Source organism: Carassius gibelio, chromosome B8, assembly GCF_023724105.1.
Source record: "Carassius gibelio isolate Cgi1373 ecotype wild population from Czech Republic chromosome B8, carGib1.2-hapl.c, whole genome shotgun sequence".
NCBI lineage: Eukaryota > Metazoa > Chordata > Actinopteri > Cypriniformes > Cyprinidae > Carassius > Carassius gibelio.
Genome location: NC_068403.1, coordinates 9,184,144 through 9,424,578, shown reverse-complemented (window position 1 = coordinate 9,424,578; position 240,435 = coordinate 9,184,144). Strand labels below are relative to the sequence as shown.

The following is a 240,435-nucleotide window of genomic DNA, read 5'->3' as shown; positions in this document are numbered from 1 at the left end:
CATTAAAAATATATTTGATGTAGTCTCTTGTTCACAGCTAGAAGTCTACCCAATGATAATTTCCGCTTCTGAGAAACCTGGGAACACGAAGAAAAGGGTCTAAATTTTCATTCATATAGATTACAATTATATTTCAAAATTTTCCTATAGCCTACATAATTATATTTTAGAAATGTTCCCATTTAGTACAGTTTGTGTACAGTGACTTTAAGCATCCTGACAGGTTTCTTCACATGAGCTGAGCAATACTGACAGCATCCTTTAGGTGTCAGTTCAACCTGAGCGAACGATAATCACTAAACAACCACACAGAATCCTGAAGTTATAAGCATGAAATTACTTTTGACAGCAAATCTGTTCTTTACCCCTTCTCTCTTTTATCTAAGATAGATTTTCAATCAAATACAATGTGAATCAACCCTCAGTTTATAGGCACTAAAACCAAAGCGCTGTTCGAATGACTGTCCTGCATCTGACATAGCACTGACAGGAAGGCAATTCAAAGATAAGTGTGTGTAATAGAGAGGTGTCGGATAAAGCGCTCTTTCCATTAGACCCAACGGGGGAAAGACGAATTGAGACAATTTATCCAGTGAAGTCGGCATATTATAATATTCACTGAATTGTAAAGAGGGGAGCATGACCTTGTGAATAACAGCCTGGCATAAAACAGGGAAATGATGCATACACACAATCAAGACGCAAGGCTTATTCAGAGCAGAAGATGCAACTGAACACTGGGCTGTGTAACACAATTAAAACAATAGTTCATACTAGTGAGTTTCAGCAACAGTTTCTGAAATGTAAGGCAAAATCTTCATTTGTGTATGGATTATTGCAATTTTCCTTATGTTTAATGCAAAGTGCTCTTAACATCAAGTCTCCAGTCCTCACAGTTGGAGACTGAGGCCTCCGGGGGTATTGAAATAATGATTAACCATAATCAGATGGGAAAAACAAGCCTCATGCATATAAATCCTATGTGCTGTAGATGGGAACTGATGTTGCGTATCACTGTGCACTTGATTGACAGATTCCGTCTCTAGCTGACATGACTGTCAATCATCTTTTGCTGTAGATGCTAATTATGAGAAAGTTGCTTGCTATGATTGAGTTGTCTTTGGTTGGACTGTAATCATTCTTTGGACCACTGAACCGGTCCACCATGTTTTATCAAACATCATGAGGCTACAAAGCCATGTAAAATCCAAAGACCTACAATAAAAAGTGTCTATATTTGTCATGTGTAATCTAAAGCAATGGAAACAAATGCAACTAGACATATTTAGCTGAGATAGACTAAATAAAGTGGTGTATTCTGTGCACATTTTTCAAGAAAAATAAGAGCTGCTGACTTAAGATTATCAGGTTGCATCACTTGCTCACCAATAGGCCCTCTCCTGTGAATGGGTGCCATCGGAATAAGAGTTCAAACAGCTGATAAAAACATCGCAAAGTACACACAACAACACAACTCCAGTCCATTGATTAACCTCTTGTCTTCACTGGAGAAAGCAATTTTATGGATAGAGGCAAGAAGCAACGTTTTAAAAAACATGCAGCTTTTTGCTTCACAAAATGTTTATTGACTGGAGTAATGTGGATTATTGTGATGCTTTTACCGGCTGTTTGGACTCTCATTCTGACGGCACCCATTCACTTCAGAGGATCCATTGGTAAGCAAATGATGTAGTGCATGAGGTAAATTTCTCCAAATCTGTTTTGATGAACAAACAAACTCATCTACTTTGATGGCCTGAGGGTGAGCAAATTTTCTTTTCTGTGTGAACTATTCATTCAAACTAAAAATGTCAGTTTTTCCATTCAGCCTGTTAATAATTTGACTGTTTGTCTACATTAAATGTGTTCGCAGAGGCTACCTTCAAGTTTGTGATCCAGTGCTCAGACAATTTACCTTCACTTTGTTTACACTGTTTGTATAGCATTTACCACTATTTGAATTTAGTGTAAACTACATGATGTTTGTCGATATTTACTCTTAGTGCAAACAGTAAAGCTATTTACAATCTGTGCAAACAGTATCCACCAGCAGTTCATGATCATATTGATTTTAAGAATATTTGTTTACCTCGGTTCAGTTGGGTCACCAATTATTCTCTTCAGCAAAAGTAGTGGGGGTTTTCTGATCTTTTACATGCATGCAATAAAATGTGTTTGCTAAAATGATGAAACAATATAAACATTTAGCCTACTGTATAGCCTAGCAATCAGAATCATCCAAGTGTATCACTGCCTTTGACTAGGGAATATGTTTTGGGGTTCTTTGACCCATGATAATTAAATTTGAAAGTAAAAGTCAAAATTGGCTTTTAATTCCGTCTAAAAAGTTGATAATATTGACTCATAGCAAATATATACATTCTTTGTTTCTGTTAAACGAAACAAAAACAATCACTGACAATAATAAGAATATAACATACAGCCCAGCTGTTTACCTGCTGGTATCTGCAGAGGTGATGGCAATGAGTGGAGTTGCTCTCAAGGGGAGGCTGGTGGGTCGAGGCTGGGCCGTCTCAGTCTCTGGTTTCCTCTCACAGTAGTACTGCTCAGCCAGCCTGAAGGCCAAAGGGGGCAGCTGGATGGTTCGGCAGGAAAGCCTGCGGACCGCAAAGGGCTCCATGCAGGACAGTGGACATGAGTCTGGGGAGTCTGGCGAACAATCTGAGACCTGAGAAGGTGACAGTTTCATTAAGAGTCATTTCCCCAAACTCTTTACAAGTTTCAGAGAATATATGAGACTTTTACAAAAATAGTCCACTCATTTAAGTAGAACTATATGAACTGGTAAGGTGTGAAAATGAACCAGTCCTCAGATGAACCTTCCGACTCTAGAACTTAAGTGCAGATTCTATGTATACTTTAGAACAATGACCTATTTGTTATTTAATATTTTTTAAGTGTGATTTTTAGCCTTATACTAAAATTATTAACATTAAAACAATTGAATTGATTCATAAAAACTAAATGAACCATTTCCTCTGAATTTTATAATGAATGAGTCACCTGTATTCCATTAACCTTGGCTTTTTACATGTTCGAAAATATATTATAATACTGAATTAACATTGAAATCACAGGGACGGCAACATCTTATTTCAAACTAAAATGTATAAAAAAAGCCAAAATAAATTAAATAAATATTTTTTTTTAAAAATCTTAAAAATAATTTCTCACAAGAAAATTTTCTCCCACAAAAAGCAGCAACAACTACTATTTTAAAATGTAAACATATTAAGAAATGTTACTTGAGCACCAAATCAGCATATTAAAATGATTTCTAAAGAATCATTTTTTAAATAAATAAATACATACATATTTTTTAAATCTTATAAGAAACTAATGTCACACAAAATAGCTGCAAAATATTAAGAAATGTTACTTGAGTGCCAAATCAACATATTAAAGTGATTTCTAAAGAATCATGTGACAAATATCTATCCAACCATTTATCATTCCTGTTTGTTGCGATTATAAGTCCTCTCTTCTTTTGACAATATGCTCTGAAGACACATGAGAGAACCCTCACTCCCTCTGGACACAACAAGGAGATATCGATTTGATACAGAGAGAACATCTCTCCTCAAACAGCCTCAGGGCAAAGTCAAAAACACAAATCATCATTGATTTACACAAAAAGGCTCCCCACTGATTTTCCCAGGGCACCAACCCTTAATGCAATGAAAAACAGTTCAATTACCCTGAAAGATACATTATTTCATAATTCGTAGAAAAAAAACATTCAGATATTTGACTGAAGGGAAAATGACTCGGTACCTGTGCTCAAAGACAAGTCTACAGGGTATTTACTTCTTTTCTAACATTGACATTTTCCATGTACAGAAACATCTCTCAGGTGGTTAACATTCAAACTTATCACCTCATACATTATTAATTACTTAATTGTGTTCACTCAGATAGTGCTGCAAGCCAAAACAAGGTATCCCATGTGAACCAAAGTGTTTAAAATAGTTCTGGCCTCCAGGAACAATTAATTTACCTCTTCACAGGAAGCAAGTTGGTGGTTTAGAGGACGAAAGTGTGAATGCAAAGGGACATTTCATCAGTATACTCAAGTTCCATGCTTGAAATATTTCAAAATGAATGGAATCGGACTTTGAATACAACTGAGTTTGTAAATTGTGCTTGTATATTTTAAATAAAACATGCATATATATATATATATATATATATATATATATATATATATATATATATATATATATATAACACAAACATTATATATTATATTGCATCTTTTTAACAGACTGTTTTAGCTTTGATAAATCAGATATTAACTAAAAAACTAATCTAAATTATAACTGCCCAAATGTGAAAATAAATTTATTTTGACTCAAAGTGAAAGCAGTAAACAATGTCTCACCTTTCTACTCTAATGGCTGTAGTCACATCCCGTGAAAAACACATTAACTGCAAAGAAACAGGCTCTCTTTCGGGGGAACACCCCAATCTTATTGCCTGAATGAAATATGCAAACCATCAGCGGACTCATAAATAAATAAGTGAGTAAATACGCAAACCTCTGATCCAATTACCAGTGCTTTCACAGAGGCGTTGAATATATAAACATTTTAATTATCGTCACTGATGCTTTGTAGAGCTCCACTGCGTTTGAAATATTGGAAATCTGATTTCAGAAAGGAACGATTAAGGTGTCACATGGGTAAAGAGCGGCACCCAGGCGAGGTGCTTTATCAAGTGAGATTTGATGATATTTAACTAGCAGGCTTCAAAGCAGATTTTATTCTTTCTTCTTTTACTGTGGATTGAAATCTACATGTTCAGAACTGCTCAGGGATTCAGTCGTCAGGTATCTGAAAGTGTTCATATGAATTTTAGGGAAGGTAAATCACTTGGATGTTTAATTAGTCATTCCAACACTAAGGGACAATACACTGCTCATTTAATGAAATATATTAATGATGATAAAGACAGAACGAAGGATGATTTAAAAATTAAATCAAGTCAAGCTCAAACATAACGGCTCTTCTGACATTAAAACATCATTAAAACATTTCAGATATCACAGAGTCCTGAAGTGAATCAGAGTGATATGAAGTTCTTGCCCCGGGGCTTTTGTGATGTGAGCAGTAACGCGGGTTACACAGGTGATGACAAGTGATGAGTTTCTTATCATGTCGCCTGGAGCTAAATGACAGCAGGTCAATGACAAAGCTCAATTCATTAATCTTCTTATAAAGGACGACACTTCATCTACCTCCTTGTCTGTAATGATATATTTAAGAGACATATTTCAGTTTAATAACTTACATACAGGCAGTACAAGACTAAAGGCCTCCCAGGGTAGAAATAAAAAACACTTTGTTTTATGTTCTCACGAACTGCTAAATAGCAGCCACTTTAATACTTGCCACTACGCAATACAAAAATGTCTTGGTCTAAAATATTATAGTTTACTTGGTAATACTTTATTTTAAGGAACAATTCAAACTATTAATTCGTTGCTTATTAGCATGCATTTTACCTAGTATACTGGCTGTTTGTTAGATTTTTATCACATACATTTGAAAAAAAAAAATGAATAAGTAAAATATTTTACTTGTTTTGATTAAGTGAAAGATAATGCTATACTAGTAGCACTATAGCAGCTCCCTGGAGACCTTTGTTACCCCACATTATGCCAGTTCTATCAAATCTTTACAATTAATCCAGAATTTGGCGGCAAGATTAATTTTAAATTAGCCAAAAAAGAACACACGTCACATCTCTGTTTATCAATTTGCACTGGCTTCCAATAGCTGCTCACATAAAATTCAAGGCATTGATGTTTGCCTACAAAACTACCACTGGCTCTGCACCCATTTACCTAAATTCGTTACTCCAGACTTATGTGCCCTCTAGAAGCTTGTGTTCTGCAAGTGAACGTCACTTGATTGTGTCATCCCAAAGAAGCACAAGTCACTTTACAGACTTTTATATTAAATGTTCCCTCCTGGTGGAATGACCTGCCCAACTCAATCCGAGCAGCTGAGTCCTTAGCCATATTCAAGAATCGGCTTAAAACACATCTCTTCCAACTTTATTTGACCCTCTAACTGTAGCACTCACTATTTTAATTCTATTCTTAAAAAAAGTCTAACTACCTTTCTAATCTTTTTGTATTCTATGTTCTTTTCATTTATTATGCAACTATGTGTGTGTGTGTGTAGCAATAGAGCAAGCTAGTATTAGAGGTATATATATATATATATATATATATATATATATATATATATATATATATATATATATATATACATATATGTATATATATATATACATATATGTATATATATATACATATATGTATATATTTATATATATATGTATATACATATATATATATATATACATATATATATATATATATACATATATATATATATATATACATATGTATATATATATATATATATACATATATATATACATATATATATATATATATATATACATATATATATATATATATATATATACATATATATATATATATATATATATATATATATATATATACATATATGTATATATATATATATATATACATATATGTATATATATATATATATACATATATGTATATATATATATATACATATATGTATATATATATATATATATATATATATATATATATATATATATATATGTATATATATATATATATATGTATATATATATATATATATATATATATAGACCTCTAACACTAGCTTGCTCTATTGTTTTTCTATTCTATCTGTTTTCTTTTTATTTATTATATTATTATTATTTTAATATATCTCAAAATGTTATTTATTCCTGTGATTCAAAGCTGAATTTTCAACATCATTACTCCAGACTTCAGTGTCACACGAACCCTCAGAAATTATTCTATCATGCTGATTTAGTGTTCAAAACACTTTTATTAGTATTTATATTGAAAACGGTTGTGCTGCTTATTTGTGGAAACAGTGATACAAATTTTTTCTTTTACATTATAAAACATCAATTTAATACATCCTTTCTAAATAAAAGTATCCATTTATAAATAAATATCTTACTGAGCTCAAACATTTGGACAGAAACACATAAGCACATTCCTCATATAGAAGAATATATGCAAAAATTGCACTTTTAAGTGCTGCACAAGGACACTAAGTTGATAGAGGAACTCTGCAATACTCCAGTTCATGGGTCACTGCCTCTGGGGTTTCAGTTTTGGACCAACACTGGTTTACAGCTCAGATCATTAATCACTGCCACAAAACTGTTTGTAAGTACTAGTAAATAACACATTTAGGGCAACCGATTTCCAAGGTAATGCTTTTTTGTAACAACAGTCACAAACCCTTCTGTAGGCAAGGTTTCAAGTGACAATATACTTTATATCACAGGTGAAAGCAGCAACATTCCCTTTGTTCCCTTCATTTATAAAGTGAAAACATCTTGGTGAAATATCATTTAAACCTGTACCATCTGTTCTGAGTTTTAACCAGAGCCAAATTATGATAAATAAACCTCTTAACCGACTCCAATAACTACTCACTGCTTGTAAAATGTCCAGTGTGATCAATAAAAGTTACACGTATTGATTTTAATTGTCTGTGCATGTGTATGGCATGAATGATTTCAGTGCACTCACGCTCTCCAATTGACTTTCTTCGCTGCAGGCATTCTCTTGCATCGTTTGTCCCCCAGATAAAAGTTGAGGTTTCAGCCTCAGAACGTAGAAAGTCCTAGAACAAATCAAAGGTGGTTTGTCATAACACAAATGATGAGACTACTACCAGCATACAAAAAGATATTGTGCAGTTCTGGCATCAGAAATTGCATTTGAATAAATGCACTTTATTTTTCATCAGTGAGTCTGTGGTCCTTGGTGACAAGCTGATAATCTAGGAACCAACAGAGCTAGCTTTGCATGAAAAATAAATTATATTGTTTTCAATAGTATAGAGTGCAATGTGCCACTATTCTCTTTACATTTAGGACAATCATTCTATGTATTTGACCTTGGAATTATTGTGTAAATTTCTTAAATTAGAGCTCCATTAGTTATTCATGAGGCAGAACGAGCTCTGTCCTATTTGAAGTTGACCAGTTCTACAGAGTCACTTGCTTTAAAAAAAAAGAAAAGAAAAAGTCACTTTCAATAGAACAAGAAAAATCAAACTGAATCTTTGACAGATGCTTCCTGCTTTGAATAATCGTAAAACTTGAAGTTAGCATTTCAAGAATTTCTTCTAGGCATCCTTGGTTTAAAAATAGGCATACACATACATAATAACCGTAAAATGAGATTCTTAACTGTGAGGTATTTTAAAACAAAACATAATATTTCCTTTATAAGGGTGGGTGATTATTCATGCCAATGCATTATTATTTGGGTAGGCAAGTCTTTTGATACAGGCGCAGTTCTGCTGACATGAAGAAAACTTATATATATATTCACATTAGTGCATCAGTGGCACCTTTCCTTTGCACAAAAGTTGGAATATAAATATAATATAGTGAGAAAAGTTTCTTTAGATTCTTTTTAAAACAGAACCCCAAAAATATTTCTTTAAGGTATCACCTTTTTTGGAAACTTTTTTCCTAAGAGTGTAGTGTTATATCATAAAGGCAACTGGGATAATAAAAATCAAAAGGACCTTTTAAACCAGGGAGTGTTTAGCCTTGTTGTGCCCACAAACCAAACAGAGTTCAGAGGAAGGGGAAAAAATTGTTTTAAGTTCAAGCTGAAGCTGAAATCAACAGATGTAGCACAAATATACAAAATGTGATAAGCTAAACTTGGAAAAGGGAAAACCAACTACACACTAAAACAAAATTTGGAAAGAATGATATAAACAATATTTTCTTGCAGAGCATTTCCCTATTCATATTGTAAAAGCTGTGCAACATGTCTAAGGAAGACAATGAAATGTCAAAGAAATGACATTTCCCCCCTAATAATCTTCATAACCTGAAGTCTCTATCACCATCTAGTGGTTATATTGGTGCAGATCAATTCAATTCCCAAATGTGTTAAGTTAGCTGAATCTGCAGAAACATTGTAATATAAACAGACCTTATATTACTAGAAATGGGATTAACAGAATAGAACATATATACTTCAGAACCTATACTCGTGAATATGAAATATTTCTGAACCACTGTAGAAATTTTTTCTTGTAGAAATTTTAGTCACAAAACTACTACAGCTCCCTTGACATATTTACAGTGGAAAATACAGTTTTTTATAAAGAGAGCCTCATGTCTCAGTAACTGCTGAAAATTTAAACTTTCTCTCAGACAATTATTTCCCCAGTCAAATATTTATGAGGGTCACAGGCTAAAATGGGCATATGTCAATTATTGTTTACAGAATATTTTCCATGGGAAGCACAACAGAGTTCGCCAAAGAAATCCGTCAAGCACTTCTAGTTGATATGACCACTCAAACCCACGGTGTCCTCTATAAAATAAATAACCTTTAATTCATGCATATGGCATGTTGTTGTATGGCAAGTTATTTTCCTTTTGCTTTCTGCAAGGAAGAATGATATTTGTATGCTACTGTATATGTTTCCACTTCAAAACTCAAAAGCCACGTCATACATGCAATTACAAATCTAACGTATACAAAGATAACCATCAACAGGAAACCAGAGGGCTTCATATGTAACTTTTAACACAGTATGGTCATATATTAACCTTTGTATATCAGCATTGCCATTACAGCATCTTTAAATGTCAGTTATTCCCATATTGCCTTGCCATCTGTGTTTCTGCTGAGGTTATTGAACTTTTAATGCGTCATGAGAGAGTTTGGGAAAAATGGCTGCACTGTTTTCCTTTTTATGTTCTTCCAGAAATGGCTTTTCAACCTCTCCACACGGGATGCTAGATGAGGCATTTAAAACACAGTCCTAAAATGGAAAATGAGCAAAGGCTTTTATATTCCATATACACCGTCGGGGGAGAAGAAAGGATGTAAGATCAAGAAGCTGTCATGTTAAGAGGATCACAATAGAACAAGACAGCCTTGATGTATGCTAACAGCAATCTGCTTAAGCTTAGCCTGTGATTGATTGTCTGTTAACAAATGTAAATGTAAATACAATATGTATTTTTAAATATGATTAAGACAGTTAATGTGATGCTGACAAACTTTTACCATTAAAATGTACACGATCTGAATCCTTGTCATTCTGAGTTACACTGACACCTAGCTGTGTGGATGATGCATCATATAAACATTTTGGCTTACCTATGCCATTTTAAATATGCACCATCTTCACTGAGCAATATGTTTGATGAAAAGGGGGCTATAGATAAAGAGAGTCATATTGACTTGGTCAAGTGACTCTAAAAGGCAACCTGCAACATTCAAAATAAAACCACTTTAATTCAGCTCCTAATATAGATTCTTCATATTTTGTGAGTGGAGGATTTGAAACTTCTAAACAGTTCTATTCAATTTTGACGTTGTAAATAAAACAGTTTTGTATACTATGTTTTATAAGAAAATATATTTCAGTCTTTTGACATCAAAATTCCATCAAAACTTGTAGGTTTAAATTTATTTGTGAAATTTATAGCAAATATTTAAATATAGGAACATTTTCAAGTGAGTGAAAATGGTTTCCTAGCTTGTTTGAAGTGTAGGAAATACTGAGCGCAATTAACATAAAGAACAACTTGCCTAGATGGCCTGTCATAGTTCATTCGTTCTTGTCGCCACCTGAGGGTCCCTCACTAGTTTCCTCTCATGTATCTCACACTGACTTAACGGATGAGGATTAGCCAGGTAAATTCTAGTGTGGGCATATGCCCCCAAATAACATTCACATGATGGAAAAAGCAATCTGTCCGCTTTGGCACTCTATCTGGAGTTTAGATTGACCTTTAAAGCATGAATTTATATAATAAGCATGAAACAACAGCATGAACATGTGCTTGTCTCGAGTCGTCACTGGATCATTGATTCTCTGACATGCTTGCACATTTTCCAACCATTTTTAATATGTTTGAAATAAAATATACTACCTTAATTGTACATAACGAGGGCTCCAAAACTGATGGCAAAGGAGCAGGAAAAAATGTCTGCTACCAAGAGCAATCAAAACCTCCCCCATCCCTTAATATTTCAGTGAACTACAAAGAGCAGTCTGAATGGGAGAAGCTTACACAAAGGTTTAAATGTTCACAGCAACAAAGTGCATCGGACAGCCAACCAAAGGTGAAGGATTAAATACAGTCTCCAGTTACATCCTCGCACACAAGCTTTTGAATCATAACATTCACAGTTTGTGAAGGAGATGTGTTGGAGAACAGCAGGGGTCTGTACCCCTTACAAGTTTTAAGGCCAGTCGTTACAAGGAATAATTACCCAGTGTTGCTATAAATGCAGCGATATTGTGCTTTAAAATGTCATAAGGAACTGATTAGGAGCGCAGATGTTTTAGAGGGGAAGGGTGGTGTCATCAATGACATCATTAGCTGGCCTTCTTGACATCATATATCATCACACACCCTTTTGAACGTTTTGTTGTTTCAGATTCAGCATTTTTGAACATCGTAAAAGCACATTTCCCATTATTAAAAAATACAGGATCGTAAAATGAAATGCTTGTTTTGACACCATGTCAATGTTCAAGTACACAGTGTTTGATTTTTCTTTTTCTTTTTTTTTTTTTTATAAAAAGTAGTTGTTAGACTTACACATGGTAACAAATAGGTATGAAATTGCTGATAAACTAGTAGGATTTTTCCAGATGCGAGAATGTTTTCTTACATATCTTGAATCCATCCATTCATCAAGTTCGGGTTGCTTTGTTTATTATTTCTAGGATGTAACACAAAATTTATAACATGTTTACGATGTGCAATAAATGTATACTTTTTTTAAATAACTGAGTGATCAAATTTAATATATTTTGGTACTGGGATTTATTACATTTTAATGTATATTTTAATATATATTGTATATTATTATTATTATTATTATTATTGTATGTCATACTGGCATATTTATACATTATATTATACATATTATTTGTCTTTTTTTATTATTTTACTCTCTTTGTGACCGGCATAAGAGGGACAAGGAGGAGATTTAGTATCATTGTTTGTAAAATGTAAAATGATAAAATACTGGATGGAAAAAATAATTTTAATACAAAACTGCATCTCTCTGTACTCAAAAATAGTGGGTTCATAGTATGCAAAAATCATAATTTCATGTGACATGAAGTCAGAATCACTCCCACACAGTCATGAGCTCGCTTTTACACATGAATTCATTTCATAGGGGAAACACTGACATGTGGAAGGAAAACACAAGAGTAGCTAGAATATCATCAGTTGGACACGAGCCCCATAAAGAAGCACATGTGGACTATAATGCCACACTTTACTATGATTATGATACAATAAGACATTCCAGTTCACTGCGAGTGCAGGCTGTTTTGAGGTGCTCTATTTATAGACTAAAGGATGCAAAAGCCACCAAACATCTCTCTTCTAAAAGAAACCTTTGCATGCATTGCAACGATGGGTTAGCTGAACAGGTCAGGTGGCCAAAACTCACCTCGCACCTGTCTCTCCTTTTCCACATGCAATAAAGCTCAAAACACATGCGCTAGCGGGCAGTTCTAGACCAGATGCATGGTGACAGTGAGGAAAGCATGAGAAGACAGGTTTGTAGGGTACAGAAACATTCTCTCTATACCTTTGGAAGGTACATATAGAAAAAAGGGGAGTGAATAAAGTGTGAATGGGAACTTACTCTTCTCCTGGGAGAAAGAGAAAAGGAACGGAAGTGACAGAAGCAATCCTCCAGAGACTGATCCCGATAGTCACTGCGATACAGTCCAGCTGAAACAGAACAGAATGTCTAAGTCCCCTTTGCTTCCTGTGACACTGTTCCTTGTGCTGTGATGCTCTTTGGTTTAAAGACTGAAGAATATCAGAGTTCCCAGCCTCTCAGCCAATCAGAGCGCTCAGCTTCCCCCCCACCCCTCCCTAAAGTTTCTCCAGCACTAGCCAGCAGAGACCGGAGAAATGTTTCAAAAAGCAGGGGCCACTGTAGCATCACAGAGGGATGCTTATATGTCTCAAATTGTCGAGCACGAGAGCCAAAAGAGTGTTGGGTCACCATGGGAATACTGCAATCAGCTGAGAGTTTTCTTTCGGAAATGAATCGTCAAAATTGGACGTCAGACATCAGTTGTGCTACCCGCACTGTTTACCTCTGTGGTCCCTTTGGAGGCTGCAGTTCTCATTTCACATGTCCTTTGGCTGGTCTCTGCATTGTTGTTAGTGATCAGGAGAGAATGGGGCTAGTTGTCACACTTCTGATAAATTTAGAAGTACATTTTTATATAAGCATACGCCCTAAAGTCAAAGCCACAAACAAGCTATTGAACGCTTCCAGCATTATGTGGAAAAATGTGTTGTTAATTGAACTTAAATTGATCGTTTGTGACAACATGGCTTAACGGCAAAATAAAACAGTGAAGCTCTTATGAAACACAAAATTATTTGAAGCAAAGCAGGGTGAACAAAGCAAGGTACAAAAATGTTTATGAAAATAATACTGAATTTATAACATTTAAAAACTTGTTCTGTCCTGGTATTCATAAAAAAAAAAATCATTATTAAACATTATTAAATACAATTTAGCAGCATGTTGAAAACGACATTTCCCATGAAGCTGCAAAGACCTCTACACCAATCAGAGAATCAAATCAAATCGGTGTAAATCCTGAAATAAGCTTACTTTGAAAAAACAAAACAAAAAATCAACCTCTTAAAATGAATATTTCGCTATTGTTTAAAGTACACAGTCTTGTCATTTATTTTGACATATCTTCTAATACATTTTTGCTTCAACATAGCCTATGCATTAGCTTGAAATTTTGTAAATTAGGTGATTGATTTGGTTCATTGCTGTTTAACAAAGACTTTTCAAAAAGCTCCATGGGAAAAGTAAATGGAAAAAATAATTCACCAACCAAGCCTGAAAAAGTGGGCAGACCATGGATAATTGTGGAAATATCTGACCAGTCAATGCCACGATCGACCAATCAGAATCAAGTATTACAAAGCGCTGTGTAATAAAACCTAAATAATAATAACAAATAATAAATAATCACACACATATGGAACTAATCTGCTATCGCACCCCAGTAGTTTATGTTCTCAGGGTCTAGCCACCTTCAAGTGGGCAAAGGGAAGCAAACAAATCATATTTCTTGGATATCTAGCTACGGACTTTAAATAAACTCATTACTAACATTTTTTGTGAGGCACTGTCTGAAGTTCCTAAGTGATATGTTTGTTATTGTTTACATAATGTTTGATGGGAAATTGAGTTATCGGGGAATTACATTTACGAACGCGGCAAACGTCAATGGGATTTATAAATATTGTGAACACAGCATCGAGCTCGGTCTTATTGAGCTATGTCTGTCATGGTTTCCCATCTGCTGGAAATGTTTAGATACACACACACCAAACACAAATCTATCAGACAAGTCCAGATGTTTGATCCTCATGTGATGTCAGAGCAATTAAAGTGTCAACAACACGTTATCCGTCTTGAAGGATACTTTATTCAAACATTTTGAACAAAAAACAAAAAATAGAACAAATTATCTAAAGTAAAAACATGAATGAGTTAGTTAGTTAGCTAGTTTGTTTGTTAGTAGCCTAGCATCTTTCCTGTATCCATATGTTTAAGCTGTAACTGCAACAAAAGCACTATTATGAGCCTTTTATTTGTTAAAACACCTGGGCCCTCATTGTTCAGCAAGACGCCATAAGGTCTTGAAACACGCAACCGTAATTTTATTCTTAATATGCAGTCTTTATCAATACTTAGCCTAGAAATGGGAGAAACAAACCTTTTTGATGCTTCTAATTAAATAAACCAATGGCTTCTCAAAACGATTCACTGTTTCGAAGCGCTTAAAATACCATGCTGGTGAAGCTTGCTCTGGTCAAAACTGTGTGAATGCAACAAAAACTCAGACCAAAATATGCATAAAATTGTTTTACAAATGTATTTCAAGCAATTAGCAATCAAATACCATTAAATATGAAGTGTCTGTTTAATTTTTTTTTATTTTATTACATTGCAGGGCTTGTTTTGTTTTATGGAGGCCTCGTCTAACTATGCCAAAACACTACTCTTCTTTTTAATTACACAAATGTCTCATTAAAATGTCCATAACTGAAAAAAAAAAAAACTGATCCGAGATCAGGTAAAAACCATAGACACTTGTTATGGTTTGCTGCAAATCATTCATAAGTTCACAAAGATCGCCAAAAAATTGATTGACTGGGTCAGTTTAATACACGTGCCGAACCACCACTTGCTCCGAAAAAAATGATTCACATATAGGTTTCGAAGCTTCACGAAACAGTACTTACAAAGTGCCCATCACGAAATTCAGAGGGTTCAGAGTTTTTAACTTATAGCCTATGTAATACCAAACAAATACATAAAATGTACTCCTTTTAAGCCACTACAATGTCCCTTATTAGATTAACATTTCAACTAAAAACAAAATCAAAACTACAAGAACAAACAGAGATAAAAATAAAACACTCACCTGGAAAGGAGCTTCATTTGACTTTAATAGACAACCTGGCTTGTTTGTGTTTCACAGATTTGGACAGTTCTGGGGAAGATCATGGAGACATATTCCTTGAGAAACACCTAATGGCAATCTTACGGATCAAATACAGATGGGACATTTACACAAAGTTGAGACATTTGTAGTCTTTGAATACCAAAGAAGCTCAGAGGGCATGAAATATCCCCCAAGAGCAAGTACATCTGTATGCATTTTAATGAGAAGCTCATTCAAAATCCCTCCGTGCAAACAACCTCTAAATCACTGGTTTATATATGCAAAACAGTGACAAGAAGTGACATTAACACCCATCACCTTGCACAGAATATAGTACACAAACATTTCCTAAATACATTTTTGTATACCAAAACTGCATCTGCTGATTCAGTAATGATCATGCAGCTGTGCAGTCCTTGTAAAGAATGTCGGATGACCATCAGTAAAAAATGTACCACATCTGTTTGACATAATCCTTCAGTCAACAACATTCTTGGCGGCTATAAAAACTGGTTTGTCTTTATTTGTCTAATTAAATGCACATCCATGTCACTCAGTCCACATGATGATGTCCAAACTGTTAAATTCAAGTAAATGATATTGAAGTCTATAGTAGAGTCTCTACAGTGCCATTAAATGGAACAAAATATCTAAATGCAGCTAATTTTTTTTAAATAACAGTTTGATGAAGGGGGCTGTGCAGCATTTAGCATGTTAATTAGTGCATTTAATTTTCCCTGCAGTGTTTGAGTAATATTTAATTAATTCTATGGTGACATTGACAGGGGTTTTACTTTGCAAATTAGTTAAATTAGGAGATCCCACCTCAAAATGAAAAGGTGTAGAAGAAAAAGGCAGGTCTAACAAACAAATGTGAGCTTTATTCATGGCAATCCAGATTTCTTCTGATCTGCTAGTTCACACATTCTGAGAACCATGACCTACTTTTAACTGCTACACCAAAATTACCCATGAAGCACCAGTGAAAAATGCTTTAAGGAGAATTCTGTTATCCTGTTTTATTTGAGCGGGAGGCATCCACTCAAATGTGTTTGTGCTACTAGAAAAAACTCTCTAAAAATATCACTTACCATGCTTAAATTTTCCATTGCTCAAGGAAGCAGATTTACAAGGTTGGGGGAAAATGTTTGATTTTACACCATCTTAAGACAGACATTATAAAGATGCTTTTTTTACTAAATGTGACCCAAAATCAGTCTTAAGTGTCAATTCTTCGAAACTAAGATTAGTAGATCAAATTGAATAAATAAACTTTCTAGTGATGTATGATTTATTAGAAGAGGACACTATTTGGCCGAGATATCTTAATATCTTAATGATTTTTGCCATTAAAGAAAAATCGATAACTTTGACCCATACAATGTTTTTCTGGCTATTGCTAAAAATATACCCCAGTGACTTAAGACTGGTTTTGTGCTCCAGGTTCACAAATGAAAACCATACCCAAAAATTAAAGGAGTGCTCCACCCAAAAATTATCATTTCCTGAAAACTGACCCTGCCTCAAACCACCCAAGACGTAGATTGTTTCTTCATTGGAACATATTTGGAGAAACTTAGCATTACATCACTTGCTCACCAATGAGAGTCCAAACAGCTGATAAAAACCATCACAATCTCCACGACTCCAGTCAATCAATTAAAGGCTTCTAAACTGAAGAGCTGTGTGTCTGTAATAAACAAATCCACCATTAAAGCGTTTAACTTTAAACTATTACTTCTGGCCAAAATACCAGCCGTTATTCATAATAAGTGACATTCAGTGAAAAAATCCATCCCTTATTGTCTTATCATATTTGTTTTCACTTGTAAACAGTGCATATTTCTCTCCTGATTCTGTCAAGTTGACCTTGTCACTGGAGAAGCAATATTATGGATAGTGGACTTGAAGCAAAAAAAAAAAAAGTCTTCATAATGAATGTTGTTGTTGTTGTTGTTTTTGTTTGTTTGTTTTACAAACACACAGATTTTAGCTTAACAATATGTTAAATGATGGCCTGAACTTGTAGATTATTGTGATGTTTTTAATCAGCTGTATGAACTCTCATTCTGATGGCACCCATTCACTGCATCTTGGAAGGCCTGAGGTTAAGTCATTTGAAGCATATTTTCATTTGGGTGAACTATTCCTTTAAGGTTTCCAAAATTAGAGTTTTATATCATAATTACAAAAAAGAGAAGAAACTATGTGACTGCAATACACAAACAAATTCATTTAGGTTTATTGTGTGTTTATTTAAAAAATATACAAAATATTTCCCAGATATAAATTTTTGCCCCTTGACTGTTACTACATTTTCCTCCACATAGGGGAGCTGTATTCTCATGGTGAAGACAGATTCTAGAAAATTAGATCTAAGTGGGTAATTTTGCATCTATATTTAAAACAAACACAGCCCTCAATGGAGACATACAACAGACTACTATTTACATAAAGATAAACAGCTCACTGCCGGGGTCAAATGCCTCAAAGTATAGCCAGTCCATTAGAAAATGCAGTTAAAAAAAATACAATAAAAAACCCACCAACTTAAGTGAATACAGCAATTTTTGCATAAATATCTAAAAGTTAATTAACATAATACTTTTCCTTGTATAAAATTTAAGCACCTATCCCCCCAAAAAAACATCCCAAGACATTCATGATGACATTATATATAAAATAAAAAAGGTAACCAAATACATGTCATTCTTCACCAATAATGCAAGATGAGATCAATGCATTGGTTCCTTCAAGGACAGCTGCAGTACTGCTACCATTCACACAATGTCACATGTGAAGGGTAAAAGGCACATTAATATGCAAAAGTTGCCAACACTTCTTTTTTCATTGTATTTACTCATATTGCCATAAACAGGAACATAAATATATAAACACACAACAAATGGTGTCTAAAACTGCAATAAAAACTATGTGAATGCCATGAGTGAGGAGCTTGGAGGTACTGACTCGCATCTCATTAAATAGAATCGGGAAACACGTCAGTATGCAAAAAAACAATGAGGAAAATGAGTAGAAGCAGGAGCAGCCTGAGTTCAACTCAAGTGCCCAGCTGAGGGTAAAAGGCAAGATCCAGCCCAGACTGCAACACACAGTCTGCCCAATAATGTTTTTTCCCAGGGCATCAAGATAAATGATATGGTCTACGTATAAACAGTCTTATAAAAATGTAGCGAAAAGGCGGCTTTAGGTAGATTGTCAGTGCTGACTGGTTAGTCACACAGCACCAGTTATTCTTTCTTGTGGTGTATGTCGTTGCTCTGTTGCATGGTTGTGTTTTGCAGGACTTTAGGAAGCCTTTTGCCTTTTGTGTATGCGTGGTACCAGAAGTGGAGGAAGAGGAGGAGGAAGATGATGCCATACAGAGCAATGATGTAGATGAATATGGGGTATGAGTAGGGACAGTCTTTCATGAAGAAGTACTGGCTAATATGTAAGGTTATGATGACAAACTGGATCTGAGAAAAGAGAGCAAAAGCAAAAATAAAAATCCAACTCAAATCAGTAAAGCTGATGGAATGAACAACAGAAATAGCATAAAATGTTGTAATACATACAAGCTGTATTGAAGTCAAATGCTTCTTCCACCATAAAAACTTCTGGTATTTAGGACCCAGAGCTGACAATCCATAGTATGTATACATGATGACATGAACGATGCAGTTTAGAGGAGCGTGAAACGTCCCCAAACCACCTGCAGCATCAAACAAACAGACGTCTATAGGAAATTCATCTATTATATGTATTCATGCAATCGTAAAAAAAGAGACAAAATCCCTACCTGGAGAAAACCGGACTCCAAACCACCAAGTGAAAGGCATGATGGAATGATGGAAGACATGTAGGAAGGTCACCTGATTGTGCTTTTTTCTCAGCACAAAGAAAACCTGTCCAGAAGAGGCAGAGAAGACCTGGTGTTAACATCCGTTTTGCACAATCTGATCTCAAGCACAGCACTAAATACTGTAGGTGTAAATAGGGTGTAAAATCATTTAAGAGATGTATTGTAATTTGAAGTTTCAGTGAAAATCCAACGCAATAACCCTATTTCTGTTACTTACTGACAGATCAAAATAAAAAAATGTAAATCATTTTCTGTGGTAACTAGTAACTTCTCTACCAGAAAAGCAAGTACCTCAGGCAAAAGACACTAAAAGTGCTCTCTTCCATCTTTCCATCTAACCACTTAAAGGAGTTTTGTCTGTAACTCACTGTAACACTATTTTCATCCATTTTTTATAACCTGAGAGAAAACTAATATTGCTGACTGACAGTTTGTCAAAGGTGTGACAGACAGCTAGATGTGTCCTGCCAAACTGTAGCATTTTATATGTAACATAACCAAGGTAATTAATATGAAACACTTTACTTACTGTGTCCATCAACTCAATAAACTTGGAGAAGAAATAGAGCCAACAAGTCCATACCATCTGGATACACAAAAATGTAGATCAAGCAAAAAATGCCAAACAAACCATTAAATACAAAACCTTTATTTAAACTATACCAAGCGTGAATGAAACACTAAATTCATCAGATATACAGATACAATGCATGACTCAGCAGTGAGTGTATTGCTTAGTCTGAATGGTCCTGTGTATCATTTAAGTCAAGTGAAATCAACCACATCCAAGCAAAACACCTAAGCCTGGAGCATAGTTACAAGCTTCTCATACAGCAGGTACATTTCTTCCGCTCTCACCCTCATGCCTTTTGGCGATCGAGAGTAGTCTACTAGTTCACAGCCGAATGAATACCCGGTTCCCCAGCCTGACATCACAAACTGCAGAAAAGAAATTCATCTTTGGTCATTTAATCTGGAAATGAACTTAATGGTGCATTTACCAAAAAACAGAAAAAGAAAAAAACCCTTGTTTACATTTATTAAATTTTGAATTCAGATGCAAAAAGTGCAGTCTGAAATGTTCTTCTTCTAAAATTAGCATTTTTATCAGGCTCCTATATATTTATGTTTAGTCATTTCACTTTAATTGCATAGAAAAGGACTTATACGTTGCCAATAGAATACATTTACTGAACCTAAACATAGGAGCCTGATAAAAATGCTTATTTTAGATAAGCACTTTGCATCTGAACTCTCCACATTAACTACATGCACCAACAAACTGCAAGTCAAATGGCATAATGAGCAAAAAAAGGGTGAGTCAATCGCATTTTACTTAAAAAGTTTATTTACTAAAAGGAACTCAGATTAGGGTGTTTACTGTCCATTAATTATGTACACCAATTATGCTAATAAATGTGTAAGACTGGCAGGTGAATGCACTTTATATACACATACATAGATTAGAATATACACATTTTGTAGTGTAAACCTCTGTTTAAAGACTTTACCCACCCTCACGACATACAAGCTCATATTCTGCAGAATGCCTGTTTTTTTCCATACAGTTAAAAACACAAGGATTAGTAAATGTTAATTTTATAGTCAACTGAAGCAGACGCTGATGTGACTAAATTCATTCCAGTGATTTACACGTTAACTGAATGTGTGACCTGCATTAAACTAACAATGAAACGATAACACAACTCAATGGAATCTAACAAAACACGTTCATAAAAATGTGTCTATGTAAATTCCAGAGCAAAACCCAACAACAGGTTTGCCCGCTAGCAAACAGAAACAGATTTACCTCATAACACATGTAAACAGAATAAGCCACAACGCTGAAATTATAGATGACGAGGAACCTCTTCAGATCAAACGGTTTCCGGTTCTCCATTAACCTGGGCCCCAGTGACATCACAAAGTAGATGTAAAATGCAATAATAAGTGTTTGGGGCAGCGGAGAGGACATGAGCAGCCAGTCTTCTGACCTGGGGTCTGAAATCACATCATAAGAATATCTGCACTCCATGAAATGTCTCCATGCACTGCACAGTAACATCGATAGTAACTTCATTAGTTTGTGCATTCATTTGAGATTCACAAAGTAAGTCATTTGATTGTTGGGTGGACTAAGTTACCAAACATGGACTGGAGAGTAACAGTCCCAGCCCACTTCTTCAGCAGTGTTGGTTCTGGAAGTATTTAATATCCAATCTTGGATTTTTATCAAAGAGGTCTTAGTTAAATAGCGATAAGTGCTGATTCTTTGTTAAAACAATGGTAAAACATAAAACTATTGATTCAAATATGTCAATTATGTATGAAGAAACAATATATTTTACATTTATTGCAAAATAAGTTTATATATATTCACAAATACTTCAACAGTTTAATAAAGAGCACACTCAATTATGTGGGTGGGTGCTAAAAGTTATTTCTCTGATTGATGGAGATTTCACGGGTAATGTAGTTTTTCACTTTTAAACAGGATTATATTAAAAGTAAGATGTAATAATGTAACCTGATGGCTTTAACAAAATCATATTACCATCAGTTAACAACCTCACAGACAGTAGGACTGTCTTTAATGCTTTTAAAGTAATCTATTCCTAAAAAAAAACCTGCATCCTATGGGAGTTAATGAGGTTTGAATGTGTGCGTTTGTACATTAATGTTTTGATTTTCTGATGTCAGAAACCTTCTTACCTGCATCTTCCATCCACTTGTCATACAGCTGTGCAACTGTGGATGTGAACTCACAGAACGCCATCACTGACAATGGTCAGAGCCTAAAGACACAAACACAAAGTGTATGTGAGATGGATGACTTGGGAGATTTCAAATAAACTCATCCTATATGTCAAGTCTAACAAAATTTAAGTCATTTAACTTAAATGCCACATCATTCGGACTGAATTTATAATTGAACAATCTTGAATTACACCTTAACAGTACCATTCCCTTCACGACATGTTGTGATGTAGAGTTACAGTTAGTGTATGTTCAAGACAGGACATCCCATAAAACCATGGTGGTGGAATAATGAAGACATGCAGAGCGCAGAGAACAATGTACAGTAATATACCAAAAAACAGCTGAACTCAGAGATGCATACAATGGAGATTCATAGTTGTTCTCTACATGATACCATAACCAGAAAAGTGCATTTCAAATGTCATTATTCTATAATGAACATACATGTCTGTGGCTGTGTATCAGGGGTGCAAAAACAAATTTTATTCCTTAGAGACAAATAAGGCCTGGATCTGCAAAACATACTTCCAAGATCTACAGTCATGGCCAAATTTTTGGCAGTGACATACAATTTGTGTTTAGCAAATTTCGCAGCTTTAGCTCTTGAGGTGTTGATTCATATAGTTTCTAGATCATTTAGATGATTATTAAAAGCTTCATTGGACAAAAAATGACTTCAATGTTTTTGATTCTTTCTGACACAAAATGACCGGCTAACATTAACTGACTAATCATATCAGTAGCACATGTGAAAGAGTGAATGAGTACTAGTCAGGTGAAATCACTATCTTACTAATTAGATTGTAAGAGCAGACTGATTGCTATAAAAGAAGGGAAGTAGAGCTTCCAATCATTGTGTTCTTGTTAACAATGTTTACCTCCATAGAAACACGTTGACCCATCATTGCGGGTCATCATAATTGGTTCACTTGCAAGGAAATTGCTACAAAGAATATTGCACCAATGAATATTGCAACAATTTACTGGATCATCAAGAACTTCAAGGAGAGAGGTTCGACTGCAGGGAAGAAGTCTTCAGGACATCCCAGGGTGTCCAGCAAATGCCAAGAGTGTCTCATCCTGAGGAGTCTGCTACGGCATCATGTCACCAGCAGTGCAGAGCTTGCTCAGGAATGGCAGCAGGCTGGGGTGAGAACATCTGAACGCACCGTGAAGACTTTTGGACAACAGCTTGGTGTCAAGAAGAGCAGTAAAGAACCCACTTCTCTCCAAGAAAAATGTCAAGGACAGACTGAAATTCTGCAGGAAGTACAAGGATTGGAACGCAGAAAACTGGTGCAAAGTTCTTTTCTCTGAAGTTTCCTTCCAACTCTTTGGGACATCTGGAAAATCGATTGTTCGGAGAAAAGGTGAATGCTACCATGAGTCCTGTGTTGTGCCAACAGTGAAGCATCCTGAGACCATCCATGTGTGAGGTTGCTTTTCAACCAAGGGAGTGGGCTCTCTCCTAAATCTACCCAAAAACATTACCATAAAGAATTGGATCAAAACATCCTGCAAGAGCTATCCATGAGGTGATCCGTGCATTTTTCCAGCATGATTGAGCACCATGTCACATGGCAAGAATGATTAAAGAAGTGGCTCGAAGATCATTTACAATAAAATTTTGGATCCGTGGACAGGCAACTCGCCGGATCTCAATCTTCTAAAGAACCTGTAGTCAGTCCTCAAAAGGCAAGCAGATAAGCAGAAGCCCACAAACTGTGATCAACTCCGAGAACTAATAAGGCAAGAATGGATCCCCATCTTTCAGGATTTGGCCCAGAAGTGAATATCCAGCATGCAAGAGAGAACTGCAGAGGTTACGAAGAACTAGGTTCAACACTGTAAAAAAAAAAAAAAAAAAAAAAAAATTCTCAAAGCCTTCTAAACCTTAAGCTTATTGTTTTTCAGTATACCATAGAAACCTTTGGGGAAAGTGATCTACAAATACTGAAGCAGTAAACTTTACAAAACCCAAAATATGTCACTGCCAAACCTTTTGGCCATGACTGTAAATGTACATCAATTTATAGCATATATAATTTCCAGCAATTATTGCTAATTAAAAACCTAACACATTATTTGTAAACAAAAAGAGTATTCCATACAATGCGTTTCATAAAACTGAACTGTTTTATAGGATGCCATTTTCCATGGTATCCATGCATACAGTCCACATAAATATCTGTTAAATAACAGGTTACTTTAAGCTGGAGGACCCAAAATAAAAAAAAAAACTTAACTAACATTAATTTTGTCATTGTTCTAGAGAAGCATCAACCTAAGATTTTTATTTTCTCCATTCAACATACACTTTAATGTTTAAAGAGAAACTAATATAATGTGTTTCAGGGCATACAGGTCCAATTACCTGGAGAGAGTGGCATGCCTAGATACTATAGTCTTTAATACAAGCTTCAACATGCCTGTTGCCATGAGATGGACAGGTTGCAGGTGTGAGAGGACACTACTCCACACAAGTGCATTCAACACTGGGTGCCAACAGCTTAACTGCAAAGCCTAATACTAATCAAATCCAAACATAATATCTGATGTTTTATGATGTTTGAGTGCGGGAAATGCTCTGATTTTATGATGTTTGAGTGCGGGAAATGCTCTGTTGGCTTAGAGTCTTTCCATAGTCATAGCCAGAATTCCTTGTTGGTGAATTTTCAGCAATGAATAAATACAAATGAAAATAAATAAAATTATCTACATCATAAACAACCTGATTTATAATGCCAGCAAAAAGTAATAATGGGCATGCAAATATCTAAGTTCAATTCCAGTGCTGGATTCAGCTGAAATTTAGTCTGGCTCTTAAAATCTGTGCATATGTGTAAACAATATATAAATTTAAAAAAAAAAATATATATATATATATATATATATATATATATATAATGCACTATTCAAAATAATATATTGAACTATTTAATGACTCTAAATTTAAATAATAGTTGTGTAATAACTATTAAGAAAAAGATAATTAAAACATTTTCTCTGAACCTTGAGTGCACACAAGTGTGCATTACCTAAAAGATTTAACATTTAAACATTTAAAACTAAAATATCAAAATACATGTTTGTTACAAATAAATACGTTGAAATATAAAAACATTAAATATTAAAAATTAAATTAACACCAAGTGTTAAGTGGAGATATAATTTCCTCATTACATGAAATCAACATTTTATCACATAAGGACTTTACAAAAGAATGCAGGTGCGCGTGCACCTGTCTTACCCTAACAAAATAATGAGTTCAGATGTGTTTTCACGCACACCTCGAGGTCCTCCCGCTCTGCGTTCACCAGGACGCTCGTCTTCTGCCTCTCGGCCAGCTAAAGTAGTTTATAAACTAAAAGCTAATGGTTTGACCACAAGACCTCCATCTGTCACTCTTTCTGACGAAGAGTTCTGATTTCACTGAGAGGAGCGGGCGGTGGGCGGAGACGTTGACCTGATTCCGAGACTGAGGCCTCTGATTGGTCACATGTCGCACCAGGACTCGCAATACTTGCACGCCATTGGTGGCATGACTCCCATTTTAAAAGAAATGTATGAGATCAAAAGTGTTTTGCCAAATAATTGCGACAGTTTAGTGATGTAACAATATATTGATTTATAAAATGTTCCTTTATTTAAACGGTATTTGTATTACCATAAATTCCACTATACAAATGATACAGTGTGTAGGTAAAAAGCAAATTCCCATAGAAGTGACACAAGCTCAAGAAATTGTAAAAACTTAAAATCCAAAGGCAAATCAGTAAGTGACAAACCAATGGAAGTACTCAACACCCATGGGTCTTTTTTATTTACATTGACTTTATATGGATCCATTGATGCAATAATCAGCTGAATGCAGTAAGAGCACATTAATCTCTGAGGGAATGTATATAGTGGTTTATCTGGATTTTAAAAAACAGAGCGATGGGTTTCTTGTTCTGTCAGTCTTCATCACTGCTCCAGGCATCTTCAAAAGCAGGATTGTTAGCAACTTGTGTTCCACCCAGTAAAAATATGCATCCTGAACATTCAGTGATGTTTAATTATCGCTTAGATGATGATACAGTTGCATATATAAGTTTATGAACTTGTAGCTGTTATGCAGTTATGGATTAATAAATTCCAGCTATTATTGCAAATTATTATTAAAAAAAAATTATTTGAATGACAACTAAAAATCTTTTTGTGGGACACTTGGTGAAAACATTTAGAATTAATATTTTTTAAACCTAAAAAGTCTACAAATATTTCCCAAACCACAATAACCCCCCAAAATAAATAAATAAAAATAATACCAAAAACTAATAAATTATAAAAAATAAACAAAATATATACAATTTATAACACAAATAAAAAAAAAGATACTGTTGTGCAATTATTAATGTTCTTCCAAATACATGACCAAAAATAAAACTTACTAAGCCATGTAATTGCTAACAGATAATATCTGTATTTCAGTGATGCAGTAATACAATGTGATTATAAAATATTTACCAGATTTTTTTTTTTGCCAGAAAAACTGGTAGAGCAGGATGTTAAACACAAAACACGGAGTGAATGATAAACTACAAGCCATCAAGATGTGACTCCAGGTAACATGCACATCTCACATACCATGACTGATAGCAACTGCATCTGAATGCATACCATAATAGGCATAGTTTTTGTCTGGTCCTCTGATCTTATCTTTTGGCTAAGAGACATAAGCAAGGTTGCAAAATGTGTTTAAGTGAGCCCAAATTTGGATTCTCTTTCTGCCCCACCTACCCCAAACCTGCAGATCTGTAAAGATATAAACAAGATGGTCCACAACGCATTGTATTTTTCATTAAGGTTCACCATTAATTCAATCAACCTCAGAAGTCATCAGGATCAACATTACAACATTATGATAGTCAGGGTGGAACTCACAGCAGTCAACGTCATTATAATGTCCTCTCAACATAGTGATCAGTTCTCCCGAGTGAAGCCCGTACACCGCTACTGATCTGCCACACGGCACAAACGCAAACTCCTGACTGCAACCCCTCGATATGGTAAATTTGAGGCTTTCCCATAGTTCACCTGTTAATGAGAAATAATTATTTTTTTAGCAACAAATGAACAGTGTACTTGATAAAAATATATGCATACATATATGTGTTTAGGAAAACATGGGAGTGTCTTCAGATGATTGTATCTTGTTTTCATGTCTGGCAGCATTCGGTCTCAGTAGCATTTGGAATAAACATTTTTGACTCACAGAAGGTCAATAACACTCATGAGAAAACATTCCTTTTTCTGCATGAAAATAGGCTCAAAATATAATTCTTGATACGCTTACAGAGATACTCTTGAAGAAACTCTTAGTCTTGAAGAAAGTCTTCAAACAGCCCTAACTGCTACTCACTAATGTGTTTTCCCCTGTGGCACTGTTCCATAGGCGCATGCGATCATCTGTCCCAGCAGTGAGGAGATGAAGTCCGTCAGCTGTGGAGCACAATCCATTCACTCGCCCATTGTGTGCTGTGTTCACTGGAAGAAAAGTAACATATATTAAATATTTTATACATTTTATTTTAGGGCTGCCAAATTGATTAATCGTGAGTAATTGCACCCAAAATAAAAGTTTGTATTAACATAACGTGTGTGTGTACTGTGTGTTTATATATTTAAACACACATACAGTACAGACCAAAGGTTTGGACACACCTTTTCATTCAAAGAGTTTTCTTTATTTTCATGACTATGAAAATTGTAGAGTCACACTGAAGGCATCAAGGGCTATTTGACCAAGAAGGAGAGTGATGGGGTGCTGCTCCAGATGACCTGGCCTCCACAGTCACCGGACCTGAACCCAATCAAGATGGTTTGGGGTGAGCTGGACCGCAGATAGAAGGCAAAAGGACCAACAAGTGCTAAGCATCTCTCGGGGAACTCCTTCAAGACTGTTGGAAGACCATTTCAGGTGACAACCTCTCATCAAGAGAATGCCAAGAGTGTGCAAAGCAGTAATCAAAGCAAAAGGTGGCTACTTTGAAGAACCTAGAATATAATATATTTTCAGCTGTTTCACACTTTTTTGTTATATTCACCTGCTTCAGACGAGGCCTTGGATTTGTCTCCATTGCGCTGGTCCAAAGTAAAAAGACTCCAGAGGCTCTTCTCACATCCCAGACACGAACCCTACTGTCATTGCTGATGGGAAATCCATTGCACAAGAGTTACTAGCAATAATGCAAGATAAATAAATCTCCTACAGATGATGAGGTCAGATTCAGAGCTGGCCTCTAAACAAGTTTGATCCATCTGTTTATGTAATACTAACATAATCATTCTTATGCCCACCTAAATTAGGCAATCATCAGCAATCTCGTTTGGGAATTAGATGCCAAACAAAACAGATGCCAAAATTCCTGAAAGTCTTCCTACAATCAGTTTCTTCCTAGAACTTTACGTGCTTAGTTCACATAAAGTGTAAAATAGATTACGCAAAAAATCTTGCAGAAGGCTGACACATAGCTGTTTTGTTAATTGTCCAGACAGGAAGGACCGTTTCAAAAGTCCCCAATTGCTAATTATCTCGCTCTCATTCACTTACACTAAGCAAACTTCAGTTGAGGGCTGAATCTTTTGATAAGACTGATAACATTATGCATAAATACTGCATGTGAGTGATTATAGAAATTTTTTTTTTACCATAAATAATCCTCAATAGTCTAAAAACACCAGTATCATATAGCACATGATGTGGCTGTTTATTGTTATAGCAGCAAATGAAAGGTGAGTGCATTGATATCTGTGCAGGTGTGGAAGTGCTTACCTGACCGTGGCCAGGATGTGCTCGTGTCATGGAGACCATCTCACTGAGAGTGACCTGACCTGAATAGTAGTGTAAATCTTGCATTGCAGTATCTGAGATAAACAGAAAAGTCTGAGAAAACTGCTGCTAATATGGTCAGGATCTGATGACTGTTCAAAATATTTGAGCCTTTGGCTTTTCAAAGAGTACAATACCCCTTCACCAGGGCTGTCTCCATTTAGAAACAACTTGCATAACTCACACTGAAGGATGTGGATGCGCGACCCAGACTTCAGATCACAAAGCTGCACTTTGGGGTCTTTGGTACCAACTGTCAACACAAAGCACAATAGAGTTGAGTGAGAAGAAGAACACAACAGCTCAGACACACTGTTATTGTAGGAGCTTTGAACCCAGTGTTAAGGGCAACACACACTGAACATCCCAAGATGTGTTTGTGGCAAGTAATTGCACAATATTTAGTTCTTTTAAAAGATTTATATACTGGAATCCAAATTATAAACTTTTGGGAAATCGTTGAATATAAACTTAAAAAGGTTTCTGATTATGCAGTTGCAAGAAAAAGTATGAATGTAAAAACTGACCGGATTTTTAACTAAGTCACCATAAACATACAAATACAGTTTACTTAATAATGCTTAATCACATTTATATTTAAATGGTTTCCAGTTGGAGGTGTTAGTCAGAGCTGTCAGGTCAAATTTATCCAAAATTTTGATGTGAACCATGCCTCAAACACAAGAGAACTCAGAACACCCAAAATGAATAATGTTTGACATGCATGAAGTTGGAAACAGGTGTGAAATTCTTTAAAGGCCTTGATGTCTCACTTGACGAAATGTTAATTATATGAACAATTCAGCGAAGACAAAAAGACTGATCATATGTACAAAAATATGTATCAGGGCAGATCCTAACTTGTGATCAAAATTACATTATAGAGAAGATTGCATTTGGCTATTCAGCATATAATCATGTCACTTCTTATTTTACTATGGAAGATTATTAAGAAAAAGTATTCTTAAAACAAGATTGTTTGTTTGTTTTTTTAAAATAGAAGTGGGGAGACAATTATGAGTTAATTGAAACTCAGTGGTGAAAAAAAAAGAAAAAGAAAGAGATAAAAGAAAAGACAGACAATGGGACACGGAGGCGTTCATAACCTGTCCTTCTTGATTAGTAGATAAGTGCCTGGATTCCTCACTTCTCATATCTAAAGCAGAAAATGTTTCACAGTCTCCCCATTTGATGATAATGATGCTAAAGATCCCTCAAATACTTCCACTTTATCTAAAAAAATATTCTACAGCAGATATGAGCATCTATCTAAAACATAGATTTTAGGAATAAACTTTTTTTTTTTTTGGAAGGACACCTAAAGATGTAGAGGCTTTGAATGGACTACTCTACAACTCTAAGGATTCTACATTTTTAACTGAATCAAATCAAAGAGTAAGGAGTGCTCAGAAGTGCAAAAGAACAGCCAAATGCAGAAGGTTTGGTTTAGTCAGACAACACACCTGCTACAAGACTGTGCTTCCTGTCTATAGGAGACATGTGATGGCAGTAAACATTACCATCAAACTGGAACTACTCAGCTGGCTGAAATAAACGAATAAATAAATAATCAATCATATGCAGTAATACTTAATGTGATTAAATAATATTTTGAAAGGGAAATACACATATATAACTACACTCATGTTAGATTTGCTTAAGGGAGCCGAAGGCATTGAATGTTGCTTGAGCACCATTCCTGTGTGTCTGTTACAATGCAAATACCAGAAGGGCCAACATAAAAGGGACATTTGACACCACAGAAGAGCCACTGTTTGAGCAGTTTGGTGGTTCCACAATAGCATACTGCTTTCAGTTGTTGGGTAATTTGCTAAATCACATTTATGAAAAAAACTGTGGGGACTTTGTGGACTGTGTAAAAGCAGGTGGTCATGTATTTTTATAGATTAGATTAGATTCAACGTTGCTTTTATTGTGCAAGGACAGAGCCAATGAAATCCAGTTAGCAACTAACCAGAAGTGAAATTTAGCAATATGTGGATATACACACATACTAAATATTGTTATAAATATAAGGAAAGAAAAAAAAACTAAAAAAAAATGATGGACACACATAGACACACCTTTAGAGTTTCTGTGTTCCAGACTTTCATGGTTTTGTCGAATGAACTGGATACACACATACCAGTGTCATGTTTCAACACTGAATTTATGCACATGCCTGGACCTTCACAGAGATGTGAAAGCCACACATAACATACATACTACAAACAAACAAACATACATTAAAATCAGAAAATATTATAGTGCCATCTGGTGGTCACTGGATCACTGAACAAGAATGGTGTCATACTGTCCTGCCCACTGTGCAGATTGCTTTGCAAGTGTATCGAGGCTTCTTGCTGTTGTTTTCCAAGTCATAGATCGCAATTACGTCATCAGATCCGCCTGACAACATACTGGAATACAAACCAGGACAAATCTGCTGTATTTAAGGTCTTCTTGTTATATGGGGTCATCACAAGAAAATAATTGTGTGCTGCTTGCAAATAAATGTAAATGTGAATTCTATGGGTATAGTACACTTACTATCTTCCATCAGTAACCTCAATGTCCAGGGTGCCATGAATGCGATCAACATCTCTGTTGTGGTTCAACTACAGACTCAGCACCCTAAAGATGGGAGGTTGGGTTATGCCACTTTCCCAGTGTCTTAAGTAAATAAAGCAGTGTACTAGTCCAACCTTCTCATCTATGCATTAGTTATTCCAGTAAACGTGAAAAACAAAACAATTATACTAGAATGTTAACATCATTAAACAACACCCAAAAAAAAAAACAAATAGTGAAATGTGTTTTAATGCACTTGTTTGTTTTGTTTATCCTTTTGACTGTATATGTACAGCTGCATCTAAAAAAAATAGATTTTTTTTTTTTTTACTTATTTCAAAAAGTGATTTGAATATTAGAGATTATAGATAATTAAAGACAAATACAGGGAAATACAGCCTTACCTTATAAAGAGTGCACGTCTCACACGAACTGGGTCGTCATGCCCTGATTGCCTGGCATAAAGAAAACTAAGCATTGTTGTAGAGACATTTAAGCTTGTATGTTTATGTGTGTACGGTATGACTGTGCTCTTTTCAGAGTGAAATAACCATAACAGATGTCTGTTTAGAGTCTTTTACCCAAGCTTTTGAGTGGCCCACTATTTTTTTAATAACACCGCGTTTTTAAACTAAACAAATTTATTCTGCACGATGCAAAAAATGTATATGACATATTTCAGCTTTTTAAATATGATTGTTGTGCATTTTCTTGGATAAGAGGCAGCCATGTTGTGACGTGTTTACAACGCGTACTCTGATTGGTCAGACCGGAAGTAAGAACCAATCAGATGAAAGCATTAATGCTAGGTAATTGTGTAACCTACGACTCAAAGTAAGTGTGTATGTACGTACACTAGGAGAGACTATATAAACAGATATTTAACTTATAGTGATGAGCCGTATTACATCTCTGCTGCGAAGAACATTCGGAGTGGCAAGAGAGCATGTCGGCACGGATCATTTAGGAAATAAATACTACTATATACCCGAGCAGAAGTCTTGGACTGGTAGGTCACGCTTAGGACTTTGACGAGTAATCTTGATCTCTTGTCACACAAGTTTAAATTGTTGTTAATATTGTGAATTATCCATATAAATAAAATGTATCACCTAAATGCTTAAAATAACTTCAAATAAAAGTAAATATTTTTAATGGTAGCCATTCTGTGCAATAGATACTTTCCAGTCATCTTCCAGTCAAGCTAATGTTTTGGCCAGTGGTTATAGATAACTTATCTTTTTGTTGTTTTATTTGATACTTTTAAATTAACCTAATGCATTGTCTTCCTCAGGACGGGTCATCCGGACCAGACGCCAAGTAGAAGCAGCCAATCCAAATGAATTTGAGTACATGGAAGGAAGCATTCCTTCTGAATGGGATGGTAATGGAGACTACATTAATGAAAAAATACAATATTTTTACAATAATGATTGTTTCTGTATTAACTGTCTAAACTAAAATGGACTGTTTGCATATTTAAAAACTGATCCTAGTAAAGAAGATGTAAGCCCATTATTAGATGTTTTATCATTTTGTATTAAACTTTAAAATGTAAATGTATTCATACATATTTTTATCAAATATTATTAGCTTAGTTCCTTGTTGAACATCATTATCTCTTGTCTGTTGTTTTTCCCGTAGCTTGGATCAGGGGCAGGCGGAAGCAGCCACCTACAATAGAGGTATTTTTGTGTCTGATTAAATTGAGAGTGCCTATCAAATCATTATATAATGTTTAAAAATATAAATGGAACAAAAAAAATTAAGACAAGAAAGGTTAATTTTTTTTTTTTACATTTTAAAAGAACAATTATATAGCTAGTAATGTTGTAATGAACATATTTTTGGAAAAGTGTCGCATTAACACTTGTCTGTTGCCCTCTATAGGAGTTGCTACAGAACGAACGTTACAGGGAGCAGATCAAAGTCAGAGCTATAGAGGCAGAGGAGAAGGATAAAACCCTGCAGGCAAAAGAGTATGAGGAAGGTTTGGTGGCCCAACCTGTTCAGACTCAGGTCAAAGGTCATGCTTCTGCCACACAGTTTGGACAGACTGAATTCAGTGAGGAACCTGTAAGCACTGCAAACACATTCCAGCCTGGGTCCTGGACGCCTCCAGGAAGCAAAAAATAGGTTTATTTGAAACCTCCTTTGCCGTCTTCAAGTAAATTTGCAGTTTAAGTGAAATAGTAGTTTTGCTGATTTTCAATGCACCTCAGCACTTCTTGATATATATTCAGTACTGATTCTCTTGAGACAATTGATAACCACTGCATGTAATGACTGGTTGGCTTGCTTTTTTTTTTTTTTAAGTTTAAAGGAATATTTTCCCCAGAGATTTCTGAAAATGTACACACCCTCAGACTATCCAAGATGTAGGCAAGTTTCTTCATCCAAACAGATTTAGAGAATTTGGAGTCCAAACATCTCTTGAAAACATGACAGTGTAACTTTGTGAATTGAAAAGCTCTGCATTAAAATGTTTTTAACTTCAAACTGTTGCTTCCAGGTAAATTACTAGTCCTCTATCCGTAATATTGCCTTCTCCTTGTCTAAATCAGGAGCCAAAGCAGTTCTAAACAAACATGTTGATCAAATTTTGAAGTAAAAGTAAAAACTTAAGTGTTAAAATAATAGATGTTATCTTGCAAACATGCCGCTTTTTACTTTACAAGATATTAATTGACGGTCTGGAGTCATGTCAATTATGTGCATTATTGTGAAGTTTTCACAATCATCACTGTGGAGGATCAACTGAATATTAATGTGATGTAATGCTAAATTTCTCCAAATCTGTTCTGATGAAGAAACAGACTCCTCTAAATCCTTGTAAAATCATGTAAAGAAAAAAAAGATATGCTGCTAATAAAAGCGTTCTGCATCAGGATTGTTTCAAAACCAAATGTTGTAGCACATTTTATGCATTCATATGTGCTGCCTCACCATACAGAAAATTATTAATATCAGTAGAGATTAATGTAGAATTATTTCTGTCTGTTTTCTTTTGCAATTAACTTAATGTGTAAATAAAAGTTGAAGCTGCACTTATAAAAAATGTTTTATCCAAAAGGGTTTCCAGTCAATTTACTTAAACAAAAACAGCCTGTTATGTTGCAAACTGGTATTTATTATTTATATGATAACATAATTTATCATAATCATAAACACAGGCATTTTACATTTACTGCACTTTGTTATTCTTCTAGTTATTTACTTTTAAAGTGAATTAATCAAAATGAATGAATTAATCAAAAGTCTAACAATCACAGGAATTTATGCATGGAAAAATAATGTGGTTAAGATTCAAGAATACTACAGTAATCAGACAGACATTAGACAGTTTTGAGCCAAAATTAATGCTGAGATTTTTTATTAATAAAAAAAAAGCATTGTTAAGTGTTTTGTGGATTCAGCTTGGAAAGAAACAATCAACCCAGTAAAAAATGGAATGCAGAGTACTGCATAATGGTGTATAGCACAACAATGCAGTGATTTTCCACTGTATTGATAATATCCTGGAAAAGTACTGCAGTCCTGCCACTGAGATCCATCAACTCCCCATTATATGTTCCCTCTAAGGGTTTACTAAGGCCTCTTTCAAGCCCAGTCTTGCTCCAAGTCCCATAAGAACTGTCCTGGGTTAAGAGAAGAGCCATATATCGGGGACCGGACTGTTACATTGAACCCTCTCCATGCCAAGCTCAATCCTTCTTGGCCCTCTTAGCTTTGGCAATGTTCTCTTGACGTTTTTGTTTCTTCTTCTGCTCACGGTCCTTGGCCTCGATCATCTTGGCGAGTTTCCATGATAACAGGGCGCTGGCGATAAACAGAGGGGTCAAAGCCAGGATAACAGTGGTGAGGAAGCCATAGGGGTCTTTGGCTGCCCACTCCACCACATATTCTGCCCATGCTTTGATGTCAATCATCGTCCTTGCACTGACTCTGTCTTCAGCAGCAGATCCTGAGAAGACAGAACAGTTGTAAAATCACATCATTAGATGCAGGATCTCATGCAACGTGTAAAAATCTTATTCTAAAATTTACATTTTAGACAATATGGCTCGCTGTAATAGCCTTGTATGCCTTTATTGACTGATCATATTATCAGCTAGCTAATTTAGCATGCAAACATAGTTTTGTTTTATCTAGTAAAGAAATATATACCTATTCATGTTTAAAATGATTTGATAAAACAGTTAAAGCAGTTACAGTTCTCTAACGGAGTTCGGTAGCGTTAGACATCATTGACAGCTAAAAGCTAGCAACATAGCTTTCTAGCAACTGTTCTACACCACCATTATGAATGAAAATTACACGATAGTAACTTTGTGTACATAAAATTATACAGAGTATGTTGTTTAATGTAATCCGTTTATACAAAGACGAGCACCTACCAGATAAACCGTTCAATATTTTCCGAGCAGTTATGAGTCTGTAACTGACTGTCGCCAGAAACGCCTAATGGCAATAAAAACCATTAAAACGGAAGTGAAACCCTTGACGTGTGCCATCGCATCGCAGCGTCAGAACGGAAACTACAAATGATTCAAAATTAAACAGTTAAAAAGTAGTAACTATTAAATTTGATTAATTATTAAACTTAAAAAAAAAACAATCTTCAAGTATATGTAGATTAGCATTTTCATTTTACCATTGTTTTTTTTTTTCGTTTTTAACTTCTGTATTCATGTTGTCTTGGAAATATACTGTAGAGCATGCAATGTGAATTATATATAATTTTATCATTAGAATTTTATGTAATTATGAATATGATAATGAAGTGAAGCAGTACCTTTTTCTTGGTTTTTATTTTGTATTTTCATTTTTGTTGGTTTGGTGTTGTTTGATATATATTTGATTTGACCAGTTCCAGATTTAAATACTTTGTAAAATGTATTTCATAATGTGTTTTGAATTAAGTAAAAATTTTATTATTAAATTTATTTTAAATCTTTTTTAATTTTTATTTTATTTTACTTTTTTTTATTATTCATCGCAAAAACAGGGAAATGAAACATGGATGTATTCTTACAAAGAACAATCCTAAAAAAAGGACAGAAAACAATATGGATTTGCAAACATCAGATGATGGTATTGTACACACAATGGGAAAAAAGAAAAAGAAAATGGGGGGAAAGACAAAAGCGATTTAAGCCATTTTTCTTATGAATACAGAATTTAGCTTTCAATATAAGGAAATTAACAACATTTTTTACAGACAATAGATTTGTATTTTAATGGTAAATAATAACATTTTTGAGAGTTATTTTTAATCAGACCAGTATTTTGTAAGACAAAACTGTCGCCAATGAACAACCAATAGCTGTCGCCATATAGATCATGTGACCAAACAAACCATCCAATCACAATCTTCCGAGACGTTAGCGTTGTAATTTCAAACTGGTGTGATGATTGAAACATCCTCTGATTATCTGTTTACACAGCCGGCGACATATCTATTAACGGGTTAAGCTATCCATATATTCAATAATACTATTAAATATAGCCTAATGTGTTCATTAGATGAAAAATAAACTTTCCCGTGTATGTGGGAATAATGAAAACGGCTGCTTAGGTGTTTAATACGTCTTGATTTTTTTCCATGAGTTCACACATCGTGACTCCAGGCCCATACAGGGCCACTAAACTGGTGAGTCTCCTGCCTTTTTTATCAAATTCGGTCTGGTGATGTATCGCATTTGTTTATTGCAAGTCAATTGCATGCATCTCAGTTTGATAATGCACGTTTATTTAGCTGTACAGTTTTTGTTAAACAAATTGAGTGATTGTTTTGTGAGCTTTAGAAGTGCTATGTTTATTGTTAGGTGTTTCTTTAGCTATATATGTTGTTATAGTTCACATTAAAACTATCTAACATGCCTTTTGCTACTTGTATATTTAATGTCAATTGTGAAAACATTGTGAACAAAATGAGTTACAGTTATAAACTTAGAGAACAACCCTACATATTTTTATTAGTAGTAGTAGTAGTATTTTAATGTATATAAATTGATTACAAGCTCTTCATGTGATGTTATCTTATATATTCCAGTGGAATGAAGTAACCAAGCTTTTCCGGGCCGGAATGCCTTTGAAGAAGCACCGGCAGCACTTCAGAGTTTACACAAACAGCTTCACCGCATCGGCTGCTGTGGACTGGTTACATGAACTCTTGAAGAACAACAGCAATTTTGGACCTGAGGTCACCAGACAGCAGACAATCCAGCTGCTAAAAAAGTTCTTGAAGAACCATGTTATCGAGGATGTGAAGGGCAGATGGGGCATGGAAGACCTGGAGGACAGCAGCCACCTGTACAGGTATTATAAACTATTTTAGGACGGTTTGAAAGGATTTTGGTGAATAAGATAGTAATGTTGTCTGGTTTAAAATATGTTTCAGGTTTCCATCAACCTCTCCACTGAAGCCCATTCCTAACCGTGCCCCTGTTTTGAGGAAAAAGAGCTTATCTATGATGGACAGGGAGAGTTTCTTCAAATTCAGGGGCTCTAAGAAATTCGACAAAGAAATATTGGTAATTTTTGTTGTTTTAGATGTGTTATTAATGTGAAATTTAATTGCATATCTAGGCTAAAATATCGACTTGCTATTTCACACAGGAAAATGTGGATCCAGAAGCACAAGAATCTCCTGTGGGATCTTCAAGTGATACAGAGCGCTGCAGGGAACTCACAGAGGACGACATTCAAGTCATCTGGAAGAATGTCACACTTACACAGTAAGCCCATCTCCCCCCACACCATCTGTCATAATTGTTATTTTATAATTTCATCACTACATGATGTTCAGTATAATCTTTTGAATGCTCAGTTTGCAGAAGTTGGTGGGATCAGGGTCTCTTGAAGATGTTTTGGATCCAGCACAAGTCAATCCCCAGTTCATTATTTATAATATGACCAAAGTCAATAAACATGGAGTCGTTTCGTTGGACGATAAGACAGGTAGGCCAGCTGTGTGTCTCTTCAGTTTGTGGCGAGCATCATATTTTTACATCCGGTTTATTTTGCGTTGTTTCGTCCCTCTCCATAGATGATTTGCCACACTGGGTTTTGTCTGCCATGAAATGTCTTGCAAACTGTAAGTTGTGCTACTTGTGAAAATAAGTGAAGCTGTAATATGGATTTAAAATGTTACTACATTCTTAAATTTATTTTCGTATATATGATTAATTGATTTTATAATAATGGTTTGTCATTTTTCCCAATCCATCAAGGGCCAAAATATGACTCAAACCAGCCATCTTACCCAGGCTTTGAGCGGGATGTGTTTAAAACGGTTTCAGACTATTTCTACAGCCTTTCTCAGCCTCTGCTCACTTACCAGTACTATGAACTCTTTGTCAACATCTTGGGTATGTATGAAGCACATACTTGATTGAACCGTTTTCAGCATTGATAATAATAAGTAATGTTTTTCTGTGCACATGTGATACTGAAGTATGGCTGCTGAAGATTCAGGAATTCAATTTAAAAATCTATTCAAATAAAAAATGGTTAATTATAGTAATAATATTTCACAGTATTACTGTGTTTTGGACAAATTAATGCAGCTTTGATTAACTTCTTCCAAAAACATTTTAAAAAGAATCTTACTGAAGTATGGTTTGTTACATGATTGTGTTTTTTTTTTTTTTTTTTTACATGAGCAGTATAAATGGGTTAATATGTCATTTGAGATTCAGGCCTGGATTCTTTGAATGCTCATACACTTCATTCTTTCTTGGAAATGCCACCTCCTGCTGACTGCACTGCTTTTGTGGTGTCAGATTATGTTCAAAAACTAACTCTATCTGCTCTGTTTTAAATGTCTCCTCTCATTCTTAAATGTCTTGGCATGCCTGTTTGTTTTTTATGTTCTGTTGTCTGGTCCTTTGCTAGTTATGTGTGGCTACAGCACGGCTCCTAAAACTCAACGTGGGAAGCGTAAAAGCCAGGAGGAACCCAATTGCCCACAGCCATCCAAAACTCCATATGTGAGCGCTGCCAACCTGTTCAAATCGACCGAATGCCTCCTGCTGAGCTTAATAAGAAAGGAGGCCTTCGATGAAGCCGATTCGCCCATGAGGGAAGTTTTCAGTTCAAAAGCAGAGACCAAGTTAGAATCCCATAGAACACAGCAGCCCGTTTGTAGAGGTAGAAGGGCCAGCGATGGAGACCGGCTGGACGGTAGCTATCTAGAAATTCCTCAGGCTCACAAAACAGAAGTCCCATTTGGCAGGCTTCGGTCAAGAAGTTGCTCTTTGGAGGGAATCGTTGATAACCATTCAAAGAACAGACTTCTCAGATCATCTGAAAGCCTACAGTCCTGCGGCAGTGATCAATCCTCTCAAACAAATTCTCCAGTAGACCCAAACCTCGAATTTGAGCTTCAAAATTCCTCAGTGTCCATAAACTCTGGTGTTCAAACTTCCAGCAACAACACAAGCTCACAACTCCCTTCAGATCTTCGCAGAACCAACCAGAGACCCTCCAGGGCCCGGCCCAGAAGCATCGGTAACTTGCTTGACATAGAGGAAAATAGAGAAATGTCTGTTAGCAGCTTTAGCATCCACGCTCCTGTGGCTGAAATCACCATGAGGCCAGATTCCACAGCCAGCATTGGCCTTAGAGGTCCTGGTTTGCTCAGTTTGCATGGAAGTTGCATGGACATTAGGGCAGGTCCGAGCTTTAGCAGACTCTGTCAGAGCTCTCTGGACCTGAGCAAACCTGCACCCACTTGGTCCCCGTTAGCACACCACCCCGAGCAAAGTAAGAGCATGTGAAAAACACAAATGAACCGTAAGGATGTGCTTCTCTGTTTGTGCTTGAGCATGAGTTTGTTTGTGCCTGTCAGACTAACGTGAATAATAATTCTTAAAGGGATAGTTCACCCAAAAATGAAAATTCTAAAATGTGCTCAACCTCATATTGTTCCAAACCTGTATGATTCAATGTACGTTCTTGCATGGAACACAAAAGATACTTGGGAGGAAAAAAAGCTACTCTCTTATTTTTCTTGCTAAATATCTCCTAGAGGTTTTTAACGGTATAATGGAATTTTAATTTTGGAGTGAACTATCACTTTAATGCTAACTAATTCTATGGCACACTTTGGCTACTAATTATTTATTATTTAACTTTTTTACATGTAATTTTTAAATTATTATTATTTTAAAAAGTTTTTTTACATGTACATTTATTTATTTGTAAAATAAATTGCTTAAAAAGGTTAGGCTAGAGTGCTGTATGTCTGCATGTTTTCTTTATTTTTTTTTTTGTAAGCAGTAATATAATAATTGTGTGTGTGTGTGTGTGTATATATATATATATATATATATATATATATATATATATATATATATATATATATATATATATATATATATATATATAAAATTTTTATTGTTTTATTATTCTAAAAATGTTATTTACTTACTGAAATATAAAATGTAAAAAAATATAAAAATTAATGAATCACCCCCATGTCGTTCCAAACCCGTAAGACCTTCGGAACGCAGTTTAAGATATTTTACATTTAGTCCGAGAGCTCTCAGTCCCTCCATTGAAACTTTGTGTATGGTATACACAAATAACAAAAACTAAGACTTTATTCAGCATTGTCCTCTCTTCCGGGTATGTTGTGAGCGTGTTCACAACACTGCAGTGACACTGCTGACGTACAACGCTGCTGACGTGTTATCTTTGTTAATGGACACACCAGAAAACACTTCAGTAGCATCGTGAACGCACTCACAACAGACCCAGTAGATTTTGTTATTTTTGGACCAAAATGTATTTTCGATGCTTCAAAATATTCTAACTGACCCTCTGATGTCACATGGACTACTTTGATGATGTTTTTCTTACCTTTCTGGACATGGACAGTATACCGTACACACAGTTTCAATGGAAGGACTGAGAGCTCTCGGATTAAATCTAAAATATCTTAAACTGTGTTCCGAAGATGAACGGAGGTCTTACGGGTTTGGACGTTAATCCTTGGAAGTTTATGTGTGTGATTTAGTCATTGACACTGATTAAGTTAAAGTCCTGTGCTGTGGTTTATTTCGGTTACATATGAGTCACATGACGTTCCAGGTTTATTGCGGCCGTCACTGGAGCGGGTGGCCATCGAGGCCCTTCAGCTCTGCACATTACTCCTGCCGCCCGCCAGTCGCCGCAAACTTCAGCTGCTTCTGCGAATGATCTCGCGTATGAGCCAGAACGTCGACATGCCTCGGCTGCATGATGTCATTGGAACACGGACTCTGGTCAGGAAGAGTCCAATAGACCTAATATAGAGAGATAATTTAATTTTTTTACCTTTTTATCATCGGTTACATTAAAGTGAATATTTTGTTTTCATGTCCTCTTGAGCACATTCATATATTTCGTATACTTATACATTTGTGTGTGTGCAGTTGGTGCAGACGTTCTCTAGATGTGTCTTGAGTTGTGAGGAAGTGGATGATCTGGACGAGCTCTTGGCTACAAGGCTGTTATCGTTTCTCATGGATCACCATCAGGAGGTCCTGCAGGTGCCGGTGTACCTGCGCAATGCTGTTGAAGATCACATCAGTTACCTCAAATCACTGGTGGGTGCTGACAAACCACATGGAAGTTACTCATAAGATATCTATTTCTTAGAAATAATGTTAATTTAAACTTATATTTATTGTAATATAATAAGCAGTGTTGTTTAAAAATATATAGAAATATAATTAACTACATTTTGATAAAGCACTTCCGATCACCCATGCTGCATTTGTTTAATCAAAAATATAGTTAAAAGTGTAATATTGTAAGATATGGTTACAGTTTACAATAATTCATATATTTTAATTTATTCCTGTGATGGCAAAACTGAATTTTCAGGTCTTCAGTGTCACATGATCCTTCAAAAATCATTCTAATATAATTTGTTGCTCCAGAAATATTACTTATTATCAATGTTAAAAAGAGTTGTGCTACTTAATATCTTTATGAAAACCTGAATAGAAAGTTAAAAAAGAACAGCATTTATTAGAAAAGAAAAAGCTTTTATAACATTGTAAATATTTTTGTCACGTTAAATCAAATGCATCCTTGGTTAATAAAGGTGTTCATTTATTAACGCAAAAAAAATTCTGACCCCAATCTTTTGAATGGTATTGTATGTATAAAAAATATTAATTTTAAAGCACATGCAACCTGAGGATGAAGCAATGGTGAGGGTTAGACAGAACCTGTGTTAAAACAAAAGCATCTGTTGTCACTTGCCACAGAAAATAATTCTGACTCATCCCTCAGTTTATAAAATCAAAGATTTTTTGTTTGTATAGTAATGGACATTGTATTGGAGGAATTAAACATAGAATGTGTTAAATTGTATTTCAAGCAAATTTTTCATGAGAAGAGATGCCTCAGTTTATTTATTCATCAGTGCATTATATGTTGTTTATCCAACATTCATTAACATGCATTCTGGATCTCAGACCACATTCCCAGGTTCTGGTGTTGCCATGCCGACCTACTCATTCTGCAGGCAGATCAGCACTCAGGAGTTTGAAGAGCAGAAACTCTCTGTGTCCCAGAGCGCTCTTGCTGACCTACTGGAGAGTCTCATAAAGGACAAGACCATGTCTGTGAAAGAGAAGAAAAAGAAGCTGAAACTGGTATTTATTTATTTACTGTACTTCTCATATCTCATAAACCTCCTGCTGTTTCCACAAAAGGGATACAAAATAAGACCCCTTAACATTTGTATTACTTTATATTATTTTGTAGTAGTAAATATTACGCTACACACAAAGTGAAATGTAATTAAATCACTGAAAAATCATCTTAACACCAAAGTGCTGATTCATAGTTTGTTCCAGTTTATTTTATGACCGCATACAAAAGCAAATAAATTAATTTGTTATTGTTCTCTCAGTTTCAGAAGGAATATCCAGACATCTACTCGAGACGTTTCCCCACATCAGAGAGTGAAGCTCAGCTTTTTGCAGATAAACCAAAGATAAAGCCGCCAATGCTGTTAAGCATCAAGAAAGCCAAAACCTTCAGTATTCGAAACTGAATACCTCTTAAATTAAGTATGAATGATATTTTGGGAGACTGGTTGAGTTTAAATACCTCTAGTTGATCTGTTGCAGTATATAGTATAATCTGAACTGTAACTTTGGTTGAAGTGTTTTTTTGTTTTGTTTTTTTCAGTTTCTTATGGCATTTCTCTCTAGTGAAGTGACTTTTCTTTTTCAGTAAAGATGTCTGTTAGTTTTCATGTTATTTATTTAAAGTGTGTGATTTGTTGCAAGTTACTGGGAGCTTTCACACCTTCATATTGTCATATCCACAAAAGCTCAGAGACCCACAGCAGATATTATGCAAATAGGTTTGACATGCTGTTTACATGAAGACTTAATGAAGATTTTATTTTTAGTCTTGTACCATTTTTACGTGTCACTTTTAGTCCCTTGTTGTTCTGTTATCTCCTTTTTTGTGTCTTCACTATGCAGGTGCATAGAAAATGTTCACTCTGACTTCTAAAGACAAATATATAGATTTTCTGTGTGATGTGGGAGTTTCCTGGCTACTAAGCTAGTAGGGGCCAATTTGCACAGTTTTTTTTGCCTTCTCAAATGCGCTGACATGTAGTCATTTTTTAAGTATATATTTTCTTTCTAGTCCGTACTATCTGCTGATTGCTTATGTTCCTTTCTTATCAGTGTTTTATTATCTTGCACTCAATGTACCGATTCAGTGGTTTGCAAATTAAGAATGAAAGACTAAACATGGACAGTGATGATTTATGGTTTTACTGTATCGAGTTAAGTGAGCCAGATCTATTACATTTTGTTATTACCTTAATGTATTACCCTAAATACTTGTACTGTTCCTGATCTATGCAATAAACTTTTTAAATATACATTATTTTGTTTGTGTGAGATTACATTTTTAATTTTATATATATATATATATATATATATATATATATATATATATATTACTTGTCAGTATTTAAAAGGTATGAACGTGTGCATGTCATTGTAGTCTCTAACTTGTGAGAAGTGCTTCTGTGTGGACCCTCATCTGTATTCACATCTAACTTCGGTTTATGAATGATATGGTGCTCTGGCACCGGAAAACAAATCATTTGTCATCCAGGGAAGTAAACAAAGAAATGTGATTAATAAAATGCCTTTTCACATGCCACGTTCCCATGACTATGAACAATTGGCACATTTTTGTATTGTGGTCATGTGGACTCTTGTTGTTTTAAATACTAAAACAACAATGTACCTCATTACTTTCATGTCCTATCTTTTTTTATTCCTATTAAAAAATAAATATTCATGAAGCTCTCTGCAAATGAAGCCGGTTCACCACTTATTTAAATGTGTTCTTCAGTGTTAGGGGTAACTCATTACAAGTAATGCAAGTTATGTAATCCAATTACTTCAAGTAGTAATTAATGCATTACTTTTTAATTTACAAGAAATTATTTGTTTTCCGAATTATTGACTGATATGTCTCCAGTCCCCAAATTGAGAGAAAGTGGAAGTACAGAGGCACAAATAACACAAATGTATCTAATCCCATTTTATTAACTAATATATTTGCTGCTGACCTTTGATAAAAATGTCATTAGATAAGCTAACAATTGTGCTTCATTGGGGTTTTATTTTTTATTACTGCTGATGAGTGTTGAACCTTTCTCTCCTGCATTCTACTTTACAGATGTGAATTTACTTTTCCTTCAGCCTGAGGTTTATTTATTACCCTTTTTGGTGTGAAAGGGCTTTTATATTTGCTATAAATAGGACTTATTATATTAAAAACAATAAAGCCCTGCCCATATTTTAAAAAGTAACACAAAAGTATCTTAGCGCATTACTTTCCTATAAAAAGTAACTAAGTAACGTAATTAGATACTTTTTTAGGGAGTAACTCAATATTGTAATCCATTACTTTTAAGAGTAACTTTTCTTCAACTCTGGTGTTCTTCAGTTGAGCTGTAGTGTTTTTCAGGAAGGTAAATGTTTGTGGAAAAGCTCTTGGTCTGAACACAAAGGGATTTTTGTTTCAGAGCCTTCCAATCGTTTGGAGGAGGAGGAGGAGTTCTAAGACTCTGTGGCTGTTTCTGGGAACAGAGCAGTTCTGGTTTCCACACAGACAGCATCTCAACTCAAACTCCGTTCAACATGGTCAGCCGGTGAGTTATGGAACCTTTAAACTCTCAGTCAAACTGCTCAGATTCTACAAATGTATTTATTGTACATTTTTGGAAAGTGTCCAATTTTAAATGTATTTATTTTTAAAACGCATGTTTCCTTTATCATTTGTATCCTTTAAGCTTAAGTTTGTATTCCCTTGGCAATGTATCATTTAGAAGAATGTGCAAAATGCCTCAAGAATGAGTATATAAGTTTAGTTGTTTTCTTTTTCTTTTTCATGTCACTCCATTATGTAAAAAATGTAGACATCTGTTTTCATTCACAGTCTTGAACACCCAGCCGGTGGCTATAAAAAAATCTTTGAGTTATGCGAAGAGTTAGCTGAGCCCATTCCTGCTCATGTCTCAGGTTTGCACGCATATAATCTTATAAATCAAGCATTTTTAATTTAAGAACTTTCCACATTTTACTTTCTCAATGCTTTCAGTGAAGGAAAAATGTATGCAGCTTCTGCTGTGGCTGATGTAAAGACCTTGTAGCTTTTGATGTTGGAGCTGTTTTTTTATTTATTTGGTTAAAGTGAACCTTCTCTCTTTCTCTGCAGGCAAAATCCCTAATTGGCTCACTGGCAGTCTGCTCCGTGTGGGCCCTGGGCTCTTTGAGATTGGAGATGAACCTTTTTACCACCTTTTTGATGGGCAGGCTCTCATGCACAAGTTTGACCTGAAGGATGGACATGTCACTTATTACCGCAGGTAAGACCCTGTTGTACGTTTGTGTGTTTATCCTGCAGTAAAATCCAAATTGAGTTCATGACATAAAAGTTTTGCAATAAGTTACTGGAATTGAAATGACTCGTATGCTGGATAATATCTGTTAAAAGTGGTTAAATGCAGAAATTTGATTTTGCTTAATCAAATGCATATTTACTGGTACCTTTAATTTCAGGTTTATGAGAACTGATGCTTATGTGAGAGCCATGACAGAAAAAAGAATTGTGATCACAGAGTTTGGCACCGCTGCATATCCAGATCCATGCAAAAACATATTTTCCAGGTCTGGAGAGCATTTTCTATTCAATTTCATTTGGGACTATAAAAATAATGGCATAAAAACTAATTTCCTCCAAATGGTGCATTTACTTTTGGTACTTCCTTTTTTTTTTTTTTTTTTTGTACATCAGGTTTTTTACTTACTTTCAAGGCATTGAGGTGACAGACAATTGCCTTGTCAACATCTACCCCATTGGTGAGGACTACTATGCCTGCACGGAAACCAACTACATAACCAAAGTTGATCCTGATACCTTAGAAACGATAAAAAAGGTAGGCTTTTGTACTGTTGCGCAGTTTTGAGGCCAACTTTTAAAGGAATGGTTCACCCAAAAATAAGCATTTTCTGAAAATTAATTCACCCTCAGGCCATCCAAGATGTAGATGAGTTTGTTTCTTCATCAGACCAGATTTGTTAAATCACTTGCTCACTAATGGATCCTTTGCAGTGAATGGGTGCCGTCAGAATGAGAGCTCAAGCAGCTGACAAAAACATCACAACAATCCACAAGTAATCCACATGACTCCAGTCCAATAAAAATAGTCAATGCTGATTACTAATAGATTATCATGCAGTTTTTATCAGCTGTTTGGACATTCTGACGGCACCCATTCACTGCAGAGGATCCAATGCTAAATTTCTTCAAATATGTTCCTATAAAGAAACAAATCATCTACATTTTGGAAGGCCTGAGTGTAAGTACATTTTCAGCAAATTCGAATTTTTCAACTGTTCGTTTAACATCTCTACTTCCCTTAGGTGGACCTTTGCAATTATCTCTCAGTCAATGGTGTGACAGCACATCCACATACTGAACCAGACGGTACTGTATATAACATTGGAAACTGCTTTGGGAAGAACATGTCACTGGCCTACAACATCGTCAAGATCCCTCCAACACAAGAAGGTTGGTATATTGCTTTGTTGGCCTAAAAGGATCTTAGAAATGCATTCTGTGGAGGTGTTTAACTTTTCCTTAATCATTTATTTAATCAGATAAATCCGATCCAATTGAGAAGTCAAAGGTTTTGGTGCAGTTTCCAAGCAGTGAGCGATTCAAACCATCCTACGTCCATAGGTTGATAATATATGATATATGATATGACATAATAATAATAAATTCTTCATAATTAAAAATAAATTTTAATAAATTATATATTTTTTTTTAGCTTTGGCATGACAGAGAACTACTTTGTGTTTGTTGAGACTCCAGTGAAGATCAATCTGCTGAAATTTCTGACTTCCTGGAGTATCAGAGGGACAAATTACATGGACTGCTTTGAGTCTAATGACAAAATGGGTGTAAGTCAGAGCTTACTGGCATTATATGATGCTGGAAATGTTAATTATATGTTTGAAAAACGAAAACAATAACAACAAAAATGCTCTGGGTATTTTGTGCGGTAACTCAACCTCGTCATTTGGTTGCATTCCCAGACATGGTTTCATCTCGCAACCAAGAATCCTGGAGAATACATTGACCACAAATTCAGAACATCTGCCTTTAATCTTTTCCATCACATTAACTGTTATGAGGACCAAGGCTTTATTGTTGTTGACCTTTGCACTTGGAAGGGGTAAGACTGCTTGTTTTTTTTAAATATATTTATTGAAGAATTAGCTAATATCTCAAAATGGCCAAATAACAGACCAACTAACAAAACACATGCATTTGATAATGACAGTAAACATGGCCAGAAGAGAGCTCAAAAATAGACCATGGTGATCATCTGTGGTCTCCTTTCTTTGAATGGCAGGCATGATTTTGTGTATAATTATCTATATTTGGCAAACGTGAGGCAAAATTGGGAGGAAGTCAAAAAAGCAGCTATGAGAGCTCCACAGCCCGAGGTGCGGCGATACGTGCTTCCAATGGACATTCACAGGGTAAGAATTATCACGATCCTGCTATTAGATTGAATTCAGTTAGTTTCTGTCTTTCCAGTACAAAAGTGCTTCCTTTGTACAGCAGTCATTCCTTTGTTGTTTTTGCAGGAAGAGCAGGGGAAGAATTTGGTTTCGCTTCCATACACCACAGCCACTGCTGTCATGTGCAGTGATGGAACTGTTTGGCTTGAACCTGAGGTTCTTTTCTCTGGACCGCGTCAAGGTAAATAGTCAACACCTTCCATATTTGGAAACGGTCATTATTACAGCTGAGAAATTATAGATTTTATAACTGAATAAAAGTCAGATTTAAAAAAAAAAGAGATTGAAAGAATTTTCCTCTTTGGGTTGTGTTTGTGTTTCAGCTTTTGAGTTTCCTCAGATCAACTACAAAAAATACTGTGGGAAAAATTACACCTTCGCTTATGGACTTGGACTAAACCACTTCGTTCCAGACCGGGTGGGTGTGACATGATACTGAAAACATTTTCCATGTTCAGCATTTGCTGCATGTGTGATTGGTTTCGTTTTTGTGGGGGTTTAGATTTGCAAGTTGAATGTGAAAAGCAAAGAAACATGGATATGGCAGGAGCCAGATGCCTATCCATCCGAACCACTGTTTGTGCAAAGCCCTGATGCTAAAGATGAAGATGATGGTATTCCACATCTGTTACTAAACAGAACATATATTATGAATCTTTTTATTATCCCAAAATAATGGTTTTTATTCTGGTTTTCTCAGGTGTTCTTCTGAGTATTGTAGTGAAACCAGGAGTCACCCAGAGGCCAGCATTCCTCCTCATACTCAATGCCACTGACCTGACAGAAATAGCACGTGCAGAGGTTGATGTCATGATTCCTGTCACTCTCCATGGCATGTACAAACCTTAAAGGATCAGGACCACGACTTTGCATTTCAGACTATACTTTTATTGTTATTGTACTATTATGGTTTAGTGTACATGTAAATTTTCTATGTAAACAGTGTGATTGTTGCTATGTTAAATGGGCCAGTTATATGACCGAATATGCTTGTAATGCAACAGCTTTATGATAAACATGTACAGTAAGAAAAATAAAATTTCTACTTAAGCATTTATAAACAATGATTTAATCATAAGTAAAATTCCATCTGTACAAACAGGTTTATTTTACATCAGTCAGAAAATCACGATAATAAGGCACCACTGCTGATTACAGGCAAACTGTCTTTAAAATAGATTTGTGTTTGACACTAACACTGTTAGTTTATTACTTTAGTAAAACAACTTGTACAAGTTTATAAAGTCCACTGAGGTTTCTGCAGAGGTAGGGTTACAGTCGAAGTAAAGGAGTCCTCATTTTCTCTCTGGACATTTGATACTCTTGTTGCTTAATGATTTTCAGACACTTGCTCAAAACCTAAAAAGGAACAGAGGCATATATATTATAAAGCTTTGATTTTCAAACTCAAGACCTTTTTGAAATTTAATTATAATTAAAACTATTAACTCTTTTATAACAAAAGATATGAGCAAATGTTTTAAGCTAACAATAGGGGGAAAAAATATATTCGGGCAGTTAAACCACATTTAAATATATTCATGTAATTCAATTAGATAACAAAATATCAAAAACAAGTGTCATTTATTTTAAAGAAGTATTTCAGGTTAGGAACACTAGTTAATTCTAGTTACTTTCTTTTAGGTTTACTATAAGATGCCACTAAAACCCCTTAATAGCCGTTTTTCATTATGGCCTTCCAGTGAACAGTCTAGTGCTCTGTGCTATTTATTTATTTCTTTTATTTTTTTGTATGTAAATGTAATGTAAAAGGTGAATTACCCAATTTTTTTGTAAAAAGTGAAAATTAAACCAGTGTTCATATTTGTATAGCAAAAGACATCGAAGATTCAACCACATAGAAATGAAATAAAATTAATTTGCTAGCTCTTCTACCTTTCTGGTGTCTTGAGGTAGAATAACACCATCATCCCACAGTCTGCCGGTGGAAAAGAATGCTGAACTCTCTTCCTCCAATCTTCACAGGAACATATACATATATTTAATTTATGCATTTTTAATACACCTTTAAAAAAACAGTCATGGACCTTAAACATATCTGTCACTAATATATTTGACATCCTGTTACATCTCATTAATCTGTGTGATTTCCTCTTCAGTCTGCACAAATGTATCCGAGTGGCCTGGGGCCAAAATTGACACTCTCGCATTGGGCCACAGGAACAGGAAATTGGGGTCAAAAGCCCTTCCACACTAAAAAAAAAAAAAAAAAAAAAAAAAAAAAACCATTCAGAAAGATTTTACATTTTAACTACACTATATGTTTTTTTTAGATCAATAATCTAGATCTAGATCAAAATAACAGAATTCTATACTGACCATAGCATAGCTTTCACCTCCATGACATCCTCCAGTAACCACAGTAATTTTAGGAACAGAAGCACAAGCCACAGCAGACATCATGGAACCCTGAGCCTTCAGTCTGTTAGTGTTGGACTCAGCCTAAGAGAGATGGGAAAGAGAATGAGTGGATGGCGTGTAACTACTGGAAACTATTACACTTTCCTGTGTATCACGTGTATTTTAAATGAAATTACAAGTAATATGATTTCTCTTTTAAAGAGTCTTTGTTGGGAAGTCTGCATATACGTAAATGTCTTTTGATGTACCTTGGTTTGAGAGAATGTGTGTGCAGGTTCTGGTGCTGTGTTTTGCAGGAAGATGAGAGGAATGTCCCTCTGGTCACACAGCTGAACAAAATGACTGCCTTTCAGGGAAGCTTCATATGTCAGCTCTCCGTTATTTGCCACGATTCCAATCTGATGACTAAAGATAAAAAAAAATAAAAATAATTGCATGTTCTCAAGAAATCATAACTTCCGTTTGCAAATGCAAAAACTCCTCTGCTAATATATTCTAGGTGGTTGTTAAGCTGTGGTTTTCTGAGCATGTAACTATGCAGTACCCAGGGACTTCTGGGTGGTTTCAAATGTCAAATAAAGTTTTGATAAATAAGTCGCAGGACCAGCCAAACAATGAAAAAAAGTGCAACTTATAGTCCGGAAAATACGGTATGCGCTTAATATTTTAACAGAGGGGGGAAAAAATAATTTTCAGTTCAAATTGCATTTACACAACAATCAAAACACCTCACTTTTGTTCTAATAACAAATGAACTAAAAACATGCTCCAAAAGCAATTACCCTTCAATTCTGGCAAACCCTGTCAGGAGGGGGGTGCCGTAACGGGCCTTGAACTCCTGAAACCGACTACCATCAGTCAGCCGACTCACAATCTGAACAGTATAAAGAAAGAAATGAGTAAATGAACACCCACAAATCATGTGATAGTAGAAGTCTGAAACGGTGCATGTGCATGTGTCTTTACCAGTCTGACATCCATGCTGTGATTGTAGCAATGCGGTGCAAGGCCCATGAGATCGTCCACATTGTACAGGGGCTCCTCAGCCTGAGTGCTGTCCTCTTCTGGGAGCTCATAATTTAGGGTGGAGATGATGTTTCTGGTACACTCATATGCTTCATTCTCTGCTGCAGCAAAATGGTCCACACAGCCACTTACTCTAGTGATATAGACAAGGAGGCAAGAAATCAGCAGTTAAATTAGAGAAATATTGAAGAAGAAAAAAAATCTGTACAGGATGCATTTATGATATTGTTGCAATATTGAGTTCAATTATTGTATTATATATTATATTTAAAAAATTATTTTAAAATTAAAATTTGATAATAAAATTTCATTTGAATTTATAGTATGGTCAACTATATTATATATATATATTTTACATTAATATGCTTTTTTATAATTATTTTTCTAATAGAGGAATGCACTTACTATACATTATATATATATATATATATATATATATATATAATGTATTTATTTATTATGAATCTAATTGCTTTATTATTTTTATTTTATTTATCATTCAATAACATGGTTGTGGACGACATACAGGGATTGAAAACCACTGCTCTTGAGATGAAAATTTAAGAAAAAAACAATTAAAGGTAGTAAACAGCATACTCTGAGTGCAGCCTGGCTCCTCCCAGATCCTCTGGGGAAACCTCCTCTCCAGTTGCAGCTTTCACCAGCGGTGGACCCCCTAAAAATATTGTTCCTATCCTGTGGACAATCACCGCCTCCTCAGACATAGTGGGGACATAAGCACCTCCAGCTGTGCATGAGCCACACACTACTGCCACCTACAGGTTATCATATCACATCACATTACATCATACATATAGCATTACTGGGAATGGATATTTGTTTTTTAAGAAGAATGTTTTGCATGCATCTATTATTACCTGAGGAATCTTCATTGCTGACATAACTGCTTCATTGAAAAAGGTGCGACCTCCATGGTTGCTATCGGGAAAGATCTCTGACTGTTGATAAAGCAGTTGCACAACCATTGATGCATCATTAAGAGATAACAGAGCTCGCCATGGCAATAAATGCAAGTTACCTGAAGAGGCAGAAATGCGCCACCACTGTCCACCAAGTACACAGAGGGCAAACGATTCTGCATGGCCACAACCTGCGCCCTGAGCTGCTTTTTAACTGTGATGGGATATGCTGTACCTCCTTTCACTGTGGCGTCATTAGCAATGAACACGCACCAAAGTCCATTAATTTTACCGATTCCTGTAGAAAAAATAAATAACACTGTTACTAAGGAAGCAGCTTGAGAGGAACCCCTATCCCCAAATATGTTCATATCAATTCATGTCAAATGATTACACCTACTAATAATAATATAAAGTCTTTTTATTTATAATAAAGTCTTAATAATGGTATGTCTAATTTTAATAATAATACTAATCAACAAATAAACAACCCCTGGTGAAGTGAAAAACACAATTCAAAGAAAGGAGAAAAATATAATTATGAATATCATATAAATGCCGTTTAGTAGCAATATTACAACCTTCATTTAAATAAGCCTCTCAAAGAAGCATGACTGAGATTCAGATTCTGATCTCATTTTAATGCCTAATGCTGTATTCTTTAATTTATTTTTTATTAACCACAATTAATAAATGATAAAACTTTTCACTGTATTATGTAGTGTATTACCTGTGAGACAGCCAGCTGATGGGATGTCTCCATAGGGCAGACCAAGTCCAGCAAAAGGAGAGAGTTCTAAATAATCTTCGTCGTCCAGCAGCATGCGGAGTCTGTCTCGTACGAGGACTTTTCGATTCCTCAGCGTATGCCGCGCTATGGCATTTTCACCACCACCCTTCATTATTTTTTCCTTGTGCTCAAGGTATCTGTTGAAACAACACAAGGTTATACAAGGTGGATACTTATGTGATGAAATTCATGATTAGGGAATAATATTGTAATGTAACTGTAGGGAGACCTTTAAGTGAATCAGACTTACTTTTGCTGACAGATTAGGCTGTTCCTGAGATTGGCTTCATACACATGTCTGTGAACTGGATGCAATTCTCCATCTATAACTGGAAAGGCACTTGGCAGGCGTCTCCTGTGCACAGTGGAGCTCATACAGCGAGACGATGCTGCTGGCTGGTGTGTCCTATGTGTCAATGGTTGCCACAGACTGCCTGAAACAGGTGAATGTGTGCAGCGGTATGTTGTGCGGCTGAAAAGCTTGGATGATGTGTCCCATGACTGTGGATTTTGAGAGCATGATGCTCTGGTGAGCTGAATGAGTTTATTCCTTTTTATATGGAAAGACCTGGTGAAATAAGAGACATGCATTTTATTTGTAATAACTCCAAGAATTACACATTGGGCTTGGGATGATAATTAAATTATGACCTTTAACATACTTAATTAAAGAAAAGAAGAAGAAAAAACAGGGTAAGAAAGCATGAAGATGTGGACGTATAATATAAACTAGACAAAATAGAAAGACTAATGCATCTGGTGCATTTGTGATGACTGGAACCTAAATTAATAATAATGTTTTTATACAGTCTATGTGAATAAAGTTAAAGAATATTATATTTCACCTTTCACTTGTTTTTTTTTTGTTTTTTTACTGTCACTGACACAATGAATGTGGTATTTGTCATAGTAGAAATCGTCATTCAAGTTTTGTGCACAGCAAAGGGCAAGAAATAAGAAGTAACAGGTGCCAATGTTGAGCTGTAATATTATAGACTACAATCAACCAAAATAAATACTCAAGATTATATAAATGAATATAGTTAATAAAAATAATAAAAAAACACCTTGCACATTGCTTTGGTCTTTCTATTATGTCTAGTTAATTATTATTCGTCTCATACTTTATGCTAAACGAGTCTGTATTTTTCTTTCTTCAAGTGTGTCAAAGGTCGTTATGAGCTTAGTCGGACAGTAAACGCGAAGAACTTTGCAAAACGGCGTAAACACAGAGGTACACCTTTACATAGCAAAAGATCTTACCTTAAAATACAACAGTACATGATAAGGCGAAAGACAGATGTCTAAAATTATTAAATGTTTTATAGTGTAACGAGAAACTAAGTCTGGAAGGAAACAAACCGAAAGGAACGTTTGAGGTTGCGATGTTGTATATATTATTACATAGTGATATAATGAACACTAGAGAGCAGTATAGATCAGTAAATGAGTGTCTATGGCACAGACTTGACTTGAGAGAATTAATTATAAACTACTCTGAGACATTCTATTCTATTCTATTCTATGCTACAAGGCGGGGTGATTATAGTAAAGAAAACTAAAAACTGAAAAAAAATAATAACAATTATTCCATAAAAACATTCAGCATTACTTGGAATAGAAAATAATATTATATTTAACTGAAATAAAATAAAATGCTTATTTTCTTTCAGCAAGATGTCAGTGCAACTTGATATAAGCTACTACAAATAAATAAAACGTAAAACAAATCTACAGATACATATTTTTGAAACGAGTAAAAATGACAAAAACATAGCAAAACTAATAACATTTAATTTAATTCAAGATAATAATGAAAATTATAACAGTATTTCACGTGCAACGATTGATTAACAGTGTCAACCTAAAAGCTATACCACACTTTCTCTTTTAAAATACTATATATATATATATATATATATATATATATATATATATATATATATATATATATATATATATATATATGTGTGTGTATATATATATATATATATATGTGTGTGTAGATATATATATGTGTGTGTGTGTGTGTGTGTGTGTGTGTGTGTATATATATATATATATATATATATATATATATATATATATATATATATATATATATATATATATATATATATACTAAAAGAAAAACAGATTTTATTAACAAAAATAACAAGGTTACCCAAACCTATACACTTCCACACTTCCAGCTGGATATAATATAATGTAAAATATCACAGCTATGTTATTTCTAGACAGTAGATTTTTTGTTGCTATTTGTTACCAAATCTCCAGAGCTTCCAATTTATTACATTTCTGAACATATGCGTATATCTAAATCCTAGTTAGATTTCATTCTCGTTGACTTTCACCATGCCATCTTGCACATATGAAAGATCCAGAAGTAGGCACGGTTCAGCACGTGACGTCAGACGCTTGGTTTTTGTCGCCGAGCGCTCCTCCCCGCGAGCACTCAGGCAAAGTGTAAAAATGGCGTCCATCATGGAGGGTCCGCTGAGCAAATGGACTAACGTCATGAAGGGATGGCAGTACCGCTGGTTCGTACTAGACTATAACGCCGGGTTGCTGTCATACTATACTGTAAGTTTTTCTTGCATGGCTGTGTGATATGAGAGAGGTTTGATCACTAAGTTGCCTGTTCCACGATCGTTTAATGTTGGGAAGGAAATGAGCACTCGCAGGCCTGTCAGGAGTTGCAATCTCAGCTGTTTGGGGCGGGGCTTAGTATAACTGACCGCGACTTCAGCCAATCCGGGCTTCGCTGGGGAAGCCGTCAGCCAATGAGCAGCTAGACTTTATGTGTTGCCAACATGAAGGCCACCTCCCTTGTAAAAAAAAAAATGCTTACAGTAGTAACGTTAGTTTAGTTCGCAAAATTTGAAGGGTGGAAGCGAACACATGTTACCTCTGTTTTGGATGCGTTAACTGCAGGATATTAAATTTCTTAACGTACATTTATAGCTTTCAGACTTCATCCGAAAAGCTCTATAATGTTCAAAAACAAGATAAATAGCTAAGCTAAGAGCCCAGGTGCTGTCAGTTAATCATCCATAAGCTAACGTTTGAGCTCTCAGGTTTGTTAATGCGTACATATAAGCCATATCTTTTTTAGACAGTGATTGTTTATTGACACAGGGTTAAACATGTAAAAAAATAACTATTCACTCTGATTTCCTTGGTTTACTGTCACGGTAATACTGAATGTGATCCAAATATTCAACTGTCAAACTGTCTAACAGCGATATAAAGCGGAAAGCGTTTAAATATGTATACATACACACAGATTATACAACTATTTTTTATTATATAAATTATAATATATTTATGTGTGTATGTTATGTACTCACACACACACACACACACACACACACACATATATATATATAACTTATATATGCATAACATATATGTGTGTGTGTGTGTGTAGTTTTTATATTAATACCTCTGTTTTGCATGTCCCACTTTCCAGAGTACTACCATTGTGAAGATACCTTTACATGTCATGTTAACATGCCTTTTTTTTACAGTATGTTGTAAATTGGTTACACATATGACTTTAGACCCAGCATATTGTGAACTTTTTAAATCTTCAGCAAAGTGAGACTTGAATGTATTCCAGCCCTGTGTTGGTCGTTTGATGAAATGCTTCTTTACCACTCTGTATCCTTCTTCAGTCCAAGGACAAGATGATGCGTGGCTCCAGAAGAGGCTGTGTGCGACTTCGGGTAAGAAGCTTTCTTTATTGTTAAAGCAGGACTAAGTTGAATCTGGTCTTACTCGTTTTTTTCTAGTCCATCATTTCAGTGATTAACTCATGTTCGTGGCTCTTTTTGTTCTGGCTATTATTCTTGTTTAATTATGCTATTACGTTAACCCTAGAAGCTGTTGAGAATCTGTCATCAGGATATTCTAGTACAGATGAAGAATTTAAAAAAAGGATGCGACATGATTTTATGATTTCTGCATTGTATATTAATAGCGGTAGACTGCATCTATTAATGAGGCTAATATCTTCTCTGAGGTGTCCACAATGGGTTCAGGTCTGGGTTTTGTCAGATTTACATCAGATTTAGTAAAACATTTCTATGTGGTCCTCACTTAGTATACAGTGATGGTAAAACAATAAAGAGCGCTTCTCAAACTGTTGCTGCAATACATTAGAAGCTTTTTGTATGGTTTGGCTTTAGGATTTGTTTCCATTGTAATCATCAGACCCTCACACAAACCCGGTATATTCAGAGATGTGCATCTGACTCAGGATGTGCTAGAAATGCTTCACCTCTTAAATACAATGCTTCGCAAACTCTTCACCAGCAGATGGCACACTCTTCAGTTCAATATGCAGAGGACAGTTATGAAATATGTACATTACAGCTGAGAGAAATTGTTATAATTTAAAGAGTAGAGTTAATTTGTTAAAGGGAGCATGGTATTGTAAGTATTCTAGTTGTAGTTAATGATTAAAGAGGCAGTAAAAATTATCATCACCAGGTTTGTGTTCATAATCTCTATTATGGCAAAAAAATGAAGATGGATGACGTTTCTCTATTAATTAAAGAGTTTTGTGTATTTCCTTTTATGTATTGTGTATTGCATAGCTTTAACTGATGATCTCCAAACTGCCTGACAGTGAGCAGTTAACATAAATTTAAGACAGGTTAAAAGTGCTTAGGGCGTTGGCTTATTTTTCTCAAGGCCTGAAGTCTGATCTGAGCAGTTATTGCTGTCTTCCTGTTGATAACCAGTAAAGACACTTCCTGGCACGTTTGTATTTAAAATAAAAGCTTAGTGTTTTCCTTTAGATTTGCAGCATTTTTTTATTCAAAACAATGTCATGTTTTCAAAGTGCTCTGTTTAAATGTTTTGTAAAGTTAGAAATGCTTTTAGAGTTTTGAATGATCAGGATTTGCCGTTGTAGACCATCAGGTATGAAAGAGTTAATAGTCTCATGTTGTTCCTCTAGCCCTGTAATACTGAATGTGCTGCAGTTTTTCACCTCACTCTCTCTCTCTCTCTCTTTCTCTCCATCCTCCTTTCTCGGTTTCCATCTGCTTCCCCTTTCTCTCTTGTCATTTTATCCTCCCTTTTCCACCTTGTTCCCCTCTCTTTCTCTTACTCCACCCATTCTCCCCCACCCCTTTCCTTCTCTCTCTCTGTGTGTAAGGGAGTGGGGCAGAGGAACAGATAGAAAGAGAGAGGGAGCGAATGACGTGTCCCTCAGTCTGAATGGCTATTGCTGCGTTCCTTTTTTGCAGGGAGCTGTGATTGGGATCGATGACGAGGACGACAGCACTTTCACCATTACCGTGGACCAGAAGACTTTCCATTTTCAGGGTGAGGTCTCCGTTCTCTTGTTCTTCTACTGCTTTTGGCTTTTCCTTCTCCTCTCTCATCTTCTGTTCTTTGGCACCTCCTGCTGTGATGCTTTTAACCAGTGTTTATAGTGCGGCCATCAGCCGGCTGCTCACGTGTGCCCTGTCTCTCTCTCTCTCTCTCTCTCTTTCTCTCTCTCTCTCTCTCTCTCTCTCTCTCTCTCTCTCTTTCTCTCCGTACTGCTCATCCCTCCTCTTTCCACTCTGTTTATTTTTGCTCTACCCCACATACTCTTTCTCATTTTGATTTAAAGAGGATTATGACATCAGTAACATTCAGCATTCTAATGCAAACATGACCCACTCGCATCAGTTGCGCGCAGACAATCTAGACATACATTAGGCCTGGTGCATTTGTCCGGCTTATCTCTTGCGACCACTGACTGGGACGATCTGCAGATCTCATAGTTTTGTGAATTGAGATCAGAAGCTCTCCGGTTTTTTTTCCAGGATCCGTGTTGAATTTCTGCTCAGAATTTCCTCCGAGCTAGAGGAACTCTTCGAGAAACGGAGTAGAACAGACAGTCTCACCGCAGAGTTACGCAAGGCTGCTGGCTGCTGAGCTCCAGGTTTTTAGCCTCTAGCCTCCACCTTCTCTCACTGGCTCATCTATCCTCCTCCACCCCCCCGGCATCCGCCCTGCCGGGGGTGCGTTCACTCTCCCCATGCCCTCACCCACTGCTATGTTCCGACACTGTATGCTGTGGCTTTACAGTAAGAAGGGTAAGGTCACGCTCTGCTGGGACTCGTGTGATTGCGTCTTCTGCAGTGACCGTTTATCATTGTGGTTTGCATTGATGATTGGTTTTAACCATGCTTTGTTTTTATTTACACTTGAAGTTGGCTGGTTGCGAGTTATTCGTTCTCAAGAGTTACCGGTTTTGAAAATACGTACGTGGTGGAATTGTTGAGTATGTTAAGATTTTCGCTTTTATATTTCTCAATGATAGTTTTAGGCTCATCCCATCCTATGATAATTCTTAAATGCATATATTGAAGGAAAATTATTATTTTCTCTTTATTCATTTGCACTTTCACCAGCAAAATTAATTGCAGACATTCTTTGGTATCGTGTGACAGTTGTGCTATGGTATGCCAATCCAAACCTCTTTAGAAGAAAAAAAAAAAAAACTTGACCTGCCGTGTCAGATTTCCTGATGTGCGTTTGCATGTGTGTTTTTGAGTGTGAGTGTGGAGCTCGGGCTTCGGTTTCAACAATCTTTTCATACCATCCACCTCTTGAGATCCTCAGGGACTCATCCTATCAGTTCTCACATCTCCATTTGAGCAGGAGCCATTTACCCCAAAGCGGAAATGGTTTTGTGCCTCCTGATCTCAGTGGACCGGAATTGCAGCACAATCTTAACATCTTAATGCTCAATCATACGAATCCAGCATCTTTTATATGGTTCTCATAACTTTATTAGCATTGTTCTAATTTTGCAATGTTTGTGGTCCATACAGGGTGGGGTGATTTGTAAAGTGAGATGTGTTCGGGTTAAACCTAAGCAAAACTGTGCTTTGTTTTTCTTGTTTCAACATGAAACATCATCAGGATTATAGCAGGCTGCCCACTGAGCTAAAACCAGACAACATGCTGTTAAGATGTTACAATGATTAAAAAAAAACCTTGCTCGAGAAATCCTCTTGCTAAATGATAATATGGTGTAATAAACACTCGCAGGACAGTAAAAACCATGTGAGCTTGAACTTTCAGAGCAGTGAATGTAAGAATATAGTTAAGCACCCCATTCAGCAAGATGCATCTGAGAATTAGGTGAGTTTGACCAGTCAGGATGTACTTGCCATTTAGAGGACCATCCATAATTCATCATACTCTTCTGTGGCCCAAGATCAGTCCGGCCTGAAAGCCCCTTTATTTTCTAAAAGCCTCTACCTGTCTTCCTCTCAGACACTTGACTGCAAAAACAAAAGCAGTTAAAAGCTCCCAGTGTCAGACACTGAGCTCCTGCTGGCAGTGGATCAGCATTCACATTCATGCTCCAGAGGGGGGAAAAAAAACACTCAGGGAGAAAGATTAGGAACAGTTGCATAGAGGAAGTGTGAGCTACTAGTGTCGGTCCGCAGGACAGAGCTAGCAGTGGAAAGATGCAGGGAGTCACATGAAAGCTGCAGTGAGTTTAGGAGGGACTGCAGGAGACCTCACGCACACATGTGCTCTCTTCCAAAACCTACTGAGCAAAGCAGCATTTCAAAGCTCTTTCCAGAAACAAAGGCTGATCAAAACTAAAGGTATAAGGCAGTTCACTATATTTTCTGGACAGATGGACACCAACCAGGGAAGCACAATAAATAATTTATTTCATCTAATTATATTTCCGCTGTTTTTACATTTTAAATGACATTTTCCATCTTCTAATGATCACTTAAAATAAATTGTTTAATTACGAATTATTAAATAATAATGTCAAAACAAGCAAATGCATGTCCTTTTTATTAATACTGTACATTATAATTTTGTGACGACTAATAGTTTTGATACATTTTTACAATTATTTGAGTATTTATAATTTTATTTGGAGTCAGTAGGGTTTTTTTTTTGTAATTCAGATTTAGAAATGCATTCCACTGATCAAAAATGACAAAAAGGCTATTACATTGTTACAAAAGATTTCTGTTTTGAATAAATGCTGTTCTTAAAAAAAAAAAAAAAAAGCACAATTGCTTTAAACATTAATGCAGTGATAAGAAAAATTATCACCAAATCAGCATAATTATTTTTGGAGGATCATGTGACCGTGGAGACTGGAGTAATGACTGCTAAAAATTCAGATTCAAATTTTTTTTTTTTTTTTTACAATATTTCAGTTTTTACTTTAATAAATGCAGCCCTCTTGAGCATAAAATACTTCTCTTAAAAAAAAAATTCTAAAATTAATCTTAACAGCCACAAACATTTTAATGGTTGTGTGTAGAATTTGAATATCAACCATATATTGTACTGACGATGACATATAATCAATTATTTGCTTATTTGTGTCAGCCAGATTTTTTTTTATATATATATATATATATATATATATATATATATATATATATATATATATATATATATATATAAAATCACTGCACCCTTAACACACACTCTTTTGTCTCTTTTGACTGTTACTCTTAGCTTCACAGTCCATCTTGTATTAGCTTATTGGCAAGTCTGGTGAAAACATCCTGCTTTGTGACAACAGCTGCTAGTGTGTTGCAGACATGTCTTTCACATTCACTAGGTTTAAAAGGACTTGTGTAAACGATGAGAAAATTAGTTTGAGATCTGAAGTTTCTCTCTTTCTCTTGAATACTCCTGAGGTGTCGTTAGAAGGGCACATTGCATAAGGTGCCCTCATTCCACGCTGAAGTCCGCCATTCTCTCCAGTGATATGGGGATGGGGAGGAGTACAAAAGATAAGTAAAATAAGTTAACATTTGCTCAAAGAACATTCAATTCAAGTAGACAGCGATTTAAGTGTCTATTTCTTTGATGATGTTTCATTACATTGTTTATCATTTAAATTATATTATTAAATATATTATAAATGTATAAATTATTGCTGTTATTATTATTAATAAGAATAATAAGAATAATAAAAAACAATAATTCTTGTAGTCTTTAGGTCAATGTGAGCTTGTCCTCGTTGCCAAATAACAGACAAGTGCAGTGTTTTGTAATCAACTCTACTACCTCACCTAGTGAAATCTCATTGGCTAGCGAGGGAAGGTAGCCTGGCATCATGCGTCATGTGATCTCTGCTCCGGTCCCAGTAGCGCAGGGAGGGGCCATGTTTGTTTTGGACGGTGACTCTCACACAGATCTGGGACATTGATTTCAAGCATGTTCCATAGATGCGGGATGGTTTTGGTGGTCCTTTGCGAACGCTGACACTTGTGTATTTTATTAGCAGGTAAAGAGAATCGCATGGTCTTTTCTTGAAGATATTAAACCATTTGTATTTTTGATGTTTCTGGTTAACGTGTATTGATTATTAACCAATTCTGTGTATGTGTAACACTACCATTTCTGAAGGTTAGTCTGTCATCGATAAGGTCGCCTATTCAGCTGTATTTGAATTGGTTACAGAAGTGGTGATTGTATGTGTCAGATCTGCTTTGTGCTTGTGAAAGCTTTCAGATTTTAGACCTTCTTCCATTGAAGTGTCAGCTATATGTTATGTCTGGAGTGTTTGTCTGTTCCCTGTCTATACACTTTTTATCTCATCAAATCAAGCCTTAGAGGAACTACATATAGTACTGATGATTTACCTCATGTCATTTGATGCTTTATGTTTCTCTTTTTTTTCTGTGGAGCACAAAAAGAGACGCTTTGAGGAATGTTCATGCTGCTCTTTTTACATACAATGAAAGTGGATAGTGAACAGTGGCTGTAAAAAAACAAAAAACAAAGAGCATTATAAAAGTGGTCAGTACAGCTTTTGCCCTATATTTTAAGTTTTCTGATGTCATGATAGCTTGGTTTAGGCCAAATTGAAGTCATTATTTACTGAAAACCGTCTCCTTCACTGAAGCGACAAATCTTATTCTTGCGTGAGTGGCAGGTTTGATTGTGTGTAAACATGAATGAGAAAGTTCAATGGAATGAATAAAATTGTGTTTTGAACAACATGGGAGTGAGTAAATGATTAAAGAATTGTATTTCACATGAATTATCCCTTTAGGGTGCAATAATTTGTTGACCTGACTGTTAGAAACTCCTACTTGTACTTTATGCTTGAGCTTTATAATTTTATGCTTGATTTATAGATCTTTTTAAGCGCAGAGGCTGTTTTAGTCACACCTTGGCTTTTCTGAAATTTCATCCCTGGTTTCTACAAGAAACTTCATCATGAGTGTTATTTACCGTTCGTATTTACACAAGGGCAGAGGCTTTAATTTGTGTCTGTTCTTGTTTAACTTAAGCCACAACCCTGTCTTGTCTTCGTGTAACTCTGCCTGTTTTCATTAAGGAAAACCAGATAGGACAACAGAACTGTAGCTGTACCTGTCACCTTTACAGTTGCACAGAGGGTCATTCTCCACTCTCCATTTCACATGGTGTGTGTTTGCAGTCCGCCTGCTTATTACTAATGGATGTGTTTTTGGATGTCCCCCCCTCCCCAGCCCGTGACGCAGACGAGCGGGAGAAGTGGATTCATGCCTTAGAGGGGACGATTCTTCGCCACACCCTTCAGCGGGTAAGAGCCACATCAATGCCACATGTACCACATTTATGATCTCAGAGAGGAGAACATTTTAATAAAATGTGCTTAAAGACCTCATGGTTTTATGCTGTACTCTATATGCTGTACTGCTAAAATGTATAAAGTAAAAGTTATATATGAGTATATGGTGTTTTTTTTTAAATATATATAAAGTATCTCTTTCGCCAGCTACCAGTTGCTTGAGAACTAAGTGGCTAGAATTTATACATTTTGTCTTAAATTTGTCAAATCCTTTGTGATAGCAAAAGTCAGTTTAAGAAATTTTGTTTTCCTAAAATAGGGAAATGTGTCTTCCCATCGTCTGTCATTACGAAAGCATAATGTATTTTTAATTAGAGTTTGTGTAAGATTGGCTTTTTTTAATGATCTGAAAACTGCAAAAAAAGGCCTGAAGAGGAGCTCTGAGGGGTACTGTATGCATTAAACATGCCCGTCTGCTCCATGCCAAAGGAAGAAACCAGGACAGGCTAAGAAAATCATGCAGCTTTATAGTTTTCCCCCCATTTTGTAAATATATTTTTTTTAAAGATACATTTCTTTCCTCTATATTCTTTCCCTCATCCTCTCCTCCCAAGGATCTCGGTGTTCCTACTCTACCTTAGCAATGTGTCAAAAAAAAAAAAACTAGGAACTGCTGACTAGTAACGGCATGTACCTACATACAGATTGTGTGCAGCTATCCGGTCACATGATCTCCAACAGCCAATCACAGCTCTGCTTATTCAGCTAGCCCCTCCTGTGCAGCGGGTGACAGATCCAATCACCGTACTGTATTTTGTTTCCTACAGTCTGTAAAGCTTATGCTACTTTTTCTTCTTCTTTTTTTCTTTTGAGGAAGTCTACTCTTCCTGGTCAAGTGTGGTTTAAAGAATGGCTCTGAATGAGCTGGAAAGTCAATAGGTATTTGTTCACCTTATCCCCTCCTCCTTTAGAGGGGAACTTACAGGAAAGGGTTTGCGAACTAATACTGAAAGTGTTTCTGTGAATGTGGGTCAGATTTGTGGAGGCATGTCCTGCACTGGCAAGAACAGAGTGAGTATCTTTGTTTTGCTGGGATTTACTAATGCGTTAAATCATGCTGTGTGTGTGAGTGTGGACAGGTAGGGGTGGGTGTGTGAGTGTGTGTGCATTGACAAAAGCAGGAAAGCATTTGCTTGCTCAAATAGAGAGGGCATGGGTCACACTTAAATGTGTAGTTACTTTTCTACTAACTTGAGATTTGCAGTCTCAGCCACATTGTGTGTGTGTAAGGTCTGTGCTAACATAATACAGCACATGACTTGGAGTCAGACCTTTGTGTTTGCCTTTCAAATGTGTCACTAGTGGGTTTGTCTCCTAAAAAGACACAACAATAGCCTATGCACCCCATGTAGGCCTAGTTGATTCATGCTGAAATATTCCCTGCAGTTGTTGGATGTTCAGATTTTCTGCTATGAGTCAGACTGAAAGAGTGAGTCAGTGGGAACAGCTTCCTGTCTGGACAATCTGTGTGTTCAGGTCAGGTGTGTGTCAACCATGTAGCTATCAGCGTGCCACAGCTTTCCTCTGCCAGGCACAGGATAATATATTTATGTAATGCTCTCTTGGGGGTTGCAAATGGTTGTTAAAAGGCATTTTGGCAATTTGTTCATGCCAAAATAGCAGATCTCAGGCCTGCCGGGAGGTGAGATGTTTATGGTGCCTGTAGGATATGACCAGGCATACTTAACTAGAGAATTGTGAGAAACATGTTTTTCAATAAAAGTGTATGTCAGATATATTAGCATCATATTAGCATCATGTTTCAAGTCCGTTTCTGAACTGCCCTCTGAGGTTATTTATGTGCTATTTGGGGGGGTATTTAAGAAATGTTCCATTCTTATTCTGTTTAAAATAGAATGAATAAAGTAAAGAATAGTTCCAATCCTGTTTGTATATTCACAGTTCTTGAACAAAAATTAAAAAAATGGTTTCTAATACTAGTTTAAAAGTAAAAAAAATAAAAAGTTGATTCTCATATTTATTTTTTGTTTTATAGTATTATTGTTAAAGATTGTTTTATTATAGAATTTTTATCATTGATTAAATTGAAAGATTCTGCATGATTTTTATTAGTACTATTGTTGTTACTTGTGTGTTTTTGTATAGTTTACATTTACTCATTTAGCTGACGCTTTTATCCAAAGCGACTTACAATTGCTTTATATGTCAGAGGTCGCACGCCTCTGGAGCAACTAGGGGTTAAGTGTGTTGCTCAGGGACACATTGGTGTCTCACAGTGGATTCAAACCCAGGTCTCTCCGACCAATGGCACGCGTCTTATCCACTGCGCCATCACCACCCCATTGATTGCTTCTTAAGTATTGAAACAATGCTATTAATGTTACCATGAATATTACCATTGCACATAAATAAAAAGGAAAAAGAAAATCCACCATAACAATCATACCTACTCAGATCCACAATACATTGTTAAATATCTTTTGAATAGATGTGTTGGTCACAAAGAAGAGCAGAGGTTGCATAACTGTTAGGATGCTAGTTTGCCAGAAACAACTTTAGTTTAATTTAAAGGCAGCAAAACTCTCATTAAATCTTTTATTGTGCGTCTACATGCATGTGTTCTCAGTAAACTCAATGAATCAAATGGTTTCATTCTGATATTCCACTTAACCTTTGATTCCGGGGTGGATTTGCTCTGCTCCTGCAGACTTTGACCTAGTTTTATAATGTTTACTGTTTTGACCGACAGTCAGCTGTCCATGGCTTTTCTTCATTTTCCCATGCAGTTCATTTCTGCCGATCTCCACCGCGATGTCTCTTATGAGGTCCGGCAAGATACAAAACTCGCGACAGTGACCCCCAGACCAGGGAGTACCTCTCTTATAAAGGCTGCTGCCAACATTGCCTGTGCTATCTAAACTTCACTCATCGAAACCACCTGGGCTAGCCGCTATTAGCTTTAGTATTTCTTCTGATAGTTTACCTAAGAGGTCTGGAATAACTTAAGGTTGTATTTGTGGTTATGCTATATAGAAGGAATCGTAGTTTGCCTTTCGTAAGGTTACAGTAATAACATTTAAACATCTTGATCTATTTATAAGTAAGCTGTTTTAATGTTTCAGAGAGTAATCACTTGTGTAATTTAACAAATTTGTGTGTGTTATGAGTTTAGGGAAGACATCACGTCTCCTAGGAGAAGTGTCATGACATAAAGCATGTGCTTTAAAAAGTAGTTATTTTATTTGTGTATAATAAATAAAATGAGCATACATTCTGTTGACAGTTTATTTAAAAAAAAAAAAATCTATTTTTTTTATTTAAAATGTACCCTATTTTTAAAATGTCTAATTTAGTACTTTGAGTAAGTAAAACTGAAATGAATCCATGAAAATTGTTGGTTAATTGTATGGTGTAATGATCAACATTAAAATCCAGGTCTGCATATATCAGTCATGACAAGTCTGTTGATCATATTTTCCGTTTCCCTTTTTCCAACCTATAATTGTTTGACTCCGTCACATAGAAAGGCTCAGAAATATTATGACACAAGATAGTGATCAGCTCACCTCATGTCCTAGAAACAAACACTATTTGATGCGTGTTTTTTTTTTTTTTGCTTTCTAGATTTCTAGTATCAGTAACTATCAATAACCAGTCACAAGGCTGTGCCCTTTATTCTACAGTTCAGTTCAGTGTCAGTCGCTCTCATGGTCCGATCTCTGTTTATGCCAGTTGTCTAATTGTGTGATTCAGTTAAAGCTGTTAGAGAGAAATGTGAACAGGCAAGGGGCAGTTCTTCTCAGTTCCTCTCGAAAGCAGAACGTGACTGAGCTTAGGACACCATGGAAGCTTTTATACGCTGTAGAAGGACTGAAACTGATCCCTGTCACTTTCACTTGCAGGAGGCAGAAACAGGATTCGTTCCCAGCGTTCATGACTTCGACAAGAAACTAGCTGAAGCTGATGCGTATTTGCAAATTTTGATCGACCAGTTAAAAGTAAGGGTTTTTCTTATCATAAGACCTCATCGTGACTCAAAAATGCCTTGTGTTTTGAGTTGACATTTTCCTCATACATTGCTTTCTTGTTGCATCCTATAGCTCTTCGATGAGAAGATTAAAGACTGCAAAGAAGATGAGTCACGCAGAGTAAGACATATTCATTTTTATTTGTCATCAGAGGTGCATTGTCTTTCAGAGTCTTCCTGCCAGGCGCAGTATATACTGTAGCAGAGACAGTTCACTTGTATTACAATAGCTGTGAGTAACAGGAACGCCCAATATAACATCTCTATTGAAGGACATCCCACCTTCCATTTAAAAGCCAGAGTAAATTCATGTCTGATCAAAATGTAGAGCTTTAATATGATATCATGCTTTAGCTGGCACGTTAAACTGTTACTTGTAGGTCGGTTAGCTGTCAAAAAATTAATATGTATAAGTATATTGTTATTGTTCAAATGCAGAGAAATTCTAAAGATATTTCACATACCAAATTCGGAGCCAGGATTTTACAGAGTCACATTTTATGGGAATGAAACTCATGAGACTGTCTCAGGCTTTCGTTTCTGCTTTTTGTAAGGTTTTTTTAAAGGTGCGTCTTTGTTTTTAATCCAAGAGCATTTCACAATTGTAACAGAAACTGTCCCTTTTCTTCTTCTTCATTGTCCTATTCACAGAAAATCGAGAACCTGAAGGACACGACTTGTGTAAGAGCGTCTGCACCTTCACCCTCTTAATGCATTTTGTATCTAATTTTGGTAGTGGAATGCATTTTCATTCGTTGTTTATTTTTATTTTTTTAGAGTATGGTAGAGTCCATCAAACACTGTATTGTACTACTACAGATTGCCAAGGTAAAACGCTTGTCTCTCAAGCTCAGAATGTGTATGCACCTGTGTTTTGTCTGCCCACTGTGTTAATATTTATGCGTCTTGTGTAACCCAACCTGTAATTTTCCATAACTCTGTTAATGTTTATTTTGGCCGACGTGAACATTCCAGCAGGTACCATGGTAACGGTTTGGAGAGGTGATTCTCCTACTTTAAGGCCATGTTCACACAGCAGCAGGATACGATTGTCAAGCTGGTTTTACAGTGCTAAGTATGGTTATGCTCACATTGACCTAAAAATGTTACCATGATTGGACTTGTTTATCAAAAAACATTGTATCGAGCTCCTGTAAGTTTTACTGTGAATGTGGACCTGTTAGTAAATACGGCCGACAATCCCAAACACTGACTGTGTGAACATAGCCTGAGAGATTGAGTAGGTTAAAATACCTTATTGCTTTAAATTAAAGCAGAGACATTTGCATATTTTTTTTTTTTTTGCTTACTCCCAACTGTGGAGTTGCCTTATTTCTCAATTTGTGTTTTCTTTTTTTAAAATTTGAAGGATCAAAGTAAAGAACAGCAACACGCAAACGGACTGATAGTAAGTCTTGACATTCCTTAGCAATGAACTAGTCCAAATCAGACAGTGCTACTGTTCTCTCTTCCACAGAAATCAAGTTCAGTAAAACTGAACCGAGATGTGCATGACCTTGATCGGAGGGCTCTGCCCACCATGTCTACATCTCTCTCATTTTTTCCTCTGCTTTTATTCTTTCATACACTACCTGTCGGGTAATTCTGGGCCTGTCCTTTCCTGTGGTCATGATTTGCAAAAAAATTAAACATCAATACTTCTTTCCGACATTGTGATTGAACCCAACTGCTTAAGCCCTGCAAATATAAAACACGCATACGTGCACGCAACATAATCATTGATTTTCCGTTGTCAAACATTCTATTGAACCATGTGGGACAAATGGATACAGATCTATGACAACCTGCCCAGAGGCTCTCATTGGGTCAATAACCATCAAGGCTAGTGCTGAAGTGACCTACAGTAATCATCAACTGCGTTTAATACTTCTCACAGACTGGTTTAGTTCAATATGGCTAAAAAAGCCAAATCTATAATTCATATATAATGTTTCTTGCACATTTATAGCAGATAAAAAAAAAATGCAAGGAGTATTTAGAGACTTTTACCAAATGTTGTATTCTCTGTTTTTGGAATCTGAGTTTCTTCCTTCTGAATCTGTGATTGCCATCTTTTTTCCCCTGACCTGAGTGTCTCTTGATTTAATCTCATTCTATTGATTATGTATTCACTGCAGAGCTTTAATTGCTCCAGTTGGCTTTTAATTAAGAACGGCAGCCTCTGTTGTGGTACAACGAACAACAAGTTCTTTTGCAGAAAAGCCCCTCCAAACTCACTCCACTCGCTCCCCTGCATGCCTCCCATCCCCCCCCCCCCCCCTCACTTCTGTACCCTGTGATGTCAATGTTTTACTGTGCATGCTGGGTAGAGATTATTTATCTTTCTGTCTATTTGGTGTTTGATACACATGTTGATCTTGTCTTCATAATAGCCTTGTGTCTGAGTCTGTGCCGACTGACAGATGCTTAGTGTTTGATAACAGTAAGGCAGAGATTGACTCATAGTGATTTTTGCACATTGAGTTGATTCAGTGTGAAGGACATGGTCCACAGCTGTTAGGTTACTCATTTGGACACAGTGTATTATAAAGCATCATTGACTATTTCTGTGTCTCTGTGTGGAAAGAATCTGGACACGTAAAATGGTTAAAGTCAACACAAGTGGTAACTCATGTAACTTGCATAACATGACTTCTTATTGACACATGACATCAATTTAATGCAGCCTCACTGAATAAACTTACTAGTGTTAATTTCATGATTTCATGTTGTCTTTAACAATAAATAACTATACTATATACTGCTGTATATACATGTTAAATATACACAATACAAACACATATATTATGTAAACAAAAACTTATATTTTAAAAACTTCTAACTTATAAATGGATATTAAAAATTTTTTCAGTACCTTAAAGGGATAGTTCAGCATTCACTTCATTTAATCTCCTTTGTGCTGTTCAAAATCAGTGTGGAAAAATGTATCCAGGCCACTCTAAAATGAAAGTTCATTATACTTTCAAAGAATGCCCAATAGAAGTAAAAAGTCATACAGGTTTAGAACAACATTAGTGTAAGTGAATGATCCCCAAATAGTCATAATTAGATGAGCCATCCCTTTAAACAGTTCTGTTCACTGAATATCACAAGTCCTTGTTTCCCCTCGGGATTTCTGTGATAGTTGGGTTGTGCATTGAGACTGTGTAAATCTCCTATGAGAGGGTGTATTTATAACGTGTTTTGCTGTGAGAGCTGTGTTTTGTATCATGTCTGTGGTTCTCTGCAGAGCACCATAAACCCAGTGGATGGGGTATTCCAGCCTACCCCTCTCAACACCTCTGTAGTCAGTGCCATGCCAACGCAGACCACTCTACCCACAGGTGAGCTGTCTTTCTCTTTCTCCAGCTTATTCCTTAATAATGATGTGCATGTGTGTGTGTGTGTGTGTGTGTGTATATAAAATGCATATTTTGAAGGCTTCTTGGCTTTGGTAGTTTGGATTTGGAAACTCAAAGGTTAGATTTGGTTTGCAAATGTTGTGTGCGTTTATAAGGGCCATGGGCATATGAAGGGTGTGTGTTCATCTGTAGATGGAGCTCAGGTGTGTAAAACGGAACAGAGGCCTTCTTCTTTACCCGTGGGCCCTGTTGTTACGGTGATGGGCAGCCTTCAGACCCCCACTCCCAACAGCACAGGTACGAACCAACAATGAGACAGCCATCAAAGTAAACACATTCAATCTGATTTCAAAGTGTATATGTATATATATAAAATTCTATTATAAGTGTAAATAACATTTTATAATAAATATTATTTTATAATTAATTACTTGTTTTTTATCTTATGTTTTCTTGTTTAACTTTATACTTACATATTTGCATCAAATTTAAATGTGTGTGTATATACAAATATATATATATATATATATTTTTTTTATGAGTTCGAACAAATTAATCCATATTAAACTGTTACACGTGTGTGTGTGTGTGTGTGTGTGTGTGTGTAAAATGTTACATTTTAAATCAGTTTTAACATGGATTCATATTTTTCTATTTTTTTTTTTATTTTACATTTTTATTCGATCATATGTGAGCAAGTTTTGTATTTGTATTTATTATATTCATGCAGATGTTATATTTTAATCAGCGAATTCCCATTAGATTTAATCTGATCTTAGAATGAAGCTAAACTGTTTTTGGAAGAAAACATTGTATTTATGATAAAGTAAACTTTCGACTCATTCAACTGATGCCACTCTTTAACGTGAGCAGAAGCAGTATTTCCGTAGTATTCCGCTGCAGTGGCGATGCAGGCAGAGCTGTTCTCTCTGCAGTCAGTCTGTTTTCTCCTGACTGTCATTAGTGCTGGATACAGGGACTCAAAGAGCCCAGCTTCTGCTGAGGCAGAGCAGGAAGAGCTGAGCTCAGCAAAAACACAGCCGATCGGTAGCACTCTGGACAGCAGTGCAGGAAACTACGCATAAAACACAGTCAAGAGCTGACAAGTGCAGACTGCGAATCAGGGTTTTCCATTTATATTCATGCTGAAAGTGCTTGCGTTGTAGGCAGGGCTGATTTAATTGGACATCTTGGTCCTTTCAACACAACCAAACATATAATTTATTGTGCTGACAGCATCAGTAATGTGCATACTTTTTCATTTTCTGTTTTGTCTTTACATATCTGAATTACAATTGTGTAATAATTCTAGCATTTTTAAAAATGTTAATGTCCTTAATTGATAAGATAAAACTAGAAAATGTTTTTATATCATTACATTTTAAATAAACATGAAAAATGATTTTTTTCATTGCTATAAAGTAAAAAAAATAATACTAAAATACTAGTGTTTTTAAAGATCTTTTAATTTTTTTTATAGTAGTTGTAATAAAATACAAATAAAGGAAAATAAGGCAAAAAAGAAAATCTACTTTTGTTTTTTACATTTCAAATTAAAATGTATAGAATAAAAAAAGATTTTCACTAATATTTAAATTGTCATTCATATAAATATTCGTAATTCCAAAATAATACAAATTTTCAATGTTTTTTTATGTTAGGATGATTTCCTCAATTACGCTAATAATAAAATAAATTAAAATGATAGAAAATCTAATAAAACATGATTTTTAATTGAATACATTAGTTTCGTCAATAATGTCAAGTATTACATAAATAATACTTTATTATATAAAGACATTTTTCATTGAATAATGTTAATATGTCAAATATAACCAAATGTTTTTGCACTTTTTTTCAATCAGAGCTTTTGCTCATGAAATCAGCGTTGTACGTAGTGTAGTTTATTACCAAGCATGCAGATGAACTTTCCAGTCATTTATTTGAAGCCCATATGCTAGCCACTTATGCAAAAACACAAAACCTCAACCTATTTCTGAACTACAATGATTTCCGGCCATGGAATTGATTAAATGAGTGTGGTTAGTCATAGTTCCTCAGCACACTTGCATTTCTTTTCACATTTATTAGTTTAATTTTCTTCCTGTGGTTTTAGGGAGTGGTCCCTCGGCTCCCAGCAGCAGCGTGACTTCACCCAGTCACATGAACGTACCACCCCACACTGTCCCTGACTTCTCCTATTCCAGCAGTGAAGACGAGTTTTATGATGCTGATGAGTTTTATAACAGCAGCACCTCGCCGAAACACTGCATAGAGTGAGTTCAACACACACACCACACTGAAACACAGAATAGTGTAAGTAATGTACAGAAACACACACATAAAACCTTCTATATAATTAAAAACTCACTGAAGTACTGCTGCACAAGTCAATTATAGTAACATCACCTGCCCACATGCACATTAACTACCACTGCATAATCTGAAAACAGTAAGTACTGCTTTGAGATAAACACACTCCCACGCACTATTTACGGCAAACAAAAAGAAACACACACTGACCTAATTAAAACAGTGTATGGACTCACATACACACACAAACTCTATCTGCCATTGCCACACACTGTAATTTATTCTGGAATAAGCTGACTTGATGTTCTTGTGTATCTGCAGTTCGAACAGAACCGCTGATGTGAACAGTGAAGACAGCACAGCCCTGAAACGGCCAGACACCAACGAATCAATCAACTCCTCCATGTCGAACGGCACCACTGATGCAGGTACACAACACAACACACACGTCCCTCACGTTTAAGGTTCTCAAAATGAATCAGAGCAAATGCTGTGTTTGTGTTGTGTCTTCTTTCTTGGTGCTTGTGTTGAAAGTAAAGTGTGTGGTTTTTTATATATATATATATATATATATATATATATATATATATATATATATATATATATATATATATATATATATATATATTTAGAATTTAACAAACTTACCAGTTTTAACACCAACACACTCGACATGTCTTTAGTATAATTAAGATGAATTAGACTACTTAATGTTTATTATAATAAATATTTATTAACAATAATTAAGATGTTTTTGAAAAAAGTCTTTAATGTTCACCAATGTTGCATTTTTTTGAAATACAGTAAAGGCAGTAATATTTTGAAATATTGCTACTAATTAACAATAACTGCTTTCTGTTTTAATATTAATATATTGTGATGTAAATAAATGTCATTTATTATTTTGATGGCAAAACTGAAATATGATTTGGTGCGTTGGTTCTTATCAATGATTTAGAACAATTTGAAAAGTTTTTATGCTTAATATTTTCTTTTAAAAGGTGATTTATTTCAGGATTCTTTGATAGAAAGTTTATTATAACAGCATTTATTTAAAAAATATTTTTTGTAATATAAGTTATTTAATTGTAATTGTTTACTGTCACTTTTAAACAATTTGCATCCTTAGTGAATAAAATATACTTTTTAATCATATGCATAAAGAAACTACAGTTTTCACAAAAATATTAAGCAGCAAAAACTGATTTAAATCATAATAAGAAATATTCCTTGAGCCCCAGATCACAATATTACTGATGTTTACTATATTTTTGATTTTTGAATCTTGGTGAGCATAAAAATATTCTTTCAAAAACATTTAAATTAAACTTTTGGCCAGCAATGTGTGCACATGTTTGATTTATGTTCAGTGTTTGCTGTGTGTTTTTCTCAGATCAGTTTGACAGTCATGATGAGAGAGATGATGACCCTGAGGGTGAATCTGTGGAAGAACACAAAAGTGTCATCATGCATCTGCTGTCTCAAGTGCGACTGGGCATGGATCTCACCAAGGTAAGCACAAACAACCTTCTCTTATTTTTATTATACTATTATTTCCACCTTTTAATCCATCTTCGTTCATCCTCAGGTCGTCTTGCCGACGTTTATCTTGGAGCGGAGGTCTTTGCTGGAAATGTATGCAGATTTCTTTGCACACCCAGATTTGTTTGTAAGGTAATGCACATCCTGTCTGTTTTATAGATCTCACAGCTGTTCTACCATATGTGCTTATCATTCTTATGTCTGGTTACAGCAATGCTACTAACATGGCTACATTTTTATGCTCTTTCCAATGTACTGTCTAATTGGTTCCAAAGTTGGAACCAAATGCGCAGAGGAAATAATTAACCATGTCCTTTCAGAATATCTTTGCTCTCTGAAATAGAAGAATGATTCGTTCTAGCAAGCTGATTTGTTCAAGTATTTTGTTTTAATGAACTCATGATTGGCACATTTTGCAGTATTGCAGAGCAGCAGGATCCAAGGGACCGCATGGTGCATGTGGTAAAGTGGTACCTCTCAGCCTTTCACGCTGGTCGGAAAGGATCTGTGGCCAAGAAGCCCTACAACCCCATTCTGGGCGAGGTGTTCTTCTGTCACTGGGACTTGCCTTCCGAAACAGAGGATCCTGCTGCTTCTGTGAGTGTGTTTGAAGGTGTAAAAACCAATGTTTGCAGCGTCTTAACAGATTTTATCTGTTGTCACGGTTTTCTTCTCCCTCGCTTACTGTTTGTCTTTCTAGGAGTCTCTATCAGACGGGCCAGTGCCGTGGAGTAGCAAAAACAGTGTGTCGTTTGTGGCAGAGCAGGTTTCTCACCACCCTCCTAGTAAGTGCTGAACTAATTACCGACTTCATCTCTAACTAATCATATCATAGCCACTAGTACCAGAATTTACAAGTTACCAGAAATGACCTGGTTCTGAAAAGTAAAACAAAAACAATGATCTGTTTAATTAGTAACTTGTTTATTAAACTCGTTTAAATTTGATAATGTTAATGCGATGATCTGTTGTGGTTTTTGGGTAAATGGACATTTTCCAACACCTTTGTTCTTTTTACAGTATCTGCATTTTATGCTGAGTGTTTCAGCAAAAAAATCCAGTTCAACGCTCACATCTGGACGAAATCAAAGTTCCTTGGAATGTCAATTGGTGTCCATAATATTGGTCAAGGTAGTCAAGGACGGTGTTAAGTAGTGATTAATACACATTAGTGCTATTGCAGTGCTGAACAGTCCTCTTCTGTTTCCCATAGGTTGTGTGTCTTGTCTTGAATATGATGAACATTATATTCTTACTTTTCCCAATGGCTATGGAAGGTAAGCATTGTTCTATTTGATCAATTTATGACACTGTTGTATTTTAGATTTTTTGATTTCTAGAGGGGGAAGTGGGCAGAGCATCTCATCCATCTGACTGTGCTCCAATAGATCAATCCTCACTGTGCCATGGGTAGAGCTGGGTGGAGAGTGCAATATTTCCTGTTCCAAAACTGGCTACAGTGCCAATATAGTTTTCCACACCAAACCATTCTACGGAGGAAAGAAGCACAGAATAACTGCTGAGATATTGTAAGTCAAAGGGGAACGTCCCAATAATTTAAATTTACAATTCCGCTGCTGTCATGGTTTCTTTAGTTGCTACTATAAATTCAAAATTAAAATACATTTGTATGCAAATGCATTAAGCTTATTGTCATGTTAATTGGACATATTGCAATTTTTCTTAGTGCTCCCAATGATAAGAAGTCATTCTACTCCATAGAGGGAGAGTGGAATGGTGTCATGTATTCAAAACTGGCTACCGGGGTAAGTTTGAAGCCTAGAAAACAAGCAAAGGAAGTCCCTTAGAGAAAAAAATCAAATGACATATTTGTTTTCCGCCCAGGAAAATGCAGTATTCATTGACACAAAGAAAATGGGCATCATTAAGAAGAAAGTGCGGAAATTGGAGGATCAGTTGGAGTATGAATCCAGAAGGTGTGTGGGTCTGACAAGTTTTTTTCTCTAAAACAGGATTTGCCACAACGCAAAACGACTCCAAAGTCCATTTTCTCTTAAGCTATAGTGCAGAGGCACACACTTTTTAATCTTGGGCTTGACTCTTGACACAAGTCATGGGAAACCATCCTAAAAGCCCCATTTGAATTTTGTGTAATCCCTCAGGTTCTTAAATCTAGTTTGTCCAACCGAATGAGGTTTCTTTTTTTCACCCGCTCAATCTGGGAAGGTTTGGAAAGTGATCCACATTGAAAATCTGCAGTTGAAATTTCCATTGAATCTGTATATAAACAGTTTTAAAAAACTGTTTATAAAAAAAGTTTTATGCCTTTTTTTATTACATTATTTATAAATAAAATTAAATATATTAGGTTCTCTAAGAGGGTCTTGCTTCCATTATGGTTCAAGGGTCACACTGAAATTGTAAATTTGCTGAAATTTAACATTTTTCAATTTAACTTTATACACAAATATTTATGTTAATATAATTTTTTTTATGGAAAAAAGCATTTTGAATAGTTGACTTTTATAAGAGTTTTTTCTTTAGTTTGCACCTGATTTATTTGCTGATCTTCAAAAGGCTTGGTTATTTTTGTGGAGGCTCCTCTGGGGGCGCGCTGTAGTGATGGTTTTTTTTCTGCTTGGGTACCTCTGTGAGATGATCTGATGCAGACTGCTGTTATTTCTCTGTCTGGCTGTCAGTTTGTGGAAGGACGTGACCGTGAACCTGAAACTGGCGGACATTGATGCTGCGACGGAAGCCAAACACAGGCTGGAGGAGAAACAGAGGGCGGAGGCCAGAGAAAGGAAGGAGAAGGAAATGCAATGGGAGACGAGAGTGAGTGTGCTTATGTACTCGCACATGTGGAGGGGAAATGTGCTGTGAGAAATAACGAGATTGAAATATGACTGATAAATCGTCCTTAATTGGTTCCTGATGCTTAAAAGCAGCATGTTTTTTAACTGAATGTTACCCATGATGCACATAGCTGGATTTTTAAAATGCCCGACAGTGCTCATGTTGAATTCAGAATATGAGAACATACATACATTTTATGTAAAACCCCTTTGACTGATCATCTTGATTGAGAGATTCACATGAATCTGATCAAATTATCCATATTCATTTCCAAACAATGTTTATTTAAAGAGAGATTTGTTTGTTTCCCTGCAGCTGTTTCATGAGGATGGTGAATGCTGGGTCTACGACAAGCCCCTTCTAAAGCGACTAGCATCGCAACGACACTGAGGCCGTCTCCAAAACAGCAGAGTCTAGAAAAGAGAACTCTCTTGCAAACCACTTTTCTTATTCAGCCTTGGAATGACTGACGAATGAACCCTTATAGCTTTGCATTTTCAAAGTTTGAACGAATGATAAGAAAACACAAACTTAATCTATACAAATAAAAAACCTCCCTGCTCACTAGTTCAACACTTCCAGCTCTCTATCACCCTTTGAGGAAGAAAACACACCACGGACACACAGAAGACGTGATCAGAAGCCCTCACAAATCAAACAAGCGCGCTCGTCTCTGCAGAAGAAGAATGATCCCAGCGGACGTCTCTCTCTCTTTCTCCCACTCCAGAGGGGTTTTTATCGAACAAACTCTGAAAACTACAGCGTTCTGTATCTCAGGGAAGCAGCGGACTGAGGATTGAAAGCTGTATCTTAATGTTCGAAAAGCCTTAACGGTGGAACCACACAGTAAAGAAAATGAGAACTTGGTTCACATCCTGCTAGCTATATATATAAGATATGATATATTCTTGTTTTCCTTTTATCTTCTTTCTCTAGGGCAATAGTAACTGTTTGAATATACGTTGTGTACGGCAGCCATTCCCTTTATGTTCCACTTCATCATCAGCCTTTCATGCTACAAAAGCCACAATAAGAAAATGTACCATTTACATTACATGGGCTAAAATTTGAAACAACTTTGCCATGGTTGTAATCCATTCCAATTTGTTTGTTTTTTTGTTAGGCTTTTTTTTTGAGAGGGGAGACTGTATTTTTTATAGAATGCTGCTTGAGTGTCCACACAATTTATCAACTTAGCATAAAGTTGGACTGTCCAGTAGGAAATCGCAACAGTGCACAATAAAACCATTTGACAAATCTGTGCTTATCCTGCTGAGGTTGAGCAACGTTATCACAAATGTCCCTACAATCTCACCTTCTGTGAGATGTCACATTGTAATTCAAATACAGTAAATATAGGTTTCATATAGTCATGCATCAGAAAGATCTGATCCTCTTTCTTGAAGGTAGAAGTCTGTAGATGCATGGAGTCACTCAGGTCAGTGTTTTCTCCTGGAATGACGTCTATACATTGTGTAACATAATCAACAAGTAAAATCTAATTGTATGATCCTTTTTTTCTGAGATGCAATTAGAGCAAAACTGGCAAAACAATATTACTGCTATAGTTTAAAGAAAGCCACTTGCTCTTAATATTCTGTAATAAATTGGAGGCCTTATGAAGTAAAGGTTACTTTCGCCTAGTATTGCTTTTCAGAAGCAATCCCAAACAATTTTTTCATTGCTTGACAACAGTTGATTGTACCAGATTTCCATGTATCAAAATATAATATTAAATCTCAGTGAGACCAATTTGTGTGAATGCATTTCTTGTTACAGACATCCTGTGTTATATGATGCTGTTGTTCATTTTATTTGATCTACAGGGATTTGCAGCATTTTGATTTCCAAAGTAATGGAAATTACTTTTAAAAGCACAGTTAAGGTGTTTTTTCCTAGTTATGTTTTCTTTATCTAGTTACTAGAAATAAGTGTTTAAATATGTAGTATTCAGAAATGACGAATTACTAGAAAAATCATGAAACGTGGTTATTATTTGGTCAAATGTGGAGGAAACTTCAAGTGATGTATAGAGAGAGTATACATATTTCAGTTATTTCACATTAACTCAATTAAAATAAATACCGAGCGATATTTTATATTTGCGCATATAATGTACTGAAACCACTTTATGACTTTACTAGGTGCATTAAGGAACATGAACAAGCCATTTAGTGCACTCCTTTCACCAGGGCCGTGCAGAGACCTTTGGAGGGGCAGGTGCTCAAAGTATAAACGGGGCACATGGAACAAGGTTTTAAATGGCGCTGTTCAAAATATCAATACAGCTATATATTGTGATGCATTCCTTGCGGATTCACGTATCGATATGGATGGTTATGTATTGATACAGCAGCAAATGTTTTGAAGCAAAGAAACAATAGAGAAGACAATTTTAAGTTTAAAATAATAACAGCTCTGGGATTAGAAACTGAAATGTCTTAAATTGTCCCAACCTGATGGCTTTTTCTTCTCTGTTTCAGCATTAATCTATTATTTTAACCATCACTACTACTCTTGTACCTAATCAATAAGTCCACCTTAAATATTGATACAAAACATAAAAAACTGATCCACTGGAATATAGTGATTAATATTATTATTACTGTTGTAGTTATTATTGTCTAAAATTGAACACCTTTGCAACGTAAACAAATGACAGGCTACATTTGTTATTCATATCCTTCACACTGCACTTTTATGTCAGGTATATCATGCATTTTTTTATTGACACTGATATTTTTACATTTATTTCCAGAGAGATATTATTGAGTTTAAAGGCTAAAGTGGTCTTGCTGTTGTAAACACTGTTGCTATTGTAGAAAAAAAAAATATTTGCGTCACATTTAAAATATAATTATATAATTAATTCCTGAATTTTTATAATGATAATTCAGAGAATGAGAAAATCTGAATAATCCTTACCAGTGTTGTGATAATTATTTTTAAGGCACTCAACGTGTTAAAAAATAAATAAGTACTATAATATAATAAAAGTTTAGTCAAATAACATAAAAAAGACCAGACCCATCGATGCCTGTGAAACCTTTCTCCCTCAAACAGCACGCTAGTGTTACTACTACAGGCTAAACACAGCAACTTATCTGCATGTTCTCACATCATATCGTTCTTGTAAAATAATAATAAGTAAATAAACATCAAATTCACTTAGCTGAGAATGAAACACCACTTACCAGCTGCCACGGTTCTGAAAATACAATTAAAAATGCGCGTGCGGCCTGAATAATTTTCCCGGTCAGGTGAAAGGTCATCATATTGGTCATTTATTAACGACTAAATTATTATTAATAAATTGTAATATTATTATGATTGGGCGTTGGCAGGCATTCACAAAAGGGTATGGTATTACAAAAAAAATTCGAGGAAATTTTGCTTTGACAAAAGGGCACTTTTGGGGCAAAGGAGCAGGTGCTCAAGTGAACCGGTTCTTTCGGACAATTCGATCAAATAAACCATTTGAAAAAAAAAACGGTTCACCGGTTCTTTTGCGCTCGATGTAATGTCATTAGCGATGACTGCCCTTAATTCAAGCCTTCAGTTTACCCGCGCTTAAAACATAAGCACATAATCAGTTCAGAATCAATCACCAAAAGAATCCGTTCGGTTCAGACGAGCTGTGAGTCAGTCTGCTTCACACTGAATTACACATGCGCAGTATCATCAGCTCCTCGGTTCAGAAACGGTTCTCAATGAGCGCTTGAGAACTCCTGACCTGATATTTAGATATACTATTCTTCAATAAATATATTTGTTTGACAGGGAAGCAGTGCGCAAACAGGAATATATATTATTTAAATAAAAAAAAAAACACCCCAGAAAAAAGGGCACTTTCTCTCCAGGAATAAAAAGGGCAGGTGCTCAAGCCCCCTTTGATGTCTATGTGTGCACGTGCCTGCCTTTCACATTATTAGACTGTTTAAATCACTATCTATGGTTTAAATATGTACGTTAAACGTGCTGTTGATATCACTAAACGTAAAAGGCACCACTGCGCCACCTGGTGTCATTAAAGTGCATTAATATAAACTGAGGAGTTTCCCAGAAACCATTGCGGTGAAACAGTATAAAAAGCAAAGCGACGCGTTTGTTCGGTCTCATTCTCCTGCGGCACACAAAGTATAGAGCAGGTAATCTACTGATTTGATTTTTTTTAAAGTAACTTTTGTAATGTGGGGTATTATTTTATATTTTCGATGTTTGTGGCGCAGCTGAAGAAAGGTTTATTCTAATTTTGTTTTAAATTTGTTTTTGTAAGGAGTTTATACGAATTGCGGGCCACGTGTTAAAGGCCTCGAATAAGCTTTAAAATAATTAAACTGCCTTTTCGGCTATGCTTCAAATAAGTTTAAGTGTTAGATTTTAATGCAATTACTACAAAAAAAAAATAATTTAACGCTTAATTCAACTTTATTCCGCGTGGTTTGGAAGCAAGGTATTACCTCATGTTAGCATGCGTGATGATACATGATGTTGGTAGGGACATCTGAGAATACTTGATGAGAACCAACATCTCTGACATGCGTAACTGCTCTGCGTGCAATCTTGCTGTATTTTACGTGCAAAGCCTAAGTTTTCTTTATTTTCCCCACCTCCAGGTCCATTATCCTGAGGACTAATAAACGCGGAGTCAGTTGGTATGTACACCAAGTTTATTAGCCTATTCTTGATGGTTGGTTTTGCTTATGATGACTAAAAACGTATAAGAGTAGTGGACAGGAGTGGTTTCTGAGAATTTTATTTTTTACACTGAAGCATTGTGAGTTTTAATTGAGGTAAATTAAGTTAACGTGTTCCCAATCTAATTTTTTTCTTTTCTTGCAGGAGTCTGGAGTACATCTGGAGCAGCAAGGTATTTTTGTACCCAGGAAGAAGTTCTGTATCTTGAATACTTTGCTTATGATGAATATTTAAAAAAAGAAATAAGAGTAGTGGACAGGAGTAATTTCTGAGAACCCATTTTCTGAGGCATTGTCAGGGTACATTTTAAGACACAGTTGTGGGCTTTTTTTTTTCTAATTTTTTTTTTTTTTTTTTTTTTAATGCTTACAGGAGTGTTGTGAATCTGGAAAGCTGTGTCAAAGGTATATATTGTTTTATGTATGCTTTGCTTTTAATGTGTGTATGATGACCCTATTTGCTACTCTTGAGTTTACTCTGATGAAACTGCAACCACCAAGATACCTTGTCTGATGCACCACACTTAAATAAATACGTGTTGCATGTGTGACCTTTTTGTTAAAATTTTGCCCGTTTTTGATTCTAGGAACAATGTGCAGCACCGTTGAATTGAAAGGTAAGCATTTTAAAGCACATCTAAAGTGCCTCAAGCTGCAGTCAATTACTGTTCATGATGATTGTTTTATAAAACAATGGGAATCTCTCTGAATTAGACTGAAAGACATCGTTGTACTGAAACAGTGTTCATTTAAGACCTTGTCCTCTTTGTCTTGGTTTTGTACTAACCGTTTTTTTTTTTTATTACAGGTGGTTTAAGACATTGGCACAAGAGAGATGAAGATGCCATCAGCTGAGCATGGTATTCATTTTACATTTTTAATACTTGTCTCTCTGTGATGCAAATGATGACCGCATAGTTCAGCAGAAAATCCATGAAGAACACGAAGCATAGTCTTTCGCTCCTATCTGATGCATCACCAGTTTTTGGTTTCTATATTTTTGTAGTTGCTTTTGTCTAACTCTTGCTTCTCTCTCTGTAGTTTGACTTCTGCAGGGGCGCAAGCATGTTTGGTAAGTTTGACACTTTGAAGTTGCTATCGAAGATGAAATGCAAATGATGACTGCATAGTTCAACAGAAATTCATGAAGAACACAAAGCATAGTCTTTCGCTCCTAGCTGATGCATCACTGGTGTTCCACTTCTGTGTTTCGTAGTGGTTTGGTCTTAGTCTTGTGTCTCTTTGCAGCAGGAGTTCTACAGGGGAGCTGGTATGTCTAGCTATGGCAGATTCAGCAGCTGATCTTCAGGGTAAGTCTAGTTAAAGTGACCTGTTACGATTACCAAAAGTGGTCTCAAACTGATGAGTACGAATCAGGTCTCTGATCTTTTTGAGGACAATGTAGAAAATCTTCTGATTTAAGACCACGTAGTTGTGCACTAACGCGCTTTAAAATCAGAATTGAGTTTAATGGGGTTTTTGTCTCCTAGGCTTGATGACCAGCATGGTTTGCTGATGACAGTCACCGTAAGCCTTTTACTCTTTGTAAATGCTAATCTGTAGCTCTGACCATTTGTGTGTGGGGGATTCATTTATTTTTATTTTTTTTAGGGAGCTCAATATCATCCCAGATGGCTCAGACATGGCAGTCGAAGGAAGGTATGATCGTAACCAATTTTCTTCAGTATTTCTTGCAACCTGTGATGACACGATTCTGCCAAATGAATCTGCTGATTATATCCTTATACCGTTCCTTACATCTGAGGTTGACTTTGACTACACTTTAACCTTTTGTTTGCACTTGTGCTCTTCTAAAATTATGTCCTTGTTTCTTGCAGAATAAGTGGCTGGCACCAGACTCTTCAGAACGGTTTCAAATCTACCCCCCCCCCCCCCCCCCTTTTTTTTTAAGTCCCTCTTTTAAGCAGTTATTTCAAATGGGTTATCTACCTGTTGCGATTTTATGTAAAGTGTCATTACTTCAATAAAATAGTAAAAAAAACAAAGGTCTGTTTAAAGTGTATGATTGTGTGGGTTGGTTTGATTTACATGGTTGACGATTTAAACTGAACAATCAGGTATTTGGTAGCATGCAGCTTGTCTTGATTTACACAGTGCTGACTTGCTAAACCCAAGCTATGCAAGCCAGATTCTTTACACATTATTTTATGCTCAATGGAGTAAAACCACAGTTTTATCTAAACCTTCAAGGCTTTCCTTATGGCTGTCACTGCCCTGCAGGTTTACCAAAAGCAATTGTCGGAAATGGATTTCATGAACCTTAATGTGCTCAGTATTTGGAATGGCAACTTTACCTTTAAATCTTAGCATTAACAATGATTTTTGAGCGATTTGGCGCTGACGATATCTGACATGGAAATTAGACCCAGCAAACTCCATGGGTAACAAACCTCTCATCACGTTCTCAAACCACTACGATTGGTCCAATCTGCTTAGCGCTGAGAAAATTTGCTGTTCCCACGTGACGGCCTGCTACTTCATATTCATGAAGTTAAACCTGACTAATGACGCGGATTGGTTTTACTATTTGAGTAGTGTTTGTTTGATGGTCACCGGTTTGAAAGAAATTGCAGAATCTCTTCCAAGCACCGCCCATTTTGTATCCAATGAAGACTGACGTGTTTCAGCTCTGAGCGTTGAGCGCAGATGCGGCCTGGAGTCAGAGGCTCGGATCTGTGTGTATGAATGGACGCTACAGTTGCATTTAATAGCTCAATGTTACGGTCTTTGCGAAAGCTATATTTCCGTGGGCACAGATGTTTTCACTCGTAATCTTGCTCTCATTCCTGGCTATTTCGGCTGATGCGGATTTATTTCAATTCGACAGCATTTCAAATGTTTCTTCCTATTATTTCAATTACATCTATTGCAATATTTGGGAAGGGGATTGTCAACCACATCAGGATGATGCAACCCAAGAAGGTAAAGAGATAATACTATATATAATAAAGGTATATTTTCATATATGCTATGGTCAAATGTTTATATAAATATACAAAGCATATATATATATATATCTCATACAATTTAAGATTACTTGAATAACCAACGTGTCATGCGTTGTTTTTTCTGCGTTTAGAAATTTTCTAACAATACTGATCACAATAATGTATTATGTAAATATAATGTATGAATATATTAGATATGGGTAGTAAAAAAATGCATTTTAAGTTAATTTGGATAAACTTTTCCCAGTATCTGTTTAAAGAGTGGCAGTATTTGTAATGGTTGTAATTGAACTCACTGCAGGCTTATATAACACACTCTCTTCTCAGTGCCTACAGGGGACATTTGGTCAGGGCTTTCCCAGTACTACACTGGCATGCTGACTGCATGGTACTGCAGCTTGGGTCAGTGCTGTGATTCAGGAGACTGTAGGATTACGAATAACATCACAGGTGGAGCTATTAACATCATGCATGCATTATTGTATACAAATATTCAGGTTTTTACAATTGTTGAAATTATAGAAATATCAAAAATTCAAACAAACAGTTTGGGAGGTTCTGAACATGTATTGAAAGGGATTTCTGCATCAATGCATATTTCAGGATTGGAAAAAGATCTACAGATGAAGCTTCATGGGCAACACCTGGTCCAGTCTGTGGTTCTGAAAGCCATTCAGGGATTCATCAAAAACCCTGAGTCCAACAAACCACTGACTCTGTCCTTTCATGGCTGGTCTGGGACAGGCAAGAACTTTGTGGCCCGGATAGTAGCGGACAATCTCTACCGGGATGGTATAAAGAGTGAATGTGTGCGTTTGTTCATTGCCCCATTCCACTTCCCTCACGCGAGACTGGTGGACGTGTACAAGGTGAGCAAAGGTTTCACAGGAACACAGCTGCCCGGGTCATTCGATCCGATTCAGAAGTTGATTGTTGATTTAGTTCACCTTTTACAAACAAATGAATAGTATTTGGTTGCATTATAATGTCACACATTAGTATAAATATTTGCTACTTATACTATAATTCATCTGCTTGGATATATTTAACTTGAAAAAATTAAATGCAATGCATTTCACATAGGCAGGGGTCCAATACAATCACTTTTTTTGGGCTTCTGGGGAACATTTATTGGATTACTGCCATTAGGCCTCAAAGCTGTTGTACAATTGTATGATTATGCAATTCAACCTTGATACACTTGGACAGTTTAGTTAGAAAAACAGATTTTTTTAATTGCAGTCCAAATTCTGAAATATTCACGTACATGTTAGTGGGTCTTGGATCTTACTTGTGTTTTTATTATTGTGTGTGTGTGTGTTTGCGAACAGGGCCAGCTAAGAGAAGCCATTCGAGACATGGTTCTGCGATGCTCACAGACTCTCTTTATCTTTGATGAGGCAGAAAAGCTTCATCCGGGACTCATTGATGTCATAAAGCCCTACATGGACCACTATGATAATGTGGATGGGGTCAGCTATAGAAGAGCCATATTTCTGTTTCTAAGGTTGTTGTGTTCTTTACAGATGCAAAATCTCAAAAATGTCATTTGTTTCTGTGATCCAATTAAAAATCTAATGTCCGTTTCCTTAATGTCATGCTTTAGTAATATCGGTGGTGGTGCTATCAGTGAGGTGGCACTTGATTTCTGGCACTCGGGACAGAATAGAGAAGATATCGGCATGGAAGACTTGGAACATCTTCTGCATGCTGAAGCCATGGAAGCAGAAGGTAACTAGAGTCAAACACATCGTAACAGAACTAATAAATGGAATTGCTAAACATATGACAAATCTCATAGATGATGCATATTTTAATTCATAAATACAAGTCTGTGATTTTTTTTTTTTTTTTTTTTTTTTATGAAAAACTGTTATGATTCCTATTGCTTAATTACTTTTAACCTTTGCAGGAGGTTTTGCGCAGAGTGAGCTGATGTCAGGCCATCTGATTGACTTTTTTGTACCATTCTTGCCGCTGGAGTACCGGCATGTGAAACTGTGTTCACGTGATGCATATGCAGCTCGTGGCCTTCAGCCGGATGAGAGGACTCTGGATGAAGTGGCCAAAGCCATGCTGTACGTTCCTAAGGAGGAGAAACTTTTCTCTGCACCGGGCTGCAAATCCATTCCTCAAAGGATCAACTTCTTTTTGCCATGACAAAGAGCATCATAATATCACTGACATTAAATAAACACAGAGTACACTTGAATGAAGCAGAAATGACTGCTGCCATCTGAAATGCAAATTATACAACACTGACAATGCAGAAAAAAAAACTTTATATGTAATGTTTCAACTCTATATAGGATAAGGAGAGAGGGAGTTTGCTTATAGTAAATAATATTTTTAAGAATTCTTTATCTGTATCTTATCTACTTCTCCAAAGCAATTTTACAGTTTACATGCATTGATATGAACTTAAGCTGAACCTAACCTCTTTAAAAAAATTAAGACTGCATTTATACTAATGCACTTACAGTGGAAGCCTCTTTGTCAAACAAACCATGTTTAAGTTTTTTTTTTTTTTTTTTTTTTCAGTTACATGGAAATTGCTGTTTGCAAACTTTTTGTACTTGCATACTATGTATTTCTGAGCAAAACAGGATGTTCAATAGAAAAAAATATTGAGTGGATGTGCTAGGCTTTTCATGGAAGTATATTATTGTCAAATGCGTTTTTAAAAGACCATTTGAAATGGTTTTTCTTTGGTAATCGACCGTATGCCACTAAGTTTTTTTAACCTGAAATATTTCTTTTAGTTGCTGTTTAAGACCTTTTTATGTTTTTGGCATATTTCAGTCACCATTTTTTGCATTAAATATCATATTTATTCCATATAGACTTATGGAATAATTTTACAAATCTCATTTATGTATTGTATATCTTTTTGGTGTCATGTATATTTAAATGTTTCAACCTCTTCAAAACTAGGGTTTTTTGTTCATTGATATTTCCGTTTTGAACATTCTGATATGAAAAAGTTAAAGTGAGTCAGTTTTTGGTGAAGAAATCATACTGAAATGATCATTTATATGTAGGCAGAAAAATAGTTCGAGAGTGTAAGTTACAGTGTAACTTACTTCGCAGTCTATGGGACAGTCTCAAGCCTCCCGGTTTTCATCCAAAATATTTTAATTGTGTTCCAAAGATGAACAAATCTTTGAAGTGTTTGGAACCACATGGGGGAAAGTGATTAATGACAAAATTTTCATTTTGGGGTGGAGTATCCCTTTAAATTCTACATTTCCTTTTCCCTTTGATAACACAAAAACCAGTGTGAAATGGCATTGTTGTCTAATGTAAGAGATAAATAAAAGATAATGTGTCAAGTTCTTGAAACTCTTGACTTAATATCTCTATAAGATTTTGCAAACCACTAAACCACATGCTTGGTTTAATAAAATGCAGTGGAAAGAAAACCCTATTACATTAACAAGATGTTGTTTTTGAATAACTTTACAACTAAAATATCCGTGAAAAGCACATTATTATGTTCATAAGAGCACGATCTTACATGCTAACTCGTGAACGAATATTCTTTCGGATATGGTCGGTTCTCTTTAAAGAACGTGCTGAACCTGTTTACAAGATGATCTGAACGAATAATTCGCGAATCGAACCGAACAATTCGTTCTCTAATCGAGTGGAAACAGTTTTCGACTGAAAAATTTACTCGATGAGCCAAACACAGCTTCAAATTTCAAGAAAAATCACAACTGAAACTGTTGGAAATACATTCACAACTTGACTGCACGACCATTTAATTAACATATATATGAAAGAGACTTGGTTGTAAGCATTTTCTTAAAACGAGAAAAAAACAGTAACGCCATAACAGGTTTTATAATCTGCAAAACAGTAATACATACAACAGACTGCCTGATGTCAGGAACCACGCAAGAACGTAATGGAACCACTGAATCAGTTTTCCGATCCGGTTCATTGAACCGATTCGTGGAAATGAGTCTTCTCATCACTAGTGTTCAAGTGTTTGGCAAACGCGTGGTCAGCTGGCATTGGGTAGAAAGGATCTTCCAAAGCATTCCGCTAATGATCTGATTGGCTGACCGGTGTGACGCTGTCGTCTCCAGCTGCCGTCCAATCAGAGCCAGCCATCTGTTCCCAGTCTAGAGGCGAGACCGAGCGAAAGAACAGCTCACGGTGATTTCTGCAGGCATGTGAAGATCCAAACAGAGCTTATTATATACATATCCAAGCCTCGTATTTCTTATTAAATCGTTTCCTTTATATTTTACTTGTATATCTCTTTAAAAAGAGTATACATTTTTACTGCAAAGATGACAGCGTTATCGCTACTGTTTGTGGCCGTGTCCATCACTTTAGTAACTGCAGAATCATCTGTTTATTTCCGAGAGCAATTTGAAGACGGAGGTAAGTTTGAAGCATTTGTGTTTTTATGCTTTTTGAATACTATCTGTGCTTTCTGTGACTTTCGAGCATGTGATGGAGTCACTATATGCCATTTTAATGGCTTGCAAACAACATGGTTATATGAATTTAATAATAATAGTAATAATAATAATAATAATCATTTTAAATCTTAGTCTTGGTTTAGATAGTGTTATCTTATAACAAATATTCTAGGCAGAACGGATGAATAATGATCAGTGGAGCAAACGTCCTTGATTTGATTTGATCTTTCTCATAATTATGCATATATGCACGCTAATAATAAAGCTTTTAATTTAATATTCATGTCACACATGCACATTTCAGACACCTGGAGGAGCCGATGGGTGGAATCCAAGCATAAATCAGACTATGGGAAGTTTGTCCTCTCTGCAGGCAAATTTTATGGCGATGCCGAGAAAGATAAGGGTGAGTGTTGTTTTGTTTTTTGTTTTTTATTACAGGCACCAGATAATTGACACCAGTTTGTTTGAATTTGTGGCTTCCTCCGATTTGCATTATTTTATGATCTGAATAATACTCTAGGGGAGGGGCTAATGTCTGTGACGTAATTCCCTCTGCTCTACCGAGCTGCAGGCATGTAACACCATCTGATATTTATTGTTTCAAAACATTGCAAAACCACGTGTACTGTAGGACCCAGTTACCCTGGCACAGACTAAATTTAGTCCCATTTTCGTCTATGTGCTTCGCTGAGGTTGAGGAATTTAGTATGCTTTGAAGACTAATTGTGAAATCAAAATTATAAATGCATGTTATTAAAATATAAATTAAGGCTGTATGTATTTCATTTACTTCGTTGATTTGATTTTTTTCGAATTAAAAAAAGGACCAAAAATGATTTGATATTTAAAAATTTCTAGTTTAATCATAAAATAGTTCTTGTTTAAACCTAAAACTATAGCATATTACATATAGAAAGCTTTTTTTTATGAGAACAGTAACATTAAAGAGAATATTTATGATGGAAAAGTGTGTCATGAATGTGTTTATATGACAGAACGCGTTCTGTCTACACTGTTCTTAACATTTAATATTTATCTTTGTTGCACGTTATTTGGAGGACAGTGTTGGGCAGAATCTGAAATAACTGTTTTAATTAAAATTATTCTATTTTTTAATAAATAATGAATGTTTAATTTTATATATATATATATATATATATAAGTTACTCATTTCTCACTGTGAACTTGCAGGTCTTCAGAGCAGTCAGGATGCTCATTTCTATGCACTGTCATCCCGCTTTGATGATTTCAGCAACAAGGATCAGCCCCTCGTGATCCAGTTCAGTGTAAAGCACGAGCAGAGCATTGATTGTGGTGGAGGCTACATCAAACTTTTCCCATCAGACCTCAAACAGGAAGAAATGCATGGAGACTCCACATATAATATCATGTTTGGTGATTATCTTCATAACAACTTTATTGATGAATATTTTAAACACTGAGTGCTTTCGGTCACACAAGATGATTTAACTTGTTTTGCCTCTTCCAGGTCCTGACATCTGTGGTCCTGGTACCAAGAAAGTACATGTAATTTTCAACTACAAAGGCAAAAATCATTTGATCAACAAAGACATTAGATGCAAGGTAATCTATTGTTCATGTATTTCGTTTTTTGTCCCATACTGCTCCATGGCATCAGTCCCCCAAGCTCATATACCATGTGTTTTATCATCCAGGATGATGAATACACCCACCTGTACACATTAATTGTCAATCCTGACAACACTTATGAAGTCAAGATTGATAACAAGAAGGTAGAGTCTGGTTCTTTGGAAGAAGACTGGGACTTCCTGCCTCCCAAAAAGATCAAAGATCCTGAAGCGAAAAGGCCTGAGGACTGGGACGAGAGGGAGAAGATCGATGACCCTGATGACAAGAAACCAGAGGTAAGGACAGTGTCCTTGCCGTTTGTCCACAAACCAAACAGATTCTTCCTCTTGTTTGTCACAAAACAGATTCACTTTAAGCCACTATTTAGGGTAAATATGCACAGATCACCAAATAAATTAGTGCATGTCTTGGATTACCTGTATCTTAACAACAGCCGTTCCGATATGAAGTATAAAATGATATATTCCTTGCTAATATCATCTTTGTCTGTATGTTTCTGTAGGACTGGGACAAACCCGAGAACATCCCTGATCCTGATGCCAAGAAGCCTGATGACTGGGACGATGAGATGGATGGGGAGTGGGAGCCGCCCATGGTCACCAATCCAGAATACAAGGTATTATTGTTTCTTCAGTCATGGTTTCTGTAACCGAAGTAGAGACAGATATTTTTTTCCATATTGCGATGTGCATCTGAGTAAAACGGATTATAGAATAATAAAATGTATGGCAGGGTCTTGGTTCTGTCCATCGCTTGTTAATTGGATGGGGGCGGTGAGCTTGAGGTTGATTTAAAAGAAAGCGCGGCTTTATGATTGGGGAAGCCATATAGGCTACATGGATAAATTATTCACAATAAAATCAATAACATCCATTTAGTAGATTGGTAGGGTGAATTTCCATTTCACGCCTGCCTTAATAGTGAAAAAAGATGCAGATTATGCCTAAAAACATTATTTTTGTCACAATGAATACTGGGTTTGTTTGCAAAAATGTAATTTTGAATCTTTTCAAGGGTGAGTGGAAACCCCGCCAGATTGACAATCCTGCTTTCAAGGGGAAATGGGTCCACCCTGAGATTGATAACCCAGAGTACACCGCTGACAATGAAATCTATAAATACGATAGCATCGGAGTGATTGGACTGGACTTGTGGCAGGTAGCAATTTGCTTTGTGTCTCAAACACAATTACAGTTTTCAGATATTTAATACTGTTTATTGATTCATTCTAAACCACCTTTCCTTGTATTTTATGTTTTAGGTGAAATCTGGCACAATTTTTGACAACTTTCTGATTACTAATGACCCTAAGCTGGCAGAAGAGGTTGGCAATGAGACTTGGGGTGCCACAAAGGTATGATTCTTCAATTATAATCATAAATAATTTTTCACTTAATGGTAGTTTGGAATAGAAATTTCTCATTTGAATGTGCTGTTTATGTTTCTCTCAGGATGCTGAGAAGAAGATGAAGGAAGGTCAAGAGGAGGAAGAGAGAAAGAAGCGTGAGGAAGAGGAAAAGACAAGAAAGGAGGAGTCAAAGGATGAAGAGGAAGAAGAAAATAAGGAAGAGGAGGAGGAGGAAGAAGAGGAGGAGGAGGAAGAAGAGGAGGAGGAGGAGGAAGAGGAGGAAACAGACTCTAAACTCAAAGATGAGTTGTAGATTTCAACAGGAACTTGTGAAGAAATGCCCCATGACTAATGGGGTACAAGGCAGAGAACTGGACTAATGCTGGACATTCCTTGTTGTTGTCTGTCGGATGATTCCGGCAGGATTTATTTTTTGTCTCATTCCACCACTACAAACCTATTTATAGATTAGGTTTTTTTTTTTCATAATTTTAATTTGCATGATGTCAAGCAAAGTTCCAAGCATTTTCAATCGGGCATGGTGGAAGGCAGCCAACATAAAAAAATTACACATCCACATCTGTAGTGTGAGATATGATCCATAAAAATTCAATGCTCTTCTTTACAAAATATCCTGTTTGCTAAGCAATTCTGTGACATGAACTTGAATCATAACAGCCATCAACTGGTAGCTAGGATACACTAGAATATTTACCTCAAAAAAACATTTATTATCTATTTTGTTGATAATATGGAGCAAATTTGAGGTACTTTTGCCGCCATTTTGTTTCATTTCGCATCTGTTATGGAATATGTTGAGTTGTTTAGATAGACCTCATCACATCTGCAGCATTTTGACTTGACACAGTTTTGTGTGTGTGTGTGTGTGTGTGTGTGTATTGGGTTTGAGAGAGAGTCCTCACTTTATTGCATGTTTTATCTTAACCCAAACCTCAAATTCATAACCTTTTACTCGCTCTTAATATCAGTCTATCAGTGACCAAGTTAAAATCTAGGTCGTGTACTTTCCTAAACACTCGGTGGATCTCACAAGCTGATTCAAATTCAGATAATTCTGACTCGCCTGGTTTCTCAAGAGTTATAACGAATAATTTCCATGTCTGACTGAATATTTGGGGAAGGTGAATTACTATCAACAATATTTTTTACTGAGTAGCTGCAAAACTCTTTGAGTGTGTGTTTGTTTGCTTTGGTTGTTTTCATTAACTCCATTACTGATTTATTGAATTTGGCAAAAATGGTAATCAGCCCCATGCTGAACCTCTGGAGTGAGGAAAAATGGAAAGCTTGTGAGATTCCAAGGGTGTTAACGAGGAAAGCTCCGTAGCGACTCTAGTAACACTTCTGCTCTCCAACAGAGATTACACAGCCATTGTGAATATTGCACTGCTGTACTGCTTCAGATACTTCTCCCAGCAAAATAGATTGTGACCTTTTTTTTTTTTAAAGATATATTTTGTACTTTTTGTGTTTGAAGGATGTTCCTTGACATTAAAGCTCTAGTATGAAAGTTGTTGTCCAATAATAAAACTACAAAAGCTTTATATACTCAAGTTTCTCTTGACTGTAGTTTTTGAACACATAAAATAAATTATTATAAATTAATTACTTAAAAAAAATATGAATATAATAAACGCATTCACTTAATTTCACAGCAAATGTGCACTTTTTGACTTTGTAGAATATTGCTTTTAGGTGACGAGTAAAATATGTCTGAAGTTAAAATTAAATGATGTGTGAGCTTTTTTATTATTATTTTTTATTTTACATTTTTCGTAGTAAATAAGCTGTTTTGTCAAGTGTAGGGGGACTGGAAGTGACACTTAAAGTTAACACTGACAAGTTATCAATTTATTAATGTAAACAAACATGAAAATAGACCACTTTGTAAACAGACAACTACTTTTTAAATGTTTTGAAATGTTAAATAATATTGTTTCAATGAAAAATAAAGGGACACACAAACTTTAATTTTTTTTCTTTTTTTTTAATACAGCAGCTTTAGAATTTCAACAAAATGTGTAAATTAACTGCACTCTAATTTTACAAACACGCACACGAAATTCCCATTTTTTTCTCTCCAAAAGGAAAAATTCTATTTTGGGGGGTTTAAGTACTACAAACTGAACAATTCACGGAGTCCTCATCCACTGATAATTCCCGCTCCATGTTTTGTATATCCTTCTCCGATAACGAGAACTCCAGCAGTGCCATCGCATGTTACCCACCGCCTACAGATCCACTGAAAATCCAGCGCCGTGTTTTCTTCATCATCAATCCACAGAGTAATCCATTACCAGGTTTTGTAGCATCCCTATATTGCCCATTGCCTATCGCAACGCAGGATGAACTAGTGGGAGCAGAAACACTATGGCTGCCAGTCTTTCCCTGACTCAGGTAACCTCCCTTTCTACACAAATACAGCGCTCTCCAAACCACTTTCCAGCTCGTATCATACGTCTATCAGATCCGTTAAACTTGATTTGTGTCGTTTAGCGTGGAAAATGATCACACCCTGCTGTCGGATCGCAGCTGTTTAAAGTTGTTTTCAGCCATTTGCTTGGGCAGAGAAAAAGTTTCAGTATGATCTTTTAGGGACTTGCGTAAGGGCGTAGCTTAGTGTGTCACTGTTGAACTAAGCTGTTCAAAGTTTATTTTTTAAGCTTTTGCATGTCATGAGATCATCCATAGTTACTCTTCTTTTTAATACCAGCTTGTATTTTTACATGACACGGCTATGAACGTAAGAAAGTGCTTATGAGATGTGTCTTTGCTTATGTAAAAACTTTTGTCACAATAACTCACTCTGGTTATAATATTAAAAACGTATTTCACTTGTATCCGACATTTGAGTGGTCTGGTGAATTAAACCATGCTCGGTGTTTTTAGAGGCATTGAAAAGCAGCAGGAAGTTTTGCTTCACTGCTAGCTTGCTTTTTCTCTTCTCATATATTAATAAATAGGAACTAGTCGTTGTTTTATGCAAATATGGCATGTACTTTCCTGTTGGAGTCATTTTGTGTATTTTTCACTTTTGTGGACTTCGTTATTCTATCCATATAAACTTTTTGCTTCTGCTCTGGAGTCTGTAAACTAATTAGCCAGCTAGCTAAAGCATTTGACACTCGCTAGCTGGCTAAACAGATCATTAACCTTCAAAGAAAAGAAAAAGGTTATAGTCGCGTAAAAAAGGGGGTTTAATAACATCTTAAATTGTCAGAAATCTCAAACCAGATAAGTATGAATTATTGAATTATTATTTCCAGCTTGGTGTTTGTGTATAATGAAATATTAATGAAATAGCTTCAGTGACACTCATACAGCTGTTCTTCTGTAAGAAAGCTCTCTGGCAGCATATGCATTACATAGAGTAACTTATAGCGGTTTTAATAGTCTAGACTCTATAGGGATCCATGCATTGATTAGATCGATGGTCTAAAATGTTCCTTATTTTAGTTTGCATGTTTTGCTTTAATAATAACACTTCTCTTATGGCAAGCATCGTTTTAGTGTTAACCACATTGCTGCTGATGGTGTGCTCAGTTTTAGAAGCAAGGCACACATGCATGAAATATGCATTGCAGCATAAGCTCATCAGGAAGACTTTAGATGGAGCAAGAGACATGTCTGATATGTCTTCGATCTCTTCTGCTGTCTGTGAATCCCAGATCATAGGGTTTTTTTAGGCATATTGCAAGGAGGAATAAGACAACCATGAAATTCATGATTCAGTGAGTCACCATGATCATATTCAAAATATTGGTTTTTAGAAAGTTAGATTTTTTAATTAATATTTTATATTAAAAAACTATATTATTTAAAAAAATCAATTAATAATTGTTTCATATTTTCATATTTGCAGCTTTAATTACACCATATTATTTCTGCAATTGTTTAAATGCATTGTAATATTTCTATTTAGCTTCTGTGTTGACTTTGCAGTGTAAAGACAGCATGCCAGAAAGACAGATTAGGATGGCAAAATAATTTTGAAGATTTAGTTGATGGTATTTTTTGTTGTTTGTTTAATCATGGTCTACTGAGCCTATATTTTGTAGAAGCGTGGTAATTGCAAGTAGAACATGCCAGAAAATGTTTCAGGAAATGAGTTGGAATCAGAAAAGCCTGAAAGGCCAAAGTGATTGTTTTTTTTTTTTGTCTTTTTAAAGAAGCACAATAAAAACTCCTACTCCTTTCTCAGAGGGACAAGGAAATGTTTGGTGGCACTTCACTGAATATTGTGTGCCAGCATCACATTAGCATGCACTAGTAACCACCTGATGGGAGACAGACAGAGCTGTTGAACTACAATAAAAAAACTGTTGGGATCTGGCAGAGCTTAGAGTCTAACATGGCCAGAAAAGCAATTTGATGGTTATGCATCATGGTGAGGCAGATGTCTGATATGCAAGATCATATGAGCTCCTAATAGCTATTGATTGGCAGAGGGGTTGACGTTTACTAAAAACACCATTTAACAATCATGATTTGGTCTCCGTAATGTGTCTGATTTCACTTGATCTGTCCATATGTTATAAATTTGCCTTTTGGCCGTGACTAAACCTGATGCTTATGGTTTGGCTTGCAGTCAGCTGCGCAAATGTGCGTTCCTCTGTCTGACTTTTGTGAATCACAAATCAACAAAAGCTCAGTGTTTTTATTGTGCAGAGAATGGCAGGCGACTTAAGAAAGCCTCCGTTTATGCGTGAATGGGTGTATAATCAACATCTTTGAATAAAGAAAGGTGTGTGAGTGCTTGAAGTCAGTCTGAGATCATTTATATATGTTCACCAGGTTGCCAGATGGCTTTAACAATTCCTTTTCAGAGGTCTGAATGCATCAATGCTGCCAAGGAAGTCAACAGTGACCTATTTATATCCTGGTTTTATCAGTTTGACTTGTTTTAGAGAGATTGAAAAATTTATACGGAATCATTTTAATCAAGTTTTGTGTTATTTGGTTGCAGCTTTCGAGTGGGAATCCTGTCTATGAGAAATACTATCGACAGGTAAGCATTTAATCAGCTTTTTCTGTGTTATGTTTCGCTTTGGCACTATAGAGCACTTGGCGGAAGAAGAGAAATATTAACCTTGCCACAATGTCAGTTTGAGCTAAAAGCACTCTGAGGCTTCTGCATCCCGTAAGTGTCTTTCTCTCAGTAAGAGGATGCCGTTATGAATTAGTGATGACACTTGCAAACCAAACTGGACATGGTGAGCGAAGCAGCTTGTTTGAACAAGCATGTGGTTTAAACTTCTTGCTGCCTGTTTCTTATTCGAGTCAATCTCTCCAGATAAGCATTTGTGCATTGCATTGGTCCTTATTATTTTTTCTGATTGTTTTTGGATATCAGTTACTCTATATACTGTGCAATAGGCCTTAAAGGGATCCCCAAAATGAAAATGTTGTCATTAATCACTTAGCCCAAAGTCGTTCCAAACCCGTAAAAGCTTCGTTCATCCTCGGAACACAATTTAAGATATTTTGGATAAAAACCGGGAGTTTGTGACTGTCCCATTGACTACCAAGTAAATTACACTGTCAAGGTCCAGAAAAGTATGAAAGACGTCATCAGAATAGCATTCAACCGTAACATTATGAAGCGACGAGAATACTTTTTATAAGCAGAGAAAACAACAAAACTCAACAATTCTCAACTCTGCGTCTCTCCATATCACCTTATGCTGCTTATGCTCTTCAGTGTCAGCCGTGCCACAAGGATGCGCTGTTTTCTTTCAAATCAAAGCATAAATACACATAGAAACAGCGCATCATTGTGGTGCGCCTGACATGGAAAAGCAGCAGTTTGAGTGATGTGGTGAGACTGTTGACAAAGGTATTGTTGAATAAAGTCGTTATTTTTGTTTTATTCACGTACAAAAAGAATTCTCATTGCTTCATAACGTTACGGTTGAACTACTGATGGCAGATGGACTATTCTGATGATGCTTTTCATACTTTTCTGGACCTTGACAGTGTAATTTACTTTGCAGTCTATGGGACAGTCTCAAGCCTCCCAGATTTCATCCAAAATATCTTAAATTGTGTGGAATGACATTGGGGTAAGTGATTAATGACAAAAATTTTCTTTCTGGGGTGGAGTATCCCTTTAAGGGCTCTTAAAGTGTCTTAAAAACACTGGTGATTTGATAAGATGTGATTTGGTTATATGATTGAGAAGTCAGTTGTAGTATTATGTAATATGAATGTGAATTATGTCTTTATTTGGCACACACCCGGTTACATCCTATAGTTATGTCACTTTTGTTGTCACTTTTCACACGTTCGATAGTAATGTCTATTAAGAAATTATTTTATTATGTAAGGGTGGGTTTAATTTATCAAAAGTGACAGTAACAATTTGTATTGATTTGTTTCTAGCATTGATCATAATAAAAATGATTCCTGTTCACCAAATCATCATATTAAAATTATATCCGTAAGATCATGTGACACTAAAACTGGAGTAATTGCTGCTGAAAATTCGGCTTTGCATCACAGGAATAAATTACATTTTGAAATATATTCAAATAAAAAACAGTTATTTTAAATTCTAATAATATTTCATATTTCTGCTCTATGCTTTATTCCACTACAGGTAGATCCGTCTGGCAGTGGGCGTGTAGGAGCTGCTGATGCTGCCTTATTTTTAAAGACATCTGGCCTTACAGACCTGATCCTTGGCAAGGTAACATCAGTTAGCATGCCTTCAATATAGCAGTGTGGGAAATGCAAATCAGTGAATTGATTGACGAGTGCTGGAAACATCAAGATGACTTAAATAGAAAAGGATAGATGGTGTAATAATTTACTTACCTTCTTCATATTGCCATATTGATTTTCTGCAGTTTGTTGTGTTATTGTGTTCTGTGTTGCATATCGATTGGCGAAAACTGTAACTTTATGCTTCTATCTAATTTTCTTATTTGTTCCACAGATATGGGACTTAGCAGATTCAGATCGCAAAGGCTCGCTAAACAAGCAGGTATTTTGAAAAGCATTCATATTAAGGTAAATAAAAATAGTTTGAGCTATACGTTCTAAACCATATTTGTCTGTGTGTCGCTTCTCAGCAATTTTTTGTCGCCCTCCGTTTGGTGGCGTGTGCTCAGAATGGACTTGAAGTGTCTCTTAAGAGCTTAAATACTGCAGTTCCTCCCCCAAAGTTTGTAAGTCAGACCTTAACTTCCTCTTCCTCTTCCCCAGATCAGGAAAATGACATCACGCTTCCCTCACAATATGGGACCCTGCCTGTGAAAACCCAGCTAAAATAATTTTTTTGTGCTTTGTACTGTTTTCTACATAAAATCATCCTTCATAAAGATGTAGAACATTCTGTGAAAATATAACCTTCTTTTCTTTAATATTGACTGTGTAAGGCCATGTCAAAGATTGGAATCATAGTGAAATTAATGGTTGAAATCAAACTTTTATTCTTGTTATCTCATAATTAGATTTGGAGACTTTAGCCTGGATTTCACAGACAGGGTCACATAAAGAGTTGGTGATTTTATTTGCTTATGTGGTGGAAACGGCTTTATGTCTCTTGGGAGTTAATGACTGTTGCTCTGTTTCCGGTCTAGCATGACACTAGCAGTCCTCTTCAGTTTGGCCCCGTGCCCACGGACTGCCCATGGGTTGTCAAGGTCAGATATCACAAACAGAAGTTGCTAAATAAATGTTGTCTTTAGAATTAGTCTAAATTAGATTGACCTTCATTTCAATGCACCAGCTGCTTAACTGCTCATTTATGAATGTTTGTGTGTCATATAGGCGGAGGAGAAGCTGAAATTCGATGCCATCTTCGACAGCCTCATTCCTGTGGGCGGCATGCTCACGGGCGATAAGGTCAAACCAGTGCTCCTCAACTCTAAACTCCCTGTGGACGTTCTTGGCAGGGTAAGACGAGGCAGGTTTATAATGATAGTGGAATGCATGGGTACGGGGAGACAACTTGTTTTTTATATAAAGATGCATTTTTAGGACTGACCAGCAGGGTGTACTCAAAGTATTGAGGACTTTTTTAAAGTCAAAAACCTAAAGTTTGGCTTAATTGTCCATTCCACTTAAAACCGTATTAAAATCTAACTACAAGTAATGACTTCTGTTATAGGTTTGGGAGCTCAGTGACATTGACAGAGATGGCATGCTGGACAAAGATGAGTTTGCTGTGGTGAGTTCTGTGACGTTAAACATAATTTCTTGTTTAGATTTAAAGCAGTGTTGTTTTAGTATTATTTAAATATTTCAAATTGGCTTTATTTTTATATTTCCACTTTTAAATGTAATTTTATTTGAAGGTTTTGAGAAGTTTATGTGCTTTTTTTTCATATATATAAATTATATAAAAAAAAATCTATTTAGCCTTCAATTGTTTTTATTTCAGTGTTGTTTTAGTAATTGTCGTACTTTGACTGAGATATTTTAAAGTTTGTTTAGCTGCCACAGCAACATTTAAAATTTTCCTTATTTTTTTCTATTTATTTTATTATAATATTTACATTTTATTTCTGCTATTTTTCAGTAAAAATTTCTATACATATAGAGAGAGAGAGAGAGAGATTTTTATATATATATATATATATATATATATATATATATATATATATATATATATATATATATATATATATATATATATATACATACATAGAAGAAGTGTTTGTAATTAGTATGTTCTGTGTGTTTTAGGCCATGCATTTGGTATACAGAGCCCTGGAGTCTGAGCCAGTTCCCATGTCTCTGCCTGCCGTTCTGATTCCACCATCAAAGCGGAAAAAAATAGCCACACCTCCTGTGATGCCCCTCTTATCATCCCCAGCACAGCATAAAGAGAGAGGCTCCGCCCACTCTGGATCTAAAACACTTCCAGCTAAACCTACACCACCACAGGTGACATTCTGATTGGGTTTGCTTGGCTTTGTACCACCAACTTACTGTTGATTTAGATGTTATGAATGATATTTGCTGCAAGCAGATTTTGTAAATGTCCCAGAGCTTCATTAACAAACCATCTGTGTGTTTGTATGCGTGCAGTGGGTGGTATCTCCAGCAGAGAAAGCCAAATATGATGACTTATTCACCAAGACAGACAGTGACATGGATGGCTTGGTATCTGGTGCTGAGGTCCGAGATATATTTCTAAAGACTGGTTTGCCATCTGCCACTTTGGCCCGCATTTGGTGAGATGCCAATACTTGGATTTAAATCTCTGTTATTGGTTTAATTTTCCATAAATTCTCATGCAGAACTGTTTAGACCTTATCCTTAAACACTAAAACTGAATGGATTTGTATTGTAATGTTACTTTTGTTTACTTTTTTGTGCCTGTTTCTGTAGGGAGCTTTGTGACATAGGAGACATCGGAAAGCTGAGCCGAGAACAGTTTGCATTAGCTCTATATCTAATCAATCAGAAGATGTCAAAGGGAGTCGACCCACCCCAGACACTCTCTCCGGAAATGATCCCTCCTTCTGATAGACTGGCACAACAGGTATACTGCTTGTTGAGTCATAGTTGTAGATCTTTGTTGTTGTTTTGAGTGTGAAAAAATTGAAGATTCTAGGATTTTGTTGTTCTTCTTTCTTACCAATCCAAGATTCCTTTGAGATTTTATACTTTTTTTTTTTTTTTAACTTGCTGCTGTCTTTTGTAAGTCTGCTTTTTAATATTCTACAGTGCAAAGGTTTGGGGTCAATAAGAAAAACATTTTTCTCATAGGTTTCTTATGATCACCAAGGCTGTATTTATTTATTAACAAAATAAAAAAACGTAAAAAAATAAAAAAAGAATATAACGAAATATTTCACATTTAAAACAATAGTTTTCTATTTAAAAAAAAAAATTTTTTCTGTGATGCCAAAGCTGAATTATCAGCCTTCAGTGTCACATAATAATCATTGATGATGATAATCATACTAATATGCTGATTTGGTTCTGTAAATTCAATTTTAAAAACAGTTGTGCTGCTTAATCTTTTTGCGGAACCGAGATCCATTCTTTTAGGATTTTTTGATGAATAGAAAGGTTAAAAAAAGCAGCATTTTATGTAAAATATAATTGTTTTGTACTTTTAATCAGTTTAATGCATACTCCTTGCTGAGTCAAAGTATACAAGTTCTTTGAAAAAAAAATCTGACCACAAACTTTTGAATGGTAGGTTATGTTAGATTCATGTTTTTAAATATAAATTATGTGTGACTGATTTCCACCTTCTTTTAATAAAATTTCATTCATTTCTTGTTCTAACAGAACAATGCTGCTGCAGTACAGGCTGCTGATTTCTCTGCAATTAAAGAGCTGGACTCGCTCACCAATGAAATCATGGACCTACAGAAGTGAGTTACCGATCTTACTTTTCTCTCCCCACATATCCACAAGATAGCTAGTGTAGAATCTCAGTCCTGAACTTAATACATGTCTTGTAAACCCATGGATGTTTAAACATGAAGTAAGTATGAGCAATCGCAACTTTGAAGTTCTGTCTGTCTGTCTACATGTCTTCATTATTCATAATATATTTTGCATACAGTACTCTCCATTTCTCTTTTTTTTTATTAAACCCTCTGCCCATCTGTTTTAATTTAGTGTGTATTTGTATTTTCTACACATTGCCCTCACACAGGTGCATAGAAGATTATGAAACCACAAAAACAGAAGTATGGGTTTTACCGTAATCTCAGTGTGTCAGTGCACCCACATCTGTCAAATCTGCACTTGAACTGATAAATGCTTTCTTTTGAGCATCTCATTACTTAATATTCTTCGCTCTGTCATCATAACATGCAAGTTCATCTCATGCTGAATTAGATTTGTCTTCACCCTCAGACAGTATAAAAAAAAAAGTATTTTAAAGCTATAGTTCATCCAAAAAGGAAAACTGTCACAATTGTGTCATTCTCATTGTTGTTCAAAACCTATATGAATTTCTTGAAAAACAAAAAGTGAGTTGTTGAAGAATATCCTAGCTGTTTTTTTCTATATTATTTCAGTGAATGGTGCTGTCAAGCTCTAAAAACGAGCCAAGCACAATAAAAAATATCTTGTATAGTATTTATATTTTTTAAATTGCCTTTTTATATTTATATTTTGAGTTTTAATTTTATAATTTTTTTCCCTTTTTCTTTTTTTATTAGTGTATTTTTTGTTGTTGTTTCAGTTTTAGTCATTTTAATTTCAGTTATTTGCCAAGGAAGCATTTCTAATTTTATTTATTTTATTTATTTATTCATTTTAAGTTTTTGTAGTTCCCAGAATTAAGTCACATGGGTTTTCAAAGACATGAGGGTGGAAATTCTTGCTTGAACTGATCATTCGTAATGAAACATTTGTAAGACAGATAAGAATAGTAAACATATTGAATGCTACAAGTGTATGGGTGGCATATACAAGCCCTTAAATCACTTCCTATAAACAATAATTCTCCAGAGATGTAAACACTCCTTGATGGGAGTCACTACCCCAGACAGGAGAGGTGGAGCTCACAACACTGAAAGAGGAAGATGCCCCCACCTCTGGTTTTCCTTCATCTCTGGTTTACAGAGTTTGAGCAAAAGCAGATACATTCACCTGTCAGCTCCCAGCACTCTCACTCTCACAGCAGTTCTAGAACTTCTCACTTCCTCCTTCATGGAAAGTGCGCAAGATAAAGAGTAAGTGAGAAGTAATGAGTCTGACCGAAATGGAGAGAGCAGAAGAAGATGAGCAGAAAGGATAGAAAACAGAAAGATTGTGTACGATGGGCTGTTGTTTGTTGCTAAAATGATGCGTGCGGTTAGGGATTGCCTTAAATCTCCACGGCAACGGGCGACCTCAGGTGACAGGTAAGAACAAGCCACGCCCTCTTTATAAAAAAAAAAAAAAAAAACGAAGATTACTTGCGACTTGCTCTGTATTGTTTGTGGCTGATCTGGGCTGCTTAAGAGCCATTTTCTAGGTGGATTTAGGACTGTTGGCAAACTCTCATTTTGCCCTGTGCTATTTATATATCCCATTTTAGTCTTTCTGCTTTCTTGTTTTCTCCTCCTCTCTCTCTTTCCCTCCTGGGAGTCTCTGACTCATAGCGTGTGCGTTTGACTCTGTTTTCTCTGTTGTTGGGAAGACTGTAGTGTGAACTCACTCAGAATCTGAGAGGAAATATTGAGTCAGAGTTTAATACAGTTAATCTAGGAAAGGTGCTCTGAATCTTTTTAAGGAAGATTTGTTATTCAACTTTTTTTTTTAAGGGATTTTTCTTTCTATTTCTTCTCTAATCGTTCTGTTTCACTCTTGCTACCTCGCTAACCTCATAACCTAAGAAAGATACCCCATAAAGAACCATTCCAGCATCATCTTAAACCTGTTTTATTCATTATTCTCTATAAATGTGTTTGCACACTGTGACCTGTGACTAAGATAAATATGCTTTCACACTAGAGCACTTTAAGAGGATGCTTGGTAATGAAATGGGTTTAACATGCAAATGCATTTAACAAAGTGTTTGTTTTCCCCACATTATGCATGGATGGTGTGGCGTATTATTGTTAAAAACTGGGCTAACCTAATGGTTTGAATATAAATGATGAGTACCATCAACAATCAACGTTGTACTCTGAACTCTAGATTGATTCTTTATATCGCTTGTACTTTTGTACATAAATTAAACATTTTATGTTTAATTTAAGTGAGTTTGTCGTACTGTTCTGTTGTTGTCAATTCAATAAATTGACACCAAATTGCCGCTAGTTCGAAAGTGGAAGTAAAATGTGCACAAGCATTTACAAGCTATTTAAATACAAATAAAAGCGAGGAAACTACCTCACCCTCACAATTTGGAGTACACTATATTTCACACAGTTTAAAGTCCAACTGAAATCAAAATTGACCAGATTTACTTTGTTTGCCTAAATTGATAATTTTGTTGTGAACAATTCATCCATGCAAGTCAATCCACACACAAAAAATTTTGGCATCAAAATCTGAAAATGCCCCTCCCCTCTGCATTGGAGGACCTTCCCTGATGACGTAGATTTGACGGTTTGGGTGTTTGCTTAGCATCCGTAACCACGCCCCTTCACCTGACAGTAGAGAGGCTGCCTGTGTGTTTGCGAGCATTGATAGCGCATGAAAGGAGAGATGGTGAGGGGGTGCATTTTAGGTTGTGGCACTCACAAAACACTTCCCATTTCCTAAAATTCCCTAGTTATGGTCCGGATGACTCAAATTTTTACATTTCAAGGAAGGAGGGATAACGGAGAGGTCACGGATGTGCTCAAAGTATTTCACGAACAAATGTTTTAAAAATTGGATGGAACACGAAATGGGGTTTGTGAGATATCTGTCATTAACTACTTCCAACTTCCATGAACTAGATCCAATCAGGTGCTAGTTGGAAAATAAAGCCACGCCCACTATTTTTCCTCATTTAGCATTCCATTTCTTTCGGAAATACTTCACAACACTGGCGAAAAGTCGTTTGCAACTAACAGTTCACGCGGACTTTAAAGTCTTTTTTCCCCCTAATGTAATAGGATCACTCCAACAAATTGTTTTTGTAATGCGTACCGAACAGAAAGCATTATACCGAACGGTTCAATACTAGTATGTATATACAGTACATATAATAGTAATAGGAATAAATTTCTTGAGCAACAAGTCAGCTTGAATGATTTCTGAATGATCATGTAAAACTGAAGACTGGAGTAATGGCTGCTGAAAATAGCTTTGCAGTCACAGGAATAAATTGCAATTTAATATTATTAAATCTCATCAATTCTAGCTAGACATCAGATAATTAATGCATTGGTGTATCACTAGCATTTTAGAAAAATGTAGTTGTTATAGATGTGTTTGCTAACCTGTGTGACCTGAAGGTGAAGATGCAGACCGTGTGACGAGTGAAAACACCTCTAATGTATTCCACCCCACATCCCCCATCCCTCTCTCTCTCTCTTTCTCCATGCTTCCCCCGTCCCGTTCTTCCTGACGTTCAGGAAACCATCTGCTCATGTGCAGCTCTGACACATTCACTCACGGACAGCCTCTCTTCTCTCCCACATACAAGCTCCAGCAGCAGATGCAGAGATGGTGCTGGAGGGAGATGGCGGCTGGCTGGCTGTACCCGCCGTCGCCACTGTGATTAAATACTCATGTCTGTGCTGGTCTTTCAGGGAGAAGAGCTCGGTGGAACAGGACATCAAAGAGAGGGAGGAAACTATACGGCAGAGGAACAGTGAAGTCCAGGTATGAGTGATTTGAGTGAAAATTGAAAACAGAATTAAATGTTTTGTATTTTTTCTGGTGATGCTGACAGAGACATTCAGATGTGCATGCATAGACATATGGCTTAACAATCCGCAATGAACTGAATTTTTTTTTTATTTTATTTTGAAGTAAATAAATTATTTATTTATTTATATTTCATACATCATAATGTCTAGAGTTTACTGACCACTGATTGGATCAATAATGGAGAACAGAAGCCAGCTGTTTTCCAAAGGCTCTCTTCCTGTCTGTCTATTTTATCCTTCCTATCATCTGTCTGTCCACTCTGTTCATCGTGGATCGGATTTCTCCTGACTGACTGTCAGCAGAGTTTAAAGAATTTCTATACTGTATCTGTAGTGGCTTGTACGAAGCTTGGACGAAGAGGATTTTAGTGTTGTTCATTTCCATCATTATCTGAGCTCCCTCCTTCCCCCTTCACCTGCTTTTTCCCACTGTGTAATAATTAAATTTTCTGTGTGTGTCTAGCTGAAAATTAGCCGGTATGTAGATTGGAAGATGCCCTAGTCTGCTGAATTAGATGCCAGGTTCAGATTCAGAGGTGTTGTTCATGTTAGTCTTTTAATATATGTTAATGTATTTAAAAACATGAAGCATGCCAACACTAGTCTTAAAATGCATTATTGACAGATGGATGCCTAATGAGCCAGAAAAACAAAAGTGTGTGTGTTTGTGTAATCATACAGGAAGAGGTGTGTGTTTGTATGTGCATATGGATATTAGATGGCATACTGATAGCACAGCTTGCCCTGCTCTCTAGGGTTCACCTTTCCTGTCATTAAACGAGCCCACTTATCATGCTGATTTGCCGTTTTCTTTTCCTTTTTGAATCTGAAAATGTGCCCATGACACTTGTGATCTCTATGAATAACAATTAAAATGACTCTTTCTCTACAGTCTTAATAGGACAGTTCAGTTGATGTCCATTAAACCAAAAATGCCCTTATTGCTTAGAAGTTGCCCTCTCAAAGAAAATAAGCACTGCTTAACGATCTCACCTGTGCAAAATTTCAACATTAAGAGAATAAAAAAATCAATATTGGAAGCTATCAGAGGCAAGTGCCTCTCACAAATTATGTAATCAATATTTGTTTAGGCTTTTCATAGATTAGCCTTGAAAAACTCAGTGCTGGTGGGCAGCTCCAGACGCTGAATAGTTAAATAAGAATGTGTGCAGAGATGTAGTTTGAGCCTCTGCTGTGTTGTTTAAACCCTGGGATGATGAATAAATGCTATTTCTGGGGCTGTCGGCTCCCAGCGCTGCTTCTGATTGGACGAGGAGACGTTTGTGCATTAGACGTGAAGGTTTCCATCTTCCCCGTGAGCAGTTATTCAGTTCTGCTGCTGTGGACCTGTTATTTTTAGGACCCACTCAGTCACAGTCACCGAGCATTCTCACAGCACTGCAAGGTGAAAAGGAAATGACAGTGGAAATGGCATGGTTGTCTTTTGTCTTCATTGAAGGTCCTTTTCTTTTCTTTTCTTTCTGATCTGATTCCTTAGCCCTCAGTATCTAACCCTTGCTTTTGTACTGTCAGATATTCTGTATTTTCACTGTGGTTCCTGTAGATTACTGTATTCATTACAGAAGGTTCTGTCTCGGGTTAATCTGCCAACCATTACGGACCACGTGATCTGTTTTTGCACACAAAAATAGCATGATTCTCTTAGCAGTTTATCTACTCTTGTATGTAAAAAAATGAATATGCCCTTTACCCATTTGCAAATTTTTTTTTTATCATAGACTTCTCATTTTGTTAAATGTGTAAATCTAATACTTACACTACCAATCAAAGTTTCAGGGCCAGTGTTTTTATTATTTTATTTCTTTAAGAAATTAGTACTTTTGTTCACAAGGATGAATGAAATTTGATAAAAAGTGATGGTAAAGGTAAGTGTTACAAAAGATTTCTGTTTCAAATAATTGCTGTTTTATTCACCAAAGAATCTTAAATAATATGAATCGCAGTTTGTTAAGCAACAACTGTTTTCAACATTGATCAAAATAATAAGAATTGAGCATCATATCTGCATATTAGAATGATTTCTAAAGCAGCATTTGATACTGAAGACTGGAGTGATGACTGGCGAAAATGCAGCTTTGGCATCAAAGGAATAAGTTACATTTGAAAAAATATTTAAAAAAAAAAGAAACCCTTTTTACATTTTTTTTAAAAATTTGAAATATTTTACAATAGTAATATTTTACTATATTTTTGAACATTAGTGTATTTTTCAGTTTCAGTTCACTTGAGTTTAATGAACTTAACCCTTTGTGTATTTTGTTTTGTGTCCTCAGATATGTCAGCTATATTGTATTATTATTTTTGGTTACACTTTATTTTAGAATTTGCCCTTTTTATAGTGTAATTATATAATTATAAGTACACAGTAATATTTATTAATAACATACTATTAAGGGTAGGATTAGGGTTTGGTTTAGGTTAGTTGAATGTAATTATGTATAATTTAACATCTGTTATAACTATAATAAGCATATTTAACTTGTAACACGGGCACTAAAATAAAGTATTTTTTTGGTATAAACTATTTTAAATAAACCAAACCCTAAATAGCACAAAATCTGATATAATTTGTTGGTGGCTTAACATGTTCAGACGTTCTCTTCCTGTTTAAGTGTGCAGCTCTTGGCCTGAATAATCTCCAGTGTGGACCAGACTTTATGATCCTTTTCCAGATAGCACCCGCGGACCTCAGTCCTCCCACGTGTCTACACTTTCCCTCATGGGCTGTTGGATAATATTCAGCTCTGAAGTCTGCATTATTGTAGGTTCAACATAAGACTGCATGGTGGCAGTAAAGACAAATCACACAGCGTCCAACGGGACATCCTGTTGTCTTGTTAATTTCATAGACACACGAAAGTGAAAGCCATGAAACCAAAAGTCTGCTTTAAGTGCGGCATTCTGAACAGGGCCATAATTGATGGTCAAAAGTCTGGATATGTAAGGCTAACATTAGAGTTTTCATTGTTTATCCTTTCTGTTTCCAGCTTCTTTCTTTTCCTTTCAGACTTTACAAGGATCAGAATTTGTTCTTTGTGTAATGTTCTTTTCACTTCTGTGAGGGAAAAGTTGTTGAGAAGTGAAAGCTGCTGTGCTGTGTAAAAGCTAAGGTTTCTTTCCTTTGTTTGAGGATGAGCTGATTCAATCAGTGGACCCATTTTGTTACTTTTGAGCACATAGTTGCAATCTATTTGTTTACTTTGCCGAGTGATGTGCCATTATAACTGTTTTACACACTCTCTTAGTAGTGTTTTTTTATCTTCGCTTAAAGACCTGCATGAGCTCTCTTGACTGTTTTCAGTGTTGATGAAGTCCTGTTTATTATTAGACCGATAAAGATGTGTTGAAAGGCCTCTTCACACAACCTCTCTCCCGCTTTGTCTCTCTCAGGACCTGCAGGAGGAGGTTCAGAAGGGCTCGGAGGAGCTGAGCCGTCTGCAGGCGGAGCGACAGGAGGTGCAGGAGAAGCTGGAGAGGCTGGACGAGCAGAAACGCTCTCTAGAGGAGCAGCTCAGACTCATACAGCAACAATGCAGCCAGGAAACCCAACTGGTATGAGACCGACACAGAGAGAGAAATGAAGGCTGTGTGTATTGTGGGTAATATCAGCCCAAAAAGTATGCACTGGTTTTTAAAAATCCACTCAAAATATGGCATGACTGTGGGCACCTTTGCATGCTGTTTTGAATGAGTTTTGGACATACTAGTCTTAGTCTTGCATGCTATTTTGCATGACATTTTCATATTCAGATTTGTCTTTGACCAGAGAAAGAAAAGAGTGGAAGAGAAAGGGCCACACAGTCCAGCAGATTTCACACTATTTCACTTTATCCATACAAATGCATTCTCGCTACGGTTCCTTTAAAGGCCACAAGTATACTGATCTCAGATCTTCTATTGTACTTTCTGCAATTTTTCCACCTGACTCTGTGTCTGTGTGTGCCTGTGTGTGTGTGTGTGTGTGTGTGTTTAGATCCAGTCATTGCAGGTGGAGCACTCCGAGCAGGAGCAGAGAATCGGTGACTTTGAAGAGGAGTTGACCAGAGCCAGAGAAGAACTGCTCCAACTGCAGGAGGAGACCCGTCAACTGGGAGAGAAAGTTCAGTCTGCCCGTGATCAACTCTGCCCCCTTGAGGATGCTGTTAAAGAATCCCACACACAGATTGCTCAGGTTAGTGAGATTGCTCAGGTTTTTATCCGTTTCTGTATTGTATTTGGATCAGTTGTTCCTGAAGTCTTCTTTTTACTGATGAATATACACATTATACCATGCAAATGACTTATCATAGGAACAGAAACGTTTGGCCGAGCTTAAATCCGAGGAGAGAGAAGTGACCGCAAGACTTACGTGGAGAATCCTGGAAGAGCCGGTGCTCGTCAACGGAACAGCGCCCCCCTCTGAGCAGCCCGAGCAACTGCAGTGGCCTCAACCCACAGCACAGCTGCTGGAGAAACCCAAAGACGACAAAGTCCAGGACGAAGAGGAGCAATCGTCTGTGGATGAGCCGCAGGAGCTTAGAGTCACAGAGGAGCAGCCCGGGTCAGAGGCAGAGGAGCCGTCCACCAGCCCAGAGGAGCAAGAGCCTAAAGCTGACTTGTATAGCTCTGACCTTTACAACAGTGGGTTATGCACTGCCAGCCCCACTGCTATGGCCTGGCCTCAGGGGAACACGGTCAGAAACCACTTCCTGTTATTGTTACATTTATAATGTCACTCTTGCATTACATAACACATAGGTTCTCGTGTGTCTGCCTTTTTTTATACCACTATGTTTTCAGGAAAGCACAACACAAGCTAACCCAGAGCCAGAGATCGAGGAAGAGAAGGGAAAGCCAGAGGAGCAGCCTTCCACCAGCTACCCAAAGGTTGATTATGACAAATCATTATGGTTGACCATTTCCAATTTTTTTGTAATTGCAATTATTTTTTAATATTAATTGATATTTATTATTTTTCCTTCATGTTAACATTTACTTTTGGAGTGGTGTGGAGGTCATTTTGTCAGTTCTGGTCAGAGCCTGTTGTTTTAGACTGTGAATATGAGTAGCCATAATTTCATCATAATCATAAATTCATGCTAATGGGTTTTGTGAATGTCTAGGCGGAAACTGTGGAGCCAGAGAAGAAGGAAGCTGCCCAGCAAGTTACTAAGCCGCCCAGTGGTCCTGGCCTTGACTTCTTCCATTCGGACCCTTTCATTGACAGTAAGAGCTGCACACAAAGTAAAATCATCACACACACGCACATACAAAAAAAAAGGTTTTATGAAGATTAATCATGCAGCCATAGATTATCCTTGTAATAAGTGTACTATAAGTTGCTTTAAATAAAAGCATCAGGTAATTGACTAACTGGCAAAGTAATGTAAAACCTATTTTGCACCTTACCAATTTTTGCAGGTGATCCATTCACTGAAGACCCTTTCTCAAAAGTTGACATTTTAGGTAAGTATAACGATGTGTTTGCAAAATATCAATTTTTAGCACTAATTGATTTTGGCTCTTACAGTGCTGTTTTGCTATTCAGATCCTTTCAGTGGGGACCCTTTTAAAGGCACAGACCCGTTTGCAGCAGATAACTTCTTCAAGCAGTCCTCAGTTGGTTTCCCCTCAGGAGATCCTTTTGGGTCTTCCGATCCATTCAGTGCCACCACAGGCCCAAAAGAACTTGATCCATTCACATCCAGCACAACCAGTAATGCAGTCACTCCAGACCCGTTTGCTTCCGGTAGTGGTAACATCCAAGACACTGATCCATTCGGATCCAAAATGGATGCCCTGGGAGACTCTGATCCCTTCAGCTCGACTGGCACAGGACACGATCCATTTGGAGGATCAGATATTCCAGCAGTGAGTGCTGTAGAGCTAAACTCTCTTTGAAATCTCATTCCGATGTGTTCTGTTACTTTACAGCTTCTGTCATGCTTGATTTATGATTTAGTTCTATTTTTACAAAAGTGACAGCCTATAAATTCAGCTGAATGCACTTTCTTTTCGCTTTTTATACCTAATTCTTGGTGGAACAAACTCTAAAGCAAGCTTTTGAATAGTCCCAGATTATTAAGATTTCAGACATGCAGTATTTTATTAACATGACTTAAGATATTTGGCAGAATTTTGGCTGAATTCCTCATCTCTTTTTTTTTTTTTTTTTTTTTTTTTTTTTTCCAGAGAGATGGACCAGCAGCAGCCAATGATCCTTTTGCCCCAGGAGGAACTACAGTAGCCACTAACTCAGACCCAGGTAGAGAAAGCATTACCAGGCCGGGTTAACATTATTTATTTCACAATTATAATCAGTGTTCATTTTGATGAACCAATATCAATTCTTAAATGGATAGTTTACCCAAAAAGGAAAATTCTGTAATTATTTACTCACCCCCTTGCAGTTACAAACCAGTAGGACCTTTGGTCATCTTCAGAACACAAATTAAGAAATCCGACAGCTTTCTGGCTCTCCATAGAAATCAATGGAACGGAAATGTATCCATATGGGAACATTTCACTTACATTGCTCTATATGGAAGGTCAGAAAGCTCTCAGATTTTGTCAGAAATATCTTAATTTGTGTACCGAAGATGAACAAAGGTCTAAGATCGATGCTTTAGTCTTTTTACTGTTTTCTGTTGATACATGAACAAAACTTCACTAAATATTATTTGTAGCTTGCATGACATGCAATAATCGCAATAAACTTTGTGCTTTGTTACTTTTGACATGAAACAAAGCTTAGATTACAAATTCTGTCAATTTTATCACAGAATTCAAACAATAAAAGCTGTTTTGATCCTCCTTAATGTGGCGTAACAGAACGCTGTAACTTTTTCCTGTTTACTGGTAGAGCATGGAAAAACATCAGAACATTCTGTTGAAAGAAACGACAACTAACTGAAATCTCTGTAATCACTCAATCGGTTTCAACAGCTAGTTTGTAACTGCCTACATTGGGGTTGATGGTGCTCGTGAACTATCAAGAAGCCTCCAAAATATCTGCTAAATATATTTGTGTTTGTGTATATGACTTTGTTTCAGATCCCTTTGCTGCAGTATTTGGCAATGAGACTTTTGGAGGAGGTTTTGCAGACTTTAGCAGCTTAACAAAAGTAAGGACTTTTAACACAAACAGAAGCCCAGTATTCCAACTCCGTTACCATTCAGTTCACCCACATGATTTAAATCAAGCTGGAAATAGGTTACAGCTGTTGAACTTCTCCTTTACATTGCAGTCTAATGGCAGCGATCCATTCGACTCGAGTACAAACAAGAATTTATTTAAGGAGGACACTCAGTCAGATGTTCCTCCAGCATTACCGCCCAAAACCGGAACACCCACCAGACCTCCACCTCCACCCCCAGGTAAGCTGGTGTTTTATCAGAATCAACCCGATATGATTTGATTTTTTTTTTTTGCTATTTTATTGTACTTTGAGACATTTTGTTTCTGCGTGTCTCCTTGAAGGTAAGCGGTCCAACATCCACCGATCAGAGTCGTCCGAGTCATTTCAGAGGCGTGGTTTGTTCAAGGCTCAGGGCTCTGGAGAGTTCTCCTCCCTTCCCGCTAAAGACTCGGTACCAGACCCCTTCGCCCCTTCCTCACCCCACCAAGCCCCGCGCGACCCCAACCGATTCGCCAGCTTTGACAAAGTGAGCTCCTCCCCCTCTCCCCCTCCTGACCCCCAGTAGTGACATTTCACCTCCTCCAAGCAGCAGCCTTGACCTCTTGACCCCACACAGCCTTTTGCTTTTTGCATTTCTTTCCAGGAAAACTTGTCATCCAATACTCCGACAACTTTACTTTATAATCCGTTTGTGAAAAGCCACAAAACATTGTCTTTTTTTTTTATGTGATGTTTATTTGTACATATAAATGAGCTTCTAATGAAATTATTTATCCAAGCTTATGCTTCTACTAAAAAGTGTTACAAATGTTTCAGTTAAGCTAAGTTATAAAAAGAATGTATTTAAATGACATCACAACATGCCTAACATCACGCCTAAGTTCTCACTGGCTGTGGAAGGAGAGATGGGGCTGCTTGCTATTGGCTGTTTTCAATTTACCCGTCGTCTTTTGTCATGTTCTCCACCATTGGTTGAGGCTTGATTCCATCTTGCACGTTCATTGCCCGTCGTACCTTGGTTGACTGATTTGCCTTGCCTTACCTTTACCCTGCACGAACTAATCAGTGTGTCCACCTGTCTTATTGGGCTGCTCCTTCCCATTCACTGGTAGAGCACTTCCTGGTTTCACCTACGTCCCATGATGTGTTTTTTTTTTTTTTTTTTTTTTTTTTAAGAGATACAGTCTGTTGTTTTTATACATAAAATTTGCTTAATATATTAATCAGCTAGGGTGCTGACAGCACTCACTGGCTCCTTTATGTATTACCATTTTTTACATTTAAAATTAAAGCGCTTGTCTCCTCATATTTTACCACTGTGAGCTTTCTTTATCAGACAATGCATCAAATAAATTAAGCTTTATAAAGACAATTCTGTGATATTTTAAAATGAAGAGACCTCAAGAGAGGCATCTTGAGATTGTTTGTGTTGTCATGTCTTGGTTGTCTTGGTCTGGTGTTCTGTGTGTTGAGATGCTTACCAGCTAACTGTTGAGATGACATCTTTGTGATATACCTGCATGTTCAGCATGATGGGCTATATGAGCAATCCAGGCCTTGACACATGAATACATCATAAACCGTTAAGTGAAAAAGGAAATTTCAAAATCATTTTATTATTCATTAGTCATTATTTCTCATTACTTTGTAACAGTTCAAACCCAAAGTAGAACATTTAAAAAAAACTTCTGATATTGTGATCCACAGAAGACTTTTCAACAACATTTGGGTGACTATTTGCATTTTTTTTTTGAGTGATTTGATATGAAGTCTCGTGTGTCAGCAGCCTTGTGAGCTAATGTTAGCTGAAAGGTTTGTGGATTGCATTGTGGCACACATCTTGTATCTCTCATCCTCCTGTGTCAGTAGCTGTACCACATTAGCACTGTTTTATGTATTTCTTTTTTTGTCCCTTATTGCTTCCACATTTGTCCCCTATTTGATGATGAAGAACGGCTTTGGTGATGTCGACACTGACCAAACAATACTTAAAGGAATAGTTCACCCAATAATATAAAATTAATGAAAGAGTAAAGATAGATATAAATGAAATGTGTAATATTAAATATAATTTAAATTATATTCAATTAATTTTTTTTTTTCAAAAACAAAATGTGTATTATTGAAATGTTTTATTTTTTAAACAATAATAAATTAAACTATTCTTGAGCTATTCTTTTAGATTAAATGAAATGTATCTAATTTGTTTTAGTTACATAAATCTGTAATCTTTAACAGACTGGTTTGTATGTTGTAGGATAAAAAAAAATTGTTTACCCACAAAGGAAAATTGGCTAAATAATTACTCGCCATCAGGCCATACAAGATGTAGAGGAAATTGTTCCATTATCGTAACAGATCTGGAGAAATTTTGCATTATATTACTTGCTCACCAATAGATCGTCTGCAGTGAATGGGTGCCGTCAGAATAAGAGTACAAACAGCTGAAAAAACATTTCTCCAAATATGTTCCAATTTAAGAAACAAACTTGGATGGCTTGAGGGTGAGTACATAAGCAATTTTTTTGAGTGATCTCAATTTTACTAGTCCATAACTCTTTGAAAGTTTAAAATTGGTACTTTTAGAAAACATAATTTGCACTAACCGTAATAGTTGCATGACCCCTCTGGTTAGATTTAGACTAATAAATATTTGTAATGAGAAATATTATTTCATGCAGGTGCAATAACAGGGTATCTGATGGGGTTATGGTGTGTGTGTGTGTGTGTGTGTGTGTGTGGAGCAGTACCCCACAGAGGAGGACATGATAGAGTGGGCGAAGCGGGAGAGTGAGAGAGAAGAGCGGGAGCGCGTGGCTCGCCTGACCCAGCAAGAGCAGGAGGATCTGGAGCTGGCGATAGCCCTCAGCAAATCCGAGCTGTCCTGACCCAAGCTTCATACAGCACCACCACCACCCAAGCCACATTAATGAGGAGGAGGAGGAACAGAGGAAGAGCTGGAATCACCACAATTAGAAGAATCCTTCACCCCCATCTCCAGTCATTTGATAATCATCTAGGATTCCAGCTTCTTCTGAATGTCCACTGAGTTCTCCTGGTGTCTGGTTGGCTGGATAATATATGAAGGCCAAGTTAAGATGGAGTTAAAGGTAACAGACTCATTGCAGCCTATGTGGCTTGAAATCTCTGGTGTGACTTACTCCCTTTGTTTTAAAATAACCTCAAATCAAGAGAGCACCACTGATCCAAAACTGTAAGATCTGATGTCCAGTTCGATATAATTGAACAAGTGTTCCTGAACAAATCTATACCCTTCTATTTGAAGTTTATTTTAGAGTGATTATAATAAGGTTACCAGTGCAGTGAATGTATGTAGATCTGTGACGTAGAGGGTTAAAGAGAAATCCACAACAAGTGTTCCAAGGATCGTTCTCTTGCTTTTATGGGCAATATTAACTATTTTGTTTAACGTTTACAAGCAGCCGAATTGGGCAGCTTCATTCGCTTTTCAAAGTTTCAACAATAGTTCTCTGACATAAGAGGTTTTTATTGTGGGCATGTCTGTCCACTCTCAGGGACGTATCCCACAAGCCATGAAACCTCATAACCACAACCTGATCAGTGAAGTTCAGCTAGAATTGAAGATGAGGTGCTTGTAACATTATCATCTACTGCAACTGAATTTCTACCCAACTAAGAGAGAACATTGATGAAATTTAGAAAAGAACAACCATGCAACCGCCATTTTACCTTTTATGATTTTAACAGTACAGCATTTATACTTTACTCAGACTCAATCTGTCCTTTTGAAGAATCGAAATCGACAAGCTACTAAGAGTCGTTATTTGACATTGCAAATTTATAAATAGCTGTTATAAATAATGAAAATGTACATACTTGTGAAATGTTTGCCAGTAATCTTACTACAGTGTATTCATATCCTAAAACATATTCTATTTTATCAAAAAACGTAGAATATAGGAAGTTTGCTTTATAAAAATATCCCTTCTGTCTTATATCTAATGACAAGTGCTGAAGCAGTCGGATGAAATGATTTAAAAAAAAATTTTGGCTCAAAATGTGTAGCAAGTCTTGTTATCTGATTTTCAGAAAACTGATTTAACGAGTAAATCCGAGCCATGGTAAATCAAGCCGTGATATTTTCTGTAGTGCCTACCTGTTCAGCTTTGCCTTGAGAAAATCAACTTGTGCTGAATCAGAAATGATCATTTGTTAATCCTTTAATAGCATTACATTTCTCGAAAGCACTCTTAATACACAAATGCAATGTTTCCACTGTCATTTAAGATATAAGTACCAGCTGCTTTCCTTTTATTCATTTTGTACAACATTGTCACTTGACACATTTCCAAATATGATTAAAACACTCTCTGGGGATCGATAATGCACAGTTGGTTGCATTTTCATGTGCACAAATCCGTATAAGCTTAACAGGTGGTAAATTTAAACCTAATACCAATGCAGTTATCATTATTACATTGCAACATGTAAAAAACATTTCAGTTGTCTGTATGTAGTTTCACCAGTAGGTGGACTCACTGAGATATGACACGTGAAAAACAAGAACCTGCTTTCAAAGTTCAGTCTCGTGGGTATAGTTGGATTCTGAAGTGACTACAATAGATGTGATTTGTGAAGATTTTCTTTCACATAAAATTTATATATGAAGGCACCTGAAAGCAAAATGCAATAATGTGCTCTTTTTTTTTTTATACTTTTTTTTTATGCTTTGTCAGATTCCCAACCCCCTTTGGCCTTTGACATTTTGGTTCAGGACTCTATCTTAGACATAGAAATATGTGGCTGAGGTGAAGATAATGAAAGAAGGGAATAGCAACGCTTGTCTAATCTGCCTTTTATTTGGCCAACCCAGCATTTACATGCAATTCATGAAGATTTGAAGCATTACCGTTAATCAGGCAGAAACACAGCATTAAAAAAACTTGCACTCCTCATTTCAAACCAATGCTTGGCCTTCTCTTTATGGCTGCTGCTTGTTTGTTATCGCCCCTGCATATTGTTAAAAAGTTCTTATGGTCTGTCTATTGTTGATTATGTATGTATGTATGTATGTATAAGCTTTGTGTGCCTCTAAAAGAAAACCACTTATATGTTGGCCACTGACTGCCTTTTAAGAACAGGCTAATTGTATTTTATTTTTTTAACGTCCCATTATTGGAGGCAATTGTTTAAATGTTAAGTAACGTAATTAAAACAAACAAAATAAATATTAAACTATTAAAAAATATATGGTGGTGCTTATTTCTCTTTGATCAATCTGCTATCAGTTTCATATTTTAAAGTATTTCCTAACTTCTTTTTTATTTTATTTTATTTTTTTATTTTTTTGGTAGGCCCCTCTATCCATTCACCAAATTAGTGAATTTGTATGATACTTGATATTTTCTTAATAGGGTACATTTTCGTATGAATCGCATAACGAATTCATATGGTTTATATATATAATTTTTTTTTTTTTTTTTTTTTTTTTTTTGAGATCGGGTTGGCATTCTGTATTAAAGCTAATAGACAAATATATTAAAAGCTGCAAAACTCAAATTGAGATTGTATGACCACAAAGTTAAATATAGACTTTTGTTTTATAAAGTATTTTCTTTCATGAGCAAAGCTGAGGTGTTGTTAAATACATTTGATTTTGGTGACTTTAAAATACATTAGTGTTTTATTTTTTTATTATTATTGTTTGCTTTGCGTAGAGACGCTAAGACTCTTCTCTTTACGGGAGACACGTTTATACCCACCAGAATTCGTTTTAAAATTCGCAAACACACTCGTAGTAGGGTAACTTTACTCTGTGAAAGTTGAACCTGGAGGACTTTAAGACCTGGGAATAGTTACAGCACAGCGTTCCAGCAGTTTTCGCAAAGGATCTCTTTATTTGTGTAAATAGGTTTCTCCACACCTCCCTGTCTGCCTCACATGTTGAAAAGAAGAAAAAAAACACACGTCCCGCTGTTGTGTCTCAGACAGAAGTTCAGTGATCACCTGAGGTAACCTAGGACAGGTAACGAATGTCCAGGTAGTGACTAGCACACTCTCTACTGTCTTACTGGATTTACTATCTCCTCTTCTTCTTTGGAATGAGTTTCTGGAGACGCAACAAGAAGAATGACGGCAAAAAGTAAGTTTGCAATCTCACAGTTTTTAGACCGGTGGAGAGAATTATGTACGGCAGAATATCTACAATACAATCTCAGCATTTCTGAGATTCTGTAGATCTTAATCATGTGTTCTAAAATCACTGCCTCCTTACATCACAGAACAAATGGCATTCATATTTCACTCGGATGTTAGGAATATTTAGTAACACAATAGTAACTGATTTATTTTAAGAACATTATGCTTAACATAATTATTGTCATTGTATATTCAAATCTGAAAAAGACACCAATGTATCTAATGTACATTAACCAATAATCTGTAGGCTACGTGTTAATGAAAGTATGCTCTCTATGAAGTATCTATGTTTGGCACCCAATTCTTGTATTTACCGGTAAATAATAGATTATAAATCATATAAAATAAGTGTAGGTCAATAGCAACTCCCTAATTGTAAAAACCGGATATCATTAAAGTTACTAACTTTTGAGTAATCTTATCTAGTGATGGGATTTGCTCATCTTTACTCGGAGGAGCCTCAAGTTTAAAACCGTAATATAACACTATTAGCATGATTCTCATTAATATAATGTCACGATAGAATAAATTAGAGGCCTATTAGAGTAGTAACTGTTTTCCAATGAATATAAACCGTATCATTAGTATGTTGCAAAGTGATTTAAGCCTTAACAATATTCTAAGAGACAGACTGTCAGGTTAATCAAAATACCTAATGTTAAAAACAATGTAGCAGGTGATGTCATAACATGGATGAGATTTGGTGCAAGCTGATTCGATGATCCCTTTTTCTTTCATGTTATTACCCCATCTTCCTGTAAAAAAAAAAAAAAAAAAAAATGACATCACAGGTGCTGCTTGCTACTGTCTGTTAATGCTTAACTGTTTATTGTTTTATCACAGAGAAGTAGATGTTCCTTTTACAGCATATATTTTTACATGTAAAAATTCATTTTGTTCATTTGTTCATTTTGCTAAATTGAATAAACATTGATTTCTTTTTCTGAATTTCTAAAATACAACTATTTGTAAATGTGTAGGAAACTGTGTCAGTAATGGTTCATTACTGAAGAATACAAGATCAGATTTTGTTCACAAGCTTTCAATTGCTTTTAGAGATCAACTCAAGACTGAAGACTCGCCGGACAGCCCCACGTCTCCATCCCAGTGAGTGTGCCACGCTTTAAATCAACCCATGTTTCCTCACAAGATCTATTGTCTGTGACACTGACAACAATTAAGATTGGAACACATGTACACACACATACTCTCTTTACTGATTTGAATTGCTATCAACTTGCTATCAACAAAATGTCATTTGAGAAGTTTTTGACTGACAATAGTAGCAGTAACTATAAAATTGTTTCCTTTTTTTATTTAGGTCACCTATTATAGAGAAAGATGGGCTGGATCCTGTCATCCCTGATTATGGGTAGGATACTGCCTCCACATTTCTTTTTCTAAATTCATTTTGAACTTTGCACTGACACGCAGCCATGTTTTGTGAAGAAAAACAATATGGAATCTTAGTTATTCATGCATAAGTGAACACGAATATCGATAGCCAAATTAGCCTTTATGATGCAACAGGTAAAATGGCACTGTCATGTTACTTCCCACAATGCATTGTTTTATGTGTATATTTAAATATAAGAGAAGCATAAATTAGTACTGAGCATGTGAGTAATAATAACTTATTTTTTTGTAGCTTTGACTGTAGATACTAGTCATATCTATTTTTTTATTACACACATATTTACATATTGGCAAACTGTGGGGGTAACATCTCGAGAGATTTAACAATTGTTCTCATAAAGGGCAGGTTCCCACTGTCCTCCACATTATTGTATTATTTAAAGGTTCAGATGGCTTCCACATCAGATACATTACACCAAATACAGATTGAAGTTCTATCACATCAGTCATCAGTCATGTTTTCTTAAAGGATTATCTCACTGAAATGACCAGGTCATGCCTGTATGGTCATGATTATTCTGATCTAGAGCTGAAAATGCATAGCACACCAACATTATTGCTCTAGATGCAGATAAGCTAGCTTGTAATCAAAGCAATGTGCTAAAACCTTTTGCATGGACAAAGACCATTTGCATTTTCTTCAGAAATGTAAAAAATTCACAGAACTGATGGTTGCAAGAGATTGATTTATACTGTATCTGCAGGTTTGCAAATCATGTCTATAAAATCTCCCTCAATCAGTTCCCATTAGCACCTACTACTCAGGGGAAGTAAATGTTTTTACTGTGTATTTGATAAAATAAATGCTGCATTGATGAGCATAATAAACCCCAAACTTTTGAACAGCACTGTATTTAACATTTTGTTTTTTACAGTACATATTTCACCAGTGCTGGCTTCTGTCCTGTATTTTTGGCTCCATATACATTTTTTTTTTTTTTTGTCTGCTGCTTTTGGGTTCACAGCTCGGGATGTGCTTTCATCAGCCAGTCAGCTTTGTCATGTGGCTCCAGAGTATGCAAAATAGAAGCATTTCATCTTGTATCCATTTTTTTCTATACACTTAATTTCCCCTTCTCCTAAACATGCCCCAGGCTATGTCACTTCCTTGTGCTGATTCTGCGGTCTGCATCTGTCCTCTGTGTCTCATGACCACCGATTTACAGGCCTGTCATTGTCTTGAATGTTATTGACTGCTGTGGAGTTCAGATTGTCACTTGACTGCAGAAGCGTGATTCCCAATTTAGGAGCATTTTGCTAGGTGGATTCTTAAGAAATTGGAACCGCCTCCATTGCATCATTGACCTATCAGAGGCCAGGATGTAATGTATAGCATGAGGGTGATACTGAGAAGAGGAGGAGATTTAGGTGGTGTGTGTTTGCTAGAAGGAGGGGAGACAGCGAGAAAGAGGCAATGAGAATATTCACTTTCTGTCTGTGTGATAGTCATCCCAATCTTATTAAGCTCTGAGTTCCTTTCCCACTGTCCTCTCTGCAGCTTGAGTGAGTGAGAGTGTGGAAAGGAAGCTGCTGCTCTGCTGATAGGAATCAGTAGGAAGGCCTGCTCTCTCACACATACTGTGAATTACTCTGCGTCTCTTCTCTCTCCTTTTATTCCTCATTTATCTGCCTTTACTGCACTCCTCGAGCTCACTGTACCAGATGAAAATGTCAGGAGAGGCAGAAACTCAGTCAAACGGGTAAGAACGTCACACAGCTCAGAGTGTGCTATTGTGTGAATGTGTGTTTTAGCAGTGATTGAGGATCATTTAACTGTTCTCAACATGAGAATGCATTTTCAGCCTGCATAACCAGAAAAACAGGGACGGTTTGGAAATATTAGACTGGTAATTGTTTTCGATGTCCTTGCTTTCAGAGCTGCTTGTATTGTAGAATTTGTTTGTTAAAGTATAGAGCACAGATTTTTTTGTAATTGTTGTGGGAGTGTTAGTCTCTTAGTCTCTTAGCACTGAGTATGTGCATGTGTGTGTGTGTGTCAGCTTGTTTATTCTAATCATTCCGGTAATGATCATCAGTACACAATTAGCCCATGGGCAGCATCAGCTCTTCAGAATCGCTTAGCATCACCACAATTAGTTTGTGAGCCCTGTAGGGTGCAAAGAGTGCAAAGGTTGGTTTTACCTCTATTGTAGCTTCTGAACAAATCTAAGACCACTTCCTTTTGCTATAGCCAGGCTCAATGTAGCATGCACTGTTCTTCATTCATTCAAATCATCTAGCTCTGATATCACATATCCGCATCAGGGAGGAAATTCACACTCTGTTCCACCTCTGGGGGATGAGAAATGTTTAAAGCTGATTGGTGCTATTTTAGATTTACTCATGGAAATATAAGGTTTGCTTAGACTTTTTGGGGCCAGTAACTTCATTAGTCTAAGAAAACTATGTCTACTAAGGTCAGATACGTTTTGGTTATTGTACTGCACAAAAAAGTAGGTAAAAATATGGTAAGTACTATAAAATTGACCATTTATTAGTTATTAATTAATGCATTTTGATAAATTGCATATATATATATATATATATATATTAAGTGGCATTAGACTACAAGACTATCTGTTTAATTTATACCACCCTATTTATAACACACAGATTATGATTTAATGCTGTAGATCTTTGACATTGTTTGAGGAGGAAGCCATGCTCCATTAATAGCAGGAGAAAACATGATAGAAGTCATCTGGCAGGCATTAGGAGGTGGAGAGACTGGGCAGTCAAACCAATCTGTCCTTCTATAGGTAGCCCGAACCATCAGCTATTGCTATTGGCCAAGCGGATCCCATAAAGAGCGTCTGTATTGGCCGTCATTTGAAAAGCAAAGACATGGCGCTCATTAAGTCACACTTATTGATTTGATTTGTTTCAGTGGAGAATGGCCAAAGCCATTGTCTTTTTACATTCTATCAATTCACAGTTCATTTGTCGACATGCAGAGTTACTCTATGAATGGTTGTTTTCAGCAGAGTGTTTCAGGGCTGAAGAACTGAAAGAGGTTGTTGGGTTTTATTAGATTAGGAGGCGTGCTATAATCTTAGTAGGGCAAGGTCAGGACCATTACAAATTTCAACTCAATTTAGAAATTAATTTTAAATGGTGCTGTAATTTGAAGAATGTGTCCCTTATATAGAGATACAATGGGCTTTGATCATGTTCATCTCTGAAACATTTGTCTTTTCGTCATGTGTTTGAAGAAGCAGTGGAACTGATTTTGTTCTCTGATAAATGATTATTGTGTTTATCAGTATATGCTAAGAAATGTACATTTTGCCATATAAATAATTATATATTATTGTAAAGATTTAACCATTGGATTTTTATGCTCTTTTAAGTACTGCATGTCATGGATTTATATTTTTCCCTGTCTGCTGCCTTTCACATCACACCTCAAGATAGTTGCTAGAAGTTTAGGACTGGTGGTGCCATCACAAGTTAGTAATCAATTTACACCACAGGTGATTGATTATTGAAATGTGCTATTGTGCACATTTCAATATATATTTCTGGCACTTAGTCCAAAATCACATGCTGTCTAGTATTTTGTTTGATTTGAAACCAACTTCTTGTCCATTAATGATGTTCTGTATAGGTTGAAAATCAGTAGAATAAATTAAACTTTACTGGCAATACACAAATACTCTCCCGTGGCCTAATGGGATAATAAGGTGTCTGTTGAATACGTCAGAATCTCTGTGGATGTGGTACAGTAGGTCATCCGGGTAATTTTCACTTACTGTTTTGCAAATACTATGAATTTAGACATACTACTCTGTTCATATGCTGTTTTTCATCTACTATATAGTATGAAATTAGGCATATTAGGACACAGCATCAGGCATGGTTCATTCTGTGATTTGACTAGTCATGTGATCACAACATGGCAGCCCCCATCAGGCATCCTGTTCTCTTATTAGGTTTGCACAGTAGTTGAACATTTAAAAAAAAGTCAGTGTCATATTCATCTCAAAATACTGTTTACTGAGAAGGAATTAACTTTTTTCTGGGCATAAATCCTGCTCAACTTTATTGCATCATCACTGATTGAAAATGAATGACTGATGGTGTAAACGCAACTTTAGATTGCCAGGAATTAAACACACTGAGTATGTGATTCATTAATCTTCCATGAAGAACAGAAAAAAGGCTGCTGCTTTACTGTTAAATTGCAAAACCTCTGGAGAGTGTGGTTCTGTGAACTGTAAGAGTTGTTCAGTTTTGTCTGGCTGCTCTCAGCCTCATGCTGCATTCCAGGCAACCCTTAACCCGTGTTTTTCCAACTTTATACCTGTTCCCACCTGTGAACTCGTGTTAGATCGATGTACTCCGAGTTATGATGTCACACAGCACGCGAAACAACAATGGCAGCCCCTACAGATAATATTGCCTATGGATGCAGTATTTATGCATGTGGTGCAAGTTTAAAAAACGATTTTAGGACAATGTAACGTTGCAATTAAATTAATAATCTAGCTACAATTCCTTGCGCTCAGGAAGTTTGGTGTGACTTGCCTGGAACGTTATGAAGTTGTTAGTCGTGGTTTGAAATCGTGACTTACGAGCTCATAAACCTGCCTGGAACACAGCATATGTCTTGTCTATCAGTGCATCTGCAAACCCACAATTGCAGTTAACTGGCACATGCAATTATAGAAATGTATAAATCAGTGTTTATATGGATTTATAAACTTATGTGAGCATAAAACTTTGTAATATACACAGTAAAAAAAGTTCAAAACAAAAGCTTAGGTTTGATTTCCTGAAATGTGTAGGTAAAATCTCACTGAACTGTGAATTTAGTGCTAATGGAAAAAATGAAATGATGCAAACAAATATTATTTTTAACATAATGATGAAGCCATTGTTATATGTTCTAAGGCATACAGTGCATTAAACATATAAAGCCCCGTTGATGACCAAATTTTAGATTAAATCTACAAATATAAAATAAATTTTTACTCCTCATTAAACTCTTTAAAAAACGTAGTTTAAATAGATGCAATATGGTACTATAGGGATTTTAAGAAACATAAGCACTCTGTCAGTATAGTGTTTTTATGCACAAATCAATAGATAGTACACCTTGTTTTCCCAGACTTTCTCTACTCAATCCTCTTCTTATTATTACTATACACTTTCCTCTTCACATTCCCAGTGGTTTTTTGTTTTTGTTTTTCAGTTGACAATACAGATACTCACTCACCTGTACCTTAGTGCATTTGAAGGTGACATCTGCTTCACTGCACTTGTATCTAAATTGAGAGGCTCTGGGGGGATTCTCTGCAGCAGAGAGCTGTGACTTCACACTCACACAGAACAAGCTTTTTGGGGACAGTGTGAGATTTTCTGCAGATCCTCAGAAACTGAGTGAGCCTGTTTCCTGTCCCACATGACACCTGATCACTACTTTTTTCGAGCTGCTTCACAAGCTGTTGTGTTGCCTCAGAGTACAATGGCCCTGTCCCAAATGGCATCCTTTAGACATAACCAGGAAAATAATCACTAGTGTTGACGTGTCGTTCAATTTTTAAAGATTTTTTTATTGTTTTATTTTAATTGAAACAGATTTGGGGAAATTTAGAAATACTTCACTTGCTCACTAATAGATCATCTGCAGTGAATGGGTGCCGCCGGAATGAGAATCCAAATAGCTGATAAAAACATTACAACAATCTATAACTAATTGACACAACTCTGATCAATCAATTAATGTCTTATGAAGTGAAATTCTGTGTATCAAATCCATCAAGACATTATTACTTGTATATAGGCTACATGTACAGTACAGACCAAAAGTTTGGACACACCTTCTCATTCAAAGAGTTTTCTTTATTTTCATGACTATGAAAACTGTAGATTCACACTGAAGGCATCAAAACTATGAATTAACACATGTGGAATTATATGTGGAATTATATACATAACAAAAAAGTGTGAAACAACTGAAAATGTGTCATATTCTAGGTTCTTCAAAGTAGCCACCTTTTGCTTTGATTACTGCTTTGCACACTCTTGGCATTCTCTTGATGAGCTTCAAGAGGTAGTCACCTGAAATGGTCTTCCAACAGTCTTGAAGGAGTTCCCCGAGAGATGCTTAGCACTTGTTGGCCCTTTTGCCTTCTGTCTGCGGTCCAGCTCACCCCTAAACCATCTCGATTGGGTTCAGGTCCGGTGACTGTGGAGGTCAGGTCATCTGGCGCAGCACCCCATCACTCTCCTTCTTGGTCAAATAGCCCTTGATGCCTTCAGTGTGACTCTAAAATTTTCATAGTCATGAAAATAAAGAAAACTCTTTGAATGAGAAGGTGTGTCCAAACTTTTGGTCTGTACTGTATGTGTTTGTATTTATATATACATATGAACAGCACACACACATATAATATGTAAACAACATTACATTTCTCTAAATCTGTTCCAATGAAGAAACAAACTCATGTACAGCTTAAATGGCCCGAGGGTAAGAATTTTTTCAAGAAAAAATAATTTTGTGTGAACTATTCTTTTAAGACTGAGGTTTAGGAAATTATCATTTGTTTATTTAGTTGTTTTTTCTTTCTGTATTTGTGCTAGGTCGGAGAAATCTGACCTGTCAGTGGCTCTTCAAGACTGCATGGTGGCATTGGATCTGTTCCTGCGAAATGAATTCGACGAGGCTTTGACCAGACTCAAGAGCAGGTAAGACCGCCTATGTGTTTCACAATAAGAGTTTGACCTGCTTTTAACTGTTTCTGTGTGAGGTTCTGGGTTTGGAACATTTATGGAACGTTAGACCTCAGAACACAATGAGACTCTATAATTTTCCTTTACTTCCTACTTGTGTGTTTGGGTGTTAGGCAGAGAAACCTTGGATTATACGGTTTTATAATCTGTTTGTATCACTGTTCTTAGTCCCTTTTGACTCTTATTAAGTGTTTGAATTTTTTTGTATCTTGTTTTATCCATTAAGTGCATAATCTAATAATTTACGTAATTGTTCTTTGTACATCATTTTGTGAGACGAGTCTTCATCCAAAATCAGTTTCTCAGATAAATCCCACATAACCCAAAACCTATTGAATGAGTTCAGCTCTCTGGAGATTCATCTCTAGATCTTTTCTTCTTCTCACACCCACACTTTGTTTTCATAGGTGTTCTGTGTCTTACAGCATCTCACATTTCTGCCTTACTCACTACTGTGGCTGGGGTGTGTGCCTTTGTGTATTATAAACTATATAATTATTCAGTCCATTTTGTTATCGTTGCCATCTTTCCATCTTTGTCCCCTGGGTCACTCCACTTTTGTTGGGTTGCATTCAGGATCCAAAATAAGATTATTTTATTTCATTCAGTGAGGGTCAGAATATAATGCTTACAATTGAATTTAAACTATGTATTATATATTAGTTCCTAATAAAGCTAACTTATTTACTCACCATAGGCAATATTTACTCTCACGAGTGTTACTTTTGAACACTGCTGCTAAATAGTTCTGTTTCATCTGTGAGTCTGGATATTAGTTTGACACATTCATGTATACAGTTCAAACATGCATAATACATAAACTTAGACACGCTGTTCAGCAAGTCATTGATTCGACAATCAGAGGATCTCACTTCTGCTGCTCACTGTTTAAACTTGCAAATAGTGAAGTCACAGTTTTGTGATTTACCTAATAGGTTTGTTTTAGTCGCGTCCCACCCCATTCCAGTCAGCAGGGCAGGGCTGCTACATGCATGGAGCTAATGAAAGGTACACGTGCACAAGAGAGAAAGTTACAGAGGCAGAACGAGAGACTCAAAAGCAAAACTATTAGAATCCATGTCTGTACAAGTTCATAGTTTAAAACATCTGCTGATATTAGAGATTATCTTTTTGCAGTCGCACAGTGGATTTATTTTTTATTTTTATATAAACTGAAAGGCAGACAGACATCATAACTAAAATAAGTATGAACAGAAAACATATTTAGCGCTCCGAATAGGGCTTACAGCTGTGTTCTCTGTGCTGCTGCTGCTGCTGCTGTGTGAAAGTATTTTCTGTCTCTCCTTCCACACTTCTTGGTGCTGTGTTTTGATCTGATTTGACTTTGAAAGGATCATTACTGATTATGCATACAGATTGGTTAGAAGATCAGGCCAGTGTTTGTGATTCTTTAGGAAAACAGCATCAGCACAAACACTATTTCAACAGCTGATACCCATTTGCATGTCAAAAATGTTTTGGTTCTGTAAGCGTTTTAACTCTATAGAGTTCACAAAAAAAAAAAATCAGTGATTGAAACTTTTTACACATCAGCTCATTCAGTAACTCATAGTAGGCCTCTATGTATGATTTAAGCATGCATTATGTGTGTTGCATTCATGGTACATTGTTAAATTTATTGTTTGGTTAGGATGTTACATATGAAACATTCCTGTTCCCATCATGCCAAAGTTATTCCAGTTCCACCTGTGTAAAGGAAAGAGTGGTAAACCTGTTTATTCAGGCATCTCTCTACCCAGGAATGTTGGACTAGTAATGTCACATTCTATTCAGCTCCAGAAAGAACTGAAACTACACTGTAAATAGACACTAAATTGAGTTTAATCCTCTCTAGAATACATGTTCTTTAAAACACTTTTAACCACTTTGAATTCAATTACCAAAAATATTGTGATAAGTTAAATAATAATAGTGTATTTTAACAAAATCTGTATTCAAATTTTTAATTTACAATGTGTATTGTATGATAGTTTTACTTGTTCATAATGTCATAAGTATTAGTGTTTTTGGTATTATGTTACAAGACCGTTTACATGACAACACTTTCATCCATTTCCAGACCTCATTTGTGTTATTGCTGATGTTATTGAGTGTCTCAGTGGTGAATTTTCTTTTACTGTCACTGTTACACCACCCTCTCATTTGTTCTATATATAGATCTAATGCACAGTCTTCCTTTGTGTTCTTTGGCAGGAATAAAGACAGCATGTATCATGCGCTTACGTATGCCACAATACTGGAAATGCAGGCCATGATGACCTTTGACCCGGAGGACATATTGGCTGCAGGCAACACAATGAAAGAGGCACAGGCTGTGTGTCAACGGTGTGTTGTCTTTTATTCATTAATTTAAAATAAAATGGAATTTATTTAATGTATTTATAAAGAAACGGAGAGTAACATTGTAGTAGGTGTACATTTATTCCACGGGCTTTTATTCTATTTCAGGCCACAGAGACCCTACTATTAACAGCCTTACACTATTTTTAAGTATTACTATCCATACAATATTTTCAGGATCTGTTGGTTATGTCACATTTGTATTAGTGACGTAATAAAACAATGCAGCAGGTCTAGGGCTGTCACCACATACCAGATGACAGAGGAATTTTAGAGACCCATGACACACTGTGTTTTTTTTTTTGTGTGTGTGGGGGGGGGGGGGGGGGGTGAAAATCTGGTGTATGCTTGTGTTTCCAGGCAACCAACACTTCTGTGACTCTGCCACATCATCCAGGCCTTGTAGCACTGGAATGCCACTGTCACCTGATCACACACACACACACACACACACACACACACACACACACAGAGCTGCTCTTCAGCTGCACTGTCTGGTCCAAATAATAGATGCCACGTATGCACAACAATATATACTGCATATTCTTCACTAGATTGATCTTAACTGGTTTAATAAGATACATCAGGTATTCGGGAAACAGTAAGATGGGTAAGATGCCCTTTTAAAGGGTTAGTTCACCCCAATAAACTTTTACAGAATGTATAAATTGCTTTTGATATCATTAATACTTAAGTATTTTTAAAGTGTCACAAAGCTAAATCCCAGTAAAAGAAATGTATAATTTACTCAATGACTTATACAGGCATACTGTATAAATGTATATAACTAGGTTGTCACCCTGTTGTTGTTCAAAGAAACTGTAGTCTTTGTTCATTTAAGCAGCAAGCAGCAGTTTAAAAAGCATAAACAAAACACTCTCCTTCTGTTGTTTGTACTATAAATAAACTTCTAAAATTAATGCTTGGCTGTTGCTCAGTGGCTAAACTGTTGGCATCCATGTAGCTTGTTTTCTTTGCTGTGGCTGTCACTTGAGTGATACAGATTGACTTATAATACACAGACCAGTTGTTGTCACTCATAAAACTTTTAGGGTGTACCTGGCCTTACTTATCTTAGCCCCCCGGCATTCATCTGCATGTCTTGTATTTGTGTAAATGTAATTTAATTCATGTTTGTCCCTCAGAGGGTTTTCAGTTTACTCAGACAGAAACCAAACAGCCATTGTGTCCTCCCTGGATCCAACTGCTCTATTTATATGGCTTACAGTGAATCAAGCTGAGTTTTTTACTTTTGGATCGAGTGTAAGTTTGTCTAGCAGCTTTCACAAAGTAGGACTGTAACAGAGAGCACAAGGCTGACCTCAACCAGCTGTGCCATCTGAGTGTGTTACCTAGTAACCACTACTGATGGATCATTGTTTTGTTTTAGGACAGGATTGATAAGGCTTTGTTTGTCTTTACAGATACCGTAAAAAGTCTACCTTCAACAGCAAAAACTTTACAGAAGGTGGGTGCCTATATACATATTTTGCTAAATGATTAATTGGCAATAAGAATGCATCAGTAGAAAAAATATATATTATTGCAAACATTAACACACGTTTAAAAATCAGCTGTGGTGGGTAACGCTGTCAAATCACAAGCTAATTTGGTGGGTTACTTTTCGTAAATAATGTTCACTCATTAATTTCTTGGGGAAGTTCATGCAAGACAAATTTGCGCAGGTTTTGTGCAAATACTGAACTTGTGAGACATCATTGAGTATATTGCAAAAACCAAACAAAACACACCCACACTTCCTCAAACCATGGTGACCATATCATGTGGCTATCTTTTGAAAAGGCCATGTGACATGCTCCCATCATGCTTAGATACTCTAAAACCTAATCGCGTTTGTGTCCCTCCCAGAGGAGCTCCACGCTGAAGTGTGCTATGCCGAATGCCTCCTCCAGAGGGCAGCACTCACCTTCCTGCAGGTCTGTCCCAGTGGTGGATTCGCTTTTTCTCCATATATTAAATCTACTTTGCCCTGTTATTATGTTTGTGAATAAAATAAATTATTGTGGATAAAGTTAAGTTGCTTATTTAAGATTTACTTACTTTTCTTTCAGGATGAAAATATGATTAGCTTCATAAAGGGTGGAATGAAAGTGAGAAACAGCTATCAAATATACAAGTAAGACCTATTGCAGTGTTGTCATTGTTAACTATATAAAAAATATAATTAAAGTATATCTATAAATTAACCTACATATAAATATTAGATGGAAAGCCTATCTTTAAAAAAAAGATAAAAAAAAGATAATTCAAAATATTAATAAATGCTATAATTTTACATAAATAATACTAAAATACTGACCTTTGAAATAACAGTTTCCTCTGCCCTTCTCATTTGAGATGTATGAGCTTTTATTGCACATTCATTTTTGTTTATTAATGAACTCAGAGCAGACCCAAACTCAATAGTGTCTACTAGTAAAATGGTTTCTAAATAATTGGGCCAAATAATAGAGTGAATTCATTTTATATTATATATTTATATACGTGTATGTGTGTTTTACATATTTAAATGTAAAAAAAAAATAATAATAATGGGCAATAATAAAATTTAGTTTTTATGTTCACAATGTAATTTGCTTAATTCTGTCTTAATTAGAAGAACTGGTTTTGTGTGTGTTTTCATTTACGTTATGTTTATTTTAATGTGTGTTTGTGTTAATTGCAAGGGAGCTACATACGGTCCTGAAGTCCTCAAGTTATGTTCAAGGTGACAATCATGGTCATTTTGAGGGAGGCGTCAAGCTTGGGGTCGGGGCCTTTAACCTGGTGAGAGCATTATGCCACATGTTTTCTTGTGTTGTAGCCTTAAATACCTTCTAGTGTTCTCTCTTAAACCAAACCCTGAGTATTTATGAATCCTAGCATGGAGTTCATTGAGGACAAGTCAGTTTTCTCAACCCCTCACCTGTGTTGCTCCCAGATGCTGTCATTATTGCCAACACGGACTCTCAGGTTGTTGGAATTTGTGGGCTTCTCTGGTAACAAAGTGAGTATTGTGTAGTACTAAGCTTAGTTTGGCTCTGCTCAAGTTTGGCATGTACAAATGAAATTTAATCTGAGCTTGGCTATTTTTCCTTTCTGTCTGTCTTAGCAATAAAGTGTGTCAAGGTGCAAGGCGATGTTTTTTTTATACTTGTCTAAATGTAGCGAAGCACAGAAGTGTGAATGATTTCCTGTGTGTTGTGTCTGTCTCAAAGGAGTAGTTCACCCATAAAAATTTGCTGAAAATGTACTCACCCTCAGACCGTCTAAGATGTAGATGAGACGAGATTGTTTCTTCCTGTCAGATTCCGTGTGTGTGTGTGTAAACATACTTGGTAATAAAGCTCTTTCTGACTTCTTCATCAGAATGGACTTTGAGAAATTTAGCATTACATCACTTGCTCACCAATGGATCCTTTTCAGTGAATGGGTGCCGTCAGAATTTGAGTTCAGACAGCTGATGGCCATGCACTGCAGGGGACCCAATGATTGGTAAGCAAGTGTTGTAATGAAGCAAACTCATCGATATCTTGGATGGCCTGAGCAAAATTTTCAGCAGATTTGCAATTTTGTGTGATTTGTGTGATTGCACTGTGTGTGTGTGTGTGTGTGTGTATATATATATATATATATCTTTGTGTTTTAGGAGTTTGGTCTTGAGCAGCTCCAGGAGGGCTCTGCTGAGCACACATTTAGGTCTTTCCTGTGTAACATGTTGTTGCTTTGCTATCACACCTTCATGAGCTTTATTTTAGGTAAGAGAAAATTGATTCTGAATCGCATTTTAAATACTGTTTGTAGCACATAAGAAGAAACACTGTGTTATTTGGTATCTCGGTGCATGTATGTGTGTGTACTTTAGGCACTGGAGAGGGAGATGTAGAAGATGCAGAAAAACTGCTGCAGCCTTATCTGAAAAAGTATCCGAAGGTACTTGACAACCAATTTTGAGTTCCCAGTAATAAATTTCCAAAACACTCACATTCTCATTTACTTTAAGATATGAACAGCTGCTGTAAAAACTGCTAATAGTAGAGTATGTATTTTATATTTGACAACTGCTGTATTCCTGTCAGGGATCCATTTTCCTTTTCTTCGCTGGTCGAATAGAGGAAATTAAAGGAAATCTGGATGCTGTAAGTGATAAGTTGCTCTTATCTAATGCATTAAAAATAGGTTTTTGTTTAAGTTCTTATTTATATATATTTATTTTTATTTCTAACTGCATGTGTGTGTGTTCTTAAGGCTATCAAGCGTTTCGAGGAGTGTTGTGAAGCTCAGCAGGACTGGAAGCAGTTCCATCACATGTGTTACTGGGAACTGATGTGGTGTTTCACCTATAAAAGGCACTGGAAGATGGCCTACTTCTATGCAGACCTGCTCAGCAAAGAGAACGCCTGGTCTAAGGTGAAACCTTAAAATACACAGCTGAATGTGCACTGAAGAAGAGCTTGATCTATATGTAAAACGGGGTGGGTGCCTTTGAAGGCCAAATAGATTAAATGGCTACATTTGATTTAGCGAATTATGTAGTATTTAATAAATAAATTTTAAATATGAATTTAAGAAAGCAGAAATGGAATTAAAATGGGTCAGATTTCAAGCTTATTTATACACTTAGATTTAAAAGTTTGAGATTTGAGGTAGATAAGATTTTTAAATTTTATATATATATATATATATATATATATATATATATATATATATATATATATATATATATATAATAAAACTGAAGAATTTTCTCTGGGTTTAAAAGGTCTGATGATGTAACATGAATGAAGGCTGAGGACAATTATTCTCCTGCGGGGATGTTTGTGTTTACTGTGCAGTTTGTAACTTACCTCTCTTTTTTTTTCCTCTCACACACACTTTTTTAGGCCACATATGCATATATGAAAGCTGCTTACCTCAGCATGCTGAGTCGTGAGGAATGCCAGCCGTTCGAGGAGAATGAGGTGGCTTTGTTTAGGTAATGGCAAGGGAATGGTGTGCATGTATGTTCATATTTCTTCATGTGATCAAATAGGAGTCTATAGATTGGACCACATGACTATAAAATCAAGAAAAAGTCCTTTGTCATATACAGCCTGTACTGTAATGTCATTCAGTTCATGCAAGCATTGCAAATGACCTAATATTTAATCTCATATTTAATTTGTACGTCTTATGTAGCCCATCCTCTTGTAAATATAATAGACATTATACGTACTTTACTGTTCCGTTTTGCACTTTTCAGGCAAGTTCCCAGTCTGAAGCAGAAAATAGCTGGGAAGTCTTTGCCAACAGAGAAGTTTGCCATCAGAAAAGCTCGCCGTTATAATACAGATAATGCCATTCCTCTTCCTGCACCTCCATTGGTCAGTATTCAGTTTTATACAGATTTTACTGTCTGTGTTTATTTGATACGGCAAGTGTCTTATTTGCATAGTTCACACAGGATGTGTTCTTGCATCTTTGGGTGTCATCTTGTGTCTCACTGCTTTCAGAGTTACTATACTAGATACTAGAGTCTGATAATGTGCATTGGCAATGGTGTTCTGCATCTATAAACGTGCTTTCTGTTCTGTTCCACTGTGTTCCGCTTTGCTATTTTTAAATGCAAGAAGACGTCCTGTGTAAAAAGCCCTTTAATTAACAGAGTAAGGAATTAGAGCATCCTAATTTGTGTAATGCCGCTGGAAAATAAACAAAGGGAAACACCTGGACAAGACGCAGTCTTAAATTTGTGTTCATTGTGAGGGTGTGATTGCACAACAGGAAATGATGTACATCTGGAACGGCTACACTGTGATCGGGAAGCAAAAGGACCTGACAGAGGGCATGCTGAAGACACTGGACGAGGCCCAGCAGACGCTTGAACAACATCCAAGTAAAATCTCCCTCCAAACAATGCAGTACTGCGTATACTGGAGTCCACTTTTAAAATAATAGTTCACCCAAAAATAATGCAATTATTTATTTCCTCATGTCATTCCAAATAATATTTTGCAACTACGATTACTAATGACCATGAGTGCCAAAAGTAACCGTATGTTTTACTGAAAATAAGATTCATCAACACAGACTCTCTGTATCACATTTAGCTTTTTTTCTGAAACACGAATGTCTGTATCTTTGCTCTCAGGGACCGAGTTCACCACAGATGACCAGTGTGTGGTTAGTCTGCTTAGGGGGCTCTGTCTCAAACACTTGGGTTTCAAGGAAGAAGCTGAACATTACTTCACCCTCGTCCTCTGCAAGTCAGTCTTGCTCTTTTGCTGGACAACAAATTACACTAATATAAAGAGAAGCGTTTGTTGTTTTTCTTGTGAATACTTAAGTAGACATGGCCAATTTTCTTTTACTGACTCTACAGGATAGGACACTAAATAGGATAGTCTCACTCATAAAATGTCATGATCTGAGACTTCACCGCTCAGAATAAGAAATATTACATGTTTTAAAATGTAGGCTAGTCTTTCACTGATAGCAGAGAAAATGTTTTAAACATAGCTTCAATCACAAATGCTCTTTTTTTCTGTTTGCATTTGTACTTGTACAGTGAGAGTCAGATTAAATATGACCACTACCTGGTGCCCAATGCTCTTCTGGAACATGGTTTACTGTGTTTAGAGGAGGGCAGAATAGACGAGGCCATCAAACTTCTGGAGGCAGCCAAGTAAGTTCAGTCCTGACAGTGAATGTTTTATACTTATAAGATAGCAATGTATATAATGTGTGTGTGGAGAGTTCCTGTTTGCAGGGTCAGAGTCAGGATGAATTACCTAAGGGAGAATTTGGAATTTCAAAGAAGGCACAGATTTGCCTCTTTACCCTAACTAAATGTAAAACTGCTAAAACGAATGGTTGTTTACAACACAGTCTCAAAGATAGATCCATGGCTTTGTTCGACATGGAAAATTATACCAGCTGCTCAAAAGAAATGTTTAGAGGTTTTGACCTCACTTTTAAATAAATCATAATAATTTACTTTTACTTTAAAATCAAGTAAAAATTTATGAAAGTTGAAATTATGCAATAAAATTAAATGGTTTACAGGTCGCATAAATTGTCTGAATGGAACATTGCTGTAAATGTTGCCTTTTGAAATAAAAAAATCCCTAAATTCAAATCTCAAAGGAAGTTGTTTTTTTAATAAAACAATTCAAAATAGTAAAATAAAGTAAAAGTAAATAAGTTCAAATTAAGAATTTTGTATTAGCATTAGATGTACTGTGTAGTAGAAGGCCTGGTTGCATAATCATCAATTTTTTTTTTCTTTAAGCCTGGTCATGCTTTTTTTTTAAATGTTGGTTACATAAAAACATAGATTAGTCTAAATTGAATCCAACTGATTACCCCTTACTGGTCAGACTAGATCTTAAGACACTGTCTTAAAACAGGGGCGAAGTTAATGCATCTAACTGTACTGTAAGATGCCATTGAAATCTTAGATATATTATATTCCCACCAAAAAAGTGTGGCATTCAGCAAGTCACTCATCAACTCAGTGTAAAAAATATCACAACTGATTATTATTATTTTATAATATCGTCACACATTATGGCTGTTTAACAAATGTAAAACACTGTAGCATAATATGCGTTATTTTTTTGCTCTGCACAACATTTACATATTTCTCCCTGAAACACTCTCCGTTTGATCTGATGTGTATTTTATACATTTACCCTATTCGATACATGATATACTAGTCATTACCTTGTTAGTCTTGAACACTATTAACCATGATTTCTTTGCCAGGCAAAATTACAAAAACTACTCCATGGAATCACGGACACACTTCCGGATCCAGGCAGCACTGCATAAGGCACGAGGCACAGCTGTGAACGGAGACTGCTCACCCTCTAGCCCTTAACTGTTAGGGTCGCCGCTGGGGTCACAGCAAGCTATAAGATCAGGCTTAACGTGGGTTGCCATATGCCAAGAGGTGGACGAAAGGGGCACATGACCAATCAGACCCGAACTGAGCTTATAGTGACAAATCATCTTCATTGAATGACGCACACCAAGATTATACAGTACATGGACAACAGCTGCATGAATAATGTTACGTGAGGTGCAGTGCAATTCGCTCAAGTGACATCATGCTGTTTTGATGTCATATAAATTACATTCTGCTATTAGAATATTGTAAATGTACCATTATGAATAATACTAGTATAATACAAGTTACACCAGTGCAGTAATATTATACTAGTACATCAGGCAAAGAACGTTGTCACTCAGAACAAAAGTAAGGTCATCTGTGAATCCTTTTGGCTGCTTTCAAAGCTCTTGTTGGTAATGCTCACTGTTGGTCACCCTGTGACATCAATAGCCTAGATATGGCTGTGCCTTACAGCTAAATTTGATTTAAAGCACATGTGCACAAATAATAGTTTACTTTTAATCTTTGGAGTATAAATAGGTTATGAGATAAGCCTGTTGTTCAGAGGTGATATGATGAACTCAAGTTTTGATATCATGGGCTACTCTTTGGTTAGGGTACTGTGGCCTTGTCAAATCTCATGGACAGGATTCTTGTTATAAGCTTAATTTTTATCATATAACATCATCTTTGTGTTTCTGTGTACATAATTAGTCTATTTTAGCAGCGTGTTAAAAAGAGAGAAAACAGGCATCAGCAAAAAAAGGATTATCAGAATGTAGACTGGAAGTTTTGTGGGATTTGTTTCTTTTTTAGTATTTATTCACTGTTATGGCGTCTTTCAAAATTGTCCCGTTTTAAGTGGGCAGTTGAATGTGTCTTTTAGAAAGGCAGTCTCCTTCGTGTGGACTTGGTCCAGATCGTACTTGAGCTCAAACAAACAAGTCTTTTAGATACATGCAGGACAGGCTGGCATGCCAGCGCCAGCCAACGTGAGGGATGCATTGACAACCACTACAGCCTTGCACTATGAGGAGAAATAAAATTTGAGCTGGTTCAGGACAGGGGATTGTACTTTGTTCAATATATGACTGCTACTTCATGGAGCTTTTCACTGTAGTGTGGAGTTCAACCTAATAAACATAGCTGCAGTGTAGTTCTTAAATGCAGAGTATTTTCAGATTTAGTTCTTTAGTCCTGCACTTCAAGGCTTGAGTAGTTTATAGTCATTTACCCCAGATTAGTTTAAATGTGTCCATGGATTTTTGCTCTTCGGCAGTGTAATCTGTATTGTGCCTGTTTTATGAGATCCAGTTCTACCAGAGTCACATTTACATAAAGCAAAAACAATCATCTGCTCATGCTGTGTTTGCTCAGAAATTTCACAGGCAGTTTGTAACATGCTGTTTCAAATGTGGCATAACAGAATGTTTGAAAAGGAATGATATATTGGTTTTTCATTATAATGGCCTTTGTTTCTCCCTCTTTTGAATTCTTGTTGATTTAGATTGATTCTACAGGCTTTGGGCTATAGAGGTCAGCAAATCCTGTATATGGTGCATGGCTAATGTGTAAACACATTCCTGTAAATACAGAACTTACATTTTCTAACTTAAAATTAAATGATATAATAGAACTCCAAAACCACTTTTGTTGTCCTTTTTTGATCTAAGGGCCCTGGCTCCTTAGGAGAGACAGTCCACATTCTGTCATCATTAATTTTCTTCCAAGAAAAACAAAAAGCAGACATTTAGTAGAACGACAGCTTCAGTTGCTATTTAAGTTCATTGTATGAAAGAAAGATGAAGGTGAACGAGGCTGTCAATCTTAAAATTATATTACAAAAATAAAACTAGTCTGGTGCATTGTAATCAATAAAAACATACTGGCTGCATTGTATTCATCTGTAATAGTCAATGTCAACATTGTTACTGTTAACTAAAAGCACAACTATTAAGAAGTTTTAATAAAATAAAACTCACATGACATGTATAACTAAATAAAATATAGATAGTTGAAATACTTCTGTATAACTCCAATACAAAAATTCAGTTAAAACACAAATTATTAAAACTAAACCTGAAAAAAGCTAAATAAAAATACTTTAGAAACAAAAATATTAATGTAAAAAAATGTCCGATGGATATGAGTGAATTACTAAAATTACTCGCCATTTATTTAATCACATCGCTTTACCTAACGTAAACTATGAAAGTGAACAGGGACTAGGTACTGTCATTCTGCCTAATGGCTCCTTTATTGTTCCACAAAAAGAGGTCGTGGGTTTTCTCAACAACATGAGGTTAAGTAATTACAAAATAGCGAACTATGCCTTTAAATCGGCCTAATGCGGTCAAGTTTACAGGCTTTAAACCCCCTGTAGTTGGTGTTTTAAATCAGCGATCTGATTGGGTGACGAATAACCACTAATAACGTCCTATCTAAGGATAACACCTGCTGATTGGACCATATAGCCGGGAGGCGGGACTTAGCGTGGCTGCCTGAAAGGCAACATTGCCTGAGTCGCCATTGAGAGCTCGCATATTTGCTATAGTAGGAATTATCCGTTGAATGCTAACCAGAGTTTACTATTATTGAGACGAGGAGAAAAGGACAACACTACATACCACGGCATCAAGGCAAATAAACGTATTTGACAGGTTTAGATTGTATGTGTTCACAAAAACATCGTTTCATATCCGTGTCTGACACTTTTGCCAGGGTTCTTTGTGTGTCGACAATGGTTTGTTTTTCTCCGTCAGGATCGCTCATGATGATCGGGTCATATTAAAGGAATGATAGGGGTTTAGTCATCCTTTCTGAAAGGGCGGAAGTCTGGTTAAAGTCATTAAGGGCAGAAAGCAGGGGATAGACAAGATTTCAACATTTAGACGACAAGGAGTTTGGAAAGGAGATGGGGAATTGTCTGAAATCTCCCACTTCGGATGATATCTCCTTGCTCCACGAATCACAGTCAGACAGGGCCAGTTTCGGTGACGCCAACGATCCGGATCAGGAGCCACCACCTCCATATCAGGTAAGCTAATGAAAAGCCTATAAAATAAGCAAAGAAACTTTCCTTTTTACTAAAACAACGTCTCGAATCCACCCTCCTGCTTTTTAATATAAACATGCGCATTGCTATAGGTTATTCATGATCTGTGATATCTTACAAAAACAAATGCATTCTAAAATACGGGGAAATATATCAGTAGCACCGGGCTCCCGCAGAAGCTCCATCTGTTTAATTTCGCCCTGGACGGTGTGCCACACTAAATCCTCTTTGTTCGACATAAACGTGGCCTACATTTCACATCAGACCGTCCAGACAGATGGACAGCCTGCTATTTCATTTTTACTGGCGCCTCCTTGGAGTGTTGATTGACCAGCACCAGGTTTATTGCGACAAAGTAACAATTCTGAACGTGACGCGCTTTGTTTGCAATTGTGACGTCATAGAGATGTTATTCTCCCGCGTAGTATTTCCCAACCCTTTTTGTCCTTTCCAGTATTTATATGACTTGTTTTATGTCCTTCAACTATCAAAATATAAGAGTCGTGTTTTTTATTAGCAGTTTTATAAGAGGTTTAATTGAAATCTTGCCAAGTACCCCTGCTGTACACATACCCCTGGTTGGGAATCACTGTACTAGGGCAACCAGGGGGCTTGGGGTCTCTGCAAACTTTCGTAGGGGCTCTCATAAGGTTTCCATCACTGTCTTAGTCAGAAAGGGTGGAAACTAAGGGATTTTCCCTTTTTTTTTTTTTTTTTGGACATGTGGAATCAGTTGAAGTTCAAGTCATGAGATCATGTTGTTTAAAATGATGTCATGCTGCATATTACTTTGTTTAAAAGGAAGGCATTCATCTCATGTTGACATGTTGTAACACTTCCATGAAAGCAGGGTTTGACAGGACTGGTGAAACAAAGCACATTTAAACAGATAATAATCAGTGCACAATAAGCAAACATTTTTATAAACTGTCACTACCGTGTTTTGCAACATCATCATTTATATTGAGCATATGCACTGAACTGAGAGGAGGTTCAGGCTCTATCATGTTTGCTGTGAAGGTTGTTACATCCTCTTAGCTGTTTATTGATCTTATCCGCCGTACAAAAAGACACCAACAAACTGTGCTTCCTCGTTAGCAAACCACCAAGCATGTTCAAAATGATATGCATCTCAAACAATCATGCAGTAATTTCCTCAGAACTACTGTGATGTAAGTGTATTAAAAAATCTTGTTATGCAAAACCTTCCTTCAAAAGTTTAGAAAATCCTCTTCGGTCTTGGTTTCAATTTTGGCTGCATAATCTAGATGTTGATTGGCACATAATGGAAGCAACCACCCAATGAAAACATAAGGTGGGACGTTTTATGCTGTTCTCCTAGTGCTTATCAGCTGTATTAACAGTGTTCTGCCACTTCCTCCTCCACAAAGTTGTCTGCAAACAGCCTGAATGTTCTGATGGGCCAGGAGATTGACTAAGAGGAGAATCACAATTTATAAAATAGCTTATAGAAGCCTGTTGATAAAACATTTCTAGGTAGTGTTAAATGTTTCATGATTGCCGTAGAGTTACTGTGATGTTAGATCGGGTCTCCATGCCAGATAATTAGGATCTAGCGCCGGATGCCAGATCCTGTCAGAAAAGATCAGTTTTTCCAGTTACAGAACAACTAGTCAGCAGAGCTGTTGATACCCAAAATGAGTTGCTTTTAAATGAGTCTTTAACAGTCTTCTGTCAATCAAGAAGTTGACTGAGAAAAGCCAGGGAAGAGCAGAACCCGGAGATGAAGTGATAATGGTAAAAAGTAATAGGGTTTATTGAACAATCTTAGTTGCGTATGTCTTAATGTTCAAACTTCGTCTGACCAGCACAAATTCAACATGCGCTGTTATACCAAAACTGCTTCACAGCAACATCCCATAAACCTTGGGTTTCCAGAAACATTCCCTCTTATCTATCTCTTATTCATACAAGACAAAACAGTTCATGACACCACACAAGCATGAGATTAAACAACAATGAAAATGCATAAGCTTGGGGAAATTATAAAAAAAAGCAATAAATTAATAAACAATAAAAATACTTAATATAATGATAATCAAATATTAAAAATAATCATATGAATGACTAATGATTATGTGAATAAATGATTATAAATTAAAAAACGCATAAAAAGTAAAACACAACACACAGTTTGCATGTGAAGATCTCAGACCTGTTTTTGTGTCATTTTCTAGTGAACTGTGATTTGATCAGCTCTCTTCGATTTTCTGGAGGACAGAGTTTTGTGGCAATTATCTATTTGCACTCCCTACAATTATTAATCGTATGCTATATGAGAAGAAATGGCATCCAAACCTCTTACAATTCAAGGGTTGAAATGCAAACAGAATTTCATTATAGGCTCTTTCTTGTGTTACTTGGTTTTGTCTTTCAAGAGGAGTCACCTTTCTGCTGAACACCAGCAAACACTGTGCGCAGCTTTCTGTTTTGTGAAGTTATTGAGTCTCTGGGGTGCAAGATCAGACAAGGGTGTAAAAAAACGAGCAGAAGAAGACAGCACTGTGCTGAATTCACCCAGCGTTTGTTAACGGCACTGCTGCTCTGTGCAATATTCTGATGGCACGCTTCAGCCTATTGTTGGAATGTTGGACAGACAGGAGGTCTGTTTGAACCACGCATTGGATGAAAAAATGCACAGCCCCCTTGAGGACTCAAATCATTCCCAATCTCAGCACATTCTTGTCACTTGCCAAGAATGCTTGATGTTTTTTCCCCCAGAGTCTCAGGCAGGGAGCTAGAAGGGGCTGTCTGTGCTCTCAAGTATGCATAGAACCGGTTCTGCTTATTTCTTTAAGTTATAAAGGGATCTTTAAAATTCAATAGTAGATAGCTGTAAGTTCTTTTCTTCATAGGTCTTCAAAATATGCTTCAAATTTTGCCAATACTTCTTTTATTGCTCAAACACAACAAAGACAGTCATCCTAGTCTTCCTCTGTTCAAAGCATTATTCACCCAAAAATGAAAATTGTCATCTTTTATTCACTCTCATGTCATTTACACAACTTACTCACCTGTATGAATATTTTGTTCTGTGAAACACAAATGATGACATGTTGAATAATATTGAATTTTGAATATGGAATATTGAATATTGAATATATAATGCAATCGTTTTTGTCCATACAATGAAAGTACAGCACATTTCTCCCATGTCTTCAGTGTCGCATGATCCTTCGGAAATCATTCTAATAAGAAACATTTCTTTTTATTATTGTTAAAAACCGCTTAATATTTTTAGGAATAATTTACATTTGTTTTTCTTTTAATAGAAAACTCGAAGTACAGTGTTTGTTTGAAACTGATTTTTTGTAACATTAGAAATGTCTACTTTCACTTTATTAAATGCATTTCATCCTTGCTGAATAGTGTAAAAAATAAATAAATAAAAATTACTGACCCTAAACTTTTTAACAATCAAGTATTTAACATTTCCATTTAAGTTTTCTTTAGTGAATGTCTTTTCTAAGCTCTCATGGTTCCTGGTTTTCTTTAGCTGCTATGCTAAGAAGCATTAGCACCATTGTGTAAGGAGCTCAGTAGAGTTAGCCTAGTTACACACCCTGTGTCTCCGATGGAGACTAAACCAATGAGAACAACTCTATTTCAGAATAACAGCCAGACCCCTTCCACTCTGGTCCATGTAACTGAACAGTGAATACAGTTTATGCAGTAAAGCTGAACTGCATTAGTGTTTTGATGCTGTATTATGCATCTAATTGAAACAGGAAGTGAACTTGGGCGATTGATGAAGAGACAGACAGGAATGTAATATAAGGTCTTCCTGGTAGTTTATAAAGCAGCTGACTTATGCATTAGCCTGGACGTGGTAAGATAAACACGTCTGTGTGAGAGAGCAAGGCCAAGTAGGTGCCAACATTAGAAATAATGGAGATTCCCTTTAGACTTGAATTCCCCACATCCCTGCTCCTCTAACGATTCCTTTCTCTCTTTTTTTTCGGTTCTCTGTTTACTTCATGCTGTAGTTGCTCCTTCTAACATGCTGCTTTTTCTGTTCGTGGAGGCTTCACGTCACCTATTAGCCAGAAAGCTCATCTTAAGTGGAAGTGCTCAATCCTTACCCTCACTTTACTCGTCTACTTTCTCATTCACAATGATTCTTCAGAAATGTGCACTTTTGGCCCTGTAGTCTTTTAGACAAGACAGACATATAAACATGTATGCATCGTGGAGCAAAGGAAACTGACAACGCACCGACAGACAAGACCGAGCAGGTTACTTTTAATATGAAACCAAGACTCCGTAAACCATAAATATCATTTTGTGGCTCTTTAATGTGATGTGATAAATCATTGTATCTCCTCAGTTCATGCAGCAGGTGAACCGATCATCTCCTTTATTACTAGTTAAAGCATAAAATAAACATGAATGGACATCAGAAGGTATCTTGTTTTAAATGTGAAAAGAGGTCGATACTATTTTTCAAGTTCAAGTCCATTGATGTTAATCTAATATTCTGTCTGGTTTGTTTGTCGGACAAAAAAGGCAGATTCGCATTATGATTGTTCAGATCACCTGTCAATCAAACTCACTTTGAACTGTCGATTGAGTTTTTCCACACTTTTTGCATAATTGACAATATCACACCTTGATTGGAAATAAAACAATTCTATTCTAATATTCAGCTAATGAACTGGATCTTAGGTCACACAAATTTTATTTAAAATATATATTTTAATTTTTGTGGATTGAGACCCATGTACAATATGGCATTAAACTGATTTCTATCAATTACAATGTTTTTATTTAATTTTAACTTGAATTTCGGCGTCTTCTCTGACTTAGGATGGATCAAATACTTAGGATGTCAAACCTGCAGCTTTTCAGTTACCAGCTCAGGTCCTAATCATCTATTCGAACCAAAAAAAAAAAAAAAAAAAGATTAAATCTGAACTAATTCTTTAAAACAGTAAAGCTTGTTAAGAATGACTGGAGTGAAGTGGGGCAGAAGGAGAGCGTTCTCTCTGCCTGATACACTCATTGCCTATGAAAGAGCGATTTGAAGAAAGGTGTTGATTTCTATGAGGGGAAATCCATGCAGTTTACACAATGAACCATTCTTTGGAGATAAACTTCTACAAAATGTGAAGAAACAGCCCTGCAGCTTGTGCAGCAAAATGTCGGAAACTAAACATTTAACCATTCAGTGTCCTGAATCTGTTTAATATTACATATAATACATTGTAAAGAAATTGAAAATATCCATTTTAGAAGCGTTTTATGATTTACACAAAGGAACACCACATCAGTCTTGTACTTTTGAAAGGAATCACCAGAAACATACTGTACTGCATAAACAAGTAGTTGTAACCAAATACTCTCCCTGTAACCAAATTCCCCTTCGTCTGGCTCTCCTGAAATTGTATGTGAGTGCTTGTGTCTGTAAATAGTGTGTCAATGTAATTTTGTTGTTAAACTGCTTAAGAGACATTATATATTCACACATGTATGTGTGGTGAGATTGTATAGTGTTTGTAATGGAGGCCTGATTTTGTGCTGAGCTGGTACAGACCGTTTCTGCACCGCTGAATAGTAGCACTTCAAACAGCTGCTTGTTTAACCTTCCATGTGCTCAGATGAGCGTCCACCTCCTCAGCCCTCTCACTGCTAAGAAAAGGAGGACAAAAAGAAAGAGTTGAATGCCCCAGAGTGCAGATCAGGTGCAGAAAAATGTTCCCATAACACTGTCAATGTTTACATACACTTTGAAAGTTTGTTTTCAGCCTGTATTTTATTTATATATATGTATATGTATGTATGTGTATATATATATATGTATATATATATATATGTATATGTATGTATGTATATGTATGTATGTATGTGTGTGTGTGTGTATATATATGTGTGTATATATATATATATATATATATATATATATATATATATATATATATATATATATATATATATATATAATGTGTATATATGTATGTGTGTGTGTGTGTTTGAAAATCATGTAAATGCTTTAGTTTAGGTGAAATCACAGCAGACATTTGTTGTGAAGTTGGAATAATTTAATGCAACTATAGCAGTCATATATTTGTTTTATGACAATTTTTATGACTCTTTTAACCAAGAATTAGTTAGAATAAAGAATAATTAATGTTTTACCCATTTCATTTTATTTTTCTTTCTTTCTTTATACTGGTAGGAGTCCAGTAAGAGTATGTTTTATTATTTTTTTTATTTTATTTTTTTATTGAAATAAATACTTTTAACTTGGAAAATTACATTAAATTGACCAAAATTAACAAAAAATTTAAAATGCTGTTCTTTTGAACCTTCTAAAATTATAGCATTATTCCCATACATATTGTCTCAAAGCAGCTTTTACAGAAATATATTGATTCGGTGTGCCACGTTACAAATTGTAGCAATATGCCACAATCTTAATGTTTTTACAGTTTTTTCATTTGATACATGTATAGAAAAATCATAATGGCATTGTAATGTTTGAATGGAACTGTGTGTGTGTGTGTGTTTATTTATATATGTGTTATATATATATATGAAAATTGTTAGTTGTACTTGATGTAAATTGTATATTCACATGCAATGCCGTCACCTTAATTACATTTTTTTATTGCTTTTCTGCCAAATAAATATAGCTCCAATTGTAAAAACACAGTATATATCCTTTGTTAGTTATGCATTTAAAGATATATGCCCCTAAACACTTTAATATAGTGAGCTGCTTTGTCTTGTTAGCTTGTGAGTAGCTTGGGAAGCTAATGTTAAGAGTAGCAGTGTTGTGGATGCTAAAGTAGCTCCTCCTCCTCATACTGTCTGTAGTCTGTGTCTGCTGTCTGGCCGAGTCATGCTAGCCTGTAGCCTTATTTTGGGCTAATCGAGTGAGGTACACATACAGGAATGTGAAGCACAGATGTCTTCACTTCTGTGTTTGTTGTGAAAGCACTGAATCAGCCTTGACATTGATTTGATTTCTGATAAAATGAAGTCAGTAGATGACACTGTTATCAGGAATAACAGTTGCTTTACTGGTTTATAGTTCGGTTTTATTATCTCTTGTAATTTTGAGGCAGTAGAAGGATCCAGTGTGGCGAAGCTTTGGATTGTTTTGTCTAGTTCAGTGAGTCCTGAGAGGGAGTGGTCCTTTCAGTCTTTACTGGAACGGAGTTGGAGAAAGAGAGCAGAAAATGGACCGCTGGACGGTTTGTCTTTTCCAGTAATGAGGGAGGGCCGGATACTGGACAGCATGCTTTGTTTAGCACCCAAAGCCTACCAGACCAAACAGAATTCCCCGCTTGCCAGCTCTTTTTTTTTTTTTTTTTTTTTTTTTTTTATTTCTGTTTCTGTCTGTTTCTTTGAACCAATCAAATCATTCTCTGTTGTACTTGTGGTGTTGTGTTGTCTTATGCTGTTCCTGTTGTTCTTAAATGAAAGCTGATGTCTGAAATGTCTGAATAAATTGCTCTTGGAACATACAGTCTCTGTAGGTTAGGTTTGTTTTATTGATATATTTACAAGGTTATGCAATTATAGTGCAAGTCTGATGTTTTGACATTGTTTCATTAAATTCTTTCGTGCCTAAAATAGTGTTCACCTTTTTTAAATGTATAAGTCTCTTTTATAATATTTATAGTACTTATTATAAATACTCTATGGTTTATTATAGTATTTCTACACAAGAAGCATTATAGCATTTCAATATTTCCATGGTTATATCAGTCTGGTGAAGTCAGTTTGAGTTTTGTGTCTTTTAAAGATTATGTAATTGTTATTTAACACTAAATTTATAGTTATATGAAATATTATATATTAAAAGTATATTATAAATTATTATAAAAAAGTATAAACTATTATATATATTAGATTTTATTATAGATCGTAACCTGTGTGTGTGTGTGTACTATAAGTCGCACCTTAGTATAAGTCGCATCAGTCCAAAAATACGTCATGATGAGGAAAATGACATTGGTCGCACTGGACTATAAGTCGCATTTATTTAGAACCAAGAATCAAGAGAAAACATTACCGTCTACAGCCACGAGAGGGCGCTCTGTCTTCAGTGGTAGACTACAGGAGCACTGAGCAGCATAGAGCGCCCTTTGGCGGCTGTAGACGGTAATGTTTTCTTTTGGTTCATTTCTCTCGAAAAAAAAGTGCGACTTATAGTCCAGAAAATAAGGTATATAATATTTTATTTTTATATATATATATATATATATATATATATATATATATAATATATATATATATATATATATATATATATATATATATATATATATATATATATAATGGACATATTTCAGCTTTGCTTTGTTTGATTACCCTGTCCAATATACTTTATACTGCATATTTAAATGTCATATGAAAACTTTTTTTTTTTGCTTTATCTCAGCCCAACAGAGCAAATAATTATATATATTTTTATATTGTTTTATATTAGAATATAAAGTTAATTGTCATATCAACACATTTTGTTTGTTTGAACATGCCAACCAGCCCAACAGAGCAACATTTATATATAATATATTGTATAATTTATATTTATTTGTCATAGCAAAAGATTGCTTTCTTTGCTTAAACAGCCTGAAAGAATAACATTGGAGTGCATTTGAGGGGGGACTATCTATTTTTCAGCCAATAGCAGATGGGGCAGGTGTTCAGATTACTTTTTTTGTTCTGTTTGTTGAGGCTAGTGCCACAGAAATACATAAATGCATTACCTTTAAGATGAACCATCATACAAAAATGCTACCTGTTGAGTCAGCAACTCGGTTAGCGCCTCAAACCTTTGTTGGATTTCCATAGTGTGAAACACAAGAGTTTCAGAGACTGTGTCAGAGAAGACAACGGCATCGTTGTCGGAACGATCATGTTTCGGCTCTGCTTCCAGCTAAGCACGCACACGTTTATTTGCTGGATCCCACAGTGCTGCCCGCTACATTATGAGTGTGTACATGCCTCACAAATATTCTTTCTATTTGCTTGTGTCTTCAGCCGGTGTACAAATAAGTTTGTATTCAGATAGGTCTGTCATGTGATTGTATTCAATACGGCCGCTGTGTGACCTAATTCTTAAGTGAGCTCTGAACCTGATCTCAAAGCTCACCTTTAATCTGATCTGAGATCAGAACTGCACGACGCTATGGTTGCTTTTCCCAGCAGCACCTCCCAGTCCTCAGGCCTGGTTTTTACAGAACGCATCTCACTGTGGCCTATGGGCATTACTCCCGTGTGTGGAAACCTGTCCTACTTCTGATTAATCGTTATTGTGGTGCGTGCGTATATGAATGTGGGTTAGAGGTTTATAATATAAGAAAGTAATAAATATCTGCCAAGTATGATTATCCATGGAGCAATATCTGAGCTTTGGCCGTTCGTGGCTGCTCTGAGCCAAAGCAGTAATGTTTTTTTTTTTCTGTTGTTCCCAAGACTGCAAAGTCACCGAGTGTGAAACCTCCAGTCTAATTACCTTCACCACCACCATTCACAAATCAATCACAATCACAAATCAATGGCTAATTTATTAAAGGTTTAAAGAGAGATGTGATCTGAACTCCAGAGTACAATCGCTGACACCTGAAACGATATATTAATGTCTTCTCTTGGGTGTAATGGTAATTTAATGGTGGTTAAATTAATACAGATTATGCACAGGGGTGTGTAAACTTTTGAGAAAAGATTGGTATGTGAAATTGTGAATATTATTATTATTATTATTATTATTATTATTATTATAATTAATTTACATTTTGTAAATTTATTTTATATATTTTTATGTATTTAAAAGGTTGATTTTTATATATATATATTTATTTATTATTTATTATATATATTATATATTTATTTATATTGTTAGAAATTATGAAATAACATTATGTATGTATATATGTGTGTCCGCAAGTTTCTATTAATTTCTATATATTCTTTGTTTTATTATTATTATACAATATAATTTATATGACTGAAGTCCTGAATAATGGATATTTAAATATATTCATCAGGGCAGTGCTGAAATAAATACGATCATAAGTGTGTTAACTTATGAATTGTGTCTCTTAACTAAAAATAAATCATATATTTACTGTTGTTTACTGTTATACAAATTTTCCTGTGTATGATAGAAGTTTTGCTCTTTATGAAATTCTAATAAATGCTTCTATTTTGTTTGTCATTTGCTATGAAAAATACTGTAACATCACTTGTTCTAATGTTTTCAGAAGAATATGTAGCACACAGAGCTTAAAGGTACTCAGAGTCTCTCAAACAGCTTTCATTAGTGAGTGTTGAGCATGCACCTGTCTCAATGGGAGCTATTGTTCACCCCCCTCTCTTCACAAGTAGTCTTTGGACTCATATGGTCCCATTTTGGCTTCTCACATCAAAATGGTGCAAAAAGGGAAAGATCGCCCCCTGGTGGAGCGTCTGGTGCATGTGACTCAAATATTGAGGCGCTTACTCATAACTATAGTATTGTACTGTATAGCTGCATATTCAGTTCTGGATAAGCTTGGTCATATATGACTTTGCATTATATTGAGTGGCATAGAAGTGGTTAAAGATCTCAAACCCCACAAGAAGTGATCCATCTATATTAACCAGTGTTATATGTTCTTATACTGTGTGTGTGTGGGTTTTCAGGAGCAGATCCATGTGCCTGTGTATCACCCCACTCCCAGCCAAGCCCGGCTGGCAACCCAACTGACCGAAGAGGAGCAGGTGCGGATCGCTCAAAGGATCGGCCTCATCCAGCATCTTCCCAAAGGTGTCTATGATCCAGGCAGCGACGGCACTGAGAAGAAGATTCGAGAGTAAGTGATTATGCTGTGTGTCTGTCTGTTTGTTTCATAGTTATTTTAAAGTTGGTGAAGGAGCAATGTTTTTTTTTTTTTAATTTTTTCAATCTAGCTCAAAAAACGTGAATGCACATGAAAGCACGTTTATAATGAAAAGTAAATATGAAACTTACTATTACTAGGATTATTGTAACGTTAAATTCCAGGGTTTTTTTTTTTTTTTTTTTGCAGCAAATTAGAATTTATTTCATATGTCACTGAAGACGTAATTAATGGCTGCTGAAAATTCAGCCTTGCCATTACAAAGATAAATTACATTTTTAAATGTATTAAAATAGAAAAAGGTTATTTTAAATTAAAATTACCATTTCATAATATTGCTTTTTTCTCTTTCTTTTTTTTTTATCAAACAACTGCAGCCTTTATGCTAAAGAGCGATTTCTTTGAAACGCATTAAAAAAATCAAATTTTCAAGCTTTTGAATGGTAGTTTACACATTCCCAGAATTCTCTAATTTAAATGAAGTAGGTTTACAAAATGGAATCTTAATGCGGAGATGTCATAAGTGTCTGTTCCTGACCATTCTGTTGTGTGACTATTGAACTTCTTTTGAAATACAGTTCAGTAAATTCATCTTTCTGTCATTGCGATTCAACTTCCTGCAGGGTGTGACCAACTTTTTAATTCTGCACAACGCCCAACCCTGTCAGCAGCCTATGGGAACGCTGTGCACTTTGTTGCCAAGCTTATCGCAGTGTGTGTTAACACGTTCTCTCTTTGCGCAGGTGTGTGATCTGCATGATGGACTTTGTGTATGGAGACCCCATCCGGTTCCTCCCCTGCATGCACATCTACCACCTGGACTGCATAGATGACTGGCTGATGAGGTCCTTCACGTGTCCCTCCTGTATGGAGCCTGTAGATGCTGCCTTGCTCTCGTCCTACGAAACTAACTGACTGCTGCCTGCACTGATCCCCGCCCCCCACACACATATATACACACATACACACACACAACCCTTGAGTCCTGTTCTCACATGACCCCTTTGCATAAAGAGACGAACTGTCCACTCGACTCGGGCGTGGGATGGTGTTCCTGTGGCATCGTGGGATAAAGGAGGCAACAGTGATAATTAAACCTCTCCTGCATGGTCCTGCTGGACAGGGAAATCTGCAGGAGCCCTTTTGCACCCTCACGACTTTATCATGTGATTCCTTTGTCTCTCATCAACGACACCCAGACAAACTGGTCACGCACCATTCCACATAACACTTACACTGGAAGGAGACGAACCTTCGAGAAACACACCGGAGGACTCACATCTTTAACATTCAATCTCTATTTATTTCTTTATTTCTCTCTCAGTGTCTGTTTCCATAAAGGGCTCGTTTGATTTCTGCCGAAGCTGCAGTGGAGCAAAACCAATGGCATTGCACATACACATGCAAAAAATTTTGCACTTTTGAGAATTAAGCCCAACTTCACACACGCAAACGTGCATTACATAACTTTTATTTAACCACATGTTAGCTTTTTTTTAGTTTATATGTTTGGTTGGTTGTTTTAAACTACTCAATGGACACTTCAGCGACCCAATTTGTGTTGAGAAAGGAGCATTTCTCTATATCACTTGCGAGCACCAAGTCGGAGTGGATTTGGTGCTGCAAATAAATGAAAAATATATGTATCAAATTTTTTTTTTTTTTACACATAGTATATTACAACTTTTTCCTGCATTACGTAGTTTTTGATCTTGCATTAAAATGTCACAATAATGGTTGATCTCACATATTGGTCAAGCTGAAGTGTTTTGTTGCTTTTTGCTTTGTGGATCCTATTTTTTTTTTTAAATCAATACTGTCTATTGTAACTCAACCGAAAAAATATATTTAACGATAAAAAACACTGAAGTCATCGAAAGTCTGAAGGTGGCTATGAGGGCAGCCTGAAATGAATAATGCAATATAGGCTGTAGTGACTCATGAAAGTACACGTATGAGTGTGTGAAACTGCTCAATAGTTATAATTTCACCTTCTTTTCTGGTGAACTTGTGTGTTTAGTTAACTTTATTGTACATATTGCAATGATATATCTTTTAGTGACTTTTATTAGATTTTTCTGTACCAGATACTTTAAAAAGAAGTTTTTATGACATCGTAAGGCACTCATAAACTTGGAAAGAAATGTTTTTTTGTGAATCCTCATGGATTGACGATTTACGAGTTATTTCCCCTCCTGTTGTTTGTGGGGGTTTTCTCATAGACTTCAAATTCTTGGCATTAATTTGCGTTTCTTGTTGAATAGAAGACCACAGGCAGTATGATCACACCCAAAGCTGGGATGTGCTTTAAAAAGCTGTTTGATGGGTTTTTTAAATGAAAGATGGTTTATGCTTAGTGAAATTACGCCCAGTCCTTTCGCTCGGTCTAAAAAAGAAAGCACATGAGAGCATAGAAATCAAGTCTCTATGGTTTTTACTCTCAAATGTTATATAAAGACAAAGTAATTGCTAAAATGAGAAGTGGTAGTAGGTAATGGACCTTTGGCATTAAATCTGTCCACTTAATCAAAACGGAAAAAAAAAATGTGGTGGTTAGTGGCTGCTTTTGAAGTGAAGATTTTCAGTTGTTCCTCGTGTTTGAACTCATGCCTTGTGTGGGGTGACTGTAAGTGTGTAGTTAATGAAGGTGAGGGATATATTCTTCATAGAAAATCCATTGACCTGGTTTTGCACAGTACTTAGTTGTAGGTTTCATCTTTTCTTTTTTCCTGTCTCTCCATACAACGTGGAGCTCCATTGCCTTAGACCAGACAAGCAGGAGGCTTTTGGCTGGACGTCCTGGGCTGATGGGGGCTCTACACCAGCATCAGGAGGACAGTGATGATTATGAATGAGCATTTGGATGTTATAAGACCATATTTGCTCCCGAGAAGACGTCATCAATGCAATGCCATACAAAAACTGCTTCTCCATGATGTGCTGGGAGCACATGGACATTATATGTGATCTGTTTGTATGTGACGTGTGTGTAAGGCTGCGAGAGTCTCCCGTTTGTCTGTCTGTGAATATATACATAAACGTATGTATATATAAAATTATGCATCTTCTATGTACTACAGGCAAATAATAAATAGAATTTATGCTATGAAATTATCTGTGTGTGTGCTGTTTTTATTTTTTTTTTTAACCAATTTTTAATATTAAGGAGGTTTTCTGTACGAGGGAATTTTCATGTATTTCATGTAGAAACATGCATTATATAATAATCGGATTATTAAATGACAGTCAGAAATGTAGTGAAACTTTACATATACATGCACACACTTAAGCATTACTTAAAGTAAGGTTTATTTTCACTTTCTGTACTAGTACATACCTTAAAGACTTCTTGTCCCACATTTGTTTCCAAGGGGGAAAATGCAGTTCATTAACACATTACTCACACTACTATATGTGGGGTAATTTGTCACACTTTTGTCCTGTCATTGATGACTTCGACATTGATTTGAAGAGAATATATTTTATTGGAAATGTATATTGGATTTAAATATTAAAAATACTTCCACAATATGTCTGTTAGCATTACATATAGTAGCTACATGTAAACAACTGAAGAACTGAAGTTAAATAAAATATTTTTTTCTAAATTATATCTGGAAACAAATAAATCCATTTATCTGAAAATATATGTCCAGTGACACAGGGCATTGGATATATTATTTCTGTCTGTGCTGTGTATATATATATATATATATATATATATATATATATATATACACACACATAAACATGCATGTATATATAAAATTATGCATATTCTATGTACCACAGTCAAATAATAAATATAATTTATGCTATGAAGTTGTCTGTGTGTATACTGTTTTGTATACTGTATTGTTTGAATATCAAAAAAGTTGTCTTTAACACATGAGGTAATTTTCATTGAGAATTTCATTTAAACATACATTATATAATAAGCAGATTATTAAATGACAGTCAAATATTTAGTGAAATGTCACACACACACACACACACCAGTGGCATGCAGTGGTGTTTTAAAAATGAGGAGGCAGTTACACACACACACACACACACACACACACATAGGCCTATATGTCCCTGTCACACTTCATGTTGTCACATTTTCCTGGTTAAATAAATATTACATAAAAATAGAACAAATATAATTATATTTTGTATTTTAGCAATATTATTTGTTATTTTATTGAATATTTTAATACTAATTATTTCATAGTGTTTTTATGCATTTTTATATTTATTTCAAAATAATAACTAAAGGCAGTAACAATTTGAACAACATTTTCGAAATAATTTAAAATAATATTTCATTAGTTAACATTAGTTAACTACTTTAGTTAACACAAACTAAGAATAAACAATAGCCTAATTCTACAGCTTTTATTGTTAATATTAATTCTAACAGTGTAATACATATATAGCACTTATATATCATTGCTCTTTTGTTGTTTTTGATTGCTTCCATTGTCCTCATTTGTAGGCTGCTTTGGATAAAAGTGTCTGCTAAATTAATAAATGTTAATGTAATACATGTGAATTGTCTGTTCATGTTAGTTAACACATACAATTCATTTTTATTTGTGAACTGATGGTCAGCTGTTCTTTTTAATAGTCTATAAACTTATTTCAGGTCATTGTCATAAACACTGTAAACACTGGCACAGAAATTAAGATGTAGCTATCTTTAATTTCATCACGTTGAATGCTCACTAAGAAATTTGCGGTCATTACGTTTCCCATTTCCAGACCATTTCAAGTTTTAAACTGACATGACACAACATATCTGTATCTAACCAGGAGAGCTGTTTACTTGCTTTTTAATTAGTGGCCATAATTTTCTTCAATCATGCCCAGAGGTTGCACGAAAACAAGAAGAGGATTTATCGTATGAACCAATTACATTTCAATCATAACCGATCATATCAAATTATAGGGCTTTCCCTCCATCCAGGAATGATAGGGCACACTTTGTGGTCTCTGTTGAAAGTCTATGGACTGAAGGGAGGCCAGCCTCCGCTATAACTTTACCTGCAGGTACAGTGTTTCTTTATAAAAACGAGTGACTTTTTATACCTTTAATGCCATATTTAGTAATATTTGTGATTTATAATTGTAAAATATTATTTTGTCACACAATTGTTCGACACAGTCTTCCTTGCCTCCTTGGAGCCGGAAGGAACGCCCCTGACACACAAAGCATTAGCCTATTTAAATTAGCAAGAATACATTTTTGAACCCTTTAAAAAAACCTGGATTTCTCCATTTATTATTTAAAAAATGTGGTCTTTTAACATTCGCAATTATAGACCAACAAAGTCTGACTAAACTGACAACAAGCAAACAATTGTACTTGTTATATTTATATTAAATACACCTAGCACTAATTGTCTAAATTAGCAATGCAAAAAATCCAGGTATTTTCACAAAGGGTTCACATACTTATTTTGCCAATGTACCATCATGAATAATTTTAAATTCAGTAAGATGAAGTCAAATCGTTAACCTTCTCGCTTTCGAAAAATATGTTTTTTAACTCATTCTTTGTGAAATGACGTCAGTACGTAAGGCGTTGCGTGGCGTTGAAAACCTCCTCATCTTCAGAACTTGTCCGTCACTGTTGACTCCGCAGTAGCACTTGTGCGTCGCTAGAGGGCGCTTGTTGCTGTTAAGCACACGAACTGCTGAGTCACTTTTGTTGTAGGCCATCCGGCCATTTGCACTTAGATTTAAAAACTTGATTTGGGGTGACCATTAATAGAAAGACAATCTAAAAATAGCTATTTTGTTATCGTGCTGTTAATCACAAATGAGAGCTTGTTTTCTTATTGTGTATTATATTTCAGTGCAGTCCCATTAATCTGTTAGTGATGTATGTGATAATTCCTGCACCATACAAATGCATAAAGAGAAGAATGGGGTTATGTAGGTTTATTTTCACTTTCTATACTAGTAAATACCTTAAAGTCTTGGTTTCAAGCAGCTGAACACACACTTGCTCCACAATTGTTTCCAAGGAAAAAAAGATACAGTTCATTAACACAATAACTCACATTACTGCATGTAGTATAATTTGTCACATAGGGATTCTTCTTGGAAATGACATTGCTTTAAGTAGCATATTTTTTTATTTAAAAAATAAACATTACATTTAAATATAAATATTAAAAATGAAATACTCTGTTTTTGCATTAATTGGCTTTTTTGCAACACTTTGAAAAAATGTATACAAATTTAAAACAATTTTTTTTTAAATATAGGCTAGTAAAATAAAATAACTTTTTCAATATGATTATTTTTGGAAATCAATATATCCATTTATCTCGAAATATACACAAATGCTTTCAAAAAGCATTCAAATTACTGATATTTACACCATTAACAGTGTTTCCTCCTCAATATGTATTTACATACACACCACATTATATGTGCAAATACAAATTTGTTTAATATCTGCTGTACAGCAATGTACTTTGCATAGACACCATGCAAACTGCCAGTAACGCAAAACCTCATTAGGTGCACTTTTAACAAATAAGGTTTAGGTGTAACGATTCCTGATCATGTAGTACAAAGGTGCATTTTGAAATATTTTATATGTGACCAGGTGCACAGTTAAGCCCATTGACACAGCTGAGCAGACAGCTCCATTTTCAGTAACTTTGTTAAAAAATACTTCTGCCAGTATCATCTATCTATCTATCTATCTATCTATCTATCTATCTATCTATCTATCTATCTATCTATCTATCTATCTATCTATCTATCTATCTATCTATCTATCTATCATCTATCTATCTATCTATCTATCTATCTATCTTTCCCCTGCTGATTTTGTAAGTTTGCCCACTTACAAAAAAAATGAAAGGTCATTATTTTTATGGTGGGTTTATTTTAACATAAAGACACAAAATACCAACCAAAAATATCCAGAAAAACAGATTGTATCAAGGTTAGAAATTGATTTGCATTTCAATTAGTGAAAGAAGTATTTGATCCGCAAGCAAACCATGACTTAGTACTTGATGCAGAAACCCTTATCGGCAAGTAGTTGGTCACCAGGTTTGCACACATCTCAGGAGGAATTTTGATCCACTTCTCTTTACAGATCCTATCTAATCCTTAAGGTTTAATGGCTGTTATTTGGATAAACTTGAAGTTTTCTATAGGATTGAGGTCTGGAGACTGGCTAAGCCACTCCACGACCTTAATGTGCTTCTTCTTGAGTCACTCCTTTGTTGCCTTGGCGGTATGTTTCGGGTCATTGTCATGATGGAAGACTCCTCCATGACCCATCTGCATTGTTCTGGCTGAGGGAAGGAGGTTCTGTCCATTTGCCCCTCAATGCAGTGAAATTATTCTGTACCCATAGCAGAAAAACAGCCCCAAAGCACAATGTTTCCACCTCTGTGCTTGACTGTAGGTGTTCTTGGGGTCATATTTAGCATTTCTCTCCCTCCAAACATGGCGAATTGAATTACTACTAAAAAGCTCAATTTTAGTTTCATCTGACCACAGCACTTTCTCCCAAGATTTCTCTGAATCATTTAGATGTTCATTGGCAAACTTTAAACAGGCCTGTCCTGTACATGTGCCTTCTTGAGCAGTGGGACCTTGTGGGCACTGCAGGATTTCAGTCCATTGAAGTGTAGTGTGTTACCAATGTTTTGCTTGTTGACTGTGGTCCCAACTGCCTTAAGATCATTAACAAGCTTCTCCCGTGTAGTTCAGGGCTGATCCCTCACCTTTCTCGCGATCATCCTTACCCATGAGACAAGATCTTGCACAGAGTTCATAATAACCTAGGCTGACTGATGGTTGTTTAGAATTTCCGCCATTTCCGAATAATCACACCAACAGTTGTCTCCTTCTCACCAAGCTTCTTGCTGATGTTCTTGTAGCCTATTTCAGCATTGTGCAGATCTACAATCTTGTCCCTGACATCCTTTGACAGCTCTTTGGTCTTGCCCATGGTGGTGGGAGAAGTTAAAATGGAAGATACAGATAGTGTGGACAGGTGTCTTATACACCTAACAAACTGAGATTAGGAGTAACTTCTTAAAGTGACAGGACTAATCTGTGTTCCACATGGGCACATAACCAGTGGAAGCCAGAATTATTGCTGGTTGGTAGGGGATCAAATACTTATTTCATAATAATTCTCTATCCGTTAAAATAAACCTACCATAAAAATAACAGACCCTTCATCTTTGTGTAAGTGTAAGTGTAAGTGGACAAACTTACAAAATCAGCAGGGGATCAAATAAATACTTTCCCCACTGTCTCTTTTTATCTATCTATATCATTTGTGTATTTGTGTCACAACCTCCAGTGCCAGCACAAAGTGGAAGGAAGCTGCACTTGAATTGAGTTCTTTGCTGTCAGTCACTGCGACCACATATGACCTTCTCATGAAAATGAAAAGCAAAATGCACAGCAGTTCTTCACAAAAGTCTGATAAAAGTGGCCCTGTTGACTGCCCTATTGCTCACCAACACGGGCTTTTGGACATATTGTATCACCCCTTCTGTGGGAAAAACTAAGTTTTCAAGTGGCACTCCACCTGGCAGCTGCTCACACAAGCGAAGCACACAAGTAACACTCATAAATTACAAAGCAGCAAACTTGTTATATTGGCCACAAAATCAATGACACTTTGGCTGTAATGCAGTGGGTGTTTTATTAGGCATTCTGCTTTAACTTTCAAATATAAAGCAAGATAGGTCAGACGTTTATTTATTTTACTACACTGAAAAAAAATTATGACATCTAAAATAACTTGTTTTGTCAAAAATAAAATTTTACATCACTGAGCCATCCTATATTTATCAATTTATTTCAACAAAACTACCGTTTAATTGTTAGATAAGGCAGAAACAGCTTTTTAATGTAATAATTGCATGCAACTTTTTACAGTATATTTTTGCATATATATTAAAAAAAAGTAAAAAAAAAAGGTAATTATCATATGCACACACTTAAACTATTATATTACATTGATGTAAAACATGACATAAATAGATATGCACATAAATATATTGGTAAAAAATACAAGTAAAAAAAACAAGTGTTTTTCTAAGATGAAAGACTATGACACTCAGTGACCTCACTGGGACAAAACAAAATATCACAGTTGAGCAATTAAACATCAGACACTGGGAAAAAAAATCAGACACAGGCCTCTGTAAACAGTTTGTGAAATGCAGATGAAAGGTCTGCCACATGATGCTCCCTCATGTCTTCATTTGGTTCAAATTGTTCTGATCTTGTAACAGGGCGACTAAATAATAAAATAATATAAATAAACAAATAAATATTGTTAATAAAAATAATGTGTATATTTATTTTTTATAAATTATAAATTGTATTGTCCTGTATGTTTTTCTATGTGCCCAGTTATGTGTTTAAAATAGCATCATTTGAATGAGAAAAAAGGAACTGTTCACTCCAACATTCATGTAGTCAGAATAAACCCTTATAAAGTTATTTTTTACTACTTTTAAAATAACAAAAAGGCCCCTCTTAAAATGTTCTCAAGTATATTGAGATATACTATTGAGTCCATTGTAAAACCCCACATAAGACTGACTCCTTAAGCATCTGTTCTCTTATAACTGTTAACTGTCAGCTCGATCAAACTCTCTGAAAGGTCAGATATGGAGACCTCTACACCCATATATTCTACAATCAGTGAACAAAACACCACAGTTTAACACAAAATAGCATTTTGGCCACACTATAAAAAGAGATTACCTGCAGTTGTTACAATAAAGAGCAATTTCTACCTGATTTAACCCATAAGATTGAGTTTTGCTGGTATAAATGCATGCCACCATTTTTTTTTAGGTTACCATTTTGGTGTATGCACATATATATGCCTATATAGAGAGCATATGCTTATACAATATAGTCTGTATCGACATGACTGAGGACGCAGGGTCATCATTTAATATTTTTCAGCTTTGACAACAATGAAAACTTCAGTAAAATCTATATTTTATCATAGTGATCTCTAACTTTCGATTTCACATTATAATGTTATACATCCGACATATTATATATTGATTATAAGTTACTGTTTTTACTAACCTACGCAAAGTTCTCCAAATAAACACGAAAAGCTTCTTTTTTTACATTTTAACTATACATGAATGATAAACCATAGACATGCCCAAACCTGTCTAGAACATTTGCACATTTAGACGTGGCTTTATTTACCTTTTTCTCGTTGACTGTCGATATAAACCCATACCGATAGCTGTATAATTGTCATAAATGTAATTCATTAGATTTGGAGCATAAAGCTTGAGCAAGCATCGTGCGTTTCTAAAAGATTTTACGCAGCCGCGCAACCAGGAAGAAGATGATTCTGCATGGCATCTCCATAAACAAAAAAACTGCGTTTTGAACACTACAAGTGTCGTCTTCTCTTGCAGGGTAGGGTTGGAGAGAATCAAAAGCGTTTTTACACCGAAAGCGCCTAAATTTGAAAATCTTGGCACTGCGCAATCTACTGTTTTGGTTTCCTCCCACCGATCTAACGGATTTCTGCTGCTGCTCGACCATGAAAACCATTCGGGAGTCACCATTTTATCATGCATCGTCTTTTCTTTTGTATTCTGCAAACGTAATAACAACAATCCGTGCATCCACGACGCACCAACTTGAAAATAAAAGCGCACAGCTTATCCAAGAAAATATGGCACATTTTCTTATACGAATGCGCGATTGAAACGTGTCCACCCACTTCTATTTGTTGTCTGGTTTTGAAATGAATGAATGCTACACACCACACGTCAAAATGTTTGTTTTAGTTTACTGCAAGAGAACGCACAGATATAATGTGCCCAACATTACGCATATTTGGATTTCATTGTGCATGCGTTTCTGTTGCTGTTGCTGTGGGTCAATAACAAATAAGGATGTTCGAGATTATGAAAAGGATAATTTGATAACCTAGTTAAAAGCACGTGTATCAAGTTCCTAGATATGTGATCTCTGGATTCTTTGTTTGATACATTTAGGAGAGAAAACGTGTATGATTTAGGCTAATGACTATAAAATGTATCTTATAGCAGTATCAAAATACAGTCCTTGGATCTTAATGTGAGTGTACATAACTTTTAGTTATCGATGTAAAGCATTTAGCATAAAGCATTTTTTATTAAACATCATGAATTTTTGAGTCTAAAATAATTAGGATTAGTCTTATACTCAGTTCTACCTGAATAAGAGGTGCCTTGTCATGAAGGTCAAATTATTTATTCTTGTTTGTTACTTATACAACATTATTTGTTGAATATTAATATTTTGATATGAGCTTTTTCATTAGAATTCTTAAAAGATATATAAGTAACACAACTATTTTTAATGGCACTTTTATTACAGTCTCTAATCAGTTACACAACCAGTTATAATTATATATTTTTATTTTATTAAAACAAATAATGACTTTTATTTAAGAAACTTAAATCCGGACAGAAACACAATGTGCAACTGACCACTGCAATATTTTAAAGATGAGAGAAATGTAGTTAATTCTCGTCAAATGAATTTAAGGACAAAGGAAATCAGATTATTTTAATTTAGTTTCGCCTTTTCACTACAATGAAAGCTAAATCTGATTATTGTCAACTGTAAGGCTTTTTCTGTTTACAGAGGGAACGGCAGACAACTTGTGCTCTGTGAAACTACACTAAAAATATACAACTGCCACCGCGAAACTCACAGCGTTTTATTTTTGTTTTAAACATTCGACAACGTCAAACAGTTATCAATGTTCAACCAATTATATTTCATGTTTTTATTAATACAGTCTCATAAATGTTTTCTGGGCCTACCCGTATTTCAGTGACACGAGGCCAAAGTTAAACACACAACGTCACGAAACCGTTTAACAGCTGTCTTTGGTTCCTTTGCAAGGTTTTAATATTTTCAATAAGCCAAAACACAAGCTTTCACAGTAAAACAGTTAAAAGCATTAATTACAAGCAAAAGTGCAAGTTAAATTTAATAAAACTATAAACACAACAAAAACAGAGCAGTCAGGGGTTAAGTGGATTTTGACCATTATAGTGCAATACTTTAATAAAAACGGAGATTGGTTTCTTTAACCACATCAATTAATTTAGGTTATCTTGTTTTTTCTTGTTATAAAACATGACATATAGGACAGGCTTGGCCTGGAAGTTAGTGAAAGAAATTAAAATTATCAATACAAATCTAAAATGGAGACTTAGATGACCTGAAAAATATCTCATAAAAATAATATCCTATATAATAATAATAATTATATATATATATATATATATATATATATATATATATATATATATATATATATATATATATATATATATATATATAAAATGAAATCCACTTAGCCAGTTGAAATTGGGGGCAATGTGAATAACATGCAAAGTCAACTGAAAGGTTAATTGTTCTTCACAAACAGACACGCCCCTGAGCCCAATATTTTACAATGCAATGAGAGGTAGTTGGCTGAAATGTTTGCAATGCAATAACTCGCTCACTCAGCGTTTGTCTGCTACCTCTGTTACACAAAAAAAAACACAGGCCCATAGTCATAATCTCTAGCTGGATTGTGAAGGCGCAATGTTCTCCAGCCACTCAACAGTTTTGTGTTTTTTGTGCATGAACGCCAGGTCACGAGGCGTGTAGCCTTTTGCGTTAGGCACAAAAGGCGGCGTGCTGCAGTCAGATACGAGATACTGCACAACAGCCAGGTGTCCCTCACGCGCCGCCAGATGCAGAGGCAGGTTGCCGTCGTTGTCAGGGAGATTGACATCAGCTCCGTTCTGCGCGAGCACCCGTAGAGTATCCAGATATCCGTCTCGCGCGGCATCGTGACTGATGGTCAGTCTTAGGATGGGGTCACGCGCGTTTGGATCGGCGCCCGCTCGAAGCAGCGCCTCCGCTATGCACGGACAGCCAAGTTTCATCACCTGAGATACAACCCAGATAGATTGTTAAGGTGCTTCAAAATATTGTTATAATAATCAATTACATGAATCACTTTTTGATGAAAGTGTGCATTTCAATTAAGCATCATGAGTGTATTATTCGTTTCTTATCAAGGTAAAGGATAATAAAGGGGAATGTATCTAAGGCAGGGGTGTCAAACTCCATTCCTGGAGGTCCACAGCCCTGCAGAGTTTAGCTCCAACCCTAATTAAACACACCCGATCCAGTTAATCACGCCCTTCAGGCTTATTTGAAAACTAAATGGTTTGTGTGGTGGAGCAGGGTTGGACCTAACTCTGCATGGCTGCATCCTTCCAGGAACTGAGTTTGACACCCCTGATAAGGGATAGGCCTATATATTTATATATATACATATACACATATATATACACACACACACACACACACACTCTCTCTCACTATCTTATATTGTCCTATTATTATTGTTATTACTAGCCTATTAGAAGATACTTAATTATTATGTAACTATCATGTAAATCGAAAGAATTTAGAAAGAATAACCACGACTTCAAAACCTGTGACATCTAAAAAAATTAAATCATGGTAAAATCAGTTTTAGGCACATAACGACCTGGTAAATTGTTACTCGCTGATGATAGGTTATAAAGTGATGGTATAGACCTATAGACATACAGAAAAAAATAACCTATATTATGAATTGTGATTAGGAAAATGTTACAAGGAAGTTGTACACCAGTAGCCTACATCACACGAATTGTTTAATATGGGTGAGGCTACATTTTACACAACTCATTCTCGGTAAATTATTATGCGTGCATTTAAAAAAAAAACTTAATCTTGATATTAATTAAGAGACCACATGGAATACTTATTTTTATAAATTCCTTTGTCACATTTCAAAGGCATTTAAAATGACCCAGTGAAGGTAAAAGGTGATAAAACGGTCAAAACCTAAAAAGCAGTGACCAGTCACAGTACCTAAAACATAAATTTTTCCTTAATCACTCTTATATATATTTTTTACATTTAAAATCGTAATGTTGTTAAAACAAAAATTCACGAATATTTTATGTGTCATGTAAGCTACCTATAAATATGTGCCACATATGCTTAGGCAGAAATTGGCAAGGCTTTAAACATCGAGGATGGGGATTACCCATTGTTCAAATTATCACTCATTCTGAAGCCAAGATAACATATTGTGTGAATATGACACGAGAACATGAGCAATTATCAGAATATGTAATACTGACCCGAAATTAAACAGCTGTATTGTGCTTGGTGTAAGTCCAGACGGCCTTCTGATAAGCAAAACATTTTATGTATAACTGAATTAATTAAAAAAGGTAAAAATAGCCTCTCAACGTGTGCACGATTTTAATTAATTAATTTGATTGATTTGTAGAATTTATCCTACGCCTTAAAAGGAAATAATAAACATAAGCATCTACAACCACTTCGGGCCTTTTTGCCTATGAAAACAGAAACTCCATGATCATTAAAAATACATTTTAACTTTGTTGTTACACTTACGTTGTATAAAAAGTATAGAAACAAATACAATGATATCTGAATTATCCTAATTTAAGTGTAAAAGGCTGCTAACAACTGTTCATTAATGTGTGTGACACTAGTGACTGTGGTGTAATAAAACACTTCTCAGTTTACACAATAAATTCTTTATGTATCAGAAAACGAGTGACGCTAATTTATTGGCATATTAAAATAAATATAGATCATTTGTCAGATCAACAGGTGCTTGTACTTGTTGCTTCGCAGGTAAACTTTATATAAAAAACACAGGTTTAGGTTAGAAGTAAATCAACCAGGCCACTGCTAGTGACTGCAAGAAAGAAAGGGACAGAATGTTTTCCTGAGGCTGATGCACTATGTATTATAAACATCGTGTATAGATATGAAAGTCGTTCGTGGAGATGAGTCTAACCTGTAATGGTGTCCTGCCGTACTTGTTCTTCTCATTAACGTTCACGTTGCTTTGCAGTGTCTGCTCAATTTCTTTAAGATCGCCAATCGCAGCTGCAGAGCTCAGCCTATCTATAGCTGTGTCCTCGGCCATTATATCCTGACAAAGGAGGTAGAATATCTCTGGTGCTAGCGTAAAAAAACTGGTTTAGATGTCCGCTGGTTTGGATGTAAAAAGTACTACAAAGCTGTAGTAAATAGCCCGATCCTCCAGCCCCCCTAAAAAATATCCGTTGGAGATGCGCCAAGGTCCACCCACATTAATATCGTCCTACCGAAGCCATCGGAACCAGCGGAGAAAACAGGGATGCCATGCCATCTCTTATAAAATATATGCACAATCAAGAATTATATGGGGAAAAAACAACAGCAACAAACAAACATCCTCTTTTATGGCTGATCAATGCGCGAAGTTCCTCCCCGTGTCCATGAATGACACGAAGCTCTCCCGTGGTCTTGGTTCAGATATGATCTTACATTCAAAAAGATCTGTAGTAGTCACATGAAAAATGCTCGTATTTGAGAGCCAAACTTTCCTTTCACGAGTCCTCTGATATTAACTACATGCAGGTGCAACGGGCTGGAGAACTGCGATGCGTTCATGGCATTCGAGGATGTTGTCATTTCAAGCCTCCGAACGACCTCTGAAACAGACAAATGGAGGGAGAAGACAGTTATTCCGCGAGGAAATTTCTATTATGCATCCAGTTGGGTTTACAATGATGTGTTGTAAGTTTTATGCAAGCTTCCCGCCCATTTTGAATATGGAACGTCAAAAACGAATCTTCTTTGATGTGCACATCAAAGAACGCTGGCGCGAGGGTTATCAAAACTTGTTAACTGACACTAGTCCGGTATTTCAAACTGACACGCGTAGACAGAAGCTTAACTAGGTTTTCGGTCTGCGTTCACGCATGTCGAACAGCAGGCGTGAATATCTATCTACGAATGTTCTGTCGTTGTCATTCCTCGCGCCGCGCACGGAGGTGCTGTGTGACGATTCAACCGATGATGGACGACGTCATAATAGATAATTTAAAATGAAACACTGTATCCACTACCTGCAGAATGGTTAGGCTACGTCGCGGACTTCGAGTTATCTTCTCCGACCGGTTTATAGGCGATGAATGAGCTGGTTAGAAGACAGCTGACTTTGTCAGAGAGTCTGCCGCTGTTGTTTGACATCACTCCGTTTTTGAAATAAAGGGCCGACACTTCCGCCCACTTTTACTAACAGACGCGGAGTGAGGCGGGACTCAACGGTAATGCTGCTGCTTGGGGGAGAGGCGGCGGAGTGAAAGATGCACTTTCTGCTTGCTTCTCACAGGTTCTGCTGTGTTAAACATTCATCATTGAGCTGTGAAGGCTTTGAGGTGTTGGTATTACTAATAGCCTATAAAATTCCTCTCTCCACAAATGTGTTTTTGAAGTGAAATGTATTCAAATTAACGGTAAGATGAAAGGGTGTAAGTGCAAGGTTTAAATTCATGTAAATGCCGAAATAAAACCCTCCAGTGCATCACAAGTAGCCTACAATCTGCCTGAAAATGGCAGTTTTTTTTATATTTCTCCAGCACATTGTTTTGTCTATTCATTTGAATTAAAGCCATATAGCACAGCAATAGCTAGCATAAAATGTTTACATTAACATAATATAATAGGCTATACTGAGACATACAACTACATCCCTGCTCGTTCAAACTAAACTAGCCTACTGATTTGCTGGGTTTTAGAGGATTTTGTACACTTTTCACTGTGCAAGGCTGTGAGACCATGCAAACCAGCTTAGACTGGTTTACTGATTTTTGTTTATGTATTTTTATCTCAGGCCAGGCAGACAAGGCAATGCTTTGTAAAAACTTGCAACAAATGACTCTGGTTTGCTGGTTTAAGATGGTCTAGCTTTTTTCTAAGCCTGGCCTAGATCAGACTCACTGAAAACTGATCTAGACAACTCTAAAACAAGCATTTAAGGGCCGGCATACCTGCTAAGACCAGCGTGGACTGGTTTGTTGATGTTTATGTTTTATTATTATTTTTGAGACAAGATTTACATTTGTAGGTTAATGTCAAAGCAACTTTAATTGCAACAAATGTCTCTAGTGTGCTGGTTTAGGAAGGTTATATCTGGTTTTAGTTGGCTAAGATGGTGCTCAGCTGTTTGTCAATCTAATTTCCCATTCTGACCCATTTAAAATTGCTGTAAACCCATCTAAAACCAGTCTGGTAGGGCTTGTATGTATTTGCTAAGACCAGCAAACCGACTTAAACTGGTTTAATTAAAGGAAAACCTGTGAGTTTAGTCAGAGTATCCATTAGGAAAATGAAATCTGCCCTTCTTAAATTTTGTTTTACTAACGTTTGGTGGTTCATCGTAGTTGTGTAATATCTTCATGTAATATCTTACAAAAAAATAAATAAATAATAATTTTGGGGGATGGCAATTTAGGTAGTGAACTGTGAAAAATAGTTCTGACAAAACACTAATTGTTTTAGTACTGCCTACAGTGACAATGAACCTATTTCAGAAAAGATTTTTAAAGTTTTTTTTGTCGTATAACGTCATAAGATAGTCAAACATGTCGCTTGTACGACAGTTGATTCAAATTCAACCGCGGCCCTGTTACAGCGCTTTGCAACCGTGAGAGGGGCGCGACAGTTCACGGCACTTCTTTACGGCAGCCGTAAGATGTTTCGTTGCTTTGAACGCCGATCCAGAACAGCAAAGTGACGATAACAGAAAAACTGAAAGCCACCGAACACAGACAATACGGCCCCAAGGAGCAGCATTTATACTCAGTTACTTGCCACACACCGATAAGTTGTAACCTGAGCTGCTCTTTTGAAATCGGTGGTTGATATTTTTGGGTTTTTTACATGAGTCGTTAGCCTCTCACTGCAATGGCCTCCGACAGCAACATGGACAGAGAAATGATCTTAGCCGACTTTCAGGTGGGTTTCCTCACATAAATATTGTTAATCTTTGATTTCCTAAGCTCTGGATGTGTAGAGCAGACCCGTTCTTGTGGCTGCTCAGTGATAGCCGGGTAACGGCTTTTTAAGTCACTTCTTTTTGTTGACATCTCTCTCCGGGTGATCAGCTGTCAGTGGCTTTGTTTAAATTATTCAGCAAAATGAAATCTGGAAAACGCATGACTAGACAAAATATCAATAAACCGCCTAAAAGACACTATTTTGGTGTCGTCTGCTCATCTGGGACTAGAAAACATAACTGGACTGTCATCTGAAGCCTGATCTGTTTTTATGACCCTGTATTGGTCAGAAGCTGTCATATGACTCTGTACGGTTCTCTCGGTTTCTACACTGCCATCACCTGTCACATTCATGTTTTTCAGTTTGTTTACCTTAAAATTGTAAATATGAGGCAGTTTATGAATGTTGACAATATGTGTTTTGATTTGCAGACTGATTATTTCATAGAAACTGAAAGAGATCAGAAATATGTAGCTATTACAAATAATTTGAAGGTTGCTTATATACACTGTTTCATTGTGACTATAAATGTACAGGTTTACAATAAACATTTCATAAAATTTAATAGCTTTTCCTGTTTTATATTGAAGACAGATTTAGCGTGACCTTACGTCATCTTACCTTAAGGTGTGTGTGTGTATGTATGTATGTATATATATATATATATATACTGTACATGTGAAAAAAATATATAAATATACATATAATATTCAGTGTATAATGCGTATTTATGTAGTGTGCAACAAAATAGAAATTTATTTATCATTCTCAGAAATGTATTTTTGGCCTGTCCTGTTATTCCGTTCTTTTAATTGAAAAAGAGGACTTTTTTGTTTATGAATTATGCAAAATCAAAACCAGTTTGTTGGTTTTATTTCAGGCATGTACCGGAATCGACAACATTGCTGAGGCGATCACACTTCTAGAACTCAATAACTGGGACTTGGTGGTAAGATGCTCTTTTTTTGTTAAATCTGTAATTCTAACACACAGCTAAATTTGTTTCAAACCACAAACAGTTTTAACAAGGGATTGTGTCTCCTGTTTATTGTTTGTTTGTGGACTGTTGTGGTACACCGGAGACCGAGCCACTATGTTTAGTACAAAGGCTATTTATTGGTACCATTGTTCACAGGACATTCTGGCACAGTTCTGTAAAACAGAAGAACCTAGTTTGACATTTTTGTAATTCAAGGCTTTATTTTTATTTATATGTTTGACACTGTGAACAATTGGGTTATGATTGGGGGCTTCATGTATCTAGTTTTTTTTATGGGTCATCAGTAACCATTCTGGCTCTTATTTTTAAGACTTTGAGTCATGATTATGTAGTGGTGTCATTTTAAGGTATGCATGAGGGAATGGTTCAGATAATATAAATCGTTATAATGAAACAAACAAGATTGTAGATTGTTTTATGTACAACGTGGCTGAGTTGTCCATTAAGGCGAGAAATCTACTACTGTTAATTGAACATGGGGGATGTTCAATTAACAGTAGTAGATTTTTCGCCTTTAATGGAACCAAAGATTCCCTCCACCATTTACCCATAGAACCACTAACAGTATGGGACAGACAATACAACATAAACAACAGGTATTTAATTTCATTTAAACTCACAATCATAATAAACTTGTATCAGTAAGCAGTCTCTGTGTGTTTGTGTAAGTGTATTGATAAACTTAAGTCCATTTAAATTTGTGGTCATTCTGTGACTGTCACGCACTGCACCTTAAAAGCTGTTAAGAGCTTTAAGCCACATACTACATCAGAATGCGCTGCACTGTAAAATTGTTACAAATTGTGAAAGAGTATGACATTCAAGCACATAAACAGTCTATTTAATACTGATCCAATGATAAAACATTAGTAAATTTTGTTTAGGTTTGGTTGTATAAATCACTAATAACTAATCCTTTGTGAAAACATGACTAAGTTTTAATATTGCAGGATAAACTGGAATTTGATATTATCAGTTGACACCGTATGATCATGAACCATTTCTATCAATTTGCAACTTTAATTCAGTCTGATGCAGTCTCACTGCTGCTATTCCATCAAGAATCCTCAAATTTGCTTTTTTGTTTCATTTATTTTTTCTATCTCTAATTGTATGCTGATTATGTGATACATAGAATAACATTACAGTTCATACACATTTCATTTTAAAGAGCACTGCAGTAATGAAATGCATGCCCAAACAAGGGACAAGATCTGTACCTTTTTTCAAGCAGGAACTGTTTCACTCCTAGTGAACAAATAGTAGCTCCTTTGTTGCTCCTACCGTGCAGAGCTTATGTGTCTAAGTGTCTGTTTCAATCGATAATGTTGTTTGAACAGACAGTAATGTCGGCTGCAGTCTAGTCTGCAGATACGCAAACCTTTTTATAGCCTTTCATCTTATCTTTTGCAAACAGGTCATTTACACAGATCAAAACGGTCCTAAAATACCTTATTGCAGGAGCCCATCCCTCCCTTCGAATACATGGTATGGCTAGTCTTTTTACAAGCATCCTGGTAATTTATAGTCTGGTATATCACCTTTCATTCACCGCAGCACAAACAATTTACCTCTAGAGCCTAAAAAATATGCAGCTGTGACAGGTGTCACACCACAGACAAAGGCAGACGTGAAGAGCTTGTTTTGATTGGGTGAATGTAAGAGAGGGCGTGTCCTCTAGCAGTTTCCTTAGTGCAAATTTGCATGAGGGACTGCATGTGACCCACTCTCGCCCCCAAAATAGGGTTCAAGCCATCTCGTATTTACAGACAGCAATGACGAAATAAAGAATGCAGTGTCAGGGCAGATCTAAAATGACTGTTCTCAAACAAAATGAAGAAATTGTGGTTTTGCAGACAGATTTTCATCCACAAAGTTGCTTTTTATCTTTAAAGCAGGCTGTTTTACTATATTTAGCAGGAAGCTGGTTGTATGCTGGCAGCAATTCAAAGAAAACAGGCCCGAGCCACGGCGTGGTTAAGTGCACCTGTGAATATGATGACTCGCTGTTCTACTCAGGGTTGTGAGGTTGATTGAGTCAAAAAATGTGGAGACAGGACAGCCAGCGAGTGTTTGAACACCCCACGCTGAAACCAGGATGTGTGCCTCACACAAACACTGCGCTGCACCTGAGCAAATCTTTCATGAGAAGTCAAATGGCCTTAGATGTGTAGAGCACTTTCTCTACATAGTTGCATGCGTTAAAGGGTTAAAAATATCTGATGTTCTGTCTCTACAGCAGACAAAACATCATTTCTGTGGCCTCTATTGGCATGGAAAAAATTTCAGAGCATAGCAAGCATTGCGATGTACGTCTCTGTATACACTTTGTTATTTGGCTCAATCAGAAGCCATTCCATTCAGATCTGTATCCACCAAGAGTAAGTCTCCTTATCACAGTCTGGCTCCAGAAACCACTTGCTCACACACGCACAGACACAACACATCAGGCCCATCTCTGTGCATTCCACTTCAGTCTGATGAGAGAAAGAGAGGGGGAAAAATGTGGCCCACATTGCTGGAGACGCTTGTGTGTTTTATGTTAGGGTTGCCGTGTATCTCTGTTATTTGCATTATCATCTTAAAAAAGGGTCAGTATATTTAGACCACTATTTATTAAGGTAATCGATGTGAAATTTCAAGTAATGACAGCACTTAAGTCCTGGAGTGTTATTTAATATATGCTATGTCATATTGTAAGTTTTTTATTAATTAACTATTTATTATATACTACTGTTTAAAAGAAAGTACAGTAAAAACAGCATTATTGTGAATTTAAATGTATTATAATTTTCTAATTTTATATGTAATGTATTATTTATTTATTTATTAATGTAATTCAATCCTGAGATGCAAAGTTAATTTTTTCAGCAGGAATTACTTCAGGCTTTAGTGTCACATGACCCTTCGGAAACCATTTGTTTACAAGAACATTTTGAATGGTAGTGTAAAATAAATAAATCTATGAAAGAAGAATTTTTGACCTCATTAGTCAAGAGTTTTTATGACTTTATTAATTCAAAGACTACATTTGTGCTAGCTGTGTTACATTGCAGGATTATTAACATAAACTGCAAACAGCAGGGTGATTAACACAGCTCCAAATTTGCATACTGTGGAGTATGTTCTGTGTTACTTCTCGACCATTCATAAACAGTTTTTTTGCATACTATAAAGAAAGGAAGTACACATATCCAGACATGCTGTGTTAAAACATCAAAGAAATTCTGACTAGTTTCATCACCTAAAATGTTTTCTTTTATACATTCACACACACACTTACTAAAAGGTTTCATGTTTGTCACTTTTTATTTTAACTCAACCCAACAGTTATTTCTTGTATTCATCAATAATTTGAATGCTCATTAAAATATATTTCTGTTTTCTTTGTAGGCAGCCATCAATGGAGTGATACCACAAGAAAATGGGATCTTGCCAAGGTATGATGTTGATTTGTTGATTCTTATGAATCTAAAACCATCAACTCAGGCTTTCCTTTAACAAGATTACGGTAGAGATTTCACTCCATTGAAATGCATGTGGAAGTCTTTAGAGTCGAGATTAATTCTGTTAAACTCTAAAGACGGCACATTACCAGAATCAAGACCCGGCTGAGCTTGATGGCCCGAACGAGGTGGTTACTGTTTTCATGCCCCTGTAAAATGAAACTGGCCTCCTCTCAAAAAGGGCATTCGTCTCTAAGCTATAATGAGACCCAGCTGTGGCTGCTGCTGGTTCCCTGAATGTTAAGGAATCGAGGGGGAAATGTCAGAGCAGCGTGTGTTTCGGCTTGTAGGGCCTTTGGTAGAGCTCTTATCATGTCTGCTCATCTGATTAGTCAAATCAGAAGTCTGCTCTTCCATTTTATGTCTGGCTAATCAGAAAACTAACTACTGAACACAAAATCCTGCACTTTAATATTACTCTAGCTTCATTTCATAATTGACAATTATGTGTAAAGGAATCAGTGAAGATCTCTTCCATAGTTAGCCTATGTGGCCACTTCAATGTCTGGTGCTGCCTAGTGTAAGTGGACATTTGGATAAAATAAAGCACAAAATTGAAATCTTGAGGAATTGTTACATGACGGGACAAAGCAATATTGATATGATCCACTTTTATCACTCTAAAGGTACTCATAGTTTCTGGAACGCTATAATTAGATCACAAATAATTACATTATTATAAAGTTTGTATGTGTAGACATATACACACTGAATTATAATCTAATGTAATTTTTTTGGATCGACAGTTATTAGAAATATGACAGAGTTTTAGATTTTAGTGGAAGTTCACTAGACCCGTAAGACATTATTTATGATTTTTAAACGCAAACTTTTCTTGTTTTTGTTCTTATTATTATATATATTTTTTGTATAATTATATTACACTACCGTTCAAGACTTTGGAATTGGGTAGATTTTTTTTTATGATTTCAAAAGAAGTAAATGATGCTGCCAAGGACTGCATTTATTTGATAAATAACCCATTTTAATATATTTTATTATATAAAATGCCATTATTTATTGCTGAAGTTTCTGTATCCATTACCTGTCACAGTGTCAAGTGATACCTGAGAAAACGGTGTTGAAAACAGTGCTGCTATCATTGACAATATTCAAAAGAACAACATTTATTTGAAATAATTTTTTTGTAACAATGTAAAAGTATCTTTCTTTCTATCTTTCTTTTTTTCTTTCAAAAAAAAAAAAAACAGACCCCAAACATTTAGTGTATATATAGTGTAGTATTTTTTGTGCATCACTGTAATGTATTAAAATTTATTCTATATTTATTGTACAACACTTTGGTACCATGTCTTAAAACCATACTTTTTGCTACTTTAGGGTTAGGGTAAGGAAAAAAATAAAAAAACACGAGGGGAGGAAAAAGAAAGTGAGAATTAAAGTGTCTAAGTGTGTTGCGGAAATAATTGCGGTGAAATAGCAGTGCAGAAAAGGCTGTCATCTCATTTCCCTCTGGAAGTCTGCTCCCCAGCAATTACCCCCTTCGTGCCATTTCAACACCAGAGTCACAGGAAATCAAACAATCAAGTTTACTGCGGGGGTTTTCATAGCGGTTGGTTGATGACCTTGTTAATGGAGGAGAACAACCAACAAAGTTGGGAGCTTTTTATAGGACTCAGCACGGAAGTAGCCAAATGTGGGTTCTGTGCTGCTGGCCACATTGCAGTGCGATAATACAGTGCCCTAAAAATAATGTTTAATGGGATGTGTTTGTGACCAGCGTTAGGATTATTTAGATGCTCACCACTATTTCATACATTCAAGTTTTTCTTCCCCCACCCACCCCCATCGTTCTTTTCCCAGTGTCTTTAGTTTGGTCCGCTTTGGATCGCAGTGATCTCATTCATGGTGTGTGTAGGCTGAATGTAAAGCTTTTCAGCATTCCATCGACCAATTAAATTCTGCCAGTTGCATTGTGGGTAAGAAAAGTAGTTGACAGCTTTCATTGTTGTGCACTCTTCACTGGGTTGTGAAGGTATATAGAGGGGCCAACCACCTTGGCACAGCGTTGGGCACTAAACCGTTGACACCCACAATTGAAAATGCAACAAACAGTTCTTGTTGTTTGTCTGTCTCGCTTGAAGAGTTTGTAAAGTGTTACACTACGCATTTAGCCGTATTGAGATTTCCCTCAGTCTCCTTAGCCTGAAAGAGAGAGAAATTGAACAGAAACGCACACAAACACAACATAAAAAAAAAAATCTAATCCAATAACAGGAATTGAAACTTAGAGCAACAAAAGGCGTTTGTGAACACTCATTGTGTCCGCCGTCCATTTCTCCTTCCTCAACGGTCAGCGCTCATGAATGCACCAGAGTCTTAAGAACAAATATATTCAGACGGAGCGCGATCTGTGACGGTTTATTTAGAGGGTGTGTGAATGCAAGAGCTTGGACACGAGGACATGTTTTTCTCAAAGGCACATAATTATGAATGGAGCCTGGCATGGCGACTTCCAGCCTGTGCATTCAGTGGGTGGCTGGCACCATACTGCAGGCTGTAGGATGGCACGGTTCACTCAAGTGCCCTCCATTGAGTCGCCCGCCGCCAGCTGGATCTCTGCTCGGCGGGACCCGGAGACCTACATGCTGCTGCCAAGCCAAACGTGTGTGCAGACTGCCATCTAGACGCTCACTGTGGAATAACTGTTGACTGAATGCCAGTGTCTGAGAGAGGGGAGAAGAGAAAATATAGACATTAGTGGGTGAAAATTATATACAGATCTCAAGATTGTTTAAAAAATGGGTTGAATATGCCGCAGGCTGTGAACTCTTGCAGCTCTGCTCTAGAAAGATTTGTATTATTGACCACTCTCTCATATTACCATGGAAGAACGAGCATCTAGATTTGTTAATAAGCTTGATGTAGCGTCTCATTGGTGAATTTCTTTTCTAACCGCGTCAACTTCACAAATGTCATCTTGTGTAGGCCGAACTCTGAAATAAGTATAAGGGAAACCTCATCCTTAATGTCTGAGGTTTTACCGGATTTGTATTTTGTCATCATCTTGGCCTTGTCACATGCTCTTTCTTGGTTTTCCAACGAAAGATGCATTTATTTATTTTAAGCCTCACGTTTTATTTTAAAGGGACAGTTCACCCAAAATGAGCATTCTGTCTTCATTTACTCACACTCAAGTTGTTCCAAACCTCTGAGTTTCTTGTGCTTAACAGAAGAAAGAAGGTATTTTGAAGAATGCTCGAAACCAAACACTGTTTGGTTCCCAAAATGAGTGCATGATGTATAGAGTGAATTAATACATTTTTGGGGTGAACTATTCCTTTAAATACTATGTTTCTTTTGTTCTTAAAGTTATAGTAAATCTGGAAATGTGGAATTTTTACAATTGTGAATTCCAGGCATATAAAATTTAATAAAAATTAGTCAATTCTTAAAAATCGTTGTCATTCAAATTTCTGTATTGATTCTGTTTTGTTTTGAATGAGAAATGGACCAACGATTTAGTTGTTATTCTGTAATAATTTTCCCTCCAGTAAGCTGTAAACCACTACGAATGGATTGAGTCAACAAATTCTGGAATTAATAATTGATATCATTCTGACCTGTATGAATGATGTGTTCATTCTGTCTTGAACACCTGACAGCTTAGGCAGACTTCGTGAATTGTTTTTTTTTTGTTACAAATGGTAATCACACAGCTCCTATATTAATTTGGATATATAAATGTCCAAATTTATCCTCATATATACAGCAGTGTTATATAATACATAACATATCTCAACTGCTAATTATATACATTATATGTATTATAGCACTGCTGTTATCTGCTAATATACAACAAGGCATAAATATATTATAAACATTAACAACCAGCTTTTCTGTTTTGAAACCGCATTTATTGTGAAAATCGCTATACATATAAACTTGACTTTTCTCATTTTGATTCCTCATACAAAGCCGTCATTAGAAGACTTCTTAAATTTGAGAAACAAGTCTGTGATTGTTTTTCATCATGTCTAGTTGTTTTATTATAAATATTGAATTGTGTGACTATTTTGACCTGTAGTTGTCACTGAGGCTGTTTTTCTTTTTTTCTGGACATTTCTTTAATTTATACATTGTTTGGGTTTTCCTTTTTGTGTCTAACGGGTTTCTGAATGCCCTAGGAGCCTAACGTCTTTAACCTTTTGGCATTGTAATAAGGTGGTATAATGTCAGGCATTGTGTGCTGTGCCTGGCCCCCCGCTCCTGCTCTTACGGCGATATGTGCTGACCCTGGAGGAGAAGAGAGGAGCCTTTGTCCCGCCAGCGCTCAGAGAAAAGACATTATTTACTGCCACAGGGGAACACGGAGGCACGGGGGAATTCAGCCATCAGCCACTGAGAGAGAGAGTACGACATAGAGAGAGCAAGTGCCAGAAAAAGCCGTTTTGTGTTCTTAGCAGAGAGAAAAAAAAAAAGGGGGTGATTTTCTCTGGGTTGGACAATCGAGCGTCTGTTGGGCACTGCCCATATTATTATACCAGTAAAGCCTGTTTACACTGAGTCTGATACTGTTTGGATTTCAGCACTGCCACCATTGTGTATCATGCAGAGTGGTGTAAAGAGGTGCAAGCTTATCTGCTCTCTCTCTTTTCGTCTCTCCTTCACTTTATCTGTTTCTCTCCCTTGCAAGTCTCCCTTTATAAAATCATCAAAAAGTTTACTATTTGAATGTTGGAGTATTAAGGAAACTTTTGTCTCGTCTCCCGAGGCCATAGATGGGTGCATGACGTGCATGTAAAACGTGCATGACGTCTAAATTAATTTCTATAAATCAAATATAATTTCATTATATGATTATGAACAAAACAGTATCATGTATTTATTCATTGCTTAAAGGGGTTATATGATTTCAATTGTTTTATTTTTTTAATTTTTCCGTTCTCTTTGGAGTATTACAAGCTCTTGGTGCATAAAGAAGATCTGTAAAGTTTCAAAGACTAAAGTCTCAAATTCAAAGAGATATTCTCTATAAAAGACTTGTCCATGCCCCCCTGAAACGGCTCGTTTAAATACGCCCCCACATCTCTACGTCATTATGTGGGAAGATTTGCAAAACGCTGCCCAAATGTGCACACAAAGAAATAAGGACTACCTTTTATTCTCGCTGTTGCCGCCAGCGCCATTTCGTGGAGAAGCTGTGTGTTTCATTGTGAAAGTGAAACTACTTTGTTTGGCCTTCCAAACGAAGTGGCTGAGGAAATACATCAGCTTTGCATTGTGGATCTCCGAATCGGCTTTCACCGTGGATGAAGAGTCCAACCTGGGTCCATCACATGTAGTTGCCACAACCCCCGGCCACTCTTTCGTATAATCCGCTGATAAAAATACAGTATAAGTCATTATAATCAGTAATTATGTTCCCACTGGATGCAACAACTGCCTCGTTTGTAATGGGCTTTTTTGTTTTTGTCCTGACATGCCATACATGCCATAAAAGTATATGTTGAGGAGCATAACATTTCCATCAGACACTTGAAACACTTGGCCAGTCACAATGCACAGGATAGCTGGCCAATCAGAGCACACCTTGCTTTTCAGAACAATGAGCCTTGTAAAAATCTATGTGTTTCAGAAGGCGGGGCTTAGAGGAGAAACAACAATGTACAGTATGTCGAAAATAAATAGTTTTTTTTAACCTTAAACTGCATAAACACATTTCATTACACCAAATAAACTAAATAATGTTCTTGTCTAATGTTCTATGAATGTTAGCAACCTCATATGACCCCTTTAATACAAAGAGCAGAAGCGCAATTCACAGATTGCATTTAAAAAGATAAGAGATGTGGTAAAATGGAAAAAGCTGAATATGGGTTCTGGGTGAATGGCTTGGTTTCGGTTTTAATCTAATTAAGATTGTCTCGGCATTGTGCTACTATATTTTTCTAACATGCATAACGCAGCAGCAGCACATCTCGTGGGCTAGACTAAGAAAACATGAAAATGCAACGTCACTTACATCATCACCACATCTCGTTCAATTGCACCGTTTTTGAATTCAAATGCAATTCTTTTTTAAATTCAACTAATATTCATTTTTTATTCACAATCTCCTCATCACAGGCAGGCACACATTTCAGAATGTGTTTGTGGGCTGTCTGTGTTATTCATAGCATGTGCCTATATCGTGCGCTATATTGAACATTTTTTCTATCATTATCGATGAAGGTGTACCGTCGATAAATACTGATACCGTTTTATCGCCCAGACCTAGATATATGTTTATGTGTATGTATATGCATGTATACAGTGGGGAAAATATTTATTTGATTCTCTGCTAATTTTGTAAGTCCACTTACAAAGTTCTGTATTTTTATGTTAGGTTTATTTTATCAAATAGAGACTAAATACCAACCAAAGAATCCAGAAAAAAACCTTATATAAAGGTTAGAAATTGATTTGCATTTCAGTGAGTGAAATAAGTATTTGATCCCCATCAACCAGCAAGAACTCTGGCTCCCACAGATTGGTTATGTGCCCATGTGGAACACAGATTAGTCCTGTCACTTTAAGGAAGTTACTTTGCTGTGTGTAAGACATCTCTCCACACTATCTGTATCTTCCATTTCAACTTCTCCCACCACCATGGGCAAGATCAAAGAGCTGTAAAAGGATATCAGAGACAATATTGTTGATCTGCACAAGGCTGCAATAGGCTACAAGAACATCAGCAAGAAGCTTGGTGAGAAGGAGACAACTTTTGGTGTGAATATTCGGAAATGGAAGAAATACTAAACAACCATCAGTCAGCCTAGGTTATGAGGTTTGTGCAAGATCTTCCCTCATGGAGTAAGGATGATCATGAAAAAGGTGAGGGATCAGCCCCGAACCACACAGGAGAAGCTTGTTAATGATCTTAAGGCAGTTGGGACCACAAAAATAAAAAAAACGGGCACTGAAATGGCCAGGGCTGGCTACATGTGATGTAAATATTATTGCAATTTAAAATCAATGTTTTCTGTTTAATGTATTTTAAAATGTAATTTCTTCCTTTGGCAAAGCTGAATTTTCATCGTTTATGTATATAACAATTTTTTGTTATGATGGAGAGGTGGTTCTCGTAGACATTTTAACATTTAGCTAATCCTCATTTTTCTCTTTCCTGTGTAGTCATTTCTCTAGTGAAGCATCTCAGACCGGCCCCTTTGGACCCCACAGCCAATCAGAAGCCACAGCACCTGCACCCTCAGCCCCACCTTCTTCAGCATCAGCATCAGCATCAGCATCATCATCTTCCTCACCCCCATCCTCATCCAGCCAAGCCTTCTGCCCTGTCCAACCCTCTCGGCACATCGTGGAACGGCAGTCGCGGATGCTCAGCTTCCGTGTGGAGTACAGACAGCGCTCCACAGAAGTGGTGCTGGAGGATGCCAGCACAGTCGGTGAGCGTGCACAGTGTTTTGATACATTAACACAATATACATGATCATTCAGTCTTTTAGTAGTAGGCCCCTCACTGGCCCACATCCAAAAAAAGAGTCTGTATATCAGTGCTGCTCTTACAAAGGTAGCAAACATGATTAGCACTGGAATTTCTCAGAAGTACACGTCATACTGAGCCAGAGCATCTAGCAGCAGGTTTCATGTGCTCTGTTAACCACAATGCTGACAGCTTTCTCCATTTAGATTGGGGATTTGTCAAATAGACAATAATTAGCATGTCATCTGCAATAATTTACCTGTTTTCTCAGAAGTGATTGGAGCATTTTCTTGGTAGATGTAGATAGTGAGCTTTGATTTCTTGGTATGACACAAGCCACTGAACTGAACCACATACTGTTTATGTGACTATTTCTGTGAATGAAAGTTGAATCTTATGTTACAAGCAAAGTCAACAGGAAGATCTGTGAGCTGCAGGGTGTGTGGCACTCGGCAAGCCATACAAATTCAATGAAAAAGGAAGAAAATCGCTGCTGTGCTTTTTTGGTGATGGTCTCATTGTAGTCTTATTGGTGTGTTAAACACACAGTGTGTTCTTTTTTTTTTAGGTACTTTAAATGTTTTTTTTAAATAATGGATGATTTTCTGTGTGTGGTGCCACCATGGAGAAATGAGGAAAAATTCCAAACACTAAGAACTGATGTTCTGGTGAATGCTAGTCTGCGTTACAAATATACATTTAATAGTACACATATACTTGCAGGTTTGAGAAGGGACTTTTTTTTTTTATGTCAAATAAAAAAAAAGAAATTTAGCAGCTTGGCTCTTGAACTGGCTAAAGATAAGTGCTTTACTAAAACGTGACAAAACCATGACAAAACTAGACTAGATAAATGCTGTCCTCTAGTGGTAACATACTAAACTGTCATAAAAATGTAACCTATTCTTATTTCTTTCTCTCTGCAGGAGATATTAAAACTATTTTAGAGACTGAGCTACAGGTGCCTGTCTCTAAAATGCAGTTAAAAGGCTGGAAGAGTGGAGATGTATCTGACAGTGTAAGAATGACACTATAGAACACATGCTGCTGATGTTCAGATCATTGCTGTATTGATTTTTTTTTAAATACATAATGGTGCATTAATTATAATTTTTTTAAATGTAAATCTTATACATAGGTCTAAAATAATTTAAACAAGTCGCAAATACATGGTGAAAATTGTGACTGCCATTTTGAGGGTTGGGGTTGAATCTAAAAATATCTGTTTTATTGTTATTATTTTATCGGTAAAATTATTTGTTTTTTTTTTCTTCGTTAAATTACTCTTTGTAGTTTTGCTTATATGTTGTACTTAGAAAATGGCAATTTTGAAAGTATTTATGCTCTTTTTTTTTTTTTTTCACTTTCTCTCAGACTGTTCTGCGGAGTTTACATCTGCCCAAAAACAACAGTTTATATGTGCTCACCCCTGATATTGCCCCTTCAGCCAGCACCAGCCAGAGCAGGTATGTTTTTGTAATGCCTGAGCATCCATTTTCTCCATTGACATTTGGCATACTAATACATTGGATTTATTTGACTATTTAACTCAAACTGTGTTGCTAAAAGCTAAAACAATGCTAAAAACAAGCAATATACGTGCACTTCCTGGAGTATACAAAAATGAGCAAACAGGCTTGACATGAGCTCTTCTAACTAAAAGGTTGGACATCCATTCCTGCAGTTGCCATTTATATATGAGTGGCCCATCTCTTTATATAAATATATCTCATATTGAAAGACTGAAGTTAGTTTTTTTAGGAACCTCAGAATCTAGGTTCATCCCATCATCTAAAAGCTGAACATATATTTGTGCGAAACTTTAAAAATATGGGCACAATACATTTGTGTACAAAATCCTGTTTAAATTAGGTTGATGGCATCAAATTCGCAAGATATAGACAAGGAAGTCTATAATTCCATAATGTGTTTAATATAATGTGTCATTAAACACAGCAACCTGTGAATTGCAGTCAGTAGAAAAAGATGTTTTTTGGCAACAAAATGTTGTAGTTAACACATCTACCAGCAGGGGATGACTGGACATTGTTAACCAGACAAACCTTGATCCCTTGCGTTTAAGATAATTCCAACACTCACCACTAGGTGGCGTTGCAGGACCACATTTTCGATAGAAATATTTTGATTGTAAGGCATTTTATTCAAATGAAGAGCTTTTTTCTTTTATTTGTGGTTTTATTTATCTAATTTATAATTTGAAACCTTTTAAAAGGTTTGAGATAAGTAAGATTTAAAACAAAATCTTTTTTTTTTTGTGCATCAAGGATGGATTAAATATATAGAAAGTGACAGTCAAGGCAATTATAATGTTTCAAAAGATTTACTTTTCAAATAAATGATCTGTATATGTTAATAATCTTTTTAACTTTGTTCATCAAAAACATTGGTTTCCACAAAATATATTAAGCAGAACAATTTTTTTCAACATGGATAATAAGAAATGTTTCTTGAGCACCAAATCAGTATATTAGTGAAAGATTTCTGAAGGATCGTGTGACTCTCAAAACTGGAGTAAAGGCAGCTGACACATTCTTTTATTTTTTTCAGCTTTTGCAGGAATAAACTACATTTTGAAATATATTAAAATAGTTATTTTAAATAGCAATAATAATATTACTGTTTTACTGTATTTGTGATCAATTAAGAGACTTACTTGAAAGAAAATCTGACTGACCCATAGCTTTTGACAGTTTAGGAATTTAGTAACACGTATGTGAATTTAGAGATGCTGTGACTCGATATACATAAAAAAATAAAAATATAGTTGATTATCACCCTATTTCTTTATTTAAATAAGCAAGGCGTTGACATTGTGGTCAGAGCAGTGTGGTTCAAAGTAATAAATGAAAGTTACTTCAATTAGAAAGGGTTGCGTGTGTGTGTTATATTGATGTGCATGTGTTTGTGTGTGTAATTATGTGTTGATTAGCACTGCTGTAAGCCCCGGCGGGAGGTGGTGGCGGCGTTGCCGTCGAACGACTGGGTATAAACTGGCATCTCTGTCAGCTTGTGTGGACACTGTACTCTAGAGTGCGAAAACATTCGGAGAAAAGTACTAAATGGGCTGTAAACTAACATTGTGATAACAGTACCCTCCAAAGCACATCAGCACTTCTTTTTTTCTCTCAGGTTATTTGGCACCTTTTCAGATGCCTGCATTTCATGTGGTCCAGAGGCATTTTGTACGTGCATGTGTGTTTTTTCTTTTAGCTTTCATTTTGGGGATTGCAACAAAAACAGACATTACGGTGACGTACCACATGCTATTGTGGACCACATTGCTGTTCATGGGTTTAACAGATCCGTCGAGATCAAATATATTACTGTGATCCTGACAGCTGCTCTCACTCATTTCGTTTTTCTCTATCGGGCAGGTGACGTGCCACAGATACCTTTTCACCTCTGTCTCTAAATGGCACAATATCTAATATCCAGCACCTACTAGAGCTCATCATCACTGGCAGGCTCTAATTATTTCACATAAACTATTTTAGAGGATTAGGAATAGGAGAGAAAAAGAGAGGGCCGGTGTTAGTGAGGTGTGACCCTGTTGTTGCCCGTGATTGTCCTCTCCTGTTGCAGTGAGAAGAGGGCTTCCAGGAGGGTGAGCAGACTAGCTGTTAACTGCCTTTATAAATAACTGTCACAGAGAGATGGAGAGAGAGTGAAGTGTTCCTCAGCAGACTTCGCTCCTGCTGTACTGCTGTTCTTTGGTTGAACTCTCAGGGGCAGGTCAGATGCCGTTTTCTGCTCAGGCATCTTTACTTACACTTATTTTAAACCTGGCTTGAGCAGAACATCAGTGTTTCTGTGTGATTTAGCAAATTAATAGAAAGAAACTGTGTGAAATGATAACTGGGTCACTTCTGTTATGCAGTACTTTTTTCCTGTCAACATCAAGCATGTCGTAATTTATTGAATAAAATGTTTAATTCATTTTTTTACACACAAATTAAATTAGCTCGCATTTTGTAATTACCAAATTACAAAGTAGCAAACAAAATGGCAAATATGAAATAAATGTAATTTCACTCTAGTATTAAAAGGCACTTAATTGGTATGATTTTTTTACAGCTTGAATACAGCAAGAGGTTGGTAAGGATTGCCTGGGAGAAAGAAAAATGAAAAAGTATTGATTTATGGGAATCATTTATTATTAATTATTCAATGATTTTTTAAATTTATTTGCTAGGTGTTTTATTCACAAGTACTGGTAATTATAAAAATAACAATACACAATAAAGTAAAACAAAGTTTTAAGCTCTCAAATGCTAATTTTCCATTGTTTAAATAATCCAACTTGATTAAAGTATTTTTGTTGTGATTATTATGTTACTGAAAGACATATTTACATGTTCATTTAAATGTTGCTTTTATCAGAGAGGGTGCCCTTGGGTTGTTCGATAACAGTATGAACTTAAATATGGCAGTCTTGTATATCCTGTTACAGAAATAATTTCCTAAATTATTATTTATTATACATTTTACGTTTTGCTAAATTTAAATGTTACTGCAAAACATGAATAACCCAGTTGCCATTTACAAAACTGATGCTCTGGTTCTAATAATAATAATAAAAAAAACTAACAAACACATGCCTTGCAGAGTTTGGGGTCCTTAATATATATATATATTTTTCATTTATTTATTTATTATTTTTTTTCTTGGAAAAAAAGAGAAATTAATACTTTTGTTCAGCAAAGATGCTTTTATTTGATCAAAAATGATATTACAAATGATTTCGTTTAAATTATCTTCGTTTATATAAAAAAAAAATCACTTTTTCCACAGAAAAGTAGCACAAGTGTTAACATAGATAAAAATGACAAATGTTTCTTTAGCAGCAACTCTGCATATTAGAATGATTTCTGAAGGATCATGTGACACTGAAGACTGCAGTAATGGTTGATTTTATATATATATATATATATATATATATATATATATATATATATATATATATATACATGCATACATACATACATACATATAAAATCAACCATTACTGCAGTCTTCAGTGTCACATGATCCTTCAGAAATATATATATATATATATATATATATATATATATATATATATATATACACACTTTTTATTATAATTTTCTTTTTTACAGTATTTTTAATCAAATGCAGCCTTGATGAGCACAAGAAGCTCCTTTAAAAGCATTAAAAAGTTCTCTATCAGCTTGTTTTTAAATTAAAGTGTGTGAGGTCTCTGGATGCAGGCTGTGAACAATGGGACAGTACTCAACAAATAAAAGCCACTGTAGGCAATTACTGCAAAGCATACCTCAGCACACCATATCCAAACATATTAATCAAAGTCGTCTTCACACTGCGCCGCCTGCCTCATTTTCTTCTCTCTGCTTTGAATGCAAATACGCCACAGGCTTTGGAGCTTTCAAGACAGACACTCCATCCAAGGTAGTTACAGAAATCCAGTGACGAGCCAAGCTCATCTCACTCGCTCTCTCTCTCGTGGAGGTATCCAAACCTTTAATCTCCAGCATAAATAATGGAACTTTATGAATAATTTAAAACGAATCATCTATTTCTGTTGCTTCCAGGAGATGTGTGTGTTTAAGGTTATTTTAATTTGAACTTCTGCTATTTCAAATACAAATGAGCAAATGAGTCAGTGCGCATTTGGTATTTATCTCATTTTCTGCATCTGATCTCCTGTGAGACTTGGGGGCCCGAGGAATCTGCTGGTTTTGGCAGAAAGGAAAAACTGTTTAAACTACAGCAATTAGTACTTCGACTTGTCAAAGCTAAACAGGCAGTGCAGAGAAAAAAAAAAAACATTTTGAGTAAGTGGCGGATGCAAAAATAAAATTTGAAAAGAAAGAAAGGGTATGTTTTAGTTTTTTGGGTCTTGGTACAGGTCAGCATAAGTGTGTGCGTCTAAGAAATTAGAGCAAGAGGTTGGTACTGCGGAATGAGAGGAACGAGACGGTAGGACTTTAATAAAGTCTCAGTCTTGCAGGTTTCTGAGACGGCAGACTTATCTCTGAATAAAACCAATCTGCTCTTCATTTACACAGTGGTTTATTTCTTGTCTATAGCAGCCAGTGACATTCTATTTCCAATGCCTCTGATGGTATGGAGAAGCTTTTAGGGCGAGTTTGGGGGGGGGTCAGCTCCAGGTGCTGTTGGGACCACAGAGGGCTGAACCTGGTTAAGCTCATACAGATGAACCTTATGCTGGAGATCTGTTGTGAGAGGAAATTTCACTTAGTTTTAACTCCTTGGAGAGAAAAGTTCTACTTTGCTGCTGACTTTTTAACCCACAGTTTTATAACACCATCTTAAGTGGGACAAACCTAGAGTTCTGTGTAAATGTATATTCTTTTTATAGAACAATGCGTTTCGCTTTTTGAAATGTATATATACATACACAAACACATTGTTCAAAAGTTTGGGGTCAGTAAGATGTTTTTCTTGTTTTGAAAGCAAATTATTTGTATTCGTTTATTCAGTGATGGCACATTAAATTAAATGAAAATGATATTAAAGACATTTATTTGTGTTTCCAAGAAATGTTTTAGAACTTTTAACTATATTTAAGGAATGTAAAATTTAAATTTATCACAGTTTTCACAAAAATATTAAACATAATAATAATAATAATAATGATAATAATAATAATAATAATAATAATAATAAACATTTTTTTAAATATATTAAAATAGGAAACTTTTAAACTGTAATATTTCATAATAAATACAGTTTTCAGTGTATTGAAAAAAGTGTTTATGTGTGTTTGTTTATATAAAAAATAAATTTGTGTGTAAAATATATATATTTTCAATATTAATATTTAAAAATGCATATGAAATGTATTGTGTTATAAGAATCTTTTGTTTTCTCATTTATTATAATTGTAATTTAAACACTTTAAAAATGTACAATTCTACTTTTGAAGAGGGATACCTTTATAACTATCCAATTCATTTGTGATCTGCAAGTTCACAATTCTGATTCTCGCTCGATTCAGTATCGCTTTAGTTAGAAATAGTACAGTTAAACTAAATAAGCTAATTTACTTAGATAAGCTGCTTTTATATAGCTAGTACTATATAGCAGATAATAAACACTGGTTAGCACTATATCAAACAATGTTTTGATTTCGAGGGATTTTAAGGATCAATATTAGATTGTTATTAATCTTTAAATCAATATTTTTTACCCATACCTTAGTTTAAGTTATGCGCTTTAGTCAATGCAAATATATTGTATCAGTATGCAGAATGTCTCCAAATCGTTGTTATTTGGTGAGAGTCTTGATACCCCAATTAACCCCCCCTCCCCAAAACTTGTATTTGTGACTCTGTTTTTCCACTCTCCACAGCATCTCATATGCATTCTCCTCTACTAGGCCACCGTTTCAATCTCCATCGCTAGCTACAACAAACATTACATTTACATATTGATTTCACAGTTTTAGTCAATGTAAATAAGCTGCCATTACAGTAAATTTGGTCCTCTGTTAACATAAGCTTGTCCAAAGCTCCTCAGATTAAGGCGCTGGTTGCATAATTAATGTGTGCGTTACATATTAATTCCCAGACTCTCCTCTTCCTGACTGCTTTCATTCGAACCCTGATTAGCCGGCAGGCTCGCCTCTAAGCTGTTGATTCATATTCACACACACAGACGGAGCATTTGCTCAAAGCGCTACTTAACCCCCATCGTTTGTCATCAGATGAGGCCTTCTCTCCTACAGCTCCGCACCACGGCTCCCATGAATCCCAAACCCGCTCTGAGGTCAGTGTGACGGCGGAGCGGACGAGCGGCACAAGCCCTCTTGTCTTTTTGTGTGACGTTTACACCTCTTAGCCCCAATCGATATCTCCAGATGGCCTTGGTGCTGGTGTGCGCCCATGCTGTAGCCCTTTGGCTCTGCCCTGGCCTCCCGCTACCCAGACAGAGCAGTGGGGTAGCACAGGCTTGTCAGAGCTCAGAGACCCTGGGGAGACATAGACGAGCCCTGACTCGTCCAGCGCTGAACTCTAACGCCCCTCTTTCTCTTTTTTTTCCCCTTCCCGCCGTTTAGCAGTGCCCAGCAAGGGTTGTCGAATCAGAACTACCTGCTCATCATTAGCCACCGTGAAGCACAGAGAGATTACAGCCTCAACTTCCCCGCCAGCAAAACCATCCAGGAGGTGAGACAACCGCACACCTGTCTGTCACCTAGCCCCTCTGTCTGTCTGTCTGTCTGTCTGTCTACACCTGCTGTCTGTCTGTCTCTCCACTGTGTTTCTGCCCGTGTTCTCTCAAACTGCTCTGATTTCTGTGGTGGGGTGTCAATTTAATTATTACATGCTAAAATAATAGTTCTCATTGTGCTGGAAATGATTAAGGCCTTTGTTGAGACAAAGCTAATTAGCTCCCAGTCAAAATTTCCACAATGCCCATGGAACTGCTAACTTCAGGGCTGCCTCAAAATGTCACAACTGTGTGGTTTTTTTGGTGAACCCAGGTGTACATTTTGTCACGTGAGCAATACATTTCAAATGGGCCCATCATATACAGTTTCCTGGGATTCTTGAGATTCACATTGTTTTGTATTTCGAGGCACATTTCCTGCATTGTAATGTATTCAAAACAAATTTTATTTAGATATTCAAATGTATATTGCATATGTAGTACAACATTCAGATATTAAACCTAATTTCTATTTAGCAGGTGAGTTTAATATTCTAGAAGACTGTTGTCTGTTGTGTGTCTTTCTGTTCATAAAATTTTCTGCAATAACCAGAACTCGGTATTGAGCAGCTTAAACCCCCCTGTGGCTCATCAGCTCCTTTCCCTCTCCCATCAGACCTGTTCTTTTCATCACTTTCCTTTTAACTACACTGTGTTGTATTTAAGGTTGGTTTGTGTGGGACACAAAACCCAAACGCTCCATTCTGTACACACACTGACCCCTCCCTGAGTCCCTCACATTCTCCTCAGCCTGCCCCAGTAACCTACACACAGCTTTCTGGAAATGGCTCCATTAATTATTCACAGCAGGTAGCACACACCACGTCAAGTGTAACAAGCTCCCTGTGGACTGACAGCACCACTTGAACCCCTCCTTCAGTGCTGGGGGAGTCATGTTGGGCCAGTGCAGTGCCGTTTTGAAGAAACAGACATCTGTGATGTTCATTTCTTTCTTTTCTTTTTTTTTTACTTGTCAACTTGTCTAACTTTTGCAAGTTCGATTCTTACTTTAAATCTCTTTAAACTCTTATTCCTAACATGGTTTTGTCTTTTTTTTGTCCCATTTTAAAATTTAGGAAAATGTTGAAACAAAATCAGTTTAAGAAAGCAACAATGGATAGACTTTATTTTAAGGTGTCCTTGTTACAGTGTAATTATACATTTAAGTACTGGGTAATGTTAATTATCTACAAGTACTTACTATGTGGTTGTGATTAGGATTAGGGGTTGTCTTAGGGTTACTTGCATGTAATTATGCATAATTTATTGTTATTGTAAAAGTAAGTACATGTAACAACTTCTTTTTTTCATTATGGACAAGTCTTCATTATAAAAAAAACAAAAACAAAACAAACGTAATCTTAAGAAGCACTTAAAATGTAAAATGTAGATAATATATTTAAGATTTTTTTTTCTCTTTTGGAAGTCTGATAAACTAGGTGCACCAAAGGTTCCATTTTGAAATTCAATTTCTTTGTAAATATAAATTGTGAGAAGCACAAGGAATTTCGTAAGAAACTGCTGGGTCAGAACTTTCTTCCCAAAAAGAAAACTACCATTGAAATTAAAATTATGTCCTTATTAACTCATCTTCATGTTTAATTATGTTTAGTAGTTCATCTGTTTCATACGCTATAGAAGTCTGAATTAGTTCTTTTTTTGTGTAGGAGTCATACATTACAGAATAAAAGGAAAGATTGGATATTTCCATTAAGCAGACATCCCATAAATTTCTCAATAAAAGAAAAGAAAAAAAAGGTTGAGAACCAACACCAGAATAAAAAACAAAACAAACAACAACAAAAAAATTAGGGGTACAGTCTAGTGGCAACTTTGCATAGTTACAGTTTTGATTTTCCATCAATAATCTATGATTACATCTATTATATAATTACTCAGTTTTCCACAAATTCCTTCCATCTTTTCCACAGCAGAATCCCTTTTTGCTTTGTTAATTTTAAAGAAAAGGTAATAATTTCCATCTTATATATTTAAATTACAACTGCTTTCCAGTCTTTTATAGTTGGTGATGTAGGATGAAGCCTTTTGCGTTTAAGAGCCTTTTTAGCTGCAACCAGAAATATTCTCCATAGGTAAATATAATTGGTTTTATGCAAATCCATATTACCCAAATATAAGACATGAAACTAAATTGGTATTTTGATCCTAAATATAGCCTCTAATGTCCTGTTTACATCTTTCCAAAATGTGTGAATGACTGGACATGCTCAAAATATATGGTGATGATTTGCTATTTTATGAATTACAGTGTCTCCAACATCCTGATACTATTTTACTATAACATTTTTGAGCTGGTGAAATAAAAAATCGAATTACATTTTTCCAGGAAAATAGCCTCCAATGGTGAGAGCCTGTAGTTTTCCATTGGGATTTACAAATGCTTTAACCAAGCCTCTTCCGTTATAGACATGTCTCCTCCTTTCTCCCATTTTCTTTTGACTTAAGAAGTGGATTCTGGTCTGTGGTTTTGTAAACAATAATACAATTTAGAAACAATCTTATTAGTTGTAATAGCCTTAAATGCAGACAAGAGTATCTTCACAAATTCATTTTGTTCCCAAATCCCCTTTCTTATGCACTGTTGTGTTAAAATGGTGTCTTATTTGAAAGTATCTAAATAAACCATGATTACCCAACTCGAACCGATTCTTAAATTCTTGAAAGGTTAAGAAAATATTATTATTTGTAATAGAATAATAAGTTGTAACTCCTTTCTTAATCCATTTCTTAAACACTTCATCTAAAGTATTAGGTGTAAACTCTGTGTCATATGCACACCACCTCAGTATTTTCAGAGTTTCTTTCAATTCACATTTTTTGATTACTGTGGCCCATATTTCTAGTGTAATAGTAATCCACGGATGTTCTTTACTTATATGAGCCCTTAATAGGTTGTCATCTGCAATTACTGCTTGAACTGGTACTTCTGAGAAAAGGGAAAGTTCAATTTGTTTCCATCTAGCTTCGTAGCTTGGGTTAAACCAGCAAACTATGGGTCTTAATTGGGCGGCTATATAATAGTCTTTTAGGGAGGGGAGGGCCAAACCTCCCTTCTCTTTAGGTATCTGGAGTGTTTTATATCGAATTCTGGATTTTCTACCTTCCCACATAAACTTTATAATCCATTTTTCCCAATCTTTAAATTGTTCTTCTGAAATCTTTACTGGGAGTGACTGCAAAAGATATAAAAGCCTCGGGAGCATATTTATTTTGATAATTTAGTTCTTTTGTTTTTAACTGAAGAACTGATTCTCCCCACCTCGGCTTTGTCCACGCAGTCCCAGATTCTCTTTCCCGGGGAAACTGCCGCCTTGATGGCGCTGGTCACCATTACAGTAATCAGACTACTTGACAGGTTTGTAATGGTGCTAATTGAAGAGATTAAAGTGAGATGGGTGAGCACTCTCTTTCCCTCAGCAGATGGTTTTGATGAGCACCTACTGTGAACCTTAAGTGTTTCTGTCGGGATTACAACAACTGGAGAGTAGAGCCCGCAGGGTAGAGAAAAGAGAAGCAGGAAGCGAAGCTGTTGGCTTGGTAGGGGAGCGAGTGACTGGACAAAGCTGAATCAAACGGGCCGCTGTGTCCCCGACTGGCTTGATCCTCAGACATTCTGCTTCTTTCTTCCTAAGATGGAGAACGAGGGGGAGATGGAGTAGATTTGTTTTCTGAGGAGAAACAAATTGCATGCAATACAAATGTTTTTGTTAGAGAACACCTTATTGGTTGCACGTCTCTCTCTCAGAGTTGGTTTAGTTAGCTGGAGAGTTCATTAGTTACTTTGGCTCCACAGGAAGATTTTCCCTCTTTTCGGATGGGAACATTTTTATCTAACGTGTCCAAGTGCTGGCTTTTGTGCCCGAAAATGCCCGAAAATAAACATGTGAACGAGAAACAAAAGCTCAACGGGATCCACCGCATTTCTTCACAAACATCTCGTTGAGAAAAAGTTACTAACAAGTGAGAAAAGTTTTTGTTTTACAGTTGTGGCCCTAAAACTGAAGGCCTGTGTGAAAATGCAACAAAACAGCAACAGAGAGCTCTCACAGTCTCCCCTCTCTCTACTTTTCACCATTCACCCCCTCGCAGCCACATATGGAAGGGCTCCTCTCCAACCTTTCTTTTTCTGCTCATCTTTTGTCTTTGCTGAAGACCAGCCGATGCTTTTCTGCATGTGCATATCAATAGGAGCAGCAAAAGAGAGAGAGAAGAGAGTCCCTCAGTGCTGTCCCGTTGTTTGTCTTTGCCAAAGGCTCTCGCTCTGCCTCCAGGCTCCCAGGGAACGTACCCTTCCACTATTCGGCCCCGGGCCCTGCTCTCCTCCTCTGATTGGCATTCCCAAACCCGAGTTCGGGGCCATGCTTAAGCCTCAGAGCAAATGTTTGTCAGGAAAGTGGCAGGGAGAATAGGGCCGTCCGATAGGGCTCTGCCGTCCGTGACCAGACAACTCGTCCCAGGGATTTTTGCTGGCCCCACCACATTTCTCTCCGCAGCTGGAGAGATGAACGCAGAGGAAGAAAAGAAGGATGGAGCGTAAAAGAGTGTGAATGAAAGGCATCTGGTGCTGAAGAGCTTGTGACTGTTTAACAGCAACCTTTTCTTCTCTTTGATTTCTCTCCAGCCAAGGATTACCAGTACTTGGCATTTAGAAAGATTGGATCATTAAAGTGTGTGTGTGTGTGCACGCATGTTTGTCTGGGAGAGTGTACCGGAGTGTTTATTGGCGTCCAAGTCATTTAATTTTGTATGATTTTTTTTTTTAGCACTTTGACTAATCCTTTTTTATATGAAGATATTAATAATCTTGCTGAATTTACTAAAATGTTCTAGATTGTTTAATTGATAATTATATATATATATTTTCTTTATTAAATGCTACATATAAAAGAGTAGATTAATCTTCAAATCGAACTCTGCAATTTAGGTTCTGTCATTAAGGGGGCAGCAATACACAGATGCATTTCAATTTCTTTGTATCTCATTCTCAAATACTATTCTTTATCTTTGTAAATTTTGTGCAGTCCATCTTCTAAAGCGGGATTTTTTTTTACACCATGGCATTGTTTGTTCTGAGGAAGATATATAATATTTATCTTCTATGACAACCACACGTATATGAATGAAAGAAAACCTTTTTAAATGAAAGGCGCTGTTACATGCAGTCCTTAAGAATATAATCCTGGCAGCTGAAATGTCTTTATCCGTGAGATCTTCCCGCATTTTCTGATATAATGTCAACATTTTCTGCTCTTTTTCTCCCCCTCTTCCTTTTAACAGTGGATGTCTGTTCCCCGGTGCTAAAAACTCTATTGTGACATTTAAAATGAAATGTCAGCGGGACTGGGTTTAATAGGACGGAGTCTTTTCCTTCGTTGTTTAATCAAACCTCATTTTTTCTTATGGGCAGCAGTTTGGGCAAGGCAGAACAAATGTCAGCCGCTACTGAACATCTTCAAACTCTCTTTACTTTCTCTTGGAAATCAGTGGTAAATAAACTTGTTATTCGGTGGATTTGTTTGTTTATCCTTCCCGTGTATATTTTTTTCTCATTTAGTTGGGTAATGTTGGCTTTAATTTGCAGACCCCTGACTGCTAAGAGGAGGAATTCGTAGCTCATGAATAGGTAATGACACTAGTGTTTGTGAATATTGCAGCAGTATGGGGCTTTCTCCTTTTTAGTCATTTATAATTTGCAGTAGTTGCAGAAAAAGCCCCTCACCCAACAAGTCACCTCTGATGAACTTTGATAAATCCTTTTTCAACTGACAGGTTTGCAGTGGGGTTTTATTTGCTATTTTCTTTTCTTATTCTCCAAGAGCGAATTTCGAATTCACCTTCCAATATAGCTAAATCTGTTTTGAAGTCAAATAACAGTGAATAGCTTCTCTTTGGATGTTTGTCAAGATGGGATGAAGTCTGGCTGAAGTACCGAGTGGTATAGGTATATTGACAGTAGGGCAGTGCTCATAAAAAAGACCCAATGAAGTAAAGTGGGGAAATATCAGATTCTCGCAGAGGGCCGATTTGTTATAGCAGCTAAATGCTTCTGTCTGGCCCTTGGTGATGGCGTTACTTTCTACTTTCTCTTGGGCTGTGGTGGCATTTGACCCTAAACGGTTCATTACAGGCAAGAGCCGGTGTTTACGGCAGCCTACCGGTCAGGCCTGGGCGGCCAAATCCCTGTAGCCCTCTGGTCAAACACAGATATTACACTCTGTAATAACATTGGCCAACCCAGCTGACCCTTGCTCGCTTCAATAAGAAAAACGCACAGCCCAGTGTGTGGGCTTGTTGATGTTTGAGAGTGTGTGTGTGTGTGTGATGGTAGAGTCTCCGACTTAAGCCAACCAAGGTGATGTTGTCAATATCTGAATTTGTTTCCCTTTATTGAGTCTATGCCTTACCAAAATGGTAAAGAAGCTATCTTCAGCCATGGTTCTTTATATGTCTATATTACTGAAACATAAAAAAGAAACTTTTCTATCTATATGGAAAGCCTTTAAATCATCCTTATAAAAATCCTCTGTAAATGAATGCAGTGGTCTTAAATGGTTTTGCTTCAGAACACAGATTTTCCATTTTGTAGGTTATAAATAGACTAAGTAGACTGTTTTAGTAAAAAAAAAATCTACTTCAAAATGTAATGTTTAATTTAATGGTTATTTATTTATTTTTTTAGTAAGATTTATGAGTGAATCATTTCTACCATTTTTTTTTAGTTTAGCAAAATTGCTCAAGAGTCAACAAATGCTTTTGTAATTAAATCCAGTTATTATTATTATAATGAACTAAAAGCCCAACAATATGCTTAATTATTGATATGACATAGGACAAGTATTAATTACATAAAAGTATCATTTTAATTTCTGAAGTCTTGAAAAAATATAAAAGTAAATCAAATCAGCTGGCATATTTTGGGTTACAACCCCTGTATTATTCTATCCATAAATATTCATATTGTTAGTGGTAATATTTTGTCAACAGAAATGTCATGATTGTATCTGTTAATGAACTCTTAACCCTTAAATCTCTTTCAACCCCGCTTCATGTCCTTTGTTTTCACAAGCATCTTGCAAGCCATCGTTTCTGCCTCCGTGGGCACGAGTCCTCAGTCTGGCAGAGGATACATGTCCACTCAGTGCGCTGGCGGTGGGATTTGGCCATGCGCTATGAGGGCTTTCCGCCACAATGGCTAGTTTTCTCTGCCTCTGTATCTAGCGCCGCAGGGTAGTGCACTCTCTGGGGATAATGCACTAGAATCTGCGGCCCATCCAGCTTTGGGTGACGCCTGCTTTGATCACCCCCGTCCTCAGCACATCAGCCTGGCGTTGGGCTTTAAACCAACAGCAGCATAAGAGCAGGGGCCAGCATCAACTGTTTAAATGCACGCAATGTTATTAAGTGCAGTTACATAGGGGCGAATAGCAGAAGGGAAATACTGTCCATTTTTAGAGCGAAGGGCTGTTGGCTTTGGGTTTAGGATAGGCATCTGTGGAATTTTTTAGAACACGGAGCTTTTTTCCACTACTTGCCTTGTCTCCCTCCCATCACAGTCACTTATATCTTAGCTAAAATAGTAGGTACACTAGTAGGTACACGTCGTGTTCTGATAGTGTCTAAACAAAGTGTTGTTTGGTATTGTTTGTGAATTAAACTTTTTTTGGAATTTTTTGTGTTCTTGTACCTGTTATCTAATTTTGTATGTTTATATCTCAGGTGAAAAGGAACATTTCAGACCTGACAAACATCCCTGTGCGGCATCAACAGTGGGATGGCTGGCCTGCCTCTGCCTCAGATGACTCGGTATGTTTTTACTCTCTCTTTTAGTTTTTTTTTTTTTTTTTAATCCTGTGACAATTGTGCACGTGCCTTTTGCTCCAGTTTAAATAAAAACTGCCCAGATTTAATAATTATAATATAGAGAATAAATTGTAAATTAAGATTAGTAGAAGTGTCACTAATATATATATATATATATATATATATATATATATATATCTCACTGGCCCCAAATCCTGCACTGCTATAATTGTTGCATTTTTACTTTCAGTGTAAAATGACAAATTACATGATAAGAATTGTGCCTTAGGAGTGTAAAGAAACAGGTTTCTTATGGAAGTTTAGACAAACTGAATAGAATAGTTTCTTCTTTCTGAAGTGTTTTAAGCATCACCCAATGTGAAAGTAAGATGTTGGTACTAATTAAGATGTCACACAGCAGCTCCTCTCTCTTGTCCTCTCTGTGTGGACATTACAGCTCATGTAGTGGGGGGTCAATGACCTTTCTCGCCCTGTTCTGTGCTCCCAGCCTTTCAGTACGGCTCGTTCACTGTGATCAGAGAGGGCCTTAACACCGAACCCTGAGGAACCCCACCTCCCAGCTTAGACATCCACGATAATCATCTGTACAATAACCATGGGAACTTTTTCTTTACTTATCACTAGTCATTGTGCAGCTGACCATTTAAGCACAGAAGTTGCCCTTGTGTTTTTAACCATTTGTTTCTTAGGTCTATGCTTGTCATTGTGTCTTCATTTGCTGTCAGGTGCCTAATTTAGGGCAAGTACAATTTCAAAGGGAGTGGCCTGATGAATAAACCAGTTTTGTGAGCACTGTTTGTTTCAGGTGTTGAAAGTCCTCCTCCCCCCAACTTCCATATATGCATTGTCATCTTTCAAAAGAGTAAAATGTATCTGACCGCTTTATTTTTTTCTGAAGCTATTAAGATGGTTTTGGTCACCACTATTTAAAGAACAAAATAAAGCATAAAACCCTGTGACTACTTAGTATTTGAGAGTACCAGAACAAAAGACTGTGACTCCATTATCAGTAGGTTTATGAGCAGTGTTTCACAGAGCTCTTTAACAATGACAGCATTGTTTATTTTCAGTGTGCTCATGTATTTCACCCATTGCATTTAGCTTATATTGTTAAAAGGGCGGTTGGAGGGATCGTTTCGTCCTTTAGCAAAAAGCACAACAGTCACAAGGTCACTGAATTACACCCTCTCACCACAGACTGCCCACTTGAGTCGGGCCACTTCAGGGCTGAAGTGCACTCACCGAAGACCTCAACCCACAATCTTGTTTTTTTTTTTTTTGATGAAGAGGGCACCGCTCATGAATACTCTTTAGGCATATTAAACCGTTAATGCCAAAGCACTGATTGATTATGTGTGGTCATCATCATGGACTTGGCCACAGACCAGCTTTTCACCTCAAGTCGTCTTGGCTTATAGGGAGGGACATATTATTAAAGCACCAGTCTTAATAATGGCCCCCGGTCCTTATTGAAATGCCTAGCTGAGCAAAGCTCACGCATGGCAGGCAAGCCGTTTTTTGCGCGTATCTCATTAACCTTCCCTCATCTCCCGGGATTTGTACCAATAAACATGACAGCCCAGGCTTAGAAATACATTTACCAGCAGTCTGAGTCAATGCCTACTCCACTATGCTTTCATTACCCTTGGCTTGCTCATATACGGCGAAGTCTCTCTGTGCTCTGTTCCACCTCATAAGGGTGAAAAATGGAAAACTGATCAGTAGTCAGTTTACATCTCGCCAACCGAGCTTTTAAGCATATTAGTTTTGAAGGAGCTGGTGACAGGTTTTTGTACTGTTGAAATGGATTGACATTTATATTAATCCATTGCAGAGGGAAGTCAGAACATATACTTGGCTCTCAGTGTATCTTCTTTATTCTTGTTTTGTATTACTGTCAGGGAGTCAAATTAAGAAAATATGGCTTGATTTTGATCCATTCTTGCAGTGAAACTGTTTAACCAGTTAACATTTAAACAGTGTGGTTTTAACTGGATTTGTGATTCGTATTGTAAATTTGTCTCCAGGGAGAAAGAGATTACAGTGTAAAAATCAGCTTACCTTTTTATGCCTTTTGAATCTGTGGGTGGATCTTAGCAGTTGTCTTGACGTCCCTATGCAGTGTCTAAAATCAAAGGAGGCTGTTTACCATAGTCATGTTTTAGCCCCTGTTTGTTTGAGTGGGTGTAGTCGGGATGCGTGTGGTGTGTTTGAGGGGCTGACACAGGCTTCTTCATATGGCAGGCCACTTGAGGACTGCTGTTTGCAGGCTGTGTTTGGCATTAACCACCCAAACTTCGATATCTTTTCTGCCCGATCTTAGGCTGCACTACATTTTTTATTTTATTTTGTTGAATCCCACTGTGTTCTGGAGATTACCGATGATTTATGTAAATAATGCCAGTTCATCATTTAGTTTTACAATTGAAGATTTATTTCATGGCTTACGTAAAATTAGTAATCTGAAAAAAATTAATTGTGTTAAAGATTGATTGACTCTGCACTGTTCCCTTGATGCTATCATTTAAAATGTCCCAGCGTCAAATTGTAGCTCATGTTCTTGTTTATTTTATTTGTTCTCTTAATTTAGGCTTCTAATTGGTCCATTTCCCACCTCCGAGTCCGCTTTCTCACACACACACACACACACACATCCTGAGCCAAAACTCTTTTGAGCTCTTTTCATATTTCACTGCCAACCTCATGGAGCACCTATGGGAATGATTGACAACTCCTGGAACGTCCTTATTAGAGTCTTTTCCCCCTTAATTGCTGACATTTATCCAGTGTTTCTTGGTGTTTGCTAATGTATTACTGCTGCTGCTCTCTGAGGGTCTCCGTGGCCCATGGCTGTTATGGGCTTTCAGCGTCACAGACCTGCGGAGGCGGCTTATTGGGCCCGCTGGTTGCCGTATCGACGAGGCTCAGCTCTAAGCCCATACAGAGCCCCTTGTGAGATTGCTGTCTGCAGGTGAAGTTTTCTAGAAAGAGGTATATAAACTCTAATATTGCCAATCTTCTGTCTTCAGAATCCTCAGCTTGCTGTCGATCTCCACTCCCTGTGCCTTAATGGGGCCGACTGACATAAAGCATGCTATACATGTTTAGATCAACACCCTGCTGACTATGCCACTGTCATATTTATCAGTGGGTAGTGGTGATCTATCATCGTTTTTCACACTGCATGATAGATTTGGAAACTATTTAAATTTAGAGCACTTGTAAATAAACTTTACTCATTTTTTAATTATTATTTTTATTATTTAAAGTTATATATGGGTCAAAGACGTTAAGATGTCTGCATCAAAAGAAAAACTGATTTTATATCTATAAAAAAAACATTAAATGTAAGTAAAGTGTCTACTTTTAAGGCTTCAAATAAGTTTTTGGATAATAAAATGTCAAAATTTGGTTTAAATAATGTTACATTGTCATTCAGTGTAACACAAAATGTATGTAAAAAATCAAACATCATGATTATTTATTATTGTACATATGAAAATATATAAAAGAATAAGGGAGCATATTACATTTTATTGTGTTTTAATTGAGTAAAATAATCTTACTGATAGATGGGTAAAACCAAGGATAGTGGTAAATTAAATAAAAATGTAAAATTACAACTAATTAGTATTTGGGGTGAAAGTAATTATTCTTTTAATATGTCATAAATTGATTTTTGTTGTAAATATGCCTGACAAGAACGTTACACTGAATTACATTTTAGTGGGTGTCTTCTGTAAATCAGGGAAAATGTATGATATTTATTTTTTGCTCTGAAAAACAGAAACAAACTTAACTTACAATTAAATTAAACAGAAAACTTGCTATGCACTTATTATTTATATGCTTAACCCCTTTTTCATCTTTGAACCATATATAAAAGTATATGTATATACATATATGCATGCACATTTATGTAAGTAAATACAAAATAATAAATAAATGTTAATTATTTATCTAATGCATATACATTTATAATTACTAGCTTTTTTCTTCATTTTTATTAAAGTTTGGACATGTCAGTTACTATTTTTTTTTTTTTTATTATTATTTCAAATAATATTTTAGTTTTAAAGTATCACTATTGTGACCCTGAGTTTTGCACTACAGAATTATAACGTTTTATTATTGTAAGAGGCATCTGCTGTTGTCTGCCATGCGGCATCAGGCAAATCGTAGCAGTTACAGATTACACCTTAAACAGGTGAAAACAAAACATCGCCTAGCCTATTCACACTTTTTTTTTCTCGAAGAGCTTAGTTCTGAAAGGTTCACTGGGCATTTTAAACACTGTATTTGACCCTAGATCTTAATCAAGCCTGACACCTCTTCAAACCCCAGCCTGAAAGAGTCCAACAGGTGTTTAGGGTGGGGCTTCTTATTTTTCTTTTCTTTTCTGGACTCCACACTCTCTCGCTTTTTCTGCGCTCTGTAGCTCTCTTGTCCTCATCTATCAAAGAAGGCAGACACAAGGTGCAGCTCGGGGCTTTCGGACGACTAGAGCAGCTGTCAGCAGTAATTATCTCCTTCACAGCCTAAACGATGAAGAATGACAACAGATAGCTGAAAACATCCAAGAGGAGAAGTAAAAGTTAGCCAGTAAAATTTGTTTAGTTGATAGTAGATGAAGTCCCCTAAGATGAGGACAGAGAAAAAGGAATGGAATTCCTCTTTTGCATGGTGCTCAGTGCTATGGGCTTTAATGCAAGTGTTAATGAAAGGGGTCCAAAAGAGGAGGATTTTGTTCTTTGTTTGGCGGTGGGGAGGGAGGTGTGGAAAGATGAGGGGGTGACCTCTCCCCTGTAGCCTGAGGCTCTGAACACACACACAGCTAAGCACCCAGACACACTCATACCATTAGACAATAGGGTCAGAACATGGAAGTTTCACCACTTACCTGTGACTTTAAGTGCCCTAATTCTACCCTGCTTCTCGTGTGAAATAATGGAAAACAGGATTTAGCTTATTAGATAACGGTTATTTACTATGTAAATGTACTGTAATATTTACTTTCCTGACTATTTATGAGAACTAAACTGAAAAGAAAAAATCATTATGAGCACATTTAAGGGATTATTCACATAAACATGAAATTATTGCTTATTTAATGTCATTAAAAACCTTTATGACTTTATTTTGTATACTGTAGATGTATTTTTTTATTTATTATTATTATTAATTTTTTTGGTCGTCAAATTAAAATTCATAAGAGATCAGGGTTGCTTGGAATTCAGAAACTATGAAAATGTCATAGGTTTGAAACAACATGAGCTTGAGTAAATTAAGACAGAAATTGCATTTTTGGGTGAACTATCCTTAAATATTCAAAACTACCCATTTGGATATCAACGTCTATTCAGGATTAAACAACTTTACCAACCCAATGATCTAACCTGGTATGTGGAGGTTTGCATAAAAATGGTTATTAATATTACAATATTTTAGGTCGGATAAAGAGTTATGGAAAACTTTATTATGACTGCACAGGCACCTTCAGTAGTGGCACAGTTTACCCTTTCTTCCCTATGATTTCTTCCCTAGTGAGTTCTACATTTTCTCTCTGATCCTCTCGCAAAAAGAACATGTCTGATGTTTGGACAGTGCTTTTGTTTGTGTCACCCAGCAGTACTGTACATTGTCTCTCTGTACAGACAGTCTGTCTTTAATTAGTCCTTGTAGAAGAGAAACACTGTGATTCTTCTCTCTGTGTGGGCCATCACAAAGAAAGAGAGAGTGTCTTGTGTGTTTGTGTGTTTTGGGGGAGTTAGCGCCCTGTTAAAGTACTTGACATTCTGAAATCCTCTCTGAGTTGCATTATGGGATATCATGGAGCTTAAACCAAAGCTTCTTTACACTTAATCTGTTATGTTTGTTAATCAATACCAAGATGGGACATCGGTCTTGATATGTCTCAAATTTGTTAAACTTAAAATGGTAATATGTAAATGGTGTTATTGGGTGCAATTTGTTTGTTTCACCTAATGATGCAATTTATAAGTAGATCAAAAATGGAAAAACCAATAACTCACGTTGGTGATACATTGGTATAAATATAGCATGAATTGAACCAAAAATCTCTCTAACACACATGAAGGTAAAAGAGCACAAGAGCCCCCTGCAGTCAGGTATCAATTTTCTCTTTGCCTCCTTGTGTTTTAATTTCTTCTTGTGTCTGTCTTGCTACTTTAGACCGGTTTAATACAGGCTAAGAGCTGAAAAATGTTTATCATTACTGTTGTTGTAAAGTATAGACCACTGTGGTCATTAAGGTATTGAAAATAAATATGTAAAAACAGACTGTGATTATAGTGTGTAATTGGTAATGTCAGATAAGGGTTGAGAGAATAGACCTCTGTGGGAGTTATGAGTGTGTGTATGGGGCTGGTCTGTAATGAGTCCCTGTAGTGTGGAGTGCTGCTGACATTTCCACTCTAGCCTGAGAGTTAATGAGGTACTCAGGCCTTCACCAGCAGCTCACCGTATGCTGCATGTGATGCTCTTTAGAGAGCCAAACACACAGTACCTCTGTCATGAGCCAGAGAAACCATGAATACCGTAGATGAATAACGATGGTCTCTGCAAACTTTACTGGGAAATGCTATCTTAAAGGAATAGTTCATCCAATAATTCTATCATCGCTGGCTCCTTATGATGTTCCAAACCCAAAATGATAACTTGATAAACGTTAGTTATGATGACTCTGTGGTCTTTTCCATTAACCGAAAGGGGTGTTTTGTTTTACACGCAACAAAAAGGTTGGGAAAACAATAAAATGTCTAATAAATAATTGTTTTGCTCGCACAGATGACTCTGGCCTCCAGTGGAATCAGTTACCCCTGCCACCACCTGACTGTGAGCAGAAGATCTTCCCCTGCCCTCACGGTGGAACAGACAGATGAGGTGCAGCAGAACACACATCAACACCAATACAATGCACAAACAGCATCAAAGCTGCTGTCGTTTACCTGTAGAGGAGAACCAGGAAGAAGTTCTGTTTCTCTCTTAATGTTTACATTTATATATTTCATTTCTGCTGTCTTTGTTTTTTTATACATATGGAAAGCCAGCATGTGGTGCCAGTTTTGGCTATTTTAGTTTTTTGTGGGATTTTTAATTAGACTGCTCCGTTCAGCCAAAATGGATAAATGATTGCCATTTTTATCTTTAATGAGAAACTCGTTGTTGGAATAGAAATGGAGTCCTGCTCTGAATTGATGAAATAATTTGTAGTGGGCACAGGGATCGCTGTTGAGTTGCCAGGCGTAACACTGCAGCCAGACTTGCCCGTGTTTCAAGTTTGATGGCAACCTTTCAACAGATTGACAACAATTACATTCTCTGCACCGTTCATATTAGGTTTGGTCCCCAATGTAAAATTTAAATTGAAGCTCTTTTATGTACTATTATACTTTTTTATGGAATTGTAATTGGGCAGTCACTGATATAGCCATTTTTTTGACTCACTCTAATAGCTATTTCTGTTATATATATATATATATATATATATATATATATATATATATATATATATATATATATATATATATATATATATATATATATATATATATTAGTTATTATTATTTTTTGTATTTATTTTTGCTTTTGCCCCCCTCCCCAATTCTAAACACAAATATATAATTTCAGTGAAATTACGGCTAGAAATTAGATTTAACATTCTGATATATATATATATATATATATATATATATATATATATATATATATATATTTATTTATATATATATATATATATATATATATATATATATAATCTTTACGAGGCCTTTTATGGTTGAATTATTATTAATATTCAGTTTATTAATTAAAAAAAATAAAAAAATTGTAATTTTAATTAAAAATAGGTTTTGATATTATCATCATTTTAAATATATAAGCTTAACCTTGGGATTTATGCCACAGTTGACACTGAAGCAGTTTAGAGAGAGAGAGAGAGAGATAGATAGAGATAGAGATAAGTTTTTTAATGTAAGGATTTATTTAATTTAGAAATATTCAAGTTCCTTCATTTGGATATGATCCCCATTGGTCTGATCACAGATAATGTGCATCTCTAGGTTTGTCACACACAATTGCCTTTTTTTTTTTTTTTTTAAGAAATTGCCTCTATGTCTATGTTACAGTGCACAGATGTTCACATGGTCAGTGACAGTGAGGGAGATGATTTCGAGGATGCACCTGAGTTTGGTGTAGATGAATCTGAAGTCTTTGGCATGGGAACCTCGAGTTTTCAAAAGACACCGATGAGTAAGTTATACTGTGTCATTTAATCAGGGTTTGACCATGAAAGAATGCCGTTTACTGGATATCTGTATTGATATACTTCTTCCCTCAGTGCCAGAGAACAGTGAAAATGAGGGTGATGCCTTACTGCACTTTACTGCTGAATTTTCTAGAAGGTGAGATCCCTGGACAAAGTAACATTTCTTATCCAATTTCACTAAAGAAAACCAAACATGTGTTGTACACATTTTTTCAGCACTGCTGGTTTTGAATAAGATGTTTTTAATGTTTGAAAATAGCTGCTCTGATATTCAGTATTTGCTTATTTGTGTGATATTTGCTCAGTTTGTGCATGTATGTTTTGTAGATATGGCGATTGCCATCCTGTGTTCTACATCGGCTCCTTGGAAGCAGCATCTCAAGAGGCCTTTTACGGCAAAGCCAGAGATGTGAGTATAACCTCCATAATTTACCAATTAATAAGTGAGTAATTTATATCATTATTTTATTTCAATCTACTTTTTTAATTAATTAACTTTTTTATTATAAGTGATTTATTTTATTTTAATGGTGACAGTTGGAGGTGGTACTGGAAATAATTGGGAAAACAGTGGGTGGTGGCATCAGGAAATGACCAGAGCCAGATTCTAGAAACCTACATTGCCCACATATAAGCATGTGCACTACCAGGTCACATCTCTAACATTTCTTTTGATGCTCAGGTATATAAACAACGCTAAACGGTTGATTGGCAGAACTGCTCCCCCATCATGATAAATCCCCATCAAATTTCCGTTTCCCATTTGAACAGCTGAAGCTTTATTTAGAACAGCTTTGCGCTGGTTTTCCCGCTGTGTCCTCATAAGGAGGCTTGTATCAACTGACAGCTTGTGTGGATTACGGTCTTATTAGACTGGGAGGATGCAGCAAGATGTTCAGGGGGTTTTTGAGCATGAGGAGCGGGCTGGAATGGCTTCCTGCCTGCAGCCCAGCTGATCTCCTCCTCTCCTCAGCACAGGCACAATATGGCCGCCGCTGTCCCCCGAGGAGACAGTTCAGTGTGTCAGTAAAAACAAACTAATGTAAGAAGAAGAGATGACCTTCTGTGCTCCTATCTTGCAGACAGTCAGTGTTTTTCTTCACGGGTCACACTTTTTCACTCTTTTATCCATGTGTGCTTCTCTAGTATGCCATTGGCAGTTGCTCTGTGGTTGTTCTCCTTTTGGGCGTCAGCCAGAGGATTTATCGTTGGGAAGGATTTAACAGGACTTATTTAAGCTATGCGTCATTAAAAAGTACTTTTGATTAAAAATTATGAAAGATGAATAGATATTTCTAAAAATGAATCGGCGTCAACTGAAATGTTGTTCCGGTACAGCAAAGTCCCAAATGACTTATGAAATATTTTTAGCGTATTTTACGTTAAACACTACATTGTGGTATTAGTTAATTATGACGTAACGTGTTTCCCATAGGATTGTAGAATATGGGGGGATGGACCTAGGGGATGCCACCCCCGGTTGAACATTTTTGTCTATTTTGAATTTTAGTGCCTCAATCTGGTACACTTTGAGAGTTTAAAATTAAGTGCGCCAACTAATTTTTAGTGTCCAAATTAAATAGAATAAAAAAACATTAAAGTGGAAGCCAAACAATTATAATATAATAATAATAATACTTTCATTATTATTATTATTATCCATAAGACAGTAATATATTACTATTGTAATAAAGCTACACTGTAAAATAAATGTAAAGCATACAGGTTTAAACACCGCTGTTAGCCAGTTTTGTGAAATGCTTTAATCATATGACCACAGATATGTTGTAAATTATTCAAATGTGAAAGTAATGCATAACTGGTGTCAGTTGCATTCCCAAATGCATTTTAAACTCACAGCACATGCTCTGTGAAGTAAAAAAATCAGAACGCGAACACGAGCTCTTTCAAACGTGCTGTGCAACAGACTATATATTTAATTAAATTACTTTATTTTGGTATCATTGACACATCCATTGTCAAAGAAATAGTTCAACGTGTTATTTTATTACCAAAAGTGTACAAAATATTTTCATTTCCAATACAGAAGTGTGCTAGGAAAGATTAGATTGTGGCAGGCCGCAAAAGTCTAGACCGTTAATGGGAAACACTGATGAAGTTTCTGCATGTCAACATCACCATATAGAACTGCGAAAACAAAGACCAGTAAAATAGGGATCTCAAAGGTATGCATTCAAGAAACCCATTTCAAACTACTCAGGCCATTGCTCGAACCACTGTGCTCACCTCCTGTCAGTCAGACGGTCTTCTCGTTAAGTTTAGGTTGTTTAACCATGGCTCTAAACATTTGTACACGTGTGCATGTGTGGGATGGATTTTTTTTGAGGGCACTTGTGCCCCTCTCTCATAGACCTGAGAGGCTAATCACTAAGTAAAACACTACATGTGATGAAGTGTTTCTGGAGTGGGAGATGCTCCCAATCCATCCTTAATGAAAATGCTGGAGGTCCTCTGGAGGATCAGTGGAAGACCCTTGAGTCAGGCCACCCATCAGCACACAGGCCTCATCACAAATCCCCTTAACATCCAGCTAATCACGCTAACCCTCCTCTGCCACCCGCATAAAGACAGCCATCAAAATTCATAGCTTCTTCACGCCCTTCATGGGTTTTTCATGCATGAGCTTCATAGAGGAGCCTCCGTGACAAAGTGATTTTCCGGTCCGCAAGAAAAGAGATAGAGAGAGATGAGTTTTCTGACACCAGAAAGACTTGTTTTTAACAGTGCTGTTCCAACAGGAGGACTGATGTAAATGGACTCTTGTCTATATACATTGATCAAAATAATTTATTGATGTGTCAGTCGTGCACATCCACAGGAAAAGTAAAAATGCCTGATTCATGAGCGAATCCTTCTTGTGAGGCAAATGATCCTAATGTTTCACAGCACACTGGAGAGGAAGATTAAAATCGCTGTTATAACTGAATAAATAATAATGACCTTCATATTATTCTGTTTGTTTCATAGCAATCAGATGACTTGGAATATAGTTCTCAAGTCATGTGAATCACATTTATTATACTTTTATGGTGCCTTTGCATCCTTTTCAAAACTTAAGATTTTTAATTTTTTTTGTCCTCTGGAAGAAAGTAAGTCATTTGGGTTTTGGAGTGACATGTGGGTGACTAAATAATGACAGAATCTTCATTTCTGGGTGGACTGGCCCTTTAAGAGTTGTATTACATATACAAGGCACGCAGCTCTTAAAGCTAAACTCTAATTATGCAACAAGATTATTATTATTATTACTAGATTATTGTTCAGTTTTTGTGGGAGAATCTCTTGTAGTATTGTAAGTGCCATCTGTTAAAGCAGTCCACTACAGGTCAAGAGAGAGCAGTAATATGAACTCCTCATTTCCCATTGTTTGCTTTCCTATAGGCAAAAGAGGATGATCACTTTCACCATCTCTCCCCCCTTCCGGCACATACACATTGCCTGTAATTAAAAACATCCTTTCACAATACTTTTACAAGATGATCGTCTGTGTAACTAGCGTTACTCTCACAGTTGAGCAGGTGGCGATAATTTGAGGAAAATCTAGATTTTTTTCAGTCAGTAGAAGTGTGACCAGACTCCAGGAGTCCTTTTGGGGCCAGTTGCATAAACTTATGATAAGTCAGTGCCGAGTTTGACCAACTAGCAGTTCTCCAAAGGGTCAAAATCAGTCTTATTCTTGGATTCAACTGAGACTAATCAATGCTTTTATTTCACTGAATAATAAAACAAAAAATATGACCACTCTAATAGAAAAAACTCATAAGAAAGAGTAGTCTCAAGCTTTTATGCAGCCATCCACTGCATTGAGTAAAAGCGAAATGTTTTTTTTTTTTTTTTATTGTTTACATCTTAAGAAATAACGTGATGTTAGTATCAATAGAAGGACATTTTGGCACTCGCTTTATTTCTGTTTCTGGTAGCTTCGCCCACAGTGAAATCTCATTGGTCCAAAATCTCTATTGATAACGCATTAATCATTAAATTCACAGTGTAATGGAAGTAGAAGTAGACTGCATTGTGATGTACATCCAAGTGAAGTAGATTATTAAAAAAGAAGAAATTTAGTTGACTTGGTTCTGTTCTTTGGTTGTTGATTGAATGAAGGCAGATCTAAATACAAGCTTGCAATTGATTGTATTAAATATTTAATGGATGGTGAAAACAGTCTTTTAACTGGAAGATCAAGTTGTTCCTTTTGTTTGATTAAAAAATTGCGAACTTAAAAAATGAAACCTGCTTGGATGAATCATTCACAAAAAGATCACATTTTCATTTCATGCTGACTTTAAATGTTTAAATGTGTCTTGCTTTAATTTGTGCTTCATAGCATTTCGCTTCAGTTTTTATAGTCAAATTAATGCTGGAAACACTGCCTGCTTAGTGCATGGTGGAATGCTACATTTCAAACCGTATTTTGTACATTTGTTAGACACTTTTACTAATTTCAAATGCTTTGTTCAAGGTGGTTAGCATGTCCTAAATTTAATTGCAAGGCATGTTCACATCAGGTTTGATGCAACTAAATGACACACAATTTGAAAAATGCGTCTTTTTGAATTACATTTTCATATCGTCCTCCAAATTTCAATATCTGAATGATATATATATATTTTTTAAATGACTTGTATCTGAATAAATAATGACTGATTTGTGTAAAGGACTACAAAGTGGTACATTGTTTCATTCATGTTTTTCATGCTGTGATGCTTGGTGTGAATAGGCCGTCATTTAGCAGATAAACATGCTTTGTAGTCGTGCTGCAACACTGACTCACATGTCCAAAGTTAGCCTGGGAATTCCTCATTTTCAGACAACTGTGTGAAAGTTAGTACTGTCCCACTCACAGGACAGATCAGCTTTCTCTCCTCCCATGTTTCTCTCGCGTCTTTACCCTTTCCTCCTCACCATTTCAGGATTCTCGACCTGAGCAGGTGGGGGACCGCTCAAGGTGACAGAAAGAGCTTTTGGGTCAGTTTCTTCCCCAGAACAGACCCAGTAATTTGGACTCAGCGCTGATTTCTGCAGGCTAAGAAAAGCCCCACAAAAACGAGGCAAAGAAAGGAAGAGAAAACAATGGGATGAAAGTAGAGAGAAGTGACTGTGGGTAATGGAGGGGCGTGAAACGAGGGAGCTGACCAAAGACTGTTATTAGCGAGAGTAGCTTCTCCCCACCTTTTCAGTGAAATCTAAGAGGCCTCAAAAGGTCAAAACGTTTTTGCAGCTCGAAGCGAATACGCTCAGCCAGTGCTGAAACAGCCATGTCAGTTTTAGGACAGACTACAAGAGAGGAGTGGAAAAGTTCATGTCTCGTTTTCATCCACCCCCTTCTAGTTTTTGACTAGTAAAATCTCGCCCTTTCTCCAGGACCCATTTGCTTGTCTACCCAGCATGAGTGTTTAATCTTTTCAGGGCCTTGAATCGGGTTCGTGAAAGAGGCCTGAGCTCTCTCCCGCCAGGGGCCGTGCAGCTCATTCGAGAGCTTTAATTACTGTGCAAACACACCAGCGCTCCCTACATACACACCTCTGTAGAGCCCAACTTTCCTCCGTTCACTCCCTTCTTCACTTCCCTCACCGCTTTGCTTTCTGTTTTTCCGCCGTTGGACTGTTGGGAAATACCTCCTGCTGTATTCAACGAACCGTCGGAGGTCAGAGCTGTAGGAAACGTTCAGAGTTGTTCTGTAATTCGGTGGGTTTTTATTCCCCTTCCTTGTCTGGTGAAACCTTTCATGTTTGCTGCGGTGTCCATGTGTGTTATTTTTTTATTTATTTTTTATTAGTTGCTGGGTTATGCAAGCGAGTGCCGTTCATCTGACGACATAAATATCTGTGGATTTGGATGTGGTTGACATCAGTGATGCTGTCCTGTTCTAGCCTGCTGTGATGGAAGGAGGGCACTGGCATTTGATGCAAAACAAATAAAGCGATTTGTTGGGTTTTTGTTTTTCAGAGAAAGTTTGATTTAGCCTGCATCAGTTTGATTTGGTTTGGATGTTTGCTTTGCTCAGGGTTAGCAGGGAGGGCACTTGCTGTCTTTTTCTACCCGTGGACCCTGGTGAAGCATTAGTGGCTTTAAAGCTCTCAGAAAGTCTGATGGAGGATCAGTGAGCCGAGATTAGATGGGTTCTGGCTTCACAGGTAGTGAATTGGCCATTGAGGCTTCAGTTTTCATGTTGTAGTTTTTTTCTGAAAATTGGATGTGGAAATGGAATAACTTGCGTGGGTATTCATTTATAAATGGGTGAATGTTTCTTTTTATTCAGTGCAGATATTTGAATGGTTTGGAATTTTTTATTTTTTATTTTTTAGTGATTGTGTTTGTGTGTGCGTGTATAGAGTTGTTTTTCAGAAGTTTACATCCAAATTATTTTGATAAAATGAATAACATTTTGCAAATTCTGCAAGATGTACATTTCTGACCACAAGTGTACATATACATAAATACCATTTACACCAGCTACACATCTATAACACAAATATATCTATAAAATATTACATTGTTATTATATTATTATAACAGATTTGTTATATTTTATTTTCATGATTTTTCTGCAAATTAGATGTTGGGGATGGAATAACCTGTGTGGCCATTAGAACCTATTTGGAATTATTTTTTTAAATGTTAATCTGATTTGTTTTATTTATTCTGTAAATCACTAAAACATCAATATTAAATGAATTGTCAAGGAACCATAAGCATAGAGATGAATTTGAATCATATCCATAATCTCAATTCATATGATGCATATAACAGTTTGTATATGTTGTGCTTCTGTCATTCAGAGAAAACTGCTGGCTATCTACCTCCACAATGACGAGAGTGTCCTCAGTAATGTGTTCTGCTCTCAGATGATGTGCGCAGACACCATAGTGTCATATCTCAGCCAGAACTTCATCACATGGGCCTGGGACGTTACTAAAGAAGCTAATAAAGCCAGGTAACACTGTTAAGCATGTTCCTTCCTTTCATCTCTCTCATCGCATGCACTCACAATGGCAGTCAAACCATCCAGAACGGTGGGGATCGGAAGCATTTTCACACTCAAAATGGATGATCTCTTAATGAGAGGCATTCCTCCCTTCCCCCCTCTCCTCTTCTGACTCTCTCTCCTCATAGAGGACTTTAACAAAAGATGTTGTGTTTGCTCACTGAGGCCCCGGTAGGGCAATCTGCACTAATCTGCCCCGCTAAAGGGTCAGTTAGACACACAGCCATCATAGAGCACACTCCTCAGAATGTCTTCATTTCAGGATGCCAATTACAGAGATTTTACATTTTGTTGCTGGGCAAATGCAACTTTTGAACCTCAGAAGTATTCGTAACTTATGCCCAAAACAGTATTGCAAGATTGCAAAAATATATCTGTTTTCCCTGTTTCAAATGTGCTGTTGAGTAAACTGTACGAAGATCCCAGATTGCTTCAGGTAGAAAAGGAGCATGCAAAATAAAAAATGTAAGGTCAGAAAAGGAAACGAATAGAGAGAGAAAAAAGAAGAGAAGCTGGTCAGGCAGCAGATGGATTCTTGATTGGTCCCAGCAGGCTTTGCTTCTGAGCAGGCCTCTACTTTTCCTTCCAGTAGGCTTCACCCTAAAGGCCTCCCTCCGGAGTGGACAGGGAGAGAAATACCAGCTAGTGACCTGCTTCTGCAGGGGCTCCTTCAGTCCAGCCTTGCCTCTATACCCCTCTCCCTCCCCTTCTGCTTTTTGCCCCAGCTGAGTCTTTCTACCACAGATTAAAGGCGGACAACATCTGGGGCTATTCATAATGGGAACAGAGAGAGAGAGGCACACAATCCCACATCCTTATACGCTGACATACTCATACACACATACACACCTCATTCTCACGCTCCCAAGCCAGGCCTGACTGATTGGTGATTGTGGACGGTGACTGGCAGTGTTTCTCAAAGCCAACTCTGTGAATGAAGCCTGTGAATCGCTAATCACTGACACTGATCACACAGACTTTCAGCATGATTGTGCATTAATCCAGAGCCCAAATGTAATTAGAGTGAATGTAATTAGCACCCACAGGTGCTACAGGTGCTCTTTGTTACTGGTACAGGTAAGAAAAACTTGATGGTGGAATGGTTTGTATCTAGCTGATACAAATGCTGTGTTCGCAATGCCATGCTATCATACTACTCTTGCCCAAAGATGCCCATTCATCTGTAATATCAGTAGCGCAGCAGATAAAAGACGTGTGATGAAAGATTTTGAAACGAGCGACCCGAGTTCGAGGACACCCTTTACCAAAGCTTGTTCTAGGCTACTCCTTTCCCCACCACATATCAGATCAAAAAGGCATTTATTTTCAATAAAAATAAAGGAAATATTTGAAAATTGGAAATAAAAGGTCTCATTAATAATACAGTGTTATTAGGTGGTTAGCAGTATAGGTATAGGGAGGTTTTTGTCCCAATTAAGTTGGAATCATTTAATAAGATTTTTATGTATGATAATTTAAACACCATGTTATTGCATACTATTTTATTATGTACTGCAGTGCTGAAATATTACTATCTACCACCTAACTACTATTTACACAATTATTATTAGTTCTGCTCAGTATGTAAAGTCCATTAATTATGAAATGAGTTCAATTGGGCAATATAGCATTGTTTACTATTATGAATCCTTAATTAACAAGCCTTTGTAAAAAGAAAGGTTAGTCATTTTTTTTGTGAGGTAACAACCTCAGCAGCTGTGCTGAATGAAAGTTTTGTCATCACAACACTTAAGCACACTACTCTGAAACATTTGTTGCTTATTGTATACTGTTTCACACACTATTCTTAAAAAAATAGTAGGCAGTATACAACCGTGTACTGGGCAGTTAGCAAGTATGCCATTTTTAACACAGCCAAAGTGTTTTTTTTTGTTTTTTTTGAATCCATTAAATCCTGATGATCCATATAGTTGATTTATTGCAATTAAAAACAATTTTTTCCAACAGCCACATCAGTTTCTTCACATCCTTTTTCTAATCTGTGAGATACATTGGAGGAAGTATTTCATTAAATTCAGTTGTGTCCTGAATCACCTTAATCATTATAAATCATTATAGCCATATGATACTATTTAAAGCGTTATTGCTACAATTGATCATCCCTTTTTTTGCGTTTATATAAAGAACCATTGAGAAAGGCAGGATATGTTAGGAGAGAGGGATCAGGAAAGAAACACTAGCCAGGACTCAAACTGGAGATGTCGAAGATATGTGCACAAGGCTATTCAAAATATAAAATGGATTTTTCAGTTTTGCAGCAGGTGTAAATTATACCTTAAATCATTTGACTTTTAGTGGACGGATGGGCTATTGGAGAATTTTCATTATGGATGATAAAAAAAAAAAAAATTCTGGTAGACTTACACTGAAGACATTGTCAAAAAAAATCTATATTAATATGATGTAAATAAACAAGAGTATTTAAAAACTCCAGGAAACATTTTTGAATTTAGTTGTCTGTTTTTACTGTGCAGTTGTGTCATTGAAAATCAATGCATAGTTTGAGTATCATGATCATTGTGATCGAGAAACAGTTTTCTCAGGGAAACAGTCATAGAGCAGTGCACGCCCTGTGGTTCCAGCAGATGGTCTGATACTGTGCCACACCTCTGTCGGTTCAGGCGATGGGGAAATATTACGGTTCACACACTCAAGAGTGTGTGACTTGGGCAAGGGTTGAGAAGGAGATGAGAGCATGTCACTCCAATTACAAAGCCCTCCTTGACGAGACGCTTGAAACACCTGGTGTTACTAACTAGAAAATCAAAAATAACTCCCCTGAGGTCCTTTGAAAACTCTGAACATTCTTCAAGATTTCTTTACGCATCACTGATCTGACAATGAACTGCCAACTGCAATGCCTGATGGGACCTCTGGAAACACAAGTGTTATTTGTATGATGTTTATTTTTTAAATAATTTTTTGGCAGTGAAATTGCTCTGTAGAATCTAAAGATATGTACAAATTACACAGAAGATAGATCGCCTGTTGTCCTGTTAGTTAACCATGTAACCACTCTGTTTTTAGTACGCTAACTAAATACAACTTTCTCACTCTTCTCATTCTTATTATCACTAGTTTTCACTTCCTTGTTTTCTAAATGTATATGAAATAAAGGGAATATTCAATTGCAGTACGCTATATTGTCTAACATTATTTGTATAAAAATGCTAAATAACCACGTTGTGTCTCAACTTTAACTTAAATAACTCTAGTAATTGCAAGTAATAAAAAGAGTCAAGGATGAGTGCAATATTATAACAATAATATTATTGGAATGTATTTAATAAATACAGTATGCTTGTCTGAATATACCCAGAGTCCAAAAAGTGCTCACTCATGATGCAATTTATATATATATATATATATATATATATATATATATATATATCTGATAATGGTGTGAAAAAATCTTGGTCTTGGCCCCTCCCTCTAGTGTGTTCCATCTCTCCTCTATTTTACTTTCCAGTTATTAAAGCCGATGTTATTATAAGAAGAGAGAAGCTAATCTATATTTGCATTCGCTCTATAGCAGTTCATTAATATTATGACATTTACTGTGAGCTCTCGGAGTCTGCCTGCTACCCTTTTCCTTCAGCGAAACGTTAATTTAAAGTTCTGTCTTTGTAATGGAATAAGAAATCCTCTCTGCCCTATCAAATTCTGTGCAGCGAGGGATGAATACTAATTCAGACCGGGGGAGTGTTTGGAGAAGGACCATCCTCTGAGCGGAGAGCAGAATTGGTTTTAAAGTCTGTTAATATGATGAGCGGTGTACTCTTATTAAGTTCAGTGATTGTTCAGGGGAGTTTCACTGGCTGGCTGTCCACTGTCCACTTGAATGACTGGCTCTCTTTCTTTTCTCTCACTCTCTTTCTAGACTTCTCACGATGTGTACAAGGCACTTTGGCAGTGTTGTTGCACAGACCATTCGGACGTACAAGACTGACCAGTTCCCATTACTTTTAATTGTCATGGGCAAACGGACATCAAATGAAGTTTTAAATGTCATTCAAGGTAAAATATATATCTAAGTGAACTTCAAATAAAATTTTAGATAACACTTCTTCAGTTAATTAAACTTACTTGGTACTACCAGAAAATCTGTCAACATAACTATTTGAGGTAGAATTGAAAGATTACCTTTCAGAATTTCAGAAAACCTTTGGTTTAATAATAGCAGCGCTTGAGTGGCCTTGAACTTGCGCTTGAGTGATCAAGAATTTGTGCATAGCTCAGTTATTATCTTAATGTTTATTATTTATTTAAAAATTTTAAAACTTTTAGGTTAATATTACGCACAATTTAGTCTCTGGAGGGCCGAATTACTTAAAATACATTTAAATAAATATTTAAATTTTTATATGCATAATTAAATTGTTAATAAAAACATAAATAATTAAATTATTTAATCTTTAAACAAATTAATAAATGTCTGCTGAATTTCTTTTTAGCATTGATTTGCATTAATGCTAATAATTCATAGTAATTGGGATAGTTAAAAAAACCCAAAACAAAATAAAATAAAAAATGTATTGTAGATGAATGTGTCTCATGTCATACTGTATGCAATCATTTTCCATTTGGAACATTTTGCATGCATCTCAAAGTATGAAGAACTGCAAAATTAGATATGTCTGCTCCAGTTTGACTGTTGTTGTGTTTCTGTTTGTGTGATGAAGGCAACACAACAGTGGATGAGCTTATGATGAGACTCATGGGAGCCATGGAGATCTTCACAGCACAGCAGCAAGAAGACATCAAAGATGAGGTGAGGTCCAAGATGAGCTCTCTTCATAGGCAGCATTTTAAGGTCTCGTTTCTGAAACAAAAATAGGCACATTAATTATTCTGCCTCCTAAGATGTTTCCTTTGGCCAGAATCTAAGATAGCACTGCATGTTTCCATTATGGAAAAATCTATCCCACATTTTATCATGACAATATAAACTCAGTTCTTCCAAAAATTATGCAATGCACACTACTTGTAATAACTATAACTACCTATTTATAATTCACTATACCAGACACTGATGACTGAGGTGCTTTTTATTAGGCAGATTCAAAAGTCATATTTTTAGGCCACAAAAAGGGGCATGTTGGGGCAGATGACTACCCATTGTCTGACTTGTACGAGTCGGCCCATCACACAGGGGTAAGAATAGACAGTCCGTCTGCGTCTCTGTGTTTGTCTGATTTCAGACAAGCCATGGAAGTAAAAGCACAATTGTGTAATGTAAGCTTGCGGTGGCCTATGCTTGTGCAGTCGACACAATGCTGGCAGGATGCGATTTTAGTGTTTCATGTCTGCGTGCGGTATGTAATTGTTTAAATCAATGCTAGGTCTGCAAACAAACGCACTTACAAAGAGCTCAAACAAGATGTGTCCATCTGTTCAAATGAATTAAAAACGGTTTTAAGTGAAAGGTTATTTCAAATAGTTGATCTCTATGCTCTCTGGCAACTTTCTACTGGAGATTAACTTCCTGCCTAATTAAAAACACTAATTATTAATGTTTTGTTACATGTTGTGACAGGTCTGTCCCCACTTCGAGTTGAGCTAATTAGTCATCTTTCTTCACCTGTGTGTTATAATGTTTGAGTCTGTGGTTTGTTGGGAAATATACAGACAGCAAACACAGGTTACTGTCACCCCGAGGCACATTGATTCTGTGATTTGAGAAGTCATGACATTTCATGCCTCGTCCCAGCATTCTCTTTTTTAGTTCGCACCCCTGCGTGGGATGCTTTGAATAATTATCAATCACGAAAAGCAACAGAAATTATTTGTCATGTCATAATTGTCATAGTCCTTGCCATTGTCTCAGTGTGAAAATATTTCTGCTAGACTCGAGGTAATTTGTTCAGTCTCCCTCTGCTAATAGGCCGGTTTCCCGGCTTGGTGAATAAGTTCCGTTGAAAACGTTATTTTCGAATTGTATCTGTTCCATTAGATCCATTAGGCAGTGAAATTTCTGCTTCCCTCAGTCAAGAGCGCTTGAGTAACTCTGACACGTTGATGGATTTCTGCTGGAAGCGTCTTGACTGTTTGCTCCTCGTGGCAATTAATGGTTGTAATCTGTTTGGCTGTGAAGGAAATGTGATGTGAACAGACACAAACAGGGAGCCGGGGTTAGTGAGGTGCCAGAGGAAACGCAGAGGAGATATTTAGCATTTTATGTAGTTCACACATTTGGCCCTTAGCTGGAAAGTGAAGCAACAAGTTTTCCATGCATTTTCTGTTTACTGAAAACAGTTAATGTGGTAGAAATAAAAGATGTAGTTTACCTAAAATGATAATATTTACTCCCTAGAGTAGGGTATCGATAACAATTTGATTTTGATTTGCCAGCTCTTTATTTTAGTTATGTCTAAACTATTCAAACGAGTTTTGAATGATTAATTAAAAGGACTAACTCAAAAAACAGAAAACATTAATTTAATTAGACAACATTGGTTGTGCAGAAGGTTTTTGAGTCAGCATAAAAGTTCTTTGTTTATGAATTGGACTAAACTGATGACACTGAATTTATTTTTTTATTTTTTTCAACGAGAACCACCAATTCATAAGCATAATTTCTTAATGAATTGGACATTACTGGTTGGATGAAAAATATTTAAATCAACAAAAAGAACTGGTTCAAGAGAGTCATGTCTTCATGAATTGAATTGCACTGGTTGCTGTAAATGTTTTTGCGTCAACAACAACAAAAAAAGGGTTTATTCTTTGATATTTAACTACACCTGTTGCATTAAATGTTTTTGATTCAACAAAAAGAACCAGTTCATTGCATGTTTGACTATACTGGTTGCACTGAAGGAAAGAAAATCAGACTACGAATGGTTTTGAAGGGTCAAAATATTATAGCATTGACTTAGTTTTAAATTAAATTAGTCGTTTAAAGTACAGCTGGTGATTACAGCTCATTTCAAATCATGGGTGTGGTGCTTGAATCCAAATCTTTTGTTAACCTTTTGTTTGTGCACAAATGAGTGAGCCACCTTAGAAATGTGTGGGAGTGTTTGAAAGCATTAGTTGTTGTGCCACCACTAACAGCTTGCCATTTGAGGCAGTTTAGGTTTGCCCTTTAAAGTCCTTAACCGAAATGTCCCTGTGTGTGTGTCATTCCTGTCCCATACAGTCAGGTGACTCATGGTGACCTGTCTGTGTCTGTCCGTCTGTATGGACAGATATACACCCCCTTCATACACTGTCTGGATCAACAGACAAACCCAGACAGCACACACTTATCCACCAAGATCACACCAGCATTCCTCTGTGTGTAAGTGACGTGACGTGGGGTTGTGCAGTCATGGGTAAAATAGTTATAGTCTTGCTCCATTAGCTCTAGTATAGATCACGAAACTGATTCACTGTATGTAAAAAAAAAAAAAAAAAAACATGGGAGAGGTTTTCACATTCTTTACTCACCCTGTTTAATTATTTTCATCTTACACTTTCTATTCCTCTTTGTCAGAGCACTTAAAGAATGCTTTGCTGTGTTCATGTAGAAGGATACAAGTGGAGTAAATGGATAATCAAATTGGTAAAATTGGCCTACTTATAAATTTGATCATTAACTTTATATGTTAACATTCGTTAATATTTTTTTAATGGCTGATAGATTTTAGCTTGGATGACAGCCATGAATTATGATTTGCTAATCAAGGAAATTATAGAAATCATTTTGAATGTTACAGTTTAGGTTTTCCCAAAAGAGACTGGATGTAAATTTTCTGGACATTTTGATGACCTGTCACAACACCTAAACTTTACTTTATTATTATTATTATTTTTTTTTTTTTTGTAGTTGTACTTTCAATTTTACATGTGTCTATCTACTTGATGACTAGTCACTACACCTAAACTTTTTTTGTTTTTGTTTTAATTTTACTATGAATTTTTAATTTGTATGTTTATGGTATGACCAGTCACAACATCTAAACTTTTCAAATAAGTTTTATTTTGTTTTGTTAGGTTTGTTTCCTTTTTTTTTTTTTTTTGCTCTAGGTTGCCATTTGGATAATGAACTATACTACTATACTACTTGGTAGTAAATAAATTTAATTATTCTTCCATAATTAGGTTGTTGTCACCATTTCATGAACCAGGTAAGCTGTGTGAGGCCATTAATTTTGTATTTTTTTTTTATTAAACCTTGATTAAGTTTTTGTGCCCATGCCTTGTATCTAAAAACACTTATCTATAGTGAATTCAATGTAAAACATGACCTCTCATGGCTAATTGCTTTATTATAACAGTAGATTTTGAAAGTCCTTTTGAAAGATTTTGCCTTGTACGACCAGTTCTTTAAAAGCAGTGTGTTTGGAAGAGTCAGTGTATATTTGTTCTTATTTTCAGCCCTCAGATAAAAGATCCCGTTGTTTGTAATCCCGATTCACCTGAGTTGATTCAGTGTTCAGACTTTACGAATAGAGACCCACACACATCAACCCACAAACTCTTCCTAGACCACAACATGGTTTTCACACACTCTTTTACAGCTCGTTTGAATAGAATTTGAGGATGTATCTCTCCTTTGATCAGCCTCTGTGCTCTATCGCTCCTTTCTCTCCTCTATCCTTCCTTTTCTTCTACTCTGCTCTGTGTAGTCACAACTCTTTCACATTTCCACACAAAGTCCAGCCAGTAGAAAAGACCCTTAGTCTTAAAAGCGGCTGTAGACAATCGAACGAGCCTGACTGCACAAAAGCAACAGTAGTTATTCACAGTCTTCAGTCTCAGCAGGTAGACCTGCAGCTGGGTTTTAACAAACAGGATCCACACACACACACACACACACTCACAATAATAAAAGAGCCCGTCCATTGTATGTAGAGGAACTCCATGCATTTACTTCTATAAGATACTCTTTCAGTCGTCCCCAGTTAGTGTGTCCGACAATACAATAGTATTCAGTATGTGGCCATTACTGCTGACAATGACGAGGAACCATCTCATACGTCAAAGATCCAGTGGGATTGTTATCTGGATAGACATGCACTTATAAGCTAGCTGGTGTAGGATGTAGATAATAGAAATGTAGTGATAATATAATTAAATTCTGAGACTGCTAGAAAAAAACCTTTTTTCCTAATTATAAGTTATTTCACATGGTCAGTGTCTACTTGCTTTTCCACTCTGTGACCTAAAAATAGATCTAAATTTTTCATTCTAACCTTGTTTTTTATTTATTAACTTATTTTGAAACATTATTATTATTATTATTATTATTATTATTATTATTATTATTATATCTTCAATTATTAAAAATCTATTATTTTTTACTTTTATTTTATTTGTATTTATTTATTTAGTTTACTTGTGGATCCCCCGCTTATAAAAAAAAATGAGTAAATATTAATGTTCGTATTTCAGAAATAAAAAATTGTTCCAATTTTAGATGATTAGTTCATGACATTATTTTTATTCACCCATATTTTTCTTTCAGGATGAACGTGAAGCCAGAGAACTGGTCAAAAGAGAGCAGGATGAAGCTTATCGCTTGTCTCTGGAGGCTGACCGTAAAAAGGTTTGGCAAGAAATCAAGTGTCCTTTTTTGCTCAGAACTCCTTTTTTTGGGGGTTTTTTTATTTGTTATTTATTTTCATTTAATTTAGAAGTATTATGAATGATAGTGTAAAATTCTTATTCAGTTATTTTAGTATAGTATGTTGCTAGTTAATGTGATTATTTTTTTCAGAGAGAAGCGCAAGAGCGAGAAGAGGCAGAGCAAGTCCGTCAGGAGCGAATCAGGAAAGAGCAGGAGGAGGAACGAGAGGTGAGGTTTACTTTGAGTTTCACCGGTTTGGTGACTGTTTCAATAACCCGGTTTATATGACAAGCTCTCAGGGGTTGGTGAAAAGAAGAACATTTGAGAATGACCCTAAATAATTCACCTTAATTGTAGCATGGTACAGGCCATGTAATCAGGATCCTTCCTTGTAAAAGAACTGGAATTCACAGGAATGTACTAGTTTCCTTGTTTTATTCTATGTAAAGCCCAGCGAAGTTTTGTTGGCTTGCCAAATATGAATGATTCCCTGCATTATGTTACTATTACTCTCTGTTACCAGTTAGTTCCAGTTAATTGGTTTAAAAGAGCCATTAATGCTATTGCAAACATCTTAAATCTTTAAAATCACTCTTTCTCATCCATTGAAGCTGAAAAAATGAGCACAAAAATGACACCTGTTCTTTAAGTCCAGATTTAAACCTGACAGTTTCACTCACATTGACATTTAATGTGTTTATGGATATTCTAAACATGTCACTTAAATGGGATTTCACGCCTCATAAGATGACAAATAGCAGTGACAGCCATAAAGCTTCATGTCCTGTCGTAACCACTCTCATCAAACACACCGTTTACATTGTTGCAGAAATCACATAGTTATTTGCAGTCCGCCCGCGTACTCCTGCAGTGTTTGCGCTATCGGCCCGTATACGAGCTGTACAAAACGACAGGTGCACGTCAAAACACTGACACTCTCACAAAGACGGCATGAAAAAGTGTCACGGAAAGTTAAATCTCACCTGTAGATGTAGGAGTGAGCAAATATACCCCTTCCCTATCAGCTGATCAGCAGAATACAATACCACTGTATTAACATTCAATTTTATTACAGATGGTGCGGTTTAGCGCTCTTTCTAAAGACAGTTTGTGGCACAAAGTGTACTTGTTCATTTAGTGTGCTTACAAGCGCAAGCACACACTCTTTTTAATAAGATATTTGCTCACCAAAAACACAAAAAACCGCCACACCAGTATCCAGATTATCATCTGTTTACTCAGAAGGAAATACTAACCGGACCAGCTCAGTTGAAACTACTATATGAGATAATTTGTCATTTTTAGGCTTTAACAAAAGCATGTAATTAGTTCAATCTCCTATTGCCGTGGTACCATTCTTGTCAGGATGTGGTGTGTAGGCTACAGTATAGACCTTCAAACATACGATACCCTACAATAGCTCACTTTAGCTTCTTTTAATGCTCGTCTTGGACAAAGCTTTTAATTTGAGGCATATTGTGGAGAGGTAAACACAGAGACGGCCTGGAGGCGAAGTAATTGTGTCAGTCCTGTGTGTGTGTGTGTGTGTGTGTGTGATGTTAACTCAGCAGCAGCCTTGTGTTTTAATGAGAGCAGCGTCTAAAGTTGTTCACCTGCTGGCTGTAATGAACCCAAGGGGAAAAGAGGCTTGAAACACACACACACACTTTAAACAGATAAAATCACCTGCAGTAAACTCCAAATGACCGTTTGCTTTTTTCCTTCCTTCCATGCTGAAACGTCACGCCTTTGGACGTGAATCTCCAAGCTGTGAAACGGGTGACATCTCTTTCATTCCTGCACCTTAGAGGTCACCCGTTACGTTTCATGACATGGTTTGGATTCGCACAGAATCGTAATTAACCTCTTGCTCTTGAAGGGAAAGATTAGATTAAAATGCCATACATTCATTTTCTGCGATTTTAAGCAGCTGTTACAGTTTGGCCGTATGTGGAGTGCGTGTATCTGCGTTTCTTCCCGTGCCTAATTTTTTGATATTGTGTGTGTGTGTGTATACAAGGCAGTAAGATGCTGTCCACCTGGAGTCTATCCAAGCACGCGCACACCCTTGCACACGCCCCAAACCACAGCACCTCGGTGGGTCTATGCAACAATAGGCGCACTGGAGGGAAACAATCAGCAGAAGTGTATAGAGAAGTAGAGAAGGGAAATGCTCTGTGATTTGGACTCTTTTGTGACCCAGACAGTGCATGAAAGGCCGAGGGGGAGTGCTGATGTCATTATTCTCTGCCGTCAGGTGCTACACACAAACTCTGTTTGTTTAGCGCAGTGAAAAGGATGCTCCTTAGTGTCCTTTGTGCGCAGGGACCAGGAAACACACAGACACGTACGTGCACACATACATCCCGAGCAGGGCTGGGGAGAGACGCCGTTCGGCCCCCCAGAGGGCTTTTACACGCGGCCCCTACCTAAGGGAGCGGGGCCGGCACGCGCTCACACAAGCCACCTGCTGCTAATGAGCTACTGTTGTACACTTTGACGAAATATAATTGCATTATGGTGTGTAAATAAAGCCTGCATGTTTTGTCACAGCATATGCTGCCCAGTGTCACAACAGGAACAACAAGCTGGAGTTGAAAAGCCCAAAGGAGCAGCAGGTCGTGCTCCATGTCACTAGAGACAGCACAATTCCCTCACCTCTCTCTCTCACTTTCGCTCTTGTTCTCTTTAAATGTGTATGCGGCTTCTCACTGTTTCCCTCCCCATCCCTCACTTTTCACCCATTGTGTTTTTTTTTTTTTTTTTTTTTTTTACAGTGTGATATTTCTATGACGTGCAAAATCAAAAGTTTTTTTTTTTCTAGCTGAGATGGAGTGCTAATTTAGGACCTTTGACGTACGACTTGCATGCTGCAATTTCATAGGATCCATGCATATATATATTATGTGGTACAGTAGTGTGGTTTTATAGTCATTTTAATATTAAATTAACTTTAAACCATCACATTTAAAACACAATATTTATAAAGTGGTTAGCTCATGAGATACAAATAATATACGATTGTTTTGCCATAATGTTACTGTTTTGCTGTCCCCTGCACAGGCTATCCGTCTCTCATTGGAGCAGGCCCTGCCACCAGAGCCCAAAGAGGAGGGCGGAGAGCCAGTCAGCAAGCTGCGCATCCGGACGCCAAGCGGCGAGTTTTTGGAAAGGCGGTTCCTGGGCAGCTGTAAACTCCAGGTCCTGTTTGACTTCATCGCCTCCAAGGGCTACCCATCCGACGAGTTCAAACTGCTCACCACCTTTCCACGCAGAAATGTGAGTTCACACATGCACACAAACATTTACTATAGAAATTTGAAGACTTTTTAAAAAAGTCTTCAAATTTCTTTTTTCATCCTAAACTAATCCTTACAATAAACATTTTTGCACTGTTTAAAATACGAGTTTAAATAATTATGAATAAATGCACATGACACAATAGATACATTTTATATGATATATTTAAATGATATATAATAAATTGTTTAATTAATTTTAACGTGTATTTATTATTATTATTATTATTATTATTGTATACTTATGAAGCACTTTTCCCTTTAAAGGATATTCTTAAAAAGAAAAAGAAGGATTGTTTATGCATTTTTCTGCAAATTTGTGTGCAGATAACTAGAGTAACACATGTATATCATATTGATATCGGTCATGACCATATCCACTCATAACAGCTATTATAATTACCCAAGTGCGCACATAGTCCTGGAACACCCGCCGCCTTGTTCAATATATTTTCTGTGGGCAACTTTCCCCATGCTGGAACATGACTGATATTAGTCTAGAGCCCCACTGATGGTGAATATCTTTTAATTCCTGTCCATCTGCGGTGCACTAATAACTGCGTACGTGTGTGTGTGTGTGTGTGTGTGCAAAGAGTGTGTGTGAGTGTTACAGCTCAGCAGGAAAAATAGAGTGTATAATTGGCTAGTTAATCCCAGCGTGTGGCAGAAGTTTGTTGCTCATCTTTATGTGTGTGTGTGTGTGTGTGTGTGTGTGTACTGTACAAGTCCACAGATAGTCACACACCTGCACATTAATTAAAAGCCATGCCTGTTTAATTAGTATTTCTTTTCCTCTTGTGTATTTTATTTTTCCTTTTTTTTTTTTTTTTTTTTTTTACATCTATTTACAAGTGCATAAATTATTTATTGAGTATTAATTGCGGTCCTCAGAAGCAGAAAAGTGCACTGGCTACTCACAGATACAGTCAGCAGTTCTTTTTCCTGTGTGTGTGTTTGTGTCATTAAAGTACTGCATTTGTGCACTCTGCAGCAGGTAGATAACAAGCTCTGCTCTTAACGACCTGACTAATTAACAGCATGGAAACAGAAATGGGCTTTCCATTAATCAAGAGATGTGCGCAGGCCTGCCCAGACAGCATGTCATCCAAACCCTTTGGGGACGAGCTCTAAGGCCCCCAACAAACTCTCAATTTTAAACACATGCACAAAATTCCTTATTGTGCTCATAAACACTCAACGTCCACTGCTACTCGGGCAGCGTCACACCCAACAAACACCATTTCACACGTTATATTGCATTTATTCACAGTCTCTGTTTGGAAATCTAAAGAGAATCGAGTTGCGTGTTTCTGCGGAGGGTGAAATGTGTATCCAGCAAAAGGAGGGAAGCAAAAGCAGGAAAAACAGGCTGTGTTTGTGACTGTGACTACAGTGCTTGAGTTTAATCCTCTCTCTCTTTCTCTCTCTCTCTGCCTTTTCTAATTAAAATCATCTCTGCCACAGACTCGCTCTATCCCTCCCACAGGATTAGGCCATGAGCACTATTGCATTTGTAATTCTGCACAAATGTTTAAACTTCATCTCTCTCTCTCTTACCCGCACCCCCCCCCCCCAACCCGCATCCAAAACCAAGATAATTGCCAGCAATAAGAGAGTGATTAAACAGAGGAGTTTAGAAAGAGAGAGATGGAAAAGTGTCTGAAGGCTTTTGTTTCATTTGCGGCCTGCGAGGGTTGTGTTTGTCAGTTTGTTTGTTCTTTTCTTCTCTTTGATGGACAGATCCAATGCACCTGCACTCTTCTGAGCGAGAGCGTGAGGAAGGATTAGAAAAGCAGCCTCAGGATTCCCTTTCTATTCATAACACTCATTAATGTCATGGCACAGTCACATTGCCACTCACACCAGCGCTTAGGGAACCTCCAATCATCTGACGAGTTCTTTTTGTTTTTGGTGTTTTTTTTTAAAGTTATCCAACTCGGGATACGTGAGGATCTCTTGGATGAGTAATCTAATCTCATGTGTGTTGCTTGTAGAACGGTGCTTCTCAGCTGTTGGGTTCTGACCCAGAAATGAGTAACACATCTGTTCGGAATAGAGAAAAACAAAGCTAAATGCAAATAATAAAATGACGACACCATGAAATGAAGATGAATGAGCTTGGCAACATTTTCGATAACAATTTTTTCATGCAAAATCTCTCTCTCTCTCTCTCTCTCTCTCTCTATATATATATATATATATATATATAATGTGTGTTATATTGTATATTTTATGTACATAGCATTCACTCAAAGAATAGACAGAAATGCAGAATATGCAAAATATTTAAAATTGAAATGTACAATATAATATGAATATTGTAATATATAGAATATAACTTGCATGTATGTAGATGGATAGATAGATAGCACCTATTTAAACAATAGACAGAAATGCATTAAAAAAATGAAGTGCAATAAACAGATTAATATACATTAAAGGGTTAGTTCACCTGTGAATGAAACTTCGTCCATCTTCTACTCACCCTCGAAGCATCCTAGGTGTATGCACTTTCCTCTTTCAGAATAATCCAATCAGAATTATATTAAAAATTGTCCTTGCTCTTCCAAGCAATAGTTTTGTCCTCCTTTAACCACTCTTCGGTTGAATGACTTGTGTGCTTGGGGTCATTGTCTTGCTGCATAACCCACTTTCTCTAGAGATTCAGTTCTCTGACAGATGTCTTCACATTTTCCTTCAGAATTTGCTGGTATAATTAAGAATTAATTTTTCCATCAATGATGGCATCAATCCTGGACCAGATGCTGCAAAACAGGCCCAAACCAAGATACTACCACCACCATGTTTCACAGATGGGATAAGGTTCTTATACAGGAATGCAGTGTTTTCTTTCTCCAAACATAACACTGCTCATTTAAACCAAAATGTTCTTTTTTGGTCTCATCCATCCACAAAACGTTTCTCCAGTATTCTTATGGCTTGATCACATGATCTTTAGCAAACTGCAGTTGGGCAGCAATGTTCTTTTTTGGAGAGCAGTGGCTTTCTTCTTGCGACTCTGCCATGGACACAATGGTTGTTCAGTGTTCTCCAGATGATGGGCTCATAAACATTAACATAAGCCAAATGTGAGAAAGGCTTTAAGTTGCTTAGAAGTTAGCCTGCAGTCTTTTGAAACCTGGTGTACTTTTACACGTCTTGCTTTTAGAGTGTTCTTTGTTGGTCAGTGGTCTTGAATTTCCTCCATTTGTACACAATCTGTCTGACTGTGGATTGGTGGAGTCCAAACTCTTTAGAGATGGCTTTGTAACCTTTTTTGTAACCTTTTTCTGAGGTTCTCAGAGATCTCATTTATTTGTGCCATGATGCATTACCACAAACATTATCAGATTTTGATAGATCCCTGTTCTTTAAATAAAACAGGACACACACTGACACCTGATAGTCATCTCACTGATTAAAAACACCTCTGAACAGATGGACTCTAATTTCACCTTCAAATTAACTGCTAATCCTAGAGATTCACATACTTTTGCCGCTCACAGATATGTAATATTGGATTGTTTTCCTGAATAAATGAATGACAAAGTATATATTTTCAACTTATTTGTTTGGGTTCTCTTTGTTAACGTATTTTGGGGTTAGATTTATGCAGAAATATAGACAATACTATGTTTATACATATGTATCCCTGGACCACAAAACTTAAGTCGTCTTAAGTCGCTGGGGTATATTTGTTGCAATACCCAAAAATACATTGTATGGGTCAAAATTATTGATTTTTCTTTTATGCCAAAAATCATTTGGTTATTAAGTAAAGATCATGTTCCATGAAGATATTTTGTAAATTTCCTACCGTAAATATATAAAAACGTAATTTGTGTTTAGTAATGTAGATTGCTAAGAAGTCATTTGGATAACTTTAAAGACGATTTTCTCAGTATTTTGATTTGTTTGCACCCTCAGATTCCAGATTTTCAAATAGTTGTATCTCGGCCAAATATTGTCCTATCCTAATATACATACATCAATGGAAAGCAAATTTATTCATCTTTCAGAGGATGTGGTCCAGGGTCACGAACGTATATGTGTGTCAGCTTTTTTGTTTAATAACTGTTATATTATGTTTTATAATTTCTAATATAATAATATAAAAATGTATGTATTATATATTTATAAAGTGTGGCTTACAGGTCCCTTTTTTATTCACCTTTATAAATCTTTTGGGGTCATCGTGTTATGTGCAATGTCGGGGTCACCAGACCAAACCTGTTGCAAAACCACATCTTGATTACACATCTGTTCTTTTTACCCTCAGAAAGCCATTTCAACTTGTAGTTTCTCATCTGTTACGTCAGTGCCTGGTCTGTCAATTTGCGTTGGCTTCTTGCCTTTAGACCCCCCTTAGCATCCCGTGGTCATGCTAAAGACAAGCAGGGAGCCAGAACTGACTTCTCCCCAGAGGTGGGAACCCTCCTTCCCCCCTCCGTCTCCACCCTCGGCCGGCCCTTAGCAGTCTTACTCCAACACTGCGAACGCTAACGCCCTCACCGCTCCTGCAGTCAGATAATGATCTCCCACCGCTTTCCTAATTGGCCAAATAAACACTCTACAGCACAGCGCTAACACAGACCTGGCTATTGCATTTTAATTAATGGTGGAGGGCCCTAAATGGCTTCATTAGAACCGTTGTTTCAGCTGTATATATATTTTTCTTTTTTTTTGTTGGTTTGCTTTTTTCCCTTTTCTTTTTTTCCTTCTATTTTGGAAAACCACATCTCGCGTGTCTGGTCTTTATTTTCCTTCTCTCTTATTGCAGATCCTTTTATGAGTGCTAATGAATGGCAATATTTATTTGCCTGGCTTTTAAAGCGGAGATGTTCAGTTTAAACAAGTCTCCCTACGAATTAGCGAGAACTGGCTTTCAGCTTATTACTAATTTGCTTTAAATGTTTTGACAATGTGATTTGGAAGCCAGACCTTTCTTAAAACCTGTGTGTTCTTAAATTATAATAATGCCTTCGCGTAGTTTACTTTGCAGCGGCCTGGTAATATACACCTGCTTTATGATGAAACTCTGTATTGTCATTTTAATTAGTTTTTACTGTGTTATTGATCAGGTTAATCCTTAAGTATACTAATTATTAAATTAATTAAACTGAACTGGCAGCTGCAAGTGACATCAGTTAATAATGCTCTGAGACATTCAGCTTTTATGTTGTTTTCCAGTGAACTCCGCATTGAGTCCCTCAGGACTTTTCAAATAGTCTGGTTGTAGAAATGTACACAGTACAATCAGTGTGTACTGTGTATGTATATGTGTGTGTGTGTGTATGTAGCTTAAAAAGTGAGGATGGTTAAATAAAATAAAATAGGCATTTACAGTCCAACAGGCAGATTAATACAAATATCTGTCTTCTGAAGTTAAATTTTGTTTTAATACATTGATTAAAACCAAATCAGAATATTAGAATGATTTCTGAAGGATCATGTGATGCAATGCTGGAGTAATGGCTGCTAAAAATTCAGCTTTGCCATCTCTGGATGAATTACACTGCAAATGTATTGGTCAAATAAGGGCAGTCTTGCTAAGGACTAGAAACTTTCCTTCAAAAACATTAAAACATGACACCAAACTTTTGATCGGTAGTATACATTCAACTTCTTTGTTACTTTTTTAGCTTCTTTTCAGTGGCCTGTTAAATCATTCATCGTTCTATTTAGGGCTCAGAAGTCGAGTAGCACTCTCTCCCGTGCCTCTTTTCCTGTGGTCATCTGGGCGGCTGTCCTGTGTTTGTTTGGTGACTGTGTGGGGCCGTTGAAGATGAGTGTGTTAAAGGTTTAACAGGATTACCTGCCATCAACATCATCAAGGCCCAAAGAAAACAGCCGCCCGGGCCTCTCCTCCATCACGGCCACTTCTTGCTTTAATAAACCTCTTGAGGATTACGCTGATATGAGTCTCCACACTCTTCAAATGATCTCTTTTCTTCTTCTGTTTACTTTGGCCATCGGAGAACGTATTGTTCATCAGTGGAGATCATACTACCCAGCCACGTTTGAATTCATTTGATCTTTACGTCCCCCCGTTGGTGCACGGTGAAGGTTGTCAGTCAGGGGGGTTGTAATCGTACTTTAATTTTAAGAGACTGTGTGAATGTGCGTTTGTGTGTCAGTCGAGGTGTTAGAAGCGCAATCACTATTGCACAACGAAGTCTAATTTAATTCAGAAGGGCCAAACAGAAGGTTTCTGAAGAAACTAACAAGTGCTGGGAAAAGAGCGAGGGAGTGAGAGGAAGAAAAAGAGCGACAGACAAGGAGAGTGGAGGAAAACAACAGCTTTGTTTGTTGACAGATGCTTCTCCTCTTATGGTCTGTTAATTGGATAACAATGTAAACAATCACCCATGGCATCTGTCTCCTGCCATTGGAGTGCCACCTTGTTTCTCTCATTCCCCCTTAAAAGAGAACAGTCATCAACACAAACACACGCACACATCTGCGCCACCCTAGAACCTCATTTACTTCTACCTGATGCTGTGGTGTTATAGCAGGTTTTCGGGTTCATTTCCATTTGAGGTTTTTCTTAAGCGCTCGTATGAAAGAAAGGGAAGGCATCCTGGTGGGAGCGACGTGTTTTTACGACATCTTACTACCCCCTCCTGTGCCCTCAGGTCAGATTGAAAAACAAAAGGCATAAGTCACACGCTAAAATTAGGTTTGGGGCAACACAGCTAATGTGCTGAAGTGGGTGTGATATCTGTACTTCCCCCCCCTTCGAGATGCCAAACCCGCCGATAATACGCTGTCACTTTGAACTCACTGTTGTCTTTTTAGTGCTTCACGTCAGGTGTGTCCCAACGAGGCCTTTACCCCAAACATGAATTTTTTTTATGTAAAATTAGTTTTTTAGACATTGTTTTTGTTATGGAGCAGAATTCTATATATAAACGTATTTCAAGTTAAATGAAATGTATTGACGTAATTAGGTATCAAAAATTAGCAATGAAAAGTACATTTTATTAATCTTGATTGTTAATTTCTACTTATACTAATGTTTGAAAGTTGTATTTTTTGTTAACTTTTTTCATCAAGGATGTATTCATTTCAACAAAAGTGACACTAAAGTCTTAAATTGTTACAAAATAATCTCAAATAAATGCTTTTTTATTCTATTCATCAAAGAATCCTGAAAGAAAAAGTCAGTTTCCACAAGAATATTAGGCAGCACGGCTCTTTTCAAAATTACATATGACATTAAGAAATATTTCTTGAGCACAGAATCAGCATATTAAAATGATTTGTAAAGAGTCTTACAACACCGAAGCCTGGAGTAATGGCTGCTTAAAATTCAGCTTTCTCATCACAGGAATAAATAATATTTTAAAATATATTAAAATATAAAACTGTTATTTTAAATTGTAATATAATTTCACAATATTATTGTTTTTACAGAAATTTTAATCAAATAAATGTAGCCTTAAGTGTAGCATAAGAGAGCTTTCATAAAAAAAAACTAGGTATGTTGCATATATTCTTTTTATTCCATCAGCTTTGTAATATTGTCCAGTGTCCTGACTGCTTTACACTGCTTTATTCTCCGACCCTGTGACCTTCCAGTCCAGCTGCTTTCAGCTCTGTTTTAATTACAAACATGTAGAGCTGGAGGGGTCTTCGGAGGAGAGAATAGGCCTTAATCAGAGCCCTGTCACCAGGCTGCAGTTAAGCCCCTGTCCTGAGCACTGTGGCCGTACGATGTGTGGACACCCAGGTGTGAGCGAAGGCCCCGTGTAACAAGAGAACGCTCTGCTATTAGCTCACTACAATACAGCCATCATCTCCCGCTCTCCTTTTCTCTCTCTGCACAGGATCGCAAGCCACTTACACAAGAGCTAGTCACTCCTCATCGGCTGGGAAAATCCCTGAACCGAGATGTGGATGATGGTCATGTTAGCACAAATGTCAGTTAGTTTGCTGTTAAAAGTGTGGCCAGTGATTGCATTGCTCTTTTATAATGAAGTCGGGCTTCACTCATGGAGATTATAAGTGGCTGATGAGTTCTCACCCCATTGCTATTGTGTTTGGTTTGGATCGGTCCATTTGCGATAACAAACAGCTACTATCCCAAAGGGAAACAGGACACGTACCTCACACGGGGACATTATCACATTACGGCATTTACCAATGACATCAGAAGGCTAGACCCCACACATCGCTTAGTTTAGGAGGAATGGCCAACTTAACTTGCACACCTTATGAACTGCTTTTTTACAATCTTAATATTGCAATAATGGCCCGTACATAACGAAGAAAAGATTACTATAATGATAACTATATTAGCGTCTATAAAGCATTTGGTTTATTTTAAGTGCATCCTGCAGTTCTGTCGTCTGCCTCTTGAAATGCTTGAACTCTTTAAAAAAGATGGATTCTGATCAGCTGTCAGTGTTTTTAGTATTCATCAGCTGGAAAAAAAAAAGTGATTCATCTGTGCTGTTATTTTTACAGTTTTGATGTGGACTTTGCTACTGTATGGAAGCTTGTTTCCAACATAAGATTTAAATAAAAATAAAAAACACATAAAAAAGGTAACTGACTTAAATTTTTCTCAGAATTGCAAGATATAAACTGAAAAAAAGTCATAATTGCGACATGATAACTTGCACTTTTGAGAATAAAGTTGGAATTGTGACATTTAAACCTTATATAAATTCTGGAAATAAATCAGAATTGTGTGATTAAGAAGTTTTTTTTTCGTAGCGGAACCAAAAGGTCTGAATTGTAAGAAATAAAAATAATAGATTGCGAAAAAGAAGGCTCTGAATTTATGCATTGCATTTTGGACACTTTTTCACTTTTTCTTCTCAGAACTGAAAGTCCACATAGTAAGATAAAAATCACAATTATATTTAGCAGATTTTTTACTATTTTACTTGCTGTAAGGTGACCTTGGGTGTTGACAAATTCGCCATTAAATATATATATATTTTTAATTATTATTATTCATTTAAAATTAAAAATAGTTAAAAATAGTATTATGCCCATTTTTACAAGATGTAAAATATGTCTCTGATGTCCCCAGAGTGTGTATGTTAAGTTTTAGATCAAAATACCCCACAGATATGTGCTTATAGGTATCCTCCTTGGTGTAAGTGGGTCTTCATTTTTTTTTTTTTTATTCCTTGAGCAATGAAAAACATTTCAAATTAGCTTTTTTTTTTCTTGATCTCTTTCCAGATAACGCAGATAGACCCAGCCTGGAGTCTGGTGGAGGCTAAACTCTTCCCACAGGAGACCCTGTTCCTGGAGGCCAAAGAGTAGGACTGATCTGAGAAGTCCTGAGGCGAACAAGAAAATAAGCAAAGAACTTTTAGCATGATGTCCACAGCGACCAGACACACACCCACATACACACAAGCCTTCACACACTATCACACAGTGCTTTGTATATGAATGCTGAGTGTACATTTTATGCACACGTGGCCTTCACAAGCACATGGATAAACGATCACTCTCCTCCCATAACTGCAGTGTAATGTTCTTTCTCCACCCAAAATGTAAGCTAACCAAAAAAAAAACAAAACAAAAAAAACAAGCAGAGGTGTGGAAGTCTAAAACAGCCAGCCTCACAGACAAGGACTTCTCACTGCGGCTGCTTTTTGGACATGTTTTGTGTTGAAATGAGACAAAAAATATAAAAAAGAAAAAAAAGACAAATAAATAAAAGTCATACAAAGAGACATTTCCTGGAGAACGCTGGACCATTTCCTTTCCCAAGGTTCTCAGAGTCCCTGATTCTTAGCACAGCCCTGGACAGCCCATCATCACGGCTTCTTCCTTGTACCCAAATTAATTATATTTGGTTTAATTAATACTTGTTTATTTTTCTCACTTTCCCCCCATTTTTAAGTTTGATGCTGTATTAGATTTAGGTTAATATACATTATATAAAGAATATATGAACATGCATGTGTCTTGCCACTCTAAATTTATTTTTACCTTCATGTGTGGGCGACTATATCATCATGACATCATCAAACCAGCACTCAAGGTAAATTTAAAGGATTCATACATTATTTATGAACTCGCATGTCCTTCCAAAGTTGCATGAGTGTTTTCCGAACAGAAATGATGAAACCGTGTTCTGGGGACCATCTGAATGAGGATTGGATCTTCAAAAATGACTCCAGCATCATAAACACAATCGGTTTGATTTGTGTGCTGTATAGCAAGTGTTCTATAGACATCTGAAGTTAGAAATCAAAGTAATATTTTAATGAAAATCTTGGTCTGTCATGTTGGGGTATAGCAATGTTTGATTTGTTAATGAATCGGACTGAGCGACCAGTGCAGTTCTTGGAAATATTCTCTTAATTTAAGTCATACAGGTTTGGAACAATATGTGGGTAAGCAAATGACAGGGTTTTCATTTTTTGCATTAAACCGTTCTTTTAAAGTCCTATGACAGGAGTACAATAACATCGCACCAATTTATTTTTTCCAGATTACTCCAGTCATTATTGTGTACAAGGTAATATATAATATTTTGATTCAATGAGGTATTAACCCTGAGAATAGCACAAATATCTTCACTGCTGATGTGAACTACTTATGGGTTAACATTGTAATTCACTGGAGCTTGTGTGTGTGTGTGTGTGTTCCTCATTGAACCTTGAAATTAAATGCTTATTGTAATCTCCACACGTTAATAAGAGAAAAACAAATTGTTTGGGATTGATCAAGTTAAAAAATATGATATATGATGGTTCAGTGATCCATCCTGATTCTTTGTGGATTTTGGTCGATTAATTGAAAGCTAATGAAGTGATCTGCTAAACTTTAAGTAGTGAACAGAATGTGTTTTATGTAAAGTACAGTTCCTCATGCACACTTTACTTTTTTTTTAAACTGGATAGAAGGAGTCTAACCTGCAGGCTGTTTCATTAGTGTTCTCTGCCTTCTCACGCAAGGAATCTGAACGTTTAATGTGTGCATCCAGTCATACTTCCACTGTAGGTGATGTGCCCCGAGAAGACATGAATCATTCGGTTTCTCACACTGTTTGGTGAGAATGAGATTAGTATGTTAAAGTAACTCAGACACCCTTGTGGTGTTCTGGTCAGTGAGTTCAGTGTTTGATTCAGACAAAGGAGAAAGCAGCCTTATTCAAAGTGACAACAACAAACTAAATTACAGCTCTCTTCAAGCTTGGTCGGTACACAATTCTCTGAAATTGATTCTTGTGTGTTCATCAGCCCCAAAATGAGCATTTGCAAAATGTGAATCTTTCTTCCTTCTTATGGTTTAGTTATGCTCTGCAAGTTAATGTTGTTAAATATGAGTCATACCTGGGTGAATTGGACTTGAATGCGTTTCATAATCATGCAGATCGCTGTTCTCCAGGTAGCATTTTACGTTTGACGTAGTCTGCTCTCCCGTGTTCACGCTTTCAAGAGAGAGCAAGCACTGAAAAGTAAGATTTTCTTCAAGTTTTCATCATGCTCAATCAGGTGTGAATGACTGGTAAATCCAGCCCGAGGGAGAAATGCTGGTTATGCAGCTCCTGTGTGCATGTGATATTACTGTTTCAATGACTGAATGATTGGTTGATGCATGCAGACATTGACTTTGTACTGACACAGACAGCAGTGATGAGCAGGTCGGAAATGCTGTGATTTTAAGTAGTGAACTGATATTTCTTTTAGCTTGATCTGGCTTGTCTACACTTCTTTATCGGCGTTCTTTTGGCACAATAATGCCCACAATTGAAACAGTAATCCTCCTGTTTGGAAAAAAATAATCCTGTACCAAAGGACATAATGGGTTTTTAGTTTTCTTGCCATTTTGAACATTTTTATTTGATTTTAGACTCGTCATACACTGTAAAAAAAATAATAATATGACCAATAAGTTTCTACTCAATTTTAAGCCAGTTTAATGAAATTAAATGTCATTTAGAAGTTGATTTTATTTAATTGTTTATTTATTTTTTTAACAGTGTATAAACTAGTCTTTACGGGTCAATAATGGCATGCATGTGTTTGTGTAATATATATATATATATATATATATATATATATATATAATATAATTGTTCTTGACACTAAAAGACTATAGCAATTACATTTACAAAAAAAAACAACTTGAAAAGAGGATAGCTTTCAAATTATCAATAATTATAAAAAACAACATGCACATGTGTATATACTTTTTATTATCTTCACATTGCCTAATGTAATTTCTAAGACATATAAACTAGTCTTTAATGTATTCCTGATGCTTAAAGACTACTCAAACACTTAAGTTTCTTTTGATACTATATTATGATTGTTCCCTTATGTTATTACATTAATGTGTGTGTGTGTGTGTGTGTCTGTCTGTACAAACACATGCTATTTCTTAAATATTTTTATCTTATACTTCATAAATATTTTATTTATATATGTTTAAAAAAGTTTTGCAATTTGCAATTTGTCAATGTGATTTTCTTTTTCAGACAGTTATCCTGTTGCCCACTTGTCAGATCTGTGACATCTCAATCCGTGACCCTGAAGTGAAGCTGCTGTCAGTCAAGAATCTTATTTTCCAATGCCATCATGGTTTGATCCCAAACTCTCTATTTAGGGACAATAGAGTTATTTTGTGGTTTCTTGTGACACAGATTCTGCTCAGGCAACATCAGGTGGTGGCTCGATTCTTCAATGACAAAAGGGAAGCGTTCAATAATGTTTGACTAGTCTTTAAGGGTCAACAAT

At 36.3% G+C, this 240,435-nt stretch overlaps 14 protein-coding genes and 7 non-coding genes across 40 annotated transcripts; 17 read left to right on the top strand and 4 right to left on the bottom strand.

Moving 5' to 3' along the window:
• Nucleotides 1-17,873: 17,873 nt before the first annotated feature.
• Nucleotides 17,874-32,462, bottom strand: LOC127963749 (elongation of very long chain fatty acids protein 7). 9 transcript variants are annotated; one of them, XM_052563821.1, is made up of 18 exons: nt 32,122-32,462; nt 31,697-31,780; nt 31,231-31,566; nt 30,787-30,853; nt 30,610-30,691; nt 29,331-29,399; nt 29,090-29,181; nt 28,362-28,464; nt 27,979-28,214; nt 27,677-27,801; nt 27,199-27,351; nt 22,225-22,307; nt 21,323-21,513; nt 20,371-20,451; nt 20,042-20,098; nt 19,450-19,555; nt 19,226-19,362; nt 17,874-19,126 (listed from the first exon to the last, which is right to left on the bottom strand). In XM_052563821.1, exons 12-18 carry the CDS (start codon nt 22,286-22,288, stop codon nt 18,899-18,901), a joined length of 864 nt encoding a protein of 287 aa, XP_052419781.1. In that variant the 5' UTR covers nt 22,289-22,307; nt 27,199-27,351; nt 27,677-27,801; nt 27,979-28,214; nt 28,362-28,464; nt 29,090-29,181; nt 29,331-29,399; nt 30,610-30,691; nt 30,787-30,853; nt 31,231-31,566; nt 31,697-31,780; nt 32,122-32,462; the 3' UTR covers nt 17,874-18,898. The 9 variants fall into 9 exon arrangements, with proteins under 9 accessions (XP_052419781.1, XP_052419779.1, XP_052419777.1 ...); XM_052563819.1 differs by having other exon boundaries at nt 30,787-31,566; XM_052563817.1 differs by lacking the exon at nt 30,787-30,853.
• A 59-nt stretch (nt 32,463-32,521) lies between these two features.
• LOC127963751 (NADH dehydrogenase [ubiquinone] 1 alpha subcomplex assembly factor 2) lies at nt 32,522-34,604 on the top strand. The gene is made up of 4 exons (XM_052563825.1): nt 32,522-32,726; nt 33,012-33,101; nt 33,362-33,402; nt 33,608-34,604. The coding sequence occupies exons 1-4, from the start codon at nt 32,612-32,614 to the stop codon at nt 33,851-33,853; spliced, it is 492 nt and encodes a 163-aa protein (XP_052419785.1). The 5' UTR covers nt 32,522-32,611; the 3' UTR covers nt 33,854-34,604.
• A 222-nt stretch (nt 34,605-34,826) lies between these two features.
• smim15 (small integral membrane protein 15) lies at nt 34,827-36,243 on the bottom strand. Its single transcript, XM_052563826.1, has 2 exons — nt 36,115-36,243; nt 34,827-35,681 (listed from the first exon to the last, which is right to left on the bottom strand). The coding sequence occupies exon 2, from the start codon at nt 35,644-35,646 to the stop codon at nt 35,422-35,424; it is 225 nt and encodes a 74-aa protein (XP_052419786.1). The 5' UTR covers nt 35,647-35,681; nt 36,115-36,243; the 3' UTR covers nt 34,827-35,421.
• An 843-nt stretch (nt 36,244-37,086) lies between these two features.
• Nucleotides 37,087-44,624, top strand: depdc1a (DEP domain containing 1a). Of its 3 annotated transcripts, none has more exons than XM_052564377.1 (12): nt 37,087-37,370; nt 37,773-38,038; nt 38,121-38,253; nt 38,339-38,457; nt 38,550-38,680; nt 38,769-38,816; nt 38,953-39,090; nt 39,617-40,486; nt 41,816-41,988; nt 42,139-42,312; nt 43,192-43,371; nt 43,632-44,624. In XM_052564377.1, exons 1-12 carry the CDS (start codon nt 37,323-37,325, stop codon nt 43,773-43,775), a joined length of 2,424 nt encoding a protein of 807 aa, XP_052420337.1. In that variant the 5' UTR covers nt 37,087-37,322; the 3' UTR covers nt 43,776-44,624. The 3 variants fall into 3 exon arrangements, with proteins under 3 accessions (XP_052420337.1, XP_052420338.1, XP_052420339.1); XM_052564378.1 differs by having other exon boundaries at nt 37,101-37,370; nt 39,617-40,231; XM_052564379.1 differs by lacking the exon at nt 39,617-40,486 and having other exon boundaries at nt 37,103-37,370.
• A 1,127-nt stretch (nt 44,625-45,751) lies between these two features.
• On the top strand, nt 45,752-49,919 carry LOC127964249 (retinal Mueller cells isomerohydrolase). The gene is made up of 14 exons (XM_052564392.1): nt 45,752-45,911; nt 46,199-46,281; nt 46,478-46,628; nt 46,822-46,929; nt 47,057-47,198; nt 47,686-47,833; nt 47,923-48,004; nt 48,096-48,228; nt 48,364-48,503; nt 48,684-48,813; nt 48,922-49,036; nt 49,179-49,273; nt 49,358-49,469; nt 49,556-49,919. The coding sequence occupies exons 1-14, from the start codon at nt 45,901-45,903 to the stop codon at nt 49,702-49,704; spliced, it is 1,599 nt and encodes a 532-aa protein (XP_052420352.1). The 5' UTR covers nt 45,752-45,900; the 3' UTR covers nt 49,705-49,919.
• A 15-nt stretch (nt 49,920-49,934) lies between these two features.
• Nucleotides 49,935-55,382, bottom strand: si:ch211-198n5.11 (methylcrotonoyl-coenzyme A carboxylase 2). The gene is made up of 13 exons (XM_052564391.1): nt 55,237-55,382; nt 54,224-54,541; nt 53,914-54,110; nt 53,303-53,481; nt 53,142-53,222; nt 52,861-53,039; nt 52,204-52,396; nt 52,020-52,111; nt 51,486-51,642; nt 51,196-51,318; nt 50,945-51,069; nt 50,752-50,833; nt 49,935-50,214 (listed from the first exon to the last, which is right to left on the bottom strand). The coding sequence occupies exons 1-13, from the start codon at nt 55,254-55,256 to the stop codon at nt 50,128-50,130; spliced, it is 1,833 nt and encodes a 610-aa protein (XP_052420351.1). The 5' UTR covers nt 55,257-55,382; the 3' UTR covers nt 49,935-50,127.
• Nucleotides 55,383-56,403: 1,021 nt separating this feature from the next.
• On the top strand, nt 56,404-80,371 carry LOC127963462 (oxysterol-binding protein-related protein 9-like). 4 transcript variants are annotated; one of them, XM_052563388.1, is made up of 24 exons: nt 56,404-56,556; nt 57,651-57,701; nt 59,232-59,310; nt 64,476-64,549; nt 68,461-68,556; nt 68,659-68,706; nt 69,237-69,266; nt 69,363-69,413; nt 69,955-69,993; nt 71,836-71,929; nt 72,140-72,244; nt 74,064-74,223; nt 74,582-74,688; nt 75,654-75,772; nt 75,849-75,934; nt 76,222-76,399; nt 76,503-76,587; nt 76,823-76,933; nt 77,016-77,079; nt 77,191-77,331; nt 77,490-77,568; nt 77,648-77,739; nt 78,463-78,598; nt 78,935-80,371. In XM_052563388.1, the coding sequence occupies exons 1-24, from the start codon at nt 56,446-56,448 to the stop codon at nt 79,007-79,009; spliced, it is 2,211 nt and encodes a 736-aa protein (XP_052419348.1). In that variant the 5' UTR covers nt 56,404-56,445; the 3' UTR covers nt 79,010-80,371. The 4 variants fall into 4 exon arrangements, with proteins under 4 accessions (XP_052419348.1, XP_052419349.1, XP_052419351.1 ...); XM_052563389.1 differs by lacking the exon at nt 69,955-69,993; XM_052563391.1 differs by lacking the exons at nt 56,404-56,556; nt 57,651-57,701; nt 59,232-59,310 and adding an exon at nt 62,973-63,262.
• A 2,717-nt stretch (nt 80,372-83,088) lies between these two features.
• LOC127964277 (small nucleolar RNA SNORD74) lies at nt 83,089-83,161 on the top strand. Its single transcript, XR_008155017.1, has one exon. It is a non-coding gene; the product is annotated as a small nucleolar RNA SNORD74 (small nucleolar RNA).
• Nucleotides 83,162-83,317: 156 nt separating this feature from the next.
• LOC127964282 (small nucleolar RNA SNORD75) lies at nt 83,318-83,394 on the top strand. Its single transcript, XR_008155022.1, has one exon. It is a non-coding gene; the product is annotated as a small nucleolar RNA SNORD75 (small nucleolar RNA).
• Nucleotides 83,395-83,531: 137 nt separating this feature from the next.
• Nucleotides 83,532-83,608, top strand: LOC127964281 (small nucleolar RNA SNORD75). Its single transcript, XR_008155021.1, has one exon. It is a non-coding gene; the product is annotated as a small nucleolar RNA SNORD75 (small nucleolar RNA).
• Nucleotides 83,609-83,979: 371 nt separating this feature from the next.
• Nucleotides 83,980-84,060, top strand: LOC127964274 (small nucleolar RNA SNORD79). Its single transcript, XR_008155015.1, has one exon. It is a non-coding gene; the product is annotated as a small nucleolar RNA SNORD79 (small nucleolar RNA).
• Nucleotides 84,061-84,210: 150 nt separating this feature from the next.
• LOC127964280 (small nucleolar RNA snR60/Z15/Z230/Z193/J17) lies at nt 84,211-84,295 on the top strand. The gene has a single exon (XR_008155020.1). It is a non-coding gene; the product is annotated as a small nucleolar RNA snR60/Z15/Z230/Z193/J17 (small nucleolar RNA).
• A 127-nt stretch (nt 84,296-84,422) lies between these two features.
• Nucleotides 84,423-84,506, top strand: LOC127964279 (small nucleolar RNA snR60/Z15/Z230/Z193/J17). Its single transcript, XR_008155019.1, has one exon. It is a non-coding gene; the product is annotated as a small nucleolar RNA snR60/Z15/Z230/Z193/J17 (small nucleolar RNA).
• Nucleotides 84,507-85,011: 505 nt separating this feature from the next.
• LOC127964275 (small nucleolar RNA SNORD47) lies at nt 85,012-85,084 on the top strand. The gene has a single exon (XR_008155016.1). It is a non-coding gene; the product is annotated as a small nucleolar RNA SNORD47 (small nucleolar RNA).
• Nucleotides 85,085-85,937: 853 nt separating this feature from the next.
• Nucleotides 85,938-89,620, top strand: LOC127964184 (torsin-1A-like). 2 transcript variants are annotated; one of them, XM_052564332.1, is made up of 6 exons: nt 85,941-86,259; nt 86,613-86,735; nt 86,889-87,154; nt 87,617-87,792; nt 87,892-88,016; nt 88,198-89,620. In XM_052564332.1, the coding sequence occupies exons 1-6, from the start codon at nt 86,094-86,096 to the stop codon at nt 88,443-88,445; spliced, it is 1,104 nt and encodes a 367-aa protein (XP_052420292.1). In that variant the 5' UTR covers nt 85,941-86,093; the 3' UTR covers nt 88,446-89,620. The 2 variants fall into 2 exon arrangements, with proteins under 2 accessions (XP_052420291.1, XP_052420292.1); XM_052564331.1 differs by having other exon boundaries at nt 85,938-86,259; nt 87,617-88,016.
• A 784-nt stretch (nt 89,621-90,404) lies between these two features.
• Nucleotides 90,405-95,252, top strand: calr (calreticulin). The gene is made up of 9 exons (XM_052564029.1): nt 90,405-90,680; nt 91,026-91,127; nt 91,916-92,119; nt 92,214-92,308; nt 92,401-92,610; nt 92,838-92,951; nt 93,350-93,493; nt 93,597-93,689; nt 93,787-95,252. Exons 1-9 carry the CDS (start codon nt 90,587-90,589, stop codon nt 93,994-93,996), a joined length of 1,266 nt encoding a protein of 421 aa, XP_052419989.1. The 5' UTR covers nt 90,405-90,586; the 3' UTR covers nt 93,997-95,252.
• Nucleotides 95,253-95,976: 724 nt separating this feature from the next.
• On the top strand, nt 95,977-120,340 carry LOC127963427 (epidermal growth factor receptor substrate 15-like). Of its 2 annotated transcripts, XM_052563338.1 has the most exons (25): nt 95,977-96,101; nt 98,671-98,712; nt 100,303-100,392; nt 100,642-100,689; nt 100,778-100,873; nt 101,288-101,350; nt 101,478-101,603; nt 101,818-101,877; nt 102,396-102,596; nt 102,741-102,886; nt 103,044-103,197; nt 103,956-104,041; nt 107,852-107,924; nt 111,383-111,544; nt 111,966-112,163; nt 112,282-112,665; nt 112,772-112,858; nt 113,095-113,197; nt 113,393-113,437; nt 113,520-113,842; nt 114,164-114,236; nt 115,025-115,095; nt 115,219-115,348; nt 115,452-115,636; nt 117,858-120,340. In XM_052563338.1, exons 1-25 carry the CDS (start codon nt 96,075-96,077, stop codon nt 117,996-117,998), a joined length of 3,114 nt encoding a protein of 1,037 aa, XP_052419298.1. In that variant the 5' UTR covers nt 95,977-96,074; the 3' UTR covers nt 117,999-120,340. The 2 variants fall into 2 exon arrangements, with proteins under 2 accessions (XP_052419298.1, XP_052419299.1); XM_052563339.1 differs by lacking the exon at nt 115,452-115,636.
• Nucleotides 120,341-120,986: 646 nt separating this feature from the next.
• Nucleotides 120,987-141,319, top strand: ttc39a (tetratricopeptide repeat domain 39A). 3 transcript variants are annotated; one of them, XM_052562482.1, is made up of 20 exons: nt 120,987-121,234; nt 122,347-122,397; nt 122,612-122,662; nt 129,292-129,396; nt 131,656-131,787; nt 133,227-133,270; nt 133,672-133,739; nt 133,875-133,939; nt 134,490-134,589; nt 134,744-134,809; nt 135,452-135,560; nt 135,668-135,735; nt 135,882-135,941; nt 136,051-136,212; nt 136,686-136,777; nt 137,045-137,165; nt 137,566-137,677; nt 137,933-138,047; nt 138,350-138,466; nt 139,549-141,319. In XM_052562482.1, exons 1-20 carry the CDS (start codon nt 121,194-121,196, stop codon nt 139,661-139,663), a joined length of 1,794 nt encoding a protein of 597 aa, XP_052418442.1. In that variant the 5' UTR covers nt 120,987-121,193; the 3' UTR covers nt 139,664-141,319. The 3 variants fall into 3 exon arrangements, with proteins under 3 accessions (XP_052418442.1, XP_052418443.1, XP_052418444.1); XM_052562483.1 differs by lacking the exons at nt 120,987-121,234; nt 122,347-122,397; nt 122,612-122,662 and adding an exon at nt 124,101-124,406; XM_052562484.1 differs by lacking the exons at nt 120,987-121,234; nt 122,347-122,397; nt 122,612-122,662; ... (5 more) ...; nt 134,490-134,589; nt 134,744-134,809 and adding an exon at nt 135,115-135,297.
• Nucleotides 141,320-142,171: 852 nt separating this feature from the next.
• Nucleotides 142,172-156,697, top strand: rnf11b (ring finger protein 11b). Of its 2 annotated transcripts, XM_052563932.1 has the most exons (4): nt 142,172-142,344; nt 142,438-142,712; nt 153,387-153,556; nt 154,327-156,697. In XM_052563932.1, the coding sequence occupies exons 2-4, from the start codon at nt 142,590-142,592 to the stop codon at nt 154,496-154,498; spliced, it is 465 nt and encodes a 154-aa protein (XP_052419892.1). In that variant the 5' UTR covers nt 142,172-142,344; nt 142,438-142,589; the 3' UTR covers nt 154,499-156,697. The 2 variants fall into 2 exon arrangements, with proteins under 2 accessions (XP_052419892.1, XP_052419891.1); XM_052563931.1 differs by having other exon boundaries at nt 142,172-142,712.
• A 5,544-nt stretch (nt 156,698-162,241) lies between these two features.
• On the bottom strand, nt 162,242-169,754 carry cdkn2c (cyclin-dependent kinase inhibitor 2C (p18, inhibits CDK4)). Its single transcript, XM_052562429.1, has 3 exons — nt 169,591-169,754; nt 168,492-169,173; nt 162,242-166,545 (listed from the first exon to the last, which is right to left on the bottom strand). Exons 2-3 carry the CDS (start codon nt 168,621-168,623, stop codon nt 166,174-166,176), a joined length of 504 nt encoding a protein of 167 aa, XP_052418389.1. The 5' UTR covers nt 168,624-169,173; nt 169,591-169,754; the 3' UTR covers nt 162,242-166,173.
• A 1,411-nt stretch (nt 169,755-171,165) lies between these two features.
• faf1 (Fas (TNFRSF6) associated factor 1) lies at nt 171,166-237,647 on the top strand. 2 transcript variants are annotated; one of them, XM_052563700.1, is made up of 19 exons: nt 171,166-171,481; nt 172,404-172,472; nt 175,917-175,963; nt 183,167-183,438; nt 184,403-184,494; nt 184,851-184,942; nt 191,560-191,665; nt 199,446-199,532; nt 206,358-206,453; nt 207,698-207,821; nt 207,910-207,973; nt 208,165-208,246; nt 214,641-214,795; nt 218,748-218,884; nt 219,550-219,638; nt 224,319-224,399; nt 224,571-224,648; nt 227,484-227,699; nt 236,918-237,647. In XM_052563700.1, exons 1-19 carry the CDS (start codon nt 171,431-171,433, stop codon nt 236,999-237,001), a joined length of 2,022 nt encoding a protein of 673 aa, XP_052419660.1. In that variant the 5' UTR covers nt 171,166-171,430; the 3' UTR covers nt 237,002-237,647. The 2 variants fall into 2 exon arrangements, with proteins under 2 accessions (XP_052419660.1, XP_052419659.1); XM_052563699.1 differs by having other exon boundaries at nt 171,171-171,481; nt 191,557-191,665.
• Nucleotides 237,648-240,435: the final 2,788 nt, after the last annotated feature.

What these genes read in the sequence shown, in the direction of transcription:
- LOC127963749 (XM_052563822.1), bottom strand. Translation starts at nt 22,288, where the DNA reads ATGGCGTTCTGTGAGTTCACATCCACAGTTGCACAGCTGTATGACAAG. An exon ending in CTGTTTACATGTGTTATGAG is followed by an intron (nt 20,452 to 21,322) that starts GTAAATCTGTTT and finishes TCTTTTCTGCAG; the next exon opens with TTTGTGATGTCAGGCTGGGG. An exon ending in TGGAGTCCGGTTTTCTCCAG is followed by an intron (nt 19,363 to 19,449) that starts GTAGGGATTTTG and finishes TTGATGCTGCAG; the next exon opens with GTGGTTTGGGGACGTTTCAC.
- LOC127963751 (XM_052563825.1), top strand. Translation starts at nt 32,612, where the DNA reads ATGAGCCGTATTACATCTCTGCTGCGAAGAACATTCGGAGTGGCAAGA. An exon ending in CGAGCAGAAGTCTTGGACTG is followed by an intron (nt 32,727 to 33,011) that starts GTAGGTCACGCT and finishes TGTCTTCCTCAG; the next exon opens with GACGGGTCATCCGGACCAGA. An exon ending in CATTCCTTCTGAATGGGATG is followed by an intron (nt 33,102 to 33,361) that starts GTAATGGAGACT and finishes TTTTTCCCGTAG; the next exon opens with CTTGGATCAGGGGCAGGCGG.
- smim15 (XM_052563826.1), bottom strand. Translation starts at nt 35,646, where the DNA reads ATGATTGACATCAAAGCATGGGCAGAATATGTGGTGGAGTGGGCAGCC.
- depdc1a (XM_052564377.1), top strand. Translation starts at nt 37,323, where the DNA reads ATGAGTTCACACATCGTGACTCCAGGCCCATACAGGGCCACTAAACTG. An exon ending in CATACAGGGCCACTAAACTG is followed by an intron (nt 37,371 to 37,772) that starts GTGAGTCTCCTG and finishes TATATATTCCAG; the next exon opens with TGGAATGAAGTAACCAAGCT. An exon ending in ACTCTTTGTCAACATCTTGG is followed by an intron (nt 39,091 to 39,616) that starts GTATGTATGAAG and finishes GTCCTTTGCTAG; the next exon opens with TTATGTGTGGCTACAGCACG.
- LOC127964249 (XM_052564392.1), top strand. An exon ending in CATGTCACTTATTACCGCAG is followed by an intron (nt 46,629 to 46,821) that starts GTAAGACCCTGT and finishes CTTTAATTTCAG; the next exon opens with GTTTATGAGAACTGATGCTT. An exon ending in GACCTTTGCACTTGGAAGGG is followed by an intron (nt 48,504 to 48,683) that starts GTAAGACTGCTT and finishes TTTGAATGGCAG; the next exon opens with GCATGATTTTGTGTATAATT.
- si:ch211-198n5.11 (XM_052564391.1), bottom strand. Translation starts at nt 55,256, where the DNA reads ATGTACTGTTGTATTTTAAG. An exon ending in ATCAGCTGGCTGTCTCACAG is followed by an intron (nt 53,482 to 53,913) that starts GTAATACACTAC and finishes TTTTTTCTACAG; the next exon opens with GAATCGGTAAAATTAATGGA. An exon ending in TACCTCAAGACACCAGAAAG is followed by an intron (nt 50,215 to 50,751) that starts GTAGAAGAGCTA and finishes GTTCCTTTTTAG; the next exon opens with GTTTTGAGCAAGTGTCTGAA.
- LOC127963462 (XM_052563388.1), top strand. Translation starts at nt 56,446, where the DNA reads ATGGCGTCCATCATGGAGGGTCCGCTGAGCAAATGGACTAACGTCATG. An exon ending in AACACGCAAACGGACTGATA is followed by an intron (nt 69,994 to 71,835) that starts GTAAGTCTTGAC and finishes GGTTCTCTGCAG; the next exon opens with AGCACCATAAACCCAGTGGA. An exon ending in AAATGCAATGGGAGACGAGA is followed by an intron (nt 78,599 to 78,934) that starts GTGAGTGTGCTT and finishes GTTTCCCTGCAG; the next exon opens with CTGTTTCATGAGGATGGTGA.
- LOC127964184 (XM_052564331.1), top strand. Translation starts at nt 86,094, where the DNA reads ATGTTTTCACTCGTAATCTTGCTCTCATTCCTGGCTATTTCGGCTGAT. An exon ending in GACTGGTGGACGTGTACAAG is followed by an intron (nt 87,155 to 87,616) that starts GTGAGCAAAGGT and finishes GTTTGCGAACAG; the next exon opens with GGCCAGCTAAGAGAAGCCAT. An exon ending in TGAAGCCATGGAAGCAGAAG is followed by an intron (nt 88,017 to 88,197) that starts GTAACTAGAGTC and finishes TAACCTTTGCAG; the next exon opens with GAGGTTTTGCGCAGAGTGAG.
- calr (XM_052564029.1), top strand. Translation starts at nt 90,587, where the DNA reads ATGACAGCGTTATCGCTACTGTTTGTGGCCGTGTCCATCACTTTAGTA. An exon ending in CACATATAATATCATGTTTG is followed by an intron (nt 92,120 to 92,213) that starts GTGATTATCTTC and finishes TGCCTCTTCCAG; the next exon opens with GTCCTGACATCTGTGGTCCT. An exon ending in ACAAAGACATTAGATGCAAG is followed by an intron (nt 92,309 to 92,400) that starts GTAATCTATTGT and finishes TTTATCATCCAG; the next exon opens with GATGATGAATACACCCACCT.
- LOC127963427 (XM_052563338.1), top strand. Translation starts at nt 96,075, where the DNA reads ATGGCTGCCAGTCTTTCCCTGACTCAG. An exon ending in CTGTGGACGTTCTTGGCAGG is followed by an intron (nt 101,604 to 101,817) that starts GTAAGACGAGGC and finishes CTTCTGTTATAG; the next exon opens with GTTTGGGAGCTCAGTGACAT. An exon ending in GAAATCATGGACCTACAGAA is followed by an intron (nt 104,042 to 107,851) that starts GTGAGTTACCGA and finishes CTGGTCTTTCAG; the next exon opens with GGAGAAGAGCTCGGTGGAAC.
- ttc39a (XM_052562482.1), top strand. Translation starts at nt 121,194, where the DNA reads ATGAGTTTCTGGAGACGCAACAAGAAGAATGACGGCAAAAA. An exon ending in CCTGTCATCCCTGATTATGG is followed by an intron (nt 122,663 to 129,291) that starts GTAGGATACTGC and finishes TATTTGTGCTAG; the next exon opens with GTCGGAGAAATCTGACCTGT. An exon ending in GGGTCGGGGCCTTTAACCTG is followed by an intron (nt 134,590 to 134,743) that starts GTGAGAGCATTA and finishes TGTTGCTCCCAG; the next exon opens with ATGCTGTCATTATTGCCAAC.
- rnf11b (XM_052563932.1), top strand. Translation starts at nt 142,590, where the DNA reads ATGGGGAATTGTCTGAAATCTCCCACTTCGGATGATATCTCCTTGCTC. An exon ending in AGCCACCACCTCCATATCAG is followed by an intron (nt 142,713 to 153,386) that starts GTAAGCTAATGA and finishes GTGGGTTTTCAG; the next exon opens with GAGCAGATCCATGTGCCTGT. An exon ending in ACTGAGAAGAAGATTCGAGA is followed by an intron (nt 153,557 to 154,326) that starts GTAAGTGATTAT and finishes CTCTTTGCGCAG; the next exon opens with GTGTGTGATCTGCATGATGG.
- cdkn2c (XM_052562429.1), bottom strand. Translation starts at nt 168,623, where the DNA reads ATGGCCGAGGACACAGCTATAGATAGGCTGAGCTCTGCAGCTGCGATT. An exon ending in ACGGCAGGACACCATTACAG is followed by an intron (nt 166,546 to 168,491) that starts GTTAGACTCATC and finishes GTTGTATCTCAG; the next exon opens with GTGATGAAACTTGGCTGTCC.
- faf1 (XM_052563699.1), top strand. Translation starts at nt 171,431, where the DNA reads ATGGCCTCCGACAGCAACATGGACAGAGAAATGATCTTAGCCGACTTT. An exon ending in CCAGCAAAACCATCCAGGAG is followed by an intron (nt 191,666 to 199,445) that starts GTGAGACAACCG and finishes TTTATATCTCAG; the next exon opens with GTGAAAAGGAACATTTCAGA. An exon ending in TTTTCAAAAGACACCGATGA is followed by an intron (nt 207,822 to 207,909) that starts GTAAGTTATACT and finishes TTCTTCCCTCAG; the next exon opens with TGCCAGAGAACAGTGAAAAT.